Source organism: Leuresthes tenuis, unplaced genomic scaffold (genome assembly GCF_036924035.1).
Source record: "Leuresthes tenuis unplaced genomic scaffold, fLeuTen1.0.hap1 SCAF_15, whole genome shotgun sequence".
Classification (NCBI taxonomy): domain Eukaryota; kingdom Metazoa; phylum Chordata; class Actinopteri; order Atheriniformes; family Atherinopsidae; genus Leuresthes; species Leuresthes tenuis.
This window is the reverse complement of record NW_027325369.1, coordinates 20,473,188-20,761,545: the sequence shown is the minus strand read 5'-3', so window position 1 is coordinate 20,761,545 and position 288,358 is coordinate 20,473,188. Positions and strand designations below refer to the sequence as shown.

Sequence of the window (288,358 nt, the reverse complement as noted above, 5' to 3'; positions counted from 1 at the left end):
GGATATAGACATATCCTGAAAACTAAGCCAAAAGGACACATTGTGACATTTCCACCCCTCAGAGATCAGTGTTACGATGCTGACGTGACGCAGAATCTTTGATTCGAAGCCGCGGTGGCCTCTCAGATTGTTGACTGTAATGTTTTAGTAAGTAAGAACTGAAAATGTTTCAGCCACTGGGATTCTTACCCTGCAGCGGCAGTAAAATCAACTCTAGGAAAACTTCTTCTTTGCATGCGACTGAAAGTATTTTCTCCATTCTTTTTTTTTTTTTTTTGTTTTTTTTTGTTTTTCTTTGTTTCCCTTTCTTTCAACATAGTTCTATGTATATGTTGATTCCCCTGACCTCAATAGTCCTGTAGCTATGGAGACGGATGTCCCTTTGATAGAAGATGTTCAGAGGTTAAAAAAGACAGTTGAGGAGGGCACAACTCAGGTAAACCTGACTTTCTCTCTGTCTCCATTTCCTCTCATTATTGGTCTTGATTGGTAAAAGACACGTCTCCTAATCAAGCTGCCATCCCATAAGTAATTATATTACTTGTGATTTATGAAAAATATAGTTTTATCTCTCACAATGACACAAAGCGAGCTGTATTATCACGCCAGCAGCGGAACAAATCTCGCCGTGGGATCTAGAGCTTTCTTATTCATTTAACTGCTTCCCTTTGCATGTTGTCTTAGTTGTATGGAGCTTCAAAGTGTTGGGTTCCAGCTCAATAAAGTTATGATACTGACCAAAGTAAATTGCCTGAATATATATATATACAGTGCAAAATTATGAACGATAAATCTCAGCTCAGTTCTATATTAATTTGATCTTGCAATAACCTCCCTAACTGCAGCTATCTTTGGGGCTCTGTAACTGTAGTTAAGGATGTTGGCATGAATAAATATGTCGGTTTTTAATATTTTTGGTTCGCTACATGATGAGTGCATCATGTTCAAACCCATTTTTGGAAAGACGCAATGAAAACGGAAGATTGTGTGAACCCCGATGATAACGGACTTCCCTCTGTCCATCTCGCAGTTGCAGCACGAACAACGAAAAGAGCGGCCCATGGTGCGGCGCAAGTCTGATTTGCCTCAGGATATCTACACCACAAAAGCCTTGGAGTCCCACCGCAGAGCTGATGAAATGTTGACCACCCATGATGGACTCTAGGCCCCACCAGGTTCCCCTTCTGCCCTCGACAGCCATGGACATCTTCGCCCAGACGCCAGAATTACGCTGGTGAACCGTGCTGGGCTTTTCCATCCCTCTGCCGATCATCACTTTTCCTCAGAATCCTTAGTTTTTATTCATTCCTGCTGCCCAGTGCAGAAACCCTGTATCCATCACCCACAGTTTTCTACTTTCTCAGGTTTTTTTCTTTCTTTGACGACAAGTGGGAGCGTATCTGTGTGTCTTTTAGCCCTTGCGGCATACAATGTAGTTTCTCATAATTTTTCCTGTCCTTTCGCCTTCCCTTCTCCTTCCATCCTTCCGTGCGCTCACTGTAAATGAGGAACCTTGGAGTACAGACGGCACAAAACAGGTTCTCCATTCCTTCATACAAGCATGTTCACAACGGATTGGCATGGAAAGAGGAACCGTTTGACTCACTGTCTAAGGATCGTCTCATGGTCTCGTCTCAGTTTTATTCTCTTTCAAAGGGAACAAAAACAGACCTTCTTGTTCAGATGAAAGAAAAGACTTTCATGTCATTGGTTTTCTTTATTTTTTTGCTCTAACAGACATCTTGTCAGTGCCAAGACTGTTGCGTTCTCTATGTTCGGTTCATGATTTTATCTGTGACTCTCGCAGGGACACCTGCCTTTTGTTTTGGGTCGAGGTTCTTTGAAAGATTTTGGGTTTCAGCACACTTAAGACCACACTGGGGCCTGTTCTTAGCCTTGCAACGTCCAGAGAAGATGGCGAGGAAAGGGGAAGTTGTCCTGTGGACATCTTGACGCTTCCCATTTTATTGTTTTTGTGCCATATGCCGCTCTTTTATGTGCTTGCTTCCTTCTGTTCCCTGGCAATATTTGAAAACCAGACCATAGCAATGCCTAGACAGTTCAAACAATGGTACTTGCTGAGTTTAGTAGCCTAAGATGAATCTGAACGAACAGGCCGAGCGTATTTTCTGCGGTGTTGTAGCAACATCCTGAGCTTGGCTGTAGCGTTTTTCAGCTGACTACTGATTAGAAAGATTGGGAGCAACTCAATGAAATAAAGAAGAATGATACATTTTTTTACTGTGTGAGGAGGTATAGATCTGTTCTGTAAGAATATCGGGGGGGCGGGGGACACTTTTTTTTCCCCTCTTTTGGCACAGCGAGAGTGATGTAAGTCAGGTCTTTGTTCATTGAATATAAGGACCTATTGGTGTCGTATGCTATGAAGGCTTAAAATCCCCCATTGAATATAGAATAAAATGATCAAAGTCAAGAGCTTGTATCCACAGTAGCTGTACAGACTGTCATTAAATGACAGACAGAATTACTTGAAGAGCTACAAAAAAAAAGTCAATTTTCTCAAAAAGTTGAAGCGTAGCATGTTTGTGTTGCTACCGTCGCTAAGTTCAGTTTGTTTGGTTTGTGATTTATAATTTTATTTTATTTTATTTTTTTCTGCAAACCGTATTCCTCTCAGTGGGGATGATTTCTTTTCTTTAAGGTTGGAAACTTTTCCAGTCAGTACCATTGTTTAAACTACGGAGCTCCGCTAGATTTCTTCAAATGAAGTGTTGTATTTCTTTGTTTTTTTCGTCTCTGGAGGATGGTGAGGATGACACATTTTGGATACTTTTTAGAAAAGAAAAAAAAAAGTAGTTTCTTTCTTTGGCTGTTCAGAAAGCCCAGTGCTGAGAACGACTGGTATGAAACAGCCACACAAATACCAGATGCTGAAAATAAACTGACATTGTGACTTGGCTTGTATACTGTATTAATACTGTATTTGCTTGAATGCAAAAAAGATGTAAGTTAAAATTTACCATGTTAAACATGTACCTTTTACCCTGGAGGAATGCCATTCACCAAACTGATTTCTGTCGTCGCAGTCATTGCATTTATGAAACTGTCCAGCTTGCTGGGAGAGATGTCGTATTTAATTTTATGAATCCGAGTTGTTGGTTTCTTTTAGTGCTGAAAAATGAGTCATCCATGATAACAAAAGATGATTTAGAAATAATTTTGTGGCTTGTTCTCTTTCTGCAGGTCTCTTAATTTTAACACATTTATTTCCAAAACATGTTAACTTAAAGTGTCCTTTTGTATGTGACCTGTACTATATGAGTCATTTAATATTGTATATATGATTTACCTTGTTTCATGTAGTGTTATATATCTAGATTAATTTTGTACAAATTGTCCCTCTGTACAGAATAAAAACATCAATAGCAAGTGAAAGAACTCAATCTGGCACGTACCGTCTTATTTTCCAGTTTTGGTTGTACTGATGAGATTTTATTTTTATTATTAAAATCTTTAAAGTTTCCTCACCCTCTTCTAAATAATTTACAACTGTTTTATGGTGTGGTCCTTATCACTGACATCGTGATGTAAACCTATGTAGAATAAATAAAGGGATCCTCTGAATATATATTTTAAACCATTCATCCATTTTGGGTTTACTTAACATCCTTAAAAAAATTCAGGGTACAAAGGTTATCTTTGATGCTGCAGCACTCGTTGCACAGCAGAGTACCAGCTAAGAACCTCATCTAAAGTCATTGAATTTAAGGCCGAATAGGGAAGTAAACTTCATGGGGTCTGAGTAAGCAGAAAAAACCCAACCCAAACATAGATAATTCACTCATTTTGAAAACTGCGTAAATGCCTCTTAGTTACTTTTTGTTCATCAAAATATATGTATATACTGAGCTATCATCTAATTATGTCTGCGATATGCTTTATTTGCACGACGGGTATTTTGAGAAAAGCAAAATACACAAAAGGGACAATTTTCCTACAATTATTGATTATAACAGTAAAGTTTTAAGCGTCTTTGAGATGCCGAGGCAGTAAAGCGAGTCAGAGCTAAAGTCAAGTTAAAATGAGACTAATTTAAGCGATAATTGCAACTACCAGCAGTTTTCTACTGAATGGTGTTTTTCCTCATCATTGGCTTTAACACAGTGCTAATGTTACGCCTGTGCAGCATATGAGATTACCGGCAGTGAGTTGCTATGGACACAAGGGGGTGGCAGATAATTGAAAATGAGCACGATAAAATTCACAGCCAAACATCTGTGGTTCCACTTTAAGCAGATGTAACCGTAGCATTATCACAGATGTGCAGGTCGCATCAGATCAGTGGTTGCACTCACAGCTGCTGTATGAATGCAGTGATCGAAAAAACACAAACACCGTTCCCTAAAGCACTCACTCCCTCACTTTCACTGCGATGACAATGTCAGTCTTTTGCTCTCCAGTGGCAACGTCACATGATGCCATCTGATTTCTGTGAAATCATTGCATCAGGTCCAATGCAGTGTGACCAAGCTGGATTAGGGCAGATAGCAGTTTGATATTTAGTGGACAAATGTGCATCTGAAAATTATTTTCTCCATCTATTCCAATCAGTTTATCGAAAACATTATTTTTGCACATTACAAATACGTATCATTACTTAAAATTAAAAATATATATTTATATTCGAGGGACATGAAATTAAGTCTCCAATAGACCTTATTGGTTTGCTTATTGTCTTTCAGTCCCTCAGTTTTGTAGAACCAATTCTTCCAAGAAAGCAGCAACAAGGATCTCAATTCAAGCGCTGGCCTCACCTTACATAACAACGAGATTAAATCCGGTAGTAACAAACTGTCGGCACCTTGTCCTTCATGGAATTCAAATGTTTTACATTTTGTTCATGCACCTATAAAAGGTCACTAAAGATAAGTTAATTTCCTGAAAAAAGAGTAATTAAGCATATCTGAAGCAACTGTACAAACAAACGAGTCATTGCACAGAGGTTATTTGTATCGATAAAAAGAGTTATTAACAGACTTATTAACAGACTAACATATTTAGTAAATCCACCTCATTGTCCTGTATTGAACAGGCTCCATCTGAGAGACTGATGTAATGGACGTGCAAAGCTCCTTCACTGAGAGACGCATAACCTTTTTAAGGCAGGAGAAAACTGTCACACACTTTTCTTATTTTTCTAAACCACACGTGATTTATGGATTACTTCCTGTTTCAGTAATGACAGTGATTTGTGGCCCTGTAGTCCTGTGACAGTTGGCCAGAGTAGCTTATCTCTAGGTGCAGAAAGAATATTTAATCTTGATGTTACAAAAGGTTATGGTGCAAGCACAAAGGATTGGTGAGTGCGAGGCCAATTGAAAACAAATGTATTTGTTGTGAAAAGAGGATGATTTCTGAGAAGCCAGAGATTTGTTGTTTTTCCTGAGACGGCTCCGGAAGCTGTGGTGCTTTGTCCTAGACTGACATTTCTGATTGAAAATCCTGAAAACCTGAAGAGTGATGTAGACTCACTCTATATTAAATTAAAGTAAGACAGAGAACATATAACACTTTGATAGTAAATGATAGTCCGTAGTCCTGCTTGATTTGAATGCAGCTCTTTATTTCTTGCTTTTTTTTATTTTTTATGTTTTTATAGCCTGGACCCAGCCTACCTTGCTGAACTCTTGCATCATAATACCATCATGCCATTAGGTGTTGCATCGCATCACAAAACCCCAGGCAACTAGAAAACTTTCGGAAGGTCTGCGATCCGAGCAAAATCAATGTGAGTTTGACTTTGAAATGGTTGCCTCTCAACTCAGAGACCGCTTATCTTTTCATCAGTGTCTTCCAATAGGCAGCATAGGCTAGTGCTAAGGGCTCTGTCTGCTGCGGGGCACCACCACAGCAACTCAAATTTATACTGAGAAGAATTCGAAAGCCAAAGGTAAGAGGCGCCCGGTATCGAAAACAACCAGCAGAAGGATAAGAGAGGAGAAATTTAACAATCCATTATTTTATGTGTCATGTGTTTTTCTCCTCAGTTACCACTGTCTCTCTGTCAGTGCAAGAACACATATGTGCTAAATAAGCTGTTAAAGTAAACTGACAGCTCACTTGTTCTTGCGTATTTCTGCTTTACATGTTGTATTTTTTTCAGTCCAGTCTTATTCATTTAGTTGTTCATTACATTTTGTGCACAACTGTAAGTAAGAGTGATTCAGTTCATCTCCAATGATTGTGTTCTGCAGTAAAAAGGAAAAGCTGGTAACAGAATATCTGCAGGTGCATTTCACACTTCCTCTGTTTTTCACTTTGGGTGTAGTTTTTAAAAGAGTCACATGACCTCTTTAATCTACAACTTGAATGGGAATAATCTGCTGTTGGTGGAAATCTTTTATGTGGTGTGAATTATACTTTATTCTACCTTAACTGTGACATTTATTAGTGTATATTAAAACTAGTTTTCAATATTCTGTTGTGCAAGTGATGAAGAACGGCACAGATCTTAGAAACTTACACATCTTGCAAATTAGTATTCAGTCCAGCTGAGCTTGGCATCTTGCACTTAGCTTTCTGTTTTGTTGTAACTCCCTGTTCTCTTTAATCTGTAGAAGACTGTCTGACTGCTGATTCAGTTTTTCCATTTCGATTTGGTCGGTGTTTCTTGTTTTTGTTTTTTTTCTTAATGTGGAGCACTTTGGTTGAACTTCTGTAGTTTCTAAATATCATCTATAAATGGATTAGACAGACACTGACCTCATGTTTTTGGATCTCCGCTGGAGGGATGGTACACCAATGTTCAACAGATCTTTCCTCATATGCTGTTTTGATGATGTGGATAGCGCTGGCGCTAGCGCTTTCATCGCTATATAACTGGGTTCAGGTTTAGTGACTGTGAAACTCTTGATGTACGATTCCAATCATTTTCATATCTTTAATGATCCCTCATGTCTTCTGGACAGCAGCACTGCTATAACTTCTCTTTAAGGGACAAGTGGACTTGCTTCTAAAAACCATGGTACTGCTCAAGAACTATTAAACGAGACTGAAAAACTGCCTTCAGTTATTACCTCCAGCATGTTTTTTAAAGATTTAGAATTTAATGTACAAATAGTCCCCACAAACAGTTGTTATGCTTTGACAGTATGCTGAACATAATCCTGTTCTGCATCCTGACATCATTTTTTAGTTCCTATGATGATATCCAATTTGTTGAACCAAGATTTAAACAGATAAAACCCACTGAGTTGATCTTCTAGGGATATGTGGCCAAGTTGGAAGCCTAACAAGTTGTAGACGCGATACACAATCATGAAAACAAACACAAACAATGATACGAAAGCAACATTAAAAATATATTAAGAACTGATGGGATATGTATTCAGTGCAGTGGTTGTATAAGAGAATATAAAAGCATTTCACTTTTGTGTGTAATCCTTAGTTTGAGCCCCTGGGAAAATGCAGGAAATTGAAGATTTATGTCAACCAGTAAGATTACAACTATAGCCAGATTATATAGTCAGGAGCCTAATATGGGGATTTAAATGGTCATATATCAACATAAAATTGTTAAAAGACAAATAGATACTAGAGTTTTGTGATTCCTTGAGGTTGCCGTGAAACCATGTTGCAGAATCAGATTGAGAACTGTCTTCTGCCCAAATGGCCCAAATAGCCCATTCATGCAAGCTGAAACAGCCCGTGAATATATGACTTCAAGTTGTCATGAGAGCAACTGCATGGAAATGATAAGAATAGTGTTCATGAAGGTAATGGTAATGGAACTAGCAACTGGAAAGCAACTATATACATTCAACATGGAGGAAGTAACAGGAAACCCAGGGATAAATATACTGATGGAGAAAATCCCCGATGAACAGCATGTGAGACAATCAGTAATTAAAAACAGGTGTGACACTGTAAAGGAAGTAAAATCCAACCAAATAAAAACAGGGAAAGCTCTACAAAACAAGAAGACATGAATGAACAAGAACATAAAACCCATGATCGTGACGGACTGCATATATCAGTCCCAACAATGGTAATTTCCTTACCATAATTCCGGTATAATTTTGATTTCTAACTATAACCAAATTATGTTTTTGGCTAATCCCAACTAGTAAGTGACAAAGGTGCTTTAGTCAAGTGTTGTGCTGTGAACTGAACATAACTCACAAGAGAAAAGATAGTTGTTGTTTGTTGGTCTGGAATAAACGTCCCAAACACACGAATGCGGCACGCTGCATATTAGCATGATGGAAACTTCATGCTAATATGTGTCCGAGTTCTATCACTTCTGTTTCTCACGATGACATGACAGTCATTTAATCGCCGTTTGCTTTCTATATGCCTCTCTGCTTCCTCTGGTGTGTCTGTCTTTGGCAGATTTATTGCTAACATTTCCTGTTCCCCATGCTTCTATGTATTTTTCATTTTTATGAATGAAAGCGTTCAATGTTAGAGGATTAGTGCAGACAAAAACTGAAGGCACCAAGGTATTTGTTACTTCTGTGACACCTGTATTGTATTTGATGCAAGTTACTAAAACTACAGAGTAAAGGTACTCTGTTAGAGTCAAAAATTAAGAAATGTTAACTAAAATAACTTACAATCAAGATTACAATGTAAAAACATACTATAATGTCACATTTATTTGGAAAGATTTTGAAATTAATCAATTAACTTTTCATTTTTGCTGCTAACATCTGATAAGCACTATCTTCCCTAATATCAGATATATTCATATTCAGGTAGAAAGTGCTACAGCCCTTAAAATTTGTGCTAAAGTGCAGTACTTCAGTTAAAGTAATTAATGACATTCCAGCACTGCAAGCTGGAGAGACATGAGGGGGAGCTACACATACCAAGAAGAAGCACTGTGACAAAAGAAGAGAAGGAAGGAAGAAAATATCGGTACGTCAATAGGTATTTTCACGGCCGATAGTGTGTGAGAGTATGTGTGTGTAATGTGTTGGAGAAATAAAGGCAATATCAGAATTAATTCTTACTGATCCAGATCAGAAACCAGCCTGATCTCTCAAATCCCTCAGCATCTCCTTGGATTGTGTGTAGCAGTGTGTTGTTGCCAAGCTGTCCTCACCTGCCCTACCTTACTCACGCATGGCTCGGAGCCAACGGACTGCTGGAAAGAAAACCTGCCACCATCTGGAACCTCACAGGCTGCAAGAAACAGCCACAGTCAGCTCAGCTCATAGAGAAAAATGTTGCCTTTCCTTACTGCTGTCTATCCTTTCACATGAATGAGGAGAGAGTAAATTCCACCTGATTACTATAACATTTTTATTTGAGATTAAATTGGATTATATAATACAGTATTAAAGGACGCACTCTTTAAGGAGAAACCAGTTCAGTATAAAAAGACAGCACACCATGTTTATAAAGTTCTGACCTCATACACAGCACTTACTTAAGTTTTTCTGAGGAGGCTGCTGGCTACAGGTTTAGATTAGATGGACTCTGCACTGGACTCCTGTGACTTAAACATGTTGTCTGCATTCATAACGTGAGCGTATCCAGTCACAGGAGTCCAGTTAGGACACAGTTGAAGCCTTTCTGAAACGTGTTTGGCTTAGCTCAAGATGTCCTCACTATAAAGAGAGATCCTGTAATGTTAACATTTCATTTTAAAATAATTTAAAGTCTAGACACTTTTTTTTTTCTGTTTTCCTGTTTCATTTCTTCATAACGAGGGTCCAAAAGATTAAAATGACAAAGAAATCACTGATTTATTGCATGATGTATAAGACTATGGTTTTAAGCTGAAATCTTTATAATTTGCTGTTTCCAAGGAGAAGCTGCCAAGTTGCAGCTTTCCATTTCAACATGCTCTCTGTGGAGGTCACTGTGTTTTGGAAAAGCTAGTGATATTTACTGACTTAATGCTCTGAGGCATACTGAGCTGAAAAACACAAGAAGTCAGATATTGAGAAACAAATGGATGTTTTTTTTTATATGCTGCTTCTGAATATCCTTCTCAGTGCTTCTCTGAGATTTTCTCCTCTCATCAGTCTCAGTCTCTTGCTGAATGCGTAATGATTAAGAGTTACACGTTTATAGTACACAATAGTAGTATAATACACAAGTTTGTCTGAAAGACCTTTTTAACATAAATTTCATACAAGTTATCCTTTAGGCTTAAATCTCTTAAGAAAATTCCTTTCATGTCATTTCCATGTTCATGGGCAAAAGCTGCCTCGGTTCTCAAGCTGCATCACACAAGCTGAAAATGATCTTAAACAGGTACATGACGTGAGCATGTTTTTTTTTCATCAGCCAACTCTAATTAGACATCAGACCAGCCTTAAAGTAGTTTATCTCTATGGAATCTGATTGTCATTGACTAAAATCTTCCGATAGAAAAAAAAAGGTAGAATGTGAAGCATTTAGAGCAAGTGTCATCTATGCTGTGAGTAGCAGTTAACCCACTGCACAAATCATGACTCCAGTCCTCGTGACCTGAAAGGAAAATGAAGGATAATCCTCTCAAAACGTGCGCTGAGGCATTTTTCTTGTCTGAGAAACCTTTGTAAAATGTAGCCGGGCGTTTGAGGTTTCAAGGTTGAAGCACTGCTTTGATCCAACAGGGGGAGGTGTTACTCCACAGGGACTGAACCGTAAAGCCTGGAATAAAGCAGAGAGGAGAGCTGTAGTAAAGGGCAGCTGAGGTGACATGGTGGCTGACATGGCCTAGGGTGTCACAGCAGGCCCATCATGGACTAATCTAATCAGCTGCTTCTGACACTCAATTGGCCTTGCTTTTCTCAAAAACTCTCTGGGAATAGAGAGCAGCTTATCCCTTACTTTTAAGTGATGTGTCCCATCTAATTTTCTTCAATCAGCTATGTAGAGGTTTTGAAAACAAGAAATTTCAGTAATGCTTGTCTTGTTAATGAAATAACCACTCTCATGAGGGATTCCACTTGAAATGATTTTCCTAAATTTGCTCTTTCAACATGAAACATTTCTGTTGGTACAGCTAAATACGAACCTTCAATTTATTAACTAATATGGTATAAAAGCATCCATGATTTTCAAGCTTTTGTTGTTTGCAAGATTGACAACTGTTTAGACTAAACCAGAAGTGTGTTATAGCTATGGTAAAATTAAATAAAATGTAAAACAAACAAACAAACAAAACAAAAAACCCTAAAACAAATCCCCACTTCCATAAAAGATTAAACTCCCTCTCTGCTGACACATGCTGAAGACAGGATCAACATGCCTATATTGAGAGAATGCTTAGCCTGCAAAGGAATCAGAGGTCATTAACCAGGAGTAATTGAATTCCAAGAGAAGGACCTTCAGAGAGCTATTAAGCTCTCATAGTAGTTCACCCCTCGTCCAAAAGAGACCACAACATCTACAACTTTATTGCACATTCACTAGTTAAAGCCAAAAAAGTTCAGTTCTTCTTGCAGCCTGTGAGTATTTCAAAGGAACTCTTTTCTTTAACCAAACTAAACTGTTACCTTAGATTGATTTAAATAAAAAAATAATAATAATGTTGGTTTTCAAGCTTAGTGATTGATCTTTTAAATGAATAAGTTAACTTATAAGACCAGTGGTTTTTTATATAAATATTTACCCGTAACTCTTATCTTTTGTGCATGTCACCAATAACGGTTTAAATGAACAAATGCAACAGCAAATTCAAAATGTGACCTTGGACTGGGAAGATAAGGGCAGACCTTTCCACAATTATCATACCTATGCAATGTATCATTAGGGCTAAATGGATTACCAAAGACCTACAGCTGTGGGATTTATGTCCACTGTATAAAAAACACCTATTTTTGAGAGTGACACAAGACACCTCCAGAAACCATTAAAAATGTCAAGAGTCAAGGTAGGGGAATGTTGAAGGATTAAAAAAGAAAAAAAGAACAGCATATTTAATTTACTATAATATATGTGATGAACAAACATTTTCATGTTTATCTGTAACACCATTATCTCTCCCTGATTTGCATTATTGAATGATCTGAATACAGCACATGTGAAATCAATACATGTGAATTTATGTATTATAGAGATCACATAGTACAAAATTCTGTTTCAGAGAACAATTTGAAAGACTGCAAAATGACAAATTGACCAAACAGTTTTAATTGAAAACATATGCCTATATTGGTCTGACACAGCACTGAGGTGACTAATTGAGGCTTGTAAAAGCATGTGTCATTGGTTTTATCATAAGAATAAACCACAGCTTCAATAACCTCTGATTTGCAGCCTGCACGGATCAGAGAAAGAAATTATCATATTCTTCTCATGATTATTAACCCAGACGTCAGCAGCTTCACCAACAGAGCCAAACAAATCAAACAAGACCAAACAAGAGAGCTAATCAGGTATTACTTACAAGTAGATGCAACAAAGCTAAATGTAATGTCTGCTAAGATAGAAATTTCCAAATTACATTGACCATTTTCTAGCATGCAGTTTTATTCATGCCAGAGATCCTAGGCCGGTTTTGAGGTCAGTGGTTTAGCTGGCAAGTGCTTGCTCTGCTGCAGCTGTGGTTTAGGCTCCAGGACCCCCACCCCCGCCCCCACCCCACACACACACGTCTCATTCATTCTTCATGCTTTGCACTTTCGACTTTATTATTTTGTTCTGCTTTTAGCATTCTGTGATGGAGTTGTGTTGGAACTTTGTGCTGGTTTCGCTCAATCATTGCTACACTTGGGCAGAGCACAAGACTTCCTGGTTGCACAGCTGACCTGCTTGTTGACTGTTGATTTGATTTAAACCTTTTGAAAGAGAAATGTCTTCTTCCCCGGCCCTCAAATAATGTCTGTTTAACAGATTATTTAGTGTTCTATGTGATATATCTTAAATTAGTTCACATAATTCTTTTTTACATTTCATTTTATTCTACTTCTGTTTCAGTGTTGGCAGGAGGCCTTTTCTTAGCTGTTGATCCCCATGGTGTTCAGTGTTGATCAGGAGCTTGAAGGTGCTCCCTGTTATCTTCATTTTTAGTAAGTGTCTTGTTGTTTCAGAGACTGAGAGCTCCCAGTGGTGGTGCTTGGGGCCTTTGAGGTGGTGGTGTCTCCTTCCAGTGTGTTGCGTGTTGTTTTGCACCTTTGTGTTGTTTTGGGTTGCACAACTGTGTGATGCATGTGTGCCGTGGGGTGATTTAAGATGTCTCCTACCTCTTAGCCTGCCTCCCCACTGGTAAGCCTCAGCTATATTTTTAGCAGTTTTGATGACTTGGTTTCAACCAGCATTTGCTAAATAAAATATATCTTTGGATGGAACTTGTCTCCTGTCCTTACCCCTAACCCTAACCCAGGGATACCCACATCAGGTCCTTGAGGGTCACTGTCCTGCAGGCTTTTGATGTCTCCCTGCTTCAACACACCTGATTCAGATCATTGTATCATTACCAGGTTTGAACAGACCTTAACAATCTTTTGAAAAAATGCTGAAGCAGGGAAACATCTAAAACCTGCAGGACAGCAGCCCTCGAGGACCGGATGTATCCCTGCTGTAACCCCTAACCCTAAGTAAAACGAAGCTAAGTGCTTTTTTATTTTGTGGGGTGGCATTTGTAATAGCGTCTAATCACATTTTAATTAAGGAATATGATAAAATATCCAGGGTGGCGATGTCTGTCTTTTATCTTTAACCCACCTCACTGGAGTAGGTGGGTGCGCCACAAGTTAAAACATAAAAATAAAAGGACTAAAAAAGCATGTTTGATTGTCCACTGATATTTCAGGGGGAAAATTACTTTTCAACATAATACCTTGTAAATAATTTAATCATATTAAAATCAGTTCATAGTACAGTCTTCTACACATAAAACATGTGAAATTAATAAAACCAGTAGGAGAGTAATATTTCTTAGTACATTTTTCCTTGATCTGTAACGCATAATAAAAACTGGATTCTGGACGAGGTTCTTGCTGGCCACTCCACTATGTTCATATTGTATTGTTCATCAGAAAAACTTGGCTTTAGGCAGCATTAGAAACAAACATACTGTCAAGGTCAAAACTTGGCATGGATACAAAAAACTCTGGGCATTTCTGTACATGACTGTTCAACAAACAGTTCTTCAGTGATAAACGCTGCTCAGAGTGATGCCGGGTGATTTCATGAAAAACTTTTAGGTATTGTCTGCTTGTACCTTCCCACCACTGACCTTTCACACTAAACAAGACATTTAAGATGACAGGATGGATGATTGTTTACACTTTTTTTTAAATATATAAATACTTTAGACTTGCAGAGCTAAAATCCCATGAGGCACCAACTCCCATCATACATTATCCAAGGTGTAGATCATGAACTTCCCACTGCAATGTTTAGCTCAGTCGTAACTAAAGTTCTCTCAGCTTGCATTTGGTTTCACTTATATTTGATTTATTGTCTGGAATAATGAGATGTTTACAGAAACAGGCAGGTGGACCTCTTAAAATATCTATTTCAAAATGGCTTAACCATAACAATATTTAGGTTAGTTTCAGCGATGTTTGTTCTTTAACACATGTAACTGAATGGCTGAATGGTATGTGATTCATCATTGTAAGAGCAAAGGAGACTGCTGTGATGGTGACGATAACAGTTTATCTCCTTGTATGAACACATTCCTGTGATCATGTAACCAAGGAACATTGCCTAAAAGGACAGGAAATGTTCTTAAAGTCAAGCAGGTAACTAACCTAAAGACAACTAGTAGAAATTATATGAAATTCAAACCATCCTTTAAACAATCCAACATTTAAAAAAAAAGAATGAACTGCTTACAACAATAAAGGTTCTAGTTTGATATATGGATGTATGATGCAATTAACCAGACTGGTGTTTGCAAAACCACACACATTTTAAAGTAGACTGAGTATTTGTACTGCACAACTTCTTAATCATTCAAATTATGTGTTTACTGTTACCTCTATCTGTTACAATCAGTCGTGGCAGCTAAATCCCTAAAATCACAAAGTTTTGGTCTCATAGCAGCCTCAGGCTACTGTACAGAGAGACATTTCAAATGAGTTCCACATTGTAAGATTTAAATGTTCTGGAAACTATTGTAAAAAAAAAAAAGAAAAAAGGGGTGAAAAGGATTGATATATCCATTCATTTTGATTGCTTGCACATTAAAGCAATGAGCAGTGCATTTTACTGGAAAAAAAGTTTCAATTCTTATTCAGAGAAATGATTTATTGACAAGACAGTTGCTGCTATTGACGTCAGTGGCTTCAGTCTCATTCCCAAACACTGACTGTTAGTTACGTAACGGTGAATGTCGTACAATAACGTTGACGGTGATGCAGGTTTCAAAATGGTCTCAATTAGTTGAGTAACCCGAAAATGATAGAGAGCATGAACACATAATATTTTCGGTTGCTGACAATAGAAGTGATGCAGAAAATGTCCCAGCATAATGACTAACAGCAACAACAATGAAATCTCAAACGTAAGCAGCTTTTCTGACATTTGCCCTTTTACTCCATTTATGCCTTCTGCTGATCTCTCCATATGGTTCAGAGTACATGCTGGAGTTACTGCACATGTTTTGTACTAAACCCTTCACGTATCTCTCATGTCTCACTTATCACTGTCCAATCTAAAATCAAAAGGATTGTTGAAGGAGTTGCTGTTAAATACTACTTCAATCTATAATCATAGGGAAACTTGCAAATTGTATGAGGTGAGTAAGATTTTTAAGCATCTAACTGATGGATATTCATTGAATATAGGAAGTTAGTTGCCTGTGCTTTCACTTTCAAATTAATAAGAAGGCTAAATGTTTTTCCTCGTAAGGCAATGATGACCATGTTTGTAGAATTATATACATCCACATTAAGTTTTGGTGTGAAAGTTGAACTGAACACCAGAGTCTTACAACTATTTAGATCCCTGTTCATAACCTGTGGTTTCTCCTGAAATGTGAGGATGTGGGTTTATTTGTGTCTTTTACTAGGTGTGAAGAGGTACTATTTCCTTTTATGAGCCAAATATCCTGGAAGTCGAATTTGAAGCATGATGGGAAAGAAGGAAATTTGATTAATCCATAACTGCTGTCAAGTATATAATTAGCAAATGTTTATATATCTCTTTGAAGAGGTGGAATTTAAAAAAGTAAACATTTAAGACAACACTGATGCACAACTGCAATTGCTGAACTCTGGAAATAATCTCCCATACCCAAAATGACAGAGAATGTATATTCCTAATGTTTATATTCTGTAATCGTGCCCTAACACAAACAGGAACATACAGAAAGCTATTACGATGACTATAGTATGACTGGAAGTTTACACTTGAAACTTCAAAATAAGACTGCTTGTAACAGACAAACAAGCCTCCTGGGTGGCAATGAAACCTCTGAACTGACAGCATTCCCTTCACAGCATTCCCTTCACAGCATAACATTTATTCATTGGTGTTTTGTAAGGTAATGTGAAATAAATGAGCATAACTGGCAGTAAACTCCTCATAAAAATCAGCATGTTCTTGGATGTGACTCTGCATGTAATGTAACATCTTTTCTTCCCATTATAAGTTACAAAATATACAAAATATTTCAGTCAGTTTGATAACAAATGCAACATCAGGACATTTTTGAAGAATAAACATCCTAATGGCTTTCTTTGTCAGATTGTTCATGCAGCTATCCAGTCGTACAAAGTGGAACAAATCTTTAAATTGGACAGACTGGAAAACATCAAATGTTTGTTTAGAGATTGAAACTATTTGTCTATCCCCTGAAGTGTTCATAACATTTATGTCAATTGACTCACTGATTACTGTTTGCAACTCTAATTGAATCCTTATGACAGACCCCTCTGTCAGTTTCTAGAATATATTTCTAGATGATCTTTATGTCAAACAATTTTTTGTCACATGCACCACAATGGCTATATACCCCAGGAGAGCCAATGACAAATTCAAAGGTGATTGAATGGTGATTGAACCCAGATACATGAGATATTAAAAAGAAGACTAATAAAGGTGCCCATGGTGTAGATATAGAGTTTTCAGTTTAAACCAAACCGATAGATCAACTGGCTCTCTAAACTGTGCTGTAGCTCAGCATTTCTTATTCTACATGATCATTTATATAAAAAAGGAGAATATATCATAAAAAAATCCACCTTATTTGAACTTTGTGTTGTTATTCTGTGGCTATCATAACGCTATGTCTGATAATCAATTCATTTCCATTTTTCGTGTATTATAAGACTTTGACGGACTGTCACAACCAAGATATGGTATAGTACATTCAAACATGAAAATCTTGCTCATAGTTCTTACTTTCCCAGATATATGCACGATCATCTGTAAATGCTAGAAGATGTGTGGTGCTTTAGAATTCAAATGAAGCTCCCAGCAGCAAAGCTGCCTCTCTGTGCAATGGAGCCATCACTAGAACAGCAGGGGTATTGAACAGACATTCACTCTAATTATAAATCAACCTCCTGCTTTGCCTGCTCAGATTGCTCACAGTCGCCTCTCTCCCTCTTTTTTTCCGCTCAGCCTCATTCTCTCTCTCTCGCCCACGTCTACCCACAGCCAAATACTTTGGTTCATCCAAGGTAAATCTGCTCTGGATAAACAATCACCACTATAGAGGATGCAATTTAGAATAGGATTCTGAAAGGTTCTTTCAAATGAAAAAAATGTTCTCTCAACATTTGATTACAGTTGGCCACGACATATCAAAACTGCTTTATCTCTGGCCATAGCATGACTACAGAGCCAACATTTTAATCAGCACATTGGACTGTAATGTTCAGACAAGCAAGATGGCGAAACAGACATAAAGCTGCCAATGGCATGCTTGCCACCAGTGTGGGAAAAGCAAAGTTTTACCCAGAGCAGAGGATATCTCAGACTTAGCCGTAAGCCTAAGCAATATGTCGATTTTACCCGGTGTATGTCTGTTTGCAAGCAACTGCTAGTCTGCTCAAAAAAATGCTGAGTTGAAAAATAACGTAACCCACCGGCAGGTAACTTTAGGACAAGCTGATTTGACCCAGGTGCTGGGTTTTATGATAGATCACCGCATATTAAATTGTTCCTTTGAGCCAACCCAGAGAGTGAAATTAACTTCATTGCGGGGTTAAATATTACCCAAACTTTGAGCTGTTTCAGTAACCGTATCATCTTGAGAAATTTCACATACTCATACTTTTGTAATTGTAAAAGCAGATGATTGTGTCTTTTTCCAGTGCTGCTAAGTACTTATGCTAAAGAGTTCTCCTGAAAAAGCAGTTTATGATTTTGTATTAATTTCTACAGCTTCTTCTTTTATGATTTCACAGAAGCCTCAAGAAAAAAGTAGTATAGAGCTTTTGATCATCTGTACTTGCGATATTAACCTCGAGCTTACTCAGCAGTACATTTTTATGAAAGAAACTCCTCATATCTCACATGTAAAGAGTGGGCCTAAGTATTTGTGCAAACTCTACAAGCCTAATTTATCTTTTTATTACTTTCTTTCTTAGTTATAATAGATAGTACCTGTTACTTTTTTTTTTTTTAGTACCACCTCTGTTGAAATTCCAAGCAAACTGAGGTCATACTAAAAGGTGATTTGAAAACTTTACAGCGAAAACACCAGAGAATTGGCAGGTAATTGGTACATGTAAACCAACCAACATTTCTCCAGCAGTGCAGAACTCCTTTCACACACCAGTACACAGCAACACCTTTCCTTGTTCTCCAAAGACAGAAGTCACTTGTAAATCCATGAGTGCTTTTTACAAATCTGTTGGCACAGACTACACATCACTGCCTATTAATTACAAGCAGATTTATCCTGGGGTGAACTGTACGGTGCAACAATTCTTAAGCTTCTTCCAAAAGAATTTCAACCACCACTGCAAAACATCCATCGTATGGCCACCCAAGGGTTGTGTCCTGTCTTTCACGACAACTTCCAAGCCCCTCCATTCCTGGCACCATGTCATTGATACTTTGACACACTAGAGAAGCTCCATCATTCTGGATTGTTTACTTATTAGCAAAAAACAAGGTCTTCATAAAGATGCTGAAAGTAAGGTGAAGGACAGTCAAAGGGCTTAGAATCTTAAGGCCTAAGTTTGAGATAAATTATAAAATGTTTTTTGATTTCTTGTTGTCTGCTTGCCTTTCACACCCCACAGTCAATTGTATGCACTGTTTATACAGATTTAGGTAATAAAACCATTTTGTTAAGTTTAGGAAATAAAAATGATTTAGTTTCATCATGTTAATCTAATGCACTTCTAATGCAAAATTATGCTTTTTCAGCATCTTTTCCAGTAGCATTGAAAACAGACGCTCAAGGCCTCTCTTTGCTTTGATATGTGAAGTCATGGGGTCCTCACAAAATGGCACGCCATGAGAGTGTGGGTCAGCTGTAGGTCAGGAGGAAGAGTGATTGTCCGCCCATCTGACAGTTGGTGATTAAATCCCCTGCTTCCACGGAGTAAACACAGAGAAAGACATTGAACCCCACTTTATCTCTGATGCTGCTATAAGTGTGTAAATGTGCATGATGGAGAATAAAGCGTGTGTAGAAGTGCAGTAAGTGTGTGTGAATAGGGACATGTGGCATGCAGTGCAAAAAGTACTTTGAGTTGTCAGCTGGACTAGGAAAGTGCTTCATAAATGCAGTCCATTTAATTGTTCTGTTTTACTTTGTCAGGGTTAAAGCCCGGTTTCAGTCCCGGGTCTGAAACTGCGATGGAGCGCCTGGAGACTGAGATACCGCAGTTTATAACTTTTCCTGCCTGGCACATAGGGTATCACGAAACACACAAGCAACTAGATAAAACACACTTTTGCCATAAGAGCAATAAAAGACAAAAAAAGACACTGTCGCCAATAATAAATAAACTTATAAGGGAAACAAAGAAAAATCTGTGGCAGATGCAGTGAGGAGACCCAAGAGGAGGGTATTAGAGGAATTGAGGAAGAGGAGATAACGTGTATGACAGAGGACAAAAGGAAGCATTAGATTCGATTTTACTTCTGGAGAGAGCTCAGAGAAACAAAAAAAGAAAGATGTAGGGCTTGCTGGTATATAATAAATTATTAGCCCTTTTGTTCTGTTGTGTTTCATTTGCTTGACTCTGCCAGGTTACAATTCATTAAAAGAATATGATCATGATCATTTCCCCTTCTACTCTGTGTGGGCTATAAATCAGAGGAGGTTGGAGCTGTGATTTATTCCTATAATAAAGCTATTGAAACATGTTTTATATACTCCAGATATTTACTTCAGTGTCCTGTATGTGTCCCATGTGTTATATATCAGATGTTGAAGTATAAAATACAATCTTACTGTTATTGTAGGAAAATGCAGGACATTTTAAATGAACAAATATTCCAAACTAGCAGGGCAACATTTTTATCCAGGAAAAGCCCATTTTCCAAGAGATAACATATTATAATTTATAAAATCACAGAAGCTTAACCAGGTCCATTTTCTGGTGTCTTTTAAACCCTGCATGTGACTGACTAAGAAAATTTCAACTGGAGTAGATTATGTTGGATCTGGCAGGCTTATAAAAAACTGTACAAAAACTATGTATTTTGTAGCCCTAGTTGGAAGTACTAAATTCAAACTAAGGAAACCATGATCCTCTGGGCATCATGGGAGTCTGTACCAAATTTCACATCAATCCATTCAGCAGTTGTGGGAATATTTCCGTCTGGACAAAAATGTGTAGTTTAAGAAAACAGATGTAATTTCTGCTTAGACTCACTCTTTACTCTAAAATGCGCACAAAACAAGGACAACTCCCTGTTGGTCTAAACAGTAATATATAATGCTAATCTAAATGCTATGAGGGTTGATTTCTCCCATGGCCCATTTGTTTGTTAAGGTGGAAGGAAAAGGCTCATTTGTGTTCTATTTCACTAAGAAATTTCCCCTCTAAGCGGGAAGTATGTTGCATTGATCACTGATCAATGGATTCAGACAAAGACAAAGGGCAAAACCTTTTTGAAGGCACTGTAGTGGTAATGCCTAAACCGAAAAAAAACCCCAGCAAGTTAATTGAAAGTAATAAGCAATTTCAAGGTAATCTTAACTTAACTTAACTCACCCACCACCCCACTCGCCAACTTATGAAGACCATTTGTAAGGTAAGACTTTACTATCCTTTGGCTTTGTGAAAACAGTACTATTCATCACGGGAATTAAACTGGGTTGCTACCATCAGTGCATGTGGCACCATCCCTATTTCTTGGGTTGGTATAGCTTAAGATGGCCATTTTGTGAAATAATCCATGCTGACCTGTTACCTCACTCTATGATAAGAGAAGGTGCTCTGATGTTGATATTTCTCTGGTGGGCAAGTGAAGATGCCACAATTTCTAAGCCATGGGGGCATCACGCTGATGTCAGAACTCTTCCACATCTTTTCTGTTTTGACCCCAGATGACCCTTGGTGACACAATTCAGTCGGTGCCAGCTACAAAATGATGAAAAACTGAAGACATTGTCATCTTTCAGCAGAGAGTGAAATATAGATGAGCCTTTGGATGAAAATTTCCCACAAAGAAAAGCAAGCCACAGAATATTCCCATAACCTGTGTCTGGTTGGCCCCTTTTTACCTGTATTTTCTCATGCATTCTGATTCCTTCCACTCCCATCTTTTGACCCAGTAAGTGTTATTTATTAGGGTGTAACTTTCAGTCTGCGTCCAAAACAGTTGTCTACACTTGATGCGGTTGATTCCAATGCTGCCTCAAAAGTTAAAGATAAACAAAGCATTAACTGCACGGGAGCCCGTCAATCCCCTCTCGGTTTGCATCTTAAGCATCACAGAGATCAAAACTGAATGGCCTTAGTGCATTTTCAGTGAACACTTTTGTCACCAGTAATACTCTCTGGCTAAGTTGGAATCCCCAGGCTTACACTTTAAAACCAAGGAAGAGCTTTTTTAATACCAATAAAAATCTCTGATTACAAACTGGGTGACTGTAATGGTCATGTATCAGACTTACACATCTGGGAAATTTGGCTTGCTAAATGTCTCTGGCCTGTTTAAGAGAAGTGGTGCTAGACTTAAATGAAAAAAAACGTATAAAACATGACTAATGAAAAAAAAAACACACCAACTAAAGTATATTTCTTAATGAATCAATCAATGACACCATGCCAAGTAAATGCATGTTCACTGTGCCAACCACAGTATATAAAAACACAATAGCTTAATTTGATGAATTGTATATAAAGTGTGTAAAACTTCTCATTTGCTAGATGTTTCCAACTAGAGCATCTATTTTTACTGTCCTGAGAATACTCACAAGCAAGCTAACAGTGACATCTTTTACTTTTTACTCCTGCTCTTTATATTGGATGCTCACTTGAAAGATTTATGCTCTAATACCTGACTATAACAGCTTATTATAGTGATTATGTCTTAGTAGAGACACGAGTTCCAACCAGGACCTCAATCACACATTTAAATATGGCTCGTCAATGACAAAGTTTCTTAGAATTTGGCAGGGAATCAGGTTGGAGATTAGTGTACTTGGAGTTATTCTTGGTTCAACCAACTCCACTGCAGTTCTTTGGTCTTATGTAATTTCAAATTTAAACCAGTTTGTTTGCAAAGTGTTTATGCTGTGGCTGTCTATGTGATTCACTGTTTTCACCCTAAAGGGGTTGTGGTGATGAGAGCCTATAGTACAGTTTATTGCTGGAAGAATGCATGACCTGTGCCGCATGTTGACTCCTCAACAGTCACTGCAAACAGAGGGGAAACGTAGGAATTCTTGAAACTTCCTAAAAAAAAAGCTACTCGGTGACTTACAGCTGCCATTCACAGAGCCAAGTACATAACACACAATGCAAAAGGAACAGTACAATGCATAACCTTGGATTACTACATTAATAGGGCACTATGTCACGGTCTTAAGTGACCTGACCTGAAGGTGTTAAACTGTAACCCGGTTATTATCGTAGTTATCATGCCCGTCATGGCTGTTGCCAATGTGTGATGCAATTTACCCTGAAATTGTATCTGTCCTTAATAACAGCAAAAATCCTCTGTGCAATGTGCCACGACGTTCCAGTTTTGAAGAACAAAATAAATGTTAACCCTAAAAATGGATCAATTAAAAATCGCTATTAGTGTCATTAATGATCCCACTTAGAAGAATAATCTTCATTTGAATTTTTCTCTTATGTATGTTTGGGAACTTGAACCTATGCTAGCTATAATAATAAAGACTAATTAGTCCTTCAGTTATCCATGTCAGTCATCAGATAGAGAAGTCTCATTAGTCAATGATACTGTGCAGCAGTTAAGCCTGGATTCTGTGTAACTCATGTTGACCCTTTGAAACTGTAGCTTGAGTAAACAAGCAATTAACTCAAAACTAAAGCACCAGCACACCAGAACAACTAACCCAGCCACATTCAGGGGTTTTGTGCCATAACCCTTGAGTGACACTGGTTATTTCCTCCGGAAATCCTGGAAGGATTTAACTGACTTACACATGTGTTTGCAGCAATCTCCCTCCTTGCCTTTCCAGTTGTCCAAGCCACACCGTAAGGTGAAATGAGTCCAGAGGAGTGTGGGGGCCCTGCATTGTGGTGGTTGAGCTTACGAAGGATTTAGACACTACTACTTAGAGGCTCTTAACCTCACCGACCCTTTTGAGACTAATGCAAATCCTGTTGTGGTAGAGAATTACTTTAAGCCCTTGCTTTGACCCCAAGCTCCAGTAAGCACATGGACTGGAACATTAACAGTAGATTTTCTGCTCTCAGCTGTCTAACTTGTTGGGTTAACTGTGAATTTTGTGTCTTGATGTGATTACTGAGCTCTGATGCTGCATATGCTAGGTGGAAATAAATAACACAGAATTAATATATGTATATGTATGCATACTGTACACGCTGTACTAATTGTCGGCAGACATCAAGTTCAGCAATTCAATTTTTTGTATTTGAGCCTCAAGTGACACTTGACTTCGGAATTTTGTTTGATTTCATCATTTTCTTATGCTATCATCTGTAATCCTACATGGAGAATTAGTGCCACCTGTATATCTTCATGAACCACTTATTAAACACTTCATACTTAAACATACATCAGTGTTGGCTGGAAGCATGCATCATTTATTTAGAAATTTTTTCCATTTTTGGATGGAAACCAAGTAAATGCCATTTTACTCGAGTATTAGAGTAGGTTGATATGGAGAATCTAAAATAATGAAAGCAACATGACAGTTGAAAGATTACATTGACTCAGCCAGCCTTGTTTCGTTAGGTACATGACTCCTTTACTGATCTATTTGCACTAACAACAATCGATGCTGGTGCTAGGTGGCTGAAACAGGGATGAGAGTGTTTTTATATCTTAGAGGATTGTCAGTAGATGTTAACATAATTAAATCCCATAATTAAACTTTGCTTTTCATGCATGCCTGCAAGACATCATTTTACCTATGACTTTACGTTGACTCCAGCCCTGTCCTGACTTTTCCTCATTAATCCCAATTTGAGGATTAGAATTAGCCTTGGAGTTCAATGAGAGGACTGCCTCTCGAAAGTGAGTAACCATTTGAAATTGAATGGTGTAGGAAAATGAACAGTAACTAAGAGCAAACAACTACTATGAACAATTCCCATGAGCAAACTGGAGCATGCTGGGATACTCCAACCAAAACAACAATTATTTTAATGTTATTCTAAATTTCTATAGATATATCCAAATATTATTATATTTTTGTATTAATTTAGTTGTGAAAAATGTGTATGTCTTTTACGCATATATAATATATATAATATATAATACAATGCATGCTATATTTATTCTATATTTTAGACAAGTGTACATGAATGCAAAAGATAGACATGTTCAATTGAAGAAAAACATTAATGCATAATTTGTTGTAGATGGGTTGTTTTTAGTAAACTTGCACACATACATATATATAAGATATATGTTTATTTCACATATGTTTACAGCATATATTAACTTTAAAAGATTGTCGTAGACCATGTGTATACTCTGCTCATGCTCACCAAATAACCTAATGAGCATGTTTTCGGACTGTGGGACGGAGAAGAACATGCAACTTCCATACAGCTCAGATTTGAACTGGGAACTTTCTTGCTGTGAGGTGACAATTATAATTCATTTATGAAAAAAGTAAACCATTTCTGCTGCAAACAAACAGATTTAGCTCATAATGGTCAGTAACTACTGTCTTCAAAATGAAAAAAGCAGTTGATCAGAAAGGCATATTATGGGGTTAGCTGACTTAAGGTTGGATTTAAACAATCCACAAGTATATTGGCTCAAACGTTTCACATAAGTCACAGCAAATGCATTTTATCTTTAGTATAAAGTAAAAAGAACAATGATTGGTTCTAACTTTTGTGAGTTGTGAAGTAGAGCACGGATATTTTTTCAGTCTTGAAAGTAAACTCACAAATCCCTACTGAATGTTGTGGACATTTGGAGTTTCTCATGCTTAATCTCTGGCAAAGATCTAGAAATTTTCTGAGCTGCAGTGCATTTGATTATCCTGACTGTGATAAACTATAATTTCTGATAAATGTGATTTCTATTGGAATTTAAGTTGGTAGTCAGGTCCACCATGGCAGAACAGAGAGTGCATCCACCTGTTAAACTATGGTTTTACGGTTTATTTAGGAGTTGTATACATTGTTAAAGCTGAGGGTGCAGCACATTTGGTGAAAATTAATGTGGAGCTTCTTGCAGCTTCTGCAACTATTTGGAACATTGGGCAGAGAGATCTGGACACTTAGACGTGTGACATAAAAGCCCAGTGACAGTTCTTTAGGTTACTTCTGAGAATTTACCAAAATGTTTTCTGTTGCGTTTGGAAATACACTCTCATTCTGAACTTGTCACACACTGCTGCTTGGTCAAGGGCCAACTGGTGTCAGTTTTTAGCAGACAGGCTACACTTTTATTGTCACTTTCTGATACGTGCAGGACTGATATACAGATGATTGTTTCACATGTTGGATCAAAAACTTTGAGGGGAGAAGGGAAATCATCCCATGACTTGTTTGAGTCCAACCTCGATAACGTTGTTTTTCCAAGTCATTTTTTTCATCTTTATTTTGCATTCAGCTCTTTATATCGACTCTCTTCGCAGTACTACTCTCCGGCTTTATTGTGCATTAAAATAACTCTATTAAAGTTAGGCAGTGTAAGTGCTTGGTTAGGGTTCAGAGAACATTGTGGTTAGGCATTAAAAAGGGCTTCACAACAACATGCATTTTACTATGAAAAGCTTCTGTGGTATTTTCCATGTTGCTATGCCAACACTTCCCTGGTACATTATTTGCTTAGAAAACCCCACATGTCCATAAATTACACTTTGGGGTACCTTGTCCATTTGTTGGGAGTGAAAAATCGTTTTTTATTGTGACATTGAAACCAACACACCAAACAAAAAAAAGACAAACAAACTTGTCTACTGACAAAGAAAAAAAGAGCAAGACACCATTTTCATAATTGGGTCTACCGTGTGTAGAAAATACAAAATGGTAACTTTGGTTTCACACGATTATCATTTTGTGAGTTGAACTGCAGCACACATGACTTGACTGTGATGTGTAACCACTCTTGGATTCTTCCAGTAAGCGTATCTTGACTAGTCCAAAGCCTGTACTGGAAATGCCTATATAGAGTAAACTGAGACATGACTGACTCAACAGCAAATCAGAAAGGCATGCTCCTTTCAAGAAAACCTCAGTTTTCCTGCAAACCTTTTCCCCAGACATTAGTCATCAGTAGACCTTTGTTTTAAACTTATTGTTAATTCACAAAGGACTTAAGACAGACCAATTACACATCATATGTAAGAATCTTAAACACAAAAGAGAGATGCCCATTCAGCTTGAGCCCATCAGGTTTTAATGGAAGTCTTTGTTAAGTCTTCTATTGACTCACTCTGGCTGCAGCAATCAAATTTGCATATCCATCTTTATTTGTGCTCACTCTCATTTGACAACACCTAACCCGCACTGGAAAGCTTTACCAACACATGCACTCAAGTTGTTGCAGCTGCATTCATCTGGCACTCTTATTGTTTGGTGAACTCACAGCACAAATCGGTGCCCTTTTTTGAAGGAAAATGGTTAATGTAAAAATCAGCCGTGGTCTCTCATTCACGCGGAGCATTTTGGTGGTTATTTTAAGAGAAAACTGTTGGACTGACATTCAAAAGTTCTTCTATTTTACTTCTTTTTTTATTGGATAAGAAAAGCTGTTTTAGGTTAACAGCCTGCAAGATTCCTAGAGAGGTTCACACTGTAGGCAATAGAAAGAGGCCCTCACTGCATAGTTTATGGAAACCTTGGGGAATAGTGTGCAGTAAAGGAAAAGAAAACATAGCCTGGAACGCAAAAGGGCAACTCTCTATGTCAATTTGTATCAGCCTTCAATATTTAGGTGGACATTAATTAAAATATTTTGTGATTGTCTCTGATAAGTGCATAAATAAATGAGATGTTATTTTGAAGAAAGAGACCGGTTAAAAAATATGCCGGCACTCACACATGCTGAGCACGTACCCTCCACATACGTTCTGCTTCTCATTATGCTTATTATAATTCAGGCCATCCTTCCCCTGGGCCTATAGCCTCATAGCCATTTATGTGTCAACTGAATTACCACGGAGAACCTTCTTTGTCTCTGATGAATGTCTTCTCTCTCTTTAGTTTGCTCTGATGTGTAACTACATGTGTCATCCTGTGTGTTGACCCTTGATGTGCCTCAAAGGTCCCTCTTATATCCTCGCATACTCATCGTGTTGAAATCAGTTCAAAAATGAAAAAATGTGAGATATAGGATGCATTTATAAGGTCAAAATTCACAATTTTCTCCTGTCTACTACTTCTCAAAAAAGATTGTGGCAAAGAAACTGTGGCTAATCTCTAGGCAGCAAGTGTTCAAGCCTGTCCTCATCTGAACTTTGGGAGGACTGAACAGCAAATACACAGCTAAGTCCCACTGCTGTGGAGCCTCTCTCATTCTCTCTCCTCTCTTCCTCTGTGCTCAGCATTGGATCGCTTTGCTCCACTGCCACCCGCCTGCTCACAGCATGTTGGCAAGTAAGATCTGAAATGTGAAAGTGTCGGGTTAGACTCATATCAGATTTATATATGTATATATATATATATATATATATATATATATATAATGCCATTGGAATTCAGAGCAGAGGAAGGTGAAACAGATTTGCAGAAAGAGATGCCCCAGGATACAATCATTGCAGATGTAAATTTACCCACACACACGGATACAGAAACACACCTATCTATAAACAATAGACAAAGCTATCAAGTCGTCTCACTTCTAATGAAAAGTACAGTGATGGCATAAAAAAAAAAGGAGGGGCTTTATTTCTGTGGCAACCAGGGCAACAGAAGGCGCACGGAAGCCAGAAATACTGCATTGCGTCACATCGGTTAATCCCTCTGACTTTTGCGTGTTTGCATAGCTATACTGTTGCTGCGTCTGCATCTTAACAAAATGGCTGAACTAATTTCAAAACAAGAAAGATGATACCGATGTTAACCCACAGCTTCATAGTACAACAGTAAAGCATCCTCTCTGATCCATGAAAGAGTGAAAGGCCATAGGTACAGCTGGGAAGTTGAGTCAAACTGATTCAAATGCTATTAATGACAGTGATGGTGATGGCACCATCTGAGATCTTCATCAGGGTTAGTGAGAACAGCAATTTTAGTGATGTAAAGGTGTTAGTCCAAGAAACAGAAATTGGCAAATAAAATAATAATAATAATAAAGCCGCATCTGGAATGTCCAAGACTGGTTGATTGATCACTCATTGGATTTGATGACATACTGACTACTGAATGTATCACGCAGTCTGATCTAGACTAATATATTTTGGTCCTTTAGGCAGGTGCTAATACAGCAGGTTGTCATAACATTTTAAATCATTTCAAACTCCTTCAAAAATCCCACTGGCTGTATCATTTAATCTGACAGTGTGCTGCAGTGATGTTTCCAAGTATTATGGAACTTGTCTGAGTGTTCTTATTGGAACAGTTCTTAGTGGAACAGTGGCGATCATAAATCTGGAGTTTGGTACTGTTGCTAACTAATCCAAGCTTGCCTGTGAGACTGCAAAAATAAGGAATCCTTTTAACTGTCAGTACCGAAAAAGGTGGTGTTAATACTGAGAGGAGCATGTTCTGGAGCTCTTGTGTTTGGCTCATGGCTCAGAGCTGTAACGCTGTGTGTAGCCAGAGGCCGGAAAGCATCAACAGACACTGTCATCATCTAATGGGTTGTGAACATATTCTGAGCTGTTGACTTCACTGCCAGTGCATGGCGACATTCACTATACCAGAAACAGAGCTCACCCATAGACTCCACAGTTGTTTGCATCTGTATCTATGTAATGTTGTTTTCCCTGACCATTTGGGAGACCAGCAGCAGGCCGTGGTTCTCTTTTGATTCAAATGGAATACAAGAAAGTCAACACTGATTCTTCTACACTCTTGTAATGTATGGTCTTTGCAGTAAATATATGACATACAGTTCAACATCTTCAGAACATTCTGGTGTTATATTGGTATTTTTTCAGACCAACAAATCAGGAGAAAATGTAAACAGTTTGACACGTGCCTGTGCTGTAGTATTCCATTCTCAGAGATCTGACAACCCAACTATATCATCGCATAGTGAAATCTACAAGTAATATGAATACATCTGGGTTTTGATATTTACTCATTAGCCTATTTCTATCTATCAGTTATGCCTACCAAAACTCACCTGAACTTTCATCCATCTGCAGAATGTTCAGAAAAATAAGGTATTTGATGTCATATAGCTTATGATCTATCTACTTATATAGTTAAAAAAAAATCTGGATTGCATTAAATCACACTGGCAGGGCACCCAGTTCAAATCTGTAAATTTTTCCTCATTAAACAGTAAGAAAAATATTGTACGTATAATAGATATGTTTTGAAATGATGGAATATAATTCTATGATTGAGACACTGATACAAAAAAACTGTAATAATCTGTTCGCAGAAATGCACAGGACATTAACTTTCACAAATTTCTGCGGACTCCAAACTAAAATTGCATGTGCTCAAAATATACATGATTTATTTCCCACTACTTTACTAATAGCAGCTTTCTGATACTATCCACATATCCCATGCAAGTCCTCTCAAAGAAAATATTTTTTTAAACAAATTCAGATAATAAAAACTACAGTTTCCTACAATTAATTGTTAATGTCACTAAACTGAACTAAAACTGAACTCTTCCCCACACACAAAAAAAAATGTTGATATAAGAGCTGTGTTTAAATGTCCCTGAATATAATTTCAATAAGCCTAAATTATTATGTGGTCTGTAATACAGACTTCTGAGTTATCATCTTTCCTTATGGTCTTTTTTTCTTCCAGACAGCTCGCACACATTGGGTGGTAAGTAGGTAGGTGTTTAGTCCTTGAAAAACCTCTCACCACCCCCACAATCACATTAAATATGGAATCACAAATTTAAAGTGGACTCCTTATGTAACCAAACTGTCAGGATATGATGAATTGAACAAAAAGTTTCTCAGTTGTGTGTGGGAGGCTGAGGACATTGATAACTTCTTTTTCCAGTCTGAAACTCAAGTTTCAAGACTTTTATTCCACCCGACTTATAGTGTGAAGTTATGTTGGATAGATAAATTCCCCTATTCAGTGCACGGTTCTTAAAAATAATCAGAAAATTAAATTTTTCGCTATTTCGCTATTTCGCTATTTCGGTGTTTGTTGAATGGTTAGGTTTTGATACACAGTTGTACATTTAGGGTGGACTAGTACTTGAAATATTTGGTTAAGGATAATCTCATTGTCATTTTGGTGTTTTTCACCATCTGCATTACAATACTGACTCCTTTCAGAAGGGACCGTATATTTGAACAAGAAGGTAGAGTTGTAGAGAGATTCTTAAAAGCTGATTGGACAATGGTTCTCTACATCCATCAAATTGTCATTATTTTCACGAGGTCTGGCAGTTTACTAATTAGAGGGAATTAATCTCTGATTATTCCCTTGAACCACTTACTCGCCAACAAGCTTGAATCTAGCCAGTAATGTTTTACAGCGGTTTGCTTTGTCCATCATTTATACAGTCAATTGTTAAGATTATGCTTTGAATTCATATTCAACAAAGTAACACAGAGAAAACCCATTATTTTAGCCAAGTGTCACCACATCATCATAAGCCACTTTACTTTGAAGAGGCACTGCTAAGACCTGGGCCTAATAGGTCAATAACGAGTGGAATTGGGTGATAGCTTTTGCGTATGAGGAACTACAGAGCAATGTCAAAAGGTTATTGCTGGTCGCATCTATCTAATCCCACTTTAAAATCTACATGAATCCCATACTTCTGATTACAACTCACACTACCCTCAGAAAAATAAGCGTACGAAAGCCAAATATTCATTGCTCTCAAAGATTGGGCCACTAACTCTCCAGCACACATTCCTGCTTGGGTGGCTGAGACTGATTTATGTAGGAGCTGCTGCAGAATTTCGCATCTCTTGACTTAGAATGTCCAGGCAGATGAAAAAGAGAGCAGAGCAAACTGATGGCACAGACCAGTACCGCAGTTTAATTCTTTTGAAAAGGGAAAGTGATGCCAGGATTTATCGGGGGTCCTGCAAAGCCAAGGCCGTAATGAAGAGGAGAGGAGGTTTGCAGTGAAGAGAGGAGGTGTGTTGCAGATTGGTGAGAGAGAGCGATATGAGGAAAGAGACAGATGGAAGAGAAAGGAATGGTAAAGAAAGCAATGGAGGAACTGTAGATCATGGTAAATGAAGCAGTGTACGACAACACTCTATAACTGGAGAATTGGTATGGTTTTATTCTATACAGACTTTTTATGAATATCACTAAATCTTCTGAAATATCTGGAGGAAATAATTTCTTGCATTCCTCACTGAAGATTATTAAATTAGAATTAAACACCTTCAATCTGACAGTTCAAATGCAGCTTAACTCCATCATTCCTCCCAGTTTGCATTGGGTCCTTAATCACTGTTAAAATGAAATCTAATGGAAAAGTCCACGTTTGCAACTGTCATTTCACTTGACAAATATTTCAAACAAATTTACTCAGTCACTGCTAACGCGCAGTCATGTTATAACAAGCCCTGTTAATTGCAAGCTAAAAACATATTATTATCTTCTGGCAGCTTATATTCAAATGAACACGTTGGAGCCACTACAGGAACGATCCAGATGTTCTATGCAAGCTACACTAATGGGGGTGGGGGGGTGGGGTGGATACATTGTACATACATTATGTCACTGCATCGAACAGATCAGTGCGTGGATGCAAAACAGTTTTAACAAAGAGAAAGTGTCATCAGTCACCTTGAGACTCTCTCTCTCTGAAACCTAATAATCAAGTTAGAAATTGAGGGGTAATATTGGACTCAGACCTGAACTTTAAGAGCCACCTTAAATCAATAACATCAGCAGCTTTTTACCATCTAAAAAACATTGCCAGAGTCAAAGGAATACTGTCTAAACCAGACTTAGAAAGAATTATCCATACGTTTATCTCCAGCAGGTTAGACTACTGTAACGGCCTGCTCACTGGGCTCTCTACATGGGCTGTAAGACAGCTGCAGTACACCCAGAATGCTGCTGCTCGAGTCCTGACTAGAACCAGGAAATACGACCACATTAGTCCAGTGCTCAGGTCTCTGCACCGGCTTCCTGTCGCTCGGAGAATAGACTTTAAAACAGCTCTGCTCGTGTACAAGTCTCTTCATGGTCTAGCGCCAAAGTACATCCCTGACATGTTAGAGCCATATTAACCAATTCCATATGAACCTCAGGGAGGGATCTCCTGCCTGCCCAGAGTCAGGACTAAACAAGGTGAGGCTGTGTTTCAGTTTCATGCTCCTAAAATCTGGAAAAGTCTTCCAGAAGACGTGAGACAGGCCTCAACTCTGACAATGTTTAAATCCAGGCTGAAAACAGTTCTATTTAGCTGTGCATATGACAACTGAAAGTATTTTATCTCCACTCTTTGCTTTTAATTTGATTAATTAATGATTATTTTTTATGTTTTTGGAATGATTTTATTTGCCTTCTTGTGATGTTATGTAGCCGTAAAGCACTTTGAATTGCATTGTGTACGAATTGTTCTCTACAAAGAAACTTTTTTTTTATCAACTAAACTTTTTTTCTCAATTGCTTTGCTTGTGAATAGACACCCGGCGAGAGTTTGTTTTGAGCATTCATGACAATGAGTAGATGTGTCTCAATCTCTCGTAAATGGCTTTATTCAAGGTAATAAAAATATGATTTGCCTTTTAAGATAAGATTCTACAGTCATGAAAAATATAGTTTCCAAACGATCCTTCTGAATCTCATGCACTGGAAATTCAAGGTTTAGATACTGTTTTGCACACATTAACCCTTGTATTATGTTAAGGGTCAATTTGACCCATTTCAGTTTTTGTGTTAACCAAAGTACTGGTTATCCTTTCTTTTTCTTCATGAAATTTTGTGACTTTTCCTCATCTAAGGTCATGAGCTGGTGTGTAAAATCTGGACACTTTCATGTGTAGTAGAATGTCTGTGCAGAGTTTGTATACAAAGATGATGTTGCGGGTCATTTTGACCAAGACATTTTAACGTGGGTAAGTAGTCTCTTTGATGTACTTTAGTTTGATTGCCCAATTATTTGTATTTTGATTACCTCAGACAGGTAAAATCTTTATCACAGATTTTGAACTTGGAAGAGATTTCAGAGACAGAGGATATGTCAGAGACTGAGGACAATGTTATTGATGAGCCAGATTGTCAATTTTCCTACGATGAGGAGAATTCAGAGCACGAGTCTGCCATTGTCTCTCCATCAGATGAAAACCACGGAATGCAGCAATCATCCTCCACAGAGGGGACATGGGCATCTAAAGATGGTATAATAAAATGGTCAACATCACCACACCAAAGCCGAGGCAGACTATCATCTTCCAATTTCATCAAAATGACACATGGTCCTACAATATTTACTGTTACACAAGTTGATGATATTCAAGCATTTCAGCTCTTCATCTTGATCCCCATGTTAATGTAGATGAGTGCCTTGTTCCATTCAGGCGGCGCTGTCCTTTCCGACAGTACATGCCCAACAAGCCTGCTAAGTACGGCATCAAAAATGAGCTGCCTGTGATGCAAAATCTAGCTATGCATGGAATATGCAAGTATACACTGGAAAGCTACCTGGAGGAGCAACTGAGAAGAATCAGGGGATGCGTGTGGTGCTGCAGATGAGTGAAGAGCTGCAAGCTCATAACCTCATGTGACAACTTCTTTACATCCTACCACCTTGGAGATTAACTTCAGAAGAGAAAGCTGACTATATTGGGAACAGTCAGACAAAATAAGCCAGAACTTCCCAGGGAAATTCTGAAGATGCAGGGCAGACGTCTGCATTCCTCAAAATAACAAAATAGTTCTTAAAATATGGCGTTGGAATTAAAATATATTGTATGTCTCTTTTCTAAATGTTTATATAATCTAAAATAAAGTTGTTATTGGTTTAACCTGTTTTTTTTTTTTTTTTTTACCATTTGAGTGTATTTACTCAGTCCAGATCAAAATGACCCGCAACATAATCAATGTAATTTTTTTTCAACATAATACAAGAGTTAAGAAAGTTCAGAAGAATAAAAAAAATTTTTTACATGTAGAGAACGTAAGATTGTAAATTTTGTAAAACTTTATTATGAAATATTATATTTAGCAGAAATATCTGAATGTGGATACTTTTAATGAACAATTCAATTAGTAACATAATTAATGATCATCATTATTAATAAAATTACAAAAATCATGTCAATTTAAGAATAAGCAAAACGTGAGACCAAAATAAAAATCCCTTAACTAAATATAAACATTTTCTGGGTTGTATTTTCGTACAACTATAATTGCTAAATCATTACTGATCTAATAATCCTGTAATAAAGAGGATCCTAGTTTATGCTGTCGGTCTCTCATTTTGTAAACCTTCTCTGCCCTTAGTTCACCTCATGATCCCAGTCGTTAGGGTTTTACTTCACCTTCCTGTCCAGCATCACAAATGCTGCCAGCTGATGTGTGTCCCACCGCTTTAACTGTGTCCTGCAGAGACAACTCTGGGTAGCAAACACATCCTATTAAACACTAGAGCGTACACAATAACATAACGAGGACAGCAGTGCTTTGATTCCTCTCCTAGAATTTTTTGTTTTTTAGTAAACACAAAAACGTCATATCAACCTTTTTTTAATCTCCGGACAAATCAAAAATTAAACATAGTTTTTTCGGTTCTGTTTAACACGCCTTATTTGTAGTTGGTGGGGTGTTATCACAGTTTTCATGAAAAGAAGTTTGCACATAAACCTCAATGCAGCTGAACAGAATATTACACAAATCCAGACTGTTTGCCCCAGCTCCAATCATTGTGCTTTCAGAACTACAGTTCACAGACTCTGAATAGATTAAATGTTTACAGTAGCCGTACAAGATTCAGATGGTGTCAGACGGAGAGAATGACAGAGAGGGAGTGCATGTCAAAGGTTTTCCTCACTTACCCAGCCATGCCACCATCTGTCCCGAGGACTGGCATCAATGAGTATACAGACGGAAACTCGCTAAGCTCAAACGGGCAACAGTGAAAGAAGCCACATGAGGACACCCTGGGACACGCTCACCATTATCATTAATTGGAGAGTGCAAATGAGGGCAAAGACAACATGAAATGCTTGCTTGCCAGAAAAAAAAATAGAATGTCTATGTTTTTAGACAGGATATCTATGTTTTTCTGAGTTTTGGTGAATTCATTGAAAAGTAACTGAACCACACTTTAGATTAAAAGAAAAAGGGGTTGAAATCAAAGTTAGAATATACACATGTCAATTAGAAATGATCCATTTACTCTCCTTGGAATCATGACATTCTACATGACATTACATGTGTAAGAATTTTTTTTTCCAACCCATTTTCACAGTGAAACATGATAGTCATGTATACATATTCTATTTCACAATTTATTCATGTTACAGCAAACAAAAAAACACAGTACCTCAGTATTTCTAGAATTTGTCGTATACTGACTGTTGCATCACATTTACTAGGAGGAACAAATCTAACTGCCATGTGGAAAAGTCAAGATCAAGTCCCGTCTTGACCACTAATGCCTTCAAGAAACTTTACTTTAAAATGTTGCTTTACTTTCAGTCTGTGTTTCCTTGTGCTTGCACTTGCTGTTGTGTGACTGTTTTACACATGACAAATAAGCTGGTTAAGATAAGGAAAACATCATGGCTTACATAAATCTGATCCGATAATAATATATACACAAAAATATCAGTTTCCTGGATTTCTGCCTGACGAGTTCCGCCCCCTCAGCTAAACACAGATTTTCTTTTAATCTTCATTAGCACACAGGCCATGAACCAATTGGGTTCTGCTTCTTTCTCATGTCCCCAAGCTGCTCAGTAAACTTTATCAAAGAAAAGTTTAAAAAAAGGGAGAAAATACCTGTGGCAGGACTTATCAAAAGAAAACAAGAGAAGAGCACTTTCCCGAAGTCGTCAAACTCTGTCCTCCCAGGTGACAGCCAATTTGTTCAAGCCACCCGTTACCCCAACACCCCCCAGCTAAGCCTTTGTTTTTAAAGCTCACATTCATTTATGAGATAAAAGTCAGCCAGAGTACAAAAGGTTGCCGACACTGTGGTCATGAATGGGGAAAAAAAGATGTAATAAAGACATTATCTCGAAACACGAAATGGCAAAATTTTTTCCAGATGACTGGGATTCTTTGCAAACCATTTTAGATCTCGATAACGAGTTCGTCTTCATTGTTAGCTATACCACAGTAGCCAACTTATATTTCCTAAACAGTACTAAATTATACCTATCCGTTGGAATCACTGATTCAAACAAAGTTTTCTGCTGTTAAGCCAAGATTGAGATACGTTTCAGTTCTGTTAGCAGTATTGTAGCTTGGTTGACAGGTAGTATGGTATTGCGAGACAAATACAGAAACACAAACTTAATAATTTATTTTTTCATAATTAATTAATAATAACGGTATGTGGATTTGAAATTACTTTTGTAGCATAGTATTAAATGACCGGACTCACCTGGGTTCTTTTCTAGTCTGTTAGTGTATTAAACCAGTCCCATATACGTTAACTGGCTTTTATTGTCTGGCCAGGGCAACTCCCAATGGAAAGCTCTTGAGAGGAAATGGCCAGACACATGCTGCTAGAGTTAGTGAAACACGAGCCCTTAGATTCTTGGAGTTCTCAGAAAAGCCATTCACTTTTGGAGCTGACGCAGAAATATTTCTTTAAGGTTTCAAGGTTGATCATTAAGATGGTGCTATTCGCATATCATTCAACATAAAGAACAACATAAAGAGCTGACCTCTGTCACAGATTCTGACAAAACCTACAGCATATCAGGTCTAAGGAATTTCATCAGGTTTGGCCCAGAAAGATGTTGTTTTGCTTCACACCATTCAAAGACAGGCAAACTTAACTTTAGCAGTTTCTATCCTTGAAACACATGCCTGAACCAAAAAGCTGCACCTCACGTTGCTATCAAAACCACCACCTGAATGGAGTGACAGTATTATATTGGGGACACCCTCACCGTCACGCAGAAGATGACAATTTCATAAACGTCCAGTTTTTCTCATTCTGTCAGTATAAAAGTGATAAAATTGATGAAATCGGGAGAAATACAATGTCCTGAGTCATTGTCCTTAGAAACGGTGATGTGATTTAGTTAAACTGCTTCACAAAGATGGTTTTTGTTGGACTGCAGATAAAAGAAAGGCCAAAATTAAAACAATTCTGTGAATCATCTCATAAGTGATGATACCAGCAAGATGAAACAGAATTTTATATCAAGTTAGACCACTCCTCATTGGCTCTGCAGTTGCTGCGATACAAACAGCCCACAGGAGAGGCAACAGCAGTTCATTCATGTTCAGCAGGAAAACTAGAACTCTTTGATTTAGATGGGGTTGTGGAAAGTGAAGCAGAGCATGGGGAAGAGTCAGATTTTTATCCTTTTTTTTCTCAGTGCAAAGAAGCAGATATCATTGACTTGAAAGGAAAGAAATCAGTATTGAAACTTATCATAAATCTATTTTATAGGTTAGTCTTTATGATACTCCATCAGTTGTGGTTTCTGGAAACTTGCCATTTGAATAAGCAGGTGCCAGAAAAAGGGCTGTTTTCCCAGATCTGCATTGTCCTCAGATGAACCTCGAATTGCTGCCAAGAATCCAGCAAAGTTTATAAGAGGTAAAAGCTCGAAGGTTAGAATACATCTCTGGTTTTCAGCCACAACAACAAAATGAATGATTCCTTTAGGCAAATGTAAGCACAGCAGGCGGCCTTTCTCATCAAAACACTTCTGTTTTCTTGCTGTTAGAAAATAAAGAGGGGTTAGATAATAGAGTGTTAATACAATTTCAGTGTGGGGAGGAAGAGGGTGGGATGCCTAGAAGGAAAGAACTGAAGGACCAAAAGACAACAGATTTGTTAAAATGCCTACCAAAAAACCACCAGATTGAGGAACCACGAGTCAGCTGGTGAAGTCATGTTTCTGTTTCTCAGTCTAAATGAGCTGCGACAATAAAGAAGCAGTCTGGCATCACATGCAGTACTTGTTCTGGTAAAACAGAGAAGACACAGTTTTAGCAAAAGTACCCATTCATCTTGTGTAAAGCCAAACATTATGTTCATGCTGTAGCATCAGAGTCAACTGTGCACACACATTTAAGCATAAATTAATGGACTGAGTGATGTTTGGCTTGTCAGTTTAAAATAACTTGATATACCTACAGGGATAAAGATTCTAACAAATTCTTATATTTGAGAGGCTGCATCAAGACATGCTTTTAAGTATCTGTCATTATCTTTCATTCATCCACTTTCCATATACAGACACTCCATCCTGCTCAGCTACCATTGGGCAAGAGGCGGGTACATGCTGGACAACACAGAGACAAATTATACAACCAGTATAACAACCAGTCTAACCCCCTCCACAATCAATTTAAGAGCAACATTTACCCTAACATGCATGTTTTTGGAATATGGAGGAAAACCAGAGTACCTGGAGAGAGTCCACACAGGCTCAGGGAAACTCAACACAGAAAGACCCCAGGTGGGAACTGAGGCCTTCCTGCTGTGAGGCACATCTGTCATTATTTCTTGAAATATTCAGTTCATGACATAAAAAATGTTTAAATGTCCTTGAACTAGCTGATTCACTGACAGCTGATTCCTCTTTATTTTTATTCACAACCAATCACACATTCTTATGACTAAGACATGCTTGTTCAGGCAGGTAGACAACTCACAGGTGAAAATGACCTAAATGGGCCACACTTTGGTCGGGTTAGTGACCGTGCCTTTCTACAAGATATAAGCTGATACTCTCCACCAGCTTGTTTAGAACTGAAGAAGTATTTAAGATGAGAGGTGAAACATCTTCAAGAATCAGGAAAAGAAGTTCAGTTGCTCATAATACAAAAGAAATAATATTACAGGCTACTCAAATCATATTTGCAGTATGTTTTCTTATATCCATCCAAATATTTGTGGCGCCTAAACTCAACTTCAAAGTTATTTTACAAAAACAAAGGTGAAGGAAGACTGAAAGCAAAGCTTAAGTAAGCTTAAGTAAAAAGGGAAAGAAAATAAGCCAACGAAAACATTTGCAAGAGCCCTTGCTTTCAGGAATCAAATCAATCTCTTGACTGAAATGGTTCAAGCCCCCTCTCCCCAAAATAAAGTAAATTACTTACTTTTGGCAAAGTTAGCACATAATTTTAAGTAATGCATGGTGAAAGAGGTAATGCATATATCAATCCCTTCTATGAGATCAGATTGGACATGGACAGATATTTTCATGTCACATGTGGTTTGCATTATGATAGATTCTGTATCCTGGAGAGTTTTCTTTCGCCTCTGTGGTAAAACTGTGTCTCCTGGAGAAAGTTTGTGTGCATAATTCCACCATCACCTCTCTGCACACCCAATTTGTTCTTTAAAAACAGAAATATCTCTCTGTTAACACCTTAAAAAAAAGCTTTGTTCAATAACAAAGGGCAAAAGATTGACATATATGACTTGTCCTTGTAAGATTATATAATGAAAAGTATGTTTATCTGTATCTTTTCACCTGTATATTTGGGGTGGCCTGATGAGTTGAACTGTAGAAGGGCATATCAACTTCATATCTGATTCCCTCCCATCTGCTGTCTGAGTCATTATTACGACTTTGACCTACAGACAGATGACATCTCTTCTACATGTCTGGTTTATGGACACCCTGTGGTCAAATATGACATGGATTTACTGTAACAGGAGCTTAGGACTTAACCATTATACCATGTGCGCAGCAGACCTGGAAAGCTTTAGTAGAATAACCACACCAGATAAAAAAAAAAGGCATCGAACCAAAAGTGGATCATATGCAAGACCAGATGTTGAGACACTGCAGAGACCAGTGAGAAGAACACACTCCAAAACGCATGTCTCGACACGACCCATCATTTTAATCCCTGCACAGACATGAATATAATCAGAGTATATGTGCCTCTTATGCACCAATACTGTAGCATAAATAACAATATATATATATATATGTGTGCATATACTGTGCAGTCACGCCTTTTTCGAAGAGGATGGAAATCACTGTTTTTTTTTAGAAACATGATTCACTCACTATTAAGATTTCAATTGTTTTGCATTGTGAATTCAGGTAAATTTTCTGTGTTTAAGTATTTTCTAAATCAGTAATGCATTATTTAGAGAACATATGTGATGATTTCCTAATTGAATGTGATAAACATAGCTTCTATTTCAAAGAAAAATAGTTTAAAGCCAAACAGAAAACCTAACTGACTTCATATGATATCAAGACAATCTGAAAACATTTTTAAATAACAAATTTTACTTGGTACCATACATAAAAGACATACGTTGCACATAATAGATAGTAAGCAGTGGTAAATTAAAAAACGCTATTTGATACTATTTATTTGTTGAATTGTGCCCTTTTTATTTCTACTCTTGGCCCTAAGTGACAGCTCAGGCAGTATCCAACCTTCAAGTGCAAGCCTAAATCCTGTTTTTGGCATGTTCAGAGTCATAATAGAATATCTGGCCTGGAAACAAACAAGTAAGCAGAACACTAAATCCAATATTTTAAACCCCAAAATACTTTTGGAGATGGTTTTAAATGTGATTTCAATCCGATTTCAGCTGACACGTCTCAGTCTGGATGCTCTGCCACTGAGATGTAACAACAAAATGCATTTTGGGTCAGTCATTTTGCAGCGCACAACAACAACATCAAATCCCAATCAAAGGCAGTAGTACTAAGCTGAATCTATGCTGCTACTGGGAGAGAACTGTGGAGGACAACATGGACACCAGTAGTATGTGGACAAATGCCTGAATGAACTCTTTACCGGCACCGGTGGAAGGCACCTGTATTTAAAACTGGAAAAAATATACTTGTACAAGACAACTTATAAAAAAGCATTGAAACCTGCAGCAAGTATATCTTTGTAGTATATAGATAGATTGGTGATGTCTGAAGACAAATCCAATCCGATGTGCACTACATATTGCACATAAATCTGAATTGCATTTAGTCTGAATTTAGCCTACTATGAACTTGTGAGGGGAAAAAAAACTTGAAAACGCTTTACATGTCACAGCAACAATCGCGCCCTATTCATGTTACATACCACCAACTACAGTAATGGGAAAATAATTTGTTCAGCATCTTTCAATTCGAAGGTTTAGGCCACATATCAGGACATATTGAAAGGAAGAAGTGGTCCTTATCAGGTCTTGAGTTAAGTTAAATATAAGAACAATACCACAACACGTAGTACAGTACGTCAATATTTGTTTAACAAAAATTTGGGAAAAAATGTACAGTGAACCAAAATCAAATCAATTAATAAGTGCTTCAATTAATAAATATTTCATGACACTTTTATTTTGTGATTTTGTAATTGGTGTCTCTTGTTTGAATTTGCTCAAATATATTGGAGCTGAACACACCTCACAGCAACAATCACGCCCTATTCACGTTACATTCTATTGATTTAATTTCCATCCATCCATCCATTTTCTATACCCGCTTAATCCGTCGGTGGGGTCACGGGGGCGGTGGAGTCTATCCCAGGTACACCCTGGACAGGTCGCCAGTCCATCACAGGGCCACACAGAGACAAATGAGACAAACAACCACACACACGCTCACTCCTAAGGACAATTTTAGAGTCATCAATTAACCTAACATACATGTTTTTGGACAGTGGGAGGAAGCTGGAGTAACCGGATAGAACCCACGCATACATGGGGAGAACATGCAGACTCCACACAGAAAGCCCCCAGCCGGGAGTTGAACCTGGAACCCTCTCACTCCTATTTATTTCATTAATGTATCATTCATTTTATGGCATGTTTTTTATTGTCAGTACCTATGTGTTTATCTCATTTTCAATGACACGGCTCTCAATATTGCATGAAAACTAAGTGCATTCTTGTTCCTTCAGAGGGAGGTAAGAGGGTGTGAAACAGTGTTACTAATCAAATGCACATGAATATGCACTTGATCATCGGCAAGTGTGGGCACCTCTATGAAAGCAGAGGCCTTGGCAGTTTGCTTGGTTTGGAGCATTCAGGTGTGTGTTAACACAATGTCAAGGAGAAAAGACTCCAGCGATGATTTTAAAGAATCAGTTGTTACTGTCCATCAATCAGGGAAGGCTATTATGAACACCTTCAAACTAATTGAAGTCCATCATTCTACAGTGAGAAAATAGAAACATTCAAGACAGTTGTCAATCTTCCCAGGAGTGGACCCTCGACAAGGTACTAATTTGCTACCGACTGGTCTGAGAGCAGGGAAACAAGTCGTTTGTTTTCCCCTCCAACCTCCTGACATGAACCAGGTTAATTGTTGACAGCCCGAAGCAGTAAAATAAGCCAGAATTCTTGGTTAAATAGACAAAGAAAAAAAAAAAGATTAATTTGAGCAGTGCATGTTTGTAGTTCTTTCATGTTGTCTAATTGTAAAAGACTTATAAGCAACTCAGAAAATTTTACATTAGAAACTGCCTCCAACCTCATCTGATCGATTAAGGGTTACATAAACACGATGTAGGCTACCTCTAGGTGATAGTCAGGCCTGCATATGTAAATAACAATGACCAATGGAATACAATAGAAATATTTGAAAAAAATAAGAATAAAATGTTCTTGCTCAATCACTGCACTATGTTTACGACTATAGAGAATGTGTCCTTCTGCACTTCAAGTGCCTAATCACAGCTACTGCTTCCCACTTTCTTCAGAGTTTTACAAATTTTCAGACACCTTGTCAGGAAACATTTAAAAGCATCATTGCTACCTTTTCAAAAGTTAAAATCTGTAGGATTTCTGACTAGAGAAAGGTGATTTTATGTTCGACAAACATACCAGAAACTTCTCCAGCTTGCTGAGGTGTTGATGTTCTACCAGCTGCAGAATCACTTGCATATATCAAGTTTACCATGAGCACACAAGTGTGAACTGGAATTTTGAAAGGTGACTGAGAAAAAGGGCATGGCTGAGGAGAACAATCTTTCTAGTGTGGAAATGAAATGAGCGAAGAAAGAAATTTTTTTTTAAATGAAAAAGAAAAGAAAAAATATTGTATACAGATCTTGACTTTCATTTCTCAGAAAATGACCTAATCTAACGTGCAACCACACTGGTTGTATTTTTTTTTCAAAATATTTCCTAAAATGTACTTTTTTTTCTACTCAGAATTAATTATCCATAATTCACAGCCCTACTTGACTCCGACTTTATAAGACTGTTAAACATGTTTTACTGTCTCTATATATAACGGCTTCGGCACAGACTATTCCCAAATAACGCTCTGCTATGGCATACCCTTTCCTGCATCCTTGGGACTTAAACTGCAGAGATGACAGAAGGTAATTCCCACCATGTGAGGCCTTGGCCCCAGTTTGGAGGCGGGGTGTGATTCATTCAAATCTGCCGGTACTATAAAACGAGTTGAAGTTGCAAGTAAGCAAACTTCAGCCCACAAGATCGTAACAGAGCGCAAGATCACCCAGGTTGCCATAATAAGTGATCATGAATACTATTAAAGCCATCAAAAATGCAATTGTTTGTTTGATCCTGTTGCCCCGTTTTTTGGTGGCAGCTGTTGTGTTTTGGCTGCTTGACTTTTTATGCATAAGAAGAAGGGTTTTCTTTAGGATGAAGGAACAGGATGGCGATCCAATTGATCCCCCTCTATGTATATCGGACTCCAATCGACTGTTTAGCTTCGAGTCCCTCAAGGCAGTCTGGCACGGACATAAATTGGACTTTCTAAAAGCAGCGCATCTCGGACAAGAAGCTCCCAACACCGAAGTTATCCAGCTGGCGGACCAGCGGCGCAGCCGGATCCTCGACTACGCAAAGGACAAGAGACCGCTCATCCTCAACTTTGGCAGCTGCACCTGACCACCGTTCATGGCGCGTCTAAAGGCTTTCCAAGGTGTTGTGCAGCAGAACGCAGATATAGCAGACTCTGTGGTTGTGTACATCGAGGAAGCGCATCCCTCAGACGGCTGGAGGAGCACTGACGCGCCATATCAGATCCCGAAACACCGGGGTTTGGAGGACCGGCTGCACGCTGCGCAGCTGATGCACATGGAGGTGCCCGGTTGCCTGGTCGTGGTTGACAGCATGGAGAACTCAGCCAACGCCGCGTATGGAGCCTATTTTGACCGACTTTACATACTACAGGAGGGAAAGGTAGTTTACCAAGGCGGCAGGGGACCTGAGGGGTATCGGATCTCAGAGCTCAGAGACTGGCTGGACCAATACAGAAAAAGGCTCGAACAATCCAATAATCTGGTGATTGACGTGTAGATACAAATTCACGTTCTTAGAGCTGCTATTACGAAAACATAAATGCTGCAACTTTTCAGTATTATGTCCATTTAGATATATTTCTTCCCTGTCATTGATGGTTTAAGTGTATTTATTTTTATATGGTTGAATTCAAGTAATTTTTTCAGCATTATACCCTTTATGTTCGTCCTCAAAATGTTAGTTTGTTCGAACTTTGTCGCACGGTTTACACAGTTTTTCCCTTTCCTTGTGTCACTGCGCTTACAATCTGTCAGGACGTTGAGAGATGCGCATCACTTTGCTCGTCAGTATAGTTGTGAAGTTCGGTTTTTAAACGGCAACAATCCAGAGAACCGATACTGATGTTTTTTTTATACTGGAGATCATAGTGAATCTGCTTCCCTCAGCCCTGCGTGGCGCTGATATTTTGCAAACATTCGGTTTTATGGATATATTTTTGATTCAATAAAATGCTTTGACCTAATCCTTCATTGTAAGCCTTTATTTTTGTAAACAAACGACGTAAATCGCGTAAGCTGCATTACTGTTGCCTGCAACATGCTGTTACAATAACTGGGTGTCATGGGGAAATGAATGAGGGTCCATTTTCCTGCACAAGAAAGCACAACTGACCTCTCAGATTTCGAGGGGCAGAAATTCTGAAAAATCAATTATAACTTAGAAATGTCTTTTAATATTGCATGTTGACTTCTTTATGGTAAATTCATGGTTATTCACAATTAAAGACAATTTGATTCAAGATGGGAAGAAAAAAAGTCTTTGTTTGCAACAGCATTGCAAGAGTCATTTGACTGTCACAAAAACAATCCCCTAAAATCAACTACCCCTTCCTCGTGCTAAATTTGTGTCTGCTGCCAGTATGCAATATTAGATGCCTTTATAGTCTTCCTACAACTTTATGGTGTATGGTGGTAGGGTTTTGGTTAATGCTGCCACAAAGAAGCCACACTTAGTTTACTAGATCCTTCCAAAACTTTTGACCTCTTCCAATTAAATGAGGATAATCACAAGTTATCCTATTACAATGAGTCATACATCTACCTATAGTGGTCTAAATGTCTGCAAGGCTAGCACATCTATTGCCACCGCAAGGAAGGAAATAGAAGAGTTCTTGGAATCTAATTTATCTACATACCGAAACCTAATTCTTGTTAACTTCAACCAGTCTGAAAACATACATGATATACAAAAAATAAAAAATCACTGTTTCAATTTACCTGGGAAATCAGTCTATTTGTTTTTTTCAGAGGCTTGAGGAATTTCCTTCAAATTCTTTAGATACTATGCAATTAAGACTCAACAGGAGGTCATGTGGCTCAGGAAACCACAGATCAACACTGACACAACCTTAATGTGGTGCAACAACTTGTTTGAAGATTTCAAGCTACATTTGTGCATTTTTTTCACAACACCAGTACTCATAATCAGCTCTAGAACAGCAAGGAGGTGTTCACACAACTGGGACAGTAGTCACTGTGGAAAACACAGGAGGCTTTTGCTCAAAGATAGTGCTACACAATGATGCACATTGTGGCTGGTTTTACCAGAAAATAGTGCTCATGAATCACTGCTTTGGAACAAATTTGACACAGTGAGCAATAAATATTACCTCATGTCTGAAATTTCTGGTTGTGATATGGTTGACCAAAAATGAGAGACAGCTTTGTTATAGGCCAGGAAAACGGTTTCCTCTTTATTTCTGTTTGAACACGTGTTTGTGTTAGAAATGGGACCAATTTCCATGCTAAAGTCTCATAAAGAACAAAAGCTGTTTCGAAAAACTAAATCTACCAAAATTCTGTTTGTCGGAACAGCTTTTTGGCGCTATATTCCCAACCTGAGTGTTATAAACAAAATTTGGTAATTTTACAAAATTAGAATAAGTTTCTATGTTGAGTAAATATACTTATGGTTTCCAGAGCATCTGTACAGTTTTTATGATTTATTTATTATAAAGAGAAAATTCCTCAATTCTGTGGCCCCAGCTGCTCTGTTTTGTATTATTCTAAATTAAATATTTTGGATTTTGAAGTGGAAGAACCAATACAATCGATGACTTTGGGATCTCAGAAGCTTTCTTAGAATTTAACATTTAATTGATTCACAATACAAATCTGAACAGGATAACAGTAGCAGACTGTGGCACACAAATTACTTTTTTTTATTTCTTGGTCATGTTTTATTTGTGAGATGTTAGATTAAAAAGAATAACTTGGTTGATCTGATCACAATAGCTTAAGGCTATCATGAATTTATTTCAGGAGGTTGCAAGCCGAAAGCATCTGATGACTCAGTTACAGAAAAGAAATCAAGCTCTATCAAAGACTATGTTACTGGTCTTACTTTAAGGGTTTCACAGTGACCTGACTTTACTGCTCATCTGGAACACATTTAACACAGAAACACAGAGTATTTATGTGAAGCAGACAGCTGACTGAGGGGTACCTGCCGAAATGAAATATAACTTGTTCCAATATGCACCCCTGAATAGAAACCCCAACGGGAATCCTTTGAATCTGGATTCTTTCCATATGCGATTTTCCATGGATGTTGAATCTCATCTGTCTGTAGAGAGGCCAGCAGGAACAAAGGGTTAAGGGTCTCAGGCTGGGGGGAGAGATTTAACTTGTGCTGTTCTGTTTTGTTTTATGACTTGGAGGGAGCAGAATGGGTCTGCCGAGGTGTTTTTTTTTTTTTTTTTCTGCTTCTCTGGTCAGCTTTGAAGGTGAGGGCCCCTCTCTCCCCTGGGTCATAACTCCACAAATGAATGTCTGGTGGTGGGGAGCCGGGGGCCTCTGCACACAAAAAGGTTTCAGTGAAACCAGCATGTTAACACTTAACCATGCTCTAAACAATCTTCTTTATACTCGTAAAAATTAAGCCTCTGTGGCACAGAATATTGAAAATCCCCAAAAAGATTTGTAACACTTTGTAATACTTTGTCCATTTTCCAGTAATACAGACAACATTTGCAAACTGCCAGTGTTGTTATGAATTAAAGTTTCTAGAAGAAACTGAAAGTTTACAGAATTTTCACAAGAAAATATAGGAATCAGCATTCAGTCTATGCTCAATGATCAAAAAAACCTTCATGCTGTGTATAGCTTTTTTATTCTTTATTCCTCTTTATCAAAATCAGCTAACAGCAGATAATACTGTTTTTAGAGGACAGGTTCTGTAGGTCAGACATACATAGTTACGCAGTAGGCGTTTTTGAGATGTCTTCTAAGAAAACAGCAGAAGAAAATGGATGGATGCAAGACAAAATAAAGCAAATTGCCACCCAAATGCAATAATAATGAGCAGTACTGCCGTAGAAAATGGCCCATTATGTGGCACAGCCACAGTTGTCTTTGAGTATTTAGATTTTAGAAATGTTGTTTGTAAATGTCAAAAACTCACAATTATCAAGGGAAATATGTCCAGTACAGTGATATGGCATCACTGCATGCTGAGCTCCTGACTACACTTTTAGATGAATGACACCCTGTGGTCACACTCTGTGACTACATGGAGCCATAGAGCTGCACAACATCAGACTCAGAGCTCAGTTAAGACTGAAACAAACTGTAAAGAAATCTAAGGATGAGCTGTATTCTTGTTGTTGAAAGCCTTCATGGCAAAACTAAACTGTCAGTTTGATACATTGAGTCCTGTAATCTTCAGAAATATTCAGATGACTCTGTTGTTGGGTGTATCAGTATGGACAAGAGGCTAAGTATAGGGACCTAATCAATCGCTTTGTGGCATGGTAACTAATCTTGAACACAGACAAAACAAAAGAGATAATTGTGGATTTAGAGATCATCAGTAGTAAGCCAATCACTGTCTCCAGGAAAAGAGAAAGAACTCATTGGGGAATACAATTACCTGGAAGTCTACCTGAACAGCAGACTGGACAGCAGACAGGAGGTGTAACACAAGGACATAACAGACTGTACTACTTAAGGATGCTTAGGCCCTTAAATGTCTGCACCAAGATGTTGCTCCAGAGCCCATGGACCTGTTTGTAAAAATATATATATATATTGCACAAGTTAATGAACATTAAACACAATACTGACCAACCTCTACATAACATTCTGCTGAAAAAACAAGAGTGATCAGTGTGAGGCTTCTTCAACTACAATGTATCACAGAGAGATACAAAAGGTCAGTCCTACCAGCAGCAGTAACAGTTCTTAATTAATACTATAATGCATAACCTCTCAAATTGCAAATAACCTCTCAGCATTTGGGAACCAAGGAGACTAACTGCTGCAGATTTGAAAGTAAAATGTTTTCCTCTTCTTGCTCGACAGAGGATTTGAAACTGCTCAATAATTCTGGGCTTGTTTTGTTGTGTTTTCTGGTTCATAATGAAGCAGATGTTTTCAACTGTTGACAGATCTGGTCTACAGGCAGGGTCAGTGTAGCACCTCGCCTCTTTTACTAATGACCAATGTTGCTGTAGTGTGTGCAAAATGTGGTTTGGCATTATGTTGCAGAAATAAGACTCTCATGAGATATCACACAAACTTTTTTGGGGAACGGAGTTGTACTTATATTTGAACAACTATCCTATCTGAAGGACAAATAACATTATCAGTTACCAATTAATTATCCATCATTTCAGAGGGTGACAAATTAAAGCATTGTCAACACTGAATCATCAATAATTGAGTAGTAACTAGGTACATTTGCTGCCCAAAATGGCTGCATGAGGAAATTATTTCAAATATGAAGTTTTCCAAGATCTTGCCAGACTTGTTGTCCACCCACTGATGTTTTCAGTTATCTTGCCTATTGAGGCTATTCTTTAGGACAAATAGAGCCAGTAAATTGAGTTGTGGTTTGTATGTTTATGAAATGAGTCCATACGAATGCCCCCTCCTGAGGTATTCACAACCTCATAAGTGTAAATTTTCAGACAGCTCAGGGATGGAACTGCCTTTGAAGTTCCATTTGAAGGCAGGAAGTGTATGTGTGCAGCAGCTGTGTCTAATTGTCATCTACCACATCTCTCTTTTGCATATTGTGCACTAATTAAGGCAGAATATCTTAAAACAAATTTTGCCCGTTGTGGTGGAAGTGTATACTGACAATGGATCAAACAGCAGGCCGGGCATGTGATTGGATTGGACTGTTGTATACAAAAACTCAGTAAACTGTAAATTAAACTGCATCTTGTCACATACTTTCTGTCAAATAATTTCTAAATAAGAAGAAGAATCAGTTCTGAGCTGTTATGTTTTTGTTTCTGAGCTCCACATGAGGTGAAAGAGTTGTATTACAGGTGTAGACCGAGGACGACTGTGCTCATATTTCAACATTTTAACAGATAGTTTGATGACTTCTTGATTTTGATAGTAGTTTCTCCCAGCTTACTCCTAGCAAGCATCTAATAGGCGGAATAATTTAAAACACCTGTATCAAACTTAAATGCATATAGTGTGTACGTATGAATTATGAAAAAACAGGAACCTGGACAAAGGCAAGTAAAAAGGACTCTTCTTTTTTTAATTTTTTTATTAAGAATTAAGACATCCAGACTAAAAGAGACTCAAAATCACCACATACCATACTAATATGATGGTTTTAGTGTCTCTGACTTCTGGATGTTTTGCATTATCTCATATAACTTTCTTGTCATTTAGCATCTCTTAAAGATTTTTTCTCATGTAGGTTATTTTTGTTGTTATTTTGCATTACTTTCAGGTTATTTAGCATACCTTTGTATCCATTATGTGTCTTCTTAATGTTACCTTAAGTCACATTAGGGTTCATTTGTGTCTCTTTTTGGTTGTTGTGGATCTCTCAGTCGCCCATGTCTGTTTTCTGTTACCTTCCATCTTACTGTGACCACTCTATGTCTCCTTGGGGTTTTTCTGATAATTTTACATCCCTTCACTTTAAATCTCTTTCTTTGTCTCTTTTCTGTGTCTTATTTTTCTATATACTTTGTAGTTCTGGGATAAATAATCATTGCCCTCGACCTCCTTAAGGCCCCTGGACCTGTTTGATCTGTACATATTTGTGTTTTCCAATCTGTTATAGGTTATATGTCGTGTTTTTAAAATAATTATGGGGGTTGGGGTTAGAAGATAACTTCCATAATTAATTTTCAAGTAGTAAATGTATTATTATTATTATTAATAATACTGAACGAACAAGGTGCATGAAACAATGGAGAAACAGCTGTAAGACTGAGCCATGCAGTTGTATTTTCACCAAGACATTGTTATAGTGGTTAAGAGATGCAATTGAGCCACATGGTGGCACCAGAGACTGTTAACTTGACAGTTCAGACCTTTATGTACACTGCAGAGGTGCTGACAGAAACCATGTTATCATTCTGCTAGTAATCACCAAGTTGTCTCCGGGGATACATTTATTAAGGATCCCAAAGCAGAAGAACAGATGTTGTGCTGATATCAGAACATGTGGTTGGTGGTGCATACAGTATGTGCTGTAAATCTGCTGATGTACTGTATTGGCTTTGCAAAGATTTGTGTCTGTTATTTTTAAGTAATTGACTCGCTATAAGTCTGGAAAAACTATTTAGGATGGGATGCATGGTAAATCAAAGATAAAAAAAATTGCCCTAAAGAATGCAAACATGTACTACTGCAAGTCACTTGTCAGGTTGACACCATGTATTTTATTAAAGATAGAGAATGAGACATTTTCCGGTCAAGTACAGATGATATCAGCATAAAAACCCATAATCCACGACATAATAATTCTGTACAGCTACAGTCACTTCTTATCCTTTTGCCAGAGTGAATGACTGCTTCATTCATGAGGCAAACGAAAAAGCACTTAACAAGTATTGAAGTATTGGATTCAGGGCTTGCAGGTTAAAAATATATTACATGTGAAATTATTAAACGTGCATTAACGGCGGGCCGATTTTGAGAAGTACTGTAACATCTCAGAGAAACTGCAGGTGACCTCATAGGTCGATGGCCAATAAAGGGAGCAAAAATTTGTTTTACTTAGAAATAAATGGAAATGTAGACAGTATGTGTGCGTGTATATATATATATATGTATATATACATATACATACATATACACACATACACACACACAGAGTATACCTTGAGGAACTGTGAAGTGACCTCTGTCTTCATATTAGTCTCAACATCTAATCCGAACTGTTTAAAAGTGACATCTGAAAAAAAATAAATAAATACAGCTACTCAAGTGGTATCCGTGGAGGTAAAATACATTTTGGTAAATACAGTAACAACAATTTGACAATTACCCTGTTCTATAGTTATAACCAGAATTATTTGAATAAAAATACACATCTACTGTACAAACTCAGAAAATGCATTTTTGCATTTGCTAAGAAACAGCACATTTACAATACATTCCATGGAAATAGTTTGGGCTCCATTTATTGTTTTGTCCAAAAGGATGACAGCACATAACCTGTAGATCTCATCTGACTAATTGTCGCAGTTCTAGCAAAGGTTCTAAAATAAAAAAAAAAATTTAAATAGAGGCATGAGAAATTAGTTCAATTACAAATACAGAGAAAAGAGGACTTCACTGCATCCACTCGGTTATCATCTCCTTTTAATTAAAACTAATTTTCCTCTCTTAAAATTTAAATTGAGTTTAATTCTAATTTTGTTTTAGCCCAAATCAACTTGTGACAGAGGGAAAACCAAGTTTTCAAATTCAAAACAGGTGTACAAATTGCCACAATGACATCCTTTTAACTTCTATACATTTAATGATTTTTACAGTTAAATGATTGAAAGAAACATTTACAATCCAGCATCATGTTCGTCATTATTTTGGTCCAGAGTATAATACATTCAACATATACCAGGGGTAGTCCAACGTGCCTTTTGTTATAAATGTAACTGTATCACTAGTATCATATTTGATGCATTTTGAGATGAAAAACAGCAGGTGGCATTTCAGTCAGATGGAGGTGTAGTGTCTCCCAAAGCCAGAGAGTCTAATCTTCTCTGGCAAGATGATGTTTACGGAGTGCTGTGGCTCTTCCTGGCTCGTGCTGCCAACTTCTCTCAGCAGGTGCTCCCGTTGCTGCCGAACAAGCTGGCTGTACTTTGCATTAGCCAGCCATGTCTCACAGCGGCCAAAAAACACAATTCCTGTAGTGCCCAAAATAACCAGGCAGGTGAGCAAGGCCAGCATGCCAAAGCATACAAGCTGACCATGGGTAACAAGAATACCAGAAGAGTGGACGGTCTCCTTCAGGGTGATCTTGAGCAGGTCTCTCTCAGGTGGTCTCAGCAGCTTGTGAAAGGCATGAGCGGGGAGGGAGTAGTGTTGCGGAGTGAGAGCAAACACTCTGTTGTCCAATGGCCTAGTATTGACCGACTTGGATCTGGTTTTTGGCCTGTGATGCAGGGAACATGTGGGACCTGTAAACCATTTCTGGCAAATGCACCGGAAAGTTCCATCAGGTTGACCAACACAAGTTCCTTCATTGGCACAGGGCCCGCCAGCACAAGGGGAGAGGCTGGTGGTGTCATTACAAGTGAAACCACTGTAACCATGTGGACAAGCACAAACGAAAGCCAAGCCATGGTTTGTACAGTTGCCACCATTGAGGCACGGGTTAGGCTGACAGCTGTCAATGTTGATCTCACAGTAGTCTCCAGAAAATCCATGGGGACATAAACAGGAAGGGTAGGCTGCTGAGCCACCAGCATCCATGCAAGTGCCTCCATTCTGACAAGGGGAGCTAGAGGACAGAGCAGCATAATGATAATTTACTGCAGAGAAAATAGTAGACTATATAGGACTCAAGTTCAGTCAAGGTATAATTCATCATGTACTTCTAAAACAGCAGAGGTGCAACGCATGGATTCAATCCAACACAGATTTCAAAATGTAGACATTTATGGGACAATAAGTCTATTACCAAGAAAAATGTCCTGAGGCCACTTTAAATTATGTGTTAATGTGTCTGCTTATGCAGCTTATTCTGTAATACACACCAGAACATGCATATCCAAATTTAAACAAAGGTTTTGCTTAACAATTCGAGTAAAGATTCCTAATTCTTCATTTACCATTTGGGTTAGGGTTCATTTGGCAACCAACTGAATTCTCATGCTGTATTAAGGAGGCTATATTTCATTATATAGCCGATATTAAGACAAACTACTACACCATCAAGGTTGGTCAATCAAAAAAAAAAAAAAAGTACAGAACTATCTCAAATCATGGCTGTCAAGATGCTTTCAGACAATTTCTCTAAGTTAAGAACCTTCCTAAGCAGAAATTGGAGGGCAGAATATTTAGACAAGATTCTTGGTCCACAAATTGATCAGAATAAATTAATATTGTTGTTGATACCATAGTGACTTGTGATTAAAAATGTAACTTTGTGTGTTAGGAGAAGCTGAGGTTTTTAGAGTGCGAGTTTGTTGGAGCAAGACATTCGAGACACTCCCAAGTGACCTCCAACACTTCCAATTAAATTTTTTAGTTTGTCTACACAACATACACAGCAATTGCCCTCTACTGGTCAGTGGAAAGAATGCAAATTTTAGGCACCTCCACAATAGTTTTTCCAAATCCACAGGCCACTTTTACGTACAGTTTAAATCCACAAATATTCAGCATTAAACAAATACAAATCAGTCAAATTTTCCCCACAGATGAGAGGTTCAAACCTGGGAAAAATTTTTAATTGATCAAAAATCTAATACTGCGCCAAGTCTTTTCTCCAAGAACTAATGAGAAACAGTTTGGGTAATTTTCTGCAAATTAATAATTTGCCCCCATGACAAGATGTAAATAAAGTAAATTTCAGCAATGTCTCTGAAGAAATGTACCTACATAAACCACTGTAGCCAATCAATCCAGTCATGCTTTACAAGATGCAAACACAGATGAAACACCGATATAGAAACTAATAAATTTCTCTAGCAGTACTTTGCATAATTAGGGAGGCATCTAAATCCTCGTCTCAGTGAGCTCTGGCATACTTTAGACTTCCCAACCACACAGAGAAGCCGATTAATGGCACACGTACAGACCAGGCTCCAGTTGTCTCACTGTGAGATGTGGACTCGGATAATAATTTTCACGAGGAAGAGGACAGCTGACAATTCCCTACCAAGGCTAGTGAATTTTAGTTGCAACATTCAAGTCAGTAACAAGGCTGTCTGAGAGAGCAACCATGAAGGAGTTCATAGTTTGAAGGGTCATGTCAGCAAGCTGCATCCCCAGAGAGATTTCATATTCTGATGGGCAGGAGTAGGATTCCTCCAGGGATCTGTCCATCAGTAATCCAACAGCAGACAGATCATTTCTGTAGCTTATAGAATTGTTCAACTGCTGCTTTAGATTTTAAGCAAGTAAGAAAAAAATAAATAAAAAATTCTGGATCAGGATCAGTAAGATACTTTGAACAGCCCCTGAATGAGGCTTCTTTCATCTGACAGATCCTACAAACAAGTACAATATAAATGTCAGAACTTTAATTCTTGTGGCAACTAAACCACGGTATGGGCAGAACGTCTTCTCACAATCGTTGACAAGGGAACAAGTACACCTACAGTTCCTACAAAAGTGCATTCCCGATTAGCAGTGCAGTCACGTTGGCACTCATGGAAAAGAATCTGAGTCATTCACAAGCCATTTTCCGTTTTTCTTTCTGTATAAAGCTGCCAATTTTTCAAAGTGTGCAGTTTCAATGTCATCTTCCATAAACTGATATCTCAACTTCAATCTAAATGTTAGCGCTCAGTCCTGTGTGTGAGCTTCTTCATACATGGACCAACACAACTACAACCAAAAACAAACAAACAGCCAAATGTCCACTTACCTTTGAACCCATGCCACTTTACCACTGTGTGTTAAAAGCCTATATGTGCTATGCCTCACACAGTTCTGTCAGTATTGATGCAAACCTGTTAAAATTCAAGTTGAGACTTGGCACAGTAAGTAGTAACCATTATGTTATGTGAAAGTGAATGCTCTGATGCACAGCCCTAGAGCCTGACTGTGAGCGTTTATCCCCTGAAGACCAAATACTGAAGGTAATTTCCCAATGACATGGAAGAGGAGGACCCTTCTGAATGTAGAACTGCAATGCTGACAGATGTAAGTTATTATCAGGGTTCTCCTTGCTGACGAGGAAAGTCTGAATTTGTGGTCACACGCTGCTTGAAGGAGGTTTTGAAATATGACAGCCTTGTCAAGTGATGTTGATCAGTTGCTCTCAAAATGTTGACTCGAAAGGTTGCAGCCTCTAAAGTGGCATGTTATTTGTGATGCTGTCCAGGTACACACGGCCAGGTGCTGTATAAGTGTGTCTATATGTTAAGGGAGGAACACTAACCCGGCTGCATGGCAATTAATGTACTGCAGTTTGGCATGAAAGCTAAATATACTAAGCTAAGTCCACAAGCATATTGCTTGGTAACCCCAATCATAATTACTCCTTGGTTTCATTGGATGTGATGTTTTGCAGTTGTTGGATAAAAGAAAAGGATCAGCCTGAATGTCCAAAAAGTTAACTAAAATAGCAATGGGATGCTGGTGTCCCAAGCTGCAGTTCAGTTCATCCCTAATTGGGCATTTAACATCAGTTTGAGTTGACATGTTTGATTCAATCTCCAATTAAGCCAGTATTTCTTAAAATATCTTTTTTTTTTTTTTTTTTAAAGTGAGCTTAATAAAGAATTTAGCTGCTTCAGAGCTTTCAGGATTTGGTTGAAACCAAGAGGGCAGATGTTTAACTGGAATTCAGGTATGAACAGAATTCCAAATATGAATAGCCATCACCTTTGCTTTAACAACTAAAAATATGACAATGTGTCACTGTTGAGCACAGAAATTGCTATTAATTTCTCCCAGTGGCAAAACCATATCAATTATTCTGTCCATTATTCTGTCCAGTGAGAGATTAAGATTAGATTTATTATCATGCATACACACAAAATATGTCCTCCACTATTAACCCATCCAGACTGGCATCTGTTGACACACATACACATGCACAGGGTCACACACTCAGAGACAGATGCCATACAATGGAGAGGTGGGCAGCCATTTACAGCGCCCGGGGAGCATGGGGGTACGGTGCCTTGCTCAAGGGCACCTCGGCCAGCTGTCAGAGTCACCATTCACCAAGATGGGCCTCCAATAGTATTTTGAAAAGGTCAGCGAGTGGAGCTTAGGATTTATTTCATTAGTTTAATTTAGTTCATTATCATGATCCTAAAGGCATCCAGAAATGTAGCAAAAAGGTGAAGTGAAAGTGGTGTATTTCCCCCCCCCCATGCTTAATGCATTCTCTCCTGCTTCCTGAGTCTCTTCCAGCAAGAATTAGATCAAATATGTATTGATTACTGGTCCTAATGATTAACAAAGATGAGGCTGTAAAGAAATGGTATCAAGGAGTTCTAATAAAAAAATGTACTAGTACCCATTTGTAAGGCAAAGTCCTGTCCTCTGCTTGCAGTTTTCTCCAGCGTAACCTTGGGGACAGATGCATAGGTATCCTCCCTCTCCTGTCTCTATGCAGGTGGCATTGCTGGCACAAAGCCTGGATGAGCACAGGCGAGTATCTGTTGGGGGAAAAAAAAAAAAGAAATGGCAAAAACAGCATGCTGTCTTTAGATCATGTAAGATCTAGCTCCCTGAGTATTATTGCACTTCGGGGCCTGTTTGCCCCCTCTCATCTTTTACACTCAGCATGGCAGCAGCATCCTGTCATCAAGAACAAGACTGAGAACACAACCAAACAAGTCACACAGGCGATCAGCACATATGCTCTGGCAGAAAATGAGATGCAGTGCGTGTGCTGGTAAATGGGTCAAACTCAGCCAGAAGTCCTCTCCTTCCCTCCCCAAAAATGATATTTTAATATTCTCTTTATTTCTTCTTTTGCTTGAGAGGCTAACAGCATTTTTTTTCCCTGTGACAATGTTCTCTGTAGATTCTGTGTGAACTATTACTCTAGTTCTGCATCTAAATAAGGATACTTCTGAAATGGAAATGTAGCCTTTAGACTGCTCTAACATTTTCAGTGTTACTTTGATGTTTTATCAAAACAATTTATATTATGATTAATGGTGCAAACGTGAATAATGGCAGCTCACAATGAGGACGTTTGTAGTTATTCTGAGTATTCAGCTCTCCTGTTTTGATGCCTTTTGTGCTTGATTATTTTCCATGCTCCAATTAGTCCACGTATAGATACTCAGCTCTGTTCTCCAGCTTAATATAGTGGTAACCTGTGTGCCCCAAAAGCTCTCCGACTCACTCTACCTTCTGAGGTTGAGGCAGATAGAGATAAGAAAGAATGTGCAGTTTAATGAGACTCACCTTGGTCACACAGGCTGCCCACCCAGCCCTCCTTGCAGATGCACTGCCATGCCTTCTCACATGTGCCGTGCAGACAGCCGGGGAAGGGAACACATTGGTCACAGTTCTCTCCCTGCCACCCTGGTTTGCACCTACAGTCAAAGTGGGATGGGGGGGCAGTATAATCCTGAATTATAAATGTACCTCCCACATAACTTTTCAAATCTGTTTTTGTCCCCATGATATCTGTGCTTGCTTGTGCTGCTAAAGCAGATTTGAAATTAAATATTAAAGATACCTTTGATATCACATCTATTGGTTCAACTCTCTCACAACTATGAAACACAATCATTTCTGGCTTTATTATACATATGTTTCAAACCCACCAGGCTTTGTAACTAAAGTCTTTTTAGGATGATATTTTTTCCCCAAACAATCCAAACAACATTATTTGATGTTTGAGTTAACACAATGAAGCTCAAGAGAGATGTTGGAGGGAAAAAAAAAAAACAAACAGATTCAGAGATAAAAAAAACGGAGAGTTAGCTGGACTATGACTGAGGAACATTAACTCTGGCGATGTATGGAAATAAGGTTGGAAAAGCCCAGGGGATATAGGCTATCATCTCCACAGGAATCTGGGGTAATTTTAGTAGCTTACCTGCACTTCCCTGGCTTCTCACAAAACCCATTTTCTGTACTGCACCCTGCGTTGCATTCCCAGCCTTTTGAGAGAGAACGAAAGGGACAGCAGCGTCTTTGCATCAACAATGAAAACACACATAAAACATTAAAAAATATTTAAATATTCAACCGTCAGACTTTCCCTTTCTCACAAGAATACATTAGTTAGGAAATGATTTTTTTTTGTTCCATGTATGGACTCAGATCTCTTTGTGTCGCTCTCAGTTGTCTCAGCGGAGAGATAAAAAATCTCAGATTACCTTTTACCATGCCTGTCACGGCCAGAATTAAGACCACCCCAACGCGATGCATCGTAATTTCAAAGAAGACGGCTTTCTTTGTCCTGCAACAGATAAGGCATCTTAAGTGGCGAAAACAGCTCCGTTTCTATTTAGAGGCTATATTTTCCTATTTGAGAGATCTCTCAAAAGTTTAATTTGCAAAAAGAAAACAAACCACAAATTGACAATTTAAGTGGACAGATATGTCAAATTGTGGCTGACGCTCTTGAGTGTTCGTTAATTATTGAATTCGTGGAGATGAAAGCCTAAGTGCGATAATTAGAATCTCACTCACCTGAAATGAAGATATTTTTGGAACAACTAATCGTTTTCTTTTTGGAAATTCACGCACCTGAACCATGTGCGTCTGCTCCAAACGGTATCTATTACGCACAAGCATGCAGAGAAGGAGAAAAGCCGTTTCGTTATAAAAACGCATTTTCTTACATTATGTCTTACAAATACCTCGTAAAATTTAACGACCCTGTCTTACCTATGTCGTCCCGTCGCTCTGCCCCCAAATGGCTTCAATCATGTTTCAGACGTTTGCCTCAATTGAGCTTATTTTCGCTTAATCCAAGCGGTGAGCTATTAAAAGTGACACTACAGGTGTACTAGGCGTCTGTCTGCTGAAGGAGGACCTGCAGGTTTTGACGGGACTGCTGCTGCGTCGTGCAGCGTCCCAGTGCAGCACGCTCCTCCCATCTTATGGAGGAGAATTTGTGCACCAGTCTATCCCTCGAGAGAGTCGTGCCATAATTGTACAGAACATAAACTCGGTACATTTACCAAATGCATATTTGACTTATTTGGAAAAGTGTTACAGGGAATCTGAGATCCGCATTTAATAAACAGGGAAAACAAACTTCAAAAATCTGCTTTGGGGCTCTTGGAGAACAAGAATATTCAAGTGAGTTTACGTCATAAGTAAATGAATGATCAAAAGTAAGTAAGTACCCATATTGCACCAAAATTGCTTTTTTTTTTTTATTCTGAGATCTATTCTGCTGGATTATTACTGATAATGGCTCCAAGCATATTAACAATTTCATTCAAGGCCAATTAAGTTTACTTACTTCATTACAAATTAAGCCTCACAAAGTCGGGCTAACTTGCTTTTAGATGACTATTGTAGATGTGCATTGATCTCTCCTGTAATTTAGTTTACCATAAAGCAAACCCGGAAGTAATACAAATTGGGGATGTGGGTGGGGCGGGGATATGGGTGGGGCTTATTAGCATATTCATAAATTCATTGAAAGAGGATGAGGCCCATGTCATGTCCAATGCAAAATAAAGGTCATGAGAGATTTGATTTTTTTTCCATTGCAGAAACGAAAAAGTATGCAATTTTCAGGAAAACAGATGAGTTGTTGGGGTATTAGTTACTGCTGGAGGTGGACTTTAAATGTGTGACATACAAACTTAGGAAACAAATAAATGTCGCACTAGAGCAGTGTTTTCCTGCATGTTTTCAGTGTTTCCCTCCTCCAACACACCTGATTCAAATGAATGTCACTGCAGAGCTTGATGACGAGCTAATCATTTCAATCAGGTGTGGTGGAGGAAAAACCCTGCACGAGAGCAACAAAAGCCAAGACCAGAACCAACAAATCCAGAACCAAATGTGGAACCTAACTTTGATCGCTAGAAGTAGCTTGTAATTCTTTCCTTCTTTTTATGAATATGTTGTGGTCCTTTCTTTATTAGAAGCATTTCATTGTTGGATAATCAGCAAAGGGCTGGAGCCTATCCCAGCTGCCTTTGGGGGAGAGGGAGGCCTGGACAGGTTGACAGTCCATAACAGGGTTACTCAGAGACAAATGAGACAACGATGTGCACTAACATGCATGTTTTTGGACAGTGGGAAAACACAGAGTATCCGGCGAGAACCCACACATGCACAGGGTAACATGCAAACTCCACACAGAACCAGGAACCTTCTTGCTGTGAGGCAGTACCACCATACCACTGTGCAGCCCCAGATAAATATATTGTGTGTTTAACTGTTGAATAAACCTGTGGTGACACAAGTGCATCAAATGCATGCTTGTATATCTTCTTTTGATAAAGTAAAAATCTAACAATTTCCAGAACTTTTGAATGCTTCATGTTAAAAAATAATCACATTTTACAAGTTGAGCTCACTTTTGGTTTATGAAATCTTAATATGAAAAGTAACTATCAAGTATGACCAATAGATCAACTGAATCTAAATCAACTGTGAAATCACTTGTGACAGCATGTGTTACATTTTGTTAATTCATTATCATACATGGCTAACATTCTGAGGCATACAAAAGATTTATTGGTTGGTTTCTGGCTGGTTTCATCTGGTTTCTTTGCTCGAGTTGTATCTTCTTGTTTCCATACCAGTGTTGCCTGTGACATGCCTGTGTCACAGACTGCATGAATAATTCTGTGTTTATGATTTTTATAGCAGTTCTTTTGTCAGACTTCAACAATGTCAGAACACTCACATAGGAGGACTATGCTCAAATAAACTTGCAGAAAGACAAATACTGGATTTCCAGCTTCAGTTTCACTTCCCTCGGGAGCATGGTTCATTTTACACAACATTAATTAGATTAGTACCTGCCTGCATTCTGTAAGTTGTCATAACCAAACAGCATCCTGGAGTGTAGTTAGGTCCCTGAACAGCATGTCCATCACAGTGCTTTCACCAGTGATTAATGGCAAATATTTGGCCCTTGGTAATGAATGTGACATGGTATTAAATCATCATTAAAGTCCTAACACATGCCTGATAGTGTTTCACATTAACTATCACAGGCAATACTCAGTTGTAATTAAGTTGACTTTCTCCCATTCCTGCCCTCGCATAAACACTAATAAGTTTTTTCTTTTGGGTCTCTTGCATATTCTTAGGGATGCATAGATACATTTAGACAATTTTGACCTGTGACTCCTTCATTAGAGGGCCTTTGCTATTACAGCATCACCTGTATATATTTCAATGCAACCATTACACTTAGAAAAAAATGCCCCTCGATTTGAAAGAATGGTCGAGTGCTTCCACTGCATATACCAGGAAGTGACATGTGACCGTAACAACCTATCTCCTCTAGAAGCTACACTGTAAGTCCATCAGTTCACATCATTAAGAGCAATACTGTTTGTAGATCAGTTTAACGCCTTGATTGATCAAACAATAAAAATCTAATTATTTCCACAGATTGTAAAGAAAAAATTCACAACATTCGTCAATGAGCTGAATCACAAGAGACACCAAGACAACAGCCAAAACCCACACAAGCTATATTACCAAAGAAAATATTAAAAAGAACAAAGTTAATATTATGAAATGGCCAAGTCAAAGATCGTAATCTAACAGAAATAATGTGTTAAGACCTGAAGCGGGTAATTCATGTGAGGAAACCCACTGAAATCCCAGAGTTGAATCAGTTTTTTACAATAATTTTTTTTCTTAATATTATTATTTTATTCTTTAATAAATTACAAAAGGTCCAAAACTCCTCTAAGCTGAATTGCAGGACTGCCTCAGTCCCGAATGCACAAAGATGTCACACTGAAATCAAAGGTTCACATACTTCATGTCAAATAACTTCTCAACATATGACGACGCATGGTTGTCAATATTTTGGAAAATTTTACATTGCCATCATTTATATCTAAGTTTGACATTTTTTACTAAAATCATAAAAATAAATATAAGAATCAGATTATTGTGTTTATCCTATAAAAGAAAAATTGAATCCACTATATTGTCCACACTGGACACATTAAGGAGGTATCCTCGAAGTTATTGCTTCTACAATTTCCTTTAAATCACTGAATTCTGTTATGCCCACCGTGTCCTGTGATTTATTTCTGCAGACAGTTATCGTACTGAACAGTGTTAGTCTGGCTTTAAGATTGGCTGGACATCACTGACAACCAGACAGCATCAGCAGAATTGTGTCTTCATCTAATGCCTTGCTGTCTAAGCTGCCTTTAGCTGGTCACAGAACTCATGATGACACCAGATCAGAGGAGAGGTTGGTCTAGAAAACTACTGTCTAGTGTGCCTCGCACTTTGAATGAACTGCACTGCAGTTCGAACACAGAAAATTTAATTTAAGTTCAAATTATTAGAAGCTCTAGCTTTTACTTTCACTAATATAGACAGATTATTTGTGTGTGCATGTTTGCAACATTTGCCTTTTCATAAATTTGTCTGTGTAGCTTTGTGCTTTTCTTTTTTGAGACCATACCTCTGGTCTTTTCTAGATAATATGTGGATTTCAATGATACATTTTCCATCCACCCATTTTCTATAGCCACTTAATCCAATTTAGGGGCACAGGGGAGAGCTGGAGTCTATTGCAGCTGCCTTTGGTAGTACCAGTCGCCAGTCCATCACAGAGACAAATTAAACAAACAGCCATGCACACTCACACCTGGGGTCAATTTATAATCACCAATTAAGCTAATGTGCATGTTTGGGAGGAAGCAGGAGAATCCAAAGATAACCCATGCATGCTCAGAGAGAAAATGCAAACTCCACACACTCCCCAGCTGGGATTCGAACCATAATCTTCTTACTGTTAGGTAACAGCGCTAGTCTCCACACCAGTCCAATGATTTGTCTTGATTAGGTTAAAAGAAATTAAAAAGGAGTGAGGTGAAGTAAAAGGTATTTTTTCCCCCCTGGGATGTAGTGGAGTAAACATTTAATGAAGCACAAAAAAACCTTTTGCAAATAGGTGTGGTTGTTTTGTAAATATGCTTCCTAATTTTCTGGCCCTACACTGCCTGACAGGAGAAATTCATATTCACTAATCCCCTCGTTTTTTTATTGAATTACTTCCCTTACATAGCGCCTTGATGTAATACATAGCAAAGCCCTGTTCTATTTATAGACCACTTATGTCCGTCTACAATCTTCCTACATCCTTCTCAAGGGCATAAATGATATTTCTTTCCCACAAAATACAAGACTCAATTTTAAGGCCTAATTATGAGTTTAACTTTGATCACACATGATTAGATCAGCAATAAAGATTTTGAAAAGAGCACTTATGTCAGCTTCAAGTCTTATATTCTTTAAATGTTTATCTCTACATGTATAAGATGCAAAATCTGCTGCGTGTCCACCGAAAAGCCCTCATAGGGTAAACCATACATGACATTACTTATAAACCCACATAATTCCAGGTGACATTAATATTCTGTCTTTTCTCTTAGATTTTTCTTACTCTCTCTGTGTTTTGGTTTGGATCTATACAGTGAGAAACATGCTGAAATGTGTAACTGCAAATTAGTAGGGAATCGTTTTTCGGGTGAATGGGATTGAAGCGAGTGCAGAGAAGCTGCCTTTTCCATTCACGCTGAATGACTCTGTAACAAGAACACGTGCAGTCTGGCAAGGGCAGATGTGAGTGGGAGAGAAAAAGATGACTGTCCTCACATCTGATATAATCTTATGAGAGGTCTCCACTCTCATATCCCCCTTGTTCAGTTTGGCTGGTGTGTTTCTGTTTAAGCCCCCAGAGTTGGAGCTCATAGCCCAGTGCAACATTACGCTGGTGATGTTATTCCCACACCAAGCAGACCCACGTCACTCAGACCTTTTAATGAAATGTCTCAAGATTGTATGTGTTTTATTAGAGTGAAGGGGGTGTCCATTGATTTATTTCTTTCTGACACTGATCTCATCTGGCATCTGATCTTTCATTTGCGTCGGTCTAAGGTGCATCTGTCTTAAATTGTACATTATAGATCTGAGGATGTGAGCGTGTGAATGCATTTCACTGGTGTTTCGCGCCTGATATGAAGACACATTTGGTTCTAACAAAGAGAGAGACTGCGCTGTATAAATTTGTGTAGACACATTATACACACCATACACAAATGTATACACACATGAACATGCTTTTTTTCATTGGTCTTAGTGTCCACAACACATACTGATCTATTCATACAAAAACAATATCGAATTGCTTATCAGGTTTAACAGATATGAATTTCATGTTCACCGTCGTGCTTTAGTGTATTATGCAAAATCTTAATGAAAAATTGTTGTAAAAGGCAAAAATTGTATTGTATAAAATACCATCCATCCTAATACTTTCTGTAATATTCCCTGCATTTGCATTTATGTGACAGCTGAATGAACACTGTATTTCACATGTTGACAGAAATAAAGAAGGGTCCATCAGCAGAGTCGAAAATCAAACACTTTCACTTGACATAAATCAACCTAGCTGCAGATAGATCATTTGATTCAGACTCTCATTTGGTATACTTTGACTCCAAACAAATTCATCTTGAGTATACACTGATGGACACATGGCATTTTTCATTGTCTTAAGGGTAGATCCTTGGACATTACAGATGACTGTGCTTGGCTGGTACTGTTATCCTGTTTTGCCATATTTTCATGTCTTGCGGCTCAGTGATGTAATTACTTTATCCTGTCATCATGTCATAAAAAGAGGTATGACATTTTTTTAAAGCACTTGCTGTAAGTGTTAGGAATTTGTCTCTGTTATTCCACTCAAATGAAGATCATTGTGTGGAGAGCAAGCTAAGGCGAATTGTACAAAAGGACCTGAAACTGCTGTGCAGATGAATCAGTGATGAGTGAGCGCCTCGTCTTGTCAGCCGATTCGAGTGAAAGTCTTTGATAGATGATAGACAGAGGCAATTCTTTTCATACTGTGTGTTTTCTTTGACACCTGTTTTCACTGAAGATTTCATAACAACCCTTGACTGCAGGATAGTGTCATTACACGAGTTTTAGCCTTCTGTTCTCTGTGGGTGGCAGGCAAGAGGGCAAGAGAGGGGATCTGAGTGATAAGTCTAACTCTATTTTCTTGCTTGCAAACTTTCTAATGCACACTGTAATGAGTCACAGAGGACAAAAACATGTGTTTGCGTGCCGGGATGGGTATCTTATTCAACTGGATGACTAGGTGAGAGGTGAAAGATAAAATCAAGGCCTCGCTCCCTTCGAGATGTGGCTCTTTATTTCTTTCATTTTCTCAATTTGGGTCTAGAGGTAGTGTCATCTCTTCAAGCAGGCCTTTAAGTTGTACAACAAAAGCAACATTACTCATAAGTACAAATCACCTCAGTTTTTTGAGAATTCTTATAGCACCAAATAGTATCTAGTTAGAGCTGTCATGATATCAGATTTCCACCACACAATCGTCATTGCCAAACACATGCACAATAATAATATTATCATATTAGAAAATTGGAAAAAAATCTTTTGCTGTCAACTTATTCACCTGTGTGTTTGATCATTTTGTTATCTGTATCATAACATAGGAAGTAAGAAGCTCTGGAAAATGTACAAACCCCCTATTTGTATCAACAATCTCTTGAATTTATCAGCTGAGTTTAAATTACAATATGATAAATGTATTATCAAATCAGTATTGAAATTGTATTGTTTTATAATCACAATTATTATTAATACTGATTTATCTTGAACACCCAAATCTAGTGTCTCTCATATGTGGACACTGAGGAAGTATCCGTTAGGATCAAGCTTTTGAACAATTATGCTTTTTTTATTTGCTCATGTAAACATGTATCCCAGTAACAGAAATTCTGAAGAAGCCAAGAAAATACTCTTTAATTGTTCATTTTTTGTGATTATGAAGGCTACTGCACATACTTGCAAGATGTAAGATGCAATACGGAAATAACCAGTAGGGGGGCGTGTTGGGGCAGATGTGACCGCATATCTAATTTGATTTGGGAGACCTCAAACATGATCTACAGTGAAACAGCCACAACTTTCCTGCCATAATCTTAATAACAACCAAATGCTAACCTCCGTTATTGTGTCCATGTTCATTGTTTACATCCTGCAATCCTGTTTACATCCAGACATTTACTGGTGTGCTCCCATTGGAATTTCCGCCAAGTAGTGTAGTACAAAGGGAAGCATGTGAACAATTACACAAGCAACAGAGACAGTTCCCGCATGACCACATCTATAGTCTATTGACTACTGACTATTATCAGAATTGAGAGAAATCTGAATATAGTTGCTGGAGATCTCCAGGAAACAGTTGCATGTGTAAACCTTATCGGGCTGTGTGAGTGCTGTGCAGATGGGCTTCAGCAAAATGACTTGATGGTAAAGAAATAACGCTTTTTGTCATTTTCCAGAGTAAAAAAAAACTCACCAGCAAACAACCAAAAGTGTCATTTTTAGATTTAAGAGTGCCAGATTCAAATTTATTTTCCGTTAGATGCATAATTAGCATGAACACATTTTTAAAAAGAGACAAACAAGTAATCTTTATTTATATGGGAACATCTATTTCTTTGTCTACCATGTATGAACATCTCATATCCTGAAAATGTTCTGCCCATCACCCAACCTGGAAAAAAAAATCTGCACTCAACAACAGCAATTCACAAGCACTTTATCAAATTCCTTTCTCTCAGCAGACTGAGCTGTGGAGATGATACTTTCTCTTTTTAGCTGAAGTGCCTTGGCAGAATTTTTAGCAACACTTCAAACAGAATCAGATCTTGCACAGCACTTTCTCCAGAATATTCTTAAAAATAAAAAAAAGGCGAGAAGCTGCTTTTCAGCCCCTCAACCGGCAATTTTTGAGTAAAATTGTTGCAAACTTTAGTGTAGAAAGACTCATAAAGAGTTTGAAGGCAATGTGTCATATAACAGTAACATATTGATTGCAGGGACCATACATGATGACTGCTGATGTTTCTCACCTGCTGACTCTTTTAAATCAGCCTTATCAAATGTATTCTTAATGATAGGGTGCACTTATCAACCTGTGATGCATAAACTCCATCTTACCCACTCTTTCACTGTGCCAACAGGATATACAGTAGTGTGCACTGTCTTGCACTGGTATTACATCAACTTGCATGGGGAAAAAGATAGAAAAGTTTTTTTTTCTCTCTGACAAAAATGTTTCTCCAGCTCTGAACTCGAACCAAAACCCTCTGTGATTCCATGGTTCAACATTTACTTTAATCTTCAAGCTAAAAAAGGCCTTCAAATACTTGCAGATGTTTTTCAGAGTTTTTAGCTGCATTTTTTTAAATACCACAGACACAAGAAAGAGTTTCTAATGTTAGAACTGCAACACATTAATACTTACTGCTCTGCTTGCTTATGAGAATTTAAATTTGAACAACAGCAACCAGAACAGTAACGCTTCAACCTCAGTGGTTTGGTATATTATTTTTTCAGCCTCATTTTCAGTGTTAGAATTGTTCCATTTCATCACAATACCGATGCCTCACGGCAATGAAACATGGTTCAGCCTCTGTGGCCAGCAATTCTCTGACAGATTATAAGATCGTAAACACTAACTGCGATCAGCAGGGGGCTGAAACAAAGTGATAATATTTGTGGACTTTACCATCTGTTTGGGAGCGAGCCAGCGCATAGACATGCTAACAAAATGTCAGTAATGGAAACAGCATTCCCTTATCTCCATAGCAACTGTGGTCTCTCATTATCTGCACTAAGGTCGAGGAAGAGGCTGATGGGAAAGAATGATAGTTTGTCTAAGAAATGGAGCAGTAGAAGAGGAAAACTGAGGCTGAAGCGAAATGGAATGGAATGAGGGAAAAATGTGTAGAAAATGTAGAGGATTGATTTCACCTGTTGCCATCTGCTTCCGATACTATAGTTATAAATATCTTGTTTCCATGGAAACAAGAGATTGATGCTATCTTTTGGGTGTTTTGCACCTCACTGTGACCTTGCATCATCAGGATAAAACAAACACATCACCTTCTCACTTTAACAGAAAAGATGTGCGCTACGCAGAAGCGGCGTACAACACAAAGGGTTATCGAAGAGTGAATTCACACAAGATCAAAAACTGCATAAAAAAATCAAACTGAAGACACTAAAAAAAAGTTGGATCGTCACAGCACAAATTGGTCTTTTGTTTGTGGTGATTTGCATCACTTGCTAACAGTTCATTAGCAGATTCCCTGAGAATGCCAGAGCACATAGAATCAGTTTTCCTTCAAACTCCCCTTTGCTGTTCAAGAGTTTGTCTGCTTATAACTGAACTCATGACAGAACTTGACATAGCTACTTTTAGGGTTGCAGATGAACCCAGATACAGCATGTGGAGAGGCAAAAATAGTTTTCTTTTAATGTTCATTTCATACAAATAAAATGCAGAAATGAATTGTATGTGAAAAGAAATAGTCGTGTCAAAGATATGTCAGTGTAACCTCTTTTAAGTTTGTAACAGCATTAGATGAAACAAGGTGAAAACACAGTTTCATGAGAGTATGTGCCAGTGTTTTCTCTATTTCTTCTCTCCTAAACCTCCCTGTGTTCTGTATGTAAGTGTCCATGCAAAACTGAATGTATGCTTAAATTCTGTTTTGTCAACTCTTCCTAAACCCACGACTGAAATCAAAGTTTCACAGGCAAAGGTGAGAGCTGATAGACAGACAGTGTCAGAACTGATAGACAAACTAGCTAAATAGTCCACAGCACCTGGTGACCAATCTTTTTCTTTATCTTGGTTTTCCCACTGGAACATCTTAAATAAACAGAAAATGACTGCTTATCCCACTTTGTGTTACTTATAATTCATTGGGTGATGGCAGTAATTTCTTGATGAATATGTTAAAGCATTTCATGCTTTGAAAACCTTTTAGCTGTGGATTTAGTTTATTAAAATTAAGTCTTTTCATGTGCTCGTGGGGCTCCTCTGCTGCTGTTGCTTTGTCTAGATGTTTGCCTCAGAATATATTTAGAGTGCTGCTTAAGGTACTGTTTGTTTGCCCCCTCTCCACATTTTCAGCCTGCATCCATTACCCCGATCCTTTCCTGCAACATACATAGAGGAGGGGTGGGAGGACAGCAGACAGTCAAAATCACAAGACATGACACAAGTATATTTTGCTATGATGCTAAAAGCACAGATTACTTATCCAGGCTCACACTGGCCATTTTTCTGTGTGATTCATCTCAAGTAATCTGATGCATTTTCTCACATGGTCTACAAAGACATTATCCTGACTAAATCGCTCGTGCTTTTTAAGCTCAAACACAGGCACGATAAGATGGTGTATCTTCAAAGGGGTAGTATTGTATAGCTTTTTCCCTACAGCAGAAAGACATGTAATATGTTTCTTGGGTTTCTGACATTCACCTCATCAACAATCATCTCTCCTGAGATAGCAGCTACCCTAACATAACCCGCAGGGTTTGAAGAAGCAGGCAATAAATTAAGACAATATGAAATAAAAGGGGCTCTAAGTTTTTTCCTCTTTTCCTTTCTTTCTTTTTTTCTTCTTCTTGGTTTTCATTTACGCAGTTACACGATTATTCAATGTTCAGTACCTATGTAGATATACATTGCAGTTCAGGAACAATATATTTTCAAACAGAGCAATCTTGTGTTGTATGATAAAGTACTTAGATTTGGAACATAGATTCATTCTTTTCTGAATTAAGATAAGCCATTTCAATAAATGTGGCCTTGGATAGCTTTATAAAACACATATTGGAATAAATCTTTCACCATGGAGACCCAAGTTTGACTATCATGCACTTGGGTTTCACCTAAAAGAATGTGTCCTAAATCCCTTGTGAGTAACATGTTTGTTCGGTTTAAGACACAAAAACTGTCATGGCTTAGATATCATGACTATTTCAGGTTAATCTCATGGCAAAATTTGAAACGGTCGCAAAAACTTAATCTATTTATGTGTATCCAAAGATGGAGAAAGACAATGTCACTTTTTTTTGTCAAATAGTCACAAATCAACTTTTGCGTCATATTTAACAGACAAAATTTGACATTTGAAGCTCTTAGTGGATGGGAGATGGCTCTACACACGACTGCCAAGCTGAAGAGCCAAAATCAAGTTTCATCCTGACAACAAATGTTTTCATGTACCTTTACATTTAAATGTTATCTTTGGATCCAGTCGCTGTTTCCTTGCTCTTTCACTCTGTTTCATTGCTCTTTTACACATTACGACTCACTTGTTTAAAGTCACGCATTAAGAATGATTCTTTATGATCAAGAAAAAAAATCATGACTTGCAATAAAACAGACACTGTTCAGATGTGTTGCATTATTTTATCCTTCTTCTCGATAACTGGCTGACAATTCCTGCTCCTCCCCCTGACAAAAAAACAAAAAAACATGGTGGACACATGAACCACTTGTCCAACTGAAATGCATTACCCTGAAAGCAGCAGCGGGTCAGGCTTTGGAAAAGATGGAACGTCTTAAAATCCACATCTTCACAACATAAGACTCGAACACAGGAAAATAATCTTGCCATCACGATGTGACACCAAGGGGTCCTGACCACAAATCAGTATGTGGCGAGACCAGACTCAGTGGGTGGTTCTTTCACACACTCTGTCCTTACATTTCAGTTTCTTTTTAGCAGACAGGGTAATTAGTCTTACTGTTTTTAATTGATTTTAGCAACTCTGCAGTTAAATCAATACTGTAAAATATCGACATGATTCCACATTCGCATGTTGTGTATGGTGGTGCAATTTCTAATGTCCTCTGTATTCCTGATTTATTATATGCTGGTACTATTGAGCTTTTTTACAAAAAAATGTCAGTGTTCTGTTGAGCTACAGTCTGGAAGAAATCAGTCAGAGGATTAAATATTCCTCTCCTAGTCTAATTGAATCTCTCATCAACAGGAACCTGTAGCAGGCAGCCCAAGGTTAACACAGTGTTGATATTGCCTCTCTGCACTCTCACTGACAACAGACCTTCGATATGAATTATTCACAGACACAGTCATAGCTGAGGAGAGGCCAAACCAAGGGGAGATAAACTCAGTCTTTTAGATCAACAAGCCGCTGTATATAAAACATATTTTAGAAAAGAACTTTGGCCTGAAGCATTTTCGCTTTTATTGGTCTAGTTAGTGTTTTATGAGCCTATTCATTGCAATAGACTTATGAATGAGATCATTTTCAGTTCAGACAGCTTTACACTATCAGGGTTCTGGTTCACAGATGTTTGAAGATCATAGTCATGACCTCCCTGAAATGTTCTATCAGTTTCATGCTCACTCTGACTGGAACCAGATAATGAAAGTGTCAGTGCTCCTCCAGCTGTAACCTATATGACGGACCTAATTTCCTCAGTCGTTTTCCCATCTCCCATGATGCAACTGTAAAACCACTCCATCACCCTCTGAGTGCAGGGTTGGCAAGAAACTGAAAAAAAGATCAGAAATATGTGATATGCCACAGCCCGAGATTTATTAAGTTTTCTTCAGAAGATGTACTTGGGTCAAACAAAGCATAAAGTCAGTTAACTGAATATGAAAATTTACATGAAACAACAAGCAACACAAAAGATTAAAGGGAGAAACAAAAAAGCTTAGATAAGGGGTGCAAGTGAGAGTAGTTGGGATCTGTGAATAATGCATTTTCAAGCGATTTTTGAATAAAACTACTGTTGTGTAATAAAACTTTTCAATTTTAAGGAGAGTGGCCTCAAAGATATGTGCTAAAAACTTTTTAAAAACTGAAGTAATGACAATACTTGGGAAGTTTTTTTTTTCACTTTCAGCACTCATAAATATCAGCATTCTGATGTTGGAAAAGAAGTGACACTAGACTTTAAACATGACTTTAAAACAATTTTGCACAGTGTGGAAACTGCACTAAACTGAAAGCAAGAGACAAAAAAGAAGAAAGAGACATTCACAAGAGTGAGGGTTCAGTTTGACCTTCCTCTGCTTATTCTGGTTTTGTCACTGGCTACTTCCCAATAATTTTCTTTCTCTAACGATTTCTGTCACCTCTGCTGAAAAGAAAAAAAAGAGGTGACAGAAGGCCAAAAATGAAGCTGATGAATAGACGGAAGCTAGAAAGAGGGTGACGAGGTGCATGAGGAAGTGGTTGTACCACAGCAATAATAAAAGGACAGTGAAGTTGATGGGGAAATGAAGAGGATGAAAAGAAAGAGCTGAACGGGGACCGGCAAGCAGAAAAGACACGGAGAGTCTGCTGGTAAAGCAAAAAACATATTTAGTGGAGTTTGGTCAGATACTAAAGTTCATAGACAAATCAGGGGCAACAGAGCATAGAGGGAAAACTCACCTCTAACATGGCTTCCCTTTGTGAGAGGAAAACACGATGTGGATAGAATCACACATTGGTTCATGGTCTTTTTTAAAGTTTACTTTTTTCCCATAAACATATGTATATTATAATTCTTATAAGATACTGAAATCGCCTTGGCGCACCTGCAGGAGGATGGCAAAAATAAAACTCTGGGTCTTGACTAGAATTATTTTTTGTGAATAACATGTGTACATTTCTTCCATGGGAGAAAAAAAGAATTTTGACCATTTCACTTGAAGATTTCGCAGCATTTGTGTTTACTTCATCTGCTATGTTTTTTTTAAGTCCTTAGTTGATGGTCCAGCTGCTTTCTGTTAGGTTCTACATTTGAATCACATTTTACCACCTGACAGGTTTATTGTTTTAGTGACTGTTTTTTTCATGTTGTGTGAGAGCAGGCTGACTGGGCTGCAGCTGTGATCAAAGTGCAACTTTCTTCCTATGGGTGCGCACTAAATGTCAAAAGTACTGACTTGTGGTAGCCTGATTGAAACCATCCAGTTTTAAATGTACAAAAATCAATGTAATAAGTCAAGGGCATGGACTAATTAGCATGCACCCCTGCTTATCTGGACCCAATCCTACATGGCTAAGCTTAGACAGATTAAAAAGGGAAGATGTCTGCCATCTTTTGAACAAAGTCATGCTCAATGATGTAGATTTTCACTGATCAAACTCAATGCAATGCAAGGGAACTGGTCCTGAGAACAAACAACAAAACAAATTTCAGACTGTTTTTCTTTCTTTCTTTAATTTCCCAGTAATTATTTTAACCCTTGGGGTAATGTTCTCAAAGTTTATAGTCAGTGCTTGATTTCCTGCCTCATTCAATCTGATTTGACTGGAACTGTATCAATCCAATTGTATGCTTGCCTGTGGACTACGTGGCAGCTTTACAGTAAAACGTTTTGGATCTCTCTCTATCACATGCAACACCTCTAAGTAAAGTTATTTAATAATTAACAGCCTTTTGAATATTCTTAAACAAACTGCACAATAATTTAAAGTACAACCTTAAACCCCACAACAAGTCATCATCATTACTATGTGCATCTGTTCAGAGGAAAAAAATATTACAGACAAGACAAAAAAAGCAAGCTGAAGACAATATAATCATTCACACAAAGAGTAAGACACTAAACACGACATCTGCAACCTCCCACAGAGTATGGCCCACAATAGAAGCCTTTAAAAAATGTTAAATATTAGCCTATTTTTTCTGCCAGATCCAATGTTCTAAATCATTCAAACAACTTTTGAGATAAAGCATTCCAGTCTATCATAATACCAGTTTGGAACTAACTATTAATGTGGTTGTCTCTTTCTATTTAGTCAGATCCTTTGCTTAAAATTAAGAATCTGGGGTTGAGCAAAAATTGTTCCCTTGAAATCTGACAGTTGATGTCACACAAAGTATCTTGGTCCAATATTCTTGAACTTTGCCACAGGATAACATGAATTAATATTCCTTCTTTGGACTCGACTCATCAGTATTAAGCCCATATCCTCTAGCTGTAGGAAAATAAACAGTGACTTTCAGAAAAAGCTCATTTGTAAAAGTAAAGCAAAGTTCTGAAAATACAAAAGTAGACGCTCCTGAAGGTTGAACCTGTGATCCAGTTTGTGTTAAAAAAAATTAAAAAGTATATAAAACTGTCTCACTAAATATAAATGAGGATTCCTTAATATTCTAATGACTCCCGACCAATATGTGCAACTGCAACCAACCTAAAAGATTAAGCCCTAATTTATTGACAAAATACTCACAATCATGACTTCCAGTGATCTGAGCTATCCTTAGTATATCGGCTTTGGGCATTTATATCAGCTGTCATCCTGGCCGTGAAAAAGCCATCTGTGTCAGAAGCCTTATTTGGACGGCAAGCTTTCAGTTTTACACTCTAAATGTGATGTTCATTTTCTTCTCATTATAGCAGCATGACCTCCCTGGTTGATGAGTGGGGCTTACACACACACAGGCATGTAAACACACACTTATCCATCAAGTCAACATTAAGCTTGATGGTTTTTGTTTCTTACTCTGTAATCACATTTTCCTCACAGTGAGTGGTGCATATCTTTGGCAATGCATCCCGCAGAGTGGCCTTTCTATGTTTCTGCAGCGCTGGCAATGATAATGCTGAAGAATCACAAAGACTGTTATATTTCTAACACACAGTTGTCATCAGATAAGTATCAGATAAAATACATTGTCTTGTTTGCAAGATGATTTGTTCTCAACTCAAGTGAACAAATACTCAGTAGTAGTCAATGCTAAGATTGAATGTCTTATTCCTTTATTGGCGTACTTGAACTGGCCCCAGCATGAAAGCAGGAAACAAAAGTCTATCAAGGCAGTAACCTAAATATTACACTGCCACCAAGCCCCACAAACAACTTCCAAGTGAGGTCTTCCATTCATCCTCTAATCAAACCCTCATCTTTTGATTTTTTTTCACTCATAGTGGCTGATTATAAAAGATAGTCTACTCAACAGCAGAGCAAAATTATAATGAACTTCACTGAGTATGTGATTTCCTTGGTCATGTTGATGCGCTGTGACTATAATGAAAATCTAATTTGATTGACACAAAATCTAATTGCAATCCTTGTAAAGTTGAAAGGATCTCTCTGTGTTGCTTAGAAACAGAGAGCTTTATGTGCCAAGAACACTTTGTCATCTCTAATAATAATGTATACAGTGGAGGAGATACTTTTATACATTAATGACAGAAAAGGTGTCAAAGCTAAAGCTTTAGGGGCGGAATCACAACCCTCATCTTTAAATACACACTCCTTTTAATCAAAGGAGAGATAATTACATTCTGTATCCAGATAACTGAAATTGTAAACGCTTTTGCAACTAAACACTTTTTTTACACTATAAAATGTTTATGCAACAGTGGGAAATTAAAAAAAATATATTTTTATTATAGCTTTCCTATACACAAACCTCACAGGATAAAAGGGCCATCTGAGGTACTGCCACCCATAGTAAGCCATAAATATCCAGACCTTAGCAAACACAATATAGACAGGTTACAACTGAAAGGACAACGCAACATAATGCCTCCTGATAATTTGTTAGACCACCTAGCTCCTATATAACTACAGAGTTTATATTCTTAGGGGGGCTATGGACAAGATGGATTCTCTCATCTCTGCATGGTTATGTCCAACTGAGTTAATCATAACAGAGCAGTCACTGGATCTCTTCACTGGAGAGGTCAAGAATTTAATAAAATAGTGTCTCTATCACACTATATGTAGCCTTTGCTTGCCACGTTTCACCTAATTGTAAAATGATGTACTGATATTTGCGATTACGGTGTGTTTTCTCATGGTAGTGCTGTGCTTTTCCAGTATGTCTTCATAAGTTTGTTTCATCCAGTCACTGGAATTTTTGACTGTTTCTGAATGTAGAACTGCTTCAGCTTCTTCATGCTGGATGTAAAATAAAAATCAAATGACAAATACTTTGAATACTTCGGTGAGCAGCATCCCACTGCTGCTGTTGTATCACAGCAATTGTCACATAAACACAACATCAACGCTTTGCAGCTACGATGCTAGATGACAAACCTTTTGTGGTCAGGGAGACTAATGTGCTATGTATGTCCTCATTCTTTATTGATGCTCCTGCTATTTTATTAATGCGGTGTTAAGAGAGAATGTACAGACTACCAGGAAGCCTTTAGTAAGGTTTGAGAGGTTTATTTACTCACATCTGTCCATGTACAGAGATTCAGGCTGTTCAAAGCCATAAGAGAAGAGCGGCATGCTGAAAATACCTGTGCCCTTGTCACTCCTCCTTAGTATTATAGCCTGATTTCTATCTTATAAAACTATTTTTGGGATAGAAAGATGGAAGTTTTTTTTTAATATTATGAATGCCAAAGTTCCAAAGTTGCCACCAAATACTGACATTTAGTAATGAAGTAACACTCCTCAGTTTGTTTTCCTGTCTTGTGCTACTACTACTATTACTGTTACTCACCTTTCAGTGATTATTTTACCAAGCCAGAATAATTGCAACCGGATTCTGTGACAACTGGCATATGACTTTCTCCTGGCATGTGTTGGATGAACTACTTTTGCAAATTACCTTACACTGTTCATTCAATAACCCAACAGAATCATGGTATGTTTCATGGTACAGCGTATAAGCCCCCCTCGAGCAAAGCTTACATTTCAGTATTATGGGCTTGTTTTTTGTCGTGAGTGAAATAGATAATAACAAAAATAGTATAACTGCAATGTAGTGCAGTCCCAGCTCTGCAAGCTAGCCCAGAAATTGGAATACTATACTAAAATGAAAAACTTTAATAGGATATTCTCAGTAAGTAACAGCAGTCAGTAAGTTTCCAACCGATTCCTGGTTTCTCCCTTTGAATGCATCTCCCTTGTATGTGGATTGATTTATAACACAACTTTAAGATGCAGTCAGATGTATGTATGTATCTACATATTTAAGACAACTTCTCTACTACAAGAAGAGGAGCACTTGTAACAGGTGCTGAAACATCATCATTAAATAAAAGAAAAAAAAACATGTATCATTTTAGGACTTCTAAGAAATGATAAAGGAGTGTATAATGATGAATATCTGGCAAAGCCTCAAAATCGGATCGATATGAGGCTACAGAACAAAAGTGAAGTCCAAGAACTATTGTGCTTTTCTTTTCCTGTTTTCTCTGCAGTGCATACATTCCAGATGGACATGAAAAAAGGACTTTGTACAGAAATTTAGATAAGAGTTTGCCTGGAGAATGATAAGATTTACGTCACTTGGACCCATGTAGACCCTTTCAGGCACACAGACATACAAACCACGAATTGACCCATAACTGTGGTTGAGTTTTTTACACCGCTCAGAACTGATTCTTTATTTCCTGCGCATGTATGGAATGTACCGCTGTCGCCTCACAGCAAAAGGGTTCCAGCTTCGAATCCTGGAGCCTTTCTGTGTTTAGTTTGCATCTTCTCCCTGTGTGGCTTCACTCTGGGTTCTCTGGCTTCCTCCTACTGTCCAAAAACATGCATAATTGGATTAAGTGGGTATAAAAAAGGGATAGATGAATATATGGAATGTCTCCTCCTAGCAGACTTCAAGTAAGTTACAGGATATGAACGACTATGAGTCCATGGTATCCAACAGATCAATGTATGCACTTCCAGAAGCAAGTAAAATTCAAAACATAATGTCCTTTTTTTTCTAATTTACTTTTACTACAATGAGGTGTGAGGGGCTTACGGAGACGAAATATGTATTCTATCATGCCATCCAGCACAAATTTCAAAGTAACTATTTCAGTAGGACATGTTGTTCATACAGTATGTCCAGCATATTATGCATGTTTAGTCGAGGAGGCAGAACCCGACAGCCAGTAATTCAAAAAAAGGCAATTTTGAAGGGTTAGTTTTAATGCAAGCTATGATGTCAACCTCACCTTAACCATGTAGTTTGTAATGTGTAAGACAGTAATAAAACAGTGAGTGACAGGGCAAGAAAATTTCAAATTAATGCAAACACAACACTTCAAAGCAAAAGTGAGATGGGACTCATTCTCGACTCTCCTACTGGGCAGGCAGATGTGTGGTGCCATTTCCCACCACCAGACATGGCCATAGTCATTGTCAAGCGTAACTGGACCTCCAGATACCATTCAAGATTAGCTTAGATTCAGACCTTTGAATCTGTCTCCTGTTCTGAATTAAAATACTAGAATGGCTTTTTTTTTTCTCAGTTTCCAAAATAATCATAAGGAATGGGCAAGAAACACTTTCAGGCCATTGCCACGCTGCGCACAAAACACCTTGGTACAGTGACTGGTTGGACAATCTGACCTCCTCTCCTATGGAAATCAGACTAGCTGGAGCAGTTCAGACGAAAGGAGAGTAAGAAGCTGACAGTTTCCTCTGAAAGCATGACAGGCTATTTCAGAATAACAGTATTGAATGTTCCATTACTCTTGATGGGCTATAATAAGCTAATTCCTGCTGCTCAAGTAAAGGCAGGTCAGGGTAACACCTGTAAAAGCTGGTGGCCCCCTCCTCTTGCTTCCAGCCTGGCTTGACAGCAGATCATTCAAGTGAAACTGCACCCGTTCCTTCAACTTCTCCTTAGCTCAACAATCAAAGCTCCTAAATCAGCTGGGAGCCACAGTCTGATGAGGTTATGTGTGGTGTTTCCCACTTTTTAATCATCTGATGTTGACTTGTAACAGATTATAAATCTAGACTGTTTGTTTCGTAGCAGTGTGTGCAGTCATTACCAGCCAAGCCTGCACATAGGACAAAGTGTGCAAACAATGAAAGTTTGCTTTAAAACAAACCAGCTCCACTTGATCATGTTGTTATATATGGAGATGTCATAGGCAAGAGGGGTTGTTAGGGATGAGTGCTGGAGAAAAGACACGTTCACAAGCCTTTCGGAGTGATAAGAACTTAATTTTATCATTATTCATCATCAGGTCATAAATTTCACAGTCGACATTTTTTGCTACCTTTTTCAACATTTTTCTACTGTTCCTGATAGTAATTTGCACATGCCAAAAAGAGGCGAATTGGCTGTGACTTACTGTGTCCTAACACTTATTAATCAATGACAGCACTTTTGCTTAGAGTGGCGAGTTTCACGATGCTGGCTGTAATAAAAAACAAAGTGGGATCATTTCGCCCTCAGTTTTTCACCTGCCTGACCAAATATGTTTCTCTTAAATAAAGGTCCATACAGTCCTCTCTGCACTGTACTGCCTATACAACACCACTCAGTTTGTGTTTGTGTTTATTGTCCTTTGGTCAAGAACACCCTCAGTCTCTCTCTGAGATTTGAAATGCATGTTTGGATAAGACTCTTCTAAGTTTCTCATACATTCCTGCTACATAAAATTACAATATGTTTGCACCTGCTCCTTTCATCTTCTCTGTTTGTGTTGTTTGGTCTTTGGTTCTCCGCTGATTTGATGAAGACACAGTTTGGATAACCACGGGTTTGAAGTGAACTAGTTGCTTGTTCTTTTGTAGGAACTCAGTGCTTTGCTTTCCACTGCCTCTATGTAAAGGTTGACCACAATAAGAGACACTGGATATCCCTTGGCATACTTGATTTGGTGTTATTGAAAATGTCCCTACTAAGGCTGTGGGAAGATGAAAGGAACACAAAGAAAGCACTTGAAAACTGTGAATATCCAATCTGGACCATCACATCAACCAAGAAATCTGAACCGAACCTGCTGCGGCTTCTGAGATAAGAGATCAACGTGTAAAAGAACCACCTCCAGACCAATAAAATTTCTTGAAAATGATAAATAGATAAAAGAAATGAGTGGAAAGTGAGAGAGATCCTCTTTGATTCTAACTGGAGTCAAACTACACTGTTTAGCTTTTAATCAGAAGCATGTTTACGAGTGATATGTTATCATAAGGGAGAGCTTATGTAGCTTAAAACTGAGACTGACTACTGAAATATTACTAAAAAGACTCAAATTTGTTCTTGTTGACTTTAAATAGTTTATAGATAATGTTAATTCTGTTTTATCTTTTAAAATCCTCCCTAAACGGTTTAAAATCTTATGTCATCCTCTCACGCAGTGTGAGTTTGTGCAGCAACTCACCAGACTGCATCAAATGCATCGTCCATGAAAAAGATTTAAAAATGACTTCAAATCACTGGACAACAAAACCCCCCTTTTTAAATTTTAGAGCCTAGATGACAGAAAATTAACTTTTCACATTTACAATTATTGTTTACAATAAGTTCAGTGACTAGTTTTAATCTCTTTTGTTTGTTTTTTATATGGTTAAAAACCATGTGAAGCAGCCAGTGTTGCCTCTGAAAGAAAGATGAGAGTCTTTCACATATATCTCAAGAACAGGCCTGCAACACATTCATTTGAACAAATACACAATCATTAGAAATCATAAGAGCTATTTCTGCTTTATTGATGTGCAATATCAGTCAGCTTGTTAACATGAACATGCACATATCCAGAGTTAGAAAGCTTGAGATGACTTCCCCAATTGATAACCATGACATAGTATTGCTTATCAAGATCTCCATTGTCAAGAAGTTAGACAGATTACCTAAAGATGCCCTGGATATGTTGAAATGGCTTTATAACGCAGGCCCCAGCGCAGCAATTCCAGCCCGCTTGGTGGCAGCTCACATAAGACCAGATGAGGAATAATCCTGTTTGGGTAGACTTATCATATTCATTAAATGTGAGGTAACATAACTTTTTGATGAATTGAGTTTAACAGATTATAAGAACAACTGGCCATGTTAACATAAAGTATTTGCATTAAACGTTAACAAAGAGAAGCTAATTGGACAAATGGCTGAGAAGAAAACTGAGGCTGATTTTCAAAATTGGCCTCATGGTCCTAGCAGCCTTTAAGTGCCATTGTCATCTATTTTACATAAAATGCCCCTCAAGCTACTGCACAGACATTCCTGACTCTTTGCATGGTGTCGAGATGAACTACGCATTGTCCAACGAAAATTGTTCAGTGTTTATTTATTCACTGGTTCTAATGTTCAGTGTTGTGTAGGGGAGTGATGTGAATAGATAACAGACTCATAGTCATTTAAACAACCGTGTTTCGTTCTTATTTTTTTTCTCCATAATTGCTTGTTTATCTCCAAGAAAACGAATCTTCCACATCAGTGAACCTACTTTTGAAGCAGTATTTCTTTGAGAAGGATCAAAGAGACAGCTTTTGGCATTATTTTTTTACACTGGCAGACACACACAACTACCACAGTAATCTAAATCCATGCACCAATTTTTTCAACAACAAAACACTTTTTGATGCCCTTTAAGCTTTCGTGATTACAGTGTTGGTGAAATGTGAATGTACCTTGGTTCTCGAACAGTCATGTTTATACTGCAGTTTAGAAATTGAGGCAGCAGTTTTCTACATTATGAGACCCTATAATGAGAGGAATTTGTTTTTTTAAAAAGCTTATATTACCTTCACATTTAATCATACTTCTATCACCCAACGTGTGACACTTTAACTTTAACTTCTGGTTTATCATAAATGAAAGATAATCAGACATTAGACAGCTGGTTACAGCTGTATTGAAATGTATTATGTAAATGGCTAGGATTGTTTCCTCACTCTTTGCACCTTATTAGACAAACTTTGAGAATAACATGTACAACTAACACAATGTTCACTCTCTAATGATGGATCACGACTCAAATCTTTCAAATCTCTCAAATTATTATCCTCCATGCATTCCTCTTAATATTATCATTCCAGACATGTTCTCATATTCTGCACAAATAAAGCTTTTGGGCTTCACTTTACATGTGCCCCTCTATGCACAGGATACAGCGATCAGTATTCACTTAATCAGAAAGAGATAATTGGTCCCACTGTGGCTAGAAACCAGTCACACACTATATATGCACAGAGAGGCTCTGCTGTAGCCATGGTTACTGAGGGTTGCATTGACACCCCAATTTTATTTGAGTACACATACATCAGTAAAATTATAAAGACACAGGATCTCTCAGTCTCCACATCCCACAGCTCACTTTAAAGCTAACCTTCACTGTTTTTTTTTCTTCTCAGGCCTCTTTGTTTTCCTCCCATTTTATAACTTAAAGTCCTTGAGAAAATGCATTTTGAAAACATTTGCTAGCACAGAAAAGGTGGCTTCCACTATAAACTGCAGTATGAACTTCATATTAATGGTCTGATTCGATTTAAGCAGGTGGTCCCTTCTGAAAAAGACTCTTTGAAAAGAGACACTGCTGAGTTACAAACTGGCTCACTTCAGCAATACAGTGATTGAAAGCTTTTTTTTTTTTAATAAAACATAAAGCAAAACAACCGATGTGCTTCATTGAGCAATTAAAAGAACAATTGAGTTGTTTACTTCGATTAATGCCTCATTGCTATCTATCACACTATCCCTGTTCAATATTTCAAAAATCATCCCAGTCCCTTTTAATTTAAAATGCCATTATCTTAAAGCCACACAGCACAATACAACACTGTCAACGCTGGCTTTCATTAATTAATTTGCTCTTTGGCGGAACAATGAGATCCACTCTGATCCATTACCTTGGTGAGTATTGAGTGTATTATTTTAGTTACAGAAACCGACTGAATACAAAGTAGCACCTTGAACACCATATGAAACAACAATATCTGTCTCAAAAATGCGAAAGGCATAATATCTCAACTGGCTTGTTTTTTTTTTTGTTATAGTCAACAATTACTGCAAAAAAAGAGAAACCAAAATCAATCATTTGTTAGCACATCTTCCATTGCACTACAACTTCTCTAAACTGTTTATAGATTTTTTTTTTTAAATGAACAAATACATGATTTTATGTTGCAAGTTGATGCAAATGTAACTGTAAATTAAAACTTTAGAAAAAAAGGAAACTGATGACATATTTTAATATTGTTGAGTAATGTTATGGATGTACAGGACACTATTTGTCTTTAAAATGAAATATTGTTAATGTACAAGGAAATATAATTTTAAAAAATCAAGGACAGGCGGGCCATAATCCCAGCATTTGACATGTAGTCATTTTCTGTTTATTGAAGCACGTACCCTAACCTGCACCAGCATTATTCAACTAAAAAAATCCCCAACGGAGGTCGGTGGATATGGTATGAGTCATTGGACCTTCATCTAGGAAACCTAAGATCAGCCCCACTGTGAGGCCATTATTTTCTTCCTGGACACCAGGCCACTGTGAGTCATGTGTGATATCATTATCTTGTGTTTCTCCTCTTGTTTTATTTTTATCTTTCTCTTTCATTCTCAGTCATTCTTTTGTCAGATTTAAAGATGTGGTCCGTCATTCAAACAATTTGATCACGATCCTGACAAATTCAGTGTTTGGTGTAAAATACTGCCTTTGAAACAGCCTTTTTAAATCCCTTCACTTCCCTTCTAAAAAGTCCTGTTTTCCACCAAAAGTAATGTGTTTGATCTATTCTTTTAAAAAGCTGGTGCACACATTAAAACAAGCTGATGAAATCCTTTCCAGTTCCCTCTAGCGGGTTTATCATCACTGCTCTGCAGCTTGACTGTTCAATATCCTCCTACCTCCCAGAGGACAGGTGTGTCACTATGACAGCATGAAGGGATGGCATTATATTGTATACTGCAGCCTGGGTTTCTAATAATCTCCACTTTGTGAGATAAATAGGGGAGTTTACTATTGAGAGAATAACTTCCCAGCTCTTTTGACAATGATTAAAAGAAAAAAATTGCTGTATGTTTCGGAGCCTCCATGTGAGACATTGGGGTCAGTAAATATGTGTTTCTGTAATGGAAATCTGAGTTGCAGCTCCCTAGCATCCTCAGTGAACGAGAACAAGTGCACCTGGGTGATGCATTTCCATTGACACCGTGCTGAACCCGAGCTGATAAAAAAACCTCTGACTATTATACTCACTTAACACAGTACTGAATGTCAATTATGCAATTTCACATTGCATTCTAAAGCTGTAGTGTCGGACACACAGTATTTTTATTTTATTCTTATTTGTTTTAACCACAGTAGAAAGGGCTTATGTGACAAGTTGGGGCTCCTCTGGTTGTAAAACATCAAGGTGTATACTGTTCATGTTCACATTTATCAAAACGTGAAAAATGTCCGTGTGTGACTCCGGAAATCGGGCTGCTCGTAATCCGAAAAATGAAGTAAGCTTCTTTTCCTTTAAAGCTCTCCTCCTGAAAGGCCCAGTCTGCTCCAATTAGTCAGCTGATAGGTCAATAAGGGTAAGGCCACTGCATGCCAAACCAGCCACTTGGCAGGCAATATGTAAACTGTGTTACATGATGATGCAGTCATGTGATCAAGGAAAAGCCTGGACACCAACAAAGGTTTGTCATATAGTTCAGGAACATCATCTACTTTGATTTTAAAATGCACATAAAACACACATATGGTAGCACAGTGAATGAAAGGGATAAAACAAAAAAAATATTCCTTAAGATTTAACACTGTTCACAACATTCCAAGGATGTTCTGTGCAACCATATGTGCTCTGGGTGACATCTACAAATCATTATTTGACCACAAGTTGCTGATAGAACTGTTTATATTTGTATACACCATACAATGCTAGAAAATTGGGGAAAAGTCAGTAATGTTTATATTGTGAGAATCTTCTTTTCATCTTGTATCAATAATATATTTTTTAGTTAATTTCAATTATCTGACTAAGTTTAAAAGAAGTCTTCTGAGACTCCGAGCAAAATTGGAACCCTCTTGTACGTAATTATGGCAAAAATAATGACAACGTGGATGGTTTTTGGTGGACCTTGAGCCTCACAATACACAGCATAGAGGTTGCACAGTTTCATCTCAACACCTGCTGTAGCCTACCTCCCTTTATCTTTGCAGTATATTTAATGGAAATCGTGTGAAAAGAAGTCCCACTGAAGCTGTTATTGTAATTTAGTCATTAGTGAGTGATAAACACAGTCTCGCATTTCTTTTGCTTTCAGTAAATCTCTCTCTGTAGTTGTGCCAGATGATGCCAAGCCTTTGGCTCTCATTTTCCAAATAAGTTTAGACATTTTTCATTTCAAACTGTCAGATAGAACAGTATCGGTGTCTCATCTATTTGTGGAATAAATGATTGAGACAAATTTGTGTTAAGATTCCTGGAGAGTCTTTCATTCTCTATTTCATTATAGAGAACCCCTATTTTGAAGTTCACTACAAAAATCCACCATCTCTTGCTAAATATTCCATTAAAAAGACTCTTTTTTTTCTCTTGAGATAACTGAGTCTTGGTGTAAAATACGAGACGGTTGAAACAGAGTAATACATAAAAGACATTCCTCAACCCTATGCAATATTTTCATAAAACTAAACTTTAACCTAAGACTGTTTTCATATGCACAAAATGTGCAATTTTACAAACAAGGACTTTGACCATTTGTGCAGATAAAGGAGTATTTCATCTTAAAACAGAATTCAGTATTCACACTGAGTGCTGTATCTGGGCAAAAAAAAATCAATCTGCCTTCTTGATATTCTCATCACAGCTTCATCATATCCATTTCTGCCATTCATATTTCTCTTGTGTAAAAATGCTACGTGCGATTAATTCACTGATATTCATGAATCCTGCTCAGGCATATATACTGACCATGACCAGCCACACAAGACAGTGCTAAACACTCATGACAGCTCTATTTTCTCATTTATCTCCATCTCACTGCAGGTGCCTTCACTTCAGAACACCTCTGCATTCGCTTTGTGAAGGGCTTTTTTGTCTCTGGATTTTTCTCTTCAGAGTGAAAAGCCCCACGTGTTGGCATTAAATTATAACACATCTTGCTATCTTGAGCTAAATGCATTGTATTATTTCACATGAAGATGACATCTACGAATTGAGGGAAAGAAAGTGTTGGCACCTCCCATAATGCATTGTTTTGGTAGATATTGAACCTTACAGTCATCTATCTATTGAGATACATCTTACTGTAGAAATATGTGTTTTCTGTTAAGGTAATGCAATCCTATCCTGTGCAACATTCTATCATTTCTCCACTTGTGACAAAATGGCATACGTTTAGGCACGCACACAAATGAAAATAGCCCATAACTGCACTTCTGAATGTGGATTTAATTAACTCAGTGGAGGTGCAGCATGTATTTATTTGCCCCTGCTCAGCCTGGAAGGTCACATCAGAGAGCATTTAGAAGACATACTGCTACCATGGCAGCAGTACCTCACAAATGAAAAATGTTAGAGAACACATTCCATCTGTCTTTTCCCCATCTTTCAAGAAAGAAAGCAAGCTTCAATGCAAATATCAATTACTGCATGTATCCAAAACCTATAACTCAACAAACATCGAGGGTTGACGTGCTAAAACAACGGGCTTTAACAGCATAAAATTAGCCCAATAGAATTTTAGATTTCAATTAGGATTTCGATTAGGTTTCAAATTAGATCAATTTCTCATATGAGTGCAAAAAAATAAAAAGTTTGTAACCCTTTTAAACTAAGGTATAAAGCATATCAAATCATGTCTCTGCTCATTCAACCTTTTTTAAAAGGCTGAGAATAAATCTAATTTATTTTATGTTCAGCCACTAGAGTGCGCTATTGCACACATAAACCTTGGTCGTGTAATTGCACTTACAAATCATTAAGCTGCTCTGCATGTGCTCAAAGAGTATGTGTGAGAGCACGTGCGTGTGCTTATGCATGTGTCTGTAAGTGCACATATAACTGAGATTATGCATGTGCAAATCCATGCAAGAGCCTGTTTTTTTTTAATTTAATTATGTTAAGCTGACCTGCTGCCTCCTATGCAAAGCTTTCATGTATAGCAGTGCCATTCATTTCAATTTGCTGTCCTTTAGTGTCTTTTTTTCCCCCTAAACGTAAAGGATGGACCATCATGAGGCTCTTCTTGCAATGGAAATAAAAAATATTGCTGTCAGTTTTCATATTCTTGTCTGCAGGGTCCATCTGACATTTCCTATAGGTGTCTGTTTTATATTGCTTTGGCATTTGAAGGGAAAGCTACACAGTTTGCTCTTCCCAATAGCTAGACAGAAAAGATGGATCAAGATCACAAACTGCTGTTTCCACGGCAACATTAATGTTGACAACATGGGGAAAGTAGAGTCTGGCGTTGGTATGAGTAAAAGGAAAGGAAAACATTATGTTTATCCTGAATGGAAGTGGCTGCAATTCCATTAAAGTTGAATGAGTGAGTGTTACTTCACACAAAGTTGTTTTCAGCAACAGCTGAGAGAGATCATGCCATTCTGTACTGTGAGGGAGGACTTGCAAGTATGAAAGCAAGAAGGCTTTAGGTGTGTTTTCCAGAGGTTTTCAGCTCATGAAATGATCTTAATGCTGTAGACTAATGGATACATATAACAACATATCTGTTTCATGATTTTAACTATAAAGTAAAAACTGTTCAAAATTTCCCTGAAGGTATTTTTTCTTATGGATGTGCTGTTGTCTTCAGCCAGCCTAAAATTCTCACCAAATACCAACCATGTTTCCTGATGTGTGCATCTAAAGATGTCAGAGCATATCTCTGAAGAGTTGATCCAGCAGATGCTTGAAGGGATTAAATGAGGCATCTGATGTTTTTGTTTCAGCTTTGGAGGCTGTTGGGAGTTGGGATGTACTGAGTGGATATGATGAGTAGACAGAGATCTTATTAGCAAAAAGAGTGTGTGGTATGCAATGAGCTGGGGGGATGCTTGTGTAGCTGCTTCTGATTAAATCATTGTTATCCTGTTGAATCTATCTGTAATACACACACACAAACACATACATATACATTAGTCTCATTAACCCTCAGAGTTCTGCTTAAACAGTGGTTAAGAGTTGGAATATAAAAGAAAGTCTTTACTTTCAATGTACAAAAATATACAAGAAGATTTTTAGTGCTACATCTGAAACAAGTGCTCATTGACAAAGACTGATTTACCCACATCAGTTTCATGTGGCTATACTACCCTTGATGTTTGGGTTCCAGAGATCTATTGCGCTTCTTTATGACACACCAAAATGAGCAAACAAGACTCTGAGTCTACCACGTAAGTTACATCAGGGGTTGTTTTTCTATTGTAACACTGGCAGTTCTAACATGCTATGATCTTGCAGATATCGCTCACTGTGTTCACCATCTAAGTCTACCCTCTCAGTATGATAGCTACCTGCTAAGAAATAAAATCTAAGCTTTGAACTGAATGAAAACAATGTCAAAAAGGAAGCTCTTCTGTGCGGTATTGGTTCGCTTAAGTTTTGGTAACACTGCCTCAGAAAAACCGGCAGCAGAAGTCTGTAAGGTGGTAGGATTAGTAGGGACAGGATGTATCACAGAGGAGCTGCTCTGCATACAGTTGATGAACAACTTCCCCTCGGCTTTTAAGCACATTGTAATTAAAGCTGCCACCCGTGGAATTTAAAATTTGATTACTTTGAGACAAGTAAAAACCCTTAGAGGTAGTTTGTCCTACAGCGAGAAAGAAAGATGGAGTTTACTCTAACATAAATTTCTTTTAGTCTTCACTAAACTCTCTCTTCATAATCCCTCTGTATAACTCCTTTAGATTATGACCCTCATGTTTTATTAAGGTTCTAGGTTTATTAGGTTTTAGGTTTATTTATCTGAGATTTTATTAGGTTTTTTTGTTTTTTTTAAAGGGTCCACACTCTGTCTTACACTGATCATTGACAGTGAGGCAATCCTCACGTATGTTTCCACTGAGTAGTCTCCTTTGCAACACTCCTTCCCAGTAATCAAATTTAAAAAGGAAATCTGAATAAACAAGCGTTTGTACTGGTGCTGTTCTTTTGAACAGTGACAATGTGCAGCCTAAAGAATTAAAAAGAGACATATTGAGGTCATCATTCAAAAAAAGCTTTGGACTGTCAGTTCTCCTACACATTTAAGTCATAACTTTTTGTACGTGAATCAGTCAAGATGCGACTAAACTTTAGACATAGAGCTTTTATTCAAGACAATTTCTAACGATAATTGCTTTAACCACTTAGGACATTTTTCATTAACAGTTGCCTTACACATTTTTTATATAAGACAAGATTGGATAACCAGTTGCACGGACAGCTGTGGCCAATTTCAAATCCACTGTGGTGATGAACAGGGATATTGTAAAAAAAAAATTGCCACAGCTGAAGTACTTACAGTATGGGCCTGATAACATGGTTCAAGGCATGATATCTCAAATACTACTTGTAAAGTTTGACTGGAATGGCCACAGCGAATCCATTATATATTTTTAATTGCACATTTACTTTGTTATAGCTTTTCACTAAAGTAATCTGTAGTTGTTTTTGTTACTTACAATTCCTTTTTGTGGAATACCCGAGTCCTTCTTAAGAGGACCACCTAAAAATGCCTGAGACTTTTGAAATCACATTGTACCTGTAGTGGGTTTAATATGAATGATTAGAACCTGAGAATTCAATCAAACATAAACTTAATTTAATCATACATTTGGCTGATTTACTCATTATCTGAAACCTATAGCTGGACAGCTTGATATATCAAAATCCACTGCTGCCATGTGCTTGCTTACACAGAGGAATTCTTCAATCGGCTTGTTTTGTTCATTTTGTAAAGTGACCTGAAACCACTTCTATTGTGAACTATCATAGTATAAATAAAATTCAGTTGAACTGAGTTTTGAATGACAAAAAATAAATGTCTGTCTCCATCATAAAGTTGAACTGTTTTTCTTTTTCCCAACCTGCATAAATGTTTTAGGTTAGAGTTTAATGCTGATGTTTTCATGAAGAGTAAGTGCAATTAGTGGCCCTGTTGTTATGTAAAGCTGATTACGATCATATTGATTTCCCACTGACAAAGCCTACATGTTGTCACACTATGCACGTACATCCGAGTTAAAGAGACGCCAGACTGAGAAGTTCCATCAGCCATGTTGGTTTGAAAATACCCACTCTAGTTTTGTTTTTTATGTATTTATTTATGATGCTTCCTGTATGTTTAGGAATGAGTTACAAGATTAAAGTCTCTTCTCCAAAAAATGTACATTTGGCTGAATATGTGCTTGTCAGCTTCAGGCAGTTATATTTTCAGAAATACATATTGCTGAATTTTGAATTCCTACCGTGTTATATAATCTTTTCAGCTGGAGAGTCAACGCTGCTGATCACAGCTTTAAAATGGTGTCTGGACAAGGTAACATCTGCTTGGGAGGCTTCTTGTCATCCAATCAACATGCACCAGATGCTGCCTCTGCCATACATCACTCCCATCGAAATGTTCTGTTTTGAAGTAGATTATACAAGTGATAAGTTGATATCAACTATCTCTTGAGGAGCAGGTTAAAGTTAATGATAGTCCCACAGCATTAACAAACATAACAACAAACCATAAAAAGTGCCATGTGTTACCAATCAATGCTTGGCCACTTTGTGTTTCTGCTGCCCACAAAGCAAATTTCACGTGGCGGCTGTGGTCAATATTTCTGACCTAGATATCCAGCTGCTTTCCAACACCATCCGTGTCGATACGCAAATTCATTACAGATGGTGCCTACAGACAAACCGCTGGTGATGCAGCTGCAGATCTATAATTCTATTTTAAAAAGGAAAAGACAAAACTGAATGGTATGAGTATGAATGGTAATGATTTGGTTAATACACAAATGACTATCAGATGCTAAACCCTTTGTGATCTCATTGTGTCCTATGCTGTAGCAGTAAAAGTGTGTCACACTGAAACAGTTTGGGAGCACTTTTGGAAGCCTGGACATCTAGGACAGACAATTAAAATTGGGCAAAGCCAGAGGACAGAAAACCATTGGACTGAGCCTGACATGGTTCATTTGTGTGTGTCCATTTCAGACGATGGTCTCAGGCTTGAGTCTGTACAGAAAAGATCACATAAATCTGCACAAAGAAGGAGAACAAAGGTGATTGATATGGCTACTTTACAGCGACAGCAAAGATCCAGAACAGCCTCAACCCGGCAAGATCGTGGCTCCTGTTCTTCCACAGCATCTTGCCCTGTCTTCTCTGGACATTACAGTGACCAAGAGGACGACCATCTACAGCGCCGCCAGTCCTCTCCTTTACTTAAAGGCTCTCTTTCTAGTCTTCACAGCTCTACCAGTACAAGTCCAAAAGACTCATTTTCGAGTCTCCAGGGTTCTGTTCCCTGCCTACAAGGATCTTTGCCAAGTCCTAAAGGCTCTCTGTCCAGCTTCCAGAGTTCTTTACCTAACCTTAGGGGATCTAACTCTCCGTCAAAGAGGCGGTTGCTGGGAAGTCTGGACAACTGCAGCACCTGCCCCAGCCCCAGCCCGAGTGAGTGGAGTACAAGCCTCCAGAGTGGGAATGGCAGCTCTAGTGATGATGATGGCAGTTGGGATACAAATAGCTGGAGCTCAGGGGCCACCTGCCTCTTACGGACACCAGTCAAAAAAGAGGAAAGTGAGGCTTCAGTGGAATCAGATGGAAAAAGCAGCACCACTGATCAGGTACCTTCTGATGCCAGGGCTGAAAATGAAATCATCTACCAGAATCTTATCTTCTCACGTCCTACTGTTGAAGCTGAAAGCAAAGAAGACTGTGCCCCAAAGATTTACAAAGTACTAAGGAAGGATTTGGAAACCCAGAGTATGCCCTCATCTTGCCTGAGTAAGAACATTTCTTCAGTTTCTTCTCATCAGCGGGACAAGAAGACCGATGACAGGTGTAAGTTCTCCCAATTTCTAAATGAAGTGACCTGCAGGGTATTAAAATCTAATAATGGTCCTCCTCAGCAACAATACACCCTCCGCCATCGCCACTCATCTCCACCACCACCACCACCACCACCTTCAACCCCATGTCACCCACTACTTCATTCTGTCCCAGCAAACCAACTACCACCTGCACCTGCCACAAACTTGTGGTGCAGCCCAACAAGCTCAAATCTCCACACCATCAAGGAGTATGACTCCAAGGACATTACAAACTCAATTCACCAGTGGAGCAAGACATTACCCAGTTGTAAGATCTTGGAGCCTGAAGAAGTGGGGAAAAAAGTGAAGGGGGAGAGTCACCCCTACCCAGAACACGATCTAGAGCTTTGTACAAAGATCCAGACTCAGCCCTCTACAGGGAGACTTTATCTAGAAACAGATATTGACAGAGTGAGGCAACTTGATGAACTGGTAGCTAATGGTACCCTTGGAAAAGAGAAGAATGAGAATGTGCTTGAAAAAAGTTTGGACAGAGGGAAGGAAAAGGGAAACAGGATTCCATGGGAGAAAAATGGAGGCTTGGAGATGGAGAGAGAGATGAGAAAAGAGAGCCTCTGGGAAAGAGACAGATGGCCTGAGAAAGGGATGGGAAAAGATAAAGAGCAAGAAAAGCCCTGCTGGGAGCCAGACAAACAAAAAGAAAGAGGGAAGGCGAAGGAGAAGAAAGTGGCACTTACTAGTTATGAGCCACCTCTTCCTCAACTGGCTGCCAGTGGACGGATTAAGCCCTGCCCTGTTTTCAGCTGGCCAGAGGGATATCCCAGAGTGTCCTATATGTCTACCTCTTTGCCCAGACCTGTTAATACTGTAAGTAAAATCCTAGAATTTATCTGCTGCCTGATCGGTTCAAAAGCATTTTCTCATTTCTGATGACAGAGTATGAGTGAAGACAGATTGCTCTGGCATTTCTGTCTTCAGTCTGGCTGCCTCCCACCGTCCAAAAACATTCATGTTAGGTTAATAAGTGATTCTAAACTGAAACTAGGAATAATTGTGCATGGTCACTTGCCTCATTTGTTTCTGCATTGACCTTGTGATGGACTGGTGACCTGTCCAGGGTGTACCCTGGCTCTTGCCTGATGGCAGCCGGGATAGATTCCAGCCCCCTGTGACCCTGAATCTGGATAACGAATAAAAGAAAACAATACTATGACACAGGAGTAATTACAATATGTAGTGTATATATCGTGCTGTAATTTGTTAGAGAGTTGACCTGACTGCTTAAAACAGATGGTTTAAAACCCAAACAGTGTGGACAGTTTGTACACCGTCGACTTCATCAAGCAGGAGCCTGATCCAAACCGATCCACTGTGTGTCAGGCCTAGAGGGTAAAGTCGTGACAGCAGTTTTAGGTCAAAGTAGATTTCGAATCACAAGCCCAGCACAGAAAATATGTTAACAAAGACATAAGCAAACTGTACAATTATTTGCTGAAAAAGCAAAATGACCACCAGCTATCAGTTTCATGCATTTTGATCTTGGCTTGACAGTTTACTCACACAACAGTAGAGTTATAGTCACCACTTGATTACTCGTTATTAAGTTTATCAAAGTGTGGTCAAAACCTAAATATCTAGTTAATTGAAAACTAAAGTGTGACAGTACAATAACATCTCATTTTTTACACATTAGTAGTTCTTGGTCATGACTTTAATGACAGCTTTTCCAGTTCTCTGAGCTGTCTCTAGCAGCTCCATAGGAAAACGAACTACAATTCTTTTCCAGCAGTCTCGATGGAGCTCCTTGTGCAGTTATCAGCTGTTTTTTTTCCCCCTTTGCAGTCCAACTCTTTCAAACTATCTCAACAGGGTGACGGTCAGGGTATTGTGGAGGTTGTACCATCTGACTGAGTTCTTCTTCACTTTCCTTCTTCAAATAGTCCTTACATAGATTCCATGCATTTGGTTCATTGTTGCTGGTTTTTTTAGAAAAAAACTGTGCTCCAACTAAGAGCAAACCACATGAGTGGAAGATATTCTGTTTTAGTTCGCCTTTGATTTTGAAATATTCACAAGAAGTGTCACATGCGAAGCACACACACCGCATCACAACTCCTCCTCCATGCTTCACACACTTGCAGACACCATCTGTTCCCTTTTCCCACATCTCACAAATACAAAGTAGCTGAAACTGTTTTCACAATACAGTCAGTGTATTGTTCACAATTGTTCACTATTAAGTAAAACTGTATGTTGTGGAGACAGTACCGGAGTGGCATGTGTACACCCTCCCTGCATTAGTTCGCTATGTTTCCTCATTGTTCAGCAATAGCAAATGTAGATTGCTGGAAATTAACAAGATTGCACAAGCCTCCAATAATTTCACTCAGTCTTTATTTAAGGTCTTAGTTTGGAGTATTGCATGGCATTCTTCCTTGTTCGCTGATTATTACTCTTCTCAGACTTTTTAGATGTGAATATTTATGTTTTGTGTTTAAGTTAGTTGCATGTGACACATCACCCACTTGCAATAGAATACAAAGTCTGCAAACAGCATCACTCATTAACAAGACTTTAAAGTGCAATCTGAATGCTTTGTATAATGGATGGAAAGGACCGTGGACTACATGGACAGCATGTTCTTGCTTGTTCTTATTTCTATTCAAACACAGACCTAAAATCACAGCATGACCTGCGGTTTGAATGGATCCTTTTGCAGTAGATATGTACATTAATAGCTTGGATGATCTAAAAAAGGTTTTTTATAGCTAAGGCCTGTAGAAAAGTATTGGCATCCGTATGCCCTCCTAACATTCAACAAAGATATAGCAATGGGAAAGTTGTGGACCCTTGGGATGGGATATTACATTCTCCTTATTTATTACCTCTTCACTCATATGTTTTGGGTGTCAAACAAATATAAAAATTCTGTTGGCAGCCTGCAAGAACATAGATGTAAATTATTAAAACACTTTCCTCCATCTACTTTTGTTGTGGATTGGCAGCTTAGGCTACTTTGGCCTCTTGCAAGCTGCTGCTTGCTGCACGTCCTTGACTACAGTTAATTCCACTGAACATCAGCTTCCTAGCAACTCTTCAGCACATGAGTGGGTGTGTGTAGTAAAAGGAATGCACTTGGAAGGAAACATGTATTTTACACATTTGAGGACAAAATTGAAGTATATGTTTCATATTAGGTGATATTTATTAAATACGTATATAAATCAGACATGTATTAATATGCAGTACATAAATCTGTGCACAAACTTACTTCACTGCCAGTCTGGTGTATGTCAAAGTAATGCAAACAATATGAATATATATTCATATTATATTTATTTGTTTACTAGAGTCTAACTAAGTAAATGTATGCACTGCTTCCTGTTGATGGGATGTGTATTTCAGGGAAATGGAAGACTTCAACGGTCAAAATGAAATAATAATGTTCTGTTGAAAGGCAAAAGTATGAATCAAATGAAAGATGGGAATATATAATGTGCACAAAATGGTAGCAGAAATGGAATGTGCTACAGTACTGAGAACTAAAGCAATAAAGCTAATAAAAGCCGTCATTCTCTAAACAAACTAACTGCGTGAAAAGTGTAAGAAAATGATCCAACAAAAATGAATCAGCATTTTCCCATAAAGTGTGTCAAAGTGCAAAAAAATGCAGTTATTTAAAAGGCTGGCTCCTAATGAGGGTTGATCCTTATTAATTTGGTGCAGTTAAGTCTAATGCCTCACTATCTTAATATATTCTGAACTGATAACTGATATCAGATTGGAACAACACCTTATCAAATAGATGTAAAGCTTTATTTAGAAAAACAGTGATTACGCACATTTAGGTTAAAAGAGCCTGATGAACTTGATGAATAAATCACTGAATAAGCACAACAACTGTTTTCGTCGATAAACTTTAGCACACACTACAACAAAGTGGATGGGCCAATTAATTGCTAAAAGCAGTTAGCACAGTTGGTGATGAAAATTTTGATAACTAAATACTTAACTGTAGAACACTGGGGGCGATGGGCTGGAATGCATAAAATGTTTTAATTGGAAAATCCACATTTCTAAAAGGCAAACAATCCCAGTAGTAAAGCCTTGTGTTTTAGTTGAGCCTGTCATTCAGAGACACTGTGCATTGATGGTGCAGTAAAAATGCTTCACGACAGCCTTGATTTTCTACATCAAATTCAGCCTGTTGTAGATCTCATTTTGGCAATAGACCTGGCATGTGCTCCTGACTGTCTGCTGCAATCACAAGCAACAGTCCAGCTGACTAGTCTCCTATTCTGAGCTGTATTTAGTTTTACTTACTGAAAAGTCTTTAGCTTGCTTGTTATTTGTTGCCATAAAGCAGGCAGAAATCGTCATACACTTTGTGGTAACACATCTCATCCGTTTTAAGATAGAATAAATAATTGGTTACCATTTCATTTCAAATTGATCCCTTATGGCATTACTATTGTGTTACACATATCATTGTCTTCCTTGCAACACAGAGCTAGAAATAATTTGTTAAAAAAAAAAAAGACAATTTATATTCCAGGGTGGATTGAATGGAGGCATTTATTTCTTGAGAAAAATTTTGTTCAGTTTGGTTTTGTTCAAATCTGGAACTTGCAAGATGACATAACAGCATTTAAAAAATTAGTTTTTATAGTACAGAAAGGGCTTAGAGGGCCTTGATGGTTTGCTTCCATCATTTAGTTTTCAAATCAAATTATATGTTAGTTTGGCTTAAATTGGACTTTTAATATGGTTGTCCAACTGAAATCTTACTGCATTGACGTTTTCAAAGATGGACTAACACATGCAAATAATACAATAACGGGTCAAATTATTATGCATGCATTCATTCAGTTAGACTAAAATTGATATACTGTCCACCCAAAAACGAGCCCATTGAGCTTTTGTTCATGCAGGTTTAATCAACTTACAACCACATTTTAAGACAATGCCAGGTCTAGTGGCCATTAGAGCAACTCCATGTAAGTTTTAAAGAACAATGTCATCCATGAGGGTAAGGATGACGTTGTAAAAAAGATGCAACTTGGACCTGACCATGATTTTTGTCTAACTATAACCAAGTAGTTTATTGTAGCAGTCCACAAAACCAGTGTGTAACGTCAAAGTCTGTGACCATATTGTAAACACACACTACAATCCCCACAGTTTTATGGATAATTTGGTGTTAAACGATCCAGTTTGGAACATTTTATTTTGATTTAATAGGATTTTAATGAGCTTTTATTTTTTCTCAATGGATCTTTTAGGTCAGTTTAACATATCTGAAAAGATGAACCTGTTCAGTTGTGCTACATTAACCACCATTACTGATGCACTAACTATAACCGTTTTTTTGTATACATTTTCCTAGTCAAGTTGAACTAATTGAGCATAAAATTAAATATTTTTCACAAAAGCACATCCATAGTGCCTGATTATCATTCAGTGATACCTTTCAGGAATGCTGATCCACTCCTCCTCCTCCTCTCTTCAGGCTTGCCCTCTACACAGAGGGAGGCTGCGATGGAGGGATGGACGGAGGGGATTACTGAGCGTTGTTTCATTCAGAAGCTGGATGAGTCATCCTGCTGTTTCACTGGCAGTGTTTGCAACACCCACACAACACAGTGAAGCACAGAATACACATGCTCACATAAACACACTGCACTCCCATATACCGTATGTTAGAGCTGTGCACCAATGACATTCATTATTTAGCCGTCCTGGATCCTCAACAATAAATCTCATGGCTAGCTATAGTTGCATGCAACACGGGAGTAAACAATGTCATGCAAGTATGCTCTCTGCCAGACATGGAAGAATCTCAAATATGACTTTTCTGTCAAGTTCATGATCATGAATATGAGGGTTAAAAAGGTTTTATGACTGTGGCTACTCAAATGTTCTCTCCCACACTGACTCTTATCAGGAAATTGCATTGGATAATTTGTTCTAGACCAAAGAAGTGAACATATAAATGGTGACTACTCTTGTGAAATCCTTGTCATACATGGTCAATTTGTAGCAAAGCAACATGCAAACTAGGACCTGCTTTCTCACTCACCGCTGCATGCACACGTAGGACGGCATGATGCAGCAACACCTTGAATCATATTGTTTGTGTTTTGGTTAGATAAGAAGACTGATAACACTCATGCTACCTGCTGAGGTAGCTTATTTACTTTGAAGAAAAACAAGAAGTACTATATCAAAATGTCAAACTATTGTTCTTTCCAAGAATTAAATTTGTTTTTCTTTTTGTTTTCCCAAAATCTCTCTTTTTTTTTTCTTTCATTCATCTTTTCTGTTAGCATTTGCATTGTCCTTTCAACAATAACAGCCTGCCTCTCACCCTCAGGCACTTTCTCTCCATTCCTGCAGCACACAGCATTTTTCTTTTCCACCGTTAATCTGTCATTTCTTGCTCTGCTCCTCCCTCTTTTACGTAATGCTCTCACTACTGACATAGCGGAGACAGGAAAATAATAGATGTATTTGTTTGCTGAGACATAGCCACTCAGAGAGCTCGTTAAACACCCGATTGGAAGTACTCCACAGCATGCAGTGGCGGCTTTAGATTTATCTGCTTGATAAATATATCTCATCATTTCACCCTCTTTTCTTTTCTTCCTATCAGGAATCTGATGGAGAGATGCGACATGACATGAGGTTGGCCACTTTCACATTACCTCCTTTTCTCTTGGCAGTGACACCTCCACCACACCTCTCCTCCCTCTTCTTCTCTCCATCACTACCGTGACCCCTCCTCTTCCCATACACTTCCTCCTGCTCCATTCAATTCGCTGCACCCTCTCTCATTTTCTCTCTCTGTACACCCCCCCACCCCCCAGACCTGCCTCTCTTTGCCTACCAGCCAGTCTCCAGTCAGAATTTGAGGAGTCGTTTTCTAAATGCATGCTGCTCTGGGGGGACGCACAGGCACATGAATACAGTGATCTTATCTGCTGAAAATGAGGCGAAAAGCATATAAACGGTAAGGCAAGAAAGCGGAGAAGTGCATGCCTGGGATTTGTTAGCTGCTCAGAGATGAGTGAGTGTAGTTGGTTTTGCCACACTTGTGAAAATAATCATTGTTTGGAGTGCTGTTCTCATGCTGTTGTGCCATGTGTTGCATAGTCATAGAGTCCTTTAACAAAAATGATTGGGTGGCTTGCTAAGCATTCAACAGTATAGTATGACCACAGAACAGGAAGGAGCATGTTGTAAACTGAAGCGTTTCAGGTTGTAACTCACTGCAGCAAAAGCTGTGAGGATACTCAAGACAATTTGTTTCAGTTAAAGTAAATCTGGAATTGATATTTATTTATTCATTTATTCATTTTGCTCAGTCAGGTCAGCTGTCAGTTGGATTTTCTTGGTGTGAAAATGATGAGGTGCCAAATGTTTTCATAACCCTCATTTAATCTCTAATATTCAGGGACACGATAATACCACAGAGAGCCAATTACAGCTAAACAAGTGCATCCTAAGAAAAAAAGTTGCTCCTATTAAACAAACTCCTCACCTTGCATAGATTATGGGAAAGAGACAGAGCGAAAGAGGAGAATTGGGAGTTGTAGTTAATTAATTGCCTACAACCTTGCACAAGAGAGGAAATGTTTTTTTTGGAGATCATACCCTATTTCTGTTGCATAATTAAAGCAAACAGCACCTTGGATGAGGTGCTGTCCAGAGGGAAACTTCAGGTCTTTGAAGTGAGTTTTGAACTGAGCTTTAATTACACAGGTGGGGGAAAAAATATTAGAAACACAATGTTTGTTAACCCTTTTGGCACTTTGTGTCATGACACCTTGTTACCAATGCATTATTATTGAGCCCTCCCACTGTATTGTACATGGAATTCATCTTTCATACTTTAGATTTATTTAACACCCTTTGTAAAAAAAATTAAATAAAGTAATAATTCAACACAAAATATAACTCGGTTTTATGAATCTATAATCTCTAAAGGCTGTTTTGTTTGTTACTAGTAAGCTTAGTTAAATCAGTGCCAGTGAAACTGAGATCTTCATGTACTGACAAAACCTTCCAAACACTTGCAGCGTGAAAAATATGAACAGAACATGACAGAATGAGCATATTAGCCGAATAAAAGTCTGTTTTCATGAGACTGACTTTTTGATAACAGTGGATGATTGAAACTATGTATTAAGTTTCAAGTTTTATAACTTGTAGCAATTTGCCGCTTCAAAGCTTTGTGCATAGATGACAGCTGTTCTTCCCTCAATTTTTAGATTATTAATACAACTTTTAATAGTTGATTTACAGCGCCTGCTCACTCGCTCCAGTCAGACAGGGAACATGCTGACCGACTACCATATAGTCGTCGCTGTCAAAGTAAAATTGAAGGCTGAAATAGTGAAATGTACTTAAAAAGGCACACTGTCCACCTACATTTAAGCATAAAAACAAAACAAAAAATAACAGCCTACTGACAGATGAAAAGGTTAAAGCCCTGGTAGTCCTTTCTTACTTTTTCCACAAATGGCATCAACTTTCTTGATGTACCATTTTGATTTTTCAAACAATTCAGTGTCCAAGGATAGTGAAGGTGTCTTTGTGTGAGCATGGTCACATGAAATCACAGCCATAGCAGCTGAGATTAGTTTGGGATGAACCAAGGACACAAAGGTGATTGAAATCCTACAAACAGCCAAAGCATTTTTTTTTAAATTGGGTCTCCAACAATGTGTCATCCAAATATGATCCACTTTGCCAAAGCAACCAAACCCTTAGAGACATCACTAGTCCGCTCTGTTTCAATCAGCCTTTGAGGAAAATGCCCGAAGAGGCTTTGTTTGTTCTTCTCACATCTTTCCTTAAGCAAGGCACATGGCTGCCAGAAGCAGGTGCTATACGAAGTCTCCCTTCAGGTTACCCTCGGGCAGTTTACCACCTCCGCGCTCTCTCATTTTTCTGCCTAATTATTTCCAAGATTGGGGATTCACGCAGGTGCCGTTTGTGAGGCGGACTACTGTAGCATATGGAAGTACTGGTTGAGAGATCTGTCATGGAGAATTCTCAAGGGAACTGGTTCCCTCTGAATGTAAATATGTGCCTGAATTATCTGATTTAGACCCCTTTGAATCACATGTCTAAGTCTTATGGTTCCTTCTCTCTTTGACTTCTTACCTCACCACCCTCATCGGTCTCTAGACCATTGGAGATACGCCTGTCAGCCACTGACATTCATACGGCTCTGTCAAAGCCAACAGGACAGGGTCAGATGGGCAACATAAGCCTCTGAAGCTCACATATGCAGCAGACCTCAAGTCTCCTTTAACAACAGTCTATATACTGTATTTCAGAGCACGACAATGTGTGGCATTTTAATGTCACAGAGAAAATACAGAAGATAAAACTCTTCAACTCAGAGGTTTTAACCTGCCTAACTGTGCCCACTCAACAAATTGTTGTTGTTGTTATTAATGCATTAGCTCCAGTCCCTAATCTCTCTTGTACAGAGGCTTGGATAAAAAAGGCGCTCCCATTTTATGAACAATAATTTGTTGATACAGCCTCTGTCATTTGTCATCCCGCTAAAAAAAATCCAGTTTTGCCAGGCAAGAGGCCTTTTGTCAAACATCCAGCACTCTAACTGACTACATGTTGAACAATCTGTACGCATATTGTACCCATTACACCTCAATAAATACTTCATTGCACCCTGGAGGGTCGTGCATGCTGCTGTATGTTCAGCTTACATGCGCGTAATTGCATGAAACCCAGGTCGCCTCCTTCAGTGTAGTGCATAGTGGATTTTAAGATCTATGGCTGGGCTGTGATGATAAAGAGGAAATAATTAGATGCGAAAGACACAGTAGGATTTTTTTGAAAATGCAAACTTTGAGCTCTGCAGTGCTGTTCTTGACGACTGCTGTGCTCTACAGGACGGTGCAACTAGATTCAGAAATGACATGAATTTTACGATCTCTGAATTCAGGTAAAGACTGGGTTACTTTTAATGTCTGTGGAAGAGGCAATGTATTATTTTGATAAGTTTGAATAACAAATGAATGAAAATTAACTCAAAACACACTAAACTTGACATTTTCATGGATACCATGTTTTCACTCATCAATACTGACTTAATCTCCAAGTTGTAATATTTTCATTGGAAATTTAACGGTGACCTTTACAGAATTTTGGAAAGTACTTAATTTGATGAGCCCTGTGATGGGCAACCCCCCGCAACCCTGAATTGGAATAAGCGGATATAGAAAATGGATGGATGATTTGATGGCTTTTATGTGTTACATATCACAAGCAAAATTAGCCACAGAGTTGATGTCTAATTTTGAATCTGTAAAGTGTTGACTTTAGCCTCAGAAAGACAAAGTCAGACAGCCTGTATGTCCCGACTTTTTGGACGAACCAGCACCAGCAACCTGACCGCTTGCTGGATGGAGCTGTTCACCAATTTATAGGAGAAGCTAACGCAAGCCAATTCGAGAAGCAAGTTGGTGCGTTTTCCTTCATTGCTAAAATGTCAGTGACATGTTACGATTATGACTGTAATAGCATGAAATCAGATTCTGTAAGCCTTCATGTCTTACCCAGATATGTATAACTATAGTGGAAGCATATTCAGTTGATTTGTAGACAATACAAAAATACCAGAGTGGACATGGGTCTGCAGTGTTCATTTTTAAGGAGGCCATTTCACAAATTTAAGTCTTATTTTGCAACTAAAGTAATAGTACACTATTCCAACATCCATTTTTAATCTACCTTTGTTTGTACTGGCAGACCATTCCAGCAAAAACAAAAGTAAAATTCTGAAGAGCCTCAGCCGAGAGATTTTTATTATTTATTTTTTGATGAGAACAAACATCAGTGGAATTACAGCCGACTTGAACTTCATTTGACCTGATGGATCTTAATTCGATTACTGTTGCCATGGATTTATGTCATGACCTTTTTTTGCGTTTCCTTTCCTTTTCTTTTTTTTTTTTAATTTGTTGATATTGCTGAACTTTTTAATCTTTTACCTATGAAGAAGCTTACACAATATTGAAAGGAGTCGTTTCATTACACAATGTTATACATTAATGCAGCACATTAATACAAAATGAGTGAAGTTAAAGACATCCAAGTAATTTAACCTGAACTGTTCTGTCAGTTCAGGTTAAATTAGGTGAGAATCATCTTGGCTCCTTTTCAGCCAATGAACATTGCTATAAGCCACATGGGTCTCGCATAAAAAAGAATTTCCATCCATTCATCCATGGAAATTGTATGCATTAAAACTGTATGAATTCAGCTAACCTTCAATTTGATGCTATGCAACACAGTAACTGTGTTATAAACTACATTTTGATTTTACAGGTTGTTATCAACTAAATCAGATCACTGTGAATATCAAGCTTATCTGCAGCAAAATCTCCATTAACTTTGGTTATCGTCAATTCTTGTGAGCTTTTTAGTGTGGTGCAGCTGCTGTCAAATTTAGCTTCACTTTACAAGGACATTTTGTCAACTTCAACCCTTTAAGAATCCTAGCAGTATACAACTCTAATCCCTGTTTACTGAACAATTTAGTCTTCCAGACTACAGACACTTGTCTTAAAGCTAACATTCAACCAAAATCCACTGCTCCGTGACAGATGGTGATCTAGCCAATGCAAGCATATATAATAATACAATGCAGCAATACAAAGACTATTTAGATCGGATTAGACCATAGAGAGTGACGCTTGGCAGAAGCGAGTTAAAGTTTACTCCTCGTTTTTGAGGTTGCATTACTGTATGTAAGCAAACATTTTTGCTATCTCCCATGGAAAGGCTTCTGGTTTTGTGAGATCATGTACATTTTCTTGCACATATGCATGCATATTTAGGGAAAGTTCAACTAAAGACACAAAACTGGATATTTTGAATCCATAAACTATCTTCTGTCATTGCAAAAGTTTTTAGCAAAAATCCACACAAGCATGAACGGTGCAGCACAGACATACCACAGTGTGACGTGGCCAACATACCCTGCTGTGACTCCAGCTGCGGCCCCCTAATGTGATCTGACCTGCTCAGGAAAGGAGTGAAATCAACTTTCAGCACTGTCAAAACTGATCAGATGCTTGCTTCCTCTATGTTTGCCACACGTTCACAAACTTCTGCTTGCATGGATAAAACTTCAATGTCGTGACTGATATGAAGGACTTTAGATAAATAAAAGGAACTGGAGGACTGTCTTTCAATTCATACCCAGAAGCATAACTGCTACAAAGCCCTGCAATGATTTCAAACAGATTAGCGCAGTGACCCTGAACTGCTTTCTTTTTTTTTCACCTGCAGTTGCTTGATCAGGTTTAGTTTTGACTGTTATAAAATTGTTCTCCAATCAAAGCAGCAAAGCCTTATTTTCCTAAATCTAATTCAATCTTTTGGATTTTCGTGACTTACATTAAACTGCTGATATATTTGAATATTATGGTGTACTTATAGTATTTAGTTGATTAGTTTCAAAACCAATGAGTTACCTACCTACTTACAGTTGTGTGTCTTTTGATATGTTCGAGTTACATCAGTTTCTTTCTTTGTCCTCAGGTAATGAAATATGTTGACTTGTCAGCTTCATTCCTCTGGGTTAATCCACAGTGGAGTATACACAAGAGACTGCTGTGTTTGTGGAGTCTTGCATCAGAGGAAATGCGCAAGTTGTGCCTCTCAAGTGAAGTTTGAACCACTCTAGAATAAAACACCTAGGGGAAAAAATGTGGAAAAAAATAACTTGAATTTAGTTCTAGCACATTTGCTCATGTGTGGTTACATATTGCCATTAGCTTGTTTTGATTATACCTATTTTTTTAAGTCATTTTGAAGGGCAGTTCTTATTACATAAATTTTACTGAGATCTCTTTGACCATCATCACCATTTAGTGAGTTATTTTCTGCAGTCTAGAAATATGTGGAAAGGTAAAGGCAACACGGTCTCACAAAATTGTCGGTTACATCAACAGCTAGGTTTTCATTCATTTTTAGAAGATGTGAATAACAACATGTTAATACAAACTGCAACAGACTTTAACTAAAGCACAGGAAAGTTAATGGGCTCACTGAATGCATTTTTAGGCTGTTTCAAAGTGGACTTTGATGCACATTATAGATGGAACAGAAACAACTTGGCAAAATGAGTCTGACGTGGCAAAGATTAAATGACGTGACTCACCAACTGTGATTTTTTTTTTCAGTTTCAGATGGTCCACTGATTATAAAATTGAGATTTTGTTAGAGCAGAGCGACAGAGTGGGAATGCTTTAAATGACCTCGTATTAACATATGGTCCATCTATAAGACATGGAAACTGTTGAACACCCAAGCCCATTTGAAACGAGCTGAGCATATATATGCAGTATGAAATGATTTGACCCCAACAGCATCTGGTTGCGTTAGTCCGGTTTTCACAGATTTCATATGATTTTGATCAGCTGGCATGTTTAAATGCATCTGAAAGCATGGTTTTGGTAATAAGGTGTTTCTTCCAGTCTCATGTATAATGAGGACAGGCTTTTTTGTGAATGCACATGCCCTGTCAAAAAATGTTCATAAAACCCTTAATACATCATTTAAGGGCTAAGTTTTACAATGTCTACTTGGTGTTCTCTGTTGAAAAAGCTAAGCTATGCGTCTTCAGTGTTTAGACACACAAGCCACTTGGATTGGCAAAAGAATGAGACTTAGATTCAATTTTAAAAGACCAACAGTGAAGCAACAGTGAAGCGCAGGACAGAAAGATTTAACTTCATACCCAGGGTGGGCACCACATTGGTGTTAGAGCAGCGGACTGTCAAATGAATAATTTCTGCAGCTGTTTTGGCGTCATTTGTGATTGATCAGCTGATCTACTGAAAGACACTGACAAAGCTGTTTTCCTACATCCTCATAGTTTCATGGAAAGACTTTTCAAATCTGGCTAAAGTGTTCATCCACTTCTCAGAACTCATTTCATCTTAACCAGATTGTCAAAAACAACTAAATTAACACCACAGTCATCTTCTAAGCTGTAATGTGGCATTACACTGTTAACAATAGATTTGTGTCTCTGTGTTTTGCTCACCTAATAGCAGAGCGATGGCACTGTGGCCATTAAAGTTTAATAGCCTTATTTGGTCGCTGTGAATAGTATATGTGGCAGGTAATAGCTCTTCCTTGCTCACCTACTGTGACTCATTACTAGTAAATCAGACTCCATAAGGGCTCCCCATTGTACATGCAAGATAGATGTTGGCAGCTACTGACCTTTACTTGGTTTTGGATTACATTCTTTTTTCTGAATTAAACTGCTACAGAAGTCATTCTTGCAAAAGAGAGAAACTGTACAGGCAGAGTGGCAGATGTTCTTGGACTAAGTTATAGCCTGCAGCCTTTCACCATTTCATATTGACCCCATTGTGGGTATTGTCCGATGATAATGGCAAGCTGCAGTGTTTGGATAAAAGCATTTTAGTTTTTCTTAGTGCCATTCTCACTACAGACTCTTCTTGAAACTTGTGAGACACTGAAGAGGGGGCAGTGTGCTTAATTTTCACGTCTTGCTTTTGTGTGATTCTCAAGCAATGCATAAACAGTAAGCCTGTCTAAATTCTGTGAGGATTTAAATTTGTTACTTCACATGGATAATGTTTACCTAACAACACCTGAGGCATCATGATCTGCTGTTTATCCCCTAGGGGGAGGTGTAATTATACAGAGTGGGTACAGTACTCCATATACACAGCAGGGAAGGTGTGTGTGTGTGTGTGCGCATGAGGAAATTTCTGTGAAGCCACATTTCCTTACAAATTCTGAAACACTTCCTGTTGTCTTACGTCCTCTCTCCTTCTGTGACTTGCAGATAAGAAAATGGCCATAGCAGCCAATTTACATGTGTTTCAAGAAAGTGACATTGTTTCCTGAACCAGCGCTATGGGATGATTAAAAACAATAAGTACCAGTGGTGTTAGAAGTGACAGCAGGCAACAAAAGATTCAATCCATATTGTGGCTGAATTGCCAACTTGCCTCTTGGTGACAAAGATTAAAAAAGTATGCTCCTAGAAACTCTTTCTATTTATGCATTTAGACCTACTGGGCTCTTAAGAACACCCTAGATGGCTCTATACCATAAAATGTAAATAAAAGATGGACAAAGCCACTATGACATCATCCATTGGTTTATCAACTTCTGTTTTAAAGCCTGAACTTGGTATAATTCATGTTGCGATTGTAACCATAATTTCTTGCTGAGTAACGTTCTCCAGAATTTTGGGAAGATAAAATTTTAGTTTAAAAAAATCCATTGTGGATCAACATTTTAACAAGTTAAATGTTGATAATATCTTATTAAATCGACACTGTATTATGTTTACATTTTAATTACTGAAACTCCACTGGCAAAACTATGCATGAACCTATTTTTATGGAAAAGAGCTGAATGATGACCATTTATGAGTGGGTGGGGGTCTTCTTCATTGTAAATTAAATTCATATGCTGCTAACAAAGAATTATGATGTGATCTTTTGTGCAAATTCCCTTAATTTGTGTGTATAATGCTGCATATTGTTTTGTTATCAACACGATTGTTTTGTTTTGTTATTATTGTTAATAATTAATTGCAATAACCAGCTGAGCCTGTAAGAAAAAAACAGATACTTTTCTGACACCTTTTACTGGGATACCATTGACTTGGACAATGCAAAATGTAAATATACGTACATTTGCTGTACTTCTGAAAGACAGAGGCTTAATTTGAACCTTGTCAATGGCATGAAATAAAGAGACAGGCTAGTGCTATGAGTGTCAGTATGGTTTGGAAAATGTATTGTAAGATCAGATTATTCTTTCATTGTAACATAGCCCCATGTAGCCACTTCGCTGTCTCATTATTGTCTCTTCCATCAAACATTTCTTTTTGAACAGGACTTTTTTCAATTATATTTTCTTACTTAGTTACATTGCATCATTCCCACATGCACTGATCACACAACTCAACACATGTGGTCATATAAAGAGACACATTCACACCTTGAAAGGTTTATTCTGGCATTTCTTCTGCAAGTGACAGGTTATTAAGTTCTCACAATGCCAGAGACCACAGTTCAAGCTCCAGCACCACAGAAGAAATGGAAACGCACACACATTAATCATAACACTGATTTATTGAGGAAAAAACCTCTGCGGTCAGCTGGTCAATTACTTTGTTCCATAGAGCCCTGCACTTTGTGCCTGCTGCATTAAATTGCTCCCAGCAAGATAAAGCCATAAACAATTAATTAAAAGGCTGTAGTGATAACAGTCATCTCTATATGCAGCGTGATAGATTTCGTTTGTTAAACTATTAGTTTTATTTTAGAAATATATGTAATGCTGCTATTATGAATTGTAGAACTATGGACAAAAAAATATGTGTTCATTTTTACATAGAGTACAAAGTTCTACTTGAGATGCATTAATTCACTCTTTTGAATTCTATATTAGTTTGTTTACTGAAATTCTAATTGATCCCCAGCTCTGCTCCCTCATACTGAACATGTTCATTTTCTGAACCCAGACAAATACAGTGTTTCCCCGGTGTCTACAAAATGAAATGTGCTCATAAATCTGTGGGACTTCAAAACAATTTTTTCTCTGCTCTCTTGCCAGGGTCATCACAGATAGCCAGCAACTATCTGCCTCCCCAGGCAAGACTTAAAGCGCTGCCTGTTGGTTTGTGGTTATAGTTCAAACTTGGGCTTCGACATTCAGTCGATCAGCAGCAGCAGAAGCAACAGCTATACACACATGTGAGCCAAGGCACAGAGAAAAATATGAAAAAGATATATATTGGCAAAACAGCCCTGAAAACCCAGAGAAATGGTTGCAAACATCAGAAAAGAAGGTAAGATGAGTGTTTTAAACTGTAAACATCATCCTCATTAGTGGTGAATGCATTTTTTTTTCATTTTAGCACATGGAATTGGATTCTCATTGGGAGGTCATGACCATTGAAAAGCAATTAAATACATAATGTTATATCTATGTATTCACATGATTCATCTTCATATCTTTATGTGTCAGCTGGCATCTGCATTCAAGTGAGCACTGCTCCACATCTTATACATGTGGATGCCAACAAAAAACTGAATACTCCAAAACAAAAACAGTGGCTGTATGATGAGACTTAGATAACCTGGTATTGTTTTGTGATAACAGTCTAAAGCAATTTTCACACGTACATACAATAACTCCTTGGCTCTTTAACTCTTTACCAGTTGCAGCTGTTAAACAATGGGGGATGGTAAGGTTTTGTCTTGTTGCAACGTGCCAGTTGTAGGTAACCTGCTAGCCTCAGCCTGTTGGATACATGAACACAGAGCCTTCTCTCTCTCTCTCTCTCTCTTTCTCTCTCTCTCTCTCTCTCTCTATCTATCTATCTATCTATCTAATCTAATAGGTCTTCTTTCTGTTATTGAAACAGTGACAGGCGAAAACCAATGTGGTCATCTGTTAGATGGAGGTTGCAGTTATTCCAAGCCCTTTACAAGAGTGATGGAGCTGAACATGATGGGGTTGTCCTCTGTGTAACGACATGAATCTGGGATGATGCATACAGTCATCATTTCCGCCTGTTAAGTGATTAGAGAACATAACCACATATCCTGTGTACAAATTGAAGTTTTTACATTTCAATTTCTGCAGTGTATGAACAATTGAAATGTCTCAGTACATTAATTTTTCCCAGAATGTAGCTACTGGCGTGTGCCAGAGCATTATATCATGAACACAATTGTTACAAATGGTCTGTCCAGGGGAACAAAGACTTTGTCCAGTCACTGGGGCCTGAGTCTCTCTGGAGAGAGAGGTATGTTATTCGGGGTAGGTCTATCCAAAGAATATCCAAGATCTCGGTCCAGAAGTATGGTTTATGTAAAGTTATGTGGCTTACTTGGAATGGTTGATGAGAGAGGTTCAAGAGGAGCCAGTGATAGTTGTCGGTGGGTGTTGGAGTCATAGGAGGAGGGCAAAGGGCAAGCAGGTGAGTTGAGGAGGTAAGTTGTCAACAAGGAGATCTTAACTGGAGCTGGCTTGGTCAAAGGAGACAAGTACGAAGCAAAGGTGAGGGAACAACTTCGCAAACAACTAGGGAGCACTGGAAGAAATAGAAAAGCGAATATTAACTCATGATGAAACTTTCTCCCGTGGATTCATGAAGTGGCCCGAATGCCACACCATCGGAGCAGACAATCTGACGGAGATTAGGTGCACAAGCTCGTCCTTAAGAGTTGCTCAGTAATGAGGGTGACAAGCAACAGGAACGACAGCTGGAGAGCCAGAACCCAAAGTCTACCCCAGGAGGAGGATCCACAGCCTGCCCATCCCAACCTAGACTCAGATGAGGGAAAGCACACAAATCCACAGGCAACCAGGGCTGGACCATGACGGGTTTGGATGCTGTACTGCCAGTTACCCCATGATATGTAGCAACCCAAATAAGAAGCTCGTGAATGGGAATTGTCGTGTTAGAAAAGGGCACCCATATGTATCAGTGTGCAGGATGAACGGCTGAACAACTGGTTTTAATACACTGGGGCTTTGTAACTGCTGTAGATACATAATTATCACAATCATTGATTTTGTGGTTCTTTTACAGCCCCTGACCACACAATTTTATGCGATCAAGCACTGGAATACTAAGCACTGCTTTAATGTGACGAAGGCGATCGAGATTTTTTATACAGCGGTACTCACTCCTTCACTGGGCAATGGAAACTTCACACTTCCTATGAAGTTAACAAGGAAGATTGTAATGAAAATATTTGGATCAATGTTTACTTGAGCCTTGATAAATTCACACATATGTTGATTTGATTGAAGAGGGTCAGATGAGTAGACTGATACTCCCTATATGACTGTCGATTCCGTACAGTGCTCAATAAAGACTGGAAACAGGAGAAACAGCCAGAAAAGACCCAACCAAAGTCCTGAAATTATGTCTGTCGACGTCTGTAATTCTCACTCGTTAATATTCAACACACAGCTTGTAAACATATAGTAATATAAATACAAGAATTTGTATTGTGTAAATACATTTTACTGACAGGTACTTCCATGCATCCTTGGTTCCACATTTGGCATTCAATGATATATTTGACCTGTTCCTGCTTGATGATAGGCTGTTTTAGTCTAGATCTTCAACCAGGTACCTAAATATGAAAGATTGCCCATTGTCTCACTCATCTATTTACGAAGCCCAACCGATTGGTCTTTCTGTGGACGCTGTTTTCTCTTTCTCTATTACCAGATTTGGAATTGGGGCTTTGGGCTGAGGTTGGAAGGTGCACTCACTTTCCTGTTGCTTGGCTGTGCTGAGCCATCAAATCTCTCAGTGAGCCAAGAATCCATCAGTCTGGTAAAAAAAAAAAAAAATCAAAATCCCCATGAGCGCTCACTGCGTCTGCTCTCAATGTCTAGCCTTTCATTACCACATCCATTCCGTCAGTCATCCCCGTCAGTGTGTTTTCATCCCCCAGCGTAAACCTGCATCAAACATGCAACTAAAAGATTGCATCCTGTCTGACATGTTGTTGTTGATAGTCGTGGTGTTGAAGTGGTGCTATTCTGCCGGCCTCTCACTCTCTTTTAAGCTCTTTATTAGCTCTTTAGGTCTCTTTGACCTTTTTTCAAAGATGACTCACACACAAAGCCAAACTTCATTCTACTTTTCTACCCCTTCTTCTATGAATCCCCCATGGTCTGTGTCTGGGGCAAAATCCATTCCTAATCTTTTAGAGTTTTGATTGGGGTATTGTGCAATGAAATTCATCATTACCCCAGTGGGAAATCCGTTCCCAGCTCGGCTTCCTCCCCTTGAATGGGAAATTATTAGTATTCCACTTCCATCCATCTCCTCCTCCCCATCGGCCTCCCTGCTTTCACCTGGGACTTGTCTCTGTCCAAACTGAATTACTCTCCAGCTACACTTCATCCTTTCCCCTCATTCTCACTAAAACACTTGCACACGTTACTTTTCACTCTGCCTTTTCTGTTTGACTTTGTCTTTGTTTTCCCTCTGCTTGCCTCTGTGAATCTGACAGTCTGTTGTCAAAAATCTCTCTACCATCTGTTCAGCTCTTTCCACGACCACAAGGATGACCTCCGAAAGCGCCTGTCATACACTACCCACAAACTAGAGATGGTGGAAACAGAGTTTGACTCAACTCGGCAATACCTCGAGACAGAGCTGCGCCGGGCTCAGGAGGAATTGGAGAAGTTCACTGAGAAGCTACGAAGGTGTGTGTGCCCATGTGCATGAGTCTGTGGGATGTCCTTTTTTTTTATACATGTCAGTCTTGGTCATAAATAACTACGTACAATGAACACAAAGCATTAAATAGTTAAGGCATGTGATGTAATATGCATTGTTACAAAAAGAGATGGTGACCAGTCTGTATATGCACTTCATTCACATGACCACTAAAATGAATTATGCTGTTGTTCAATTGGGGTTGATGTGTCAAAATCATTATGTTTTGCTACAACCAATCAACCATCTTCACTGCTAACTGACTTATTATGTATTGTTTGTATTTATATGTAGTGTACTTGTATTTAAGATGTCACAGTTATTTCATGTACTTCTATCAGAGGGCAGTGTTTTACATTTTTTTCAGTGAACACAGCTTGACCACAGATATAGTTTCTACATGCAAGTTATATCCAGGAATTTGCTGTTGTCCAGTATTTATTCTCTGTGGTAGAGCTGCAGCTTTTTAAAAAAAATTTGATTGCTTGACTGGCTTTTTCAGGTTCAGCTCAGACTACAAGCAGAAATAAAGGCAATTTCTTAGGTTTTATTAAATGGTGAGACAAAGTTTTTAAGGGCTGGTTGAAAGTTGAGAGAAACAAGCTTGACCCAGTACTTTCTACGTTGTATTTTGTTTAAAACTACAGTTTTCAGTGGGTTTTAACCTTGACTTTCACATGCTGTTTGATTAAGTTGAAGTACCTAGACGTCAGGTTTAGACAAATATCATAGCTTGACTTATAATAGACGCTCTCAAAAAATCTACCACATGTTAGAAAGGTCCTTCTTCTGGTTTATCAGGGAACAAATCTCTCCTCATCTGCAGATGAAACAAAAATTGTGCAGGCTCAAAAGGATACTACCTACTTCAAGACATCGCTTTGAAAGTCATGCTAGTTTTTTTTTTTTTTCTGAGACGTTTTATGTTTTACCTTACACCCAACTTATTGCATTATAGATTAATGGCTCACTATTTCTGACACATTTTGTGAGAGATTTTCGTCTTAATATGCTGTTTAAACAACTCTCCAACGGGTTTAGGTTATGGTAAAAGTACAGGATAAGGTGTGCTATTAATGCATTTTTCATGAGACAAAACTGGACCCTTACACATACACAAAGGTTGTTTATTCCAAAAACTTTACTAGGTACAAAATAAAGTAAAACCGTGCTGTCTGCCAAACAGCTGATAATGGGGGCACAACCGCTGTCGTGTCATTAAGAAACAGTGAATTAGTATTCCATGCGTAAATGATGCAGGATGGGTCTACTGCTTGTACTGTTCATTCTAACCTTAAGCCAAAAATGCTCCTGAGGTAAAAATAATGTTTTTCTTTCACAAACTTATTTAAGGAAGAAAAGCTGTAGCCCGATGGTAAATACCTTAGTGACCTTTAAGCCTTAAATTATAATTCACTGGCATAAAAATACCATCACAGCAGTGGGATTATCTGCTATCAATCAACCCAGTCGGTGAGATAGAAATGTTCTCTGTGGCCGTAAAGGTTCTGGAAATAAACATGCTATTTAAATAAAATATCTTGTTTATAGCCAACAACATGGAAAGTTGAGATCAGACTGAAGAAAAAGAAAATCCCCTGGGACCCCAAATGCAGCCTTATTTCCAACTTTCCATGTTGTTGGCTATAAACAAGGTAGTTTATACTGCCTGTCATTGGCAGTGCCAAATCTATGCCATTCATCTAAGGAGGTGCTGCCTGTCAGAAATAAATCAGCATGATCACATTTATCTGAGATGACTAACTGTAACAGCACACAGTGTTGCCCCTTATGTTGGCAAGTTTGGTTATTTATTCTGCGCGTTACTGAATGTGCTCCCTCTTTAGCTTCACACATCTCTTTCAGATGTTTGTTTTATGATCTTTTTTCTTTCTTATGTTCTTCACTGCCCACACTTTCCATATCTGTCTGGTTAATGGAGCCATAAAGGCTGGTTTATAAACACTCTTAGGCCTTAGAGCTAATGTGAAATTATAATGCTGAGCTGAGAGGTGAGACCATAAAACAGAAACAGCGAGTTAAGGTCCTATTTGATCTTGTCTTCTGTTGCAGTGGAAGTTTACAATTAAACCTTAAAGCAATACTGACAACAGAAGAAGAGGATAAAAAGAGAAAGCTGTTATTTTGAATAGACAAACAACTTCTTTAGCTTTCAACTATAATGTTATTGCCATTTTTACTCACATATTATCCTGAACATGTAAAGATTTAAACTATCTTTACCATCTTTTTGCTGTTTTTTTTAGCATTTATATCCATAGTGATGCTCGAAGTGACGCTCGGAGAACTTAAAATATCAAACAAGTCCCCCTTGATATTGTCCATACAGTAAATGCATCAACCCAGAAATTGACTCTTTTTTTTTGTTATTCATGTAGATCTTTTGCTTTTTTAGGTTTATGAAGAGCAAAACACTCTTTAGTTGCAGAATATTGAAATTAGCATTTTTTTTATGTAGACCAATTTTGTTTCTGTTTTCTTTAGGATCCAAAGTAGCTACGCTGCTCTTCAGAGAATCAACCAGGATTTGGAGGACAAAATGTGCAGGACGGTAGGTGAAAGGAAGATTCTTTAAAATCATACTCTCGTCACAGGATACAGGGAGAAACAGTTTAAGCTTCAAATGGGGTAGGTTGTACATCACATGCATCATTCAGAAAGGGTCGTATCCATTACTAGACATACCCTCCTAAATGTTTTATAAGGTTGTAAATTAATTACATGGTTTTTCTTACACATTTCTTACATTTATCCCTGACTCATCTACTGGCTGACTTTCTTACTGACCAACCTTCTTACTTCTTTTCCATAGTGCAGGCAACTTGCAGGCATCCTGCTCAAAATAACATGTATTTCTCACCGCATATGGCCTGTCACACAAGTACACAAGGTGATGCAGACTCTCTGCACCTGTTGTAGCCACATTTAATTCCTGGTGCAGATGCCCTGAAATGCACATACAACAGCAAAATTAACTAAATTTGATAAAAAAAAATAGCAGGAAATCATGGCTTTTAACCTTGCTTTAAAAATAAAAAACAAAGTCAAATAGAGAACAGCCATTAACAAAATCATATGCTTTTCTGTGAAGATGACGTGCAAAATGAAATTTGTGGTATATCATTATGGTGTCATCAGACGTTATGTATTTAATTGCAGTGATATACACTCGTCTTGGAATTAAATTATACTGTTATTAATGTTTCCATGACAACATCAGAATCATACCAATTTAAGATTCTAATTCTTTTTTATTACATCTTAGGTTATTGTCATCCAGGATATCAGTTTGATTCACTTCATAGCACAAAAAGTATTTTGACGTGAATGCTTGGGAATAAAGTGGTTTCACGTCTCTCGTGATCTTCTGAGCATGAAAGCGACACGTGATCTGGTTATAATTGGAAATGATGAGGTTACATCAACTAAATTTCACAAGAACACATTTACTTCAACAGGCTTTTTTTTTTATCTTAAATGAATCTATTAATAAAACACAATAACTTATTCCAGACCACCTCTCAAAGAGCACTTCAAATATTGAAGTCTTTCCAGCAACAGCACACTGGTTACATATTAATGCATCAGTAATTATAATCAAATGTCAACCATATTGCATTCTATAATATAATGTTAAAATGTAAAATTCTTGTACTTTTAGTGCAGGACATTGGCATGCAGCTGACCTTTTTTATATACATATATCTATTGTATTTAAAGTAAGTTGTAAGTTGTTTTTTCTGACCTTCAGGTCTCTACAGCATGTACATGTTTCAATACTGTGTGACTATATATTTGGCCTCTACAACTAAATTTCCTGACTATTGCCTGTTTGTACTAATGTTGGGTAGAAGCACAGAATCCTTGTGGCATCTGTACACTGCAAAGTCCTCACTGGGACTCCAACAAAAGATGTATGAGGATTACTTATAAACCGCATCCTTGCACACACACATACAATAGAGCTGAGAGACTTTTGACTTGCAGTCATTTAGTTGAGAACATGAAGTCCAGCAGTTCCCAGGAAACCATTTCTCACATTTTTCTTTTGAAAGACGCTCACCTTCTCTTCAACTCAGATCACAGCACTTGTACAAAGACAGGGAGGTAGCTGCTGCTAAATCCAAATGTTAACATGATGTCTGAAAACTATGACAAATCACATCGGGAAAAAAGTCATTTAAGTAAAATCACTGAACAGAAAACAAATGGATTACAGTAAGTGCGGTAGAGCAGCTGGCTGTATAGTTTTATATAAGCCTAATTGAAACATTACTCAAATGATTATAATATCACCAAAATTAGCTGTCTGTCTGATAACAAATGTATGCATTATTTTATTTCTTAACAGTGCAGACCATAGCTTAAGCCAGAGAGAGCAGCAACCTAACATGATTTAAATTTGCTGACTGTTACAGGAAATTTGTTGGTGGTGTCTGTGAACGCTTAAATATCCATCAAATCAAGGACATCCTTCTCTGTTTGTAACCAAAGTACTTTTGTTCCAAGAAAAAATGCTACATGGCTATTGCGTCTGGTGTCAAATTCTTTTGTGTGACATTTTCTATAACCGTTACTCATCTTTAATTCAACAGAGTGTCGGGGAGGTGCTCCAGCTGCCAGTCATCTAAAATTGTGTACAAAAATGCAATTTCACAGCAAAGTGCACCTCGCGTTATGCAGCTTTTTCATTTTAGAAAAGATATATACTAGAAGGAGGGAAAGGGACATATAAGCGTCGTGTAAATGCAGCGTGCTCAAACATGACTCCAACACAAAAGTTTGGGACTTTGAAGAAAAACTAATATATGTCAACCTAAAGTTTACGACTGTAGAGGTAGAATGAAAGACTTATAATAATGTTAAACAGATACGGTTCAGATTCTCAGATACTGTGATTGTATTAAATGTAAATTATAATTTAGTAAAACAGATAATTTATGAGCAGTGATAACATTTGCACTCTTTGTTCCCTGTCTCATCTAAGAAATGAGAAACCTACTGTAATCGATTTTAACTCACCTGTTCAGCAGCAGAACCACTCATCTCTCTCAGAGCAATTACACAATCAAAGACAGGGCGTGCAATCAATGTCCAAAGTAATTGGTCTTTGCTGCCATGCAACCCTTTTAGAAAACTATTACAGCTAACCGCAATTCTGGTCACCTCAGCAGCTGCTGTCCAATCACATCAGGTTGAGCTGTTTCCCAAGCATTTTCCCCTCAGACTGATGAGCATGAATCCATGCTGTAATAAACAGACTCTACAGCCAGTCCCATCCATACAACTAACAGTATCTTGATTGACATGGACTGTAAGTTTGATCCACAGCACTGAGAAATGTGCAAAGTTATTAAAAAGCAAGCAGCCAGAGTATAGACCCATGGTCAGCTATACAGGCAAAAAAGAAATGAATTGCTGGAGTCAAAGGATTTTCAACATCTTCACCTACAACTTACTGTCAAGAGGCAAGGGTGTTACAGGGTTGTTCTAATCTCACTTTTCTTATCTCAATTCATCCTTTTTGAGTCCACTCTTTGGAGAAAAAAAATCCTTTCCTGTTCAAGCCTTTTTCAGCTGCAGCAGAGACACAGAAACTACCAATCAAGGCATCTGTCATTACTAATAATGTAATAAGCAGAGCTATGATGAATGGTTAATGTGTGTCTTAATTTGCGTCTTATGTGAATTAATAAAGATTTCTTTTTTTCAGTATAGTCATAAATTTTGGTATGCCACTGCAATATTAAAACTGTAATAATTCAGCATGAACTCGAAGCACAGTACCGTATGTTCACAAGGCAGCTCTTTATAACTTAATTTGTCGTCCAGGATTTGTAGTCGAGTATTTGTTATGTTCCAATGTAATCCTTATTGCGCTGTCATTCAGGAACAGAACAAAAGCCTGCAGTGTGCTTCCACAATGGCTCATTCTTCATCATTACAGTGCAAACACATCAGCATATTCTAGTCATGAGAAAATGATTTAGAAAACTCTTGACTTTTCAAAGAGACTGAGTGTTGAACAGAGAATCTTGGTGTAGCAAATCTTCATGACAAGAGACAGTATGGGAAAACTATTTTTTCTTTTTTTTTCTTTTAGAGGCCTCATTGGGATTGCCATTTCTTTTGATGTCATGTCATGCAATGACATTTCAAGGGGGGAGCATGTTCCTTTGTAGAAGACAGCGCAGGCAGTGACAAAGGCAGCTGCAATCAAATCAGACACGTAATTAAAAGTTCTGAGAGGCCTGAACCGGGAAGGTCAACTGAAAAATGGCGCAGAATAAAACTAATTCATGTAGAGTAAAAGCAGCAGATTAACACCTTGCAGAACTGACAAGATGCCTGTTTTAATGACATAGAGTAGATGTCCTCAAGAGGAATAGAGAGAGAGAGGTTTATGTTTTGATCTTCATATAAGCAGTGCTGTTGGTGAAGCAGCAAACAAAATATTACGTTATCTATCATAACTACGAAGAATCATCTTGCTAAAGTGTAGCTTTGACAGTGCCAACATGTGGCTTGGTGCCTTGGTGAAGAAAGAGTTCAAATTAATCTTGGAGCCTCTTCTGAGACAGTGCTGATGCAAGCAGAAAATAAACAATTGTTATTCAGGTCAGATTTTTGTCTGTTGTGCCTAAAATATAATATGCAGATTTTGCAGCATATCCACTTCAAAGTTTTAGTCTGAACTAAAACTGTATAAACTAAAATCCTTTTGAAACAGAAATAACCTAAAAAAAAATTTGTACTTACTTTTTGTACTTATAAGGTATAAAAATGTCTATACATGTCAATTATTTTGTCACAAATACCATCCTGTTGGAAGATCCTGTGCTTCATTGGTTATGTTGTTTATGAGCTCTCCATGGTGCTGAAAATCTTTATTTCTCTTAGGAGTCTTGCACAAGATCAACTAACTAACAACTGCCCAGGAACTGGAAGAAAATGGTCAAGGTCAATCAAGCTTAAATCAAGACTACTCAGTCACTACCTACTTAATGCAGATAATGTACACTTCATCAAAAGCGGTGTCACCACTATAACAGTTCTGCTGTGAATTAGTTCAAATCGTTAACTCATTATTTACCCTTTATCTAATAATCAGAGAAATAAACCATTTGTTGTTGAAAAATTTAAACAGAGATAACTGACACCTGAAAAAAGCAATAACAATTACTTTTCTGTGATAAACATGCTCATATGCTTAGTCCGTATGTTCCTGAAATTCATTTAAGAAACGTATTACTTGGATTACTTATCACTTACTTGGATTATAATTTTGAAAAATATTCAAGAAAAATTGTATCTTTAATTGCTGGTGAAGGTAAAACTTTATCAATCCAAGAGAGAAACAACTGACCCCGCAATAAACTGTACAGGTTGATTAGCCCCACCTTTTTAACATTTCAGTGAAGTTACAAACCAGTGCAAAAGTTTAGAGATGCAACGGGGAGAACCGAGGGCTAAAACACGTTCTTACTGCTGTGCACTGTGATGATGTGGGAAAATCATTTTCGACTGCAAACAGTTTCAGTTATCATGATGTTATATATCTTTTTTTTTTTTTACTTATGCCTTTTGAAAGCAGGTCATCTTTTTCTCTCTTAGCCATCCATAAGCAGTGACTACTTTTGTTTTTGGTGCATCTGATGCAATTATTAGTAAAATTGCTTTTACTCAAGTACAGAAGAGCTATGAGATCGTCTCAGAGAGAAAAGGTTTTCAATAAAGATCATTATCTCCAGCTTAGAGGCAAGAGGACATGGCCGTTGCTGGTTCACTTACCTGCAATTGGGAAAACATGGCTTGTGACAGTAATCAGCATTGTCCCACTTCATTCCTACTTGCAGCTGAAGTGTCCTTGAGCAAGTCATCCAATTTCCCCGGTTGCTCCCTGGGCAGTGTGACTATAGCTGCCCCCTGCACTGGATGTATGTTGACTTTCTCTCAATGCTTGTAGTATTTTTACAACTTAAGATGAGGAGGAGGTCAAATTCTAGTATGAGTAATAGCTTTCAGGCAAATAAAGTTTGCATACTATCTTATTTTTCTTTTCCTTTATCATTACTGTTATTTTGGGGGCAGGTGGCAAAATAATGATAAATAAATCTGTTTTGTGGGTTATGGTGATTAGAGTGGTCACAGAAATATGAGAAGCACTTCAGTATAAAAGGTGTTAGATGATTAATGGCCCTGGCGGCGAGTGAGAGACGTTTGAGGAAGTCTGTTGTGTTTGTGGTAATGTTTTCCTCCGTACGAGTGTACCTCTCTGGATGTGTCATTCTGTTCATCAGTGAGCAACACTAAGGCCTGATTGCAGGCCACTAATTAACAGTATGGTCGTTAATTGTGCCTCTCCAATAAAAAGTGCAAATTACATAGCGAAACCTGGTAGGAGATTCTGATTTAGAGCAGAATAGCAACGAATGGACGGGACATACAAGACATTATACAGCAGACTGAATCACAAAACAATTCTTAAAACCAAGCTCTATTTGACTATTAAATTTCTGGTAAGTGCAAATTTAACCAACTATTAATATGTATCAAAGAGAAAAGAAGGCAAAACAATAAGCTACACTGTTTGCTTGCAGGCTAAAAAAGTTTATTAACCTAATTATACATCAGCAGGGAAGCTTTAATTTCTCCTCCATTAAGAAAGGAAACTGTTCACTATCCAACTTCTGGAAGCTTCTGATGGCAAAAAATCTCAGGGCCAATAGAAGTTGAAACAATATTGTAACAATCTCATGTTATGTAGTTTGTTTGGTGTTCTTGTTCAGCTCCATAACAATCTGCTTGCTGAACTAGTGTCTCACGAGAAATACAGCTGCACCATAAAGCTCCATTCAGTTGACTGCGTTTCTTTACTTTCTTCAAGGAACAAGGAAGAGTTAAAGGTTTTGGTGCAGTAAGATTACCCTTAATCTATAAATTTAACTATTTGAGTTAATTTTAACCTAGATTTAAATATGAAAGTCTTTGAAATTCTTTGTTTCATTATGTCCAATGATTTTTTTATGCAAATCCCACCACTCAAATAAATCACAGCTTGATGTACATTTATTAGCCGCTGTTTTATATGTATTAGACGTCGTACAGTTTATATGAGATGTCATCTCAGTAAATATAAAAATGCTATCTTACTTTCATTGCTCATGTAGTCTTTCTCAGCTTTGTGATAACCATGAAAACATGTGAATGTGAATCCCTTGTGTAGAAATTTTAAGTAAATTGCAACCTCAAAAAAAAGCACTAAATGTGCCCTATTTGCTGTTTGGGTAAAAAAAAAGTGTTTGGAAGGTCCTTAGTCCTTAGTCCTTTCTATTACAAAACTGTGTATTTGTATTTTGTATGAGGAACTGAACGAACTGACATGTTTGTTACTGAGGGCCACAAATATATCCAGAACGTTTGGTAACTTTGTTCTCACTTTGTTTGATTTTCCTGCAGTGTAGCTCACAACACCTTATGAGTCACCTGCAACACCATCAACATCACATCTATAAAATAGATCATGATAGAGGTGTACTTTGTCTGTTGATTCTCAGGATACAAAAACTGAACCTGTTTCATGTTTCACAGAGCAAGTTTAGTTCAGATTTACCAATCACCATTAGGTGTAACAAAAAGCTGCAGCTGCTCTAAGTTAAATTGGATAGTAATCACTTTGGGTCTTTCAAAGGTTTTTCTCCCACCATCATTGTGTCCCTTGTCTCACCTTTTTGTTCTCCTCGTTTTCGAAAAATTGCCATTCACAGTTCTGAGTATCAGTTTTATCTTGGCCAGCGGTTATTGTTGATATTGTAATTTGAGAACCCTCTTCAACAAGGTCTGAAATCCACAGTTTCTTTTCTTCCCCTCAAAAAATAAGACAGTATTTAAAATGGAGTAGAGAGTTCTGCTCTCCTCTGTGAATCGCAGCACTCAGTAATTGCATCTCAGGAGATTTAGACTTTATTTGTTGCCCAGCCAAGAAGCAGAATCTCCCACAGAATAAGCAAAGCTATCGGAGGTGTCTTGGAAAAACAGGCATTTCTTCTATTTTTTACATATGTGCACTCAGTTCCTGAGTCGAGATCTGAATGTGTGGTCAAATGCTGTGACCATCAAGATGCTGGGTAATTGGAGGAAACTTACATGCAATTACAGTCAAAAGACAAAAAGTGAGACTTTTGATTCTCCAAAGTTCCATGTGAGAAACAATATCCTTCCTCATCCACTTTATTTTATTGATTTAAGATATGATTGCCAAAATTTGCATATTCATTTTCCTAGATACTGTTCTCTTTTATGTATGGCACAAACTGATAAGAACATCTTGGTGAAAGCATGTGTATCAAACTCAGTGTGACTGGAGGAGATAGCAAAAATCAGCGTGCACAGCTGCAACTCTTCCGCAGGCCATGGTGCTGTGAAAAGCACACTTCTCTCCTCGCTCAAAAATAAAGTGCAACATCATGTTAATAATTTTAAGCCTATTAAGATTGCCCCCAGTTTCTTTTTAGGCTCTGTGATATGTGGTCGTGTACAAATCAGCATGCTTGAAGATCTATTCGATTAATGAATCAAAGTCAGGAGCCATAATAGATGAGGGGGAAAAAAAACATCTCTTCAGGCTTTAGAAGCACACATTATTCTTTCATTTTCACACTAGTGCTGCAGTTAGGGTCTGGCTGGCTGCCAGTTCACCACAATGCGAAATAAACACTGCTGTCATTCTGTTGGATTTTATAAATAAATGGCTTGACCACAGACCATATATACATGGATGTGGCCACTGTGACATTACTCATTGGTTTGTGAACTGTTTTAAAACTTTATAGCCTTGGATTAGGGTTTAACTGTCCTAATCATGGGTTATATAAAAGAATGAGTCAGATTGGCAAACTGACAACACTGTACATATCTATTTGGCAGTGGCCACATGCTCTCAAAGCAACTATGTCCATAATAATTCACAAATTGTGTCTGACCACAGTTTAACTGGGTTGGTAATATACACAATTCAGCTTCCATACAAAGACCCAATACCTTTTTTTTGTATCAGTCTGTAAATATGTTTATTTCTGTTATAAATTTTGGAATTTAACATGATGGAGTCAGCTTCATCGGGTCACTTAACTAAAAACTGTTATTGACACTCCCACTGAGCCTTCAATTTTCAAACTGGGAGGCTGTTGCTTGGGTTAGACCTCTCATTAGAACTACAACTTCAGGAATTAACATATTCACACCTTACACAATATGCATCACAATTTGGGTCATATTTTTGTTACATTATTTGCTTAGATCTGAGGAGAGAGTTTAAAACAACTCCAACAGAAAAATCAGACAAGTTTCAACGCTGTACTTATCAATGTTTTCATATGAACACTGGAGCAAATAACTAGGTCTATTGTGATCAAGTGATAACACGATTATGGGATAGCACAGCCCCCCTCAGTTTTATGGAGCATTTTATTGTCGTTTAGCTCAGTATTTTGCTGTTAAGGCCTGCAGCTTCAATGTTTTGATCCATTTGGTTCACTGTTTTACTCATCAAAAGTTACAGATGGAGCAGGCGGCAGTTTTCAATGAAAAGGGTCCCTGATGAACCCTTTAGCAAACAATAGTATGCAGCACAAAATGAAGTTAGCAGCTAGGTGGAAAACACACTGCCACATTTAGCAGCTAAACAGATATTTCCCTCAGGAGTTGGTGAAGACTAAACCAAAGTAGAAGCTGTGTAAATATTGGACTTTCCGCAGGTAGGCACAAACACAACTAAGAATGAATGCTAATGTCGTCCTGCGAGGGTTGAATGAGCAAATAAGCAACTATATGCTAACAAATGTTTACAGCTTGGTGTGCTTGAAACTGACACCACAAATACTACTGAGCTGATTAACATTTTAGCACGTAAGAAGTTTTCCTTGCTCCAATAAAACACCAAGCTTCTGATGGGCAGAAGGAACAGTTAGGAATTAAATATTTGGATTTGGAAAAATGCACGAAAGAAGTCATCACAAAATATATACAAAAATCCAAAGTAATGAACTATATAAATAACAGCAGGGATGCTCGTCTCTACAGCTGATTTATGAGATTGTAACAGAACTGAATTTGAAAATAAATGCTGGCATTAATTGCCACGTATTAGATTGGCTCTGGATCCTTGTATTTCAAAACAATCCCCTCCACTGAGGGATTAGAGGAGAGAAGGGTGGGAGGCCAAGTTGGTGTATCATTTTTCAGCTGATGCTCTGTGGCAGGTTTTAAAATTACTACTCTATGAGTGTGAATGCTTGTGTGTACGTGTCTGTTGGTGTGACAGAGAGACTGAGAACCCTTTACTGGCCCCTAGAGGCAGCAAGGTTAAATATGTGTCACATAACAGTTAGACTAAAAGATCCTTTTACTTACTTGTCCTACAGCTTTTAGCTGTTCTACATTCTCTTCATTGGCAGATTGGATTTGCAGCTCACATCTTATTTTCCAGTTTATGCATTTTCATTACAAGACACATACTACACGCTTGTGATGAAATGCAAACTGTGGTCTAATACAGATGTGCTACAAGCACATATACCATCAGAACTTGTACTGGGACTAGTGCACGAGGCCAGCGGTCATTAAAGCTATGGTTTATGTATTTGAGAGCATAAATTCATGGAATACATCACAACAGTGTCCTTCATTTGTACACTCAAGCTAAATCTGGATCCCGATGTCCTGACATGACAGGACAGTTGGGATAGGCTCCAGCCCTCCCCCCCAACCCTAAATTGGATTAAGCAAGTATTGAAAATGGATGGACAATAATACACAATAGGTCAAGCCACCTAAATGACTTGTTCCAGGAATATCTGAATTTCAAAATTCTGTGTGAAAAGCTGCTGAGATGAACTTGGGCAGAGAGAAAGACAGACCAGCCAACAACAGTGCATCACTATCATTAAACTCAACTGTAAATGGGGCTAAATTGTCACTGCAGCAGAGCTATTGTGAATTTATTTGACATTAATCACTGAAAATGGAATGAATGCTTCATTTGTCCTTCTCACACTTCCCCCTTTATTTTTCCCTCCTCTTGCTATGTCTCTTTCTCGTACTCCCAGAGTAATTGATATGATATGAGCTCTGGCAAGTGTAATCTTCTTTTAATTAAGACCTGCTGCCAGCACCAGCTTCAGACTGATAGTGACTCAAGGCTCTCTTCCTTTCATTTTTCTCGCCCTCTGTTAATCATCTCATTCTTCCTCTGTTGCTTCTCCAACTTTGGCTTCCTCATCGTTCTCGTTGTCTCATCTCTTTCCTCGAACCCTTCACTGCTCGACCCTTGTCATCCACCCTAACTCATTCATGGTTTTTCTTTTCTTTGTCACCAATTTCTCTTCTACCTGTCCAATTCTTTCTCTTACACTGCAGTCCCAGCTCCATGAAGAGGAAAAGAGAGCCCTTAGCAGAGAAATCATTGTTCTCAACAACCACCTCATGGAGGCGAAGATCAACATTAATAAACTCAGAGAGGACAACGTGAGTGCATCATTTTCTATGGGCTCCCATTAGCATCCTTTATACAGCAGCACAGTGCATGCACATAAAGCAAGGCAGGTTTTGAATGGCATCTGAACTTTTTTGTGTGATGAGTCTCAATTGATATTTTTCCTGCTAGACCGCAAATTAAATAGTAGCCTGGGGCATGGTTAGTTGGGAACAAAGATCTGCGGCCCTGAGGCATTTTTGATTTGTGATCTTGTCTAGTTTGCACTGAAAAAGTAGTTGGATTTTGAAGGAGAAATGGCAGCCCATCAAAAAATTGTTTTTCCCCACACTTTGGCACATTGGCAGCCTTCTCAATTGACCCACTCTTGCTCAAAGTCATACCTACTATATTTCCGCGTCCATTTCTGCATCCTGGATATTTGTGCTTCAAGGTGCCACAGCAGATAGAGGAATTAACTCTAAGCCACTGGGCGTTTTAAAGTGATTAAAAAGAAATCAATGGGTGTCCTCAGGGTGTTGAGAAGCTGAAGCCAGGACTGCCTGATTCTGAGCTCAAGGGCATGTGGCAATCTGGTGCTTCGCTTTCTTTGAAGTGATTTTACTGGCTTTCTGGGTGGGGGCTCCAGGTTAGGCTAAATTATCTCTTTTTCTTCCATGGCACTTATTAACACTTCTGAGCAACGGAGCACTTTGCCAATCCTACCTATCCATCCAGGCTGATGGGGAATCAAAGTTAATTTTGAGTGAGTGTAGAATTTGTCCCATCAGAGCGAACAGTTAGGCAGACATTTCCTCAAGAGAGCAAGCTTAGAAAGTCCTGTGTAGAACATGATGAAAAGGGACGTAAATGTCTCATAGGGGATGAAATGGAAATTTCTCTTTCACTTAAATGATAACCTACTTCAATCAACAATATCAGTCCTGAACATGAAGCCATCTCAGCCACCTCTCCGATGATTATGTTTTACATGCCCAGTAGTCATTTTATTATTCAAAAAGGAAAATTAATGGTAATTTCAAGAAAATCAAACAAATTCAACATGGCTTTTTGAGCTAAGCATATATTTTATATTGCTACAACGTTATCATAATGCAAACTTAGCAAAGATCATTCAACTAATAAGCCCCATAATATGTTGGGAACTGAAAATCATTCAAACCTGAATATATCATTTGTGCTGTTCTCCATTATCAAGGAAAAGTGATCCAACCTACTCTGAAGGAATTTCCTTTCAGTCTGTGGTAAACAGAGATGACATAAAGCATAAATGACGGCTCGTGGAGGACCAGTGGTTTTTGATACAGAAAAATGAATGAAGGCATCCCATTTGTTTTCACTTGCCCAATTGGACAACTGCATGAGACTGGCCACAATTTGAAAAGACTGCCTGTTGTCAAAGAGACACACTTCTGATGTAGATGAAGCAGGGAGGCCTCTACATGTCTCTACCCAGCAGCCTGTTATTTTACTCTAATCAAGCTCATTCCTAGACATTAGACTGAAAGTATTCCTCGGATATATTGTACAATGTAACTAATGTACCAATAGAAACTGTTGTTACCTAATTAACAGAAGTAAAAATGAATTAAAAAAAATTTGAAAAAATCCTAGATCCAGATCCAGATCCATCAAAACTTAATCACTTCTCAGTTGGATTACACTCTATGCAAATGCACTCATTGCAGTTTCAGTATTTCTGCTTGCAAACAGACAACAAGACAAACACATAAAACAAACCAATCACATACTTTAACATCCCTGGCAGAGGCAACAAAAACCCTTGATAACTGGTTTGAAGTTTTCCTTTATCTGTCATATACACAGTAGGTTAAGACTTCAACACAAGAACCGCTCTCAAAACTGCTTCATTACCTGTTGGACAAACAACACACCAGACACGTTAACTAAGAAATCACCAAGGTTCCTAATATCTTTTAGGCATTCTAAATAAAAATGAATACACAAACAGACAACTAAATAGATAATAGCAGTCCCTTTTGGACAAAATGAAAAGAAGCTTAATAGTTCCAAAAGCATGGATTGTTAAATTCTTGGGGAGTTGAAAGACTCTTTGATGTTACGGGGAAGCATTGTTCCGGTAGCATTGTTACCGAGGCACAGGGGAACTACAGCGCAGCAAGAACTGACCTTTATAAGTGGACGGATTTAACAGAGGAAAGAGAAGAACAGAAACCGGCAAACCACCTACAAAGACACACACAAACAGAAATACAGAAAACAACAGGGCCAAGCATCTGCTGCACCGGTAGACCACCCTTACTCTCCTGTGAAATGTCAGTAGAAACCTAAAAACAGGAATTTCAGGTAGCAAGAGAGAGCACAGGTAAAGAGATAAATAATGCTGCACTTGCACTCTGGGCTGAAAGGTGCAGATAAGTGAGTGTGCTCCTTCAGACGACTCTTACAAAATGAGTACAGTCTGCACTGGACAGATAGAGGATATACTACAAATGAAAAAACTGAGTAGCAGTATAAAGACCCTGCAAAATCTCTAATGTTAAACGACTGAAATTAGGTAATAAGGGTAAATCATTTCAGTGTGCCTTCCAGTCGTTCTAGTTATTCCATTATTTTAAGAAGATATAATCATACTCCCAGGCAAATATATTATGCATACATTTCTCATAAATAAACTGTTACCTTAGTCGTGCCGTTAGTCATTTAAATGCTCCACAGATCTAAACATTTTATTTTGAATTTCATTGTTGCCGTCATTCCATATCAGCTACTGTCTCCTGAGATTATATCCCCTAGATCTCCCCCATAATTATCCCTGCACAATTAGAGAGCTAAGAGTGTTACAGATTTTTCCCAGAGGATCTTTAAACTCACAACATTCCTTGGTTGGAAGCTTACACGAACCATCAGGCTGACATGAAAGTATGTTTAGTGACTGAGTATAATCTTTGTGCCTCTTACAGGACCTGTACAGGAAAGACTGCAACCTGGCAGCCCAGCTGCTGCAGTGCTCCAAGTCTCACTACAGAGCACACAAGCTGTCTGAGGTGAGCTCACCAACACTTCTGCTACAGCTGCATCAGTCTCAGTTTAAATTCAGACTGCGACAAAAAGCTCTGCCCGACTTGGGCTTCGATATTAAGTTTAAACAGTTTGAGAGAAATGTGGAATGTTTCTCATGAACATGAACAGCATCTAAAAAGAGTAGAAAAGAAGGTGAAATTGTTGATGCATTATTGGTGAAATGGAGAGTGCTGCTGTGCCATTAAAAGCATCGAAGAGTGGTTTTAACAATAAAAATGAGACATGAAGCTCAGGGCCTCTCCAGTCAGAGTGATTGAGGTCTGCTGTCTGAAGTGCCACCTGTGCATAATGAAGGAATGGACGAATTAATGAATGAAGGGCTGATTTGAGAGCGCCTGATGAAAACATACTCAGAAACAAGGCTGATTACTAGCTGAAGCTCTACATACAAATATACTTTATGGTTTACATTTAATGTTATGAATAAAATAAACCCTTAAAGTGTTTATGTCTCCATCTGTTATTGTTCTGACAGAATGATTTCTAATCATTTCTATACATACATTTAGGATATTAGGGGCATGAATCTAAATAAAACTGAGCAACTGAGTCTGTCTAACATTTGCATAACAGCCCCACAGTGGCCAATAGTGAAAAGAGACTCATGCTGTGTTTTAGATGATGTTTTTCACTAGTAAACATCTGTCTTTCCAAGGTTTTGTTTGACAAAATTAGGCCCTGACTGCATGTTTGCAAATAATTATATTATGTAATGTAATATCATGCAGGAGTCGTTCTACCCTGCAATTCACAAGAAATATTCATGTATGTCCTCTGCAGACAATTAGCAGTTGAGGTTGTTTACTTTTATGGCTTCAGCCTTAGTGTGTTTACACTGACTTGAAAAGGTGAAGGGGTGGGGGGGGTTGTTTAAATTGATCAACACAATATGCCTAGTAGGTGTAAAAAGCATTTATTAAAGAAAAAGTAAAAAGCATGTGCATTCATCCCCACAAAATCAATACTGTGTAGAGCCCTCTTTTGCAACAATTACAGTTGAAGAATTATGTCTCCAAGGGCTCGGCACGTCTAACCACTAGATTTTCTGCCCACTCCTCAAAGCAGCAACAGATCTTGATTGAGGGTTTCGAAACTATTGGGGTGAATACAAATGCATGCTTTACTTTTTTATTCTTTATTCCTAAGCATATTCGGGGGAAGAAAAACAACATAAACAGAGAATATATATGTATTTTTGTGTGTGTGTGTGTGTGTGTGTTGTTCTATCATATTTAAGACTAAGATTTTGTGCAAAAATTCATTAAAAGAAGAATATATTTTAAGGCGATTTAAACGATTTAAATGCAGATGCTGTGTGTGTTTTATTTTTGCACAGGGAGATGGACTTTTTATCCCACCACAGGAATTTGTGTGAAGAGTTAGCTTATGAGCATTTCATCACAAATCATATCATAGACTTGCTGTTAAATGTTTCATGACAATCTTTGAATTGAAGTTCATGTGAAATATATATATATGTGTGCAAATCACTTTAAGGATATTTTCAGATTAATGTGATGTAAAATCTTCTAAATGAACTGGAGGCGTTGGCCTGTAATGACCCGTATGCTAGCTACCTCAAAAAGAAAATCTGCTAGCATCGTTTGCATTTTTCATCTTACCGAAGCAATTTTCTTTGACAACTCACCGCACTTGTACATGCATGTAAAGTTTGACACATATCAACAGTGACAAAAGGTACTTTGCTAAAAGTTAGAACAGAAGAAGTGCATTTCATTACAAATTCAAATGTATTTTGTCTAATTTCTCTGTTTATTTGAATTTAATGAATGTAATATACATTTCAAACAGCCTATCACAGGCCTGTTACATAAAAAATTATTGCGCTACTTGTTTTCTAACTAAAATAAGGTGTGTGTGATGTCACATAGAGTAAAAATAGAAAACTATGTGATCGCTAATTAAGACTCAATATGACTCAAACAGCATCTAATGCTGACCTAGCTCACTTGCAGTACACACTGTATATTTCTCTCAACCTCACCTAGTTTCCATCTCTATTCCCTGTTGGAGAGGCAACAGCTGCTAAAAATAGCTCAGACTTAAAAGATGCAGCTTATTTTATGTTGAGGCGAGTTTCTATTTCTTAACAAAGCTAAGTCAGTACTTCATCTCTTTTTTTATGCCCAGCTGGAGACCCAGAGCACTGGCTTAATTTGAATCTGAGCAGCTCCCAGAGGAGCTGATTTGTGTTTGATTGTAGACAGAAGAAAGAGAGACTGAGAACATGTCTGATTTAGAGAGAGAGAATGAGGGCTTATTGGTTAGAAGGCAGTAGAGCAGGGAGGAGAAGATGAAAGGATAAAAATGGGAGGAGAAGAAAGAGCTTAGTGTGGCAGGAGAAGTTTCTACTGACCCTGACCAACTTTGATTGGCACAAAAAAAAGTCTGAAATTTACAGGAACTGGTTTCTCAAACATGAACAAATCAAAAAGATTATGTTTCTGTCCCTTATGATTTAGCGACTGTTTGTAAGACGAGACAAGAAAAAAAGTTGGAAGAGAGTATGACTATTTTAAAAGGATAAAAGGAGCAACAAAATGTAGCAACAATTTCACTCTGCTGTTCAGCAAATTCCCCTGAGATACACAATCTGTTCTGTGCACAGTGAGCCTGATGAAACTGATTTACTTTCTCAATCATTCTTCCAGGTTGAAACCCTTGTAAAACCACACATAAAAAAGTTGTAATACAAATAAATAGATGTGTGTGGAAGACAAAGATGTTGAGTTAGATAAATATAAACCAACTTTGAGGACTAATTTTGAATACCATATCAGCAACTGCAGCAGTTTCGCAATTCTTGGGAAGCTACTGATCTTAATATCCACCTTTTTAAATCACTTTTGTCTGTCTTTTCTTAGTTACCACCGGAATTCCAGGAGCGCATCAGTTCCCACATGGAGAAACAAAACCGGGGTAGAGGAGCCCCCATGGCAATGTGTCACCCCAATTACCCTGAAGCAGTGCCCACGACCATAATTGCCAAGGTCCTGGAAAAGCCAGAACCGGGGAGCAGCTGCCCTGTAACACGCTCACCCAGCCCACAGCCCCAGGATGGAAACTTTCTGACAGGCACAGGAAGCACTGATCACCTCAACCGTCGCATTGCATATAAGACATCTGACCTGTACTGTAGTGACACAGCCCTCTATTGCCCTGAACGATGGCAAGACACGGAGCGCAGGCAGAGCGCCGACCTCCATGGCACTGGTTTGCTACAGCTCCACTCCCAAAACTCCATTGATAGTAACCCTGATGAAGATCCTTTCGAGTCTGGAAGTTTCTCCCACCATAAGGCCTCATCCTCCTTTCACCACCAGGATGAATTTGGTACTGGTAGTCTCCCTGTCTCCAGTTCCTACTCCAGCTTCAGCCTTGCATCAGACGACAAGGGAGCAGTTACAGGTGGGTGTGGGCACACTGCCAACAGCACCTTATCATCTTCCCACCAAGGTCTTTATATGGACTGGCGAAATGGTTTCAGTGGGGACTATGAGCGCAAAAGCATGTCCTCGTATAACAAAGAAAACCCAAGTTTCCCCAAGGCTCACAGCATCCAGCACATGGTGACCTCCAGAAGCCCACAGAAGGGCACCTCAACAGCGTATACAAGGACAGCTTCATGCTTCAGTGAACCTTTCCACTCCAGCACCCCTCGCCTCGCCTCCTCTCATAGCATGGGGTCCACAACTGGACTGAGCCAGGCTCATGGTGGAGTATTGGACAGCCGAGGTGACATACAAGTCCCTGAAGATGACCTGAGCAACCGCTGGAGACAGCTCAGCGTGGAGGACATCAACATCTTCTCATCGTCCTATCGCGACATTGCGGGGCGGACATCTCCGTACAGTTTCTCTGAACGCCACTTTGCCATGGGTCCCTCCAGTGAAGTCAAGGAGTCCCTCTACAGCAGCTTCCAAGAAGGAGATGATGTCTTCCACAGCCGCGTGCTGGACCAGTGTTTCGCTATGGGCTCCCCTTCGGTCAGCCGCAGTCCTAAACCTAAGGAGCATCGTAAGCAGGAGAAAATGTCTCTGCTGTACAGAGCCAAGGATGACAGTCAAGACTCTGAGTGCAGTCTGTTCTTTTCAGGGAGCTCGAAAGACAAGGAGAGCAGCGGGGGAGTGACAGCTGCAACCAGGGCCAATGTGAACCTGAGCGCAGACAGCTCGGCCGAGTCCTTACACCAAAGCTCACTCGAAGCGTCGAGTCTTCAGCACTACCCCAGCGCCAGGCCGAGCATCCGGCCTCGCCCAAGCTCCAGCTCCGCTCTCAGTGTTGGCCCCGCGCTCCCGAAGAAGACCTCTCCAAGATACCAAAAATTCGGCAGCACAGGATTGACCAGGAAGGATAGTTTGACCAAGGCACAGCTATACGGCACGCTTCTCAACTGAGTGGTGACAGAGCTTTTCATTTTATGCATGAAGATGATGATGATTCTTGATTTACCGTACTGTACTGCACCATGTCTCCCTGCAGCAAACACGTACTTGTGATGGGGTGTTAAGATGTTGTTGTTTTCTGTATCTTAGCCAAGGCACGTTCCATGCAGTCTGCAACAATCCTTCTCATGTGCGTCTTGATACAGTGTAGCTACCTGATGCCAGCTATTCAGTTTGCTTTTGTTTCAGTAAGACGGATTGTGGGATGAAACTATGGGCCCGGCTAATGGCTCCATTTTAGTGTTGAACACTGTTAACAAAACCAGCAACCAGACCATTAATTCCTGCTTTGATACACATAGTACTGATGGCAGACTAAAGCATGTGTAACAGTGTGACTTGATTACTCATGTTTGGGAGAGTTTTCCCATTATGTGCGGTGGACCGTTCTGACTGCAAGCTGTTACAAAGATTTATCCGTTTGTTGTTTTTTGCTCTCCTAAAAATGCATGTTGTATAATGCATATATTATAGAAGATAGAAAAACACATGTGCAACTAAATTCTTTACAATAGAGACTTTATCTATAAGCCGCACTTACTGGAACGGAAGAGTTTTAAACTGGCTAAACAATACACAGGAAACACACATACATGTATATGTGTGTATATATATATATATATATATATACACACACACAATATATATACAGTGTAAAGTCAAGACAAAAATACCACGAGAAAGTTATAGAAACTGAAATTAAAAGTGACAACATGACACTGTAAATTAAAGAATTTCATTATGAGAACATAGATATATAAGAAGCAAGTTCTTTTTTTATTTTGCACAGCTAGACTTTTTCATATTTTTGTATCAAAGCAAGAAGATGAAGTTGGTAGTCCCACTGCACATTAGTTACAGTTATACCAGGACACTTGTGAAGTTGCCTTAATCCTGTTCAGTGGACAGAATGGTTTTCTTTACAGCTTCTAACAACCGTGTACATACTGTACATCTGAAGTATTGTTTCTGTATGTAAACATATTATTACAGCGTATGTTCCTCCGGTCAGATAAACAAACATACACAACACATAAGGTGAACTTCTCAAAGAATTAAATCTGCTCTCATAAACACGATGTGTTTCAGTCATTTCTTTTAGTAAAAGGTGATCTTCAGTCGACGTTTGGAGATCCAACAAGTTCAGCCAAGTTTCTTAATACAAACTTTTCAACTGTGCGGGCACTGGACACACAAGCCACAAAAGTGCTGGTTTCTCTAGTTTCTATGGGAGACGAGTGGAAAATTGTTCTGGGCACGCTGGAAGCTCAGCACAAACAGGTGGGAAGAAGGACTAAAATGTACAGTCAGTGTGTTGCCTATAACCAGCATGCTCAGTTAGGCATTTTTAAAGAAAACACTGTGAAAATACGTGTATTCCTACTTGAAAGTAGCAGAGGCATGCCATCCTGTTAAAAATATAAAATGAGACCTTGCCTTGAGTTTGATAAGGAGCTGCAAAGAGGTTCTGCTGCTGCCCAACCATCATGCCACCATCTGTAACTCTCGCACTGAGGAGTGCAAAATGCCAACATTCCAACATCTGTTCACCCAAACCTTTCTTCCTGCCTGTGTAGCTCCATAGATTCAAAGGAATGGTGACAGCAACAGCAATGCAGCCTTGTTTTCAACTCACAATGGACAGATTTTACTTTGGGACCCCATTACTCTACCTCTCCCATTCCTGCTGATCTCAGAACTGACTTAACGCTGTTTTGACCCTTTTTTGTTTTTGAGGGGGAAACTGTACACCCTCGGCCACAAAAAGCCTCCAATCTTATGTTAACTTGGTTTGATGGGGGGGGGGGGGGGATTGATCACTGTACAGTGGGACTGTTTCTTGTTTTTTTTTCTTTGTGGATGTTTATAAAAAGGGATGACACATATACAGTCGTTATTACACTACGTCTGTTTCTATCTATTTTCAGTCGATGTAATATTTATAGAATGATTTGACCCTGAATGATGAAGATGATGTGGTTCCGTCCTGTCCTACCTCCAGCCCTGTTCCAGGATCAGCAGGCCAGGTGTCTCAGTGTTGACATGTTTGTCTGTCTGATGCATGGTTATATATTTTTGCTGTATGTTAATTTACTTAATAAAGATGGGTGTTTGGAAATACATTGTAGACTTCTGGGCATATTTTCACACCATTCATTATTTTTACTTGAACCCCTTAAACTTCCCATGAAATGAAGAGTTTTTCTATGATGCACCTTGCTCTGTATGTCACCTCTATGCCAGCATGCAGGAAAGCAAAAAAAAAAAAAGTGGTATTGTGGTATTGTTGAGTTTGTCGTTTCCTGGAAGATTAAAAAGTCTTCACTCATCCCACCGACATGCACTAATTTTGCAGCCAAGTTTTGAGTCTCAGACTCAATGTGGATTCATGAGGTGTGCCTTCTCACACCAATGGGGGGTGACCAATCAGAGCAGGCTGGACTTGTTTATACCGGAGATGCAAAGGGATACCAGGATGCAGAGGACCCCGGCAAGAGAAAGTTTTCATTTTCTTTTCCAACAAAAACAAAAACGAAGTTTATCGTCCGAGGGTTATTCAGTGTAGCTTAAAGCTCCTTTTTATGCTTATCTCTTGCCACCGCCACACACTGTTCAATTATTTTCTAAAGTAAAATGGAAAGGGGGGGGGTTTGACGGTTTAAGGACGTTTCTATTGGATACTGAATAAAGATCACAGGTGTCTATCTGTGCTTGTGTGCTCTGTTGTTGACTGGTAGGATTTCAGAACCTGGCAAAGCTTTGACAGGTGACAGCCTATTTTTGTAGGTCTTTGGTTATTTCGTGATGCTCTAAGCCAGTGTGAAATGGAAAGTCATATCAGAGCGTGGGGGGAACAAAAAGACACTGAGAAAACTGATGTGTATGCAGAATGTGGACTGAAAAGAAAACTTTGATTAGAAAATACCCTGAATTACTTTTTATCCTTTTAATGTGACAAAACCCTCAAGTCCCCATCTGTTTTTGGAGTGGATTTGTTTTTGCGCGTGTGTGTGTGTGTGTGTGTGTGTGTGCCACTAGACAGCTTTTAAACACCCTAGCCCTTTGGATTAGACTTTTGACAGCAGTTAATTATTGAACTCTTAAATAAACATCCTTTGATCTCATCAAATTTAAGTTAACATGATTTCAACTCTCCCACCAAGTTGATAAGATGAGAGAGGACGAGTCAATTATAAATAACAATCCCGACGGACAGATTCATACAACAGCAGTAACAGAAAAAGTTTTTTAATAAAAATATAAACGCTTTGCAAGACACACTGTATTAAATGCTATTTAAAGGCAATAGAACACAATAGGTTTGCTGACTTTCAGCACTTCGATGCCGATTTCTTTGCATCACATGCTAAGAAATGATCAGAGACAAAAGTCTGCACGACTCCAACCAGCCACTCTTTAAACCTATATTCACTACTTCACACTCCGCTTTCAGTCCCAGATCTTGATCTCGCCAGCCCAGTCGCAGGTGGCTACAGTCGTGGGTAGCACGGGATGCTGAGAAACGCACAGGCAGGGCTGGCTGTGAGCCTGGAAAGTGTGCAGCATACGCGCGTTGTGGTAGTCGTAGAAGTGAGCGGAGCCAGTGGAGCTCCCTGAGGCCAGGATAGTTCCATCCAGAGAAAAGTCACACTGTACAGCATATCCTTCCACCTTGTGCAAAATAAATTAATCAATTAGCTGCAAGTGCATTAAACACACACTTAAATCCATCTCAACATTACATTAGCCTCTTTCACATGTGCTACATTTTAATACAGGGCTGGTGCGCTTTTGTTCTGCGTCGTGTCATGTGTGAATGTCCAGCCAAGAGAAAACATTTATCCATCCGGTTTCTATACCCGCTTAATCCAATTCAGCGTCGCAGGGCTGGAGCCTATCCCAGCTGCCATTATCTGAACACCTGGCATTTTCTACGTACTGCATTTGACATACTAAGTATGCTAACATAACAAATATGTCCTAAAACATTACGAGGACACACGTTTCAGGGTTTTCATTGATATTTCCCAAAGCCATGCTCTGTTTTCATGATAGTAGGCTTTCGGTCATTGTCACTGAAATGTAAACCAACACCCAAAAAGATGATTTCTCTGTTATTTTCAGCATCCATCACTCTTCTCAGTCCGTGCCAAAGACAAACATTCCCTCAGAATGATGCTGCCATCACCTTGTTTGGTTACAGGGATGGTATAAAAGAGATGATTCTAAGTGTTTAATTTCCTCTGTTGAGATTTTGTGGATAAATAGTTCAATCTTGGGTTGATCAGATCAGATGATTTTGCTACTTGTGGTTTGAAAGTCATTGAGGTGCCCATTAGGCTGTTACAAGCCTTTTTAGTGAGAAACGGCTTCTGTCTGGACACAATTTAATAAGGGCCTGATTGGTTGAGTGCTGCACTAACGGTTATGTTTCTGTAAGGTTTCCACAGCTTCACAAAGGAACTCTGGATCTCATTGGAGTTACAGCTGATTTGTTGAACCTGTCTGAGCATGTCAGACCTTCATCATTAGCCAGGCATTCGTTCACCAGCAAAGCAAATCTGAAGCAATCTTTAGAAAGCTGCAGAAAGGAAATATGAATCAGACACATTTCCATTTGCTGGTTTAAAGGGAAATAAACTCGTCTGCACACTGTTATCGGAGGGTGTCAGAATCGGAAATGTTGCTTACAGTTGTAACTCAGTGGAGACAGGAAACTGGAGCTCTTACCTTGAGGAGAAAGAAGAAAAAAAACACTCCAACAAATACTGCAGTGGATATTTACAAGAGGAAAATGGAGAGAGCTCTTCTTTAGGAGTAAGAAAATCTGGGAATATGCCCGTTATCTGAGTTTGTTTTGCCGACACAGAGGATTTTTACAGTTTCCATTCACCTTTTCTCATTCTCAAGTCTAAATGCGCATCCAAAACCCGGCGAAAGAAATCTCAGTTTGAAACATAACAAAACGGTGAGAGTTGAGGGAGTGTGAAGATTATGCGGACGCGCCCCACTTTAATGAGTTTCTACCCGCGACAGGTTGTCTTCAATAAAACATGACAAAGCACTGGTGCTTTCTTGCTTCTGTTCGCGACCACGGGGAAAGGCTGTCAGGCACACTGATTGGTATGTTTGTGCCCTGATAGAAGTGTTTACCTCATGGGAGTAGACAGTAAAGAGAACACAAAAAAAGCTTTAGAAATTACATTTCTGTGTTTGGGGGGTTGTTTTCTGAACAAACAAACTCATAACCGTGAACTGCTCTGGTTGCCTTCCTCGGAGAAAATATCGAATTGTGCTTAGTGTTTTTGTTTTAGAGGAGGGTACAGTAGAGGAAACACAGTTTATGCTAATACAGGGTTTGGGTTACAGTGATAGTTCCATTTGTGAATATAGATTTCCTCAATTGTCTGTGCACAGTGTTGTAGGATGATGCTTAAACTGTGTGTGTGTTTGTACATCGCACTGCCTCTGTATAGATCAGGCCTGCGTATCTCATGCCCCTACCCTGAGGCCACAATTGTTACTGACCTTGTGTCCTTCGAATCGCCGCCTTTTGTTCATCCTATAGGGCTTTTGGGAGGAGAACATTGCCATGTAGTTGCCGTTTGTCTGAGCAACAAATGATTCCTCTTGTGGGTGGAGAGCCAGGCTAGGGCATGTGTACCTCTCCTGTTTGACAAATGAGTGGAAGTGAAAAATTAGAATGGAAATCACACTGTTATTTGACCTTTTGTGGCTCTATTGAATCAAGAAAGTTACTTTGTTTGTGTTGTCTTTGTTCAAAGGTGCACAATTTGGACAAAGTGACAGAAATGCTTGTAATACAATCAAATAAATCCAATGTGGATTATATGATATTAACTTTTTGCCCATGTTTTTGCACATATTCTGTAGAGCTTGGGGAATTTGCAGGACTTAAAGAGCGCATTATTTTAAAGGTTGGCACTCGGTTGTGCATAGACTTATTCCAGCACTAAGCGACTCTCAAAATATACCAATTTCATACGCCTCATTACCACCTGGTTTGATATGAGCTGAATATTTCAATTTCATGGCCCAGGCGGAGCAATGAGCCTTTTTAGAACACTGATTTCCTACCTGGTAGATCTGGTTGGAGACCTTGGCTGTGGTCTGGTAGTCCCAGGCTATGAGGGTACGGTCTGCGGAGTCTCTGCTAACACAGTCGGAGCTTGTTATGAATTCCTGCCCACCTCTCAGAAAGAGGATGTCCAAAGTTTGCTGGATCCCGGCTTTGTACACTTTCACCACCTATAAGGACAGGCACACACAGTTACACGCGTTCAAATTAGTGGTCAGCCTTTAAAAATGATCATTAAAACAAGTCTGTGTACTGTGGAGTGCTGCTGTGAGATGTTCAGAAATAGCACAGCACAGAAAGACTTGGTTCAGAACAGAGATTGAGGGGAAGGAGGGAGACAGCTGGATCTTTGTCCTTAAGGCGGGATGACATGATGTCCTTGCCGATAAAGACTTATTGTGGCACGAGGACAGTGTGTTCAACACTGTGGAACATACAGAATGTGACTTCAAGCAGCATCTCGCATACAACATTTTGTACCTCTACTGTTGTTTAATTTATCAACTGATAAATATCAGAGGCAGACGCAGAAGTGAGGGAACAGATTTTATGGTAGGAAATGCTTTAAAGTGCAAAAGAAAAATCAGATACACCGCATGTTGGGAACTGTTGACTCGTATGTGCTTCGCTAAATGTTTCAAGTCTTAAAAACAAACGGCTGTAACATGACAGAAAACATTACACTGTGGGAGCCACAGCGGGTGTATTTGTTATTCTTGAAGACTTTCTGCCTCTGATTTATCAGCTTCACGGATCAGCAGCCGCTCTGTAGGGAACAAGTTAACCTATGACCCCCCCCCTGCCAGTCACTTTTCTGTGCTCTCCTTCTCTGTGACTTTCAACTGTTGCTCCTATCACTGATCTTCAACACTGCAGAGCCATTTCTCTGCTCCCAGTCAACACTGGTCCCTTCGGCCCAATGGGGGAAAAGTTGAGCTTGTTTGTGGCTCTGCTCGGTCGTTTCCATCTGGTGGTGGTGGGGGGGGGGGGATTCAACACCACAGCTTTCTTACAGACGGCTTAAGCCTTAGACGTTCTGTCTGCACCTCATATTGACTGAACTGACAGAAGCATCTCCACTGTGCTCAATCTATAACCCTCCTAAGAAAAGACTCCATTTGTCGAGGGGAGAGATGACATGTGATCATTCCAATTCTGAGGAACTGAACAGGATTCACATGTAAAACAGTCCATTAAGCTTAATAGCTATATCACGTTGCAGCTTCACGGGAGCAATTTATGCAGCCTGAGTGAAATTGAAGTTTGCTTTGAACTATTAACAACATAACCTGCAGTTTGCCTGTGCATACAGTGGAATCTTGTGCATATTAATGTGGAGCTGAAGAGTTTGCAGACACAGAGCGTATGTTTAAAGTGTGCATGTCGACAGTATACGAGCAACCACTGATAACAAATGACTTATCTGCTGTAGGGAGGGTAATAAGTTTGACCTTGCAGCTGCGCGAGTCCCAGGCTTTGACCACCGAACTGTAACCTCCACACAGGAATACCTCCGGGCTGCTGGGGTGCAGGACCACACTCATCACCTTGAACTGGTTGTCCAGTTTCACTGCCTGCTGCCCTACAGACGACAAGAGTGGAGACAAAGAGCATGAATGAAACAAGTGCCATTTTTCTCAGCGACAACACATCCTGCATTCATTTCTCATATTCTCAGCCCTGACGTAAAATAACATCGACGAGCACTTTTTCCTTTCCGTGACATGAGCGGGAGAAAAATGCTGACATTCGTCACGAGGGATGGTTTCAAGCGGAGCTCGATTTTTGAGTGAAAATTACTAATACCTGTGCGTTCAATCTTTGAATTGATGTTTTATTTGTCCCACAAAACTGTACGTTTGTGGTCTCCTATCAGCGGGAAACATTGTACTTTAAGAGGGAGGGAGTGTCCACAGTGCTTAAACTTATCATAAACTTATCAGTTGTTTGTTTTAATGTTGCATACTTTTGGTGTTGGACAAACAGCTCAGAGGAGTCCATGACACCTGTGCCATAATGGGCATCCCTGCCTGCATGAACCATCTAAAAGCTGTTGATGGGAACTAAATGGGGTCCAGAGCATTTTCATTTAGCCATTAATTTGCTAATCTTAATGTCAGAAACCTCCCATTCTTCATGACAATGGACGGGAGATACAGCTTATCCCTCCTCTTGTGATATGGTTGCAGTTTGTGTCGAATGACAGGCTTGCTTGGATATTTTCTCGGTCTCAGCTATCAAGCTAAACTAAAAACACAATATATGAAAAAATGTATATATGCAGTGATGCAAATTATGCAGAAAACTCTGTTCAGTTTATTAATCCTCCTTGTAAAGGACCCACTAGACCTCTGTTCAGTTAAAAACTGTGTAATTAAACTGTGCCTTCAACTTTCCCGATAAATACAATAATTAAAACGCAAGTTCACTGATTAAAATATGCAGTTTGTGTCGTTAGTCTTTGAGAAATCGTCGCTCGAGAAAAGAAAGACCAAACTTACAAAGATGCCGCTGTACTGCTCTGGCTAGAGGCTACTTTATCAAAATCAATTTAAAAAACGTCACACACTGAGGCACACAGAGAGGCTTAAGTACAATTAACCCTGACAGGGTGTGACCAAAAAGGAATCTTCTGAAAAAACATGACTATTAGCCAGCAACTCGAAAACTGTCCAAAGCGAAGCCCCCTCAGGCGGCTCGGTGGCTCTTCGTCTACTTATTGAACAAACAAAAAAGACCCCATTTAAAACAATTTAAGCAGTTAGCCTGAGACAAAAACACTCTTTGTTACGCATTTATCCCCAGGATTTTCCTCCCAAGTCTTTTCAGTAGCGGTAGATGAGTCACAGCTCATAAAAGCCACACCAAAAATTGGACCCTCTTCCACTCCTTGGTGGACGAGTTCAATGCATTGATTTGAGCCTCAGTTTGAACGGGCTTTTCGTCAGGCTCACACATCCCACTTAATTGGCTTAGCCGCAGTGGAGATCTGTCACAGAGATTTAAAACCCGTGTTTGGCAAGACAACGAGAAGTCAACATTCACCTCATAACAAACAGGGCCTCTTCGTGTTTTAATTAAATAAGATTAATTAGCTGGATGAGAGGACAGATAACGGAGGACCGCAGTGATCCGTTCCTCCCTCAAGGTACTTTTTTACTCTGCAGTCTTGAAAGGACTGCCATCGTACCACAGAGACAACAGAAAGCTGATAACTACAGAGCGGAGGACATAAGGTATGATTGGGGTAGCAGGGGTGAGCCCCATAGAGGAGAGATGAAACATTGTGCCTCATTACAGGATTCACCACAGTAGGGTGCTGTCACTGCACCGGAAAGTGCACACGCTTGGTTTTGACCACCTATATCCAGATAATGTTTTGGGCGTAGACTTAATAAGCTACATTTGGACCTTTTTAAAGATATTCTGCACTAAGCATTTCTTCAGTCCTGATACATTTATTCAAAAATAAAATCTCACGAGGAGGATGAACGCAACCAACAAGATGTAGTTAAAAGCCGCAGAAACATAAAGATTTTTTTTTACCCCATTTCTTAGATTCTCTCCTTTTTTTTTTCTCTTCACTTTTTTGACCACGCTGCTCGTTCCAAGGTCAACCGTGACGTCGGCGAAACCGTCCCACTAAAACATAGATCCATAGAGCTTATAAGCCAGTGCCAAGCCCACAACATCAGACCAACAGCTCACCGACAGCATGCAAAAACGCTGACTAACCCTTTATTGAGAGATGAGATTCAAACTTCAAAAGTTTTCTAAAAAGAGTCCTTGCCAAGCTAGTAGGTTACCACTGTAAAAGGAAGCCTTCAAAGTGGATCAAAATGAAGATGCGACTGGGTGTGTGTGTGTGTGCGTTTCATTTCCTCATGCTGTGCGCTGTGTAAGGCTCCTTTAATAACACAGGCAAACTTCAGAGGGTAATTCTTGGAACATGCTAATTAATTGCTGAGGAAGGAAAATGTCCAAAAAGGTTCTCCGATGAGATGAAAATCTAAGTATCTAAAGTAGCAGCAAGGTTCTGCAAATCAAATGCACTTTAATTAGCTGCCGTTTGCTGCTCTAGAGCATTCAGTGCCTCAACTTTCCTCTGGCCAACCATGTTCTACGAATCACAGTGGACACAAGAACAGCTGCTAAGACGGCCAAGCGAAATTAATCTGCAAATTTAGCTGCTACGGTGGCTTTTGGTAAGGTATGTTGCTGGAAAATAAGCCGCCAAACGTCCTGATCATTAAAGGGCCTCCATTCAGCAGCAAAGAGAGCTCAAGTGAACACGAGAGGTCCGGCTGCCTTCCTTGTTATAGTTGAGAGGCTCTGCATTACAGTGAAGAGCGTAACAATCGCTTTCTCCCTGATTGCGGTCTGACATGGAAAACATTTAGCTCCATGTCATCTGAACGAGTGCTGCAGGAACGAGGGATGGGAGCCTTTTACATTTTTCAAATAATAAATGTCACGATTATGGTAAACCGCTGACTTAAAGCTACTGTGGATGTCATTTGTGTCGTGACTGCAGTGACTTGGCGTCCAAACCACAATCGTCCCTGTCTGTGTTGAAATCATCACCAGTGAAATTATAAATGTAGCTCGTTCCCCGTGTTATTTTCATTGCTCGACTATGATTGGGTTTAAAGTGTCAGAGGCTTCATCTCAGCTGTACCGCATTAAAGTGCGCTACAGTCGTCCAGGAACTGGGCTGGATTCCCAACTCCCAAATTAATATGCAGCTGAATTGAATTTCTTCATCTCGGGCTGCCATAGGAACACGGTCTTATTGCCCTCTCCTTCCAGCACATCCAAGCAGCTCCTCCTTCTCAGAAACAATGCGGTTTATCTAATATCAAACACAAATGAATAATAGTTGGAGGAGGAATGAGTCTAACGAAATAGATTTCTGAAAAAGCAGAGGAATAATAAGTACTTCGGCTGTTAGTTTGAACCCACCCTGACGATGCCAAGCAAGGCTCTGGTGATCAAATAAGTATTTGTTTGTTTATGGTTGTGGTTAGTGACGTTCCAGTATAAGGTCATAGTGGCTGCTCCTGTGGTGATGTATCCATTATTGATTCCCTTCCTGTAGCTGCCTGTGTGTTTAATGGGCTGGCCAAGCTATTATCCGTAGGCTTTATTGACAGTATTGACATGGGTGCTGGGAGGGGAAGTGCAAACAGCAGCAAGTCATCGGTGCCATGTGCAAACCAAAGTGATGTAGATACCATGGGAGCCTCAGTTTTTTTCCCTTCTTTTCCCCCACTTTGATTCATTCTGCTCAGACTCTGTGTAGTACTTTCCTGTAGATGTGAACACGATCACAAGCTGACTGAGTGAACAAGAAATCTGATATCATTCCTGTAAACTCTTCTTAAAAATGTTCAGACTTTCAGCTGGAAAGTAAAGGAAAGGAAAGGAAAGGAAATTCATCAGATGTTTCAGGCTTTTCTGCCACGCCTGGTAAATGTATGCTAGGCCAAAAAGCAAACCAAACCATTGACTTTACAAAAGTTTGGGACCAGTAAACACAGGAGGGCAGCAGATTTAGCGAAGAGTGAACTGGAATTCTGAGCAGAGGAAAAAATTCTCATGTTTTTAGAAAGTAAGAATCCTGTTTTCAGATGTTTCTCTGTGTCCCATTTCAGCAGCTGTCGTCACTGAGGTGGATGTGTCGCCTTCACAGAAACTTATTTACCAGTGACATATCTTAAACAAGCTCCGAGAGGGACACACACACTCACACACACATAAGTTACGAACAAAGTCTCAGACTAGAGAAGCAGAACCTCAGACCAAAACAAACTAAGCTAAAACCAACCAGGACGCTGTGAACTCTGGGCTCATCCTTGACTCAGTGGCAGGTTATTTGCAGTTGTAGAACATGGTTATTTCAGCCTAAGAAAACGAAGAATTTCACACGCTCCTATTACACATCACACATGTACGAATATGCATACTCCGCTAGACCAGCTGCAAACACACATAACAGAGAGAGAGAGACTCTGATTTCTGTAAGAATATCATTACACGTTTCACATACCAATGTAATATAATACTGACTATCAAACATGTTGGTAAAATGTCTCTCAACAAAAAAGCTGCAGAGAATTCGGGGGTTTCATCACCTGTGCAGGGCCACATCATTAAAACTTTTTGATAGAATCCAAAGAAATCTATCTTAAGCAGCCTTAATCTTGGAGCCCTCGGGCAGCAATTCAATACGAGCAGACGAGAGTCTTGACATGGACTCGGGAACACTTCTGAAAACCTTTGTCGGTGAATAAAGTTGGTCCATGCTGTTAGCCCGATTTTTTCATTGGAAGCTCAAGAACAAGCTGGAGAAATCGTTTATTAAAAAAGTATTTATTAGTGGTCACAAGTAAAGTATATTGCAGCGCTGGACTCGGAGTGCCAGAGCTCCCACAGGAAATCCGTCAGGCCGAGCCCCGTTATCCGGAAACATGTTATATTTATATTCAGCTTTATCTCACAGAAGATGTTTTCACACTTGTCAGAGTATAATTGGCCAGTTTTGGGTGACATGCTCAGGCCAGCCGCTGTCCTTGTTGTGTTCTTTGGATGTGATAAACAATGTGTGTGTGTGTCAGTGCTGTTTTAGGCGTGGATCTAATGTACCAGACCTATCTGCCCTAATAGAGATGTTTTGTCTGACCCAGTTGTTTATGTCCTTCTAAGGTCTTGGACCATTTAAGGTCATCTGTTGAGCAGTATGAGCAGAGTGGAAAAGTAGCAGCTAGGAACATAGGTTATTTAGGAAAATACAGAATATGAATTTATAATGTCTAAGATCAAAGCCAATTATAACAATGCAAAGAAAACAAACGATGGTCCAAACCAAAGATGTAGAAATTTTGGAGCAACACGTTCTGCCTCCCTGATTGTGTCTCCCGTCACTTTCGGGGGGGTCCCCCCAGCTTGTTGATCATCTTACATTACCCTTGATGTTATGCAAACAACCTGGAGCCCACACCCAGATGTAATTCAAGAATATGGGAGATTTCACAGTTCCACCTAAAATGCTCAGAGCAACATCTGCGCTGTAGCTCAGACAATTACACTTCACTGAAAGTAGAGACGACCTACAATTTCAGGGCAGCAGACAAACAGTGACTTGTTTTATTTTCACCATCCCTCTAATTTAAAGTACTTTTTCTTCTTCCATTAACATGACACAGTACAAAGATGATAAAAGAAAAAGTGGAAAAAGGGTATCACCGCTACATGTGAGAAATAAAGCTACGTAAATTCTGCTATCAATGAACACTGTTCATTTCAGCCTCTTACATCAGGGAACACATCTGACAAAGAGATCATATCTGGATGTACATTTTCTGTGATTCATTTCACCCTTTCTATGAACATGTTAGTGAAAGCTGCTGATAGAGAGTGCAGGGGCCCACCTGTCCAAATCGGAAACCCAGCAGCACCCCCACCAGAGCCCGAATGTAGGCGGATTCTTCAGGGCCTGGTTGCTATTTTCTTGGGAAAGGATGGGCTTTAAAGCAACAAAACCAGGTTCATGGCCCCGAAGAGGGGAAGAGTGGTGGATTTCACTTCTCCAGTGTATTTATCATGAATCACTTAGACACCAGGCACTAGCCTAGAGAGGGTTTTTGACTGCAGCCTTAGAGACACAGCGGCAGATCAAAACAAGAAGCTCAAAAACTGGTTGTCTCCAGTGCACAGGTCTGGCCTACCTGGCAGGTTCAAGGTATTGTTGTACCAGCATGGCACCTTGTCCCATATCCTCTGTCCACTGCTGGTGTACGAAGTGACGATGGCTGGGTCCGGCTCGTAGTCTCACCGGTGCAGCATTGAACGGCAGGTGCAATAAGTTTCAGTTTCCCATCAGCAGCCTGGAGGAGTTCAGGGTCTCTTGCATAAGACAGCTCCTTGTCTAACAGCAGGCATCATGGTGCAGGTGGGCAGAAAAGAGAGTACAGGAAGGGCCAGAGGTAGCACAGTGGCTGCTTAACACGGTAGCAAGCAGGGCAGTTTATGCTCCAAGTTACCTGCGATGTGCAACCCATCCCAGCCAACCTGCACATCTGGGGCAAAAGTGATGTTCCCACTCGTTCACCCTGTCCCGGAAAGGGGGGCCTTGGAGCACATTTTGAGCAGCTGCCCATCAGCCCTTGGGGATGGCCACAACCACTGGAGGCACGACCGAGTCCCAAAGACAGTGGCAAAGGCCATCTCCAGTGCTGTGGCCACCAACAAAAGCATTTGCACTGAGTGGAAGATCATCTTTGTAAGCAAACACCATCAGCCAGCCTGCTATTGTCAGCATTGGACTAGGAACTTTGGGTTGATTTGGGTAGGCAGCTCAAGTTCTCAGACTTCATAAGACTGACCTCTTTGAGACCAGATGTGGTGCTGACATCTGCATCTTCCAAGCAGGTCCTCTTTTATTGAAGCTGACAGTCCCTTGAGAGGACTGCATGGAAGAGGCCAGCGAGCAGAAGCGGTACAAATACCAGGAGCTCATTGAGGAGTGCCAGAGGAAGGGCTGGAAAGCTCGCTGTGAGCCTATCAAGGTGGAGTGCCGAGGCTTTGCAGCCTGCTCCCCGTGTAAGACGAACACCTTGCATCAAAGGAGCTATGAAGAGGAGCGCCATCAAGTCCACCGCAGAAGCAGCAGAGATAGCTTCAAGGTCGGTTTGGATCAAAAGGTCCGAGAAGTGGGCCAGTACCGCTGGGACACAGGTCGGGGCCTGATCAACCTGGGCTGGGTCGCCAGAGGGAAAGTGTCTGATGGAAACATCACTGATGACGAGTCTGCACACTGTACACAAGATACAATTAGTTACCTCGTTTTGATTTATCTGTCTGCGTGTTTTAATTATTCATGAGCACATTTGAGTTTATTTGTCCACATCAGATTAGTGCGTTTATACGCAGAGTCAGCACAAAAGAGCAGCTTATCGTTCCAAAGCCAAGAGGCTCACTGAACGAAGTTTCTCTTAATAAGACATGAGCTCCCCAAAAAGCACCACTGGTGAATTTTATTGAGGTTCCCTAAAATATTCATGTTTTCATCGGTCGTGTGGAAAAACAGCAATGAAGAGTAATAAAAAGCTTGTCCCTCCTGCTCTACACACCTCCAGGTGATCAGCACACCACAGTTTTGTATTTTTCATCTTTACTACGCATTTGTTTTCTTAGTCAGGATTTAAAGTGTTAATAAAGAAGTCTACGAACACAGGCGAAATATATTGAGAGCTGCTCTGGTGGACCGGCATTCAATACGTCTCCCCCAACCTGCGCCTTGGACAAATAAATGAACGGGAGTCTAATCCTGCAAGCAGAACAGACTGCACTAGACAGCCGTCTCTACACACCTCATTCTGCTGATTTTGACAGCAACTTGTTGCAAATTATCAGTGACAATTGTGCGACAGTCTTTAACAAAAAAAAGCAGCACATTTAAATCAGTTTCTAGACATGGTTTCGCTGGCGAAAACAAGCCAATTACAGCCTTTCTCATTGTGGATAGCAGCTGGTTTATCATCGATGCTCTGATGGCTTTGACTTACAGGTCCAGTGTATCTCTATCTCCCAGAGGACAGACATATCACTATGATAACATGAAGGGATGTCCCTCCACGGACAGAGAAGATTCCTTTTTCCTCCCTTATATAAAAAAATAAATCTATCAATCTCATCTCTTTTTGCCTGTGAGTTGCTGATGTCCATTTCTGAGCTTTCATGTGAAATGTTACAATCAGCAGACGTGTGTTGTCTCTATAAAGAACTTTTTAGACTTCAAAGGTTTACCATGAAATGAGTCACGGCCACAGAGAAATACAAAGAAAGAAGCAGCTCTGCAATTCATACGTTGGGTTTCTAACAGGTTTTGGGACTCAAATTCACTCCAAACATAAATTACAATCCAACTTTTCGAGTGAGAGACACACATGGGATTTCCAGTGTGCTTTGTTGTCAGAGAATGCCAGCGGTGAGCTTGGAAAATGTTTAATGTAAAGCAGCCACAGGTGAATTTCAAAAAGGTCAGCGTGAATTTGAGAATATATATACAGACAAACCTGGTTTAGTGTAGCCAAGCCCAAGTATGGGTCTGTGGACAATTAAAAACTGTATCTCACATTGAGTCCAGTTAAGGGATCTAATTAGAGAAGTGAATAAGGTGTCTTATCCAATGGCATTTAGTTCTCCAGAAATGAAGAGAGAAGAGGTGCAACTCACCCGTCTCTACATCAGTGATCACAGCTGTGTTGTCAAATGAGCCGGTGAGGAGCTGTCGCCCGCAGGGGGTCCAACAGGCGTCACGCACAGCTCCCAGGTGGCAGGTGTAAACCCTGAGGCATCGTCCACTCTCTGTTCCATCCCACACCTGCCAGACGTGGATACAGAGCAAAGTCGCAAATACAATCAGACTGCAGCAAAGAAAGTAGTTAGGTGCTGACTTTACACAAGCTTTAGGGATTCTGGAAGATTGAATAGCTGCAAAACAAAAAGACTTTTTAAGAGAAAAGAACATCGTAAGGTGCATTGTATCGGGAAGCTGTGCTCGGTCTGTGTGGAGTGATCATAACATTGATTAAAACAAGAAAAGATAAAAGCAGCAACCATGCTAAATGGCAACACCTGCAACCGTGGCATGCTGTGATCTAATACCACGCAACACAAATTAAAGAAACAGACAAGACACCAGACGGTGGACATACCCTGTTTTCACTCACACCAACTACAAGAAGGGACCAACATCCTTTGGATGAGGTTTCAAGGCACTTTACTGAGAGTCCAGACTGAATATTTGGATGCTTCGTCCATCGGGAAAATGTTGAAACTATAAAATTCCACCACCCTCTGCAAAAGCACAAAAGGCTTTCTCAAAGCTTAGAGAGATGCAATCAAAGCAACTCACCCATAATTATATTGTAATGCCTCCAAATGAAATCACTCAGCAAAGCACAGCTGGAAAAAAAACAGCTTTGTTTCTGGGATTTATAATCTAAAACAACCTTTCTAATTAATCAAACTAATTCCTTTGAATGTGCCTATAAATCAGGCCAGAGTGGGGTGTAATGGCTTTAATGGCTTTGTGCTGTCAGAGGTTCCTGTGATAACAGACAGAGCAGAAGAGAGAAGCACCCAGCTGCTTTCCGTCTGTTGCGACAGCCAAGACAACACCATGCCGCGCCTTTCTGCTCTGACACATGATATCATGGGGAAAATAAAACAGGTTAATGAATACGACGTTACGATTTTCCTGTATTCTGCTGTTGTACATCTCTTGGCAAACATATTGAGCAGTATGGCGTCTTTTTGTTGTTTGTTAGACATGCCAAATGACAAGAAAAAAAAAAAAAGAAGCATCTCCCTTGAAGCGGAGCTTGAAATCCAATGGGTGGTCCGAACTGGTGCCCACTGAGGTGAGGCATTACGCTAATGAGTGTGAATTTTTTTTGCATTACCAGGGCCACAGAGAAACTTTGAAGATCTGTGGAGCCCTCCCTGCCTCTCACTCTGCTTCATTATTAAACCCGGCGCTTCCACACAGAACATGAAACGCACTAAGAAGTAGTGCGCTGCGGCTCCCGCAGGAGACGGGGGAAGAGAGATGGACAGGGGGGAGTGACACGTTAATCCAGCAGGCAGCGGTCCAACAAGCAGAGTGCCAGAGACACCTCCGAGGTGGGAAAAAGTAGCAGAGACAGAAACAGAGATGGAGAGTCACACTTTTAATTGCAACATGTTAAATAGTGGAGCGATACATCTGTCAAAGAATGCTTCTATTCACTGCGCGGCAGGGTATTGCCTGTGGTTTTCTGTATGATCTTTGGCTTGGAGAAACACTGCCACCTCAAGGCGACGAGAAAATCTGAGGAGACGCGCCTGATGACGGCACCGATCCCTGCAAAAATCAAAAGAACACTCACCTGAACAGAGTCATACGAGTCTGAATGACAGCAATGAAGACCTAGAACCGTGACCAAAAAAACAGTCAACGCACACCCACTCGCAACAATCCAACTTTAAACCGAGACACGTGCGTTGCTGAAAAAGAGAGCTTGTTTATATGCATCCCCTTTAATTTCACCGGCCACTTAACAGACACGCAGAGCGGATCCTTGCAAATGACTCATCGGGGTAATCTGCTTCCTGAATGACTCTTGATAATTAAAACTAAATTGGCACTGGTGTTATCAACTTAAAACTGCTGCTTTACACCTGCCGTAGCCATGGTGACAAGAGATGAAAACAGGCTGGAATAATAATAGCCTGACAGACAGGATGGAGGAAGAGATGTCGGGAAGCATGGAGGGTGTCGGTGAAGGAACACAAGCACGGAGGAGAGTGTTAAGGCTTCATTGATTATGTCCCCACACTTTGCTCAGCCAAAGGCAGAGACAGAAGACAAAAGCTGGAGTCAGAGGCATAATAGGCACAGCACATAATGGATGTCAAGAAGTAAACAATAGTGTTTGACAAGCTGCCATAATTTAGGACAATACTAAAAAACAAAGCCGTCATAAATACAGTACAATGCAATAGATTAGCAGCCTGATTTCATCACATTTGTGCCTGTAACGTTCTACCCTGGAGAGCATTATTGTAGAGTGCTGCACCTGAATTCTAAGCGCAAAGGGGGGGGGGCAACTCTATGAAAAATGTCCGCCCAGACCCAACTACTGGCCCCCTTTTGATGATGTTCCTCACACAAAATAATAAAAACAAAAATAGACCTCTCCCTTTGCACAATGTTCACGTAACATTATCAATTAGTCAATTAATCATGGTTTTACTTATTAGAAAGAGGGAGCCGAGCGTTTCTTGTTCATCCATCTATTATTTAGTTTTCCACTTGAGATTCTGTTGATAGAAAAAAAGCTGCAAAGGTATTACTGAAGTAATCCAACGTCAGATTAAACTATAAGGAACAGAGCACCCCACCCTCAATAAAACATGGAGGTGTTTTGTTGCATGGCATACATCAAGATAGCCAAATCGAAAGAGTAATATGTCAAGTTGGAGTGAAACATGTTAGCCAGCATCAGACAGCGATATTTGAGGCAAAGGTCTCTGCTCAAGGAGGAGTGGCAGAAGCCAACAGCAGACAGGTGCGAGATGCTCGAGAAGATTTAGAGGCTGTCAGTGTTGCCTCTCTATCTGTTCATTTATCCCTTTCTGCTGTTGCCGTTCAATGACTTTGTACATCTTATCACAAACTATTTCCACTTTGCAGAATTAGGTCCTTTGGTTTTATTTGGGAATATATTCTAAATGATTTGCTTAAATATCGTCGACATATCATCTCTTTTGCCGCCTACTCATTAAACACAGGGACAGTTATGGCTGAATCTGATTAACTTTCAACAACTTTCATCAAAAATGACTGTATATCATCATCGTTACCTTCAATTATTAGGACAAGTGTGCCATCCTTGCATATTCGTGGTACTATTCATGGGCTTATGCAAATGTACAAAGCCCTCCTTAGTTTGTCCCCTACTATCTGCGTTGCTTATTGATAATTTCATCTACCACTTACTCATGCTGCCTAATATATTTTGCTGCTTTATTTGTCAGCTCATTGTTTCAAGCTGCTGCAGCAAAGGACCAGAGAAATCCACAAAGAACATTGAAACTGGACAGATTCCTCTTTAGCTCTTCTTTCTTTAGGTCTTATGTTTGCTCGGGTTTTATGTATATTTAAATATTTGTCTTTCTGTATTGATTCTACTCTTTTTTTCCCCCGAATCACCGTGCTTATAATTGTATATATACTTTAAAGTGTTGTTCTTATATGTGTTGTCTATGTATGCCTTTTATATCTTATCCTTCTGATCCGTTCCTGCAGTAAGTATTTCTTCTTCATGCCCTGCCTGGTTAAATAACGGTTAAATGAATCAAATAAATGAACTATTGTTGTTCTCAAACTATTGTTGCAGATTATATTTCCAATCATCAGTTCCAATCATCCAAAACCATCCAATCAAATAACAGCATACTGATGCAACAGCGGTGCACCAACGTTTGAACCCGGTAGATGGAAGGAAGCTAACTGGCACATCTCAGAGCGTACCAGAGGACTGACAAATCGTGCTCACTGACAAATATTAAGACTTTATCCGTTCTTTAACACTGGGTTCAACATTTTGTGATGGAGAGGAAGAGATAATCCATGCATACAAACAAGCAAGTCGTCACCTCCTTCCCCTCCTCTCGCAGTCTACGCCATCTGCTCCAAACAGCCCTCTCCAGGTGCCAGACGAGGTGGCCGCCTTACCGCTGCACTTGTATGATTATGCAAATGATCTCATTCATATTTAAATCATTAATTAGCCAGAGTTCTCAAAGGATACCGGTGGGTTACGTGATTTCACGCCGGGAGAAAAATATTTAGGCAATGGCAGGCAGATAACTGCATTGCTTGACCTTTACGGTTGGGGAATGAGGGATTGTTTTTCAGGTGTGAAATGAAGAAAAGGAGCGGGAGTCAGACAAAGAGAGACAGACAAAGAGGGAGAGAGGGAGATGAGGTGATCCCACGGGTCCTGACACACATTCAACTGACAGTGACAGATAAGATGCTAAAGAAAGTGGTTTGTGGTCCATTTAGAAAGTGAGGGAGCACGGCCGATATGATGTCTCTGTAACACTTGTCCAATTACACTGAACATCAGTTAAATGATTATACCCTTCGACCCCCTCCGTGCACTTTGTACCTGCCTGAGACCGCTCTGATAAATTGATTTCTGCCTTGTAAAAACCCGTTCCAAGTCCAGGTAATATATGGATCTGTTAAAGTGGGACTGAGCATCCTGAGAGGGGATGACAAATAGGATTATGTGTGCAAAAATACACAGTGTGAAGAATGAAAAATTAAATGGTTAGTTCAATTGTAAAAGCTTGCTTAAGCTTAAAGTTTCAACTGAAAAAAAAAAAAAAACATCTATCAAGTGGGTCCAGTCACAGCTCTGCACAATGAAGGCACTGAGCTCTGCTTTTCATGGCTTCCAAAGCTAAGTGACATCATTTCGACAGCAAGTCATCGCTTTACAGTCATTACCTTGAAAGTCTTGTCCATGGAGGCAGACAGCAGCAGGTGACTGAGATGAGGCACAGGACACCACTGTGCTTTGTTGACCGGGCCCTGGTGGCCTCCCAGGCTCATTAGAAGCCTCGTGGGAATCCCTGCTGCTCTGGACTTTTCAGAAAGATATGGCTTCACTCTTGCTGACACATCAGTGAGAATTTGACTTTCCTTGCTCTGACTCCCACTGATGGGCTCTGATGGGTACTTTGGGTTCACTGTCTCTACTGAAGCGGCAAGTCTCTGTCTCTTAGAAATGTACGGTCTGACACCAGGCCGGACAGTAACTTGTCTTTTTGCTGGGTTTAACCCATCGCTGGAGCTTTTTGCAAAGCACGAAGGAGCCCGTAGGGATTCGATCCCTCCCTGAGTTGCAGGGTCTCGGACATTCTTATCCTCACTTCCACTGCAGGATTCTCTCTCCCAGTTGGCACGTGTCTGAGACAAAAGATGCAGCGAAGGGCTGCTTCTTTCTGAGTAACCTAGATGATTTCCTAAAACTGCACGGCCAGAGGCTAAACTTGCAGGGAAGGGCATAACTTCACAGTTGACACACCCCACCGCTTCTTGAGTTTGCGCAGAGGGCACACTTTGGACAGAAGCTAATGCTTCCTCCTCCTCTTGATCCAAGCAGTCCTCCTCTGACTCTGAATCACCATAGGCTACCAATGAAGACATCTTCACATGACACTAAGAAACAAAAGGATGGTAGTTGTTAGAATTGTAAACTTATTAGAGGCGCAATGGTGACATCTAGTGGTGACTTGAATTTCTACACTTCAATATTATTCAGGGGAGTCGTTTCAACAGAACAAGACTGTCTTTTATTAGTCACATGAAACACTGGGTAAGTTTATGTTGCTGCCATGTGCACATAGCAGGCACCATGGAGAACTATGCTCATACGACACAAGAGCTCAAAGTGTTTAACTTCCATTCAAATAAAAAGGAATAATGCTAACTGACCAAAAACAAGGCTGCCAATCTGACACAAGAAAATCTGATAATAGGCGACACATTTCAGCATTTGTAATTGGCTACATCAAATCACTTTTACAAAAACATGATATCATAAACATCTGAATTCTTTCTGTAAGCTTTACTATAAACTGAATGTACTTCAACAATCCTTGACAATGAGCTAAAGTCTCATTCTACGTTTCTTTAAATGCAAACAGTCGTATTTTCGTTTACCTATTTCTGGTAATCCGATTACGTCATTCCAATTCAATCCACCACCACCACACTTGTTACAGCTCACTGAAAGCATGAGGTATCGGTGATGTGGGTAAATTATCCAGCCAAAACAGCACGATAGCTGTAGTAATAGCAAGCTAACTAAGTCAACTTAAAATCTATCTCTAAGAGCAACGTCACAAGGGAGGTTATATTTATAATGTTTATCAACTATTCACGTATGAATGTTGTGCTATCAACATGTTTACTGTCTCACAGTAACACTAAATGCATCCAAAATAAGTCTCCTGAAACAGCCTCCATGTGCCTAAATTAGCTAATGATGGTCGCTTTCCTTCCAGTCTGAGAGGCGGATCTTTCCTGTCACATAAATAAGAGCCACGCAGTGAATCTGCCCTTTCTTCTTGTACCTTCAGTGTGGAGAAGTCATCAATTCACTCAACGTCGGATCTTTAAAACAGTTTGTTTCACAGCCCGCAAAATCATTTGGGTAAAATGTAACATTTCAGAACAAAAGCCACGTTAAGATTTGCTCGGTCATTTTGAATCCGTCTACATTCAAATGCTGTTATTTTGACAAAACTGGTCGGAACAGAAAAACAGCCCCTCTCTTCCGACACCCGATATTTTTAAATTCCTTAACAGTCATTTAAAGAAAAGAAATCAAAAACCCTTTAGCTTATCAGCTTTATATACTGAATATTTTAAACAAAATATCCGTGTTTTGTGTAGACTTATAGATTCAATGCGGAATTATGTCCAACAGGCTTGTTTTCCGGGGGAAGAATTTGATCCGAACACTGCTTCATTCAGGCTGATGCAAGTTAAATGAGTGAGCTGCCAACTGTGTTTGGACAATATTACAAGGTATGCTGATTACTCTTGGCCTTATATTGTATTGCCTATTGTATTACCTGATTTAATGGTGGTAATTGTACAATTCATAGAACACGACAACCTGTGTTAAATTTAGGGTTGTGGTTAGTAACGATTAGCTAGCTCTAACAAGTTAGCAGTGATATGTTAACATATGGGAGTCTTTTTTACCTCTTAAGAGATGCATTAATAGGGGACATAAAGCATCGTTAATTCTGTCAGCCTTATACCTGAAGCTTATCGGATCATGTAGCTTTCGCCAATTTTATTATAGCATTTGATCACTTGTTGGTTTTATCTTCTCTTTACTGTTGTGTTGCCAGAGGGAAGGGAATGACAGACTGTCAAGGCGACGGAGAAGGAGCCAAGAGTCCAATGGAGCTGTATGAGGAACTGAGTGCACAAGGAGACAGAGTCAGGTCTTTGAAAACGGCTAAAGCAGAAAAAGTAAGTGACTTCTTTGTATATAGGGAGACTTTTGCCACTATCCCAATACAGTGCGGGTAAATGGAATTTCACTTCCTGTACTTATAGTCAGGGTAAAACACATGACAACTTTGGAACAATGCAGTCAATCACCTCACCAAGAGAACCATTGTGATTAGTGGTCTGCGTTTCCCATGTGTCACACACTGGCCCCTCAAAGTGGCATTGATGTAGAATTTCTTTCATTCCTTCAGCCATCTGGAAAATGTGTAAGGATTCATACCGCTGTCAGCGTTCATGGTCTATAGGAGCATGCATGAGTATATACACTCTCAGTGTGTACTCCCTGCATTGCTCACATATTTTGGGGGTACATTGTTTTATACATTAAATATTACATGTGCAGAGGCACAGCTCAGTTTGGATGGTTCAGTTGTAAATTCGGCAAGATAAAATATGCTTTATTTCATCTTAAAATATTGAAATTAAAAGATGTGTGTACACTGCGATGTCAGTGTTATCAAGCCCTTGTTGTAAACTGGACATCATTTTATTTTTTTTAAATAATCACAGATGTTGGATATCTTTTATAAATGGTGCTATAAAAGTTTAAAACCTATGTTATTAATCCCCACTGTTTTGAAGTAAACTCTCAAATATTTATCATCTTAAATCAAACCAAGCTTGGATACGTAATGAACTGTCCGTTTAAAGATACATTAGTTAATTTCATTGTGCCATTTGCGTTGATCCTTCATTTTATCTAACAATCTAACCTGGCTCTCCAGGCTGAAATTGAGGCTGCTGTCCAGCTGCTGCTAAAGTTAAAAACGGACTACAAACAGATGACGGGTCAGGATTATAAAGCTGGATGTCCACCGTCAGAAAACGTGGTCGTCTGCGACAACGGGCCAGCAGCAGATGGCGCTGATGAAGAGGACACCGTGGACCCGTGGAATGTTTCCACCACCAACGCCAAAGGAGTAGACTACGACAAACTCATAGGTAGGATTCAAGTGAGCTTCAGGTCTGGCCTGAGGGAGCGATTTCAGCTGACTGATGAGTAAACGTCCTGTTGTCTTTCCTCAGTGAGATTTGGCAGCAGTAAAGTTGACAAGGAGCTGGTGGACAGAGTGGAAAAAGTCTCGGGACAGAAACCTCACCGTTTTCTGCGAAGGGGAATCTTCTTCTCACACAGGTTTTTCCTCGTCGCATTAAACCGACACCTTGTGAATAAGTGTCTTATGAAGTATGTGTGACACGTCGTCTGAAGCTGGCATAGTGTCGCCACGAAAGTTTCCATTCTGAACTTTTAATATGCAGGGCATCATTCAGGGTGTTCTTCTGTTAAGTACTGCAGATAATATCGAGAGGATGAACGTTTGCAGAGGAATGTGTCAATAAATCAGCTCCCTCCTTTCACTGTGTCTGGCAGAGATATGCATCAGGTGCTGGATGCATATGAGAAGCACAAGTCTTTCTACCTTTACACCGGCAGAGGACCGTCATCGGAGGCCATGCACGTCGGCCACCTCATCCCCTTCATCTTCACCAAGTGAGCCCTCCTCCCTGTGATTTATAGATGCATAGCCGTCACATTTAAGATGCGTCTTTCTTAGACTGATGAAAGTGCACATTTACATTTCAAAATCTGTATTTTATAAGTAAAAGAGCGTCCCAAGCTCTATCTGTCAAACTAACGCTACATTCTTCATAACAACTGAACCTGACTTACTCGTTCCAGATGGCTTCAAGATGTGTTTGATATCCCTTTGGTGATCCAGTTGACTGATGATGAAAAGTACCTGTGGAAGGATCTTACACTAGAAGAATGCCACCGCTTTGCAGTTGAAAATGCCAAGGACATCATCGCCTGCGGCTTTGATGTTAACAAGACCTTCATCTTCTCTGATCTCGACTACATGGGGTAAAATGAGACACGAAGCTATAGACCTCACTGCTCAGGCCTCTTAGGCTGCTGCATTAAGGTCTTTTCAAACTTTTATACGAAAGGAAATATTCTGTGAATCATAAATGGTGTCTGTGAGGGTTTTAGAGAAAGAAGTGTAGTTATTTGGGAAGTAAGTCATGCAATGAAGGTTGCAGAGGAGAGATGAAGAGAGCCTGGTATCGGGAGGACTGTCACAAGTTAATTTAGGACAGATTGGTCCCAGTTAGAGTGAAAAGGATGCATGGGTTGGATATGGTGATACTGGTGAAAAGACAGGCGGTGGAGTTAAAAGACTTGAATTAAGAATGAGGACTGGATTGTGATTGTGTATGAGGCACAACTCGGGTTGGATGTTGGTTGTAAACCAAGAATAGGCCAAAGAATAGACATATAAACAGAGGAAGATGCAGAAGGAAGAAAAGGAAGAATATGCTAATATGTTTGCATCGCTTCAATGTATTCATTTTAATTTGCCTTTCACAGTGCAACCCCTGAATTCTACAGAAATGTGGTAAAGATCCAGAAGCATGTGACGTTTAATCAGGTTAAAGGCATCTTTGGCTTTACAGACAGTGACTGTATAGGTAAGACAACTACAAGGTTTTCCACTAATGAGAAAGAGACGGTTTCTCACAGATCTCTCTGTTATTATTATTTTTTTTTATATTCTGAAGTGGCTCATAATTTATTTCCATAATTTATTATCCATTCAGGCAAAATCAGCTTCCCAGCCATCCAGGCAGCCCCATCCTTCAGTAACTCTTTCCCACAGATCTTTGGAGGAAGAAAAGATGTTCAGTGTCTCATCCCTTGTGCTATAGACCAGGTCAGGACAACGATATGCGGCAGTATTAAAAGATGGTCGTTATAGTACACTATGACATGTGATCCTGTTTGACCCGTCACTCTCCTAGGACCCCTACTTCAGAATGACTCGTGATGTCGCTCCGCGGATCGGCTATCCCAAACCTGCCCTGCTGCACTCCACCTTCTTCCCCGCCCTGCAGGGGGCGCAGACCAAGATGAGCGCCAGCGACGCCAACACCTCCATTTTCCTGACTGACACACCCAAACAGATAAAGAGCAAGGTGCCGCTGTTATTTCATGCTGCTTATCAGAGCGTTACAGACAGACAGACAGGGCTTACTTTGCCGACAGGTCTGATTTGGAATTGTTGCTCGCAGGTCAACAAACATGCGTTTTCGGGTGGAAAAGACACAGTGGAGGAGCACAGGAAGCTCGGTGGCAACGCCGACGTAGATGTCTCGTTCATGTATTTGACCTTCTTCCTTGAGGACGATGAACAGTTGGAGAAAATCAGACAGGTGAAGGAGAATACAGACAGCAACTCTTCTTTTTTGTTTCAGTTTGTTTTGCTTTCACATTCTTTGGACATTGCATTCGGATACATTATCTCGAGCTGTTTATCAATCCTGTCTGCGCACTCATCCTCCTCTTCAACCTCCTCCTTCCTCCCTCCTCCCACTCATGTCCTTTTCTCTCTCTGCAGGACTACACAAGTGGAGCCCTCCTAACGGGGGAACTGAAGAAGATTTTGATTGAGACTCTGCAGCCAATGATTGCCCAACATCAAGAGAGACGCAAACAAGTCACAGACGAGATCGTGCAGCAGTTCATGACACCCAGACCTTTGAATTTTAACTTGTAGCTCAGCCGAGGATCAGAGATCCAGGTCCATCGTGTTTAGCTTTTTCCATGTGAGGTCTTGTAATGGGAGGAACCGCTTCCTGTCGAACTACATGTAAGCACGGCATCACCGGTGCTTCGTGCTAACTTCACTCTTCATCAAATGTACACTTTCATCCTCACGACGTGTTCGCAGTTGCAGGTCTTTCAGTGGTGTAAGACGATTAAAGTGAAGAGCAAACAGGCTTAATGAAATAGATCAACACAGTCCACCGTGCAAGTCTTATTTTACTTGGACAGAAGCAGCACTGTGAACAAAAAGGTGACATATGACTAACAGCAGCTGTTGTTTATCATGTTAAAGATTTGCTTAGTGTGTTTGAGCAGCTATCAGGCATTCAGCGACTGGCTTAGGGGAACTATAGCAGATACATTTGTGATCAATTTGTATCAAAAGTTAGCCGAAAGTTTGACTGAACTTATTTTAATAGTAAAAATGAATGAAAGTTCCAGCATGTTTATTTAAAGGTTAATAGTCATGAGGTACAGTGCTGCTCAAGGGGTCATAAAACCAAAGTGAGGATGACTTGGTTTTAATGAAAATAACGCTCTGAATATTATTTCAGAAATGTCTTTGGTCCCATTAAAGCAGTAGGAATAGCCTAAACAAATGCAGCGATTGGCAAATCTTTCAAACTCTACAGTGAGTTTAGTTTAAAAAAAAAAAATGGGCAAAGACATTGAATGTTAATTCTTTTATTTTTCGTCTTTGTACCATTTTTAATTGAATGCATCGATTTAACGATTCACGACTCAAAATGCTTTCTGTTCTCAGATCTCCTGCGATGATGCGTGCACATAAAACACTTGATTCATTCATATTATAACTGGGACTGCAGCGCAGCATTTTTCATGTGAAACATGTAGATGTGATGCTCGAAAGGAAACGACGGGTGCGAATAATTAAATTCTTCTTGGCTGAATCCCGTGACAGCTGTTCCGTTTGTTGTGCCCGTCACTCTCTGCAGAAGGAATGAGTGAAAATGTCAGCTGTTGCAAAATGTTTATTGCCTTAAATGTCATGCACAACCAACAATATCGATATAAAAACTATTGCTTGATCAGTTGAGGCCCTTTAAGTTCTGTCTTTGACCTGAATTGTGTTTGAATGTGCTGCACCTGCAGTTCAGGATGGATGACGTTATGATAGGTTTGAAGCCATTTTTGGACTCACAGTGTTAGCGTAGAAGAAGACTGTCACTATTTACAGTATAACTCAAGCAATTATTAATCCCCTAAAAATTCAGGCCTGTTCCTCAAAATTGCACATTTCAAACGGCTCCCCATGAAAATAAAAAACAACTCATGGCCTTAAAATGCTTAGGTATGACTTATCCTTTTCTGTGGAAGCGAATCATGACCATAATTTCAATTAAAATGCATGTGCAGAAATGCTTTTTCATTTTAAGAATGTGGCTGCATTATTTGACTCATACATTAAATGAGTAATCAATCATCCTATTCTTCTTGAAGAGGGCTCAATCTTTCACTTAATTAAAATGAAAAAGAAGATTTGAGATTTAATCTTCAAAATATGCCCCAGTAAATAGATACCAAAAATCAATTTGAAATGTCAAATTTAAAAATTACAATGCAGTTGCAGAAATCAATCATTCCATTTGCATTTTCTTCTTCAAGACTGCACAATTTTGCTTTTTCATTTTCGTGGTCCGCCCGCAAAGTCCTGCCCATAATTCGCAAACGAAAAAAAGCATTCTGAGCGGAGCAGCAGAGTGACGTCAGCTCTTCTTCAGCTCCCTGCTGACCGAGCTACCCATCTTGTTCGGTAGGGGGCGGTGTGCACATCTGCATTGCATTACATGTGCCTGGAAATTGATTGTCGGGTTTGTAGAGGATGCATCACAGATCATGGCGCTTCCTCAAATCGTGCAAACACTTAGAATTAGCTGAGCAGGTAGAATCTAATAATATATCTGGGTCTGATTCCTATGACCGAATAGAACAAGTCATGGAGAGCTTGGCTGCATACTCTGGATGCTGTGGAGTCTCAAATGGGACAAGGACGACCAACCATCAACATCCCGTTCGAGTCCATTGAAAGCTATTTATTAAATGGTTTGAAAATAAAGGCAATAGCGGAATTGTTCGGCGTAGAGAATCAGACGATCCGTCGGAGGATGCAAAGCAACGGATTGAGGTAACAGACTCCTTATTACTATTATTTGTAAAGGGACCGTGTTCACAACTAAACATATCTGGTGCCATTTGATGCTTTGTGCCAAGTTATAACCTGATCATTGTTGATGTGACTGTCACCAAAAATAACTTTAATAACGCAGATCAGCGGCTCCCAAACTAAACCATCAGCAGCACTCCCTTCTATGTTCCAACCAGGTTGACTCACCCACATTTTAATTAAGTGAACGATTGAGTACTCTTGAAGAAGAAAATTAAAATGCAAATAGGATGATTGATCACTAATTTCATTTATGAGTCAAATAATGCAGCCACATTCTTAAAATGAAAAAGCATTTCTGCAAATGCATTTTAATTTAAATTATGGTCACGATTCGCTTCCATACTTTTCCTCATACAGTCAACGTGGATCAAAGCGTATGAATGTGGCTCCGCCCACACCTTTGTCCGCCAGCAGTGGCCAGAGCCAGCTTCCTTGACCAGGTCGAATCCCTGCAGTCACCATCCAATGCAAGTCGCTGTCTGATGTCAGTGGTGTGACTGCACAAGCACACTGAATAGGGTGTGAGCAACATCGATAATATATATTAAAAAAAAAGATTAAAAAACTAACAACTTTTCCAACACTTTTCATCATTCTAACTTAAAAGGCTTTGATAAGTTATATTGATGGTTTGATTTCATAATCAACATGAAACACAATGCTCGACAAAGTAATTTGGTGGATCTTCCATTTCTTTACTTTACACCCCGGCAAGGTTGCATGTCTCCAATGTAAAAAAAAATCACTTACTCCTTTTTTTATTCATTCAAGAGTACTGCCAGCACCAAAATAGCAAATAGTACCGTCAGAAAAGTGCTGTTGATGGGCTTCAGTTTATATTCATTGTGGCTTTTTAAGCGATTCACTTTCAGGACACATTGGGTAGCATCAAACAGTGACACCTGCACAAGTCCCTGGCTAATATCTCCTCATAGCTTGAGTTAGCTATTCGTTTCAACGGTTCCTCTCAGAGCATGCCAAAAAAAAAACAAAAAAAAAACCACCTGTACAGCCTCACCCAGCCAGTATTCAGGATCGGTTCCACAAATCTTCCACACAGAATGTGTGGGCTGTCTGAACTCGGCTCTGTGAGACGGTTGGTGGGGCTTTTGCAGATTGAAAGCAGCACAGCATGGGTCATCGTCTCTTGTAACACAGAAAAATGTGTATTATGTACTATTATTACTATCACTAGAAAGCCACACTCCTTATTCAAACAACTGCAAAGCACATGGCTTCACACGCGCGTGCGGAAATAACCTTTCTACTTATGAAAGTGCTGACCTGAGACTGGATTCCAGTCATCAGACGGACAGTTCGAGTTCAGTGAATACACATAAATACCTGCAACTCCTCCACTCATGCCAGAGAGGATGATGTACTTGGCAGTCCAAGTAACAGGACTCCAATGTAGTAGTTAACACATACTGAGGGTCAAACATAGCAGAGCAGAGAAGCTGAGGGACACAGCTGACTTCGTCTGCCTTTGAGGAAATCACACACCTTAGAGGACATCCGAACACGTGACAGACCCTAAAATAAGCTGATACTTGTGTGCTGACCCATGTTCATGTGAACACGTGTGGTAGAAGAAAAATCAGGACTTATTCATCACAGGTGTCACCTAGACTCTCACTCCCTGGGTAAAATGCCAAATTCCTCTTGCCATATCAGGATATAATTTCATTGATCTCACAGCTTGCAAACACTTTGTGTGGCTGGCAAGTCTTTCTGTTCCTGACTGAGGAACTGTCTTCTACTCATACCTGCAGGCCACTTCTTCTTGGCTCACATATTGTCGGTGATGTTAAAAGTCGGGGGCCAGCGACCTGGGACCACACTTCTCGATGTGGTGCTTTTTGATTGTGTGGCTTTAATGTGGCCGCGGTGCGTTGCCATGGCATTCAGGTCACTCAGTTTATGTTTCCCAGTAGCACACTCACTCAAGGTGATGAGGACCAAAGTGATAACACTGTTGATTTTGACGGTGGAAGTCTCAGCCGCGACAATTATAACCCTCGTTTAACCCGCAGCAGCCAATGGGCGTGAGGGGCGGACAGAACCCGCTAGGGGAGTTGTCTGCTTACAAGTAATCCGATTGGACTGCCTTAAAAAGGGCACACGCGCTTCTTCTTTTCTCCTCGTAACCTCCGCCTTCTGCTGCGGCACAGAAATAGAAAGGTTTGAGCAACTCTAGTAGACGGAGCGAGGGCGCAAAAGTAGTCGGTTTACGCAGGCTCCCGTTGAAAAGTGACACTCAGCAGCCGGTGTAACTTTTCATCTTCCATTTGCGCAGCATCAGCAACGTTAATAATCCAGGAAGCCTGGCTGAACACCAAGCCGGGTGTAAACAAGATTCAGAGACAACTCTCTCCAAAGTCCTCCCTAAAAGCGTCTGAAATACGCTTGCCTGCCATTAGGCTCGCTCGACACCCATAAACTATTGAATTTTTGAGGGAATGGCCTTGGACTTCGCTGCTGGATGTATAGGAGGTAAGTGATGTGAGACGGCCGTGAATTGGCGACTAGCATCAACTACTAGCGTTAGCATTAGCCGTTTCGGTGTTTTTCCACCGCCTGGTTCCACATGGACCGCTCTGTAGATGTGCCAAGTCATGGCCATGATTTGAATAGTCGTGCAGGCGAGCAGGACTGACTGAGAAACCTCTCAAGCAACCTACAAAACGGGTTGTAGACTCTAAACGAAGGTTTTTAAATCAGCGCTTCTCAATAGTTGTGTGGAAACGCCGGGTGCCACTTTAGAAAAATTCCTGACCTGCAGCTCCCACGCAGGAAGTGATGTTTCCTCTTTATATACCGTCAAATCATAATATCTGCCTTTGTTTTAAACATTCCTGTCCAAACAAATAGAAAGGATAAGATATGAGGGTCATCTTTTCAACATTTATCAGCTGACTGCCTCCACCTCATTCTGCTTTGTAATAAGTCAACATCATTCCACTTTAGCCGTTTCCCCCTGGAGAACTGGTCCTCTGAAGAGTCACATAGGTCATACCTGTTTGTTTAGTTAAGATCAAGACTATCTGCCTCCAGCAGAGCCTCACCTCAAACTCATGGGAATTTGTCAGCTGTTTTGTCACCCCCTCCCCCCTCAACTAAAAGTCAGGTAATTGTTAACTATAATACATAAAGTACCTCCTGATTCACTTCAGATGCTGATGGGATCGGTTATGAACAGGGAGCCTAGGAGTGTTAGCTGTGAAGTATGGGTTTGATTTCAATGGAATAGTCCTCTAAATAACCTGAACTACTCCTAACAATACACAGAAACCGAGCCCAATCCACGCTCATCGTCCTGTAGTATATTTCACTCCTATTCTCCTTAAACCGCCCTCTATTTTCTGCCATTGACATTGGCGTTTCATTAAAAATCAGCCATTTCACAAGTGTGTCCCCAAAGCAAGCTGCTGACCTGGAGCGGTTACTCGGATGACATCAGGAGAGGTATGTTTGCTCGGGTTGTTGACGTATGAAGAGGCGCAGCTTGACTTTTCCCACAAACTTAAGCAAAGCATAGATTATAAAATCCTAACTTGCTGCATGTTTTTTTTTTTTTTTGCACATTGTTAAATGCAGAAATGAGCTGACAAATGTAAAAAAAAAAAAAATGCTCGATGACTGTTTTTTTTTTTTTTTTTTTGGCTCATGAGTCAGAAGTAACAGCTGTGAAAAAATGAGTTTTGGGATCATTGACATGAGTCAAGGACGGGGCGGCCGTCGTGCTGTCGTCACAGGGCGCAGTGCACTGACCAGCTGACATTTTGCTCATATCTCACTAAGGGCTGGCGGGTTGTTTTTTGCAAGGTGATCCATAAGATGACGAGTCAATGGCCTTTTGGTAATCAAACAGGCATTTCAGTGCGTCACGGTGATGGACGACGAGTCGTAATCTCACCATGCATTCCGTGTTGCTTGTGGTGTTGTGGCTTTATCTGAGAAGTAGTACAATAACCAGCCTGATTAAACAAAAGTTAACGGTTTAAGATGGTTGTGGCTTAAATGAAAAGTCTTGCCTGCGTCTCGGGATTTCCACAGTGCGATTCACTCCAAGTTGCCCTACACCTCAGCACAGATAATTAACTGAGAACCATTCAACCCATTCACTCGTGTGCTTTTCTTCCTTTTTCCCCAGGTGCTGCAGGTGTTTTGGTTGGACATCCCTTTGACACTGTAAAGGTGGGTGTCTGCTCCATCCTTTTCACTCTTGTTAGCCAATGACAGGATTCAGATCTTACACAGCTAACTGTAGGAAGAAGGATAACAGAGCAAGAGCAGTGGAGCACTCGGACGACGATGCTCGACACTGTTGGTGACTTGAATTTTTTTTCCCTCTCTTTATACATTTTAAACGGCACATATAAAGACATAATGGTGACGATATGCTGACATGCACTCATTTGCTCACAAGTTTGAATGACACTAAATGGAGAAGTTGGCTGAATAAAACTCCCTAATCGTATTCGGTCGTCAGTTTTATCCATCAAAACAGCAGGATGCATCGTAGGCAGGTAGCGTTAAAGTAATAATTAAGCCAACGCTTTTCCGCTCTCTCTTCAGGTTACGTGAGGTTTAGACATTGCAGGCATTTTCTGTGAATATTGAAAGCTTTTTTTTTTTTTGCTTGAAGCCAGTTACTTAATAAACTTAAAAAACTAAATGGGACACGCTGTTTGCTGTTATCAATCATCCACTTGAGTTTTAAAGTTAAAAAGCATACGATTGTATCATTGGTGGCATCCACTGTAGAGGCACACGCAGATGGTGAATGGTTTGGTTGTAGTTCTTTTACACCTTGCTTTCAATGTCATTTCTCCCTGAGCCGCTGTCTGCTTGGGGCGGCTGTCTTTAACAGCAACAGTGTCACTGTGTTGTAGATGAGAGAGAGAAATAAGCAACCTCTCCACGGAAATGTGACCTAGTAAGTATGGTCAAGGTCTCTTTTTTTTTCTTTTTTTTTTCCTCCTCCTCTCACCCAATTTCCTGTTTTGAGCTATAGAAATAAAAACCACCGAAGGCTTTTGTTTCTTTTAAGTCAACCTCCTGCTCGGTTAATGTTTTCCTCCCACATGTTGCACCCTGTAAGCATTTATTGTTTAGCTTTACCCTGAAAGAGATAATTTTCCACTTTCCCTGTAAACCTGTTAAACAGTATATGGTTTGTAGTCACTGTGGCCCTTTTTTTTTTCTCCTTCGTGGGACTCTAATATTGCTGCTGTCATCCACAGGTGCGACTTCAGGTTCAAAATGTGGACAAACCTCTGTACCGCGGGACAATTCACTGCTTCCAGTCCATCATACGGCAGGAGTCGGTAAGCTTGTCAGTTTGCGTTTGTGCGCCAGTCCTTTTAAAAGAGAGGGGTTAAATGGGTTCATCACTTATTTATTTACCTCTCATCACAGATTCTGAACTAGTTAAAGTGTCCAGTTACAGTCTGATCTCTGAGCACAGGCATCAGTCAGCGTGATCCTAATATGGGCTGTTGGAGGGGTGTGAGTGGGGGATTGTCTGGTGCCAGGGTTAGTAAGGACCTCATACCTACAGGTGCTAAAAAAAGCTTTGGAAGTCATACCACCAGTATGCTTGGCATCATGGCTGTTTCACGTGGTCGAATTGGATTTTGTCAGTTTCCCAGTAATGTTAAAAAAATGTTTCTCGGCTTGATTTGGAAAATTTACTCGGCTAAAAACAATCTGCCAGTTGGTTTTATTTAGGCGTGCGAGTGATTTCAGAAAAGTCACATGATGAAAGTGACACGATCATCATTGGTGTGAAGGAATCTGCTCAGAGTGGATATGGGACTGTACTTATTGGGTTTTAATAGTAGCCGCATTCCTGTGGTGCCTCTGCTTTGGGATGAAAGTGTTCCATAGATCCATCCATCCGCTTATCCGAGGTTGGGTCGTACAGGCTAATGAATAGTTATGATTGTGAGGCAAATAACTAGATATGTTGTACTTGAAATCCTACTTGGAAATTCCCTATGATGGCAGAATGTTGACGGTTTAAAGTTTCCTGGCCCTCATGCATCCAAATTAAGAACTTTAGCTTTTTAAATGTGCTGCTCTTTGTGTCCTGTGACTCAGTTGAGCTTCTCACTTATTCCAGTGATGTCTCCTTGCCTATAGATATTGGGTCTGTACAAAGGCATCGGTTCTCCAATGATGGGTCTGACCTTCATCAATGCCATAGTTTTCGGTGTCCAAGGCAACGCCATGCGGCAGCTTGGCCGCGACACGCCCCTCAACCAGTTCCTGGCCGGAGCCTCGGCTGGAGCCATCCAGTGTGTCATTTGCTGCCCGATGGAGCTGGCCAAAACGCGCATGCAGATGCAAGGGACTGGCGAGAAGAAGTCAAAGAGGAAGGTGTACAAGAACTCGCTGGACTGTCTGGTGAGAATCTACAGGAAGGAGGGATTCCGAGGGATCAATCGCGGCATGGTGACCACCCTGGTGCGCGAGACGCCTGGCTTTGGCGTGTACTTCCTGGCGTACGACGTGCTGACGCGATCGTTGGGCTGCGAGCCCGAAGACCCCTATATGATCCCAAAACTGCTGTTTGCCGGCGGAATGTCGGGCATCGCCTCCTGGCTCTCCACTTATCCGGTGGATGTGATCAAGTCCCGTCTGCAGGCAGATGGAGTCGGCGGCGTGAACAAGTACAACGGCATCATGGACTGTGTGCGACAGAGCTTCCAGAAGGAGGGCTGGAGAGTCTTAACCCGTGGACTCACGTCCACTTTGCTCCGTGCATTTCCGGTGAATGCCACCACCTTTGCCACAGTGACTTTGTTTTTAATGTACATGCGAGAGGGAGAAGAATGCAGCATTCAGAACTCTGAGTCGCAGTCCGTCCAGCTGCAGCCACTGCAGCAACAGACGCAACCAACCAGCATGTAGGCCACCGCAGTGCCGCCTGGCGGCCAATCCACATGGTAGAGAGAGTGTTGAAGGTCTGCGATCTGTTAACTGGCGTCCGTAATGACAAACTGATTGTAGGGAAGCGTCTGTCCGTGGAGTGTCAGCCAAGTGGCCACACGTGGTATTTAAAGAGTATGTATTTCAAGATGAAAGCTGCGATTGTAAATATGGCTTCTTTTTGACCATGCATGGTTTTGTACATATATTAAGGTTTTTTTTTTTTTTTTTTTTTTAAAGTAATTTAGGAAACTTACAAACAGTTACAAATGTCACTTCAAGGAAACATTAAGTCTTTGATGCCGTGTTCAGTTAATTCACTGCTTTCCAAATTATTACGCAAATTATGTTTTTCCCCGATTTTCCTGAATAGTCGATGAAAATGACAGCCGGCAGAATTATGAAGTCATCAACCGTTGGGAGTGTAATTCGAATGTTCCCAAACAAACCTCCCAATGATTACAGTATTTTTAAATGCGCTGTTCCACATTACTCTGCTCAACAGAGTTTCAAAAACATTTTACAGGTTGGAAAGAACTGAAAACGGTCATTTGTTGAATTTGCAGCATTAGGGCATATTTCCTGAAATCGAAAGCTATTTCAATCAAAAACATCTTAACGGGTCAAGTTGCATTTCAACACAGGAGCCCTTATTTGACAGCAACTTTGCAATTCTTGCCTCCATTGAACTTGTGAGTTTTTGGAGAGTTTCTGCCTGAATGATGTTAGAATAGCCTCCCAGAGCTGCTGTTTGGATGTGAACTGGCTCCCACCCTTAGAGGGCTTTTGCTTGAGGATGCTCCAACGGTTCTCAATAGGGTTGAGGATTTGGGGGTGGGGGATTGTTTCAGTGATCCAAAGAGCCCTGAGACACAATACCATCCATGAACTTGATTCCACTGGAACACAATTTGCATAATGATTTGGAAGGCAGTGTAAGTCATTCGAGTATTTGCCTCACCTTTTATATGCCTTTTTTTTTTTCCCCCCTCACTGTTATTACCGGTAAGTATAAAGTTGAGCATTTTTTGTGAGTCACAATCATTGCATCCATTCTGCAGTCTACCACATTAAAGCTCAATTGTGCTATTGTGGTTGTAGACCAACCCATTTCACGAGCCCGTTCAAATGAGAAACTGTGAATGTACTTTTAACTTTTCTATGAAAAGTTTTGATCCAAATTATTGCTGCTGTCTAAAGTTCTGATCGAGTGCTGAAATCATGTTATTTCTTTAAAATGTGTTTTTAAAATAATGGACACGACCCTCAGTCAAATTTGAGGCTATGTAATCTCGTTGTGGATGTCAAAACAAAAGCACCTTATGCGATGTTAACCACACACACGTATTGTGAAATTCTTCACTTTACACCTAATGGATTTTCTATGTTGTGTTTCCTACTGATGCGAGAGTTTGTTACAGTGCTGTCCTGTCCAAAGTGGAATTTGTAAAATCCAAAGTCTGTATTGTAAACCTGCTTCCTGTCATCGGATGCGATATGCAATGTTTAACGGGGCTCCACAGGCGCCACGTTGGCGGTGTCACACCGGGTCCCGTGCACTAATTAGCGCCGCCCTGAGGCAGAGACGGTAATTGTTACTGGAGTTTTGATAGAGCTGCTGATTTCCCAACTATTTGTCTGTATTTAAGAGCTCGTCTGTGCTATTGGCTGCACTGTTTTTACAAACTCCAGGACATTTCTGTTTAATTTTCTTTAGGTTTTAAAATCTATAATGATATTAAAAACAAGTTGCTTTCCCCCTTCTGTATGTAGACTGTGCACAAGCTGACGGCTCCTCATGCAGGTGAAGGTTAACCTGAGACCACAGGTCTGAAACTGCACGGGGGTTGTCCGAAGACATGATTTACATACAGCGATTCTCTTTTTTTTTTTTTTGTGCATTCTTTCTAATTATAAATCTCCGTAGGCTTATAGATTTATTGCAATTGAAACCCTGTATTTTTTTCCTTGATTTTTTTTTTTTTTCTAAAAAAAAAAAGTTTTTTGACTGCTGGATGATCCCTGATTCCTTCTTTGTTTTAAAAAAAAAAAAGGGTTTGCTTTACATGTCTGCTGTTGCCTTTCTTTGTGCTTGTTGTTGCACTAAAGTAGAAGATCTACATGTAGTTCATGCTGAAATAAAAGACAAGTTTGTTTTGAATACACTTTTTTGCTGGTATTATTCATTTTCTATAGATTATATATATATATATATAAATAAATAAAATGAGTGAGTTGTTACAGCTCTCAGGCCCCCTCAACATAAATTTAAAAAAAAAAAACAAGGACCTGAAAGAAATTAAGTTTTCATAAAGAGACACAAGGCTGACCTCTAGTGGTCATAGGTGGGTATCAGTTTTTACTCAAACACACAGAACACAATACTTCGACTTTCGTGTACAAAAAACACACGTTCATAAAGGAAATCTGACAAATGTTTCACATACGGATGTGTATAGTGGAAATAGATTCATACATTATTTTATTAATAAGTTATACATGTGTAAATACTTGATTGAGATGCTTAGTGTTGCTTAATACCATCCGACACGATCGCCGTTGGTGTGTGAAACGCTACTCGGCCCAACTGTAAAAAAAAAAAAAAATTGCATAAAACAAACTATATATGCTTTATTTAGCATAATGTTGAGAGGTGTGCTCTTTTCCACTTATTGTGCAAAAAAAAAAATAATTATAAATAAAAATCCTGAGGTTCAGTATCAGAAAGTGCTGTCACATAGCAACTGGATGTCCTCGTTTCTGCTGAAGCAGAGAGAGAGAGAGAGGCAGAAAATGTTCGGGTTGAATCGCAGAGATGCTTTTTTTTCCCAGTTTGTAGGTTTCTTACAGGGTTTTCTCCATCAGAGCGCTAGCTGTTCTTTCCGGTTTTTGATGCTTTTATGAGGAAGGAGTCGCAGGAGTAGCGCAAGAAGCGATAGATCTCCTCGGCCCTGGATCGACTCACGCGGCCTCCTTTCTGTATGGCTTCAATCGGGCTGCAGGTGCAAAGCATACAGGCATGAGAAGATGGGAGGAATTCCTGTCTAGACAAAAAAAAATATTCTGCATGCCGCTATTTCACCTGTTTATCAGCTGAGCAATTGAGCTGAAGTTGTGGCTCAGGTTGAGAGCATGGACATAGTTGATTGAGGGCAGGCTCAAGTACAGCTGCAGGGCCTGCTCCCTGTGCTGCCCTTTGACCTCCAGCGGCACGGTAATGCCCTGACCCTTGCGCTGCTCCAGCCGCGCGAGGTCTGCCAGCAAACCAGCGCTCTCCTCAGCGCCGTCGCTCCACAGCAAGCGAACCCCCAAACGCACCAGCGCCGCCAAGGTGCTGTCATAGAAACGGGTGCGCTGAAACGGCCGCCAGCCTTCGCCTTCAACAATGGCGGTTAACATTAACATTCACAAATGACCATTAAAACAAACATTTCTACTCAACAATCTGACATTTTGGAGTATTTCTTGCCATCATTATGCTAAAGTAAAAGAACAACACACCTGTCTTGGCTCGGTCCTTCTCCACTATCAGACACACACGCTCAAACAACTCCTGCAAGCTGTTCACTCTGTCGGCCAGCCGCTTCCGGCTCTGCATGGCAGCTAAGTCCGACTGGCTGTGCCTCTCCACTGCCATGCGGTTGCTGACGATGAAGTAGCCGGCGTCCAGCGAGCAGACGTGGACGGTGGCTGCATGTCGCTGTCGTAGGCAGGTCACCAGCTCCACTCCACTGCTGATACAGCGGCTGTCCACCAGAATGCATACGGAGCCAGGCAGATCCTGGGTGGCGCACGCCTGAGGCACAGAGGAAGTGGCAGAAACTGGCTGAGGAAAAGAAAAAGAACAAAAAAAACACGTCAGTATAGTTACTTCAGAGTTGCACTGAGTGATCCGCGCCAACAAACTGCATCTCGTGTTCGTCTTCTTGCTCGGTCGTACCTGGGATTGTTTCTTTGAGGTAAAAAGCGACTCTGCCTCAACAAAGTCGAGCTCCTCAGAGAGCAGATGTTGATTTTCTAACCTCTGGCGACACCTGCAGGAGAAAGAAAACAGTGCTCAGGCGGTTGATGAGGGATTGCCTGTGCGCAAAGCCGTGAAGATTTCTTCACCTCTCATCTTGTTGCTCTCCACTCACTGAGCTGCTGTGTGCTTTACTCAACAATGACACCTTGGATGCTTTGGTCACAGAAGCCGAGGACGTGGCTTTCTGCTTGCGGGGCTCTGGTTGTGCCATAATTGGCTGCAAGGGGACGACCTTCCCTTCATTGACGAGGCTCCTTTCTTTACTCACATCCTCCATCTCCTCCTCACTGGAGTCCCTCATGCGCATGACCCGGGTGCGTTTGTTTTTTTCTGCCGCTCTCTGCTCGGGTGGAGATTCAGCTCTGGTCTTAGAGCCGGCTCTAGCTCTGGCTTTGTGAAGGAAAACACGTCGCCTGGTGGCGTACTGCCTTCTCCCGTCCACATATGAGGCCTCCGGCATAAGTTCAACATCTTCTGCCTCGTCCTCATTGCTCTCCAGCTCCTCCACATCACTGCCAACCACAAAGCTGTCCTCTGCATACGTCTCATCCATCTCAGGTACCTGGTTGTAAATATTAAGAATGGAGTGGAATCGGTCATTTTGTAGATTTTAATGTGCATTAAAGAATCAAGCAGAGATCTAAAAAAATATGGTATACTTGGGAAAAAATGTCCACGTTGTGACGGTTTCTGTATGACATTTTGAATTTGCCCTGCACAGCAGGGCTTCTCACTGACTTCAGGTAGATCCCCTGCATCTCGGAGTCTGATATAGAGGAGAACAGACAGGAAAACAAAAGGTAAATGTCACAGCGTGACTCACTCGGCCTGCTGCCCCCCCGAAAAACTCCAAGGAAAGCAAACAGGTTTGAAACGTCCACCAAACGTCAAGCAAGCTACCATTCAGGCCCTGCGAGAGGAGGTGTGTGTTGTCAACCACAAAGCCGTCAAGGGACCTATTTTGGTCTTCTCCGTCCTCTTCATCAGAGGAAAGATCGGCTCCCTCCTCATCCTCTGACAGCTGCGCCTCCTCGTCCAGGAAGTGACGCCCGTTTTGACGCGTGGCGTTCTGAAACCAAGCCATGGGAAATGTTATTGTGTATGTCAAAGTCAAAGATAACGGTTTCACGTTTCTATAAAAACGACAGAGGAGCCCATACAGTATTTGACACTTGAACAGTGATGCTTCTGAAGGAGAAAAAAAAATCCAGTAACTCATTTTTGTTGCAATGCACCAACGTGAAAATGAGCCAACCCCTCAAAATGGGTCCCGTGTAGGGATGAACCGACAGAAAAACACCACCTAAAGCAGCATCCGGCTCTGGCATTACTGAGCTTCATTGTGACGTTGAGCATCCTTCCAGATATTTGTGTCAGTGGTGTGTTTGCAACTCCTGTCATGCAGGGAATGTGTAAGTACGGAATAATATGAGGAATAGGACTTAAATACAATCCATATATGCAGCAGTAATATGTCACTGTAGTCATAGAAAAAAAAATGTTTGTCACTTATAACAGGAATAAAACTCAACCAGAGCATGTAGTTGAAAAAAAATGGGAAATACAGTAAATTAAATCATAGGGATTATCATCAGGGCACCGTGCACAGCCATCTGCTGCTGTACACACCCGGTGTTTAGCCTGCTTGACTCGTTTCCTCTCAGCTCCCACTGCCGTGGCTCTGCGTGGGAACACGGACTCATTCTGGAAATCGTCATCAGAAACGGCTTCACCCCGTGTTTCATCAGACTGGAACAAAGACAGAACAAATCGGTCCAACGTTGCTGTTGCACGTGTTCCACAAAGTATCTAAACCAATCAGCATGTTGAGCAGACTAAGCAATGAGGTGTGGAGTCTTACCGTATTCAGCGCGGACGTGCGTCTCCTTTTCATTACCACCGGGGAGTCCACATCACTGGCGATCTTAGACTAGACCAGACCAAAAAAAACATTCTGCATTTAAGACTTTAAGAATAAGACTCTGTGAATTTAATGTTTCTACATAAAACATGTGAAACAGTGTTTTCTGTGTTGTTGGGTTTTTTTTTTTGCTAACGCATCTCAGAAGGCATAACTGTTTCCTCAGAGCTCACAGGGGGGTTGCTATGACAACTGCAGGCACCTTGAAAATGGCAGAGGAAGAAAGGTCTGTCTGAATCAGATATCTCTAGACTTGGCTGGTTTTTTTTTTTCTATCCATTTGTACCGAAACAAAGAAGTGAACACACGCTCCTCATTTATTTGGTGTTGTGTAACGCATTAAATGTTGCGACAACAAGTTTTAACTGAGCTGCAACAAGTAAGAACCCTCTCACTGTACATCGGAAAACACGAACACTTGATTTTGGACGACTTTGGATAAAAGCTTTCAAAGCGCCATCATGAGCGTTTGGGCCATTTTCCAGACATTTAAAAGCTGGAGCCATTCACAAAACATGACGTTATCTACTACTGATTAAGTTTGCTCACCGCTTCTGGGGATGACAGGGGGTTCACTTTGTTTTGATGTCTTCTTCTGTGAACCACAACTTCATCCTCGCTGTCACTGCCGCACTCTAACAAAGGAGGAGACAAACATGCGTTAAACATTAAGGGATCTTAATTCTATTTCATTTGTTTAGATAACAATCCTTTTTTTAAATTCTTTTCAACAAACCTGGATCTGCATCTGGTCGTCTCCTTTTCAAGCTGGAGCAGGCAGGCCCGGCGAGACCAGACACGAGTGTTCGCCTCGCTCTCGGTGATGCGATGGGAGACGGGAGCGTAGAATTCGCTGGTAGAATTCGTGGAGCGGATAACTTGGAGTCTGTGTTCAGTCTGCCGTAAGGAGTCGAGGAGTTGGAGACAGCGGGCGACGATACGGTGGCGTCAGCCTGCTTTTTAGGCGGCGGAGATGCCGGCGCACACGGGCCAGGGACAGCATCTACTCCTGTTTCGTCCTCGGAGTCTTCCAGTGAATAACCGAGGTCAAAATTGACAGAAAACAAGTCATGACTGCTGTCAAATGGCTCAGAAATGTCCTGCATGGTCAGAGATTTCAAATGAGGTGCGAGTTTCTTCGGACCGTCTGTGTGCAAGTTGAGTTTTGTGTCTGTAGGATTAAGACTGTGCCGAGTTGTGTGCTCTGTGTGGAACCTGTGTGTGCAATCAGCTGACTGGGCTGTGCCCCGTGTGTTTGTTGGGATGTGGGTCTGAGCAGGTTTAGTCAACTTCTCAGTGCGATTATCAATGTCTTCAGCATTGGGGGATGTCTTGGGCGTGACGCGGTCCTCGGGAGTGGGGATTTCTGGAATTGTCATCTGCAGGAAGGCTTCATCGTCTTCAAACAGATTTATGCTTTCGTCCATCTGGGAGCAGCCCCGAGACGCTCTGTCCTCTTTCTCAGCACCATCCATCGGCTGAGGCAATACCCCATCCCTCGTTTTGCCCCAGACGTCGTTTTCTTTGCTCAAGACATCGTTACTTTTTATCTCCCCGTTTCCTTCATTCTTGGAATAGTTGCACCTTTCGTAATCAGTCCCCTTGTTGTCATCTCTGACATCATTATCACAATTATCTTCTTCTTCATCCTCGAAAACGTCATCCCAGGTAGGACTGTCAGCAGCTGCACTGATAGGCCGCTTATTTCTACTGACCTCTTCCTTCACTGAAGGTTCCTCTGCGTCTGGGCCGGGGGGGGAATTGGCAGCTCCACCACTCATCTCTTCATCATCATCATCATCTACATTCAAGCTAAAGCTGACCACGAATGGCTGATGATGCGGAAGAGGAGAAGGGGGAAGTAATGGCACAGCCTGGTCAGTTTCTAAAATGTCCGGCAGCGAAGGTGGAGATCGAGAGAGAAGTTCAGCCACATTGGTGAGGATGGCTTCCAGACTCTCGTCTCTCCACGGTTTGTCGAAGCGCGTCTGCGGTGCCGATTGCCATTTAGGAAGGTAGAACATTGCCTGAAGTTCAACATCTTCGCCGTTCTTAGCGATCAGCTCTGAAATATTGTCTAGATTCACAGATTGATCTGCTTTTGTGACATTAACAACGGCACAGTCGTCGTCATCATCATCACCGCTCGCCTCCTGTTTCGAGTAATCTGAGATGTCGTCACGAGGCACGTCAGTGTCATGCCCAGCAGGAAGGTTCTGTTTTGTCGCTGCAAAAGTGGAAACTAACCCTGCTGTTCTGGAATCCTCCCCCTCTAATTCCTCATCGAAGTGTTGCAGCTCAGACAGAGAGGTGCGGGACGGTTTATGTTTGCTGTTGGCGGTTTTGCTGCAGGTCTTTGTGGCCTTCCGCTTCTTCGGTCCGCTTTTCTCAGCGCCCTCTTTGTGGAGGTAAGGAAGAAGCTCCTTTTCGTAACGACACTCCCCCTGAAAAAAGAACACACACACACACACACATAGAAAGTTGTATAAGATCCCTCTGTGGGGGAGCGTTTTTACAAAAGATGCAGAGGCCACTTCACCAATCAAAACAGCAAGTCTGTTCATGTTCATAGACTAATCTAATAAGGAAGTGTCCTATGAAGAGACGTCACAGCCACACATGGAGCAAACGTAAGAGTCTGATGTAACTTCCTCCCCCCCAATTCTTCAGTTTTTATAAAATAGCACTGAAGAATGAACAACCATAATGGTTTTTGTTTTTTTCCTTCTTTAAAATGAAAGATACAGCCTCAAATCTTTTGCTAAATGTCCACATCTTACCATTTGCTACCTCTTCCTTGTTGGAACACATTGCGATCATCTAACACCTGTCATCTGGGCAAACATGCGACCTGGAAGTGATTCCCCTAAAGTGGCACCCTGTCAGGGTCGACAGGGTGCCATCGAACCTGCGGCCAGCGGGAGGAAGATGCTCAGTGAACCCAGAGAGGAAGGGAAAACACTTTCCTCTTTGTATGAATGATGGGCAACAAAGCAGAGCCGACGAAGAGCACATTTCATGCGCTGTATCGAGAGAAGCTTGACCCCTGAAAAGTGTGTGAAAACAGGTGTAAAATCCTCCATATTTCTGTGTGCAGCTGACTGGAGAAAGTTGCTCGAGCCTTCGGTTTTTTTTTCTGTTTTGGTTATTTAACTTTCTATTTTCAGCACTCAGAGGGAAAAAAAAAGGCACTAAAACCAAAATACCCCTACAAGGCTCTGAACTATAAGAGAACACATTACCCCAATTACTCCATAATACAGTTGAAAAGTTTTAATCACTTACATGGCATTAAATGGATTGATTCTGAACACTATTTCTGACCTACTAAGCCCATACTTAAGAGAGGCACATGCTCACAGCTCCTCAGTCTGGATTTGAAACAAAAGGTCCACAAATCAGTCTATAAAATGTCTGTGAATGAATTTTAGCATCATGATTTTAATCTCATTTGTCTGGTTTTCTGGGAAACTGTTGCTTTGTTATCTAACATCCAAAATGTAGCGAATGGATAAACAAAAGCTGCAAGAATTTGTTCAATGTCTGTACCAGGAGAGCTGCACTAAGGCCTCGAAAAGAAGCCGTTACATTTCAGTGCGGATCCAGGCTGCTTTCATTCCAGCTGTGAGTTAAGGCACTGGCCTTGGCAGAGGACGGTGCCGCCTGAGCGCACTTCCAGTCGTTATTGTTTCTGCACACGTTAATCCTTTAACTAGACAAACAAGCTGCCAGACATACACTGAGCTGCTTGTAGCCTTTACAATCTCTTCTTAACATTTTAATACTTTCTTGCGGTTCTCACCGCAGGCCAAAGCCTTTGCGGCTGGAATAAGCTGAAATCGCTGAAGCCCATGCAGTGACTGCTGCTACCGAATCTCATCTGTCCTTAATGCTGTGTGATCTGATAACCTGAAGGTTAGGGTCATACTGTCCAGCCTTTTGTTGCTTCCGCCCTGACTTTTTTCACTGGAAAATGAGCAAATACTACACAAAAAAAACCAGGCCCAGATCAGGTGGGCCGCACAGGGACCCATCAGGGTGGGGTCGTCCAGGACATCAGTATTGTTTATCAAAATTAGATTTACTCTTTTTTTCCTCCTCTGTTTTATCGATTTCACCAATCAAGCTGTTTTAATTAGATTTTATGCACTAGTTGGTCCCTTCAGACCCCGCCGGAGAGAGCTGACCCGCTGCATAATCCTCTGTTCTATCGATTGTCATTTGTTTAGCTGATTCTGTCTGTATCTGAGGAGAGAGCTCAGAGAGACTCATGCATAGTGATCCCTACCAAAAACAGCCCCCCAACCCTGGAGAGGGAGCCTGGTCATCGGGGAGTTCACAGTCTTGGATTATGACATAGAGATGCTGTGACCTGGCCTAACTAGCCACCAAATATATATAATTATTATAATAATAATATTATCAACAATAATAACGAGAAGAAGAAGAAGAAAAGAAAAAATATTTTGTCCTTTTCTTAGCTGGATCCTAAAGCAACAAGGTAAGATCATCCTTCTCATCCAGTAAGGGTTTTGCAGTCTTTATCATACTGGTTGTTTCCTGACATTATAAATCAGGTATTTTACAGAACCAGTTATCATGCTTCTGATTAATAATCAGCTTCAACAAGCAGAATGCAACTCCGCAAGTGTTCCTGCTCATTATGTTCTCACTGATCAGCAAAGCTAATTCAGTTAAGCATCACGTCTGTGGCCTGAATCGCCGTCTTTAAGGGCAGTTAATCTCATACAAACACTTCCAACTCTAAAATCTCATAGTCACAGCTTTGCTTGGCTTGAAAGGCAGCAGCGGGTCTTTTCGACATAACAAAAGTCATGACACAATCAAAGTTGGGATTTAAATCGTTTCAGGATTTTTGTGTTGGGGGGGGGGGGGTGTATGATTTCATCTCTCCATTGAAGCAAAATATTCACTTTCTGACCGCATCCTTTAACAAAACACTCTTTGTTGGGGAAATCTAAAGGATAGCATTTGATTCACGTCGGATTAACCGGATGAAGCGCAATTAATTAACGCTCAGATCAATGCTGTAGATCTAAAAGATATCACAGATCAAAATAACCTTGACGACGAGACGAAGGAGAGCTACAAAGACGAGGAAGGTCACACGGTTCATGCCGTTCAGATGAAGGAAGCAGCAAAGTGGAAACTCCTCTCTGCTGATTATCTCACTGAACTACAATAATCATATGAATTTGATGCCCATGAGCACACACAAAGAATGCCTCATCTGGATCAATCGCTCCGCATGAACTTGTTTCCAAACAATTGCTGGAGTCTCTTTGTTCTAAATTTTGTAAAAAAAAATTTTTTTAAAAAATCCATCGGCCGACAGCTCAAACGGTACAAATTTAAAGGTTGCTTAACTACAAAAACATTTGTGAGTTTGGGGCATTTTAGCTCCAAATGCCATGGTGTCGACAGGCATGGGGAAAAAAAAGCAGCGATCATTGGCAAACAAACCTGGAAAAGCAGGCACCTTTAGCTTTGGCCCTGAGACGACCCGTCAGAGATGAAGACATTTGAATAAAGCACCTGAGAGCTGCTTTAGATGCCGCGCAGAAATGTTGACACGATCGGATGTTAACGGCACTAAAAATCAATGCCATACGAGCTCAAGCAAATCCAAAACGTCTTCATGAACTATAAACTCTATGCGAATCATAACTCATAGGTTGGGAAGTCATTTGCCAAATCGCCAGTTCTTATTAACAGTTCTCTTTAAAGTTTTTTCTAATAATTTTTGCATGTTTTTTTTATTATCCTACCTCTACTGTTTTCAGTCCAGGACGCTATACATCTAGGTCATCACAGCCTGACCCACTTCCTGCTTCCTGGCTTTATGCAACGGTTCAGAGAATCGTTACATAATCGCAGGCAAGGAGGCCTGTGTGCTTGCCCTGCGTTTCATAGTTGAAAAAAAAAAAAGACAACAAAAAAACTGATAAAAGAGTGTAAAAGGCTTCTGGATTGGCAGGCGATTTAGAAGAGCAATGTTTGGGCTATAAGAGAAGTGATGTTAGGACCTTTTTACCCATCACAGAGTTAGGATGAGAGCGAAACACGGAGGGAGAGGCTGCTAATGTGTTGATGACTGAAAGATGAACTCTCTGTGGGAAAGTTATTCAATGTGTCCTTTAGTGTTGATGCACGTCAGCGAGAGTTGATACCTGACAAGAAAAGTTGTAAAACTGCTCATGAGATCAAATTTAAGGCAAACAAAGAGACGCTGGACGAGCAAAGACACAAGACGCTACAGAATTGTGTGAGCCTTAAAACTTGGTGCTTCCGACTCATTTTTAAGTACACCAACCTTTGTTATGCACATGGCCAGGGCTGAAACTTTGGTTGTCGACACCGTTTTGCTTTACGGTACCACACCATGCACCAAAACTAGATAAAAACACACTTTTGCCATCATAAGTAAAGGTGAAAAATAAAAAAACATGGGGAAAAAAAAGCCTTTGTGGCAGATGTAGCAACTAGAGCCGGGTCAGTGCTATGGGAGGAAGGGTAGAAGAGATAAAGTGTCCAAACAAGACGCAGGACAAAAACAAACATCAGATTGAATTTTTCTGATGAAAAAAGCATAAAGAAAATAACAAGACGACAGACGGACGCAATTAATTAGAGCTGCTTGGCTCTGTTGGTGAATTTGCCGACATGAGCGTTTTTAATTCGTGAAAAAAAAAACATAACTATGATCATTTCTCAGTCAGAATTTACCATAAAACAGAAGGTAGTTAAATATTTACAGTTGAAACAGAGTAAACAGGCTGTGAAATAAGGGCTTTTAGTGGACAGTGACAAGAGTTTCACTAAACACTGTTACCTTCTAACGGCCGTTGCTTTTTCTTTTTTTCTTTTTTTTGTTTAAGGGTCAAAGATCCATGTTTCTTATAATAACACACTGACGGCTGCAACTATGTTCCTGAAATCCCACTCCACAGTAACTGATCGACCTCACAGTGAGAACATCCTGAGCACACAGTGGAGCGCTGTAGGGCTTAGCAACTACTTTTCCTTGGAAACTGATAGAGAACAAATCCACAGATTTATGTATTATTGTAAGATTTAACTGCAACAGCATTTATTCTATCTTTTCTGTATTTGAGACTAAGTTAAATCAGTTTGTCACGTGTGTAAATCTGTAATTTATGACCTGAATTCATCTGAGACATCAACTGCAGAGTCATGCAGTAAATCCCACTTTGTTTGTACAGGTATAACCATGTTCTCCATCCTGAGTAAAAGGGGGGGGGCAAGGTAATAAGAACCCACCACACCGTAATCTCTGACCCAATTTTGGGAATTTAAGTCTTATCCACAACAGTCTTGTGAAGCAGATGTTGAGACGAGGAAAATCGTAACATTCTTTAAAAAAAAAAAGGAGGGAAATTGGTGATAAGGAACACGATGGGAGGAAACTGGCCAAATGCAGGCAAGGTCAGGAGGACAGCAATTGAATAACTGCGTGGTTACATTACATGACTGATACTGATTATCAAATCACATCTAAACAAAACAGTCTGTTTGTTTTTTTGAGACTGTTACATCTTCCCTGCTTCAGATGCTGTCTGCACTGAAGGTTATGAAAACGGTTGTGAAGGTCCGATAACTATCGAACTGATCAAGCTACCGGGGCAGTGAGGTCACTGCCAGCTGGCAACTAAAACCGTGTGTCAAGCTGCTGCTGCTGCTGCTGCTGCTGAACGTCTTCCCAAAAGTAACGAACAACAAGTGTTCATAGAATGAACGGTCTATGAACACCAGCCAAGGCTCTGTCTCAGAGCCGTCCAGACACACCGAACTTTGACAAACTCTTCGAAACGGGAAATTCAGCTCAACAGTTTTAACCGTGCTGACAGACTAACAGCCATCAGCCCCATGCCTCTGCCTCGGCACCTGCCCGGCCATCCAAAAAGCTGGATTCAAATGAACGGAAGCGTTCGATACGATCACGAACATAGCGGCTGTAGTGTTTCCAGTCCGTTTTAAAAAGAAAGCTTTTTTTTTTTGTGAATCTAATTTAAGATGGAGAAGTAGCCACAGTCTGGAAACATCCTGTTGATTAATTTTTTTTTAAACTAATGCCACAATGGAGCCTGTTTATCATGCAAGGAATTTGCTTTGCACGTCAAAACGACAAATTTAGTATCTCAAGACAAACCACAGTTGTATGTTCACAAGCAGCTCAGCTGACTCCTCTCAGCCTTGTGCGTTTAGAAAGTTTGGTCTTCTTTGGGGTAAATGCACACTACTGTCTTTCTATTATGAAACCATGCTGGATTTATGCAAGATGTTTGGAATCCCTTTATGAAACCATTTTCCCAACACCGGGAAACTACTTGGTGCACAGTGCCTTGAAAAAGTGTTAACCCCCTTTGGTGTTTTTCCTATTTTGCTGCATTAAAAACTAGGAATTTAAAAGGATTTGTTTTGGGGAATTTTGTGAGATGGACACACACAAAACAAGTCCAAATTGTAAACTTTATTTTGATGCCCCGAATCAAAATCTGGCAAAGCCAACTGCCTTCAGAAATCAGTCAACCTGTGTGTGCTGTAAGCGCCACATGATGTCACTGCATACGCTGTACATCAGAAGAGTCGGTGTCACCAGTAAGCAAAGAGCACCACCAGGCAAGCAGCACCATGAAAACCAAGGATCTCTTCAGTCAGGCCAGGGACAAAGTTCTGCAGAAGTACAGCTTAGGGTTGAGTTTAAGAAAAAAATTAAAATCTCCCAAAAGGAAATGGCATGACAACAAACCTCAGAAAGTTCAAAAGTTAACCCTGAAAGAGCTGCAAAGAGCCACAGCGGAGACTGGAGAGTAAAGGAAGCTCGCAGGGAGCCAGCCAAGAGGCATTTTCGGGAGACTTCTGAAACATATGAAAGAATTTACTCTGATCAGCTGAGACTGAAGCTGAACTTTTTTGGCCATGGAGGGAAAGGCTGCGTTTCCCATCGCATTGAGAACAGGATCGCCTGTGTGAAGCGGGGTGAACGGAAGTTTAAAGCTTCAACAAGCTTAAGTTTTGTTTTTTCCTCTTTTGTTTTTCATTATCACGTCTAGTTTATTGTTTGTTTCATGATGAAACGTGTTTTGTACCTTTAAATTGGTAAAAAATATTGTGCTTTCAATTCATGCAAACCACAGCAAATCCAACTGAACTTTCCAGGTTGTAAGACGGCAGAGTAGGAAGATGACAAAGGACTTAACACATTTTCCAAAGTACTGTGTACTTTGGCTGTAGACAGGCTTCTAACCTAACAATAAACTGTTTAAGACTCCTGGTCAAAAAAAAAAAAACCTAAATAAGCACTCACAAGTTACTTGTTTCTTTGCTTACCTCAGCTTCCTCTTTCATGCCGTCTATGAGCTCCATCACTTTAATAAAATGGCTGCAACGGAGAGAATGATCAACAACATGGGAAGGAAGCGCTTTATGCTGCCAGTGTCTCCATTCCCACAAAGAGAACTCTCTGCATGGCGGTCTGTCTTTGGAATTCTTCTCCTGTCGTAAAGAAATTAAGTATCGGGTCAAAATTATGTCTATATATATATAAGATGTGACCAATTCTCAATATCAATCTGTTCAAAACGTCTTTGTATTTAGCTGCTTCCCCTGCTATGAGCTGCGCTTCCTTCAATGATAGCACAGAGTTAAGAAGAGGAAGTGCATCCTGAAAGTTATCCCATAGCTATCTATTAAGTTGTTTTAACATTTGCATCAGCAGGGAAGAAAGCAGAAGAAACCTCAGGTGTTTCGTGACTGGGAATTGACAGGAAGCGGGACGGCTTAAAGGTTGGATGAGCTTCGTGTTCCTCCAGCTTCATGGTGGACGCCCACACCGAATACTCTGTGCTGCTCAGAAAGCCATCAGATGTCGTGCGGCCCTGCTGAACTGCCATATGATAAACACACACACGCTTAAACTCAGAAACACGTGTTCACATTATCCAGATAGGGAAACTGCCGTCTTGTTACTCACTCAGGTTCTGAGGATGGATGAGAGAAGCCCGTCCCTCGGAGTGCGACCTCCGACCCCTGACAGACCTCCTGCCGCTCTCTCGGTGGTCAAACTGGCCACAGGTAATGTACATTTTATGGAGTTTGGGGTTCACACCATCCGGCAGCATGCGGGAACTATTGGGGTACATATGGAACCCACTTTTGTTGCCAGTGATGGACTTGTACACACTGCGCTTGTTGCTCTGGCTTTGATTGTAGGTCTGTGGAAAACAAATTCGGTATAGGTGATTTCATGTAGCCGTGTGAGCTTTGATAGGATCAGTCTTACCCACCCTTTCCTCCCGTCCTTCAGCCAAAATGACAACAATGCGTCCCCGCCGCTTCCGCCCCGTACGTCCCATTCGCTGCACAAGGCGGATGGGACTCTTCTGTGCATCAAAGCAGACAATGAGGTCTACCTCTCCGATATCAAGTCCCTCTTCCCCCACACAGGTCGACACCAGTGTGTTGAAGCCTCCCTGCCGAAACCTCTGAACCACCTGCAATACAAGTTTAAAACAGACAAAAAAATCGTGAAATTTTAGCATTTTACTCTGACATTTTCTGGTCTTTTTTGAGATTTCATCCTTAGTTCACTTCTTTGACTAATAAGTCTTCAGTTTAAAAAAAATCAGCATGAGGCATAATAAGAACTAGCATGAGGATGTTTTGCATTAAAAAGAGAGCAACACTTTTCACCTCCAGCTGTTCCTTTTGGGTGAAGCCTTTGACCCCCTTCCCAGCCGAGGCTTGGCCCATAAAGGTCATGACCCTGATCAGCGGAGAGTGGCGGTTCAACATGGCCGCGATCTCCTGCACGCTCTCCCGAAACGAGGAAAAGATCATCACACGTGTGTTTACTCCTTGAGGGCCTAAACAGGGACATTAATGAGACGGAGGAGAAACTGACTGATTAAAAATTCCTACGACACACTGATGCACAGTAGGCCCTTTGAATTTACATGCTGGAAAGCTTTGCTCTCTAAACTCTCCTTCTAAACTTCTACACTTCAAAGTTTCTCAACCTAGTTTATTTTGGTTTTTGCTTCCAGGTTTAAGCTTGCAAATTGTTGCATAAGTTGCAAACACTTTATGGACCCCGTGGCACCCTAAATTCACCAGGACAATTTTTTTTTTTTTTTTAGAAACTATTAGCATCGCATAATAAAATTCTAATGAAGTCTGTTGACGCCAGCATTAAATCAAACAACTCCCGGATTGTGGTCGACTGCCTCCTCCGATCCAGTTAGAAGAGACTGATAGATTTCAGTTTTAAGCTAGAACAATCATTCCATGTATGAGTCACAGCGTACAGCGGCTATAATAAGAAAATCACCATTATTTTCTGCTGAGCTCTCAGCCCACACTCTGAAATGCTGTAACACCACCTCCTCCAGTTTCTCCAGTTTGGGGTGGCTGTAAATGAATGGCTCATCTGGACCTAGAAAACAGTCATAACAGAGGCATTCTTTCATCTATTGACAGAAATTCTGTATTTTTGCAACAACAAAAAAAATTTAATAAAAAGATAGAGAAACAATTGCTACACTGGATGACTTCAAAACTCATTAGTTGTGTTGTATGGTTATAAATTAAATCATGTACCAGCAGGTGGCTTCACAAACATCGTTTCCATGTCATGGTAAAGATCCATAAACGTGGGTGTCCTCTGGAGTTCATTCTTGGCCCTGGACATCTCTGAGCCAAACAAAGCACACCTTCCTCACAACATATATACATGCTTCCGGGGACATTTGGACATCACATATTACTGAGAGGGCAATAAAATAAGTCTTAAACCTGCCGACAAGGACACTGACCTCTGGATCCATCCATGATTCCCTGGACGTAATAGAAGAGCGATCTGAGGCCCATCTGCATCAGCAGCTCGTAGCCATGGTACAGGCTGATGCATAGGGCAAAGTCGCCTTCCAGCATTCCCTGCTGCGGACCCTGCGGTGAGCATGACGGCGTGTAAGACCATGAGATCAATTCAAGACCAATTGTAAGAGTGTGACTCAAATATTCCGTCACGCTGGAAGGTACGGATGTTAAATAAATCCAGTGGACAAATTGTGAGAAATCCTACTGCCTTTGAATGCAGTCATTGTTGAGGTTAAAATAAAGACGTTGGCCCTGGTAGAGGATGCTGTTGCTTCGCTTCTATGTGCATTAGAAGGTTTACTTAAAAAGTGTCTAAATAAGTTAGCTGAAACTCTGTAGAAGCAATGCTGACAATTCTCCACAGGTTCATCACAAGGGACATATTTCTGTTTGTCATGCAGTATATTGTTATAACAAAAATACGGACTGCCGCCGTTTTAACTATTAAACTAAGGAACAATTTACGTCTTCGGGAATTCTTCTCAACCTGTATATCTACCTGCACAATATGACTTTCGAGGCTCCATATATCTTAGAAATGAGTGACACTGATTACATAAGGTTGTGCATCTTATTCAATCTTTCCTGAAAGTCCATGCCTTGATATGCGGCGGCGGATTCTTGCGGAACTGATCCCTCGCGAGAATGAGCTGGTATTTGCTGAGAGTCCGCAGGTCCTTGTGGGCCATCACCCGGTTCTGAACAAGACGAGACATGAACTTCTCCAGCACCTGGCAAGACGAGTAAGAAACATATTTTTGACTTGCTTGCATTGTGTTGATCCACACACACACTCACACACACACCTTTTCAGGCCACTCTGAGGTAAACAGATGTTACCTCTACTTCTAGGCAGACTTGTACAGACTGAATCAAAGTGTTATTTCCTAATAAAAACCAAATTGTGTTGGACCTTTCCCCTGTCCTCATTTCCAGATAATGGGGGAAAACAGATGGAGGCGGCCTTTTCACAACTGCAGACGATGAGAGGCCGCATCATTATCACTTCAATTTTAGCTGTGTGGAACTGCTGCTCTGCAAACTGAACAGAATAAAAGACTAACCTAGAAGAGGAAGTCGGTTTCCCCATTGAGGTGAATTGGTGTGTAAAAACGAAGTTTTGTAACAAATGACAGGCAATTTACTGGCTCTGGGGTATTCAAGCATCACAATCGACAAAATGAAAAGGCGAAAATGACGGGGTAACATCATTTACACGAATGAATTCGATACAAAGAAGTTGTTTTTTCAAAATATAGATCTGCAGCCACGATTTCATGTTCGCATGAGTCAGCGGAAAAAGGAACTGTATGTATTCAAGTGTCTGCCTCGACACACCTTTTATATTCCAACAACCTTGGCAATTACCGCTCTTACCGAAAGAGGTAGAAATTAAGTAATGCACAACAATAAAAAAAAAATAATAAAGATTTAGAAGATTTGGCCTATTTTCCCTAAACCTCAGCCTGCATCTCTGAGGCGAAATGCGAATGTGAATCGAGTGGCTTAAGAAGACAAAAGCACAGGGTTAAATTACTCATAACTCGACTGACCTTTCAAAAACATAGACAGCTTATAGTAAATGTTCTCTCATAACTGTAAGGACAGGCCATCTGGTTTAATGTGTGCTTTACAATCGCGTGGATCTGGTTTGAAGCAGATCCCGAGAGTGTACAGAAGGTTATAGCTCAGATAACATAACATGAAGCGGAGATAAGGATATCTTCAACCAAAGACGGATTTTTTTACCCCCTCCCTTTAACCAATTTGTTACCGCTCGCGCTTAAAATATAGAACATTTACGGTCACCTTGTGAAAAAAACTATAGTACATATTTCGAATAGATTATCAGAAAGCATGGCAAGAATTATCTTCAGTGTATTGATAAAAGCATGGACTTTTATTTTCTACTTTACGACTAACAACCACAAATCAGAAAGAGTTTGAAGCTACGGTAAAAGTCCCGGCAATCATAGAAAGATTTCTCCATTTAAAAGTAAAGTAGGGACCCCCCGTGCAAATATTCCACTCCAACAAAACAAGACCATGCAAAACCCCATTCTGAGCACATTAAAAAAAACGTGCCTGCAAAGGAAGAGGGCATGTGCACTGGGTTGTTCCCAATAAAGATTGTGTGGAGAATTTTTAAACAAAAAGGGGCATTAACCCTGTACAGCTGCACCCATCAAAACAGGTATGCATACATATTCTGCCAGAGCAAAACACATCAGCTCTCAGGTTCTTAGTGCAGGATATGCAGGTGGCAATAAGTGATTCTGTTGTGCTTCATAGAATATAGTGATGGCACATTATCTGTATGTTTGTTTACATAATCAAACACTGTTTGTACCTACCTGCTAACACATAAGTCACTGCCTCTTCATCGCTGATTCACTGCAGTGATCATTTACATCATGTGCTATCTGTGGTTATTCTGAGGTCTGACATCAACCACTCCATTAATGGATCTGGTTGATTTTAGCCTCTCTTGACAGCATGGATGCGTGCCTGCAACAGTTCCACCTGGGTCACAGATATGAAAACTGTCATCACTCCCTTCAAGCGTCCAGTGATGTCTCTTTTTGGAAAAGAACGTCCTCATTTCAGCAAGACAATAACGGACTAGTGATAAAAAAAAAAAAAAAAGAAGTCTGGGTGCTACCTTGACCTGTCATCCATTGACATCATTTAGCTGGTTATAAAAACTACTGGTGTCCTCTCTTGCCAAATACTTAAAGTGCTGTTAAAAGAGGAGGTGATGGACCCCTGTTCCAACTTCTTTGAAACCTTTTGCTGTCAAATCCTAGTTGAGCATATATTCTTCTTTTTTTATAGTCTTTTCACTTTTATCTAACAAATAAATGGAAGGAATATGTCAATCAATGCTTTCCCTTTTCATATTTTTTGGGGGGGGTTACAGAGACAACCATTCATCTTTGTACTGTCAAAACTGACTTGCTCCCATATACTGGGAGAAATTGCCAGGGTCTGGCTACAGCGCCCCTTCCCCTGCTCTCTAAAAGTCTGTTGACAGACAGGTGGAGCTCAATGTGGAAATGTGTACACAGCGGTCAGGTTCAGATTATGAGATTACACAGACTAAGATTAGTGAGGTCACTGTTTTTGCCTGGTCGGAATGTAAAGTGAAACAACAAAATGTGCACAAGGGAAACTGTGATCCTCTAACTACGATTCCAGTGACGCTGTCCTATTTGCTTTCTGCTGATTCAAATCTATGACATACTTTTATCACATCATGTGTGCTTGCGCTCACTTATAGCAATCAGCTTTGGCCTTCGTCTACCAGCATTGTTTGAATTACCATTTCTATAAAGTAATCGACTGATGAAATATTTTGAAATTACAATTACGCCTCAAGTCGTTGCTTTTAACTTGCTTTACAGAAGAAAAAAAGTCTAAAGTACAAATATTTCCACATATGTTGGTAAAGAGGTGTCACGAGCCACTCTTTTACACTTATGTGTTTCAAGAACTTTAAAACTATTGGGACTAATAGATGTTAAGAAAGCTTTTTCAGTTTTTTTACAAACAAAGTTTGCACAAATGTACTTTAGTAAGACTGACAACAAGAGGAGAGGAGGAAAAAAAAGGTAAGGAATGGCGATGGGCCAACCGACAACATTTGCAAAGATAGCCTCTGCGAGCATGCTCAGTGTGGCCAAGCAACTGATTGGCTAAGGGGAAATGGAGCAAAGTGACGAGAGGAATGAGTGAAAAAGCCTGTCTGTTGCAGCTATTAATAACAGAGCCTACAGTAAGCTCAACTCTCACTTTACGCATGTCAACAATGGGGGTGGTTTAATGCTGTGCGTGTGCCTGCATTGCGAAGCTTGCCTTAGAGTCACAGACACTTCAGTACGAGTTGATTTGCAGTGGTAACTCCAAAATGTAAAAACGGACCTGGCCACTGTTGCTGCAACGGTGCTGTTGTGCGTTCTCGGTTTAGCCGGGACCATTCATAACAAACACGCTTGAAAGTAATTGAAGAGAAACCTGGTGGTAGTAGATGCAGCCAGGCAGGGGGGGGGGCTGTGAGGAGCCCCTCCTTGTGGTGTGTTGTCAGTGTGTGTGTGTGTATCAGTGTCTGTGTGAGCACACACAGACACTCCCACATACATACACACACACTATAGTGGATTATATAATGTTCTCTACGTGCGAGCTGAAGGGTACAGCATGGTGGCTGGCTGTTGAGCGACACAGATCAGAGGAAATCCTGCCTAGGCTGTCCCCTAGTGATCGAGTTCAAGTTTGTTTATAATCTTCTTCCAAGGGACTTTCAAAATAATTCATCATCCACCAAAATTTGATGAAAAATAGTACATAAAAAACAGGAATTAACAGTTTAAACGATGCCTTCTTTTTTTGTTTTCTATACATATTCTTACAAATGCAATACTGAGAAGCAGAAACACCGGAAGGCCTCTCGTCACCATTTCTTCAAGCCTCTGACAATGAAAATAGTTGCATTAAGCATGAAATGGCCTAATGAGCACCTGGACTTGGACGGAAAAAGTAAAAACAAACTTGGAAACTGGATCCTTTAAACTCATTTTACGTGACAGATTAAACCCTTTATCAAATGCGTCAACTTAGACTCTCAGCTTTAACTTTTGTATGAAGTGCTAGTGCTCGGCTATGGGGTCTCGGGGTATTTATTATCTCGGTCAGCGCGAGGAGGCGGGTATTGTGAGAGCCCGCAGCGTCACGTGTCGCCCTGGCCCGCCCTCATAAACATCGCATTCACCTTCAGCACCGCAGCGTCACGCAGCCCTGCACGAGCGACGAAGACGTCCACTATTCTTAGGTTTCAGCCAATTTAAAGCGTGCTCAGCTCAGGACTATGGCTCGTCCAAGTCAGACATGAGACATGAAGAGCAAATATGGCTGAACGCGTCGGGCAGAGATTAGTAGTGCCTGGTTTGTTGACCAGAAAGTAGCGGTTGTCCTAATCCGGACAAGCTGAGCACCGCGGTACGGGGAAAAACAAACAAAAAAAAAAAACCCTGGAACTTCAACGAAGCGTCAATTCAGCAACGATTTGTTAGTTTATTCCTTTCACTTTAGGTTAACCGTATCCAGGCCTATTCCCTCTATAGGCACTTGCTAGTTTGACGAAGAGAAATGGACCGTGGCGGCTGCCAGATGAGTGGAGGCGGTGGAGGCGGCGGCGGTGACGGCGGAGGCATCGACCGACACGGGATGATCACACTGGAGGACCTGGAGTCTTTCTCCGAGGACCAGCTATCAGACTCGGGTAATGGCAGCCTCGAAGAGGAAGGAGAAACCATGGAGGAAGAAGAAAATTCCGACCGACTGCTACATTACTGGCAGGAGGTAGCAAGGGGACACCAAGTGGAAGTTTCCCAAGGTAACAAATGTAAACCAAGAATATGATAAATACGGAAAGAAAAAAATAGATCAACTTAACACGGCAGCTTACTTTGTTTTCTTGGCTGATCAAAAGTAAGTTTGGGAGCCTTAACTTCTTTGGATGTACAGACAAGTTAAAAGAGGAAAAAAAAAAAACTAAAAACGACTTGTTTCACTAAAGTGAGGGTACTCAACTTTATCAAGGGTTTCCACCATGTACACTGACCTAGTTTCCTATGAGGCACATCCACCAACTAGTTCGAGCCAGGACATTCCCTCCGCTTCAGGCAACCATGTGTTTTAACTAGTTATTTAAAAAGTAAATGCAAGACACAAATAACTGGAGCTAATGAAACAAAGAAGTCAATCGCCTATCATGCCGATAGGTTATAATTTAAAGGAGCACAATGCTGCATTAGAACATTAAGTACACACACATTTGTGTGTCTGCAATGGGGTCATAGGACCTCTAAGGATAACTGGAGGGATATTAGTTAAGATGAGCCTGTTTTAGAGTTTATTACCTGCTGTTTTAATGACTAGAAGTGTGTAAATATAATATCATCGTACTGTAAATGTTGATTTTGAACTGTATGCATTAAATAAGTATCTTCCAGCATTTCTGTATACAGATGTACTTCTTTGGCCCACAGTTAAATGACCTTTTGTCCCCTGCTGATACTGTGAGCAGTAGTGATAAGTCCACCTATGTTACACTGAAAGCAATAAGTACTAAATTCTAATATGTTAGCTACCGCCTCAAAGATAAAAAAAAAAAACTATATTAGAGACAGTTTTTGCCAGTATGAATAATCAAAAATATAATAAGACTGTACTAACAAAGTAGTGGTTTTACTTTCCGAGTATGGCCTAAAACCACAGCAATAACGGTTAACAGTGCTCTAAATTAGCTAGAATTTGTTTTCTTGCAGATTAAAGCTCCAAAGAAAGCGTGTGGTGAAACAAAATACACATTTATCCTGCATTTTGTTCAGCAACAAAGAGCTGGGTTAAGCAAAAAGACGGAAAAACTTTATGACACCCGCGCATCCGTCATCTTTGTCACGCACGTTGCCTCTCTTGAGGTGAACGGTTAAGACAATTCTCTGAAAATTCTTGGAACGTAAGCTTTGAAGAAAGGAAAAATAAATAAATAAAAATAATCATTATAAAGGCCTTGTTGGTTTCATCAGACGAAGAGCCGCTTTGTTTTGCTGAGGAATGCAAAGGATAGTTAACAAATTAGACAAGCAAATACCACTCGCACTGTTAATTAAACTTTAATAATCTGGATTTTTTTTTTTCCTCGTACCTTTGGTTCAACATGAGCACCTGACAAAGTAATGAATGTAGGCAGTTGAGGAGTGTAAAAATGGAAATTGAGTCAAATTATACCCTCCATTTTGCCTTTTATTAAGCTAATTTCCATACAGTAAGCCAACAAGTCTGGAATATGTAGAGTAAAGCTGACAGAGGACGCAGTTCCCGTGATAACAGACTTGATTTACAGTCACTGCTATTTACAATATGGTGTTTTGCATATTTCCAACCAAAGATTTTCATTTCAAACCGACCAGATCAGTAACTTTAGGACATAGAACACAGCGGTGTTAAAATTGCACGCAACATGAAAAGTAGGGGAGTCTTTTTGCGTCTTTCTTCTATTCACTTGACTACATGGGCAGAAAGATGACAGATGAACAAATTTGTATGCTTGTTCAACCCTCCTCACCTCTGGGACAGAGTTGATTGTCTATGTCTTTGTGTTTATGAGTAAATGGCAAGTTTATGGAATGTGGTCGGGAGTGTTCAATGCTGCAGTAAAAAAAGTCCCCCAGGCGGCACCAGTACAGCAACAAAAAAATGCAGACATGTGTTTTTAAACACTCTGTCCTCTCTATTTACCATGAAATGTCTTTGTATTAAATATGAAGAAGTCTTGGACTGTTTTTGCTCCCGAATATTGCAAATATTTCACTGTGATGCGTAATGATTTCATTCATGTCTCATTTGCTGCGATCGTCTCAGCTGTCAAACTCTTGTGCTGTAAAAGTAGCAAATTTCAATATTAATCTCTAGTTATTGGAGTTCAATTTCAGCCAGATGTTGTGTTTGCCAGGGGGACAACAACAGTGGACTTGATCTCTGAGCCTTCCAAATCACTGCTAATCACAGATCTTGGATACACAGAGCAGAACAATGGACCTATTGAAATAAGCCAGACTTTCCACATTTTAATTCCTGCTTTAGTTACAAAATGCTGTTTTCAAAACACGCATCAGATACACAACTTTTTGTTTAAAACAAAACCATAGTCTTTTTTTTCATGTTAGACTGACAGTCTGTGGCAGACCCGACGCATTAGCAAACCTGTTGCCTCACTTGTTGCTTTCTTACAGACACATGGCAACAGACTGCAACAAGTACAACTGGTCTGCTTGGTATGTCTCGTCTAAGCAGCATAGTCCTTTGCTCAAAGGTGATGCTTTTGTGTGCGTTAGATTTACAATCCAACTACAGACTAATCTGGCAAGACTGTACCGATGCCATTCCTCCTCTGTACACTGCAGTTCTTTTAGTAGCACTTAATGCCGTTCAACATTTATTTGGCTGTTTTTTTTGTTTTTTTTTGGCTTTCGATTTTATCATGATTCTCCTTTTAATGGTTTGATGTAGGTAATGACGCCATTTAGTGTCTTAAATCTTCAAGTTAGGGGTGGGAAAAAAATATAAGAAATATACAGACAGACAGATGTCTTTTTAGTGTCAGTGTGACATGTTGTTAAATGCAAAGTTGCAACATAAGTTCACAAATCACACGGGATGGCTAGCTTTGCTCAGTTTACCTGGACTTTAGTTTGGCTGCAGAGTGCTAGTGTAGATGTTTGTGGTGGATGTTTCCACTGCTGCTCCGTGATCTTAACATATGGGAGGACGCTAGAGTTCTTGACCTTGGTAAATTCCATAGCTGTGGAAGTTGCCTCTACTTGAGTGACGTAGTTGAAAGACAACGTTGAAAGCGCCTTGTTGAAGCTACATGTAACTTCTTCTTATGTAAACGCATAAGAATGACTTGTGTTTTCATAGGGCAGTTCAGCGTAACCTAACAACGCACGTTAAGATGCATCTTTGGAATCGGGGACATTTCCACTCCTTTGGTCCAGGTGTCCATTAAACTGAAGTGAGCTACAGTAACGTCGACTTTCAGGAACAAAGAGAAACTCAACGGGTTGGCATAGAATCCCTCTGCCGGGTATAGTTTTGGTGGTTCTAACAGCAGACGCCATTGCATACATATAATGCTCAAATTGCTACTTAGCCTCTGTGTTAGTCTAACATGGAGGCAAAAATCCAGCCTCGCATCAAGCACTCTCCACATGTTGCCACCTGTTGCTCGTTTCATATGTCTGTAAAAGCACTGAAGCAACCCACTGGGAATCCAGTAACTGAGACTGGCACATCCTCCTCCCTCTGCCCTCAGACCCATGGCACTAATTGAGGGCTTAAAACAAAAATCACTTGCTGGGGCTTTCTGTCTCAGAGAGGATTAGCTACCTTGCGTGTGCTGGTACTGAGGTTGTGGCCTTGCTACACTGCAGCTAAGGACACAGGCCAAAGTCACAGTAAACTTCTTTACTCCCACCACCACCACCTTTTCACGCTTGCTTGATATTTTCCGGACACCACACAGAGGCTCTGAATGTGAGATCATAAATTTGCGTATCAGATCAGATTGTGTGCAGTTTTTTTTTTGTTTTTTTTGTTGTTTTTTTTTTACCCTACCAGCTCCAGAGTGTATAGTCCAGATAATATCTGAACAAGATCATGTGAGGATGGAGCAAGTAATTCGCTGTGAGAGCGTGGGCATGCTGGGGCCGTTTTCTGCTCCAAAACAACACAAGTAATCATTATGGACATCATTCCTGCCCCCAGAGTCGTACAGTTCCGTGCAATACCTGGATCTGATTATCTCACAACGCATCCTGCTTTGCATCAGAAGCTGCTTTTACAGTTCCGTGCTGTAAAAAGATATCAGAGGTACTGGTCTTGGTACGCGTGGTAAGAGGTGCTCTTAAGATCTGTCCTTACTATTTTATTTCTTTTGAGTCTTGCGGTTTATCCTTCTGGCCTTGTTTGTAAGTCCTATAAGCTGCTTTCACATGCGCACTGGAGCCCTGAAACGTTCTAAAGATGTGCCAGAGTCGTGGCATGAGGGAACGCAGACGTCCGTGACGTTGGCTTTCGAACTTCTCGCGGAAATTTTCCACTCAATCCCCCTTGTAAAAAACAATCTCACAAAAAATCAGCAGATGAGAAAATGTAAGAGCGCGCCGGGACATATTTGGGAGCTTTTGCTGTGCGCCGGTGAGCGCTTGTCCGCTCCCCGCTGGGTGTGCACAGATGCATGCAGCCCCCGTTTCAACACAATAATGAGCCCCATCTGCAGTCCTCAGTGGCTTGAAAAGAAAACGGCGATTTCCAGCGCGTAATTCCTGTATCTCACATTTTCAGCTGCGAGGGCCCATCTCCGGCCTCCCGTTGCGAGGAGCAACTGCAGGGAAAAAGACGGGAGAACACGCTAATTCTCCTGAACGTGTCTAGTTTTTGCGTGTGAAAACCGCTTTCACAGACATTATGGTTTATGTGCCGAGACAAAGTCGGTCAGTACGAGTCGTCTGTTGGAAAAATGAGGTCACAGGAGCAGATATTATCAACTCATGCGGATACTTTAAGGGCTTCTAGCTTGTAAACAAGATGGAATTTATTGTTTCAAAGATTCAGGCCAAAAGCGCTATCAAAGAGCCACTGTAAGCCCTCAGTGTGGGTTTCTTTTTTGTTTTTGGAACTTCACCTTGGGCAAACGGCACGCCTGATAAACAAAAAATAACTTTGTCCTAGTTTGCCCGCATATTAACAGTAAAACACCGCAATAACTGGTTAGCCCATTAAACAGCACCACACTCTCTTTTATGTTTATCCCTCAGCCCCACTAATCTGTTATGACAGTGGTGACATTTTTTTGACTTGGTTGTGCGTCTTTCATTCGCAAAACGGCGATTTTTGCCAATTTATTACGAGTACCACGGTAACTACGTGTTGATGTAACACAGTTGACACATTTAAACTTAACGAGTGCAGATGGTAAGGAGTGTGGTGTTGTATTAAAAACCGTCCCCGATATAAAATTGTTGCGGGTCCATCTTACTGAAGGCTGACGTAATGTAAAACCAAAACATGCTTCGGTCTCAAAACATTTCAGTTTCCACATTTAGCTACTTGGTAAACTCCTTTAAGTGGATAAACAGGTTATGTTGAACTACTTTGCATATAGTTTTCCTACTTCTTTCCTAAGTCTCGCTCGCACGTCACATTGACTGGGACCTGAATGGAAAGAGACATGACAAAGTTATTCGGCCCGTATCCCAGGCTCGATTTTCCTGTGTCATATTTATTCTAATGCTAAGCAAATGTTAACACTGAAGTGTAGTTTCAGAGGTGTTGCAGTACAGGAACTGGGATGTTACAAGAGCTCCGGTGTAAAAACAGGTGTGTGGGTTGACTGTGTTTGCAGTTCTGCATCCTTACTGAGTGGCTGCTATAGAAACTGCTGAGTTTACTCCTGTGCAAATGCAGTACATTCCTATATTTGTGGAGGACCCTTTCAATAGCTGGGCTGATAAGTCGGTCGGTCGTAGAAAGGCCGTCGTGTGTGCCCAGCTTCTCTTGAATCGTAACTTCAAATTTCATCGGATCGTCTGATTAAAATCACACTGCTGAAAAGTCCTTCCTGTCCGCCTCACTTAGAGAATCCCAGCCCACAGCTTTGTTTGTCAAATGATTGATCGCCTAAATGCCACAGATCCCTCTGACCCAGTTGTCCTCCATGGCACCGAAAGAAATAATGTGAGTGGAATGCGTCCACCATGAGTGCCCTGCATTTGACAGCTTGACAACTGAACATAATGCCACAGTTTATTCTGGCATCACGGGCATGTTGTGTGGAACCTTTTGGTTTGATCGCTGTTCTAATTTTCTTGCAGACTCGTCCATTTCCAAGTTTGCCTTCTTGTGCTTGGGCACAAATTGGGTTTTATAATTGCCTGCTGAAAAATTGATGATGTGTGTGTGTGAAAAGAAAGAGGAGGTGTGCAGATTACTGTACGTTTGATTATGAATAATACAAATTATATTGGATATTTCCTTAACATACAGGCCCAAAACAACAAGTTTCTCCTCCTCGACTTTGCTTTACATATGGAGGAAAAAAAACAAACAATGTTTAAGGTTGTGTGTGTCCATCTTATGCAGGTTTGTCCACTTGTGTCAACACATACATGGAACAACATTCCAGCTAACGTTTGTCTGTTTGACAGATATGGCAGAGCCCATTCAACAGCTAAGCAGCAACAACCAAGGACGCAGTCACAGAGAACACGTCCCTTTTACGCTCCTCGCACGCAAAGAGAAGGTATCAGTCGGATTTTTTTGAGTTTTTTCTTTTCTTTTTTCTCGATCAGATTCAAATCTAACCTTGTCTTATTTCTACTTTTTTTTCCATTCTCTACATATAAAAGGCAAAGGCTATAAAATTAGTGACCTGGTTAGAAGCCTTGAATTACACATGTGAAATAAAAATGAATAAACGCATAAAAACATGAAATGTAGAACACGAACAGTGTCACTATTGATCCGCCGTCATGTACAAATCCTCTGTGTGTGTATGGGTCAGCTATTTATTTCCGGCACAATGATCGGGTCACTCAAGCTGAACTCCTTTGGGGACCGTATAAATAATGAGGGTTAATTGGTTTAACTTGAGTTAATTAGTTCATTAGAGCTTGGCTGAGGACTCCAGTTAAACAAAAGGACAATGGTAGCAACCTATTCTTAGAGCAGTTTTTAGGGTCTTATAAAATGGCGACATCATGCCAGCCTCGGTTTGGTCATACACCTGAACCGCAGGGGACACAGTTTAAGACAGTGTTACAGTAAAAGAAAATGTCAAAAACAGCAGCTGGGGATTGTTTTCAGCACGTAAAATTTTTTTTACAAATAAATCCGGGTTATTCTACAGCTTATTTTACATAAAAGATACCAATGTTTGTACTGGCAGCCTCAGAAAATACATTTTCCTCACAATTTGGCTTCAGATGTAGTTTTGAGTTCAACCGTCTGCGGTAGGCACTTGTGCTCCACCTCTGCTTTGGGTCATACCTCTGCCTGGTCTTTTTCAGTGTGGGGAGCTGCTATATGAGAAACGGCACTATGAAAAGAGCCACTGGGCTTGTATAACGATGCGCGAGGAAACATACGAACAGAGCATCTGCTATGGTTTTATGCGGATAATGAGATACATCTGCCAGCAGAACGCCATCGGTGAGTCCGAAAACAAAGGAGCATTTGATCCAGTTCTGGTGTTTTTGAGTCTCTGCCTTGATTGGCAGATGTTTTAAACATTGTAACGTGACAGTTGTTTTATTTTACTTCCTAGGCAACTACCTTGGCATGACGCTCCCCATTGTGACGGTGGTGCGCACAGATGAGAACCATTCTGTGATCTCCCATGATGTCACTGTGGCGTACTACCTTCCTGCTGAGCATCAGGCCCAGCCTCCACAACCTCTTGACAACGAGATAGTCATAGAGGTCTGGCCTGCCGCTACAGTTTACACAAGGTCAGAACTTCAAGAGAAATCGCACTTGAACTTTTCTAACATTAAAATGTGTGGCCTCCTATTTACTCCTTTTCCTTCGTCTTCCAGGGCCTTCACTGGTCCAACTAATGAAGTGACCATCATGGATCAGATCACCGCCATGGCTGAGCTGCTGGACTCTCCAGGTGTGTGTGTCAACGACTCATTCATTGTGGCCGGCTACACCAACCCTGCTCACAGCAACCGTCAGAATGAGCTCTGGTTCCTTGAGCAACGCTGACGGACACGCGGCCTCCTGCCAGTGACTTTTGAGCCTCATAAACTCTTAACACTGCCCCAGCTCAGCCACAGCCTCAGGTGCAACATCATCTTCAGTCCCCATCTCTACCTGAAACGACCAGCAGCCTAGCACACTCCAGAGCCGGTGTTTTGATTTTAGAAGAAGTAAAAAAAAAAAATAATGCTCAGCCCTTATTTTTGTGTCTTTTGCTCAGTGACTTTCCTTTCTGTTAATTTTAAAACTATCTGCGTTTCGTTTCACCAGAACTGAACCGAACCTTTCCACTGCCATAGTCTCATGAACACAAACCAGATGCTATGGGGGAGCATCGTTTTCACCTCCTGCTTTGAGTGGCTCAAAACCTTTTCTGTACACTGTGCCCTCTTGTTAAAAACTTTACATAGTTTCGATTGTTCGCACTCTATAAACATGACGACAAGTGGCGTCAGGGACGTTCTAAATCAGCCTGTCCATCCAGGTGGAAACAGACTCCCAGTGGACATGCAGCCTTACTGTGCTCCCCTTTTCCGTTTGTTGCACAACTGCAATGTCTCGTCACGTGAGGGACGCCATCATCCTGCAAGTGATTTCAGCTCTGTCGCCATGGCCCCAACTCTTTAATTTAACCCCAGATTTGAAGATTGCAAAGCTTTTCACGCTGCATGTTTTGTTTCAACAGGAAGTGCAATATTCATTCCAAGACCAATAATCAAGAAGCCAGTTTCTGGGCCACTAGCCTAACCCAATCAATGGGTGTGTTTAGTTGCTGATGATGTAGGGAAGGGTATATGCAGAGTTCCCCACAGCCCAGTGTCCAATAGACGTTACCCACACCAGAACTAGTGGCCTCAAACATAAATAAGCGCGACAAGACAGGTCACACTAATTTAGAAAACAAGCACCTATGAACATAGTAGGTTCATGTGCTTGTGGATGAATGTAAAGCTACAAGGCATCACACTTCTACAGACCAAATGCTGAAAACTCACTGATTATACTGCTGAATGACAATCAAAAAGTACAATAGATTCTATACATTCTCTTCTCTTGGGATGCAAAGTAATGCATTCCTGGTGTTTCAGCACTCGTTCGTACACAGTATTTACCAGTGTACCTCTTCGTCATGCTCTTTCTTCTTGCTACTCTGTGTCGGTGTTAGTTAGCGTTCACTAATGTACTGCAAACACTACTGCTGCCGAGTAGAGACAATGCAAGCAGAAAAGAAGAAATAGCGCAGAGATTGTCGACCGTGACTAAAATTGTGTGTTTAAAATATGAAAAAAGAAAAAACAACTCTTTCGTTTTAGTTGAAGCTGTTCGGGTTTTATCATCTATGATGAAGAATTTATAAAGTCAGATTTATAAAGTCAGATGTTAACGCTTAAGTTTTCAAATTAAACGTACCAATGGGATCCATCGAAAGAAACAAGTTGTTGATATGATTCTGCTCTGAATATGTACTGCTGGGATAACTGGAAGTGAACAAGTTAAAATCATCCCTATGAGGATTTTTTTTTTTTTTTTTTTTAAACCATGACAGGAGTGTCTATGGAATAATAAGGCAGACAGCTGTAGAAACCTGTTGGAAAATAAAAACCCAAGCCCCAAGTCGAAGAAAATTGGCGAATTTTCTAAAAGAATAGAAATGTATTGGGTAAGGAGGTTCCTCGGTGTTAATGTAAAGCAGTTCAGATGACAACACATCCGAGTCCAAAGAATACATTTTGAATTAAATGATAGCAGCTTTGAAGCGTGCAAACACTTGCAAAGCCGTAACACTCTTAGGTTGGTTTTCCATTTCAGAGCCTGACTATTACTTTGTTTTCCTTCCTTTTTTTTTTTTTTTTTTCAAATCTAATTTTAATATTTTGCAAGAGTGTGATGTACTGTGAAAATTCAAGTGCAACAAACAAATGCTACTGTGGTTTTCTTTGTTCAATAAAAACGTGCTCGTCTCCCGTCTTTTGAAATGTTGCAGCGTTAAGTTTCACCGGACTCATTTCCACAAACGGCGGCAGCTTTGAATGATCTTGGGTGTGTGCTCGGTGGTTCTCAAAGCCGCCTCGATTTTGAAAAGAAATGATTTGAAAACTGTAAAAGCTACGCGGGGAAATCGCTCCTGTCCCTCTCCAAAGACGGCCTGAACCACATCCTGCAGAACAAGTGCAAAAGACTTTATATGAAAGAAACGAGTCACCTTCACACTCAACATGACGGTGGAAACAAAACGAGTATGAGATCGTGTCGTCTGCGTTTCCACCATCCAGCGACTACTGTCACTACAGAAAACCCCCAAAGGTCTACTCCTTCCTTTTATGGGATCGAACCAAAACGCCACGCCCAACCTAGTTTGCAAATGTATAGCATAATCCACTCCACAAGAGGAGCTGGTGCCGAGTTACTGGAGCATAGTAACACAATAAGCCCTCGCAACAGGGACACAAACACCAAGACAGACTGAAGATGCAAATGTTTTCATTGAGCGAATAAAAACAAAAAGGTAAACAGATGACACCCCAAGAAAAACTTGAGTGAAACAGGCCTTTTTGGACAAATTGTTTTTCCTCCTCAAAAATCAGAATTTAAGCCAAGAATCCCCCCCCAAAAGGTTTCCACCTCTGCATTAAAAGTGCAAACCCTGTGACCAATAACTCAGCACCACAGTGGCCTAGATGTTCGCTGACAATACGCTCTCTGTCTATGAAGCCTCCATCCGTGCTTAATCCAAACCACAATGCAGAGGCGCAAATTTAAAAAAAGAAAAAAGAGGAGGCTACTTCAGGGGTAATCAAGATGAATATGGGCTGAAAAAAAAATGGGTCAAAAACTGAAGGGAAAAACCCATATAACTGAAGTAAAACTGCCTGCCCTGTCTGCATGACTGGTTCATTTTTCTGATTTGCTCAAAAGTGATTGAATTCTGCCTGCATGACTGCGGTAATGCTCATGTTACAGTGAATAAAGTGTTACCCCATTTCTCCTCGGAGGGAAATGGAGGCTAACAAGCAGGTTGCAAACGTCCTCCAGTCGGGGGTAATAATGATGGGGCAGTTAATATAGTTTAAAAAAAAAAAAAAAAGAACGAACAAAAAGGAGGTTACTCTTCCCTATTATTACCAAAATATGAAGAGAATCAGAGAGGACGGAACTAAAAGAAAAAAGGAAGATCTAACAAAGCTGGAACACAACAGGTCAAAACCTTCCAAATGCAGGTGTCACGTTCCAGCTGTGCAGCCGGCCGAAACAAATGAAGTGTAGCTGCACAGTTACAAAACAGTACACACAGACAGTGAGCCGACCCGTGACAAGGAGACAGCAGGTAGGGTCCGTTAATAATCCCCAATCGTTCAGTCCACCAACACCAAAAGCTCGACCGCCAAGTGTGACAGGATGATGCTTTCAAGACAAATCAATCCTTTTTGATATCAACTGACCCAGAAAGAGCCAAGCAGCCAGGAGAGAGACGTGATGCTGATAGACTTGCATCTGAGGAGGTTTCACAACAGAGGCAAGCCAACGATGACCCACAAGGTGGCAGCAGCGCTCCAAACATACCTCTCGTGGTTTAAGGAAAGACAGAGACTGATTCGGTGACTCAAATTGGAATTACATGTAAAAAGCTGCCAAACATGGCAGAATATTGTGCTTGTGAAAGCAACAAGATGCTTGCATATTTGCCACAGTATATAAGGATATATTTGCAGTGAATGGATGACGACTGCTAAGCGTGAGGATAGGGCTAAATTTAAAAGAATACATCTTCTCTGAATGATTTAGTGTCAATTTATAAAATCCCCAAATCGGAAATTAAAAAGAAAAAAACAACTTTTTCCTGTGCAGGTACCCCCTTCAGTTTCCAACCTTTGACTTTTCACTCGTATCTCTAAGAAAAATTGGTATTCTAAGTGAATTAATCCGTAGGAGGAGACAGGGCGTGTAACAAATGACCGCATTGGCCTACCTGCAGGTAGCGCGTCTGCTGAGCAGAAAGGGCCTCGCCAAGAGGAACCACCATTTTATCCAAACTTCGCTGGTGGGAATGAGCCCGGATGTCTGGGCTCTCCTCTGAACGCAGCTCAATGTGGGAGATGAGCAGATTGGATATCACCGACTGCACCGACTGCAAGCATGACGTAAAGGAGGAGAGATGTGAGAACAGTCGCGTGGACATTATATCTTTAGATATTTCACATTTTTTTCCACGCAGAAATGCATTCTTCTCACTTTCGCATCTCCTCCTGGAGTGGCACTGAGAGCCAGGATGCGGAACTGCAGAGTCTGGCTGCAGAGCTGTCTTGTCACCTGAGGAAGAGATAGAGGCCCAATTTTGTGACACCGTTACCGCTACATTGGCATCGTTTGATAAACTTAGTATGTCAGAACGCAGAAAATAAGCAGGTCCCTGAAGTCATTTATCATGGTATAATCCATGTGGTCTAAGTAAAGTTACGTAAAAGAAAAAGAAAACAGGTGACTAGATTTTAATTTTGCATCTATGGGATAACAGTACCCGAAAGGTTTCTGTACCTGACAGTAGGCGTGGTTGCCCAAGGCCTTGTGAGCCTCATCGATCACCACACACTTGACCTGCTTGGCTGGGCAGGTGTCTCTGGACAGATCATTCACCATGACCTGAGGGGTGAGGAAGAAGACACGCTTGGATCGCCACACCTCTTGCCTCTGCTTTGCTGCTGTGCTGCCTATGAATCAGTGAATTGGTGCCTCGTTAACATTGTGTCTGTGTAAGGGTTGAATGAGTGTCGTGGCTTTTTGTATCATGGGTTTGTTACCTGTCAGCTCAGCCATGTGTGCCTGGGGGATGCCCATCACTTTATAACAGGCCTCGATCTGCTGGGCCACTAGAGGCTTGGTGGGTGCCATGAACACAATCTTCCCCGATGGATACCACCGGTAGAAGTTGTACATGACCACAGATGCAATGAAAGTTTTCCCGAGACCAGTAGGTAGACACACAAGTGTGTTCTGAAACAGGGCGGCCTCTGAGATCTTCAGCTGGTACTCCCTAATGGGATAGTTGGTGGGATAGATCCATACCTTAGCTGAGGAGCTGTCAAAGCCAGGAAAGTCTGGATATATCTGCCCACCTCCTGGGGTAGGAGGAAGAGCTGGGTTTTCTGCTTGGGCATGGTTGTCATCTTGAAAGTTAGCATTTTCAAGTTGCAGGCTCTGTTCTGCTTCATAAACAGCGACCACCATCAAGTCGTCGTCTTCATCCTCAGGTATGACGTCCTCTGTCCTCACTGGGTCACTTGATAAATACGTAGATTCTTGACCAATTTCTGTCCATAGAGGATTTCGAGGAGGATGTATTCTGGCGACCTGGGCAATGTTGCTTGAAGTCGGTGTGCGCACTCCAGCGGTCTTTTTAGCCTCTTTTGTCGGCTGAGCAGCTTTGTTTTGGGCCACGGAGGCACCCCAAGTCTGGAACAAAGTTCTCTGATTCGAACTGCCACTCATTTTCTTTAGTCGTGGCGTCAAACTTTAATGAAACAGTGCCATGTGTCTAGCAGCAACATTGCGACTGAACCCAAACAGAAGGCTACTTCCGCTAACGCTTTTTCAAAATATATCACCACATTGATAACAACGGTTAAATACAGTAGGATTTACTTTAAACATTTTTTTTATTATTTACAGCACGGTTTACTATGAAGTCACATCGTGGTTAAAAGTTGAAATTATATGCTTTTGAGGCAGATTTCACAAAGGCATACTTTTAATCTTTTGAGTTTGACACCGGAACTAAATAAAAATTGAGTTCAACTCCCGCTCTCTGTGGAGGCGCAGTCACGTAACCATAGCAATGGAAATAAGCAAATGGGAAAGGATAATCACACATTTTCAGGTAACAATCGTTTCCCATCATGTGCTTTCACTTAGGAGAATGGCATGTTGCGTCTTAATACCTGCAGTAATTTGTAACCAATGTTTTGGTTTTTTTTGGCTCTTTAGCTACTTTGCTAACTCTGGGAAACAACAGCTTGCGTCGGCTAGTCATTAGCACCGACGTAACATACGCCACCTTCAGTAACTGTACTTGATACTGTTAGTATTGTTACTCTCCTCCCATCGACAGGCATGTGCACGCGGATACCTAATGAGGAGCGCGGTTCGACGTGCGCGTGAGGACTTTGAGGAAATTGTAAAGGAGATTGACGGGAGCCTGACACTTTTAAAGTGGACTGAGACGGTCATCTCCATTCCCCACTTCACAGACACAGTGAGTAACTGTGTGTAACAGTTGCATTTATAAGAGTTGTGGTTTAAAACCGCCTTTTCTCACGTCCGTGCTCCGTGCCTTATCAGGGCGGCCCGTGTATTCGTCCGTGCAGCTCTACTAGCAAACAATCAGAGCCAGGACGAGGCGTCGATGCTCCCCAGAGCTCAACACCCTCATCCGAGGAGACAGGAGGTCTTTGTGGTCTGTTAAAGAGAAAAGAGGCAGAGAGAGATGATTCAGGAGACTGTTTACGCATCAGCCCCGTAAGAGGGGCTGGAGGGGAGCAGAGACAGAGCACCGGAGATACAGATGTAGGGACGATGGAGAGCACAGGGAGGTCCTCCACCATCTGGAGCAGTTTGGAGCTGGACATGAACAGTAACTCTCACAAAGGTAAGTGCTGTAGACTAAATTTAGTCCAGTGTTCACACTGCAGGATGTTCATCTTCAAACATGCCATGGGACAACTTTTTGCTATCGGATACAAGAATACTTCAACTGTTCTCCCTCTTTAAGTAACTAGCCTGCAAGTGAGGTCCATCTGACACAATCTGAACACAATTTATTACAAGTTAAGGACTCTTGGAGGTGCTGAATTTCCTATATTTGATAAACAAAATATACATTTTGCTCTAGTGAGTGACAGGTGTGTCACGTTGAGGTATCCTGTGTACGCCTGACATCAGACAGAATTTCTGATGTTCATGGCTTCAGCTTTGGGGTTTTTTTTTTTCGCAGCCAAAGATTAAGTATCTAATAAGTGGGTCATCACATTTTCCAAGACCCCACAGACATTTCTCTTCATTGTGCCCACTTTTGTGTTTTATTCGTGCAGTGAGCTGTCATATGACGCTGAAAAGCAGAAAGATGTGAAACCTCAGATATGGGGTGATGGAACTTGGTTTTCCCTTCGTTAAGGAGCAAAAGAAAAAAATTAATTGGAAATATAGATTAAGAATGTTAAACTAAATCTTAAAAGAGGAGGTCTCATGAACCATTTTGCAATCGTTCCTTCAGGTCGTCGGCAGTACTGCTTGGCACAGGAGGTGCCTCGTACCCCGGAGGCACTGCGTCGCCATAGAAACGCACTGACCATGGAGCTGCTCTGGCTGCAGCAGGCCATTGACAGCAGGAAAAAGGTAGGACCCACGAATAAGGAGACGTAGCGCTTCCATATATTTTCTCTGCATCAAATGGCTATTGCTGAAAAAAAAACAACTACAGGGCTGATTTCGAATCCTTTCATGCATCTCTAACACATCTGGTGTTCTCATGAATCCCGTATTATCATTTCCATGAAGCACTCTTTAAACTCCGGTTGTATATTTGCCAAAATTTGAAACAATATGCATGACGATCACCAAATGTAAAGTAAAACCTCTTGATCATATAATCCAAAACATTTTGTAGATCTGTCAGCTTGCATTGAGAATTTGATCATCCAGACATTTGATTATAGCACAGAGTGATTGCTTTAATGTGGGCTTTCCCTGTCTTTCTTGCCCTTGTACAGTACTTATCACTAAAGGACGGACTAACTGTAACCTGACGGGGTAAATCATGTGACCTGGACTTAATATAGAACTGTGGTCCGTCAATGGAGCTCTCAAATACCATCGGTGTGGGAAGAACATGCACAAAAGCAGGAAATTATTTACTCTCACATTGTATTGATCATGTTATATATTAAGTTGTCTGTATAAAGTGTAGATTTTGTATGTTTTTTCAAATGTGAAAATGAATAAATTATTTTTCTACATATTCTTCTTTGTGTTTTCACTGGTCATTTTTTGAGTTTATGGTTGTGCAGAAAATAGGTTAGAAGAGGTTCTAAACCCAATGTAGTGTGTATCAACCTGGATTTTTCCCATCCGGATCACAGTGAATGAGCTAATCGCATGAGGAGTTCATCCCAAAAATGTTCACCTATAAGCAGTTTATAGGTTTAACTGCTGAAATCACAATTTTATGTTGATAAAATTATGCTTGAATATGTGGAAAGAGTTGCCTTTAAAGGTTTTTTTCTTAAATAATGACTTGTTTAACTAATATTCATGATTTAAAAAAAAAAAAAATAAAAAAAAAAAACATTTTGGGGGGTGAAAAATGCTGACAAACCCATGTAGAAGCTATCTTATTGATTCAGCTTACAACACGGTGACCCACCCATTCTCCCCTCCCCTGTCTGTCCCTTTTGTTGTGGTTTCTACTGATGGTTTTGCCCACAAAGCCAGTCATTGCTGGCCATGCTGCCATAGCAACCAGGAAATACTCACCACCGTCAGCGTAGTAGTGTCCGTGCAAGGGGGGGAAAGAAAGCAGCAGAGCGTGGCGAGTAGGAGTCAAGGCAGACCACAACAGAAGGGACTGTTTTACACCTTTGGTTCTCCTGAAGTTTCCCTGCTTCACCCCCCCTGAAGGTTTGTGAGAGACTGAATAGTGTTTGTAGCATATGTGCTTTGCAGTGATGTATGGTGTGACTAAAGGGACGTGTGTGGATGTGATGCAGTTAAGTGAGGAAGGCTGTTTTTTTTTTATTATGTTTTGTATGTGTGTGGACTCGCTGGCTCAGATATGTCTGCAAGTGCCGCAGCTACATCTCACCTGCCTCCAGTGAAGAGTGTGGTGGTGTACAGGAATGGGGACGCCTTCTACAGTGGACGGAGGTTTGTGGTCAACCAGCGTCAGGTAGCCACTATGGAGTCCTTTCTGAACGACGTGACCCAGAGCATCGGGGCTCCTCTTGCTGTCAGGACTCTATACACACCCCGGCAGGGCCACAGGGTCACAGACCTCCAGGACCTTAAGACAGGAGCGCAGTATGTTGCTGCTGGCTTTGAGAGGTTCAAGAAACTGGAGTGAGTACAAACGTACTTTACTGTACGGATCACTGTGAATTCTTTTGTATTTACAGTTGATATAATTGGGGGAGTTTCTTTTCTCTTTTGTTTGCAAAAAAAAAAAAAAAAAAAGGAAAAGTGTTTTGTGAAGCTTCGCTTTATCATTTCTCGTCATCTTCATGTGCAGTTACCTGAATGTCGGAGCGAAAAAGCAGCCCGTCACTCGTGAAGAAACCCAGGTAGGCTTTGTCATTTCTAATGTGGCGATCTTCTTTTAAAGACCCCCCACCCCCCCCCCCCCCCCCCCCCCCCCAGCACGGTCCATCATTCATTAATCCCACTCTAACCGAGAGGAATGCACCACCAGGCTGAACTGTGATCTGCTGAAACACCGGCCAAGTCAGGGTTTTCCATTACTTAGTCAAGCTCATATTTGCCTTATTGTGCGGAGGCACATTGCATTGTTAGCATCAGTTGTACATGGGTCACCCTTCCTCGTGATGTCACAGGTTGTCATGTAATTTACCAGAAATAAAGGGCTAATGACAGTGCTGTCTGTCAAACAGTCACTGAGAGCTTTTAGAGTGCTTTTTGAAGGCACCTTAGCTTCAATCAATTAAAGATTATATTTGATCTTATAATTGGTCCTATCAGGAAAAGGTTCTTAGTCCAATATAAAGTATTGGAATTTAGCAATTTGTGATGGACATTGTGATGGGGATGGTAGTATTATTCACAAAGAAGTTCACTGGAGCTGTGCACGTATAAGTACACACCGAGCCTCTCATCCTGACAAGTACTTGCTTTGTATTTTTGTATTCTCACCAGCTGACAGGAATGACTGCTTGGGTTTTTACCAGAGTGTGTTCTCAGTCTTAAGCCTTTAGTGTTTTGTGAAAAGCATTAAACCGTGGAGGGGTAAATGTGTGTGACTTGGGTGCGTGCCATTTGGAGAGCAGATTTCTTTCTTTCTTTTTTTTTCCTTTTGAAGAGTCGTCGGGTTTTAAAGTCTTACATGCCTGTGTTGTGGTTGCTGTGGAGCAATGCAGGAAGCGTGTCTGTTTGCGTGAGTTTGATCCTGCCGGTGAAACAAAGCTTCCACACAACTCCATCCTGGCCATGTGCATGTCCGGGCAGGCCTAAGGCCTGAATTCACAGATTCCTTCTCTGCTCACGCTCGCTGTGATGTAATTAAATGTGTGCCACCTCGCAGAAATAAAGTAATGTCTGCTTTGTTCTGACATGACTGATTGCATCCAGCTTAGTTATCAGAGGTGGACGCGTGTCATCCCATGCTTTGACATGGGATGACATGATAAAGAGCGTTGAGAGGATGCCTCCGATCAGACATGGCATGTGAATTTACCATCCCTTAGTCACATTCGTTTCCATGGCTGCAGCACTTGAGCGGAAGCAAGCAGGCCAAGGGAGTTCGCTGTGATAGACGTGCGCGGAATTGATGTGCGGCGCAGGAGGGGCGTGAATCTGACAAGGGAATCTTCATCTGTTGCTGCTTGTGTTCTGCAGGCAAAAGTCATCCAGAGGCCGAATGTTTCAGCCAAATGGAGGAAGTTTATACCCGTGCCTTGCATCATACAGTGAGTCGGACACACCCATAATATTTGGATAGTATCTGAGATGAATATCTGGAAGAAATGGTTTCACATTGGTTTCAAGCCAAAAAAGAGAGAATTCTGTATTGAAAAACATTTAGAAAATATAGAAACATTTGAGCTTAAGAATACAAATTCTTCTATCTCTCATCCTGGAATAATAAAGCTAAGCATCTAATCATATGGGCATGAGTCGTACTGATTGTTTAAGATGGTCTTTTATCATATTTCCGTTCAGTGTTTTCCGTAACGGAGATCTCCTGTGTCCACCGTTCCGGTTCATCATTCCTCGGAGCATGCGACAGGACCTGGAGCAGATCCTGAGTCTGATCACAGAGAAGGTCAGCTTACGAACCGGAGCGGCGCGCAGGTCAGAGAGACTGTCGGGCAGAAACTCGCACGCACTCTCTGCTGAGTATAAACGCAGAGATGGAGCTCTTGTGAATATCTCTTTTCAGGTTGTGCACTTTGGAAGGAGCCACTGTGTCCTCAGCCGGGGAGCTTGAGACTGGCCACTGTTACGTTGCCGTGGGAACCGAGAGGTTCAAGAAACTTCCATATGTGGAGCTGTTGGTTTCAAAAGCCACAGAGAGGTATTGTCATGCAAGGTTCTCTGTTTGTGTGTAAAGATGTGTGTTTATGCGCATTTGAGCCAGCTGCTCTGCTTTCTACCATGGAATGAGATGACAGTGAACACTTTAATCTCCCATTTTCTTAATGTCAGATGATGTCGCTGTGTTTTCTAGATATTACCCTGGAAAGAGGAGACTGCTGAGGAGACATGAAGTAAGCAGTCCACTCTCTACTTGTTTCCATGTCTTAAAAAGAGTCTTGGCATTGTTATTCTGCTGCTTCCAGTTCATTTTGTGGCAGGTCAGCTCTGAGTGACAACTGTCAGAAGTTGAAAGTGGAAAACAAAACAGAGCAGACAAAGGACAATCTTTTGTGTGTTTTCTTTCTTAGAAGAGGCAAGCAGGAAGTGGTCCACAGGATCAGTACAGTGACTCAGCTCTCCTCGACTTCCCAGAGGTAAAAAGCACAACTGGCCACTGTTTTATATTCATGCCACTTGATGCTACATTAGGACTGATTATTTGGTCCATGTGGCGCTTTCCCATCCTACACACCAGTGTACAGAAATGTTTTTTGTCAACTGTGTACTGAATGAAATTCATATTCAGTTGTAAGCCATGAATTTCAGTCAGATGATCGGAGGGTGAAGTCGACTGGAGACGAAGCTGCAGCTCCTCAAGCCTCGCAGCAGATGAGCAGGCGAGCGGGAGCCGATGAGACCTCCGTGTTCTTTGCCAGGCCGGTCAAAATCAACAGGAATCGAGCGCAAACCAGACCAACACTCAGCAATGGATCTGGTTACGTTTCCGATATGAGCAAACCTTTAGATTGTAAAACAAATACAAATGCGTCTTTTAACACAAGCATGTTCTTGATTTATTTCCGTGACAGTTCAGCAAAGCGCATTCAAAAGGGCAGGACGGAAAAAGAGGGCGGAGGCCCAAGGGGCCGAGGAGGTGCAGGAGGACGAAAATACAGCTACAGAGCTCCCTGTTGATCAGGTTAGTTCAGATCACCTCTGGGACACTTCTGTCTTTAAAACGCTTCGCACAATGTAATAATTAAATGCTAAAATATCACTTTAGCTAATGAAGATACGCTTCAAGCTTGGATAAATCTAAATCTGATTTTTTTAAATTCTCTAACTAAAGAGAGCTGCCGAAATAGTGGAGGATGAAGACCTAAACATCACAGAGGATCCTTTGCACGGCACTCAGAAGGTAATACAAATGAAGAAAGGGGAGACAACACTGCCTTACAGAGCCACTCACTCTGCAATGCAGTGTAGGGGAAGCTCAGTAACATAAAAAGTATACAGCACAATGGAAAAGTCTTCAACCACCCCTCATTTCTTCCTTTATCGTTTGTACAATTCTAACAAGCTTGAAAGTCAACGTTTGGTTTGAGCATCTTCATTCTTCAACACAGCCTGAAGCCCCACGAACAAGATTTCAAGTAGTCTTCAGGAATAGTTCTCCAGGCTTCTTGAAGGACATCCCAAATCTCTGCCATGGATGTCGGCTGCCTTTTGTTCCCTCCCCCACACTGCATCAATAATGCTGAGGTCCACTCCTTAAGACCTGTTTCCACTCATTTTCACTCCACTTTTTGTGTCATTTGTCACACCTCAACCTTTTCTCCCTGCTTCCCTTCCTTATGAATGGCTTCTTGACAGCCAGCCTTCCATGGAGACCATTTCTGACGAGGCTTCGGTGAACAGTAGACAGATAAGCTGAGGGGGCAGATGCATCTCTCAGATCCTGTCTTTGGAATTGTTTTTTTCCTGTTTCTTAAAGACTTCTTATGTCCTCCAATTATCCAGTTTCCTCTTTTTTTCAGGACACACTGCACTACATGCCGAGATACACCAAGTTTTCAGCCAATAGATTTTTAGGAATGCCCCTCTTGGTGCAAAATTTCTATTTTGTCAGTCAAAGAAAGTTATTTACGCTTTTTTTTTTTGTAGCTGCAATGAAAGAAATGGGAAGAAATTGTGTTTTCGCAACATCCTGCTAGTGCCTTTTTAATGCTAGAATGACTCATCCGTCAGTGTTTAAACACACAAACAAAAAGCATTCCTCTGAAAATGATCCGGCACAAGGACTGGACTAAAATAAATTACTTTAAAAGCAGCCAGTAAAACTCTGACAGACCCTCAGAAAGCCTGAGAACTATTGCTCAAAGCCCCTTTAAATGATTTCAGGTGTGTCCGGTTACTTGGAAACAAAATATGAATATATGAGAGGTGGCTCGAGACTTTTGCACGTTGTTGCAATTCTGAAAACAATCCGAGAAGTTTAGTTATTTATTAGTTTATTATTAGTTTTACACTTTTTATGCCGACCTTCGTACAGTCCACGCATTTTTAAGCAATTAATATGTAGCGGATAAACTGTAAACTGTACCAAAGTAAAACCCAGCGAACCATGAAGTGAATTTCACCGTCAATACTTCCTCAATTCACTGATTTATTCACTGCCAGAGGTGCAGTGCATTATGGGAAAACAACAACAAAAAAAAAACCCCACATAAACCCATTCTTTTTTTTCCCTCAAGAAACACACAGAAATGAAAAAGAGCGAGCAGCACAACAATAAAGCACACCCACACGAGTACACTGGAAAGCAGGTAAAGTGTGTGTGAGTGGGTGTTTGCATTCAGACAATTCCAATTAGATTTGGCCTCATGAAAAGGTTCATTTCACTTTGTGTGTGTAAATGTTTTTTTCTCCCTACGATAGGCACTACCATGTGAACACGAGCAGGAATCCACAGGTGAAATACTGGTACATACACCCACACAGCCAAACACCTGATTAATAAATTCAGCCGCTTTCTAACCAGGGTATGGACAGAAACAACAGCGTTCTCTGTGAGAAATGTGCGTGTTTCTTATTTCAAAAGGAGGCTGAGCTGAAGCGGACGTCTTCAAAGTCGAGGCCTTCATCGTCCTCCTCAGAGGCAAAAACCAGGGAAGAACAGGCAAGTTTCCCCGACTTTCACACTGCAAATTTCATCACCTTCTCGATGGCCTTTGGTTTGCATTCCTAATCTAATATTTTGCTGCAGCAGGAGCGCTCGCAGGACGCCTCGCCTGTTCGACCAGGAGAGAACCATCTTCAGGAGGAGGTCGCAGTATCGTAGCAGGTTCCCAGCTGAAATCTGAGTCTTTACTCTGCCACAATGCAGCTAAAAGAATGTCTGCTTGATCTGCTCGTACTTTAACCGTGGTGTTGATTCAAATCAAATTAATTTATCGCCGGGTTCTTTTTAAGGAGAATAAACCAACTCTGTTACGTCTTCTTGAAAGTAGTGCGTTATTGTTAACCTCCTGCTGCCCACGATAATGTGTTCATTGTGTTCATTGTGTTTAACAAGGGGGGGGGGGGTCATTCTGATGCTGGCACTCTGTAAATATTCAATGCTGCAATTTATTCCATAAAAGGCCATATTTTGAAAAAAATAAAATAAGCCAGCGTAGCGTCGATTTGGGTAAATTTGTGATGAAGAACAGTTGAAAAGTCGTGCTTCAAATGATTTATTACTTAAATATGAACAACTCGGGAATATATCAAAGCAATGACAAAGTAACCTGTACAGTGTATAGTATCAAGTGAAAACTGATAATAAAACTATATATATATACACTATGTATGAGGCCTGTCTTGTTCTGTAGTTTTCTTTCAGACGTGTTTACAGAGCTTACAACGGGGTCCCACTCTATTTAAGCCCTTTCCCCTAAAATGAATATCTACCTCGGCAATGCATTACGTACTGACGACGGCAGAGAAGAGGGACGAAGCAGCGGAACAATCCGTCTGCTCCTGTGCCCGGCTACAGCAGACAGAAGGGAGCTGCTATAAAATGTCCTTGTTAAACCAGAAGGTGACACCTAATTGGTCCATTTCGAACCCCTGCCTTGACTGCATGTTGTCTTTATAGCATCTATGCAAATGTCTGTCACATGGAGAACAGCAGAGTATTCACAAGTAAAAGTTAACAACCACTGAGCGCCATAAATTCAGCTGAGCATTGGATTGAACCCCACATGAACCCACATCCCCTTAACAACTTCTTCCAAGAGTCTTCTTCCCAAGTCTTTTGAAACTCTGAGCTGAGCTCATTTGGGCACATTTCCCTCACAAGAACTGTTGCTCTAAAGAGCTGCTGTCTGAATCTAAATTGCCCCCCACAGTCCTGCTCCAGCCCTAACTTTGGTCTTCTGAAGAATCGCCCCTGACGATGCAGAAGAATTCGCTTTCATCCTTATCGCGGTTAGAGCACCGGCTGCGTTATATTCTGTCTCAGAGTGTCATCGATGGAGCTTATAACGCAAAGAGTGATACCAGCCATGGTGAGAAACATCCCCAAAACAGCCTCTGCAAAGAGGAGAGGCGGAGGAGGACATGTTAGTTAAAAAAAACATCATCAGTGCCATGTTTTTCAAAGAGAGGGGGAAGGCACGACGTCTTGCAGCCAATAAGGAAAATTTGCTCGTGCCGAAGGGGAAAAATGTGCTGATGCATCGTTACAAGAAACACAGGTGACTCACGTTTGCCTCCAAACTCTTCTCCTAGTAGTTTGCCAGTCAGCAGAGTGCAAAGGAAGGTGAAAGAGTTGGCCACAGGAACAGCAAAAGACAACTCTGGATGAGAAGAAAGTTGGTTTTTAATATCATTTCATTTTTGGCCAATAAGGTCAGTCCTGTGACAGGTACTTCCAGATAACTGGTCCATGCCCACATCAGTGTTCAAACAGGTACCAGAACTATTGGCTGAATGGGGACCTAGATCTGTACGTGTATTGTTTGCCCATGAAAACGGTTTGGAGTGACACAATCCATGGATCAGTCTGAAATGTAGAGGTGCTGCTGTTGATCATTTGTTTTCCCTGCTGTGGAAATCACAGAAGAACAACTGCTTTTTGAGGGAGTAATTCAGCCTGCTCAGTGTAGCTATTGTCTGCGCTTCTCATCCATGCCTCTTTGTTCCTTATTGTTTTTCACACCTCTTCCTCTTTCTTGTTAGCTCTGTTCCCTTTCCAACTTTCCAAAGAAACTCTCACTCTATGCGGTCGTTTTTTTTTTTAAGGCGCGCACACAAGCCTGTCTCTGTCGCCGGCCAAACTGCGTGAATTCTCATTAACTTTCTTCATGTGTGGGGATGAGAGCTACACAAATCGATACAAAGGAACTTCAAAAGGTCAACGTGGGTTCAGTGGAACTTTGGCATTTTATAATCTTCTGATGTTTAATACATAAAGCTAAAAATAATATCGATGGCTGCGTTACATTTATGTTGGCTACAATCAGGTCTTCTGTGCTGGGACAATTTACTGAAATAGCTAATGGCACTGCTGGGTTATGCATAAATTAGTCATTTATGCATATCTTTGTTGTCTTTTTCTGTTTTTTGAGATACTTTTGTGTCACTTTGGGTATAATCTGTGGCTCATGTGGGTTGTTTTGAATCTCTTTTGTGCCACATAGGTCAAATTTGTATACGATTCCAGTATTACCCCATATAAATCTATGTATTTTCCAGTATAGCAGAGAGTCTGATTGTCATTTTTAAATTTGTCTCACCTGTGGTTGACAGTGTATAGTAGTAGACCAAAGAGCCACTCTGGTTTAGAAGAAATGGTACCAAGTACTAGACAGCAACATAAAGTAGAAGGATATGTTAAACCAACAATAGGAACAAATGTCAGTTGAAAAGGGGAATAATTATTACCCTTCAAAACATACCTTAAGGTTGAGAAAAAGAAACTTGATCTCGGCCAGTAGCTGTGAGACTCTGTTTGTTTTTGTCACATCTTCTATCCCCTCTGAGCCTTTCTTCAGGAAAGGGTTGGTGCATCCCCACAAAACTGACACCAGGAGGAGACTCAACAGCTCCACTACAATACATGTATCACAGTTACATCTCTACATATTCTATTTACATTTGGTACTCATATCATAACCGTATGAAAGTGTCTAAACTACGGCCAGACGGCAACAGATGGAAAAAGCATAGCAGTCTGGTTAGCACCTAACCTGCAAATCCCTTATAACGCCAGTTAGCATTTTTGCTTCCTTAGCATGTGCTATGTTAATTTAGCGTCGGGTTAGCTTTGTGTAAATGACATAAAAAAGAAAGCAGTTAATATATTAAAAAAAAAAAACTAAAATACTAAAAGTCATCTTTACACTGCCAACTGCCAAACATTAGCAGTAGATGCGAGGATAAATTAGCTTTTTACCACTCACCTATGGTCACCATGTTCACGTAGACACCATGCTAAACTGTCCTTGAGTCGCATTCAAGAGTCGTCATTGAATGTTAACTTTATTTTTGAAGGATCACTGTTCCTTTAGCTTAGTTTAGATACACATATCTTGTGTATCGAAACATTTCTACAAAAAAAATCTGCATTAATTCAGCAAAAAATGTACGACACTGATCTTTTTCCTTAAATTAGATGATTTGCCAAGAATCGTTATCTTGAATGTAGCTTTAAAGCTCCTCAAAGTTGCAATGTCAACAGACACCAGCAGAGGGCGCAGTAACTCGGTGGCTACACGGTGTCCTCTTTACTCCTTGTTTGTCTTTCTGTTTGTCCAAAATCACAGACTATCACTTGGTATTTTGTGTTAATTAGTTTATGTCAATTCACAGGTGATCCACATTTAAAAATAATACATTTTATTTCCATAACATTCATTCAAAGAGCCACAAACAATACAAATACAGGGAATAGTGAAAATAAAGTGCAAAATACTTTCGTGTCAAATCAAAAAGGATTTACAATAGCAGTTTATGCTGACAGTTGTTTATCAAAATATCTATAGGCTGTCTTTACTCTTTGTGGTTGAAAAAAAAAACCCTGCACTGATAACTCATAGATTTATTTTTAACAAAATAATCTGTAAGATGGAAAAAAAAAGACACAAGGTAAACCAGATATGATAAAAGAATACTACTGGTCAAGATAAATCAGAAAAAAAATCAACATCTTTCCTCAGCCATACTGGTATACCTTACAGAGTTAGTCATAATATGTCTATTCTTTTTGTCTTCTTTAACTTTGATGCTAATTCTACTCTGGCTCGTAAACTTTTAATTGTCTTTAATACAGAAATGTACACACTGTGGACCAATGGTTCTCAAACAAGCAGGAGGGCATGCTGCCACTGAAGAAGGGCATAGATGACAACAGAGAAAATCACGTATCAAAAAGGAGAAAAAGTTCAAGAACCACTGCTTTGGACTAACATTTTTCAGCCATTATAGTGTTCATTCTCACTGTATCAAATGAGCACAACAACATGTTTACTCTGAACACTGACTTCAGTTCCTCAAAACAAAGTTGCCTTCATGCAATATCCTTCATAATATCCATTGCGTCTGTTTCTGGTGCCATTTTGTTCATAATGTATATTTTTGTACATCAAAAGAACAGAGACAACACTGACACCAATGATTTCCACGGCTTTCAGTCAGCACAGTGTGCGGTCGGGGATGAAGACGACACATCAGTCAATGCCTGTTTTGAGACTAAACTGCAGTCTATGCATGCATGTGTGCTATGTATTTCCGAAGGAGGGAGCGCTGTGCATGGTGACCACGGTGGATTCACTGGTGGTGCTGAACTGCTCTATGTGATTTCCCTCCACACTGCTCATCTCCACCCTGGGCAGCTGAAAGCCGTTCTCTGAAGGTGGTTTTGAGTTGACGATGCTGCCGGACACAGAGCTGACTTGCATGGTGTTTAGAGGCATGTTGCTCTGAATTGTGGATTGTGACAGCTTCGGACGAGGTTTAGAGCCACTCCTGGCTCCCAGGACTCTGGATGCATGTGTCCGCCTGGTCAAAAGGAGAACACGATGTTAAAGAACATGATACTGTCATTTTGAAATATGTTAAAGATTAAGTTGTATGAAAATATAGCAGTTAATGCCCTTTTGTAAAAAAATGTATATCCTATCCAGTGAAAAAAAGAGTGTAACTATTAATTATTGAACACTAAAGATCTATTCATTAAAAAGACACGTAGAATTAATATAATTCAATCCCAATACATGACAGTGGAGTAACATTGCTAACCTTACCTCACTTCACTTAAGACTGTATCTAAGTACAAGTTCAAGATACTTAAGTTGAATGTTTGTATTTTGTGATGCTTGTGATTATGGACGAATTGCTAGGCAACGACCTCCTGTGCAAAGACTTGTGAGAGGCCCCTCATGTCTCCTACACAGGAGAAAGACACCCTGCTGTTGTGTTATTTCAGCATCTCTGCCGTTTGATTCGTCACGCTCAGACATTGAGCAATTTAGACCTTGACAGAAATGTTTCCATATGGATGTTTCAGGTTTCTTTGTGTGTTTTCTTTTTTAGCTTCTCTTTGTAGTCATGTTGAGGCTTATTGTGATGGCTTTGTGTCTCTGTACTGTAGTTGTTTATTCTTCATTTTTGTGACAGTTTCTCTTTGTTGTAATCTTTTTAAAGTCGTCTGATTGTAGTCAATCATTGATTTGATATTCAGAAATTTGACCAGTCATATCAAACTTGTGCTTATGGGGCATTCAGGACCGGATCAGTAATCAATCAACCAATACTGTGTATAACTAATAGCCGATCACAGAGTTATGCCTAATAACTGAAGCACTTTTACTTTGATGTTGTAAGCATGTTATGATGACAATATTTTCCATATTTCACCGTACAAAATGGTTCAGTCCTGTCACATTTACAATGAGTTGTTGGGGTTGTATATAATATAATGAATTATGTCAGCCAATAGTTTGGATAAGAAACTCAGTTTCACTTCATACTGATTTCACCATTTTCGCACAAAGTCATACACAAGATGAATTGGGGAATGCTCGAGGGGCCATAATGAATGTGATAAACTGGTTCATTGAACAATTATTTTAAAAAGTCAGAACAACAAACAGCAGAAGACATTTTTTAGTATTATTCTTTAGGGAGTTTTCCCATTTCAACTCCAAACAGTCCGAGATGAGAATTTCCTTTTGTTGTCTTGAATATATGTGGTGACCTGTACAGTGGCTTATGAGCAGATATTGTGTCACCTTGACAGCAAAAATTCCCAACCTACAAAGAATAGGATCTCTGAAGTGGTTGATTGCTTTTATAAGACATTATTATTTCAGACAGAGCCAGGTGAAAGACTGAAAAACCTGAACAGGCTTATATTCCTTATTGAAGAGAACACAAATAGCACAACTGTCGTATGACACTCAGTCTGCAGGAATGTTACCTCACCTGTTGTATGTCTTCAGGATGATGAGTAGAATGGCGAGAATGATGATGATGCCTATGACAATGACAGCAATCATAGCCCCAGAGCCTGAGACACAGACAGAGCAAGAATGAGCCGTGAACACAATGAAAGGTAGTTTTTGAGTTGCCCGTGTGTTTCTTCTAAAAATCTATATTTCTCACACATTTTCTTACACACCCATGCGTCTTGTTTTGCAATTTATTTAGCATATCCTCAAGAAGCGTTGTCACTTAGCAACAGCATAACTTACAGGCACGCACAAAATGACAAAAATGTTCTAGTAGATGCACGAATGTCACTCCCATACAAACTTCCTAGATTAACCAGCCTGACACAACAAGTCATTATTCATGGGGCTTATCATGTCATTTTTCTTCATCTGGATACTCTAAAGTCTGATGGTGTCAACGACAAACAACACAGGGCATTTTATTACGTCGAACTGAAGAGCTGCCGGGGAAAAAAGCAAAAAAAAAACATGCACCCGCACACAAACACACACATATTTCCTTACTCTGGATGAGTATTTGTTCGTTGGACTTGGTGACAGCGGTTGTGTTTGAGGGGACTGTAGTGTTGGGAAAAGGTGAGACAGTTGAAGTCATCTTTAGCAACACCCTGGCAAGAGACAAAAATTAATCACCTTTGTCAGCTAAATCATCATTTAAAACCTGCAAATTATTGAGATTACAGAAATGAAGATAGTCCTCACACAGACAAAGACAAGAAGAGAATGAGGAAAATATATGAAAGATGATTTGAAGATAAAAATATCTGTGCAACACATAATAAACATTAGTTAAGCGGTGCAGCAAAATAAAAATGTAAACTAATACCAATGTGTTTAAGGACTTATCTTGATAACATATTGCTAATGAGAATGCAGAATCTATTTGTAGGGACAAGATTTAGCATTAGAGTACCCAGAATTTGTGAGATGCAGATCAGTTTACACGGAGAACAAATTGAGGGGGGGTGGGGGGTGTTAACAATCTGGAATATATCTACTAAAACACAGAAACACAGTCAGCAGACAATCGCCAATGGGATCCATCCCAGACTGGCCAAATACGGAGGATCTACAGTGACCAATAGCAGCTGTATCAGAGACACAAGTTAAATCATAACACAGTGCTACAGTTTTAAAACTGAATGATCATCATGGTGAGATATAAAAGCATTACAAGAGATGAGAGGCTGGTCAGCTGCTAAAAGATGATCAGTGAACACTTTGGAGAGTGTGGCCTATTTCCAGGGGCCTGATTGAAAATTTACAGTCTCACAAAAGACTGTAAAGACAGTCTCACAAAAGTGAGACTGTATTTTTTCAATCAATTTAATTTTCTAACCATTATTTCTAAAACCTTGGCCATGACGTCTGAGGATGGGACTGAATATGTTCAAGATAGTGGATTATGGAGAAGGTTTTTAGAGAACCCATTGGATTGTTGCACTACTTGAATGATTTTTGAATGACAAAGTGTGGAATAAACGGACAAACAAACTGCAGGGACTATGTGATGTGTTCTGTTTATTCATTTTATTAAATTTTTCAATTTTTGTAAAATTGAAATGTAATCACTCAAAGTAACCAAGAGTCCTACTATCCAGCAAACAGCCCCAAGTGAATCAGGTGAATATAAATATCCTGTTTATGTGCCAGAGGCCTCCTGTATTGTCCAAAAACAATCAAACCAAGTTTCCCAACTTTTTCCTAAGTCTGAGAGCAGAATAAATCAACTCAAACTAAGTAGAACTATTCAGGAGAAATAGCCAGGGGAGTCATATTGCTCTCATGTTGAAATCCCTTACTGGCTCCCTGTTGATCTCAAAATTGAAGTTATGAAGCTGCGATAACCAAATCACACGATATCCAGATCCCTTTATTCTCAGACTGCATACCTGCATTTTGTTCCCGGAGTTTTCAGGAGTAGAATCGGAGGCATAGCCTCCACCTGCCTGGCCCCTTTTCCGTGGCTCCCGCTCCCAGTTTGGGTACAGGTGGTAGACACTTTCTCTTCTTTTAAGATTAGACTTAATACCACTTATCCAGGACGGGGTCAGAGGAGCAATTTTCTAAGCAGAGATCCTCACATCATTCTTTCTCCAACTACCGCCTCAAGGTCTTCCAGAGGAACTCCAAAGCATTCCCAAGACAGCTGACAGATATAATCTGTCCAATAAGTCTTGGGTCTTCCACGAGTTGTCCCCCGGTAGGACATGTCCCAAACACCTCCCCTAGGAGGTGTCCAGAAGCTATACTAGGTACCAGGTGCCTGAACCACCACAACTGGGTCCCTCATACTCAACGCAAACCACTCTGGTGCCTGCTGGAGGTCTCCACTCAATGAAGCCAGGAGGACCGTATCATGCATCATATCACAAAGATCCTAAGCCAACCAACCTCGGACCTCAACATAAGGTTGTCAACCAAGGAGGTCCCACAACATCCTAGACCTTGAGGAACTCCGGTGAGATCTCATTCATTCCTGGGAGCCGTACTGCTCCGGAGTTTAACTACCTCAGTGAACTCAGACCTCAGCACTATTGCTAAGAAAGTCCTGTGACATCATGTCTCTGAGTATTAGTTGGGTTGAGAAAATCCTCAATGAATTCTCAGCAGCATCCTGCCTCCACTCCAAGCAGTGTTGGTGAAGCACGACTTTCCCCCTAAGGCTTCTGACATTTGACAGACCCTCTTCAAGACTGACACAAAGTATACGTTGAATAGAATGAACAGTATATAATCAGTAGAAATGAATTATCTTGGGACTGACCACCCTAGACAGGGTGGAGAAGACAGAACCCCAGTGAGACAGACCAACACTAATAATTTTTGAGCTGGTCATGACCGCTGGCAATGCTTGCGCCCCCAACATTATTTTGTTTCAGTCAGACAACAATGAAAGCTATGTACAGTCTTAACTGATGTCAAAATACTAAAATCTTCATCTCATTTATCGTCTTGTATTTATGCTGTTATGTGCCATGTGGCAGAGATTCACTGTCTTTTAAGAGGATCCCTGATACTGTTCAGGAAACAGTCTGCACACAGCTGTAGGTCAGGGCTGTCCCTGCAAATGATACCTCCCCTGAGTCAAGACAATGACACCATGGTTTGACATGGATATCAACTCGTGCAAATTTCACATAAAACTATTATACCTTTGGACACTTTTTGGTCAAGTTCCACTTTTAAAAAAAATAGTATATATATTTAGTATATATGTTGGTTTACAGGAAAAATGTCCTCTGAGCTTTCACTATTTAAAATGGCGGTTTTACTTCGCTTTCTACTTTAGACACACAGGAACTTGACAAACATCCTCATGGGACTTCCTCCCACTCGTTTCTCATTGTACAATGTAAAACATAGACTTAGTAATGAGGTCATGGAATCAGTCGAGCGTGACAGAGAGATTTGTTCCTTAGATACTATGTTCCATGATAACACATAATTACTTCAACTGATTTGTTGCCTTATGAATAAGAATAGTGACTTTAATTCCCTTTTGCTGCGTCTTGGCTATCAATTCTCATAAAATGCACTCAGTGACTAATCCTAAAATCACGTTGTTGTTCTCTTAGAGAAATTACAGGCTTTGTCATAGTTGTAGGTGTCTACATTTGGGCCTTAACATTATAATTATCATATGAAGAAAGTGCTACAATTAACAGTGGTTAGAATATCTATTGGTGTGACGTGGCAGCCCAACAGGGATGGGAACAGAGCACAATCCAAATGGGGTGATAAAAGCGGACAAAATTTGCATTAGCTATAAAAGGCTGAAATCCCTTACGCACGGAAGTGCTGTCCCAAACACATACACACACGAAACTAAGCCCTCGCTGGCTTTCTTCTCTAAATATGATTGACTGGTATGTTGATTGCAGTCAAATTCACAAGAAAATATGCAAAACCCCTCAGTTTCACACCACTTCTTAATTTACTGCTGAACACGATGAACTTTGTAAAACACAGATCGAGAACGTTTCCCAAAATTATTTTTTTATCAAATATTGTGCCATATTTTCTTTCTCATCTGAAAAAGAAGTGTTTTTTATTTTTGCTTTCTAACCACTACCGTTTAGAGATGCAATAAAAATTATACTCTCGCTTTTTTCAAGACGAGTGTCAGTCGATGAGATATGAAATAATATAGTGACTTGTATAGTTTTAGACCTCTATGGAGCATGACAGTTTACAAGCTCTGCTAATCCTGGCAGAAATGGAAAAATGTACATATACAACTCATGAGACACTCATCACATAACAAGAATACGAAGTAGCAATGTACGAAACTGCATTTACTGATATAAGATCCCAATTTGAAGGCACTATTCACCAAACTGGGATTTAAAATTTTTATTACTGAGATGCAAATAATCACATCTACTCTTTATTGCAGACTAATGACGGAGTTGTGGAGCTGGTATTCGATTCTCTCGTGTATTGAACATCTTATCCAGTTTCCTGCTCTACAGCAAATATTGTGCGATTGACTCTCCAGGTGCTGACATACTAATGGGAACAGAGATTAATAATGACATATATCACATTTTCTGTTTACCCAGGTGACAGCCACTGATAAGTGGCTAACCGATCGACTGGCAACGCATTTGCTTTGGTTACGTAGTGAGGTATAAAATGTCAAACTGATGTTGTAATAGTTATATTTGACAATGTTTTTAAATCTACAAAATTGCCCAAACAGAACATTTCTTAACTTTTGATCTGACTTTATAGTCAGTCGTTTACAGTAAGAAATAAAGAAAAAGGACACAGAGTTAAGTTATATACAGAAAAGATGAACTTGACATTCTTGTGCTGATGAATATCTGACGAACAGAGGTAAAAAAAATGATTCTGGAGGACAGTATTGTCGACATTTCTCCTGCCACAGAGCAGAACTCATTTAGCAAAAACAGCTTTTTAATGATGTGAATGATAATAGGAGGAAGCCAAGTTTTTTCTTAAGATAGCAAACCAACCATTTTTGTATATTTCTGACAGCAAAATACAAATACAAAATCATAGTTTTATAGTTTCAAAATAACAATAAAGGACATGAAGAAAAAGTGAGGCCATCCTGAATAGTCTTCAAGTAAAAGTCTTTGTATCACAGCCTGTAAAGGCTGCATGTAGCAGCTGTGAGTCTTTCAGATTTTCTTAGGGGGGGTTCCATCTATTCTTCTTTCTTAAAGAAGGAATACATGTGTTAGATGGTTTGGCCATCTTTTACACACTGCTCTTGGAGGACGATCCACAGATTTATAACGGAGTTTAGTTCAGAGGATCGTGAGGGCCATAGTATCACCTTCAGTATGGCCTTCCACAGGTAGTCCATATTGGATATTAAGGTGTCCCCACAAGGGAACTTTTTTCCCCCATCATTTTCACATATTCTTTTAAAACAGAGCTACTGAGAGCTCCGGTATCAGTAAATCACCAGTCACCAGTAAAAATCTGCAGCAGTAGCACATATCAGCTGTAGCAGAATGTGTAACAGAATGTCCATGCTGTATTTAATTTGGCATATCCTGTCAGTATACGTAACTCCACATGTTTGTGGTTCATCAGTTGTGGGTGTGAGACAGATGAGTTAGGTTTGGTTCTACGTGGCAAAGGTCATGTACGACTCAGCAGAGCCTTCAACTGAGGAAACACCTACTTTTATCACACCTTGACTGAATTCAAATGCAGTTCAAACTTGCCATTCCAGAATCACTGGACTTCCCTTTACAAAATGCCTCTCCTAGGAACAAGGAACTCTGCAATATTTTCATCATCCCCTAAATTTTGCTAGTATTCAAATCAACTGTTGCTGCTGAAGTAGTCATTTTAGCACAGAAAACTGACGTTTATGTTTATTTTACTGCTAAGCTAGCCAAACCAACATAGTTTAGTTTGCCAATAGGCTAGTATTAGCATTACCAACAGTATCCTCTCCTAAAAATCAATCATTTTCATAGCTTTAAACGTTGTCATTTTGAGGTAACCGTCAGGTAAATTAGAGGATAACATTTAATTACTACAACATTACAGATGTAGGGATGGTGTTTAGCAAACGCTCCCTCTTTATCTTAAGTTTGGTGCTTCATCAAGCTGCAGTGACAGATGGGTAAAATCATAAGTGAACTTAATGTAAAGTGATGAAATGCTGTTCAGTTTTTCCACTACATTGTTCACTGTTCTGTTTGAATTGACAGGCTGAATACCCTGTGAAGACTTCACATTGAGGCAATAGCATTTCCAACCTTCACAATACTCTACACTAACTGGATACTGGCAGCAGCTTCATATTTACTGCACAGCCTTGTGAGTGGTGCATATCTTTATCGTGCATTCATCAGCTGCTGCATCTGCAGTGCACTAATCAAACAGTGCAAGCAGTTGTTCAGCTTAGCAACACTTTGGAAATAACGTAAGTCATGAGCATATATCTTTGAGTTGATTGTAAATATAACACCAGGAAAATCGGTCAAATAATGATGAGTCACATTGTGAGAACGGTAACAAACATCTACAAGGCCTTAAGCAATATAGTTTCAGACAAAGGAAGATATTTCTGTAAGGTCACACCACTGACATTCCACAAAGCACCATTTTAGTTTAAAAGTTCAAATGAAACCGTCCACTTGAGCAGACACCGCAACAGTATCTGACAGCTTTTTCTTTGGATATTTAGGGGATCTATGTGACATAATGCACACGTAATACACACAAGCAGAGAACTTACGAGCAGAAAACATGCTTTAAATGGCAAGAAACCCTCCCAAATAACGTTGCTTTACTAATTCACATGCATTGTTTTTCTTGCTTTGCATTGTCAAGGAAAAGGAATTTGTAACTAAAACTAATCAGATGACTTTGTTCACAAGTTAAATCAATTTCCTCATCTGTCAGTCCGCTCCCTGTAGTGTGTTTGTTGTTCAACAAATTGCTACTGTTCACAAATGCTGCAGATTCAATATCCTCTCTTCCACCCTTAGTAAACAAATCATTTATTGGTTTGTTCAGACAGTGGACTCAACGCAGAACAGGAACATTTTATTTCCCTCTTTTTTTTCTTTTTTTTTTTTACAGGGAAGAAACAGATGAAGCTCGCAAGCACATCCACTTTGCTCATCCGCACATTAAGTACAGAAGTCTGTGGCATATATAAACACATAAAACCATTATCAAAAGACAGAGTCAATATTTGAACGGGATAATGAGAGAAATTTGGGCTTTATATTTGTCTTTGAAGAGCGAGGATGAAGTTTGATTTCAAAGTGGAGATGCTCAGCGGTTTTAGGTCAAATAAAGACTTCCCCTAGCATTTGTTTTCCAGATGTCCTACACTGAAGCGGTATTTAATTATGGCATTTCAGTCTGTTACCAAGGCATGAGCAGCAACACTGGCACATATTGCCAAAAAATTAGTTCTGTACATTGTGACTGCATTACAGTTGACTTTGAAAAGCACACACTGCATATCTACACATCACACATCAGCTCAAAGACCAAACTCACTCCCACAGTTTAATTTTAAGCTGAAACAGGAGAAGTTGACAGATATTGCCCAAAGACAGGATTGAAATGGAGGTTAAATCACAACATGGATTCTGCAATAAATCCACTCAGCGTATCCTACACAGTTTAAAGAGGATCAGTCGGATGTTGGAAAAATATTTAACACTGAATCTAAGGAAAATAAAGAGATCTCAGCTGATTTGTTCAGATCTTTCTTTCAGAGGAACACCATTACATTTTTTAATTGGAAAGCTTTTCTCATAAGTATAAAATTATGTCTCATGAGTGTAAAAGCATATTTTTTCCCTCATTTTTTTTGCTTTTAAATTAAAAGTCAGGCGTATCATCAGGGGAGAAGCCAACTCATAAGAAATGTGGGATGAAGCAGGACTCCCCTTGAGTAATCATAATTCTAATATCAGATTAAATAAGTTGTTATAGTGTAGAGCATGACTTACTTTTGAGTTCCTCTTGTATATGCATATGTAATACTGCATTAAGCTGTCACCTACATCCGAGTGTCTACCTGTGTAACCAGGTGAGCATCCCACAGTGTCTACTCAGCATTTGGCAGTACAGATTTCTGTCACTGTGCAAATGAGGCAAAACATGCTCTTCTTTTCTGGTATGTGCAGCATGCTGTTTAAGCCTGGCAAACAAAGCACATTTTCAGACAGGGATTGTTTGGGTTAAATGTGATAACAGTAGATAATACAGCACATACGGATAATTGTGCTTATTGTCTATATGGCCAGAAGATAATGTGATTCTTTTGTGAAAAGTGCCTCTTCATTTCAACTATGTTTGATGATATTGATACAGCCCTGTGGACCCAGCTCATAGCCACATAGTCCAAGAGGAACTTTGACAGCAGCATAAGATTAAAAACCTTGTGATAGGTGAAGAAAAATATAAGAAGAAGAAAGGAGTAAAATCTTTCTCATCTTGGATCTGTATATAGAACAACCCTGGTCAGGAGATGAGGACAATATGCAGTCTTCAACTTGTGAGCTTTGAATTAATGCAGTCACATTTTCCTACAACGTAGTGGCAGCTGATGACAGGATAAGTGCTGCTGCTTCATCAAACAGTTACTTATCAATAAGAGATATGCAGCCTGATAGTGATGGAAACTTAAGTTTAATCTTCATACTTCAGATGTAAGTCTATGCCACTCAAATGGTTCCAGAAATCTGGAGACATATCATATTTCTGTCGAAATGTGGAATTCAAGCTATTCCCTTGCACCTGAAGCTTACCTGGCGTCTCGCATGTTGTCAGAGAAAAACCCCTGTTCTCACACAGTCGCAATCGAACAGCACGCACAGAAAAACAAGTAGAAAAACAAAATCCACCCAGAAAAAGCATTAGGAAGATTAGTCTTGTGACCTACCAAACCGTCTCCTCTTTGGATTCAGCTCAAGCCCACTCCAGATGGGAGCCAGAGCGGTAGAGAGCCCCCTCCCTCAGCTGACTTGGGGAGGCATAGTCCACCAGCGGAGGACTGGCAGTCACAGCAGCTCTGGGGAAGAAGACACACGGGAGTAGACGGGCATGCAAGCTACACCAAGAAAGAAAAATAAGTCCCAGCTGCAAAAGTGACAGCCCCACAGGTACAAACCAAAAGGACAGACACACAGAGCTAAAACCAAAAACAAGCAGCAGTGCCTCTGTGTGTTTGCTTTCTGTGGGAATCAAAGTGTTTATGTGAAGAGGAAGAGGAGAGCGAGGAGGAGGAGGGGACTCCAGGCTTGCTCACTTACTGCCCTGAGAGCACTAATCTCAAGCAGCTGGTTTTTCAGGTCCTTCCGCCCGGCCCCTAGGCGTGCCGCGACCGCTATTCAAAAAGTAGACTGCTCTCCAGAGCTGTCTGGTCTGTCCATGTTCGCTACCTCTGCATCTCACACAAGGGTGTGTATTGAATTTAGCCCGAGTAAATAGAAATACCTCAAATACAGTGATCAGTTTTGTGTGCAGATGTGAAGGCAGACACTGCAAACATGCTTCAGTACATAAAATTGTTAAATCGTCACAACTCATTTATGAAGAATAATAAAGCTACATGTGTGCTTGTTTTGTCTGAAAGGAGACAAAGTATGTGGCTTCAGTGTTATCAGTGTTTCAGTGTTAACTGTATTCATCCTTTTTGTATGTAGTTGAATATTAACTATGTGAACTACTTGCTCAGAAGGTATTGGGTGTGTTAAGAGAAAAGATATGCATCACCATTTCCTATTTTTCTGTTGTATTGTATAACAATGAGCTCAGACGAAAGTTGTTCTCTGGGCAGGAATCATTTTCACCGGCATTGATTTTGTTCATCCTCTTAACTGTCCCTTGATCTACCTGAAAGGTACAGAGTCGTGTAGTCTGGTAGAATCTCCTCCAAATCTGTGCCAACAAGACACCAGGATTGAGCCCCATGTTACCTCTCGGTGCTAGTTGGTGTCCACAATGGTAAAACGAGTTAGTGAACTTAATTTGAGGATAAACATATTGTCTAGTGTCACCCAATGCGCTGAGAGCGCTATTATTGGCCTGCAAATGTGCCCAATGCCGGTGTCTCCATGTTTAGCAGACCATTACATAAGCATATAAAAGATGGAGGTCAGATTTCACAGAGAAGAATACATCTTACAAAATGGGATCCTATCATTGTGTCAGTTTCAGTCCAGTAGAAATGGTGTAAACAACCTGTGTGCTACGATGATCTGAATGTGAAATAACAATGGGAATCCTTCAAGCCTCCTTCGATTTGAAATAAAAGTTTCTTCATGTAAAAATATAACAAAACTGTAGGGAATTCACCGTGTGCCTCTTAAATGAGTCATTTTATAAATAAAACCTCACTGTTCACCTTATCTTCATCTTGCCAACTCATGACAACTCATTGCAGATTTAATTCTGAGGTACAGAGACTATGTTGTGTGAACGTGAAGGGTACCTTTAAAAGAATCTGTCGCTCCTGAGCTCATTAACAGTCACCAGAGCCATGTTAACCTGATCTATTCCCTGTAGTAAGTATACGCACATCGTCACGTTCAACAGTAAGGGTCATTGTGAGGAGGAATTCCCCATTCCTTGCAACAAGATGAGAGGGGCTTTTTGTGTCTTAGAGAGCTCAGGGTGGTGCAGAGTACGCCTCATCTCCCAGCTGTTGCACAGTCCTCGCTACCTGAAGGCGCCCTTTGTTTTACTTCTGAGTCATCAAGATTGTCAGCTGTGACACAGGTGATGTCTTACCTTAGATCAGGTGTGCTTCTGCTTTAAACATATAGAGGTTTCAGCTGTGTGGATGGATACATTTCCCCAATTGAGCAAACCTGTGCTTGCACAACATCCTTTTGTGACATCGGAGACGTGGGCAGGCCGCGTGTTTTGACTTTGTTGTTGTTTCTGTCCTCTTGTAATCATAAAGGAAATGGATAAGAGAAATCTAATATAACTGGACTCACAAGCAGCCATCTGTCTTCTCCTCGGGGCTGAGAGCATGAAGCTGCAGCAGGGAAGTTCAAAAGGCTTCTGAAACGCAGGTTATATTGCCACACAGCTTGCTCACTTCTCACGCTATAAATTTCACATACAGTGTAGCTTACTGAGAGAATCATTAACTCAACCTTGCAGCTTTTGCCAATCGGACTGACCAGACAGAATATTAACTGCCGTTGGGTCCTTGGGGAGAACATGCGCTGCCGTGTTCAGGTGACAGTGCTTGGCCCCAATAAACAGTAAGATTAAACTACATGTCACTGTGTTGATCAAAGCTTTTCCGTGTACGTTAAAGCTTTGTGCAGAACTCGAGTCAGTACCAGACTAATAGGGTTTCAAACAGTTTGCGTCAGTGGAGGATTTAGAATGGATGAATGGACAAGACAGACAAATATATATATATATATTTTATCTATCTAATTTAACGTCAGATCTATCTAAAAGAAATTTTTGGAGTTTGAAAGTCTAAAGTGTTTGTCATGTATCAGATAGTCTATGACCTAAAAGAACAACAGGATTTGGGGTTTTAAAACATTTTGCGAAACAACCTTAATCATTTTGGTTAAACATTGTCATGCATTCATCCACCTAATGCTTAGACCCTGTTAAATCCTATCTAAAGGGCAGATGGGCTTGTGAGTCATTGTCAGACGACTGCCAAGTTATCTCAACATATCGTGTGCTTCATTTTTTTTTGGTTGATTCTTTAAGACTAAAACAATAGTGGTATTGATTTATTGGCCAATAGTTAAGAGTGGGACATTTGAGTTTAAAATGGAGACCATGTTAAATGAGAAATCTTCTTACGGGTCTAAAATTAAATGGAAAAAGTGAACATGACCACAAATAAAATACATTTTTAATATTTTGTTGACAGTCCGCTCCTTTGCAGAAAAATAGCTTCCTGACATCTGGGACATTTTATATCACCAAAGATAAAGATGCCAGAGTATTGGCAAAAGGGCCAACATCACCCGATAATATCAGCTGGATATTGCATCAGCCAGGGTTGTATTTATTGTAATTACTTTCTGCTTAAGCCAACTGGATATGACATTTTTACTTGCTGTTCTGTGTTTCTGAATCAAAAGCGCTGCTGCCAAAGTAGCGAATCATCCAAAATAGACAACACTAAACATGGCTTTTAAGAATAAGTCTTTATGCATTTTTGATGTGAAACAAATGACTATTATACGACACAAGTAGAAGTGGATACTGTCAGAGACAGAGACCATGTCAGAGAAATAAGTACAGAACATGTAAAATACACATACTGGTATTATAGAACTGTAAATTATTGCTTGTTTTGCTACTTTGTTTTCTGGATTCCTACAATACGAGACACGTTATTTAGATTTCAACAGAAACAATACAACAATGACAGTTAGAACGGTAGTATTGAGCTTTTTAGTGGACATTCCCCCAGAAATAAAATCAACATTCAAACCGAGTCCAATTTCAACACAACGCCATGACAGTTGGTTTTGATCGAGCATCCTCAAGACTTGCCGTTACACATTTTTGCTATATATACTTTTTGTTTTCCATTTCCATTACAACAGTGCCAAATGAAGCTATAACAAACCGCACACTGGGACCGTCCTCAGCAACAGAGAAAAAAAAAGACAGAAAAAAAAAACAACACTTTTTATGTACATAAATATACATGTTCTGTTTAAATGTGAACAAAGTGCACCACTTTGAAACACAATTACCACAGAGTAAAAAAAATCTTCACGAGTGTGTTTCCTCTTGCTCCGCTGCTTTCTCTTTATCATCATCCATCGAAACGCCGTCCGCTCCGACGAGTGCGACAACTTTCCCCGCGGTGCCACAAAAACGAGCACTCTGCCAACACGGTGCATTTCATAGGACTTTTTTCTTTTCTCAGAAGATAGGATGAATGTTTCTTGTGGACAAACACAAAAAAGAGACATTGTTTTTTTTTTTTTTTTGTTCTGCTGTGTCATTCCCTCCACCTGCGCGGCACGTCAACACCTTTCGAGAAGTACACTCTCGCCGATTCAAAAGGCCTGAAAGGTTCACACGAGCAAAACTGAAGTGGAGCGTCTCACTCACTGCAATATGCTGGTGAAAAGGCTAACCAGGTGTTCAGCTCAAACTAAAAGAAAATAAATTCACACGAAAGGAAAACTGAAGAATGTGCTCCCTACTTTGTCTCAAAAAAGACTTTCATGAGGAAGGAAGGAAACATAGAAAACACTGAGAGTAAAATACTCACATGCACACAGACTTGTCTTTTGCTTATTAATATTGTTGTATAGCAAAAAGTAGTTTTAGAATCCATGCAGCCTAATGACATTAATAAGGTTCAGACTGACCTCTGACACCCAAAAGCCCAGTTACAAGCATCTGTTAAGTTGCTTCCAAAGATGAAGAATGCAAAATAGGATAAGTTTAGGTTTTAACTTAAGGATAAACTGTAAGAAAAGTAACCGCCGCAGTTGTGTTGAGAAAACATTATTTCTCTCTGCTTAGTTTGATCATCCTCATCAATGCCTGACTATGAAAAACAATTTCATGCTGCAAGGACAATGTGAAGTGAGTGAATGTTTTGGTTGGTGTATGAGTTGGTATCTCATGAGGCAACCTAATTTTCCCTTTTTCTCTGTGAGAAAAACTGCAAAATCTAAAGGAATCTTTTGACATATGTACAGCAAGAAGCAGTGCAGTGTTCAGGTGCGCAGTAGGAGACGGCCAAGAGCCCCGCAATAGCCTGGAGACATCAAAGAGTTCTCAGTGCAAAACAAGCAGTGTTGGTTTCAGAGGAAACCTGACACATAGAGGGTGGGATTGATCAAACGATGCAATCAAGACAATAAAGATGTGAAGTACAACAAACAGAATCCGAACCCCCCCCCCCAAAAAAAAACACATCCAAAACTCTGAAGAAATGAGGGGGTGAACTGTCCGTGATCCATCAAATCTCCACAAAAGCAGCAAATGCAAATTTGCCATCAAGTTAAAGAATGAACTGTCAATCTTACAAAAATCCGTTCAGTTTGTTTCCCAAAAAGACGTCACTTTAAACTCTGTGCAGGAATATGCACTTATGTCAGATGCGTCACAGCATGTCCCTGTCATCACAAACAACAATAGAAAACAAACAAAAAAAAAAACGCCTCAGCTCCTCATCTACTGAAGTACGTAGGCATGCAAAAAGTGTTGGGGTATAAAATACATAGTAAGATTACACATCTAGTAGTTCAGCCAAAAACAACACCTCTCCAAATGAAAAGGAAAGAAAAAAGCAGTGAAAAAACTAAAAGTCAAACAACCACCACAACTCACATATGGCGTTTCGTGCTGTTTTTGATGTTAAATAGGTTCCTTTTTCTTCAGATAACTTGTATTTGTGTTTCTGTGCGTATTTTTCGCAATACAGTATATACATGCAGACAAGAGTGGAAACATCACACACTCAATGCCGATGCAAGCGAAAGCATCAAACTGCAGATATGAAATTGCATTAAAAAGAAAATTAGAAAATTAATATCTAAGTATATCTAAGTATATATATGTATATATATATATATATATGTATAGACCGAAAACAATTTAAAATAAGAAAATGAAAAAATGTCTTTGCTTTGAGTTGCTGCAAGTCCGCACGTAAAGATTACTGTACACATGACTGTGATACGAAAGGAGAGGTACGGCCAACGGGCTAACTGGCAAGCAAGCTACTGAGCAGGGCAAGCAATGAGAGCTGAGTGTGTGTGAGACAAGTGACAGGTGCCTGTGTTGGGACAGGTATTTTGACCCCTCTTGTTGAAAACGGGGGGGGTTTGGTGGGGTGGAGGCAAGCATGCCCACCGCTCCCCATGCTGTCCGCAGAATGTGATGAGTGTGTGTGTGTGATTCTCATCCATTCCCTTCAAGCCGCCTCATTCAATCGCCGCGCTCCTCACAAACACCGTCTTCGAGCAATGTTTGTTGGTTGGTTTTTGCTTGTTGAACTGAAATGAGGGGCATCAACGCTCTCTGTGAGTGCAGAGACGAGAGAGAGAGGGCAGGTGTGTTGCGGATTTAAAGGGCGGTTGAGGGCCGCGCCGGTGTCGGGTGGGTGGAGGGGCCCCTTCTAGTTGAAGACCTTGGGGGGCCCGTCTGGACGTCTTGTCTGGACAATCTGCTGCTTTGGCCTCGCTGCCTCGTCCTCCTCCGTTTCGCTCTCGCACACATGGACGACGACGCTGGGGGTGGACTCGGTGCCTGCATGGAGTTCATACTTTTCACCTGAAGGGAGGACGACGAATGAAAAAAAGAGAAGAAAGCAAGACTTATTAAAAACATATCTGCACACTCACTCCAACATAAAATACTGACAGCACGAGACTAAAAGTGTTTCTGTTGGTTCAGGCGCAGATCGGCACTCGGAACATCGAATCAAGAGAAAACGAAAAGACCTTTCCGGGAATAGTCCTGTTATTTGTCCTGATGCCACACTCAACAAACTCAGATTGAAAACACAGACTTGCAAGATTGTATCGCAGTTACCATGGAGATGAGATCAGAGAGCTGGCAGACGAGGAAATTGGTCTGGTAGGATTTCACAGTGGTGCCAAACACAGAGACGGACAGTGAATGGAGTCCTGCTGTTACCGCAGGGAGTTGACAGAGGGAGTCAGCGCACTGTGCTGCAGCCCAGCCCTAATCTGATTTTAAATGGCAGGATGTGAGACGAGGAACAAAGCTATTTCCTGATGCCTTGTGTTCCTATGGCAATGGCAGAAAGTGGTCCTCTGAGCTGGACTGAGTGTGTTTGTGTGTATGTTTATATTTGCAACAGAGTGGAAAGTTTCCTTATGCTTTCCCTAAATAGTATTTTTCCACCTCATCAGCACAATCACACCCACATATGGAATCATGGTAATATGCTGTGATATTTGATCAATGAGCTTCAAGTTGTTGTTTTTTGCATTATTATTGTTAATACTGACAATCCTGACAAAATGCATGCACTGAGCAACACGGCACAGCATGAAGTGCTGATTTCACATCTACTTAAAAATCTACTTTAAAATGCCATGGAAGTCTTAAGATTTTGGTAAATTAGACTTTCTCAGCTGCCATCTGAGGTGCATGGAATTATTTCCTGTTATCTAGGTCACTGTTCGGAGATCTCTAACTTAAATTAGACACTCTTTTCCTACTGTTGTGCACATTAACATATTTTTTCATTAAATCAGTTGAAGAGGAGTACTAACCTGGTCCTAGTTTGGCTACAGCACAGAGCAGGTCGTAGTTGATGACAGGTGTGGCGTCATCGCTCTGGCTCCAGCCCACAGGTGGCGAGGCAGGTGGCGAGATCAGAAACTGTTTAACCGGCTGAGGAGGTGCCAGATATGACTTGTCAATGTCCTCGTCACCATTCTGGATCTATTGGAGGGTGAGATGATAAACGATAGAGGCTGCAGTTTACTTTCTGCATAATAGTCTCATTTGTTACTGGTGCTATAGTTGCATAATGTCAACATCATGATATGCTGTCCACAAACATAGTTACAAATACAGCAAAGACATTTTAAATATGAATAGTTGGATCTTTACTGCAAAGATCTATAAATGTGGGGAAGTTCTTATGCTTTTTTCCATATGCCATTGTGTAAGTTATTCATAAGAAAAGCCACAGTTACAGTCTTTTAGTGTCAAATTGGAGACTCATTCCCATAAAGGGATTTTGGCATTTTGATAGCTGCCAATCGCTGCAATTACAATACCTACAAGTGGCCTTTGTCTGAGCTCTAAAATCCTTAATCCTCTTACATCAACGTACAAAGAGGTGCCGCAGGGGTCATGACTGATGATGCATTTGTGTAAATGAAAGCATCGATTTCAATCAAGTTGACACTGATGTTCCCAGGGGAAAAAAAGCATGTCAATGCCAGCTATGCTTAAACTGAGCTGAATATTTTTTGTTCTTGTAAATAAACACTAAAATATGGCCAATTCACTTCTGCTGAAACCATAACAAGAACAAGAAGACATGCCCCTCTGCTCTTCCTGCAATATACCATTTTGTTTTTCTTCACCTCCCTCTCCCCACAGGCTAAATACAGGCGCACACGTACACACAGCTAATATGGAAGAGAAATCACAAATGTGTTTCTGTGTTGTACCGCGTGACTGATGGGTTCTGACAGGAGGGTTTGTGAGTTGAAGAAGCAGCCAAGTGTGGCTCAGAGAAGCAAGCCTCAGTAAAAAAAAAAAAGAAACTGAGAGGAGCTGGGAGGAGAGTCAGAGCCAACCTCCCTCTCCTCCTCTGTTGTCCAGTGTTTGGTTTGTTCGTGAATCTGAATGTTGGAGAGAAAATAATAAAACACACTCAAATCTTCCTCAGGTTAGCCCTTTCCTCGTACCATTTCCCAGACACTCACTTGAGCAAAGTAGAGTTTTAGCTTCTTGCCGTTGAACTCTGATTCGTGCAGCTCAATGCGAGCGCGGGCAGCTGCCTCTGGGGTGCTGAAGTTGATCCGAACTCTCCTAAAGCTTTTGAACATCTGGAAAGTCGTCTGTTCGTCGTAGATCCTGAACAATGCTTCAAACCTCTCCTACAGAAGATACAAACACAAAAAACAAGTATGATAAGAGATGTTTAACTTATCTTGTCTAAACCAGAAAAACGCTAATTTTACCCACTTCATACTGTATTTTAAATAATTAGGTACGTTATTTGTTAGTACTCATCCATTAATTGTCTAAGAAACAGTTTCAGCAGTAATTACGCAGGATGGTGCTTGCCTTTAGGTATAATGTCAACTTAAGCATCTAATTTAATCTCACTTTGTCGCACTTAATTTTTTTAACATAAATACATACTCATATTCAATTCCAGACTTTCATTAAAGTGTTCTCAATGAATGTCATTTCTGCCCACTATAAAGATAAGATTTTAGAGTGAGCTTGTTGGTGCTTTAAACAACACTAGAGAACCTTAAAATATGTGCTTTGACTAGCTTTGATGGACATTGAACCTCGTTATGCATATTTGTGGACCTGCAAAAGCCGCTGACATAGCGCAGCTCATACCTTTGGGTTCCAGGCTAACTCAGCACTGTTATGCTTTATGGAACCATGACAGATAACAACAACGAGATAACAATCCACTTTTGCCATAATAATAATAATAATAGCTAAACACTGTGACAGATGCTACACACAAGATAATAATCAAGACCAGACCAGATTTTTCTGCTGGAGAGATTCCAGAGAAAGAAGAAAAAAAAAAACAGGATGACAGACGAATGCAGAGTTAGCTTTATTGTTACACTATGTAAGTAATAACTGATCTCTTACTCTCTTGTGTTACTGCATTTGCTTTGTAAACGCTACGCAAACAATGCACCACATGCAAATCCTTCAAAAATGTAACCCAGAAAAAGCAAACGCATACATTTCTTTATTTGAGTGTGTTTGTTCATCACACATTTGAGAATATAAAAATACCACCCCACATTCTGGCGAGACATTTTTGCTGGCTTCTGATGGCATCTTTGGGCTCAGAAAGAGTCTTCTTTTTTCGTGACAGTGGTGTTGTATCCCACAACTGTAGGGGAAGCCCTGAATTGCCAGATTCTCTAGTATTAGCCTAAGTTATTCACTTACACCTCACTGTGAGAGTCAGAGACGACTAACTGCTTAACACCATCACAAGTTCATTGGTAAATTTGATTTCCAGCTTTATGTAATTTTGCTGCAGTATTCTTAGGTGTTGTTTTTCTCACAGTCCCGTATGTCTCCCTGTTTTGACCTCAACACATTTATCTCCATTTTCTTCCTAAGGCCTCACATTTTGTATCTATACCCCTATGATGTATTCCCACATCTCTTTTGCTTTTGAAGCTCAGCTCTCTCCTTGGGCACCAAATTGGCCTCCTCAGCTGTGAACTCAATCAAGCTGCTCAGCAGGAGGGAAAGAGGAAGACGGCCACCAGGAGAGCTGATTTCTAAGTAAGCAGTAGTGCAATTCCTTGTTTCCTTGCCGACCATCTCCCAGCAGCAGTGACAACTTCACCGTGAGACGAGCCTCCTTTCCAAGAATCAAGGACGATGTGCCGTTCTCATATGAGGACAGCTTTTTATTAATAGTGCGAGACCGATTGAAACTGCTCTTACTTGTGCTATCCTGCAACAATGATGTAACCAGCCAGTGGCTGTGCTTATCACAAAACAATGACATAAATTTGCCTTGAAGGTTTGCATAAAAGCATATTTAAATATGTAGAAAAAAAGCACACCTTCCTTTCCCTTTAATCTACTCATGTGTTCAGAGACCTGAGAACCACATGCTTGCAATCAGTGGCATGAATGTCAATTGGGAACCACTGCTCTCAAATCAGCCCCTAATTCTGTTACTGCGTGGCAGCTTTTATCTGAGCTCATCTTTTTTTCTGTGGCAGTAGGAGAGAAAAAGTGGAATACTCGTAAAAAGAAATGTCCCCGGTTCAGCTGACACAGCAGCTCTCAGGATGGAAAGGATGCCCGTTACCTGAAGGAACCCAGGCAGCATGTCGAGATGTGCCTCTGAACATTAGTGACAGCGTGCTGACGGGAGACGGCAGGTACCTGCAAACTCATCACATTGAGATGAGTGTCAGGTTCTGTCAGCCCTGTATCTTTTTGGTGAATCTTAAAACTTTTGCAAGCATGCATCTACTCCTCCACTGTTTTCACTTGATACAATATAAGACTGTATGTCACAGCTGTATGTTTGTCATGTGTGCCGCATTTAAAATTGTATCATAATGAAATGGTGGACATCAACAAAAAATATATGAAAAAAGATATGCATGACTAAAGTACTGTAATAATTTAACATTTGAGCTGAGGATCACATCATCACCCTATCTGACACCTGGTAAATGACTCAGCACGCATGCTGCAGTGTGTTGCTCACTGTCGTCAAACAATCAGGAATTTAAAAAAATAAGCAGATTAGCGCTTTCGCTCAAAATCCTCCTTCCTTCCCTTGTTGTTTGAATTCCAGTTCCTCTCTCCATGTCGGTGCATCCGGTCCCCTCTTTTCTAAACGCCTCTGGGTATCCAGCTGAATTTCAGAACCCCAACAACAACTCCCCTCCCCCCCACGTTAGGAAAGTGGGACTATTTTGAGGAGAGATGAGGATGAGCCAGAGGAGAGGGAAGACTGTGTCTCACTTCATTTAAAATTGATCCTTTCACCCCCATAGTTGTGTATAAATAGTAAAAGGAGCTACACCTAAAAAAAACGCACATGACATGTATTAAGACCCGTTTTCTTTCATTAAAGTCCCAAAGCTTCATAGAAGTTAAATCCTAAACTGTACTTTACTTTGTATAGAGGAGCTTTTATGTCGTATCATTATTTGCAATCTTCAATAACTTGGATAAAGCTGGAAAACAGGGTTCACAAACAATCGAGTGCGAGTACAGAGGACAGAAATACTGTCATGACAAAACGCCAGTACTTTTGAAACAAGTAATCTATCTTTTTAGATTTTTTTATTCAACAAATGAATTACTTAATTACTCTTTTAAATATGGACTCTGCTAATGTCAGATGCTTAGTTGGTGGTGATAGTTCCTTGTTCCTACTGCTGTCACCGAATAAGTAAACATAAAAAAAAGGGAAAACCCTTTTGTCCAATCCCACGGCTGTGTCAGTGCACATATGATGAAGCTCAGCCATCAAGCTGGGAGAGGAGACAGCTTACATATTGTGGAAATATTGGCATCATTTCAACTCGTGGGTCACAAAAGGAACATTTCAGTGACATGGAAGTGTCAGCCAGCTGTGAGATGCTCAACTTTTAACTTGATAGACACCTGCAAGCTGAGCACAGCTCCATAAACACTGGTGCTGACATGGGGAATGATGTTGGTGCTACAGCTCCAAAACAGCAGCAGCTAGATTTCTGTTTGACTAAAGCTGAGAAATGAACAAAAATACCTTCCTTGCAACATACTTACTTAAAGTACTTCTCTCAGAAGGTAACATGCCACTTTTTTTTTTTTTTAATGCCGGTGATCTTGTAACAGGTTTGTTACCCGACATTGCTGTCGAGCGAACATAGAGCCAATAAATACCAATAACGACTGCAGTGTCATTTGACCGGAGGATGGCTGCCCATTGTACCCTTTCCCACTGAAAGCAACAGCCAGCGGTTGGTAGTTGTTAGTTTGTTTTGTTTTTTTTTGTCCAGTGTAAACTGGGATTAAGATATTAAATTTGCATGGTGTAAAATGAAACTGCCTGAAAAATAAGGCTTTAAAGCTCCATTGAGCTGAAGGGAATATAATGCAGCGACAGGTGGTAATCCTCTGTACGTGTTAACCATGAGTGAAACCTTTCAAATCACACATTACACTGTTTCTTATTACTAATATGAAAATATGTATAAGTGGACTGTTAATAATTTGAAATAAATACTAAACAAAACTGAGAAACCAAAAGAACTTGGATGCAGTATCTCACTGTACAATCTTTACAATTTATTACTCCGACTTACTGTTTGCTGGTAAATCTTCCTGATTGCAGCATAATCATGATTACCCTGAGAATGACAACAAAACACTTGTTTGGCCTGTCTGCAGAGCCCACTTAAGCCCTTATTCACACTGTGAATTTTCCATGAGCTTTAGCCAGCTACTATGACTCACATGTCATCAGACGCCATGAGTAAAACTGATAAGGCTTACACTCGCACACACATAAACACCCGCTGTGGCTACTTCCTCAACCTAAATTGATGTTTTGGCATGAGCAGAGATGTGGGAAAGCTCCAAGATCATTTTCCATAATAGCAAGCACTGTTTGCTTGTAATCCCAAGCACCAATGTTGATACAACCACGGCCAATTGGTGCATAGCAAGTGAGTGTGCTGATCACTAATTTAAGTAGTCTCTATGAGTGAACATCCTGAGGGAATGAGAGGAGGAAGAGGAAGGGAAACGAGGAAGGGGAGAGGGGTGTTAAGTTACAAACGGCTGAAAGGAGGCCCGCTCATCTGCCACGGCAATGTTCCCTGTGGTGACCTACTCCCTTTGTCCTTTGTGAATATGTGTGTGTGATAAAAAGTAAGTAAGCATGTGTGTGATGCAGACCATGTGTTCAGGATTGTTCACTGGGTTTCCACAATTAGTTAGCTGTGGGTACCAACGTGCATTCAGCACACATATGCCCCCAAACAGAGCCGCATAATAACACGATGTGACAGGTAGCGCAATTAGTAGCTTAGCACAGCTGAAGGACAACTGGACTTGTCAGCAGAGACAGACTGGTTTGAGCCGCACAATATCCTGTTGCTGCTTTATTTCCAGCTAGAGAGAGGATGTAGGACAACAGGTGAGGAGAAATGAACAGCATGTTCTTGTTTTTTGTTCAAATAAATGTCCAATGAAACAGCAATGTTTTCCCCACTCAAACAGCCTCTACTGATGATATATTTTAAGAATAAATTAGGAAAATAACATCAAATCAAAAAGCAAAACTTCTGCTAATTTTATACACATCTAACATCCCTCTGATACTTTCTCACATTAAAGTTTGTTTTCTTCGCAGGTTTTGTTCACGTGACAAGAGAAATCTGATGTGTTTAGGGTGGAGACAGGCAGAGGGAGGTGTGAGGTCACAGCTCTCAAGTAGCCGACAGCTTAGCTTAAATTAAACGGCAAGTGTGGTCACCATTAGTGCCCACATGTTTCTCCATGTTACCTTTACATAACACCCAGGGTGTACTTCTATAGGCTGGATTCCTTTCCTGATTGCGTCTCTACTATTCTCTGGCTGTTGCACAACAGAGCCATTTTGAGGCAACATGTTAGGTACAATGTGCTACAATCTTTTTCCCTCCAATGGTTTGATTTTCCCATAATTAAAAAGGCTTAACTAAACAGACTTCATACCCAGGCATACTTATGAGCCATGAGTATATATTTATTTTCTAAAGCCAATCTACAATCATTTGAGGCAAATAAAATTCGTAAAACCTGAAAACATATCTTGTATCAAAAGCACAAATAATTCTTTCTCTGACTCTACAGATTCAGTTTGTATGGACTTTCATCAAAAAATAAAATCCACACATCCTTTACTTCCTGCAGTTTACAGTTAAGTCTTTTTGATATGACAAGAGAAGACAGAAAGATAGAAAGATATAAGCACTCAGGTGGTGGCTGAAGGGCCTTCCTTCAACAGGATGCCTCTTGGGTGATGAGGCAGTTATGCTCCTGAGGGTAATGGAAAGCCTGTCATCACAGTGGCTACATGACTGTGGGCATGACTCACAAGGTAGCAAGCACACAGCCAGCCAGTGGTCCTGACAGAAAATCATCTGAACAAAAGAGCAGTCAGCTTAAGGGAATGAAGTTTATTGGGTAATGTCAACATGGTTCCTTCTAGGGTGAATTCAAGAGGCAGAACAATAAACTGCATGATTGACAGAGAGCGCTGAGCGAAGCAGGAGGGAGGGGGGAGAGGCTGAGGAATCAACCACTTAATACTGTATATCTGCTTCACACCTTTTCCAGCTAATGAATCAGTCAAGTTGCTAAATTAGGCATTACTTCAACTGATGACTGTGACTCAAGTGTTTCCCCTTCTTATGTAAAGGCTGGATTAAGTTTCCTCACTGTGTAAGAAAACAGACCTGCAGGTTCATCCTGTTCTGTTTGCATGCAAACCTGACAAAGGATAAAACATTTCTTTGGCACTGCACAAATGCTACACTAACTGACAACACTATACTAACACTGATTATTCTCAGCAAATGATGTTAAAGTTGCGCTGTTCCACAAAAGCTCCTGCGTCCTGTTGACTGACCTTGTGTTTGTGAGCTCATAGCACATATTCAGCTGTTTGTCTGGTGTCACTGGTGAAAGTGAGAAGTCACGTCATGTGGAACAGCTACACGTTCCGATCTCCACTTTGAGCTTGAAGCCATGTGCATTAAAAGGCAGTAAGCGCACAAAAATAGGCCTAAATCTTAATTTCCAAGTAAAATTCAACAGCTAAATGGACGATGAGAGAACTGTAGGTAGAGATCAACTGCAACTGAAGAAAAGCTGTTAGTTAAGAGGTTATACACTCAGTAGAATCATTTGGAAATATTTGATTAGACTTTTTTTATATCAATAAAAACCTTTGAAAAAAAGGAAATATAAATACCAACAGGATTTAAATTCACTGACAAAGTCATAATTCCCTATTTTGATCTGGTGTTTCATTTAAGCCAGTACTGTGTTTCAGTCACGTTGGCCCTCGATACCACAATCTATGCCCATAATCCAAAGGTTGGTTCTATTATATGTTGAACTACACCATTTGGTGTTTTGGATCAAAATGAAAAGATTAACCGAGCCTAACTGAGATGTAAAGAATGGTTATTCGTTTTTTTCCCCCTCCCCTTGATAAATCACTCTGCTTTCTCTTCTACACGTGCGTGGCTTTAGGACAGTCTAATCCAGACCCTTATGCCTGAACAGGATTTGGGTGAAAACCAACAAAGTAGGTCACGGAGCCTCTGAGTGAATCAAGGACAATGTTGCTCTAGAAATACACTGTGTTCAAATAATCAAATTGAATTTCTTAAGCATGTGGACCATCATATTTAATTGCCATCCTCCCTAAGGGGCCAAACTGTAACCAGTCGCACAAGGATGAGTGTAGCGATAAAGAATCTCCAACCAGCATGCACGTTTGCATAGTTTTCCTTATCACATTTAATATTATTTGCCATCACTCTTCCATAAAACAGAGCCAATTTTCCAATGCAGTTAACTGCGTGGCGTCAAAACAAATGAAAATGTATTAGGCATTCCTTTCAGCTGCCAAACAGGTTTAAACACACTAAAAAATTACTAAAAAATAATGATTATTTCCAAGAATTTTTCAGGGTTTTTAGCTGTGATGTATAGGACAGGACCACAACACCTCAATGAACCTAATGACAGGCATCAACAATCTACTTTCAGTAAAGTTTGCTTCTCATATAGAGGTATTCTACAATCATTTGCAATCAGTTAATTGCTAACCATGCTTGCCATTGCACTGGCTCAGGCCAACAATTGAAAAAAGTAAAACGTTATCTACAAGATGTGACGTAAAAGTGACTTGAGTTAGTTTATCTTGGCTTAATTTCTATGTTTTTAATCCATCTGAATGTTTATATGTTCAGCTGAGGTTGAATGATTCCACAGTTTGTTATCATTCAGGCATCACTACACAATTAATAGTCCTTCCATTTTTAAATTTGTGGGGAGCAGCTGCTGAGTGACCTGATGTGCGAGAGCTCAGGGATCAACTGAAGAACCGACAATGGGAGCAGCATAGTAGATTTAGTCTTTCTCTGTTTTCCCTGTTTTATATTTGGTTCCAGTAAAAGACTGTCATTATGCCTACAATGAGGGAAGACATAAAAAAAGAAAAATGAACAAATATTTTTTCCCTGAAAGTTACTTCAGCTTCAAAAACATTTATGTTTGAATTGTTATCGCAAAAATATCAAATACAAGAGTATCTTAAAATATTCTTGTTCCAAAAACATGATAGTCTGCCAATAACACAGATATGGTTTCCTCAGTGATGTTAACACACTTGCTGTTGAAGCCTGGATGTCAGGGGTCTGTGTTGTAGCTCTTGGAAAGTCAGACCTAATTTTTCTTGCTGTGTATTTAAGATATGATAATAAAAAAGAGTTTGAGAAACTCTGAGACTGTGCATGGGTCTGCGTGGTGACCTGAACAAGTCATGTCCATCAAAACAGCCCTTAATATCAGCACAGCAGCAAATCCTCAGTATTACAAAACAGCAAAAACATCTTGTGATTAATGACTTTGTCTGTACTATAAAGGGTGCGTAAGGACTGGGCAGGACTGTGAATGGTCCAAGTGTTATTACAGTGGAATCAATACCTTGAGCAAGAGGCTGTATTGACAGGAGCCGACGGTCCGGCGCTACCTCGCCACTCCCTTGGGGCCAATATGTCCACAGCAGGGAGCTTGAAATCACTTTATGGCATGTAGGGACACATTAATCCTTTTACCACCAATCTGGTCATTACAGTTTTTATTGAGGCAGATGCTTTTCCTCCTAAGCAGCACTTAGGCCCAGGCTGAACACACATATGCTAACACAAACATCTTCTCCTTTGACACTGTTAACACGCAAGTATGTCTACACAGGCTCCCACGCAGGTCCATGCACTTTAGAGGTAATGATAATCCAGGAGTTACACAACATTACATAAGGTGGCTAAAATATGCTGCATCAACAGCTTTCAGCCCCGGGTTAAAGCATACGGACCGATTAGCTCCTCCTCTTAACCCAACACCACACTACTTCTTCTTACCACTCACTCTTGCATTCTATCCCTTTTCTCTACCTTTCTAGTGGCAGTATCTGCACTGGTGTTTTGACGATGACAGAAACAAAGACGGGCATGTTTCACGATGTGCGTAGCCCAGGTTACATCTCTGCACTTAAATATTTGAGTGATTGCTTCTGGGAAGCTGACATCTTCAAATGGCCTGTTTTGCAAGCTATTTAAAGAGTGTTCATCAGCTTTAAATGATACAAATAAGAGCACAAGACTACACAAGACTTTCTTTGGATGTTGAAAGACAGTATGCACTGACTTTTGAAATTCTGGGTCAACACACACACACACAAATGTCAAAGATAATCACTTGGATGATACAGGGATGCCAGGGAAACAATTAAAACCGTTTTACAGCATTTCAGACTTGCACTGCACTGTCTTTGAATAAAATTAATTTATTCTATTCAGTGACGCAGTGCAACACAACCATGACACAACAGCTACAGGCCACTGTCATTGGTTTATATTATCCTATTTGCCAATAGGCTAACTGCAGTTGAAAATCTTCTCTGAATTGACTGACAATGGAATTCAGCACAATACTTTTTACAAATATAAGCACTACCTAAAATATTGTCGATGTAGCTTACAGTAAGAAGCGCATTTACTCCAAATAGAGTAGTGTCACGGCTGTCGTGTCTTTGCTTTGGAATGGAAATTGAATAGAAAAATCTGACAAGTAAATGAGTGCCTTTCAGTAACTTCAATTACAAAGTCCAGTCATTGTATGACGTTGTTTTCTGCTCATCTTCCTTGGCGAGTAAAATATGGGCCTTTACATTCCATTGCAAGGCCTTTTCTTCTGCTTCTAATCTTATCACCTCATCACAGTGTCATTTGTGCCACATGGTAACCAGACTCCCCACCCAGGAGTCAGTCTTTTGTTCTACGTCACCATAACGGACGCCGCTCCAACCTTTACCTGACACCTGAGCCCAAGCACTTCTCTTGGGTTTCAGGTCAATATGAATTGCTCATCTCCTCCTGCCTAGTGGCCAGACCGAGGGCAGCAGGCACACCTGAGCCCGAAGCTCAGACCCAGGATCGCTCAACCCTGCCAAGCTGCAGATCTAGTTTCCTACCAGTACAGAACATGATACTGTCACCGTCTACATAGAGTCTGTCTGTCCTGCCACTGCTCCTCTGCCTTTTACTGTCACCCAACATCTGCACCATAACAGAATTTGGAAATGCGAGTCTGAGAAGACATTAATATCTAGATATGAACCATGCCTTGTTAGTGTTTTCTAAATGTATCTATTTTTATTCAAAATATAATGCCAAGTAAGGAAACCACTGACTAATTGGACAATGAAGCAATAGATCAATAAGATGGCTGGTTAAAGCTGTTTCTAATGTAAAAATGTGTATTTCTTGAACAAATCCCATTTCCAAAATAGTTGGAGAGCTGAGTTAGATGTAGATTAAACCAAAATGCAATGATTTGCAAATTTTATGAAATAATATTATATATATATATATATATTCTATCACAGTAGAACATTGTAAACATTTCAAATGTTAAAAGTGAGACATTTTACTGTCTCATCAAAAATATCAGCTCGTCCTGAATTTGATGGCAGCAACACGTCTCAAAAAGTTGGGACAGAAGCAACAAAAAAGGCAAAAAAGTTAGTGGTACGAAAAGGAAACATCAGGAGGCACAAGTCACAGCTAATTATGCTAACTGGCAACAGGTTGATAATGTGATTAGGTCTAAAAAGAGCACTTTAGAGAGGTGGAGACTCTCAGAGGTTAACATGGGCAGAGATTCAGCATTCTGCAAAAAGCTGCATCTAAACATTCTGGAGCGATTTCAGGATAAAGTTTCTCAACGTTAAAAAAGACTCCATCATCTACTGTACATACCATCATCAAAAGATTCAGAGAATCTGGAGACATCTCTGTGAGCGAGGCTGAAAATCAATATTGGATGCCCTTCTGACCCTCACGTAGCACTGCATTAAAAACACACGATTCTGTCGTGGAAATCCCTCCATGGGCTCAGGAACACTATCAGAAAAATTCATTGTCTGCAAACCAGACCTTTCACCAATTCAAAAAAATGTGGCTCATTATGAAACACAAAATGTGAGAAAGAAGACCCAGGGACTGTTGACCAGCTAGAAATCTATATCAGACACAAAACCGGAGAACAATCCTCTCCCAAAGATCCAGCAACTGGTCCCAGATGTTAAAGGACTGGTGTTAATAGAAGAGGGGACATTATACAGTGGTAAACAAATTCAAGTTGAGATAATGTGTTTAATTAAATATTAAACTGTCTCACTTTCAGCATCTGATATGTTTTTGGGTTCCATCGGTAATAAAATATTAAATTATGAAATTTTAAAATCTTTACTTTTTTTTTTTTTTTGCATTTTTACACAGGACTCTGGCAGCCACAAAGTTTTTCTTTTAGATTTGTGGTTGTATATCGATAATAAATATAGGGTAAAATCTAATCAAATACAATAAATCTGACCATGTTCGAGTATTTTTACTGCAGGAAGTTTTCCTCTCGAAAGCTGAGAACGTTCAAGATAATCCTAACATATACAACAGTGCATCATTTTGCCTGTTGTTTTGCTAATTAGATGCTTGAAATAGAAAAGTAGTGACATGTTGCGTAAGGTTGTACATCATCAAAGATGCCAGCAAAATCACTTCTGATTTGCCGAATGACAATTAGCCCATTAGTCATCAAATATCTCCTCTATTCTCATGAACAGCACACATCACATAGACACATGGCACAAGTTACAGATATAAAAAGCGAGGCAGAGGGATGGGAGGACAAATGTAAAATGACTCCGATTGATGGACGCATCTTGAGATATCATCTACGAGGTGTTTTGAGTGTTTGCTGACACAGCTGTTTGTCTGTAGGTCTGTGAGTCCGCTGACTCATTGTTGTGGTTGGAGTGTGCGACTGTGTCAGTGTTACTAGTTTCGTGTTGAAAACGCAGCCTCTGTGGAGTCTAAATGGCAGGTTGTTAGTAGGTCCAAATCGTTCTTTCTCTCACAACTTTGATGTGTTTAATGCTTCGCCACAAAAAATAAACACTTCATTTGGTGACAGATGGAAGCCAGAGAGGCACTTATCAAGAGAAAGAGGAGCTTGCTTAGTTTATCAAATATTTAAACATATGAAGGACCAGAGAAACAGGCAAAAATCAAACTGAGTGGATTAATAAATAAATGAATGACATGAAAATGTCAGCAACAAATCAAGCATGTCAGGTAACTGCCATAGATTCACTGCCTGTCAACTTGCAATGACCTTCACCGTGCGTCCTGTGCTGTCATCTGCTGATGCTGGTAGATTTTCCAGGTAATGATAATGTTGTGACAAACATGAACACGGTACAGTGTCTGCAGCCAACCAGCAGCGCCGGTTTCACTGAACCTCAGCGCAACACCAACAGCCACTCTGCTTTCTCCAAAACTGAAAAGAGAACACTCTGGAATAAGAACCTCCGGTGCTGCAAGCTCTGGCATTATTGTAACAGCAGCGTGTGCTATCCAAAGCCTCTCTGTTTGGCTCAACGGTGATATAACTCGCAGAGGTCGAGCCAAGGCCTGGGAGAATCATTTCAATGGTAACAAAACAAAGGCCCCACAACAGCAAAGCTACTCTCACAAAGCTTCTCCTTGATTTAAAGACCCCTCGCTTATTTTTCTTCATGTTGTCCATTCAGATACCACTGCCTAATCTTTCCTTGAAAGGTCTATAAATAGCAGCAATCCACATATTATTTCACCCATAGTCATTGCAACAAAACAGAGCCTGACTATAACTTCTCATCCTCAGATTTAGGAATAAAAAAAAAATTTTAAAAAAAACCCAGGAGCCTCAGACACCTAACCCTAACCCAGATCTTGTTGAACGATAATAAAAATAAAAAAAACAAGAGCAGGCTGACAGGGAGGTGAGCTCAATCAGAGGCCACTCTCCACGTGCCCTGCTTTAATCTGCCCTATCCCTCAGCGCTCTCCATCGCGTCCTCTGTGCCAGAAACCAGGATTAGCAGTGTTCTTTGTGCCATTCGAAAGTCAGCCCTCTATCTGCTCATTTAATTGTGCCCAGACTCCTTCTTCTTAAGCTCTAGGAGAGCACTGTATGACAGGAAGATTCAGTAGAAGCTGTAATTCAAGAGCTTTAAACAGAGTTTTACAGAATATGTATTGGTGCATTATATGGCATAAACCTGGTCTTACTTTGAAACACACAAGCACAAACCATTTGTCATAAATGAAGAGTCATTAAGCCATGGTCAAAAGTATTATCAGTTCCACGGAGCCAATTAAATTTTTTCTTACACTAAAATTCCTTGAAAAATCCTGAGGATGATGATCCCCATAATTAAAAAACAACTGCAGGGTGAAACATTGGTGCCTTTCACCTTGGCCGGTCTGCAGTGGTTAGAAATGTAATGAGAGTTGGGAGCAAACACAGCAGCTGCTTGGCTCACTGGGCAAATGCGTACCTCAGCCTGAGCCAGTGGTCAGCGTGCATTGTTTGTGTGCTCATATGTGCAGGGTAATTTCAGTAACACCAAATAACAAGCACATGCAGGTCATGACAAGAGGCGGGATGAAGTGCTAAACATGCAGTTGCCAAAAAAAGTGCTGAACAAGGTGGGTGTGGTGATGGGGAATTTAACTCCTGGGACTGAAAGAGCACATCATTACACCAGCAGCATCAGGAGTGCCTCCGCTGCTTAGACTGGCCTTGGAGACTACTCATAGTCAGAGATGATCGAACTCAGCTGAACTGTAGTTATTTTTTCACCTTTTCCAGATCTTTCTGTCTCTCTGGTGAGGAGTAAATCAGACAAGCAGACACGCAGCCAGCAGGTGAGGGAATGGTTCAGAGGGGAAGCCTAGCTTTGGTAGACCATCTGTGTGACCTTTAGCGCCTCCAAATTGGCATGTTGTAGAGCCAGAAGTAGAGTTCCTAGGCTCACCTGGGATGCCTTCAAGCACAACTGCTTCCCCGCTCTGTGACTGACAAGCGACATATTATCTTATTTGTCACAAGAACTATGATGAAATGAAGAAAATACAGCTGTAAAGTGTGTTTGGGGGCAGGTCAGCTGAGTTTACGCCAACCTAAATGTATTCCAACTTAAACCAATCTTTACTGAATATAAAGGGAGGAAAGAGAAAAAAACTCAAAAGGACTAATACAAACTGGATTTTCATTTGCAAAAGCAACACACCCCAAAAGACTGCATTGGCAAGATTGTCTATATTCCTGTATTTGTATGTGATGTTAGTTCAGTTTCTCTGAGAGGTTTCCTGTAACTGCAAGTCTATAAGTATCAATCTTACCCAGTGCACCTGCAATGCTGTGACGAGAGGGAAAAGATGGATAGGGGGAGAAGAGAGTGTCCGCCACTGCGTCTAGAAACGAACTCACTTATTCCCCTGCATGTCTTGCATAGACAATTAAGTCCATCGCACCCTCCCATTCAAAATCGTCTCCTAATTCCTCGCGCTCACATCTGCCACAATATGTTACTGCAATTCAGACATCAAGAAGCCCCCCACCCCCACTCCCTGTTATGCCTCATTATTCCTCTGTCAACCTTTCTTTCCATGATCTGTGAAATTCATTCAGCGTCAATCGCTGTGCGTTGCGCGCGTCTTCAAGAGCTGCGGCTCTCATTGATAAAAATCCTCGTCTGGAAGAAGGCTGCATTCAACGTCACCAAGACATGCATGCACTTCTATAGGGCAGCATGCAGTCAATCAGTCGGGTCCTGCGAAAACTGCTGGACAACCACACGACAAAGACAAAGTCATGATACGTTGCAGGGTGCGTTTTTAAGAGTGAGCCGTACCTGCATTTTGTCTGATGTAAACACCTCGATGTCTACTTCGCAGGCGATGATGGTCACCATCTCCAGTTTCATATTTATGGATGGCATTCCCTTGCGTGATTGGAAGAAAAACGAAATTGGGTAAAAGTCTGTTCGCTTCTCTTTGCAGGTCACAGAGAAAAGGTGTCCTTTGGGAAATTGAGGTTACGTCCTGCGGGCGGTTCTGGTTGCTATTAGGGGCTGAGAGAGCTGCGCCTGGACTCCTCACTGCACTATAGCGCTGCTTCGAGTGATGCTGCAGCAGCCGCACAAACGCTCCCCCTCTCTGCCTCGCTCCCGCCCTCCCCCTGACTCTACATTGACGTCATTACCATCATCACGTCCGTCGTGTTTTACGCCACTACAGTGCTAGACGAACCGTACAGGGCGCACTGCAGAATTCACCGTCCGGTTTATTCCGCTTCTTCTTGGATTTTGGTGTCTTCTAATGCTCACCGAGTTGCTGGAGAAAATTGTGTCAGAACCGTTTGGAAAAAAATGCACGTGTAACATCAACATCGGTGTCACACTGACTAATCTAGATTCCAGCAGAGTGCCTGTTATTCACAACTGTGGCCTGACTGATGCTTTTTTATAGCCTACTGACAATGACCATGATGAGGATATAAAAAGAGAAACACAGGAAATGAACCCTGGTTCAAGTCTATCATAAAAGGCTAGCAGAGTTGAGGATAAGTGAGAGGAGGGGAAGCAATTTTTTTTGGGGGGGGGGGGCGGGGGGGGGGGGGGGGGCGGTATATTATAATGAAAAAAATGTACAAAGTGCTTTTTCATCAAATCAAAAGGCGAACTAAATATTCAATTTCACCATGAACTAATCTGTTCCCTGTTTGAATCCGGCATGGAAGTTTAATCGCATATCTATTTAATTCATCTCAGTTTAATTTCTATAGAGCCAAATCACAACAAATTTCATATTAAGGCACTTCAAACATACTGTCCACTTCAAGCAAACTATAATCTAATTCATTGTGATGCAATCATACTCAAATCAAATTAATTAAAATCCAAATGAGTCCAATTCATATAATGATTTAAAAAAACAAAAGTTGCCTTGTTAAACCAACAAATATCAAAACTTCTCTTGAATTGAATCCCCCATCCTAGGCACAAGATCATCCCACACTGCTTCAGTAATATCTAGGTCTGGGCTCTGAGGAGGATTCATCCCTCTTTAAGACCTGTTGCCACTTATTTTCAGTCCAGTTCTTGTGCCACTTGGCATACCTCAGCCTTTTCTCCCTGTTTCCTTTCTTTATGAATGGCTTCTTGACAGCCACCTTCCCATGAAGACCTTTACTGATTAGACTTCAGTGAACAGTAGATGGGTCAACCATAGGGCCAGATCCATCTCTCAGGTTCTGTTTCAGGTCTGTTTTATAAGAATACTTTCAGATCCAGAGCAGTGGGTTTTTTTTTTTTTTCCTACGCCACCATATAATAAGCTTGACTGACCGACCAATCCACACTGCCAAAAATACTCTGCCTGCTGAAGGCATCTACTGCACTTTTTTCCCCCTGTCAAGGCACAATTGCATAACCACGCAAGTCAGCGTGAGGCGGCTCAGGAAGTTAATTGCTTTCAGTTGACATGGTCTGTGGCTTCGTGGATTTAGGTTAAACAGACAAACAAGATGACTAAATGGCAGTCATGCAAATGTATTGGGTGGCGAAAGCTGCTAGCATCTGTCCTGAGGACTGTAAAGCCAAAATTAGGTGTCTATTATTCATCTGTCTGGAACGAACAAGAAACATAAACCTTTCAAGAACTTCTCTGCAAGCCGAGCACCTCCACTGCTAACTAGTTGATTGGAGATTAACTGTACTGTGGCTCTTGATCGCACACTGATGCCATGGCCCCATTCTCTACATTATAATGATAATCTGAGTTTCCATTGCAGCTGAGGATCAATCATTTAAAACATTTGCACAGCCATTATACCATTGCACAACAAACATGTCTTCTTTCCATCACTCAGATCATCACGCTCTCACTCCCTTCATTTCATAATGGTAATAATTGCTTGACCGGCCGAGACAGCTAAGTCCCCGTGAGCCATTAATACTGAGATGCTATTTATGTCTCTGTGTGTCAGGCATTGTCCACATCGAGCAGACGGAGAACATGAGAAAGATATGTGTGGATGACTGTGACATTCCTCCAGCAGACAGGATCAGTAAGTCACTCAGTCTGGAAAAATCTCCCTGTAAAGACCAAAAACCCGCCACATATCAGACACAGTAACACGTTGGCCTTAGTTTGAAGAGCACTGTCAGATGCTTCATCTGCTGGGAGTAAATCTGTTTCATTTCTTCAAACCCCAGCAGTGGGGGAAGGCAGTACAGAAGATGCGATTTGACAGGTTCAGATATTATTTCCAAATCACTCCAACAGCTCATTAATCACACACTCAGAGGTAATAAAGCAACACGACTGTGTTGCCCCTTCTTTTGAAACCACTCTGTTTTCTGGAAGCTAATGTAGTTTTAGTTCACCAAAAGTTGCGATCATTTATTTATGCCGTGTTGGAAAATTCTCTTTTCTCTTTACCCTGTTTATAAAGTCTTGGGTCAGTCGGAGACAGCAGGGATTCACTGTCTTTCTGAAGAAAATTTAAGTTGAACTGATGCTTGCTGATGTTTAGTGATTTGGACCATTGTCCTCAATGCTACTTCGTCTGTACTTTGTGTGACATTTAGTCTGGACTCCTTTCATCTGTGCAGCACAATATAGACTTTGCTTCCCAACCTGCTTGTACATCAGAAAGTGCTTTCGCTGTTAGCATGGATTGTGCAGAAAAATTAGAGTGAATAAATTCTGAATTTAAAAAAAGCACCCACATGTCTATGTTTCGGAGAAAAACTAAAAACAAACACGACATGAAACATACAACATACTATTGTGATGTTGTGGTCAATTTACAGTCCACTTCTGTTTAAAATCTTGCCAACATACCATACAGTGTACTGCATGAGTACTTCATTGCTTTCAGTTATAAAAGCACTGTGCCAGTGCTTTCCTCTGATCCCTTCTGTCACGCCTGATAAGTAGGATGCATCGCCCTGGATGATGAAGCACTTTTCTTCCTCTCTGGCCTCATTTTGCGACCCCCTCCTCCTCTTCATTCTCAATTCCCTTCTTCTCATTCACAATTCTTGCTGTTACAGCTCAGTCAGTACACCCAAAACATGACCCCACAGACTGCTGGACATTATAAATATTCTCTTTATTTAAAGAGAGAGAAGAGTCCTTGGCGTCTCATTTCTCAACATTTGGTGTAAATGCTGGTACCTTGTAAGACGTGTTACTTACACTGTAGACGTTTTACACCATTTTTAAACCATTACATTTCCTTAAATAAGATATCACACTTTCACATTGTTTAGATCTTATGTTAAATTTATAAACTTAAAATTCATATTGCGCAGTATCAAATGCATATCCTTATAAAGTACATATCATACAAGTGTCTTTTTGCTGTTAGTTAGATGAGAGACTGATACCACTCATCTCTATCAGAAAATATGCAGCTACAGCCAGCTGTCACAGCTTTGCACCAAGACTATGAGAAGCAGCAAGGCTGGCTCTGTACAAAACAAACTAAATATGTCTAAAAGCATCTCTACAGTACAATTCCTAAAAATAAAACTATTCCCTCACGTATAATCCACTTGCTTAAGCTGTAACTTATTAGTGGTGCAGTAAAAGCCAGAGAACAATGACCTGTTTTTAAATTCTGCTTTGGACAAGCAAATACTTGAATATCATGTAATATGGAGAAGGTAGTTCGATTGATGGAAACATCTGGTCATATTGTGCTTTTTTTGTGTGTGTCTGTATGTAAATTAATTTGCAATCATGTATGAGTATGAGTCATACAGTCAATTCAATGGTAGAAATCCAGTTATTGCAGAGTCTCTGGCATGCACAATGCACTTTTTAGGAGATGAGAAGAGAAAGCAGGGACGCAGCAGGGGCCTCAAAGGGTGAGATGCTGTGTTTCAGACTCACTGATGAGCAGAATTTGTATTCTGTAGTGGAGCTCTGCAGAGGAGCAGGAGGGGGAAATCAGGGCAGTGGATCATCATGGTGGGGTGATTTACGCATACTCATAATACACACATGCATGCTAATGCACACAAGCTCTGTGTTTGGGTTGTTCTGTACCATGGCAGCAGAAAAATCAAAACCTAAAGCAAACTCTACAGTCGAATGACTGCAGGCATGCAGACATCCCGCAGCTGTATTAGCCCTGTGATCTTTACATGCATGCATACAAACACACCCATAAGCAGGCAAACACACACATGCTCCATTCCTCTGCTGCCAACTTCTCGCAACAACAGGCTACTTCACTTGGCCCAGCCAAAACCAGTCTGTAGTGCCAGCGCCAATGCAGCTGCTGTAATCTAGGCCAAGCTATTTATAAAGCAAGCCGCCAAGTACAGGCACAGGGAGCCAGGGGGAGACAGAGGGATGGGAGGATAAAAGAATGTCTACAGGGCAGAGAGACAGATCTACAGAGAGTAGGCAAGAAAGAGTGAGGGTGAACAGATAAGCGCAGAGAGGCAGGACTGGCATAGAGCAATTAAAAGTACTGAGCAGGTGACTGAATATTGAACAAGACAAAGAGTTTGTGGGTGTCCTGCTAAGTTTAAAGGACAGTATGTATATAGTTTACCTTCAGCCATCCAATGAAAAGGACAGTACTCTGTATCTACACCCCTTCAAAGCTCCAAACTTCTTTTATCTTGTGGTTAGGATTCTACACACAGGATGAAATGTGAAACAGAAATTGTGGTTGCTGCTGCGTCGAGTCGTTTGATGTTAAAAAATCTTGATCATTTTTCATGACTTCTGGAAATCAAGCTTTAATTAATAGTAATAGACAACTCCCATGGGTAAGCTCTCATTGTAGCGTCTTGCTCTTAATTAAAAAAGGGGATTTAATATACTTACATGCAACAATTAGGATCTAGTATATCAATCAAAGCCAACTCCACAGCACTATTTCGTAGAAAGCACTGATTTTTACCAGCTCTTGAAAACCTTTACGAAACTATTATCCAAACTCTAGCTGGACTTGAAAGGCAACAGACTGTATGTAATACACAGTACGTACAGTACTTAGGTGTGTCACACAGACACTGGTAATGAACAGTTTTTCAGTATCCCAGGTGAGTTTTTCAGTTTTTCATCAGTTTTCTAACCAGGATGCAATGGGATTGTACATAAAAGATTAACAAAAGCCAACTTCACCCCTAACACAGAAACATTTTAAATAGGCCTACTATGATCTATTAGCCTTGGACTAACAATTAGCTAGCAAACAGTTTTACCTTCATCATCGAAATGCATTTTCCCTGGAACTATCTACTTAAATCGTAGAGGATAAGGAGACTGAGAGAGCTGGATTTATCTAGCAAAGAGTGATGCTGAAATGCGGCACCACTGCAGATCTAACAACATTCCAGCAGTGCCAGCAGCACATTGCTGAAGTTCGAAGGCCGTACATCTACTGGGAAAACTCAAATTTTGGTAGAAACTATGGTCAATGAACTCTGCAGATAATTTCTGCACATTGCGACAGTGATAGAGAGATCAGGATCACTTCCAACTCCCACCTCATTACTCACCTGGTACTTTTACAAACTTTTACCAAAGACAGCTGGTATTAATGGACACACCCATGCACTGCTGTGACTGGCCAACTGAGACTCTTGCTGGCATTCTCATGCTCCACCAATATCAGGAGAAACAACTACCATGGGAATGTAAGCTGCACAGTTTAACATAGTTAGTAACCAGCAGGAAGGTGAGCAAAATATTTCATATCTGCACTGTGCGTTTGGGGTTTCACAAATAAGAAGTTTGCTTCAGTTAAAATGAATTGCACCCTGTTTGCCCCATGAGGTTCATCAGAACTGATCCCAGATCTGTCAGTCACTGTGTTCAGTGGACATGGATGCAGTGTCTGCGAGCAGAGAGCACTGCTCATTCTCTGGGATTCTGAGACTTGACTTAATTTACGAGATGATTGTTTTATATTATTTATTAATCAGTGATTAACAACACATTTGTCAGAACATAGATTAATTTTTTTGTTTGTTTGTTTTAGGTATTGCTGTATCAATTGTGCTTTTTATATGACATGGCAAGTATTAACATGTAAATTTGATAAAAGCTGTGTCAGGCATGGAGCGTTTTACAAACGGCATCATAAACCCAGCTAAGTCATGGGAACTGACAACATAGTATGTTTCTGGTTTTTAGCCCACATCTGCTGGGAAACTAGCAGCTGTTTAGCTTTTTAACTCAGTCCAGGAGCTTAATAGCTGCAGAGATGAGCCGTCATATAGCTGTGTGAGGGGAGACAGAGGCAGAGGGAGAGGAGGAGAAAGCACAGATGACACGTGCTGATGGTTCCACTGATTGCTTTGCTTTCAAATCAGGTCAAATCTTTGGATGGGTAAGGCAGACTCTCCCCTGTGCAAGCAATGCTGCAGCTAAAACAGCAGGAACGACAAAAAAAAAGAAAAGAAAAACATGCGCAGGGAATGACCGGGGGCTGTCTCAGAGATTCGAAGACAGCATAGTGCTCTGAGAAATGGATGCCACTTTCCAAGGCAAGCAAACAAAGAAGAAAGAAGTCATAAGACTCTCGCAGAGGATAAGAAAGCTCTCTATTCTTTCACTTCAAACAGCTCTAATTGAAAGCCAAGGGATCCTCTGGCAACTAAGATGAGCACAAGCAGTAAGATGGAACAAAGAGATTACAATATTTTAGGGTGACTTTGGCCCATATGCACGCTACATAAAAAGGAATTAACATTATCACTTTCCAATCTCCTCCAGACATCCAAAAGCAACAAAAGAAAGAAGTCCACCAGACACCAACATGAGTAAACCAACTTAACAGAGAGAAATGCTGGAATTTGACGAATTTTATTTTTTCTAAAAGGAGACATGTCATTCACTTTTTTCACAAGTTGGCACAACTCCTGAGGCCTTAACGAAATACCTGTGACATGCTTTTGATAGAATACCACAAGTTATATCAAGTTAAGCTGGCGGCCCTCACCCTTAGCTGTTTCCACTTTCGGTCTATGTGGCTGCGTTGTGTGTGGTCTCCCACAAATTTTGACTTCCCACTTCCAAGGTACAGTGAATGGAACATAATTTGAAGTTGTATTTGGCCATTAAGAGGTTTGGTCATTCTACTCTGAGCTGGCACTGTGACATAACAGCACACTGTAAATCTGAAGGACTCGCTGAATAAAAAATATTTAGATCGAGACCTCTCCAAACGAAGTGACATCGTTGTGTTCTCTTGGAGTTTTTGAGTTGGTAGAAATGCTAAGCTATGCTCTCGAGCACAGAAAAAGTCATTCTTTCAAATATGTTCCTTTCAAAATGAAGAAAATAACGTTGATGAGAAACACAAAGCCAATCAATGGCCATTACACTGGACAAAAGAAACCTCCTGGATAGATTGATCACTTATGTTAATCAACATCCAACCCAGATGGCTCCTATGCCAGTAATGCAGTGGATAAATCTGAGCAGGACAGGTATTCCAGCCCCTGTGCAATCAGCTGCTGTGGTGGCGAAAGAAAAGACTGCACGAGAAAGAGCAGAAGTCAGAATTCAGCTCTGTGAATGAAGCCATTAAATGGCTCAAATAACACATTTAAGAATATGTTTTTTTATACAGGCCGTCAAAAGCATGATAACGGCGGGAGTGAGAGTCTAATCTAGCATTGCCTGATCAATCTCTATAACATGTCAGCACAGGGGAGTGATCTGCCAGGACTACGGTGTCCAGATTCCAACGGAATAGACAGTCAGGACTACAATTGTTCCTTCAATCATAGTGCTTTAATAAGGGTATGGCTTTCCTGTATTTTCTCTAACTTTATCTGACTCGGCTTGCACTGCAGGGTAGATGGTTTCCCAGTCTTTGTTGTAGCCACATTTTCTTTTCTCAGTTGTATCGTGCTTTCCTCCCTTTCTGACCATATCTTGTGCTGCATGTCGGTGCCGTTCTGACCTGATTTGCATTGTTTTTTGTTGGTGGGCGCGCCCTTAACCTTCGTATGCGTTCCCGTTTGATTGACATGATTAAACAGCCCGCCCCGCCCCACTGATGACAGCCCTCACTGCTTTCTCCACACAGCCATTTGATAAGTTCCAGATTATAAAACACGCATTTCAAAACTGGAGTCTGACTGTCAATAACAATGCGGGACAATGTCTCAATTTGCGGGACGTGTGAAAAGTAATGAAAATGCGGGACTGTGCGGGACATCTGGTCACCCTAGGCAGGACCCACTGCAATCTGTGTAATATGGAAAAAAATACTCCTGTCTTTAAACATTTTCAACCTATTTTGTAGATCTTTACAATGATTACAGCCAAAGACGCAAGCGGGTGCGCCTGAGTTGCTGTTTCCTGAAAGAGAGGAAGTTTTTAAAATGGCAAGCTGCAGACAGAAGATGAGGAGTAGAATGCCTATTAAAATGGCAATGGCTTCAAAAAAGAAATGACATCCGGTGAGTCAGACTGCTGAAATGTATTCAGAGACAGACTTGAATGGCAATGAAGAAAAGCCCTCGTGGAGGAAAATTAACAAAGATTTGTGGAGAAATAAACAAAACGGAATCGGGGACTGTCACATATATGATTGGTTTTTCATTTTCAAAAAGACTCACAGTGGTGAAAAAAAAAAAAAAAAAACAAGAACCAAGACAGAAAAAAAAACCCCATTAATAGTCCTTTCCTGTAAAAGACTAGAAGTGGGAAAAATTGATTTTAAATGCCGTGCTCCACACCCTTCTCTCAATAAGAAGCTTCGGGAAAACAAACTCAGAGCTGATACTGCAGTCTTAGCTGCCAGACAACGTTAACTCACCAACAAGGTTATGTTAACAGACAGGTGAAAGACAAGCTATAGGGGGATATCTGCAAAGGCTTGTCGCATGGAACTAACTCAGGATGCGCAATACAGTCCAAACTTTCCTTTTACAACCCCAATTCCAAGAGTTGTGATGCTGGGCAAAATGTAAGAACAACTGAATGTAATGATTTTCAAATTTCATAAATGTTTATTTTATTCACAACAAAAAATTAAATGTCAAAAGAGAGACATTACACTATTCCATGAAAATTTTGAACTTGTCTTGAATTTGACGGCAGCAACACGACTGCTGGAATGCTGCACTATTGGAGGCCTGTAATCTTTGAGCCAAAAGATAGCACAGGAAAAAAAAATAATAATAAAAAAAAAAGCTGCAACACTTTCAGAAGCAATTTTCTGTGTTCACAGTTCAAACTGTCATCCAAAAATGTCAGGCTTAGGCTATATCATTCAAAGTAGAAGTCAAATTTGAACAAGATCTTTCCTGGGCCAAAGCTTATTGAAAATGGACTGAGTGGAAGTGGAAAACTGTTCTGTGGTCAGATTAAGTCATGGACTCCACAACTTCTGAACTAAAGAGGACAGGAACCATCAAGCTTATGATCAATACTCAGTTTAAAAGCATCTTGATGGTATGAGGGTGTATTAGTGCCTGTGGATCTGCAGCTTGTGCATTTGGCACCATCAAGGCCGGAAGGTAAATACAGGTTTTAGAGCAACATGCACACACATCCAGAAAGGGAAAGCCTTGCATTTCAGCAAGACAGTGTTCAACCAAATTCTGCACTGTGTCTATTACAATAGCATGACCACGTAGTGGCAGAATTTGGGTGTGGGGATGGCCTGCCTGCAGTTTAGACGTTTCACAAGCGAAACACTTATACTAAACAGAATATGACAAAGAAAACCCAGGACTGCAGAGCAGCCAGAATACTATATCAGACAAGGATGGGACTGAATTCATCTCCCAGAAATCCTGCAACCAGTCTTCTTAGTTCCCAGATGTTTAGAGACTGTTGTTAAACATAGATGGGATACTAAACAGTGGTAACATCCACCCTGTTCAAACTATTTTGAAACAGGTTTTCATGAAACAGTAATATGTCTAACTTTAAACATTTTGTATGTTGTCATGTGAATAAAGTATTAGTTTAAGATATCTGTAAATTGCATTGTGTTTTTTTGTAAACATTTTACATGGCTGCATGGTGATGTGGTGGTTAGCACCACCTTTCTGTGTGGAGATTACATGTTCTCCCCGTGTATGCATGGGTTTTCTCCAGGTACTGCGGCTTCCTCCCGCCGTCCAAAAACATGTTTGTTTGCCCCTGTGTGACCCTGTGATGGACTGGCAACCTGTCCTAGGTGTACCCCATCTGCCACCCACTGTCAGATGGGATAGGCTTTAGCTCCCCTACAACCCTGAGTTGGATTAAACTGGTATAAAAAAAAATGGAAGGATTGTACATAGCGTCCCATCATTTTTTGAACTGTAGTTGTAAAATAGAGCAAGGCAGGCAGCTCCGAAATGTATATATTTTCTATTCACTGCTCACAGCTGAACAAAACTTTCTGTTGTCTAGAAGCTTATTTAGAATCTTTAATTTTACACTTTCATCCCTAGAAGCAATCATTTGCGCAGCATTTTTCAATTTCATGGACTCCACAACTGCATTTATGCCTCAATTCATAAGGACCCGTTTATTCTTGGCATCAGCTAAAAAGAGATCATACTTGGCTGTTTTCTATTCTTGAAAACGCCCACAGAACATTTCCCTTTTTAGATTTTGATTGAACCAGAAAATAATTTTGATTTAAATAGAATCACAGCAGCATGATAGAGAACAAATACCTCAGTTGCTTACACAGCATCCTTAATCTCGTTTCATAATCAGCCCTTGTGAAGTAGGCGAGGGCTGAGGTGAGAAGCGTCTGTGGAAGACAAGACATTTTTTCTTTTTTTTTCAAATCAAAGCAACCGTAAACAAAACCGGTCATAATCACACATCAAATGGAAAAAAGAAAATGGCCCTATAAGCCGTCATCTGAAGGTGTGGGGGAGGCGCTTTGTAAAACCAGCTAAACAAAACAGGTTTAATGTAATGGGGTTATATATAAGGATGCTATATTTAAGGTTTAGAAATATGACAGCATAGACTTATGTAACCACATCTGACAAGCTGCGTGTCGGGTAATTAAGCATGTAAAAATGAATAGCTAATAATACTGCAGTGAAGATATAAGTACTGTACAGCTGCATATGTCTCCCAAACAAAAGAAAACTCACATGAACACTAGAGAGACAAAAAAAAGCAACATACAGCCAAGCAGTATATAAAATACAGCACTAACCAATTTCAACATGCACTTACCCTGTGAATTTACTGCAGAGATTCCAGCTCTATTCACGAATGTTCAAACAGACTTATGCTGGGAAACTGTCTTTGTAAACTCAACAAAAGGCCCAGTCTGTCTGACGTGGACCTTTGTGTTCTTACACTGCAGAATATGCCAAGAAAGTTTCAGGGCAAAGTGTATTAATACAAAAAACTTGTGAAAAGAAGAAGAAAATAATACAGCAAAGTAAGTAAACAGTTAAAGACGCTCACTGCAAGTTATGAGTGCACAAAGTGACATCCTGCATTTATTTGTTTAATCTACCTGCCAGAGATAAAAAACTAAAATATATATATAATATATATATATAATATAAGTTTGATTATATATAATATACAGATCTCTGCTAAAATAAAACCTGGAAGAATCTGCACTATGGTCACACAATAAGAGCACTGTTGGTCTGCAAAGACACAGGTGCTTTCAAATTATGCTCAATTGGATGATAGCTGGAGATGGGTAAATTAGAAACGACTGAGGTCACTGGACTCTTTGTACAAATAAGAATTAAGCTTTTTCTTTTTCCCCAGCAGACTTATTGACATAGAAGCACCAGTGTTGCTAATAACGTCACTGATGTCTGCTTAAGTGGCCCAGTAAGCCACAGCAGTGTGCCAGTGAGTCAGCTTACACAATATCAGGACTCTGAAACTGAGCGAGCTAAATGGAATTCAGCAATCCCTAACTCAATTATTTACACCTGTGTTTTTCCAACGCAGCAGCAAGAGTGGGACAAAAAGAGAAAGAAAGAGTCCAGGAAGCAGAAGGGGCTTTGGGTATGACACACAATGTCTACAAGCTGACAAACAACAGCATGTAATATACTGTAGATGCTGTCACAGATTTTTTCTCAGCTGTTTGATAACGTGATCCAGAGCCTCTCCATTCAGTCAGCTGCAAGTAACAGTTTGCATTGCAACAATATATCTTTGGCATCATTTAAGCGCCACTGTGTCGTGTTCATTCAAGATGGTATTTGAGCTTAGTCACGTCTTTGGAAAGAGGAGAAAACCAAGCTTGTCTGACACAAATCGCAGAAGGTGCTTTTTCGTAAGTTTCCATAAGGAAGCTCAGTGCCCCCATGTCTGCCTTCATACTTGAATGTATGAATTATTCCTGCTGCTCTACTGTCTACCACCTTCCCAGTTAGCTTAACTTAGCTCGCTCTCCTGTCTGACATCATAACACTGGTCTGCTGAAGCTCTTGTCTACTTTTTCCCAAGCCAATCAGACACTCATGTCCATTCTTTAAAAATGATTTGCATTACTATAAATCTAGTATAAATTAATTCAGTTTATTCTCTTCAAATGACTTCTCTCTATGAAGCAGGCTGGTTGGGTTTAGGGCACCAGATGAAAGAGAAATAAAGTTACTTGATCCGCTCTATTTGTCTTTTGCAAAAAAAAAATTGCCACTGGAAATACTTTGTCATGGTGTTGCAATAATTACAACACAGTTATGATAGTAGAACTCCAACCTCAGGAGAGCCTCAAACTTTACAGGTAAATCTAACTTAAACTTGGAATACTCATCAAAATGCAATGAGTAATGCAGTTCAAACCTTCCCCACAAGCAAAAATGTTGTCATCTTGTCAAATACTTGAGCACTGCATCCGCTCAAATAGCCATATTGTGCACTCTACTGCTGTCAGCTTGTCCAAAACTTGCTGATTTTTTTCAGTATAATGAATAAAAGCAAAACAAGCACACTGGGCCAGTCAGTGTACCAGAATAATATTCGCGCTGCTGCAGGAGCAGGAGGCCAGGGGCGTTCACTCACTCTCGACTGCATTATCTCTGACCTTCAGTCTACCAAGCACCCACTGCCTCACATTCAGCCCTGAGGACCAACGCCCAAAAATAGACCGCAGTCTGACACATGCAAACATATCACCACTGGACGCATGCATGACCGCCCACTGTATGTACGTACATTATGCTGCATGTGGACAAACAATACACACGCACACTCACTTTTCACATCCTGTGTGACGCTATCTTTAGTCCCTGATGTTTCAGCAGCACTCTCCACTGGAGTTGTCTTACTTCAGCGTCCAATATATACGAGTTACTCTATCAAACACATTACGCTTAAGTGTCCACCATGCTTACAGCACTCCATCATGCCCACTGTTAATGCATCGCTAAGAGGAACAGCGAAGACAATCTTTACGGAGAAGATCTAGTGGCTAATGCTAATATAATTTGCTCTCCAACTCCACTGGTATTGAAACATTTGTTTAGACTAGTTTTAGTTCAGAGATTTCTGTCTGAACCACAGCATATTTCCTTTGTGGTTTCTTCTGCGTTTAAATCAAATAAATATTCAAAAAGAGAACATACTTTACTAAATAAACGTTTTCCTGGAAGCAATGTTTGTATTGCCATTTACAAAATGTGGCCCATGTTTTGGAACTACTTCCCAGCGTAGAGCTAGTCCAAATGAAATCTTCTGACATGACTGCCTGCTTTATTGTGCACTGTATCAGAGAACATTTCCGGAAAAGTATACAGATGTCAAACAGGACTACAAATCATGCGTGTACAGATGTACAGCTTTGCAGAGAACCAGACACACTAAGAACGTCACAAATAAATGTCACATAGCAGCTACAACAAAAAGAGTGGAGATAGATCATTCTCCAATAAGGGAGCACATACTTAAGAAAATACAAACTGCCTATAAAAAAACCCCACAAAAACTGTGTTTGTGTGTTTGCTCAGATTCAATGTCAGCTTTTATCAGTCATCAGTCAGACTGTTACAGATTTCTACAAATATGTTGATACTATATACAATCATTTAGACAACATACTTGAGAATATGAAAGTGTTGCATTGAAGTCAATGTAAGGGCTGCTCCCTTTAGTGCTAGTGCTTCCATTAAAAGAAAAGTTTTAATCAAAAAGAAGTTTACACCTTATATACTTTACACCTGTATAGCTGTATCAATACTAATCATATGGCCCTCCAGTCAAGTTGCACGGAATTAACTTGTAGAAACAAGACTTTATGACTCACAGTAACGACCCAAAACGTCATAAACATGACTTAAGCTGAATAACTGTCACTTTGAGATGATAGTGCCGAGCTATAAATGTATTTACTGTTTCTTCTCTTCTTGTGTTTTCTGTCCACCACAAATTTGCAACCTAATCCAGCTATCCTCCTCAAACAATGTGAGTGAAACCTGTAGTGTAGCATGGAATAAACACTTAGTTTTGTAGGGCACTGTTTGCAAGTCATAAGTTCCGGCTGAATTGTCTATTTTTGCTAAGGAAGCTTCATGAATTTGTGAAATGACCCAGAGGTATCTGAGTAGCAGCTATGATGAGAGCTGTTTAAATTCTCAAAATGCTAAGGAAAAGAGCTCAAATGCTTAATTTAAGATCTCCTTTAGAATAGGATACATCAAAACATTCTTTATGAAAGAAAGGAGATAATTCCATCTCACTGATTCTTGCAGCCGCAACTTTCATTATGACGCTTAATTATTTTCCCTGTATGAACCTTAATAATAAAGCAATATCATATATATCTCTAATGTAATATATAGATAGACATAACCTTCATGTAACAATGTGATAGATTGTATTAAAGTATCTGAAGAACATTTTTTGAACATCTGTAGTTTCAGTGTTGCAAACTTACATCACAGCTGCAGCGTGGTCGGCTTTTCCAGGGTCCTTATTTCCTACCAACTTTCATTAACCCTGTGATGTTTTTCATCGAGGTCGAGGAAAAGAACTTAGGAAGCGATGATAAGAGGTTGTTTTTTTACTTTTCAACTGGATCCATTTTCTCATTAGAGGCAGAGCACTCCTTAAGGTCAAACCCTTAAATCGCCCCTTCCACTGGCTGTAGATTAGTTTAATTTGTAACCGTTTGTTGCTGAGTAGGTTACTTACTAGCGGTTTATCTAAGCTTGTTTGCTGAATAAAAACTCCTTTCAGCAGCTAGAAATGAGGTGGGGGGAGGGGTACCACTTATGCACTGATGAGCTGAGAAAGCCAGCTGGGTCCTCTCAAAGTTCTCTATGGGCTTATTAGTACCAACCTTTTGTTGATGTGAAAATACTAATTTTGGGCATTTTTCACTTTTAGTTGATATCATTCATTTACAATGATCCTATGAAATTAATTTTAAAAAAAAGCTACCGTACTGGCTTCCCTGTCCCTGCAAGATTAAAGAAAAAAGAAAAGACAAAAAGCTTCATGTTTTACCGACCTAGCAGCTGTTTGATTGCGCTGACTGTGGATTGAGGAAGGCTCTGTCTGACAGCAGCAGGAGCTGCAATGAAAGCTTTGCACAGTGCTGATTAGGCCCAACATACACTGGGCACTATGTGGAAAGATTTATAATAGCCTCTCTGACCTTTGTCTTGGCAAGCACAGAAACCCCTTTCCTCTGTTACTTTGTCTGCACATACCTCACTCCTTTGCTATTTTCTGTGGATGCTGTAATGATTCATGTCCAAATTAGAAGGCGCACTACAGTAGCTGCAATGTTTCACAGAAGGGACACTATATGGCAATTACACTGAAACAAATCAGAATATAGGAACTAAAATAGTAAAAAGAAAAAGGGAAAAAAAGTTGTTCAGAAGGAAAATACAGTTTACTAAAAAAGTAAAAGAAAAAAAACATCAATCGACCTTAATTCCTGCGATATGCATTCGGGGGGGAAAGCAATCAAGAAACTCAAAAAACATCCAATCTCAACATTTTGCTAACAAAAGCCAGCAGCTTTATCCGACATGCTGAATAAGACATCAAACACAACACATGCAAACAGATCATTCGAATGCAAGATTTGTCAAATCATTAAGTGCTGTAGTGCAACCTTGTTTTAATCATGAGAATAAATTTGAATTAGTAAATGTGTAATAACTCATTTGTGTTAGTCGGCTGATCCAATCTGAGAAGAGCTTTCCCCGGAAACAAATGAGCACATTTAAAGCTGGTCAAAGGTAGAAATAACAGCAGATCAACGTAAAAGCGTGCCGGTAAGTTTTACTGACGTTTAACTTGTGCAAAAGAAAGCAAAAAGGCTTTTATAGCATGGTAAGAGCTTCTCATAAATATGGACACACATGTCTCTCTCTCTCTCTCTTTCTTCTTCTGTCTGACCCTCCTTCTGTTCTCTCCTCTTAAAAGAGTGTGATTACAGAAACAGCCCATCCTCCTGCATGCAGGCCTTTGAGAATAGACACAGAAGGTAATGTCGGCATTGGGAGAAAGCCAAGAGCCCAAAGACACAAAAATGTAGGTTGCAGTGTTCCTGTTCTTCACTGAGGAAGTAGACAATCATTCAAAGCGCAGATTTTTTTTCCTGATTCGGGGTAAGTGTGTATGTTAAAAAGACATGCATGAGGTCCCTGTTCAATGCTCGGAAAACATCTGAAAAAGCCCGTCTTTCATCTCATACCCCATCCCTCTATTTCTGTCCTCATTTTCAAAGTCAAAATAAATTATAAAAGTTTTATTTTTAGCAAGGCTTGTTCTCTTCAAACAGATAGTGAGTGCTCTGTTGACATGTTCTGACTGAAGTGTGTGTGCGTGGGTGGCATTTCCACTTAAAAGCCAGAGCGCAAATCGTGATGAAGTGAGGAGGCAAAATGAACAGAGCGAAGGGGGCGGACTCCACCGCGAGGAGCAATGGGTGTACAAACGGCAACCTCACAAAGCAGGAGTGATTCATTTAACAGGATTTTGTGTGTGTGCCAAATATAGCCACCCTGCTTTGCATTTCTATCCATGGAGAAGGTCAATCAAAAATACGAGACAAAGACGGAGGAGAAACCTAACTAGCAAGTTTGTAAATTCTGTTCATGAGAGGAGAGAATATTGTTATGCTGGAGATGAGTTGGATAGCTTTAAGAGGCCAGTACAGTAAAGGGAGAGATGGATAGACCTCACGGAAAGAGCTAAAGGGGCAAGATGCAAGAGTGCCAGCTGGAAGGATAAAGGATTGCAGGACAGCGTAGTTAGATAAGAGGGCAGAATATTAAAAGTATTCTATTTGTATCCTCCTCCAGCAAAAAGGATCCAATGAGCCCAACCCCTCCTGCTCCAACGGTCTGATCAAGCTGTGAGAAATGCTCAAGACACAGAAAATGTGTATACATGGTCAGAAATCTAAGTGTTGAGCACGTATGTGTATGGGATTTTGGACCTGTAGGTAAATATACTGCCTGAGCGTAATGAGGCATGAACAACATACTGCATGAGATGATGAGCGAATGACATGTGGTGACTCATGGATTAAGGCTGAGTTTGGCTCATGATTCTGTGCCAATCATGTAATCTGTTGACCAACATTCATGCCACCTGTTAAATAAATAACAGCTGCATCAGGTGTGTATGATCTGTGTCTGTATATGTGTGCCTTTGCAGTTGAGCAATCAGCAGCACAGTGTGAGTATGACTGGACTTCCACAGACAGGAGCTCGAGCTGTGAATGACACCGGAAATTTGCTGCTGCGCCTTAAATCTTAGACCGTCTCACAAACGGAACGAGATGACTCAAATGTGAGTAAACTGATGCACATACTCACACAAACACATCGCAAACATACAACCCAGGAAGTCAAGTTTGCAGCATCTCACCCGGTGTGTGTCCTGTTCGAACACAGCTTCGTGGACACTGCACGCAAAGAGCGCTGTTGGAAGGTCGCTCAGGTCCATCATCTCCTCTGCAATGCCAGCCTGATCGCTCTCCCCAAACACCATGTCCTCTTCCTCCTCCTCATCGGGATCACTACTGTAGGCTTCTGAGCCATTGCTCCATGCCTTAGAGCTCTCCCGCAGCATCTTCAATCCTTTCAGGGCCCTCTGAGGCAGGTGGAGACCACAGGAGCTGGGAACTGGGTAAAGGTGAATTAAGATAATGTTAGTTGGGAGATAGAAATTTCTTACAACAAACGGATCACAACTCACAACTTTAGGACTAGATTCTATCATCACAGAAGACCCTCTAAAATTCACATTACTCACATAATCAATGGAAAAGCTGCATGTGAATGAAGCATTTCTTGGCCTTAGAAACGCATTTCTGACTGTTCTGCAATTCTAACAACTTCTTATGTCAGAAAAGGAATCAAAAAGTGTTAACTGATCGCAGGTGATCACAGAAAAGGCCTTTACTTCCACTCGTGACACAAAAAGCCAATACTCTTTTAAGGGTGTGGCGCCATCTAGTGGTTGTTATATAGAAATGATAATTACAAATATTTTAGACATAGTAACATCTCATTTAAAAAAAAATCAAGCGGATGGCAGGTATTTAAAATAACAACGAGTGAGTTTATATCAGTACAACAACCTGGTCCTTCTAGTCAAACGAAAATCAAAAAGGGCAACAGTGGATTATGACGTAATATGTCCGCTGTCAAATGGCTGTGGAGGATCTTGGCAGGAAAAACACCTTTGGTTTTGGGAGAAAACCCATCGCAGCCTAAATACATGCAGTGGCACTTCCAATACCGTAACACGGGCATTCAAATACTCTCGGTATAATACGTTTATTCTCAGCGCCAAATATCGTTTTAAAGCCACAGTGCAGATTTAATTCACACCAAAGTTTCCATTGAGCCAGGGCGGCGTGCACACGGATGAAGTTACTGTTTTAATTTCCCTCTCTAATGGCTTTCGAATGCAAATCGTCTCGTCTCTTTTATCACTCACCTCACTGTCGTCAGTGAAGGCGTCCGAAGCAACCCATCTGACTCGAGCAATAATCTGAAACGTCACTTGACTTTGCCGAATCACAACAGATCACAATGTGGCGCTCTGTTGTTGTTGTTGTTTTGCGCTCAGATGCGTGGGTGTTTGTTTTCAATGGATTATTGGGCGCTATCTGATGCAGCCTAGTACAAGGCACCGGGGACCAGCAGGTGAAACCAATGAAACGCCGGCGGAGGCCCGCAGCGACCTATCGGGCTGCAGCAGGGGAGGATGCTCCGCTTCAAGATTGGTGGCGATCGACCAGCAAAGCGACACACGGTTCTGCTGCAAACTGTTTTAATTGCTTTACACGGACGGCCTGGTGAGTCATGCCAGAGCGCCCGAGAACCTGTCTCGCCTGCTGTGTTAAAATAATGAGGTCTGCAGACATAAATATGTCCACACGGACTACAGTTCTCTGGGGGCCACTTGTTGCTGTTGAGTGTTCCAGCTTTATTCTATTTGATATCCACTTCGTCTCAAAGGGAGACTTTTACTCAACAAATGTGAGATTTTACACGCTGTATAACATGACAAGCTTTAAAAAACGCGATTAAAGAGCAGTTTAGTGGGTTACTTACTTACTACTTAAATGTTTTTTATTCTTCTTCTGTTCCTGTGGCGTCGTGTTTTCACCTGATGAGGCTCATCATATGTCTTTAGGAGACAATAATAAATAAAATTAACTTAACTCACACAAGACATTTACCTGTGGTACTTTCATTTGAGTAGAAGCTCTGATTATTCATTCAATCAATGCAAAATGAGGTAATAAAATACTATGCCTTTAAGACTTCTAAATTCAGTTTTTATTACCTGATCTTTTGAGCCTTTTTTTTGTTTTGTTTTTGTTTTTCACAGCTATGTGGATCTGTGGGATTTTTTTTGTGCACTCTGAATGAAGGGAAAATGTGACGTTTGTGAAGCAGAACTGATCTTTTCTCAATCCTCCCACGGAGGTAAAGAAAATTAATGGCTGTGCAAACACAACTGAAAATGACTCAACAACTGGTTGACATGAATTTATGACAGGGGAGTACATGCTATTTACAATGCAAAGCTTTCCTGATGTCATGAGAGGGTAGAATAAATAACAAGCCCGACTTCAGTTCATTTCCACAATGCCACTTACAGACAGCATATTTCAGCAAACATCAGGCCACATACTGAACCCGGCACCGAGTCATTTAGCCCTTGAGTAGCTCAGTTCTTTTAACACTGAAGAGATGCGGTGCTGCGTGTGGAGAAGGTTCTCAATGTGCCATTTATGCAGCAAAAGTAGAAAGAAAAATAGTTCATTTTTGGAAGTGAGCTATACCAGAAAGAAACAGAAGGCGAGCAACATTAACCGTGTGGCTCAAGTTCTAGTTTCTAGAGCACATTCGGTTTATAGTTGTTCAAAGCTGTTATTTCAAAAGTGCAAACTGTAATCTTCATTCAAACAGGCACCAACAGAATCCAGCTACCTTTAAAAAAAATCTCATAACTATTTGCATCATGCACGACCTTTCTGTAATCAGTCCAGTGTAAAGCTACATTATGAAATGCATTCAAAGCAGTCAAAGTGAATAAATATGTTACAATAAATTAAAACAAACGCACGCACTGTTGGGTCAAATTAAGAAAAGAAAAAATTCCAAGAAATCCAGACACCAGGCAGAAAAGTGAGTCCAAACTCTTCCTGCATGACAGGGGTAGAGGCAGATTTTTAAAGGCAAAATGTTACTTGGCGTGTCCTCTAAAAACTCTGCAGCTACATTACAACATTTGTTGTAACAAGGCTGACGTGAGATATTTCATCAGTGGAAGAACAGATCTCTCCAGTAATGTCTTAATGGGAACAACTTGCTTTATATTTGTGGAAGTTGCTACTCACTGTATGTATCAAAGATAACACGGAGTGTACGGCAGGAAGCTTCAGGGTGCAACACTGAGCGCTTTTCATTTTTCTAACGCGTCACTCGCTTTGCTCCTGTCTGAACTCCTCCCAGGCGACGTGAGGGAGTTGGTGCAGAGGCAGAGACGCCAAGAAATTCATGGTTCCTCTAAGTCACTCTAAAGCTACATCAAAAGGTGTCCTATGTGTGGGGAAACAGTATTTACAAGAAACCCAGTTCATAAACTAATTCTGCATAGCATAGAGCCGTTTTCTTCCTCTGAGCTCCTCGACTCCAGGGTCCAAAATGTCTTTCTTTAAGAACAGGAACACTTCGAGGATTGGAAAAGTGGAACTTCCAAGGAAGAACAGATAATACGAGGAAGCTGAAGTAGGTGTAATGAGAAGCACCCAGTCTTTGTTTTAACCTCAGCTTTTTTTTCCAACTCATTTCTGTAATTAATACAGTTGACATCTTATCATAAAACTGAGACCTTTTCCAGATCAGGCTTTGGCTGAGTCATTGTGAAAAGGAGATGGGAGTGTAAGGCGAGGACAGAGAATGATGAAGGTTTTATAAGAAAAAGAATTAGGGATAACCACCATGGTATTTTAAGGTCCTTGAATGTTGTTTACTGTTGAACTGAGTTGAAAAAGGTACTTCGTTTCAATCTTTCTTTAGGTCAGGCTTGCCATTAGATGCATCTGTGGTTTTGGAAATGACTGCTGGTGGCGGCAGGTTGACTGGTATGGTAGCAGGAGCCACTCCATCATTGTTGACAAGCGCCCCGTAGGAGAAAGATCCATTGTAGTCTGGCTGAACAACCTGGCCCGTATCATGAATTTCTGGGGCACCTGATCATGCAACAGATCGGGAACAAGGGTAAAGAGAAGGACAGCTTCACATGAGTTATTGTAGCGATTAATGGATAATGCAAACCGACCTGTTCTACAGTATACTGGGAGCTTAAAGACTGACAAGGCAGGTTTGCAAACATAAATCACACAGACACTGTGTGGTTAACACAAGCTTATACAAACCATTAGCCATGTTCATAGTGACATATGGCTCGAACATCTTTGTCCTTTTCCTGGTTTTGGTGATGAGAAAGACCCCAAGGAAACACAGTGCAGATCTGTACAAACAACAGCATAATAAGTAACAGCTTTTACTCAAAATAAAATCACTGCTGACCCCGAAGCCAGCTAATAGACACTATGACCGGGAATTCAAACCAAACAGACTCTCGCTTAATTAATCTCAACATTTCGACCTTGTTTTTTTTCCAACTGTGACATGACACAAACGTCTTCTGGGAAATGTTTACTCACCCCAACACAAACATGCAGATGTGAAGGACGTCTTCATTTCTAAACTCCAGGTAAAACACAGCTCCTGGGAACCGAGACAAGAGGAAATCTTTGCTGACTTCCGGGTTTTGACTCCAAACATATGCCGTAGAAGCAAAACAGGAGCTTTTAACTTCAAGTAGCTTTATTGTGACATGAAAACAACAAACAGACAGAGGAGTCCACGGGGTAAAGAAAGCCATAACTCACCAGCTACCACCGCAAAGAAGGTGGAGAGGATGTAGTTTACACTGGCAACCATAGAGGAGTCATGCAGTTTACAAGCTTGGTTGAGAAATCTAGGATGAGAGAAACAAACTATCAAGATAGCCTTCGTGTACAGAATGGGTATTAAAGAAGAAAAAAACAGGGTTGTTGCAATAAAAAACTAAAAATTCATCCCTTGGCGTGTTTATTGTAAAAATCTCCGACATCTGGGCCACTCACCGGGCCTGGAAGATCACCGACGCCACCATGCACACAAACATGGCGCTGAAGATCACGTTGTCAAGCTGCATGGTGCCCTCGATGGTGAGAACCAACATGCCTGAAACTGCCTTTACTGTAATGACTGTGACAGAGCCTGTGCACACACAGTACAGTTAAACAAAGAAATGAGCAACAAAAAAAAAGCTTCACAACAGCTTCAGCGCAGCATCAACACAAGGAAACGTATTCTAAGGAGTTATGATAACAGCCTGACTTTATGGAGAGTGCGACACTGACTGCTTTTATTGTAGGAGACTCACCCAGCAACGCAACCAGTAGCAGAATAACAACGAGGTAGTCGGCGCCGCGCTGTTTGTAGAAGTATAAAAGCAGGCAGAACGCGATGATCTCAAGGCCCTGTCAGTTAGCATAACAGCAACAATAAACATCAAAATAATGTCATATAGACTAAAAATACTAAGCACACCACAATTCAACAACAGCTCCACACGAATATGTGTGTGTGCCAGGTATCAACGTTTTGTGCCCAAACAGCACCATGATTAAGAAAGCAACCAGAAACATAGCTGCCCTGCAGTCATTGCTTCTTTGGTAGAGGCTGGAATTCTGGTTAGTGTCGAGTCTCCGAGAGTTAGAGCTGAATAAGCTTTGCAAGCAACCTCTTTAGTTCATATGTTCAACTTTACAAAATAGAACATCAGAAATAACACTGAGTTGATTTAAATAGCTCTGAGAGTCACTCGGTTTGTCCTGCAGGGCTGCGGAATTTCTTTTGAAAGATGTCATACAGGCATAAAATGAATAACGGTGCGGTAAGGCGTGCAAATCGCATTTTGGATCATTCAAAACAAACTATAACACATTTCGGAATTTGTTCTTATACAGGTTATAAAATGTGTCTTTGGTTGATAAACAACTCAGCAGTGTCATACACATTTAAATTCAATTAAATTCAATTCAATTTTATTTATATAGCGCCAGATTACAACAATTGTCATCTCGAGGCACTTAAGTAATATAGTCCAATTCAAGCCAATTGGAAGTCAATTCATTGTAATCATAATCCAATTAATTCATATAGAGCCAATTCAAAAATTAATATCCTAGCTAAGGAAACCAACAGTTTAGCGGCTAAACGTGAGATGTTTTAAATCAGTTTACTGAGTGCGGGATGGAGCAGATTTACAGACCGTTTTGATTTCTTTCTGGTTTTTTTTAAACAAAACTTCTTACCAGAAACAAGAGCACAGGCCAGCCTACAATGTGCTTCACGATGTTCTCCGCTTTGAGTTTTTCATGAGAGTTTGGTCCAAATGCTACAAAGAGGTATGTGCCTCCAATAGTGAGGATGTATCCGAGGAAGGTCAGCCAGTAGTGCTCTGAAACCGATTGAAAACAAGCGGAACTAGTTCAGTGACAGTGATGATATGTTCATAAGGCTTTATATTCTTAGTCCTTAAAGCAGCTGAGGGCGTTGTAGAAATTTGCACGCAAATGGCACAAGTTCAGTGTTATTTGCACGAGTCTGTGTGGAACTCCACATCTTCGGTCACTTACTTGCGAAGTCCTTTGGTTTAGATTTCTCTCGCAGAAATAAGAAGCCCAAAATTGAGCTGGCTGAAAAACATTTTGAAACGGTATAAACACAAGATGTTAAATTGAGTAAATTTGAGGCCGCAGTTACATATCAACGCTGAGATTATTTCAGTGACTAACTGCTTGCATTTACAGCAGTATATGGCTTGTTAAGATATCGTGTGTTCATCTACAAACATCGCTGCTGCTAATATTTGGGCAAATACTCACTCAGGACAGATACCGCATTAAGAGGTGCTACAAGTGCAAGGGGGGCAAAAGCGTAAGAGACAAAGTTGGCTCCCTCCCCTATACAGGTGAACACAAAACCTGACCACCAGGTTTTAGTGCGGTAGAAGGCGCGTTGGTCCTTTCTTCCTGCCAACTTCAAATGGCTGTATTTCTGCGAGTCAAGAGCATGCAGGTAAAACACAGGGAGTAAACAGACAATCGACTGCAGGACACACGGCTTAGAGCAAATGAAGGCTTATAGCACTGTTAAGCAGTAACGCAAATGTGACAAAAGAATACAGGGATGGTAACTTCACATTGTAAATAGAACTTGTACACATGGGCTATACCTGAGGGGTTATTCTGGCAAACTGCTGACACAAAGTATTAACATTAATGCACCATATAAGGAAAGTTGAGGGTAAAAAGATAACAATTCCACATGAACTGCATAGTTTTGTGTGGAAAAAGCTGTAATGATGCTCACGCTAACTCTGCTTCTATATTTGTTAAGGCACTTTAAGGATATCAAAAGTGTATAAGAAATATGTGTCAAGTGTGTTAATACCAGAAAGAGTTTAGTACCTGAATGCTTAATGAGATGCTGACAAGCAAATTTCCAAATATGGCAAGTAAAGTCCCAATGAGATTGTCCTGAAAAAGAAAGTTATTTTGCTCAGGTTACGAAAAAAAAATGGAGATCAATAATATTTTTTCATATAGCAAAAAGTAACGATAACATTGGATGTGCTGGCATTCTTGTTTACAATCAGTCTAATTGTAACCTACAATACTCTGTATCTACAGTCGCACTGTTGTATTGTAAATCATCAAAAAACACAGTAGGACTTTTCCTTCCTTTTTAACACCAGCAACGAGAAGTTAAACCAAAGTGTCAAAAGCCGGCTAAAAGTGAAAGTATTGTCTCACCGTGTAAGACCCCCCTTGAGCCCTGCTGCTCTCCATATTGTACTCCTTCGGGGGCAATTTATTTATCACAAACAGTAGCCGAACATTCAATTACCAGATATTTAATTTTATCACGCTGCTTCAGCTCTGAAATTAAATATCTATCGCTCATACTTCGATATTTCTTGAGCCGTATACCAACGAAGACACCATTTTCTGGAGGAAGAGCATCCCACTTCCGGATTGAATTCACCTGGCTCTGGCTGCGCCTTGACGCAAGACGGTGACGCACAAATCACATGACCACGAGCATTGACCAATGCTCTGCTTGTATTCAGTTCAACAATACAGTTAATGGGTGTGTGTCGAGGTTCCTCTTATAAGGTTTACTTTTAAAGCGTTTTTTTCTTTCACTGGTGTTGAAAGCATTAGCTGCAGTACTGCAAGAAAACACTAGATTGTGCCATTGAGCTAGAATCGACGCAGGAACGTTAACGTCTGAAGATGAAGACCGATGTATTTAATTAATGGTTAGGAGACACTCGTGAATTTTATGATAAATATTACCCTGTTGTAAAAAGCTAGACAACATGTACATATCCAGGAATGATTGCTATGTCGTGATATATACATATTCTGCGTATATAATGCCATATTAATGTCAACACAACAATGAAGATGGATGTACAAGCAACATCTTATCATAATTAACCTCTTATCACCTATAAAACTGTCAATGACTTTGTCATCATGGCATCACGCTACAGTATCCTGACTAACACCAGTGGTATGTTTTCTATTCTCTTTTTGTCACTGAAGCAATGAAGGAGGTATAGCACACTTCGTCATTAGTGTTACTAACACGGGAGCAGTGGAAAAACCAAAGATAGCCCAATGAAGGGTGTGAGCAATGTTTAACACACGTTTTTTTCCTTCATACTTCAAACGCATGTACAAATCAAATGAGAAACTGCTGAGTCACTGTTTCCATGCATTACTAGAAAGATTATTGGAAATCCATAAATACCTTTGTTTTTAAATTGATTTAGGATAGATTTAACCAAAAGTTGAAATGAAAATAAAAAAGTGACAGCAACAGCAGAAAAAAAAGTCACCAGTGAAAACTTTATGTTAGGAACCAAAATGCCAAAAAAACTCAGTTCAGGAACGTTTTTCTAACCAGTGAGGGGAGGGAAAGGCCAAATCTGGTTTGCAGTACTAGCAGTTTAATGTGAAGCTGCTGAAATACAAACCAACACATACCTGTGCAAGATTTTCATAGCAATTTGATGTTTGGCTGTCAGCTTCCTCCACACTTTGCTTGTACAAATCTGACAATGTAAATGCATGGATGTGTGATGGCAAAATGAGAGATTAAATCCATTTTTGGGGAAATATTCCTTTGTGTTTTCTGACTGAAGCGCTGCAGGAACTTGTTTTCCTGTGAACTCAGCTGAACTCCCACTGAACATTTTCTGACAACACAGAGCGCCGCGTTAAGAGATACATCTGAATAAATTTTGGAAAGAGATGGTTTTCCGTCTTAAAGCTACTTCTTACAACAGCTGATGTACAGTTGTCTTTATTCAGTTTAGTTTCTAAGGCAACTTTTGCACGTTTTTTTGTGGGTTGTTATTGCATCTTGCATATTAGGTAGAAGAAAGATCATTTTTTTCTAAACTGGAAGGCATTTATGTTCCCCCAGCTTTTCATGCTTTAATGCCCTCAATGTATTTCTGGAATGCGACGCGGCGTTATGAGCCATAGATATTTATTACACCGGCACTGATTACAACTCTGTGCTTGAGTGAAAGAGGTTAGATGCACAGGTGCTTTTTCCTCCAGGCGTTAACAGGTGTATGCACCTGTATGAAGGGAGGATTTTTCCACTGTATTAGGAGTAACAAATTATATTAATAGCAGTCATTATTTAACAAGGATGACAAAAAAAGATCTCTATCATGAAGATTTTTTTTTTCCGAAAAAAAAAAAATACTTTGTAGAAATAAATCTAGTGGTAAATTTTTTTATTAAATTAAACAAATCCAACTTGCTTAGTTAGTTGACTATTATGTCATATAGTTTACATGCAAAAATGTTCACATGCTCATGTAATTGCACTCAAAGAATTATGATTCAAAGATTTCAAAGAGCTTTTCAAGACATCTGAAATGCATTTTTTTCAAAAAAGACTAGAACTTAAGGAAAACTAAAATACTTAAACAGAAATATTTTACAAAACTGTGAAAGAATATGACAAAAAGATTTTAAAAAATGCTGTTGAGCTGAAAGTGCATGCACAACCTGCAAAGCATCATCAAAACAAGATGATGAATAATAAAAGAAATTGCAACTAATGTCAACATAGTTTGTATAGTTTAATTTGCAGTGAAAAAGTTTGTTTTGGATTCAATTCAACGCAATTGTTAATTGCTTTTTTTCAACCAAATCCTCAAAGCCTAACCGAGTAACTCTTGTGTTTTAATACAAATTATCATAAATAATCAAAAATGCATCAGCAAATAAATGTATATCCCATAGCTGCTGAAAGCATGTATTTCAAAAATCCAAATGCAGTATTCTTATTCTAATTCAGATCATTTAACAATTGATAGATATGTGTAAAAGAACAAAAAAAAAAGTTTAATATGAAGTCATATAAGATTAAGACACCCCCCTGGATCAGAAGTCCTTCCAGCTAAAGGTGTGTGTCTTAATTGGGATCTAAGGTCATGCTAAATGGTGGTAAAACCTGTTCACTGCTGCCTGTGTGTCTGTATGTGGCCCCTTGAGACAGCTTTAAGGCCCAGTGGAAAAATTAACAGACTAACATGCTCATACAGATGAATCAGTGAATGTGCATGCCGATCGGTTTTAAAAGCATCCATAATAAGTGATTTTAACTACTGACTACAATAGTATTGAATTTTCTTTTTATTCATCCTCATGATTACTCAGTTTATCCTTTTGATTTCTCAGTATCGCGGTGCAATTTCTATGCAATCACAGTTTCCATGGCCTCTCAAATCCTTGTTCCCTCAAACAGTCTCTATGTAACAAATTTAACATAACAAGAAAACCTGATGAAAATTTGAAAAGATGCAATCTAGGTATAGATATAGATTTTATGAGAATAATGTTTCTATCAAGAACCTTTAAAACTGACTTGATTTCAATGCTTTTGTGTCCTTCGTTTTCAGCATAACAGCCAATCCCGTCTAAAACTCACATTTCTCACCTGCAGCTCCTTCTGTTCAAAGGAGAGTTATCCTCAATACTGCAGTAAAAGACGATATACTGTATGTGAAAATTGCTTTCTGTTTTGCTTCAACACAGTATATATAGTTTCTCTTGTGTTAATTGTGTTGCGTGGGTGCCACCGTCTCTAGAGGAATGCGCGAACGTTAGTGAAGGGGTGTACTTAATAACTGCCTGGCCTGTTTTAAAAACCAAACAGACCAGCATTCATTTATAATGACTGAAGAATGTATGTACGTTAGATAGGAGAAGGGAAAGAAGGAGATGTATTCATTACAACATGGCACCCTGCAACAGGAAGTATTTTCCTTTTCCTTGAGGTGATACTCCAACTTGTTACGGAATGTTAACACGTTAAAAAGTGGTGGTAGAAGAGCAGGCCTTTCCTAAATCCTCTGCAAGTCCAGGCCTGTTGTGAACACCTGTGCCCCAAAGTGACAATGACACCATTACAAAGAATGTCGATTCCAATAGATGGATTTAATGAAGCACAAGTTGTGACTGTGGGTGTAAGGCTCACTGTGTCAACAAAACATTTTGGGCATTACTCCAGAATTATGGTTTCGATGACTTTCTGTGCAGGTTGTTGCATCAGTCATGCAAAAAAAGAAAAAAGCAGAAGAGAAAGGTACAAGTCAAAGGAATTGTTAAGAGATAGATTAAGCATGGATATTAACAGAGAATGGGGAAAACATAAACATCTGATCTTATTGCTCTAACAAGCATCCGGAATCTTTTCATTGGGAAGCTAACTGAATTGTTTCAGTGGGTCACCGGATGGCCTCTGATTTTTAAAACTGACAAACTGTTCACAGTTGTAAAATGAGATTAGATTATGATTATTGTGCCAGACGTAGCTCCTCATGTCAAGGGGCAGAGCCAAAGTTCATTATATGAGACTTTAGCCGTATACTAAGAAAAAAAGTATTGGAAAATCGTATTTTTTTAAACAGATTATTTAGATGTCACAAAATGGGACCAAATAATCTCACTTTTTGCATGAGACCTACGCTTCTTAGAGGAAGAGATGATTCAGTCAGGTTTACTTCCTCAGTATAGTGGTTAAAACGTGCTCCACCAAACAGCTGAACAGAAAATTAAAGGGCTATTTTTTTCCTACTTGTTTTATGAACAATCCCTTTCAATGAACAGTTATTGCCCTGGAATCTAACTATCCTGAACTCTGTTAAATGAGAGTCGCAGTTATGAAGATAAAGGAAGAGAGCACCAAATGAGACAATAAGCAAAACAGCAAAGTGTGGCCCTGTGAAGTAGAATATAGGGGTATTTGAGTGTCAATAAATTGAGTATCACATCATCTATATTATCATTCAATAGTCTCATTCCATAATGAAAACAGACAAATGTGATTTCATGATAAGTACATCATTCTCTTTATCACACTATGATCAATAAAACACCTTATTCGTTCTGTCAAAAGAAATCTAAATAATATCGTTGGTGTTATTGATATATCAAAGCTTTCAAAAGGTGCACGTTGCATCTTATCAGTGGAAATTAATTATTCTCATTAACACTAAGACAACTATTGGTGTCCCGTATTTTCTTGCATTTATCATAAAATATTAATCTGTATTTACATTGTAATTGACCTAAGCTTCTTTTTATGTTTTAAAAAAATGACTTTTTAAGCACTTTTTTATGTTCCTTTTTTATCAGAGCTCTAGAAAAACAAATAAACGTGTCCAAAACTGATCAAAACTATATATTAATGAATAAATATCATCTTCAGTCTTTATTGCAGAAGCGCCTTTGTGCTCGAAATCTTTCATTCACAAAGGACCCGCGAAAGGATTTAATCCCACGGAATTAAACACCACAAACCATTTATGTCATGAAAGGCAGATACTATATGACTCAGGGCTAAGAAGTACATGCGTGATGACAACCTTTTCCATCTTAAAGCTAGATAATTCATGATTACAAAGCAGTTTTGCACTTGACTCATGAAGCCTCGAGGCACTCAGCTTGAGGGCCTGATGGGTTGAATGAACTACCTGCTTGAGCAAAATTCACCTTTGATTCTGTGTTTTTCTATTCAGCACTTAACCCGAATGTGTGACACGCAAGCAATCAAAACCAGAAAATTTCAGCTTTAATCTGCATGGAGTTTCAAGTAGACCTTGCTCTATTACAGCAGGCATTAACGTTTAAAATGATCCTGCAACACACACAGACCATGTGTGTACCAACCTTTAACAAGATATGACCAACACAAAAACAATGTTCTGAGAGCCCACCTTCTGCAGAAGTCATGGTTTGCAGCCTTTTCCTGCTCTAAGCTGTAGTTACGAGCTGAGTAAGACAACACTTTGTCACAGATGTTGACCCCGACGTGATCTATATATTACTCATTTCACAGTGTTGCAGTGAGATATTGGCCATGTCCCTGTGCATTTGTATTATGATGAAATTTGGATCTCCTGCACTCCCTTTTTGGGTCACGTCCATGCTTTGCTGGACAACAATAATAAAAAAGTTAATAAAAGATTTATCCTGTAAATGTTTTAATTCTTTGCACACAATCATAGTTTCAGTGGGAAACAGTGACATGTTTAATGTTTCCTTGAAATGAGTCATTGTGGAGCATTTAACTGTTTTCATGTTTCTTATAAGCAAACTCTTTCTGTAACAGTTTCTAAACTGCACTTGCTACTTAAATATTCAAATATCTATTCTCCTGCCAACCATCTGTATACCCCAGCCCCACATAGTGTCATACTTGTTTTTGCAAGTGTTTAGATGTAGATGCTGAGCATTTATTGGTTTATGTGACTGTATGTAGGAGAAGTGCTCGGATGCTCAGACTTTGAGTGATGATCTGCACCATGAAGGTCCTTGTTGGAGCAGTTGCTGCTTTTTTCCTGGCTGTCTGTGCAACATGATTTTTGAGACATGGGCAACTTGGTCCTGTCTGCCTAAAAAAGGGAAAAAACATTACTTTGTTTGTGTCAGTGACAGGGACAGACAGGAGGTCGAACTCTGCCTGAAACCTGAGGAGAGAAGGATAAGTGTAGTGAACAAAAGCCGGTGTTTAATTTTCTTCTTTTTTCCCCTTGCTGTCTGTGGTTGTTCCTTCATATTTTCAGCACCCTGCAATCATTGCATCTTGTTAGCTTTGGATTCAGGTTAGACTTGTTGCAGGAGACGACAACTCCCTCCATCCTACACCCCCACAATACATACACACACTTTGTCTCTTTTACCCTCCTCATCTCCTCTTTGCATCTCCTCCAGTCTTCCATTCACACCTTTGCCTTGATTTGCGTTTTCTTTTAAACGGTTGACAAGCCGTATTTGTCTTGAAGGCATGACTGTGTCTCCTTGCTTTCTCTTTATTTTGTCTGCCCTTCCCTCTACCCCCTCCTTCCTTACTCTCCTCTCCACCTTCGCACTAGCAGGTGACTTCTCTTTCAGGAGAGTCTTAACTTGCACAATAGCAGGTGCACGTCTGCCGGATATCATTCAGAAAGGTTATGTTTGGAGCAACTCAACTAGTGAAATTAAAGCTGTAATTTAATCCAAATGCTTTATGAAAACATTGCATTCCCATCTAAGTAAGTGCTATTGATAAACCTTTAAAAGCTCTTATTCAAAGTGTGGATGCTCCCTATTTATCTTGAGACTGGCCTAACTATAATTATACACACTTTCTGCATTTAACCTTTTAATGCAAATGAAAACAATAAAAATAATCAGTATTTTTAACAAATAGTTAAGATATCACTTTGTGGTAAAAGTATCAACATTTGAAAAAGCAGTGGCACTTTTTGCATTGCTTACCCAAACCAAATCTTGATGGCTCACATAGGTTTACCTCCACAAATATTTGATCAAAGGCGTTATAGATGCTAAAAAAGTGCTCTACCAAATGGTAGAGTAGGAAATTAAAGGGTTAATCTTCACATCACACCCATTTCTATTATATGAAACAATCTACTTTGTATTTGTTTGACCAGATTAAAGATATTCACAAAATGCTGCTCGCTTGGCAATCTCACAATCAAATATTACGTCAGTATGTTCAAATCTAAACATTTCAATACAGGCAGGTGTTCTTCAAGGATACATTTAAAAAGAGCCACATTTATAGCTTATTTGTAGTCTTTCTGAATTCTTGAAATGCTTTTACACAACATATCCACGTCTCACACACACACATTCATACAGTAATTATTAGTGTATGCAAGTCTTAGCCTTTACAGTGCTTATTATAAACACACTCAAGCTGATAAAAACAAAGTGGAATCCAAAGGAGACTTGGGCATGATGACAGGAGAAGCCAGAGATCAAACCACCATACTCCGATTGGCAGATGACTGCTCCACCTCCTGAGCCACAGCTGTCCCACAGACAAAGCAACATATATTCAGTTATCATTACAGCCAACATACCAAAGGTTTGAGCAATTCATCATTTTTCCATAAATTCTTTTTGCCCATTAAAATGATGAAAATGGCATTCTCACTCTCCACCTGTCTGCCTTAAAGATATCCACAGAAATCGTGTGTTTTTTCATATTGCTGCTGGTTGGATAAACAGGCTAAAAACTCAACAAAAGTATGCTTAAAAACCTAACAAAGATAAAAATAAAAAAAAATGCATTAATGCAGCCGCAGTAGGTCAACAGGTCAAACATGCAAACTATACATCAACTCTAAGACTTTTCAGCATGTCTTCTTTGCTTTTTCCCCAATCATACTGTTGCTGTCCCATAATAGGATAGTTTAAATTTACTCAGCACTGGTGCAACATTCACTTAAAATATCCATAAGATACTATTAGATAAAAGGCCTAAAAGCAATTAAAGGCATTTCATGTCATATAGTAAGTTAGCCATCAACTGAGCCTATATTAGCTCTTTTGTTGCCGATCTGTAAACAGAGTACAGCGTAATTTCCTTATTTCCCCTTATTTCACCCTTATTTCCTTTAACACTACACCAACCAGTGGGCAGGTTGACATTTCTAAGGATTTAGAAGCAACTTTTCAGAAAAACAGGATGGCCTCAATGCAACTCCCTTGCTGTACAACTCTAACTAGTGTTAGCTTTTAAATGGAGTGTGTTCATGTCATGAAATGACTGGCTTCCAGTTCAAGACAGGCTCTTTCTGTCATGTTTGTTAGTTTTGTTATGTTTTAAGTTCCTGGTTTAGTCTTTAGTTTTGCCATGTTTTCCTTAGTTTTTCTTGTCTTGTCATCAGCTTCATCCACGTCACCTGTGTTTCTCCCCTCAGCTGCACCCCATCATCAATCACCCTCCTCAGTATT

At 40.0% G+C, this 288,358-nt stretch overlaps 15 protein-coding genes across 21 annotated transcripts in view; 8 read left to right on the top strand and 7 right to left on the bottom strand.

The window, feature by feature from the left end:
- The window catches only part of ppp2r5ca (protein phosphatase 2, regulatory subunit B', gamma a), a 13,289-nt gene extending 9,802 nt beyond the window's left edge, over positions 1-3,487 (top strand). The window contains exons 13-14 of one of the 3 annotated variants that reach the window (XM_072364733.1): positions 320-436; positions 1,031-3,487. In XM_072364733.1, coding sequence (XP_072220834.1) covers positions 320-436; positions 1,031-1,165 — 252 coding nt within the window. In that variant the 3' untranslated portion in view covers positions 1,166-3,487. The remainder of the gene's footprint in view (positions 1-319; positions 437-1,030) is intronic. The other 2 variants (XM_072364732.1, XM_072364731.1) reach the window with 2 other exon arrangements.
- Positions 3,488-44,091: 40,604 nt separating this feature from the next.
- On the top strand, positions 44,092-45,427 carry dio3a (iodothyronine deiodinase 3a). The gene has a single exon (XM_072365341.1). It carries the CDS (start codon positions 44,176-44,178, stop codon positions 44,959-44,961), a length of 786 nt encoding a protein of 261 aa, XP_072221442.1. The 5' UTR covers positions 44,092-44,175; the 3' UTR covers positions 44,962-45,427.
- A 6,157-nt stretch (positions 45,428-51,584) lies between these two features.
- Positions 51,585-59,907, bottom strand: LOC140270758 (protein delta homolog 1). Of its 3 annotated transcripts, none has more exons than XM_072365960.1 (7): positions 59,712-59,907; positions 59,571-59,601; positions 59,198-59,280; positions 58,915-58,978; positions 58,275-58,405; positions 57,373-57,514; positions 51,585-53,673 (listed from the first exon to the last, which is right to left on the bottom strand). In XM_072365960.1, exons 3-7 carry the CDS (start codon positions 59,247-59,249, stop codon positions 52,884-52,886), a joined length of 1,179 nt encoding a protein of 392 aa, XP_072222061.1. In that variant the 5' UTR covers positions 59,250-59,280; positions 59,571-59,601; positions 59,712-59,907; the 3' UTR covers positions 51,585-52,883. The 3 variants fall into 3 exon arrangements, with proteins under 3 accessions (XP_072222061.1, XP_072222060.1, XP_072222059.1); XM_072365959.1 differs by having other exon boundaries at positions 59,514-59,601; positions 59,712-59,906; XM_072365958.1 differs by lacking the exons at positions 58,915-58,978; positions 59,198-59,280; positions 59,571-59,601; positions 59,712-59,907 and having other exon boundaries at positions 58,275-58,707.
- Positions 59,908-99,444: 39,537 nt separating this feature from the next.
- On the top strand, positions 99,445-136,018 carry LOC140270451 (brain-enriched guanylate kinase-associated protein). The gene is made up of 7 exons (XM_072365593.1): positions 99,445-99,542; positions 109,190-109,424; positions 112,655-112,816; positions 115,335-115,401; positions 126,267-126,374; positions 129,288-129,371; positions 132,294-136,018. The coding sequence occupies exons 2-7, from the start codon at positions 109,354-109,356 to the stop codon at positions 133,824-133,826; spliced, it is 2,025 nt and encodes a 674-aa protein (XP_072221694.1). The 5' UTR covers positions 99,445-99,542; positions 109,190-109,353; the 3' UTR covers positions 133,827-136,018.
- Positions 109,978-219,127, bottom strand: tmem234 (transmembrane protein 234). Its single transcript, XM_072365596.1, has 6 exons — positions 219,068-219,127; positions 218,564-218,715; positions 218,402-218,468; positions 217,370-217,462; positions 217,031-217,196; positions 109,978-109,988 (listed from the first exon to the last, which is right to left on the bottom strand). Exons 1-5 carry the CDS (start codon positions 219,078-219,080, stop codon positions 217,093-217,095), a joined length of 429 nt encoding a protein of 142 aa, XP_072221697.1. The 5' UTR covers positions 219,081-219,127; the 3' UTR covers positions 109,978-109,988; positions 217,031-217,092.
- Positions 137,125-156,770, bottom strand: wdr25 (WD repeat domain 25). The gene is made up of 7 exons (XM_072365699.1): positions 156,673-156,770; positions 155,042-155,755; positions 150,211-150,358; positions 141,426-141,556; positions 139,974-140,144; positions 139,404-139,544; positions 137,125-137,546 (listed from the first exon to the last, which is right to left on the bottom strand). Exons 2-7 carry the CDS (start codon positions 155,741-155,743, stop codon positions 137,325-137,327), a joined length of 1,515 nt encoding a protein of 504 aa, XP_072221800.1. The 5' UTR covers positions 155,744-155,755; positions 156,673-156,770; the 3' UTR covers positions 137,125-137,324.
- Positions 156,909-162,211, top strand: wars1 (tryptophanyl-tRNA synthetase 1). Its single transcript, XM_072365544.1, has 11 exons — positions 156,909-157,129; positions 157,462-157,585; positions 158,353-158,569; positions 158,654-158,762; positions 159,000-159,119; positions 159,309-159,491; positions 159,999-160,099; positions 160,229-160,341; positions 160,430-160,603; positions 160,700-160,840; positions 161,026-162,211. Exons 2-11 carry the CDS (start codon positions 157,472-157,474, stop codon positions 161,182-161,184), a joined length of 1,431 nt encoding a protein of 476 aa, XP_072221645.1. The 5' UTR covers positions 156,909-157,129; positions 157,462-157,471; the 3' UTR covers positions 161,185-162,211.
- slc25a29l (solute carrier family 25 member 29-like) lies at positions 165,563-172,523 on the top strand. The gene is made up of 4 exons (XM_072365060.1): positions 165,563-165,915; positions 167,576-167,619; positions 168,669-168,752; positions 169,570-172,523. The coding sequence occupies exons 1-4, from the start codon at positions 165,882-165,884 to the stop codon at positions 170,338-170,340; spliced, it is 933 nt and encodes a 310-aa protein (XP_072221161.1). The 5' UTR covers positions 165,563-165,881; the 3' UTR covers positions 170,341-172,523.
- Positions 172,711-207,098, bottom strand: fancm (FA complementation group M). Its single transcript, XM_072365543.1, has 24 exons — positions 206,342-207,098; positions 206,079-206,251; positions 205,776-205,853; positions 205,513-205,671; positions 188,822-188,953; positions 188,159-188,291; positions 187,944-188,036; positions 187,675-187,779; positions 187,038-187,201; positions 186,632-186,838; positions 186,319-186,559; positions 186,083-186,231; positions 185,676-185,840; positions 177,040-178,747; positions 176,853-176,938; positions 176,244-176,312; positions 176,012-176,131; positions 175,283-175,451; positions 175,042-175,148; positions 174,469-174,944; positions 174,299-174,392; positions 173,860-174,184; positions 173,441-173,735; positions 172,711-173,354 (listed from the first exon to the last, which is right to left on the bottom strand). The coding sequence occupies exons 1-24, from the start codon at positions 207,027-207,029 to the stop codon at positions 173,228-173,230; spliced, it is 6,063 nt and encodes a 2,020-aa protein (XP_072221644.1). The 5' UTR covers positions 207,030-207,098; the 3' UTR covers positions 172,711-173,227.
- soul3 (heme-binding protein soul3) lies at positions 192,973-203,521 on the top strand. Its single transcript, XM_072365109.1, has 5 exons — positions 192,973-193,614; positions 199,991-200,085; positions 200,852-200,993; positions 201,109-201,292; positions 201,380-203,521. Exons 1-5 carry the CDS (start codon positions 193,368-193,370, stop codon positions 201,549-201,551), a joined length of 840 nt encoding a protein of 279 aa, XP_072221210.1. The 5' UTR covers positions 192,973-193,367; the 3' UTR covers positions 201,552-203,521.
- iqcc (IQ motif containing C) lies at positions 207,336-209,520 on the top strand. The gene is made up of 5 exons (XM_072365379.1): positions 207,336-207,417; positions 207,649-207,792; positions 207,879-208,185; positions 208,810-208,931; positions 209,306-209,520. Exons 1-5 carry the CDS (start codon positions 207,376-207,378, stop codon positions 209,339-209,341), a joined length of 651 nt encoding a protein of 216 aa, XP_072221480.1. The 5' UTR covers positions 207,336-207,375; the 3' UTR covers positions 209,342-209,520.
- On the top strand, positions 210,110-216,459 carry dcdc2b (doublecortin domain containing 2B). Of its 2 annotated transcripts, XM_072365594.1 has the most exons (15): positions 210,110-210,212; positions 210,365-210,650; positions 210,820-210,871; positions 212,160-212,230; positions 212,484-212,615; positions 212,704-212,838; positions 212,992-213,031; positions 213,209-213,274; positions 213,447-213,615; positions 213,710-213,819; positions 213,970-214,038; positions 215,375-215,446; positions 215,559-215,603; positions 215,722-215,799; positions 215,890-216,459. In XM_072365594.1, the coding sequence occupies exons 2-15, from the start codon at positions 210,367-210,369 to the stop codon at positions 215,959-215,961; spliced, it is 1,395 nt and encodes a 464-aa protein (XP_072221695.1). In that variant the 5' UTR covers positions 210,110-210,212; positions 210,365-210,366; the 3' UTR covers positions 215,962-216,459. The 2 variants fall into 2 exon arrangements, with proteins under 2 accessions (XP_072221695.1, XP_072221696.1); XM_072365595.1 differs by lacking the exon at positions 215,890-216,459 and having other exon boundaries at positions 215,559-215,592; positions 215,722-215,771.
- A 317-nt stretch (positions 219,128-219,444) lies between the features above and the next one.
- Positions 219,445-231,343, bottom strand: ncmap (non-compact myelin associated protein). Its single transcript, XM_072365814.1, has 4 exons — positions 231,018-231,343; positions 222,623-222,726; positions 222,090-222,174; positions 219,445-220,664 (listed from the first exon to the last, which is right to left on the bottom strand). Exons 2-4 carry the CDS (start codon positions 222,711-222,713, stop codon positions 220,385-220,387), a joined length of 456 nt encoding a protein of 151 aa, XP_072221915.1. The 5' UTR covers positions 222,714-222,726; positions 231,018-231,343; the 3' UTR covers positions 219,445-220,384.
- Positions 231,344-234,251: 2,908 nt separating this feature from the next.
- rcan3 (regulator of calcineurin 3) lies at positions 234,252-273,650 on the bottom strand. Of its 2 annotated transcripts, XM_072365452.1 has the most exons (5): positions 273,379-273,650; positions 272,302-272,558; positions 239,512-239,685; positions 238,342-238,513; positions 234,252-237,370 (listed from the first exon to the last, which is right to left on the bottom strand). In XM_072365452.1, exons 2-5 carry the CDS (start codon positions 272,503-272,505, stop codon positions 237,216-237,218), a joined length of 705 nt encoding a protein of 234 aa, XP_072221553.1. In that variant the 5' UTR covers positions 272,506-272,558; positions 273,379-273,650; the 3' UTR covers positions 234,252-237,215. The 2 variants fall into 2 exon arrangements, with proteins under 2 accessions (XP_072221553.1, XP_072221554.1); XM_072365453.1 differs by lacking the exons at positions 272,302-272,558; positions 273,379-273,650 and adding an exon at positions 254,340-254,641.
- Positions 273,651-274,424: 774 nt separating this feature from the next.
- On the bottom strand, positions 274,425-280,073 carry nipal3 (NIPA like domain containing 3). Its single transcript, XM_072364928.1, has 11 exons — positions 279,830-280,073; positions 279,485-279,553; positions 278,900-279,071; positions 278,651-278,710; positions 278,327-278,472; positions 277,393-277,489; positions 277,091-277,226; positions 276,854-276,942; positions 276,626-276,689; positions 276,335-276,429; positions 274,425-276,148 (listed from the first exon to the last, which is right to left on the bottom strand). Exons 1-11 carry the CDS (start codon positions 279,863-279,865, stop codon positions 275,961-275,963), a joined length of 1,152 nt encoding a protein of 383 aa, XP_072221029.1. The 5' UTR covers positions 279,866-280,073; the 3' UTR covers positions 274,425-275,960.
- Between the last annotated feature and the right edge of the window lie 8,285 nt (positions 280,074-288,358).

Bases quoted from the DNA above. Each gene is read 5' to 3' on its own strand.
- ncmap (XM_072365814.1), bottom strand. From the start codon at position 222,713: ATGACTTCAACTGTCTCACCTTTTCCCAACACTACAGTCCCCTCAAAC. The intron at 222,175-222,622 runs GTAAGGAAATAT...TCTGTGTCTCAG, and splicing joins CGAACAAATACTCATCCAGA to GCTCTGGGGCTATGATTGCT. The intron at 220,665-222,089 runs GTGAGGTAACAT...CCTTTTGACCAG, and splicing joins ATCCTGAAGACATACAACAG to GCGGACACATGCATCCAGAG.
- LOC140270758 (XM_072365958.1), bottom strand. From the start codon at position 58,605: ATGATTGTGTTTCATAGTTGTGAGAGAGTTGAACCAATAGATGTGATA. The intron at 57,515-58,274 runs GTGAGTCTCATT...TTCCCCCAACAG, and splicing joins GGGCAGCCTGTGTGACCAAG to ATACTCGCCTGTGCTCATCC. The intron at 53,674-57,372 runs GTACTAGTACAT...TCTGTCCTCTAG, and splicing joins GGACTTTGCCTTACAAATGG to CTCCCCTTGTCAGAATGGAG.
- LOC140270451 (XM_072365593.1), top strand. From the start codon at position 109,354: ATGAAAAAGATATATATTGGCAAAACAGCCCTGAAAACCCAGAGAAAT. The intron at 109,425-112,654 runs GTAAGATGAGTG...CCATCTGTTCAG, and splicing joins TGCAAACATCAGAAAAGAAG to CTCTTTCCACGACCACAAGG. The intron at 126,375-129,287 runs GTGAGTGCATCA...TGCCTCTTACAG, and splicing joins ATAAACTCAGAGAGGACAAC to GACCTGTACAGGAAAGACTG.
- tmem234 (XM_072365596.1), bottom strand. The intron at 218,469-218,563 runs GTATGTTTTGAA...GTTGCTGTCTAG, and splicing joins TTCTTTTTCTCAACCTTAAG to TACTTGGTACCATTTCTTCT. The intron at 217,197-217,369 runs GTGAGTCACCTG...TCCTCTTTGCAG, and splicing joins AGAAGAGTTTGGAGGCAAAC to AGGCTGTTTTGGGGATGTTT.
- dcdc2b (XM_072365594.1), top strand. From the start codon at position 210,367: ATGTCTGCAAGTGCCGCAGCTACATCTCACCTGCCTCCAGTGAAGAGT. The intron at 210,651-210,819 runs GTGAGTACAAAC...CTTCATGTGCAG, and splicing joins GAGAGGTTCAAGAAACTGGA to TTACCTGAATGTCGGAGCGA. The intron at 212,839-212,991 runs GTATTGTCATGC...TGTGTTTTCTAG, and splicing joins GTTTCAAAAGCCACAGAGAG to ATATTACCCTGGAAAGAGGA.
- fancm (XM_072365543.1), bottom strand. From the start codon at position 207,029: ATGAGTGGCAGTTCGAATCAGAGAACTTTGTTCCAGACTTGGGGTGCC. The intron at 188,954-205,512 runs GTAGGCCAATGC...TCGTCTTGCCAG, and splicing joins AGCAGACGCGCTACCTGCAG to GTGCTGGAGAAGTTCATGTC. The intron at 186,560-186,631 runs GTGGGTAAGACT...TGTTTTCCACAG, and splicing joins CTGAAGGACGGGAGGAAAGG to ACCTACAATCAAAGCCAGAG.
- wars1 (XM_072365544.1), top strand. From the start codon at position 157,472: ATGACAGACTGTCAAGGCGACGGAGAAGGAGCCAAGAGTCCAATGGAG. The intron at 160,100-160,228 runs GTAAGACAACTA...TTATCCATTCAG, and splicing joins TACAGACAGTGACTGTATAG to GCAAAATCAGCTTCCCAGCC. The intron at 160,604-160,699 runs GTGCCGCTGTTA...TGTTGCTCGCAG, and splicing joins CCAAACAGATAAAGAGCAAG to GTCAACAAACATGCGTTTTC.
- wdr25 (XM_072365699.1), bottom strand. From the start codon at position 155,743: ATGTCTTCATTGGTAGCCTATGGTGATTCAGAGTCAGAGGAGGACTGC. The intron at 150,359-155,041 runs GTAATGACTGTA...CACGTCTGGCAG, and splicing joins CCATGGACAAGACTTTCAAG to GTGTGGGATGGAACAGAGAG. The intron at 140,145-141,425 runs GTCAAACTTATT...CTGTCCTTATAG, and splicing joins GGGACTCGCGCAGCTGCAAG to GTGGTGAAAGTGTACAAAGC.
- slc25a29l (XM_072365060.1), top strand. From the start codon at position 165,882: ATGGCCTTGGACTTCGCTGCTGGATGTATAGGAG. The intron at 167,620-168,668 runs GTGGGTGTCTGC...TGTCATCCACAG, and splicing joins ATCCCTTTGACACTGTAAAG to GTGCGACTTCAGGTTCAAAA. The intron at 168,753-169,569 runs GTAAGCTTGTCA...CCTTGCCTATAG, and splicing joins CCATCATACGGCAGGAGTCG to ATATTGGGTCTGTACAAAGG.
- iqcc (XM_072365379.1), top strand. From the start codon at position 207,376: ATGGAAATAAGCAAATGGGAAAGGATAATCACACATTTTCAG. The intron at 208,186-208,809 runs GTAAGTGCTGTA...TCGTTCCTTCAG, and splicing joins GAACAGTAACTCTCACAAAG to GTCGTCGGCAGTACTGCTTG. The intron at 208,932-209,305 runs GTAGGACCCACG...GCCCTTGTACAG, and splicing joins CCATTGACAGCAGGAAAAAG to TACTTATCACTAAAGGACGG.
- soul3 (XM_072365109.1), top strand. From the start codon at position 193,368: ATGGACCGTGGCGGCTGCCAGATGAGTGGAGGCGGTGGAGGCGGCGGC. The intron at 200,086-200,851 runs GTATCAGTCGGA...GGTCTTTTTCAG, and splicing joins TCCTCGCACGCAAAGAGAAG to TGTGGGGAGCTGCTATATGA. The intron at 201,293-201,379 runs GTCAGAACTTCA...TTCGTCTTCCAG, and splicing joins GCCGCTACAGTTTACACAAG to GGCCTTCACTGGTCCAACTA.
- nipal3 (XM_072364928.1), bottom strand. From the start codon at position 279,865: ATGGAGAGCAGCAGGGCTCAAGGGGGGTCTTACACG. The intron at 278,473-278,650 runs GTAAGTGACCGA...AATCGGTTTCAG, and splicing joins TAAACCAAAGGACTTCGCAA to AGCACTACTGGCTGACCTTC. The intron at 276,943-277,090 runs GTGAGTGGCCCA...CTCTCATCCTAG, and splicing joins TCGGTGATCTTCCAGGCCCG to ATTTCTCAACCAAGCTTGTA.
- rcan3 (XM_072365452.1), bottom strand. From the start codon at position 272,505: ATGCTGCGGGAGAGCTCTAAGGCATGGAGCAATGGCTCAGAAGCCTAC. The intron at 239,686-272,301 runs GTGAGATGCTGC...TATCTTCTGTAG, and splicing joins TCGAACAGGACACACACCGG to GAGAGGTTTGAAGCATTGTT. The intron at 237,371-238,341 runs GTTAGTACTCCT...TCCTCCCTTCAG, and splicing joins TGTAGCCAAACTAGGACCAG to GTGAAAAGTATGAACTCCAT.